A 265,357-nucleotide genomic window follows, 5' to 3' on the forward strand; every position below is an offset into this window, starting at 1 on the left:
AAATGTTGGCATGGCCATGTTTTTCCAAAGCCTATAGAGGAGGATCCTTTCTTGTCTTTTTCAGCTTCTGGTGGCTCCAGTTATGACAACATAACCACCAGTCTCTGTTTCTGTCTTCACATGGCCCTGTTCCTTCTGTGTCTGTGTGCAAATTTTCATCTTCCTATAAGGATGCCCATCCTGTTGGATTAGGGTTCATCCTAATCCAGTATGACCTCATCTGAATCTGATCACATATGCAAAGACCCTATTTTCAAATAAGGTTACATTCACAGGTTCTGGGGGTTAGGACTCCAACCTATCTTTTGGGGGAACATAATCCAACCCATAACACATAGATATATGAAAAAGCAAAGTTACAATTGATATAATTTATCACATGAATACCTACAATACCAGGAATACTGTGGAGTCTTGGACCTACTGTCATTTCAACTTTGTGTTCACCTTCTAAAAGAGGCAATGGCGGGATCCCTGGGTGGCGCAGCGGTTTAGCGCCTGCCTTTGGGTCAGGGCGCGATCCTGGAACCCGTGATCGAATCCCACGTCGGGCTCCCGGTGCATGGAGCCTGCTTCTCCCTCTGCCTGTGTCTCTGCCTCTCTCTCTCTCTGTGACTATCATAAATAAATAAAAAAATAAATAAAAGAGGCAATGGCTTTTTACTATTTTGTTCTAATGCTAAAGAGAGATGATCTGGTAATATATAATGTGATGTATAATGAATTCACACGTAATAAAATTATAATACAAATTTATAAGGTAGTTCTAAGGCTGAGGGGAAGGGAAGCCACTGGGACCTACATGCTACAGGAAGGCTTTAGGAGAGAGGGGTAAAAAAATATTGGATGAGGGAGGAAAATGATTCACTGATTAATGGATAGAATTTCCCTGGTACCTTCTGCTGATGATTTCATGACTTGAAGGTTGTGATTAAAGAAAACTAACAAGGCAGCACTCAAATGTCACGTGTGGTCCTAAAATTCCCAGAAGGTCCAAATGATGGGTGTTGGTGGGTGACACTGCTGGGTGTTTACAGAAGTAGCAGTTCAGAGAAGCATATTGAAGTGAGAGTAGCTCCAGGGGGTTCACCACTGGGGGACCCCCCCAGGCCTTGAAGCTCAAGGCAGTATGAAGCTCCATCTCACCCGTGGGCCCTCACCTGGGCTTGGCAAACCTAGGCTGCTGAGGATTCTCCACAGCCATATGTTGTCTCTTCACCCAACTGGATCTATGTGTTGGTATGAGTATTTTCTATCAATTACATTTCTTAATTTAATTCTGCAGGAAGGATTTGTTAACTGATATTTCTATAATTCCTCAGGTTTCAGAAAAATGATAATGCTAGCAATATTAAATTAACCAACTAGGAAGAAAATTCATGAAAAATGATACTGATGGTTATGCCAAAAGCCAGGTGGAACACAGACCAGTTGAATTTGGAAAAGAAGTATTATGGACATTTATAACTTTGTTTCAAGAGCCTATGGATGCCCTGATTGGCCTATTTTAAAAAATAACTCCAAAATTTTATTGGAACTTCTTATAAACAGATTTTGATGTGTATTACATACTTTCCAAAATAGGTACAGAATATAACACTATAGCATCTTCACATGACTTAAATAATAAAATATATAAAAAGATGTATAGAGGAAAATCTCTTTCCTACCTTGTTCCCTTCATCCAGTTTCCATCCTTCCCAGTAAAGAACATTATTACTGGTTTTTTGTTCATCTTTTCAATTAATTGTCAAAAACTTGACAGCCAGGAGCACCTGGGTAGCTCAGTCAGTTAAGTGTCCACCTTTGGCTCAGGTCATGATCTTGGGGTCCTGGGATCAAGCCCTATGTCAGGCTTTCTGCTCAGCAAGGAGTCTGCTTGTCCCTCTCCTTCTCCCTCTCCCACTGTACTCTGTCTCTCAAATAAATAAATAAAAAATATTTAAAAAAAACCTCACCAGTCAATACATAATAATAATACATAATAATTCTGTTTTCCCTTGTTTGTTTATAGAGAGAGCACAAGCAGGGGAAGGGGCAACGGGAGAGGGAGAGAAAATCTTAGGCAGGCTCCACACCCAGCATGGAGCACAATGCAGGACTCACTCTTGCAATCCTGAGATCATGATCTGAGCTGAAATGAAGAGTCCATAGCTTAACCAACTGAGCCACCCAGGTACCCTTCCTTTTTTTTTTTTTAACCCAACTGGTAACACACTATATCCATGTTTCTATATTTGTTCATGTGAGTGTAAAATGAGGTATTTATTCATTACAGCATTATTTGCAGTAGCAAAGCAAAATTAGAAGTAATTTTGGTGCTTATCAAAAGGGGATTGATTAAATTGTGGAATGTCTCACTATGGAATAGTATTCAGCTGTAAAATAATGAGGCTAAGCCCTATGTACTTAAATGAAAAGATCTGGAGGGTAAATTAAGTAAAAAATGTAAGATACAGGAGGATGTATATAGCATGTGCTCTTGGGGTAAGAATGGAGGGGATAAGATATATTTGCATTTTCTTGCAACTGAATAAAGAACAATCTGGAAGGATTCACAAGAAACTAATAAAACCTTTACTTACAGATGATGAAGGAAGTATAACGAAGAGGAATGGGGTGGTGAGATTTTCCAATATTTGTTACACTATTTTAAGTTTTGAGCCACACAAATGCATTTTCTATTTAAAATACAAATGAAGGGCAGCCCTGGTGGCTCAGCAGTTTAGTGCCTGCCTTCAGCCCAGGGTGTGATCCTGGAGACCCCGGATCGAGTCCCACGTCAGGCTCCCTGCATGGAGCCTGCTTCTCCCTCTGCATCTCTGCCTCTCTCTATCTCTATCTCTATCTCTATCTCTCTGTCTCTCATGGATAAATAAATAAAATCTTTAAAAAAAATAAAATAAAATAAAATACAAATGAAAATGAGAATAAAATAATCAAATACATATCCCCGGGATCTGCTAATTATACCACCAGGAATTAATCCTACAAGTGTTTTCTCGTGTATGTTAAAAAATACCACCAAGAATGTTCGCTGCAGTATTATTACAATGGCAAAAGACTGGAAATGGCCTTATTGTCTATTTAAACATAGAATGGTTAGTGAATTACGTTACATTCAAACAGTGAAACACTATGCAGATGTATAAAAAATGTGACATATATTGATATAGAAAACCCTTTAAGATATATTTAGTAAAAAAATGCAGGATAAAAAATCATTCCCATTTTTTGATAAAATATGATGCATATATATGCACACACATATCCTATATTCTTCCAAAAACAGCATGATGTGCAATGTAATGAGTGTGTGTGCATGCATTGAAAATTTCTAGAAGTTAAATAAGAAATTGTTAACGGGGCTATCCTCTGGGAAGTGGGTGAGAGTGTTTACAGTAGGAAGATCACTTACTTCTCATTGTAATGGCTTTTGAATTGCATGAGTTTTGTTGTGCGTGGGGTTTTTTTCCACTTCAAAAATATTTACAAATCAATCCATCAATAAATGCACATCCATACAATGAAAATTATATACCTATAAAACAAACAACTGAGGAAGTTCTTTATCTACTTACACAGAACAATCTCCAAGACACATTATTAAAGAATTTGAATTTTTAATTTTAGATATTCCAGGGGTTCCCATACTATGTGTACCTGGTTCATATTTCTATCTGGTGATCAGTCACAAAGCTTTTCATTACTGTGGGTTTGATTATATTACAGCTCTGCCTTTCAGACTGAAGACTATTTTTTGTTTCAATTCACCTTTCTCACCTCTAAGACCCACTGCTGGTCTTTTGGGTTGAAATCCTATCTCCTCATGGCTTGTGAACATTAGCAACTTGCTTAATGGCTGTGGGCCTCCTACTTTCTTTCTGTAAACAAAAAATGGGATACATTATGGGAATATTGAAAGAATTTGAGATACTTGCAATAGATACTATTTAGCACATGAGGATGCAAGGTAGGCTATTGCCATCATTAATATTCTCTGGAATATATCAATTGAAACTGCAGACAGGAGGGACCATACCCTGCTTTTGCACTAGGAAATACAAAGTTTTGTGTGTCATGGCCAATGCTGTTCCAGCATTTGGCTGGTCTTCTGGCCACAGTAGCCTTGGGCTGGTATCTCAGAGAATCAACAATCTATAGATGCAGTTGGGGCTACATGGGATAATTTACCTATATGGGGTATTTTATAGCCCCTCTTAGGGAAGGTTATTCTCACTTTTTTGGACATAAATAGTAACCAGTAGCTTCCCCCTCAGGATGCCTCTTGTTGCCGTCTCTTGCTCCCAGTCCTATTTGTTTGAGTCCATATTTATGAGAATGTCTTTCAAAAGAGGAAGTGAAGATGTCCTTGTAGTCTTTATTTTTAGAGAGTTAAAAGGAAAAACAACCACCTCTCCATTTTATCTCTCAGTGTAGCTCTAGGTCAAGTGGTCTCACTGATTATCTAGTTGGCTTTTTGCCTTGATGCATTTATAGAATCTTTTATTATTGACTTTGGAGCTCCTTGCAAGGTACTCCAAAAAAGCATTTTAAAATAGTCTCTAGTGGGCAATTTACATTTTAACTGCTCCTTTCATTACCCCCCTCAACACCTTCATATAGTTCCCCTTTCTAGAATTAAATAACCACATGATAGCTTTTGGGCTCCATGTCTCTTTTGGTTGTTGAACTTGGCCCCGTTTTGGTCTTAATTGTGCAATGGTTCAGTTGGAGTCTCATGCTCTTTTACATTCATCACCTTTCTTCAACATTTGTTTTCAAGTTATATGGCATCTTGCTAAATCAAGAGCCAGATAATTATCGCCATCTTGGTCTGGTTTTTTGAGAATCTCTCTGAAAATCACTAGTACTGTGATAAGACATGATGCTCAAGGAGTTGTGTGATGCATGAAAACAGGGTGAGGCCAACAAGAAAGAATGAAGACAACTATTTTCCAAAAGTCCTTTGGTTCCAGGTGAAGATAAAGTCTCTTTTCCCCATTAATTAATCTAGGATTCAAGACTAAAGATATTCCTGTCTCTTGGATGTTATTTCAGAGGCCATAGTACTCTAGAGACCATCATCCTAGAAAATACAGATTTTAATTTCAGGTTTTCTGGCTTCACTTTTCTATCACACTTCCATAAATCCCATGACAAAGCCTACCAATTCACCACTTTTCTCTCTCTTCACTTTATCCACATCCGTCTTCCCTAAGGACAGACCTAATCTTATTCTGAAGGCCAAAAGTTCAATGAATTTCTGGTAGAAATTTCTAGCAGAAAATAGCTCTTCACAAGTCCAAAGGTAATGTTCCCAAAGCTATAAGTCAGAGAAGACCCAGGCCCCTCTCACATACATACATACTCAGCTTCCTATAATGTTCCTAACATCCTTGAGGCTATACCAGCAGAGTATAAACTGGGTTTGGTCTAGGGTGACAATCCTGATGTTGCCACAAGTAAGGATTTTTTTTCCTTTTAAATTTTCTCATGTTTTATTTAAATAAGGAATTCTACATATGCCAAGGAGTCCTTGGGGTGCCTGGGTGTTGCAGTTAAGTGTCCAACTCTTGGTTTTGGCCCAGGTCATGGTTTCACAGTCATGAGATGGAGCCCCATTTCAGGCTCCACGCTCAACAGGGAAACTGCTTCAGTTTCTCTCTCCCTCTTCCTCTGCCCTTCCCCACAACATTCTCTCCAAAGGGCAGCAACTGCCACAAGGACCAGTTTATACTCAACTCATTCCATGATGTGGCAGTTTCATGGAGATGTAGGAGCTAAACTGCAGAGGAGGAAACCAGCACACTCCCTTCTGAGGAAGGAAACCTAAAGACAGTAAGGAAAGTAGAATTGAGGACTGAAGAGAGATCCTCAACAAGTGGATAAACAGATAAAGAGCAGATAAATAGGGATCCCTGGGTGGCGCAGCGGTTGGGCGCCTGCCTTTGGCTCAGGGCGCAATCCTGGAGACCTGGGATCAAATCTCACGTCAGGCTCCCGGTGCATGTAGCCTGCTTCTCCCTCTGCCTATGTCTCTGCCTCTCTCTCTCTCTCTCTCTCCCTCTCTCTCTGTGACTATCGTAAATAAATTTTTTTAAAAATCAGAAAAAAAAGAGCAGATAAATAGATAATCTTCTCAAATTGAAAAGAAATGAAAAATGACAAAATCTGATACTGGCAATGATGTAAGAAAATAAGCGTTCATAGTCTTCTGGTAAGACAGTGAGTTTGGAACAATCTGGAGGCAAATTTAGTAATATAAACCTGAAGCCTTAAAATCTGCATGCTTTTTAATTTTTTTTCTCTGAATAGTTGTTTCTCTTTATTGGCTCTTTGGCTAGATAGGTTTCTGAAAATATAAGCCTTCCCAAGATTGCTGGGACATATTGATGTCCAGCAATCTAATCCTTGACCCTTTTGTTATTACATCTTCAGACTCTTCCCACACAGAAGTCTTTAGGATATTCTATTTGAATCTTTTTGACTTTACTGACTTGTATCAAAGTTCTCCTCTACTATATCTGCAGAGGATGAGCAAAATAATACAATTTTTAGTGACCATTTATCATAGTGACTGTTTGTTGGATACTTTCCAATTGCCTAACACTGTACTGAGTAGTTTACACACATTGTATTTAATTCTCTCCACAGACTTGTGAGATAGATCTATTATTCTTATTTTGTTTTTGTGAGGTCTTTTGTATATTTTTTAATTGGAGTTCAATATGCCAACATATAGCATAATACCCAGTGCTCATCCCATCAAGTGCCCCCCTCAGTGCCCGTCACCCAGTTGCATGCCTTTTAATTTAGCAGTTTTACCTCCAGAAGGGGAAAATAGAGGTAACAAAGAATCTAGCTTATCAGAACTTCATCATAGCATTAATTATGAGTAAAAACTTAGAAATATCCTAAGACCAAATAATAAGCAGCTGGTTAAATGGATTACGAAACAGAAATGATGTAGTAGATAAAACAGGACAGAGAAAGATGTTCACAATGAGTTTTTAAAAAAATTGAAAAATAGTTTATAGAATGTTAGTTGACAATTACCAAAGCAAAATTAAACAAATGAGAAAAATCACCAGAAAAAAAATTGATTTAAAAAACTACACTAATTAGATTGATTTCAATAAAAAAGAATACCTCTTTGATAGAGTCTTAGTAATATTTCAGAAGAAGGGAGTCGGGGAGGGTATTTATGGTTTTAGAGCCAGAGCCCAGCGATCATAAGGTGGGTCTCACCGGTCAGGGAACTGGTTGGGATGGGGCAGTTTATGACATAACAACTCTGGGTTGGTGGCCACAGCACAGTAAGGTCTTGAAGCAAATATTGTTGAGCAAGCTGCTGGTCCTAATAAGTAAGCAAGTAACAAGTTTGTTACTATTTGTGTCTAGTCCCAGTATTATTTGGCAGAGAAACAGGAAAACATGCTTTAGCCATAACTGTTCATCATAGAGACAGGAAAGTTCATGGGTTTCTGTTCTCAATCATTGCTCTCTTTTTGTTAAAAAAAAAAAAATCATGTTTATATTTCTATCTCACTAGAAACTCTAGGAAGAGAATTATTTACATATTAAAAGTAGTTATCTTTGGGTGGAAAGATTATAGGTATTCTTTCATTTCTTCACGTTCGCTTCTCTGTATTTTCTAAATTTTTATCTAATGAACATATATTCAGAAAAAAGATGTATTTGTTTGACTCATATTTAGCCGAATAATTCCAGAGCTATAGTATCCAGAGTCACTCTCACCTCAAAGCTTCTAATCCATTTCTAAATAAAACACCCAATCTACACAGAATCTTGTGGCCAACTTGGAAAACTAGTTAAATCATTACTGAATCACAACTGTGCAGTCCAGTAGGCATCAGGTAGCTTTTCATCTTTTCAGACAGGGAAAGAAATGCTGTGTAGACTGTTTAGAAGGACCCATTGTTCTGAAGTATAGTGGAGGTGTGTTTAACTGACACAGATGCCTGCTTTTCTCCTTGACTCACTGTCAACTCTCCATTTTCAGAATCATGGTACAGTGGGAGTCAGGGACTCCAGGAACACAAAGGGTGAGAGTCGAGGTGAACCCAGAAGCCTAGAATACTGTCTCATGACCTCTCTAGTCAACCACTAATAACTATTTTTCAGTACATAATATTTGCTGAGTGCTAGACAAGGTGAGGCATGGTACAAAATTTGGATAATCTACACTTTATCCCTTAAAGGAGCTTAGTTTTTAATTGGGTAAAGGGTGGTAAGGAGTGACTAATACATAGGCACAATTCCAGACACACAAAATAGCATGCAACCAAGCACTGCCCCACAGGTGGATTCTAGGCTGACCTGAGTTACAGTATTTGTACCAGGATCTTGCGCGGTCTAGACTTTGAGTCCTATATATGTTTGGACACAGAAGGTTCAGGGCATCAGGATATCCTAGTTAAAGGAGGTTAAACTCAAACTTTTTTTACATTTCCATGATTTTTATTGACAATTTTTCTGAAATTTGATCTTCTTTATTTTCTGCCGTTTATAACTGCAGCTTAATGAACCTTATTGCAGGGCCCCAAGGCCATTTTCATTGTACGTAGATGTTGATTTCCTTGATTGGAGATTAAAAAGATAAGAGACTGACATAGATGTGAATTGATTCCAAGATCAACTGAAGTTTACTTTAAAAGAAAAAAAAAAAAACCACAGTTCCTAACACCTATGTATTTTCTGATGATCAGCTTCTTTCCATTAGGAAGGACCACAATGAGACCCTCCAATAGATTGATGGTTCTAATTGGTTGAAATGTCATTTCCCTTTATATAACCCTTTATTACCTACATGTACTCTTCATCAGGGACCTCATCATTCCAGATAAGGGGCCTTAGTAATGTTGTTGGGGAAACGGGCCCAGGAAGGGTCTTTACTCAAGTTCAAATAGACACATAGTGATGGATTTAGATTTAGATGTCAGATCTCCTGTTTTCAACCCTGAGCTTCTCCCAGTCTGATACCCCAGGCTTTTTCCTACAAGATAAAACTTACCAAGGATTCTGGGTATCTTAGCTACTAGACATAAAAATGAAAGAGACACAGCTCACAACACTTGTAAGTATAATGAGATGCTCTTACTTCCAGGTTCACCTCTTGGCAGGTTCTCTGGAACAGGACTCAGTTCTGAGTGTCAGACACAGGCACTGCTATCCACATGCCCCTTGGTTTTATCACAGCACAATTAAGAAAACCAAAATGCAGAGAGATGAAGTCTCCCATGCCCCCAGCCCTAGGTCAGCCTATAGAGCAAACTATGGGAATGTGGAACACCTCCTGGATGAACAATCTGATGATGGACCTGGCTATTAAAGACAACAGCAGCCGTAATGACAACAAACTTGGCTAATCCACCACTTAGGATGCCTTTGGCTGCTCATAAAAACAAACCAACAAACACTCTCAAACAATCTAGGATGTATTACAGAACAGGGAATGCAGAGTTAGAGGCAGTACACGGTGGGCTGATTCAGCAGCTCAGTGGTCCCATCCAGGAGGCAGACTCCCTCCATTCCTGGCGCCTTTTGCAGTGTATTTCCTGAAGCTTGCTCCTTATGGTCTCCAGCGGTGGCAGCATTTTCAAGCCTCAAACCCACATCCAGAGGCAGTGACTTGAGGAGTCCCATATTCAGAACAAGGAGATCTTTCTCAGAAGCCCCTAAACAAATCTCTTCCCTCGATACTGGGTGGAACTTGGTCAAGAACCTGCTCTGAAACCAATCACAGCCAGGAGGACAGGCTCAGCTCATTCATGATTCACTCCCTGGGACTGTGGTTGGAGCCACTTTTCCCTGAGTCCTGTGTGGGTGGGGACCAGAAAGGGGTGAGGAGGAAGACCCCTGACTCAATCAGAGCTCTGCCAGAGGAGCACAGGGGTGGTCAAGATGGAGGGAGACCATCCACAGTATCTGCTACACCTGTTCTGAGCTACAGGCCACCTCTCCCACCAGGACTTCCCTGAATCAGGTGTTTCATCCCTTCCAAGGTGAGGAGAGACTGTTCTGACAGAGCAGGGAGGACCTAGGTTATCTGTGAATGCTTACAGAGGTCTTCATCGGATGTCAATGTTGGCTTCATGTAAAACTTCCTGAAGGCTCTGGGGACCTTAACCTAGAGTCAGTGATGTTCTAGGGGTGGGAATTTAGGTCAGGAGCACTTACAGGGCTAGGCCACCGTGGGCCAAGAGAGAGCTTTGGGTGCAGGGAGACCAGTATTTTAAAGTACTCCTTAAATCATACGTGGACTTTCACTATTGGCCTATGCCCAGGTATGACCATACAGATAGGAAATTGAAGTGAGACACATAAAGAAACATCAGGGTTGGGGTTTTTCTGTTTTTTTGGTTTTTTGTTTTTTTGCTTTTGTTTTGTTTTTTGTTTTGTTTTGTTTTACCCAGCCCATGTTCTATGATAAAATTCAGCCCTGCTAAAATAAAAATAGATTTTTGGATGACTGGGTCATAAGCTTCTTGCTTTTCCTTTTCTTCTTCCTTTTTCTTTTTCTTTGCTTTTGATTTTTAAGAATAATGAACATATTCTCTTTTATCATGGGAAAACAGAATAACTTTTATTTGGGAAAAAAAAAGGTGTTTCACACTTATTTAAAACAGCACAGGAAATCCCCACCTCAAATAAGCAGTCTGATGATTGCTTTTGTAATATTTGAAAATAAACCAACTTTATTGAATTAGTCAATATCAATCAAGACTGGAAAACAACTTTATAACTGGTTCAGATTCATGAAGAAAACATTCAGCAATATCTTCATTAAAAGGCAACTTATATTTATTAAGGCTTGAAAGCAAGTCCTGCTATTTTATCACCACAGTTAAAGGTCTTGAGAAAATCAAGTAACCATCATTTGGAGTGTCTTTATAGAATGAAATGTTTGTTCTTTTATAAGGCATCTTTTGCTAATTAGTTAACCCCCAGCTTCTAGAATGGGACAAACAGGAGGTCAGGAAAGTAAGACAAATTCAAACATCAGCTGGATATTTCATTTTTTAAGCATATGCATAATCAATATTGTGAAATCTCTAACTATACATAAAATATTTTAGATAATTGGATCCTTAAAACTATGTTTTTCCAAAAAACAGATTGCTTTTATAGAAACACTGATTGGCCCAAACCCCAGATGAGGCAATCTTTCATTGTATTTTTGGTTGGTGAGGGGAGCATTGGATCTAATTCCTCAAGTAACATTAAATAAAATTATGCACACTTTGGATCATACCTCATGATGAAAGGAAAGCATCTCGAAACAAAGCTGGGAGAAGAATATTGGCAAAGGTAGAAGAATATGCATTCATGAAGGGGGCACGTTACTTGGTTTGAATGCTAAAAAGCACTGGATAGAAGATAATGGGTCTTGCTTGCAGAAAGGGCTCCAAAGCCAAAGATGTGACATCGGTTCTCCTAACTTCAGAACCAGGATGCTTCACGTGCATACTTTTTTCCCGAATGCTTATGATCCTCTTTAATGGCATGTCAGAAAAATAAGGAAGTGATCCCTTAGCAATCACTGAATGAGTTAATACTTTATCTTTCCAAGGAGAGAGACAGCAACATCTGGATTCACTGCTATATAAATGGTTCCTGGCCACTGGGGATATTGGTGAGTCACGGGAGTACCTACTGGATTCCTGCTGCTTCTAGACCAATTTAATTTTAGACACAGACTCTTTGCTGGTTTCTCACAATGGAAAAGTCTTAATAGACAGACCTGTACCTTCCTCACTCCACCCTTCTTTTAATTCTATTTATCTAGACCTTACTGATTCCTGAGATTCTTAGATATTCAGGGTCTATTCGGGGCTTGATCCATTTTGCAACAATGTGAAGATGCTTGGTGTTGTCTGTCTGCACAATGGCCAGTAGGTACAGGTGCTGTGAAGAGCTTCTGTTATTTCATTTGACAAATGCCAGAAAATGCAGCTCAGGAAACTTCACTCTTGGTGAAGCCTTTTTCTAATGAAAAGACCAAGATCCTTGCTGACCCCATCAGCAGGAGATGTGAACACTGAAGACTGGCATTTCCTGGGAAGCTGAAACCAGTCTGAGATAGTGTGGCCAAATAAAAGTGTGTTTCACTTTTCATAGCCTGTGATTCTGAATTGTCAGGCATGTGGCTTCCTTTATTGGGATATAAAGACATACAATAGAAGGAACTATGCAACTATGCTCTATAACACTCAAGCTTTTATTATCCAGCTCATTGTATAAGGTATTTAAAATCTTACCCAATACCTTCTCTCTGGGCCAACCTGAGAGGTAGCCCCACCTGACAGGTAAATTCAACACAGTTATTCTGAATTTGATTCTTCTTTCTGCCTCTGCTTCTCACTCTGCTATCCCACAAAAATAGAATAAAATAAAATAGTGACATGAAAGTCAAAGGAGAAAAATAAATCCAAAATAAAATAGAATCTTAACCCAAGCACTTTCAAATGCTGCTGAAATGCTTTCTGAGGGATCAATATTCATTCAAGACCAATGATAGGGTGACCTCCTGTCTTAAAACTCTGGAGTCCAAACTGAAAACGTCTAGTACTCCCTGAGTTGGTTCTGGAGACACCTAAGGACCTCATCAGTACTGATGCCTGAAGATGATTTGCCAAAGCCCAAGGAGGCTGGAGGATCTGGAGAAAAATCCATTTTGGAAAACATAATCAGAAGGTTAATATTATTGTTATTTTAAAATATTCTGACAAATCTGGTCATAAGACATTAAAGCTCTCAGCCAATAGACGGTTGTATTATGCGATAATCTACTATTGAAATAAAAAGATATTCCTGAATTAAGTACTCAGAAGTGTTTTCCATCTACAACTCCATCCCCTGTTTTAAATGGTTATAACTGATCATGTCACTGACCCCCTCCACTGGTGCCTTAATATCGTTATTTATGTAAAACTAAGTCAACCGCAGAAGGAACATCTAGAAACAACAATATTGATTTAGTTTGGCTTGTTTGTTTTTAAAGACTGTTTTTAGAGACTTGCCAACGGCTGGATTCTGACTATCAAATCAGTCATTAATATCAGACAACCCCATGGGGGGAGCTGTGCCACCTGGGCGGCCTGTTTTCCCTGTCCCGCTGGCTCTGCTACACCAGTGTGCTTCTAGAACAGCACCACTGTGGGTCTCTGGAGAGTAAGCTGCCTCTTAGGTCATCGTGCTTGTATTGCTAAACTCAGGGAAGGGTTTCTGAGGACAACAAGATTTACACTAATTAAAAGTCCTCTGGGATCATTCAAGACTTCATCTCCCAAGAGGCCAGTTCGGGGCTTTTCCTTACAGTAAAAAAGACTGTTTTCTCACCATTCTCCTTTTTTAAACATGCCTAGGGATTAAGTTCCCAGGGAATCCCTGGAAAGGTTCCTTTAGGGGTGGGAATTAATCAGGTCCTCCTGTCTTTGCAAAGCTCTCAGGCTAATAAAATGCCATACTAAGAACTTTCCTCTTCCTCGGTGGGCTCAAGGGGCTCCTCCTGCTTCCTCCCCTCTGTTCAGATCATCGGGCCACTTGATTTCTTCAGAGATCCCTGGAAGCAGGTTGGCCTAGGGATTGCCAGGGTGAGGATGTGCTGATGTTTCTATGGAAAAGATGGTGCTGCCCTGCTGCCCTGCTGACCTTCCTTGGGGCTTTCTGGCACTGGGAAGCCTCACTCTACCAGTGGGCAGCACAGGTAGGAGAACTGGTGAAGGTGGCTGCCTGTGGCAGGTGGCTTTTCTTGAAGGGCATGCGCTCAGACAACGGGCTGCTGATTAGCTCATTTTTCTTAGCTTCCTCTGCACCTCTGAGCCAGGCAAGCTTTAAAGGAAGTGAAGCTCAAAGAGAATGTCTAAAGAGTGAAATATTAGCTTAAAAAAGTGCCCATTTTCATGTGGCAGGTGAGTCAGATGGCAGGAAAATGAACCCAGATGGGGCATATATATTTCTTCAAGTTCAAACCCTGTGGTTTCACAGTTGGAAAGGCCCCTGGACTTTCTTCTTCTGGTGTTCTGTGATCATGCCACCTCTCTACCTCTCAGCCAGGAGGCCCAGCTGGCTGACCCACATTCAGAAAGAGCTTAAAGAGATTGGAAAGTCAATTTTGGCCAATTCTTGGATTTTTGCTCTAAGATTGGTAGTGACATCACATCAGCAGTTCAAGACTTAATGAGACCACGAGAAAGAAGACCTGTGTGAAAGATTCCCAGGGAACATCGAGCCTTATAGAAGACTTTATCATCACCTACACCCCCCACCCACCCACCTCACATCTGCTTTTTCACAGACCAAAATTCACTTGTGGATCAACGCAGTCAAAACCCAGGCATGTAATCCCCAACAAAACTACCCCTAAGCAAGCAACCCCCCTGGCTGGTAGACCCTGTGGGCCTTTTGGCATCAACACTGCTCCCTCACCCCCTTCCTGGTCATCCCAGGTTTGCAACTGCAAATTCTTCTTCCTCAAAAGGCCTGGACCGCATGAAAACAGAGGTTGGTGTCAGTCAGATGCATAAGGGCATTGCAACGTTCTCAGCACCGCAGCAAACGGAGACGGTCTGAAGTGCCTTTCCAGCCTGGTCTTCCATGCCCCATGTGACCGGAGCGCCAGAAAGCAATGAGGGACTGAAGGTGTGTCTGCCAGGTGCCAAATCCACAGCCTGCCTGTCCTCCATTCATTCCCTCATCGCCTCGCCCCCCCCCCCCCCCCAATGCAATGGCTCTCTTTCTAGTAAGAACTATGATTGCATCTGTCCTTGGCCGTGGAGTTAACCAACAAAGAGGTGGGTGGAAGAGGACACCATGTTCCATGTTCCTAATGGAGCTGAGGAGAGATCTTGATATTGGCAGAGAGGCCAGTGACAGTCCCTCAGGTGGGTTCTCCAACACTGACCTCAAACACACTGAACCCTGACCAGGCCCAAAGGCTGAGAGCTTGATTATTTCTATCATTTCTGCTTGCAGATCCCTGTCCGATCACCTGGGGTCAGTTCTGACCTTCAGAAGAGACAGCAGGCTGGAGTCCCACGAGGCCAGCGAGACATGGCCTACTACAAAAAGATGTTTCCCAAGGCCATGCGCAAGAGGAGTCTGGGAGGCTGGAGTTCCTTTGGGAGAAGCTGAGTCCTTCTGCTGCCAGTGGTGGGGCAAGGTGGCCGAGCTCAGGAGCGGCTGAGGCGCTTGGCGACATCCGCGTAAGCTGACTCGATCTCCTTGTCAGCCGCACAGGTGTTGGTGAACTCATCCCGGGCGTAGGCATTCTTCAGGTACCGCCACAGGCCTGTCATCTCAGCAGGGAAATCGTAGTTGCGGTATTTCTTGGCCACAATCTACAACACAGATGGCATGAAAGCGCGAAACAAATCAGCGAGGGAGACTTAATGGTGTGACCTGTTATGTGTGTGTGTGTGTGTGCAGGGAGGGAGCACCCACTTGCATCAAAATGTTTGCCATGCAAGGTGGCAGTGCTGCCTTCTTTTCATCTTATCTCATCTTATTTATTTCTTAAGTAAATATAATTTGCCCTTTTGACTTAGTCATTCTGCTTTTTCCTTCGGAAATAATATCAAAGATATAGCTACATATCTATGATCATGGGACTAATAGTAAAAAAAAAAAAAAAAAGCAATAGTAAAAAAAATGGCAGAGAACAGAAATGTCCAACAATGCATATGCATACATGGATAAATGTACCATTATCCATAAATACAATGCCATACTGGAGAGCCATTAGAAATGATGCTGCAGAGGAGTTCCTGGGATCTGGATAACCCTTTAAGATGGATCCTTAAGTGTCAAGTGCAGTACAAAACAAATGAGAAATAAATAAAAATTTTACAAAGTGCAGTATAATGCATTTGGAGAAATAGGTGTGGTAACTGAAAGTATCTATACCAATACGTCACCCAGTGGCTATGTCTGATTGGTAAAATTCTACATTGTTGCTCCTCACCCATTTTGTTTTACGTAAGCACCCTTAGTTATAGGAGAGAATCAAAAACACACAAAGTGAGCTAGATGTTGGAATGTACATGCAGGCTCAAAGTATGATGTGGGAGTGAACAAATCATGATTTCTAATCTCTCCTTGGTTTGCCAAATGTGTGGGCTGTGGATGGGCATTCTGGGGAGGTGATGTTTGTACTGAAACGGTAGCAGGGTCTTAAGAGCATGGGCTCCGGATCCCAACGGACTGGATCTGCAATTCTACTCCACTATAACAGCTGTGTGACCTTGGACTAGTTACTTGGCCTCTCTGAGCCCCAATTTCTTTATCTCTAAAATGAAGATAATAATAGAACCTTCATTGGAATAACAGATTAGTTCATACTCATAAAAAGCTTAGAGGAGTGGCTGGCTGCTACTGAGCACTCAAGAAACATTATCTCCTATTATAATTCATTAAGACCCATCTTTTGTCCATTTGCATGCATTCAGAGGTTAGGGTAGGGTGGTCTTCACAGAGGATGACCTGTGTAGTTACATGAGGCCTGGAACTCAGAAAGGCCTGCTCTTGGTTGAATGCTCCACTGTCACCATCTGGAAATTCTAAGTACTTTTTAACGGGGACCCCTTTATTGTCACTGTACACTGGCGTCTGCACATTAGCTGGTCTTGCCTCTAGCCCTCTGGGGCTGGCGTGGGAATAGCAAAGAGTAGCCTCTCTCCTAAAACATTGGCTTCTGACTCCTTTCCTTGCTTTGTTTTTAGAGAGGTCTTCAGACTGCTGGCCCCAGGATCCTCCCACTCAGAGAACTCTGAAGTTCAGCTACTCTGGGCTTTCATCTTCATTTTGGTGCCAGTGATGGTCAGGGTTCCCTGGAAAGCTGTGCTGAGTGAAGGCAACAATGACCTATTGCATGAAAAGCCCAGCCTCATCAGTCTGACCACATTCCCAAGGAGGATTCATTTTCCCCTTCCATTCTCCGGCATCAGTTTGAGTGTTCACTGCAATACTAATATTCTATTCTGAATTACAGTTACTGTTTTAGTGTCTTCTCTCTCTCTCTTCTCTCTTCCCTAGCTGTGAACAGTATAAGGACAGGAGCCCCACCTTCTTCATTTCCATACTGCCTGATAATCACAATAACACTATTTTTTTTGAAGATTTTAAGTATTTATTTGAGAGAGAGAGAGGGAGAGAGAAAGAGAGAGAGAGAGAAGGGCAGAGGGAGAAGCAGACTCTCTGACACGGGGCTGGATTCCAGAATCCTGAGATTATGACTTGAGCTGAAGATGTTTAACCGACTCAGCCACCCAGGTGCCCCTCAATAACGTTTATAAGAATAGTGACACTAGCCAGCATTTAGTTACTATGTGCTCTGCTTTAGGCTCTGTTTTAAGCACTGTGTAAGCTACTTAAATCCCTAACAACTCTATAAGGAAGAATGTATTATATCCCCACTTTACAAATGAGGAAAGTAGGGCAAAGAGAAGTTAAGTAAGTGAAGATTCAATAAATAGCTGTATTGCATCTTTACTGTCTTCAGGTATTCTAAATCAAAGTACATCCAGAGACAAATGAAAGAAACTCACTTAATTTCAAAGACTGAAGATCCTTAGCAATGAGCAGACTAAAGCCACATGAGAGTAAATGGCTTATATAATGTTGCACAGGGAATGAGTTCATTCAACCAGTATCTTTTTAAAAATCATTAATATTTCTTCCAGTTCTTGCTTTTCTTTTTTTATTCCAGTATAGCTGACACACATTAGTTTCAGGTGTACAAGTAGTAATTGGGCAAGTCTGTATGCTCTGCTGTGCTCACCAGTAGTGTCGTTCCCATCTGTCACCCTAGGACCCTATTGCAGTATCATTGACTGTATTCCTTCTGCTGTGCCTGGTATTTCCAGGACAGTCCTTCCTTTCTCTCCATGTGGCCACCCAGCCCCTATGCAAATGAGAAAAGAGCCGCTGGAGTCAGAATCCCTTGTGTGCCAGTCATCCAGCTATTGTTGCTCAGCTGCAAACCACCCTAGTGTTTGTGTCTTTGTGACACTGTAGCGGGTACTCTGCAAATCACACCTGTTTTGCCAGTGAGTCTCTGCTGGGCTCTGCCAAGAGTGGGTACTAAAGAGAGAGAGCAAGCCTGCAAAGCTGGAGGAGGGAGAAGGGAGGCCCCTTTTTGTCCTGGGTATCCTGTGCCCATCCACTAGTGGAATCAGTGCCCTCACCCTGGCTGAGAGGCCAGCACTCAATAGTGATCCCACTGCAGGGGTTGGGTCCCAGCCCCCAGCACCAGCTCAGCAGTGCCCCCTACCCCTTCCAAGGTTCGCTTCTGCAGGGGCCCCTCATCTCAGTTTCCAAGTCTAAATAATTCCAACCTCTAACCTCCTCCGTTTGCCTCCCCTGACCTAAGGGGTTGCGGTGGCCTCGTCAAGGTGGAACCTCCTGGTACATTTTGCCTTCCTAGTTCTTCAGTACTTATAGCTGCTTTCTTTAAATTCTCTCTGTGAAGGCAACCAGTTTGGGGTGGTCACCAAAGAAGCCCTCCCACAATGTTCTGTCCAGCTTAGTGCAACTAATAAGCCAAGGGGATGGGATCTGAGTCCTTGGGAGAGCACTCACCATGAGCAAGTGCCAGTTTGCCAGTTCTCCCATTGCCAGTTCTCCTTGACCTCCCTGTTTACTGCAGGGCTCGAGTTTGCTGGAGAGCCTTTGAGAAGAAGGTATCCTGGCTAACGAGCAAGTCCATGCAGGAGTGGTGGGTCACAGACTGATTACAGTGGTCCCAAATCTCTCCATGCTGGGATTTATTTTCACTTTTAAAGGATGAGAGAGGAGATTTAAAAACAGCAGAAGGACAATTTATGAAGATATATACATATATATATATATATATCTTGTGTTTATGTCTTTGTTCCTGTTTGCTTCAGGGGCTGAAGCAGGTCACTGTGCTAGGCTGGGGTCCCAGTGGCTGCTACAGAAGGCCCGCCATGCCCCTCCCTGCCCGGATCTGCACGCCCGGAGCCTTGGCCACATTGCTCGTTGTTTCCTCACATGTTGGCTTGACTTGGGGAGATGAAGACTAGAAGGGAGCCAGACAGCGAGAGTTCAAACCAGGCTCTCAGGGAAAATGAAGATGAACCTGAATGACAGCCAGGCAAGAGAGGGAGAGAGGGTGAGGGCACAGGAGAGAGCGGGCGCAGATGCGCACATGAATCTCTGACGTTCACAAAAACGTCCATGCTCGTGTTCTGAATTTGCTCTTTCATATGAAAACAGTTAGCTCCCACAGCCCAGATTAGGTTTTGGCATCAGGAGCCAAACTGGAGGCCTGACTTGGCTCCCCCTTCACTCTTTCTGCACATCGGGGATTTGCCAGGTCCCTGGGATCTGATAAGCTGGATCAGCAGAAATCCAAGGAGACAGAAGGCGAGGCCCAGCCCTTGTCCCCTTGCAGGCCGTCCTCCTTCTGATCCCCAGCTTCCCCCAAGTGAACAGCTCACTGAACTCCATCCAAGAACACGGGCGTAGCATGGTTATTTAGGGCTGGGAGGAACTGAAGGGGTGGTAGGATGAAGCCTGGGGCCTTGGAGAATCCATTTGTTTTACCTTATTCGACAAGAAATTCTTGAGTGGGTAGTCGATATATGTTTGAGTGAGACAGAAGAAAGAAGGAGTAAAGGAAGAGAGAAGAAAGAAGCAAGAAGGAATATACTTCCTATCTCTTCATTTACGCATGAGAAAAATGGATTCCAGAAAGAGTCAATGACTCTCCCCAGCTCCTGCTGTTAGTGGGTGGCAGATACAGGACCAGAACGTGGATCTCAAGACTTTCTGAAGCGGGGCTTTGCCATTACATCACACTGACACAGTGTGACTGAACTGGAATCACACCATCCCTCCTGGTGTCACTTATTCTTCAGGAAAAGAGAATACAAGATGTTTCCGGGGGTGTGGTGGGGCATGCAGTAATTAATAATGTCAAAGACATGGAGCTTGGCTGGACTTACAAGTAACCACTGGCTTGGCCCGGAACCCAAAGTGTCTTCATATTGATAGATTGCATTTTCCCAGCCCCTAGTAATGGCACTCGTGATTCTCGCCCCGTCTCCAGCTCTGCCCAAGTCTTGTGGGAACACCAGTGCTTGCACAGCTCAGATTTCACTTCAAGATGGTTGTGTTCTGATTGGAGAGAAGCCCACATTTCTAGCTCAGGATTTCAGCTGGAAAATGATAGGCAGGTATCCAGCTGACAAATGACTAAATCTGATTCTTTCTAGTGAAGGGTGGAAGGGAAATGGTATGATACACAAGCTTGGTGATCAATGGTCAATCAATGAGTATTTATGAAAGGGCCCCCATATATCCACCATCATGCTTGGAGAAGCCACTATCCCCACAGAGTGTATTGTATTACCAAGACATATGATATAAATGAGTATAAAATAAACTATATGGTCCCACTTTGTGTTTCTCTAGGCTGGTGAGGGCCAGGAAAGGATGTTAGAAGATGCATTAGTTTAGAGAATGAACATCAGGGCACACAATTATTGTCTTCAAATGAGGTGAAACAGAACAGCCCTGTTCCATGCTGTTCCAGAAAACGGAGGGAAGCAGGGAGGCTGTTTGGGCTCAACATAAGGAAGGGTGTTTTCAGGAGCACTTGTGGGACTCAGTTAAGCATCCAACTCTTGATTTGGGCACAGGTCAAGATCTCAGGGTTGTGGGATGGAGCCTCACATTGGGCTCTGAGCTGGGCCCGGAGCCTGCTTAAAATTCTCTCATTCCCTCTCTCTCTGCCCCTGCCTGCCCCTGAAAAAAAAAAAAAAAAGGATGGATGTTTTAATAATCAGAGCCATCCAAAATGGTAGGACTGACTTGTTAGGCAGGGAACTCTTCACCATCAGAACCGTGCAGTGAGAACTCTAGGAAGCCTGTCACGGACAGGCAGAAAGTGGTCCCGTTTGGGGTGGGAGATAGTTTTGGATGACCTAGGAATTCCCTTCTTTCCAACTCTTGGATCCTAGGAGTCTTTTAGGACAGGATTGAACTGCATGTCGAAGTTGATCAGTGAGTGAAACCATGGCAAGAAAATGATGTCACTTCTTGTAGCCTCCTGCTCTTCAACCGATAGATAAAGAAGATGATACACGGCTGCCCTAGGGAGTTACTAGAGGGAATGAGAAGGCTTGTATGTGAAGCAACTTCATAGAGATGTGGGGGTGTGGACAGTGAACACCCACAAGGCAGAGACAAGGAAGAAGTACGTTTGTGCACTCTCTCTCTCTCTCTCTCTCTCTCTCTATATATATATATATATATATATACACACACACACATATATATGTATAATTGTATGTATACATATACATCCATCCATGTATACATCCATCCATTTATACATATACATATATATGTGTGTATGTACAACTATACATGCTATGACAATAGCAGCTGCTATGTATTGAGCCTTTATAATATGTCAGGCACTGTTATGCCATATTTACTCTCCCAGCCAAGAAGTAAGAATAAGAAGTAAGTAATATATGCCTGTTTTACTGAAGCTCAGAGAGTCTATACAGCCAGTAAGCAGTAGGGTTCCTGACTGGGTTCCTATTCATGTGACTTCAGAGCCCGGGCTCTGGACCAGCAGGTGGCACTGTCCTTGACTCCTCCACAGGTGACCGGGACCTATGGTGGAGTTGGATATGGCAAGCAACCTGCAGATTGAGCTGTCTTACCTTGACCACATGGAGTTTGGGCAACAGATTGCAGTCAGCCAGAGTCAGCTCATCCCCATCTAGGAATTTGCGCCGGGACCTCTTGTCTTCGTCCCCGTGAGTGTTGGCGTCAATTTCTTCTGGAAGAGGGTTGTTCAGGTAGTCATCCAGTTTCTTCAGTGCCCTGGTCAGGCCTCTCTCAAGGGCTAGCATGAAACAGCAAAAGAAGAATCTTTAGTCAACCTTCCTGCCACTGGAAACAACCAGAGGGTGTTTAGAGTAGCCTATCCTGAATTCTGTCCCCAATGTCACACTGCCAGCTCCCACACACTACAGGATAGCCGGCAGCCATGGATACAGTGCAGCAGAAGAGTGTTAGGGGGCCTGAACAAGCAAACCTTAACCAAACAATAAACACTAGCTAATTTTTTTTTTTTGAAAAAAAGCATGAATGTAGAAATGCAACCATTTGGATATATATCAAAGTTTTAGAGAGCTTATCTGCAGTAGATACAATAATAATACTTGACTTTCATTTTCTATTTTGCTTCTCCATATTTTGCTAATATTCCATAATTAACCCATATAATAATTTTGTAGAAAGAAAGGGCTATTAACTAAGTATGTAAGTGCTTAAAAATCCTAGGACAGAGATATGCACCAGACTTTGTGGAAGCATTAACTATGGAAACACTAACTGACCCAACCTGAGAAGGGAAAGGGACAAAGCTTCCAGGAAGACATGACACAGGAAAGTAAGTTACCCTCTTTGGTGTTGCCCCCTATAGGACTCATGGATCCCAGAAAGGCATATTTCAGTTTAATCTAGAGAAGGTTGTTCTACAAATTAGAGATGTCCAAAATGGAAGGGCCAGTGCACCAGGCAGAGAGCTCCACCAGAAATCTACAAACACAGCTATATGGAAGCCGGTCATGGACACAGCTCAGAGAATGAACATCCAAAGGACAGTAATGCAGTAGAAGACTTTTACAGTCTTGCTCCAATAATTTCCAATCCAATAATTCTTTCAGACACAGGAATAGAACAAAATATTCAAAAGAACAACAGCTAGAAGTCACTGTCACTCAGAACCAATCCATCTGGAATCTCACAGTCCATTCTAGGCACAGAAGCCTGGCCACCCGATCTCCGAGGACAGAGGTGGGGAAGATGGCTGGTTGGAGCCCCAGCCACTGCACCTGTGTCATCGCCCCCTCCCCAAGGCTGTTTTTCCCAGGCTCTGGTGTAGAGCATGACACTGAGGTAATAGGACTCAGTCCAATGTTAATTCCAGCAGATGAAAGAGGGATGCTATGCTGCCCCTGGAGGGAGATCCCAAAGGACTGTACTCTTATTTACTTGATCCCAAATGTGTCTTCTGTTAGCCACTCCTCCCCTAACCCAAGTTTGTTTTTTCATAGAAGGCCTTTGTTTGAGACAATGAAACAGCACCAGCCCAAGATAAATCCATTGAACACTTACTGGAATGTTTGAAAACAGGCTGGAGGTTGGACGTAGTTTCTCAATACTTCCTTCTCCCTAGTGTGGCATTTGAACTTGTACTCCATCATCTGCTTTGTGTTTTTCCAGTTTGGGAGAATAGAGGGAGCAGGGCTGGGAAAAATGCTTGTGTTCCCCTTAGGAATTGTCTAGACTAGGATGGGACTGCAAGCCTCTTCGAGGACAATAGCAGAGGGTGGGTACCAAACAATAGCCATTATGCTCCCCACCCCCAACTGAAGCACTTGTGATCTATATTGGGTTTGTTTGCTTCCTTAAATCCCTCCACCCCTTTCAGTTATGGCGATTATGCCAAAATCTGGATTGTAACGGAGAAAGGAAATATCAAATAGAGTGCCTGTTGAAACCTGACCAACTGATATCAATCCAAGGGAGAGAGACAGATGAAGAGAATGAAATGTTGCAGATTGTAATTCCAAAACGCCTGCTGGAGACCCAAGCAGGCCACTGCATGAAGCTGTGTGCAAGTGCCCCGGTGTGGGAACTATCTTGATATTGGGTAAAAGAGGTCTAGAACAGCAACTGGAGCTCCTTGGGAGGACATTTCTGAATACATTTCAATGATGTCTCCATGAACTCTTGAGGTGGAAGGATAAAGTGTGGTAGTGGGCATGGCTGTTGCCTTATGCCATAACTGCGACATCCAAGTAGGTGTGTGCCAAGGATGTCCTCTGCGTGTCAATGTCATCGCCTGAGTCCAGGTATTTTTGATCAGGAATGTGAAGGGGGCAGTTGGTGGTAATCATGATGGAGAGAGAAGAAGAGGTGAGGCAGCATGGAAGAGATCTCATGGCCTGGAGCTAAGCCTGCCTTAAAATTTTGAGCCTGCCCAGGGTAGATATCACTGTGATGCTCTCAAGTTGAAGCTTCAGTTCCCTTAACCCTATGGGCCCCTTTTAAAGCCTTGAACTTGATTTTTTAAAAATTCCTTATTTGTATTTATTGTATGGGCTTCAGATCCCCCGCTCCCCAGCCAAATCTTGGGAACATCCCTGATCCCAGAACTTATGAAGAAGTGTGACCTTGGGTAAGTTCCTCAACTTCACTGAGTTTCAGTTTTCTTATCTCAACTGTGAGATGAAGATCCCTAATCTTCCTAAGGCCATAGTGAGGACTGATTGGGATCATGCAGGGAAAAGTGCCTCAGACACCTGCTCCATGCTAAGACATCCTTGTGATCACCCTTGCCAGTGCAGGTCCAAATGTGGTGACCATCTGCTCTCTGCCCCTGACCCTATACCCTCAGTCAGTTATATTCCTCAAAATTCCAAGGTGCAGCAGAGAAGGAGAGATTCTCAGAAGCTCCAGTTCTGAGGCCCAGTCTCTGGAGAAGACAATCAACAGCCCAGAGCTTGACTTCCCTTCTTGATTTAATGTACAGGCACACTCCATCGGGATCCTTCTTGGTGACAAGCTGTGTGAGAGTCATGGCCAGAGGGACACAGACAATGTGTCTCTGCTAACACACTGCCATTATTATGGAATAACAGATGCCAGCACCAATATATTCTCTGCCAGTTCTTTTCCCTCCTATCTGCCAACTTCTTCCTCTGACCCTGGCTCAATCTGGCATCCATAGAATTTAATTCTCTCTTTTGGCTCATAGCACCCAGGTCATGAAGCCACTGGTGGTGATACTTTCTGTTCTGGTAAGAGTGAGGGGATGTGAAAGAAACCAGAGTGACAAGTAGATGTTAATTCTATCAGTGCTCACATTTGAAACCCTCCCTCCCAAAGACTTCCTCTGAGTAGCAGGATGGGGTAACCCTCGGACCACAGCAAGCCTGGGGCCAGGGGACCCTGAGACCCAGGAGCAGTAACATCCCAGGCACTTGACAGATACCCTGTCCTTTGATTGCTTTCTACCCCACTGCACCCGCCCTTTCCAGAAAGATTTATTCTGTACCACACACAAACGCGCTAGGTAAAATATGTGATGAGGAAACAAGGGGAATAGTTCATAAATATTCTCAGCCATATGCAAACAATCTCAAATTTATTTTTCTCCTTTTTAAGGAGGAAAAAAAATCCACCCATTCCATGATCACTTCCAGATTCATTGAGGTTGATATTACATAAGAACCAATATTGTTTTCTCGTCGTAGAGAAATAATGACTTGGAAACGGCAATTTGAGCTAAGAAAATAATATACTCTTACCAGGGCATGGAGGCTGAATGAGGACCAGGGAGCCAAGACTCTAGCTCAGCCTCCAACTAGCTCTTGCAAGCACAGCTCAACCCTGCTTTGCTGGCATGCTTTGTGCAGCAGGGGTATCAGCAAGCAGCCACGCAGACTTTTTGGGGCTCCAAATTCACTTAGGGTGGAACACATGTCAAAGGTACTCTTTGAAGGGACAGGAGCTGCTCTGTGGGCCCAGGGTCCTATATTCTCAGCTCCTCACGTGTGTTTTCTCTCTGGCATGTGAACTTGCAGAGAGATAAGAGCCAGGGAGCCACCTCTGACTGCCGGCTGCAGCCCAGACAGGCGTCTGTTCAGCTCTCCCATGGAGAAGACGATCGGGGCTATTGGGAGCTGGCCCCAGGCCGAGGACCCTCCGTCCCACGGTGCCTCTCTCATGGCTCTGATCCAGCACCAGCAAGAAAGACAGTAACTGAATTTCTGAAGTAAGACCAGGAATGTTTACACAACCTATCATTTAAATAGACAGTGAAGCTATGTTGATGGGAATTATTATTCATATCCATTTAACAGATAAAGAAATTGAGTCTTAGACTTCCCCAAGGCACACATGCATGTGCAAGCAAACTGGGGCCAGAGGCACACTGAAATTATACCTTGTTTGGTTTTTAACTACTGTTGTCTTCCTTACGAGCCCCAACCCCTGGGTAATGGGAGAATAACAATTTTATTTTAGTCCGTTCTGAATTACAATCCAGTCTGATGTAATAAATAGTCCCTCTAGAGAATTCTCAGGTTTGTTTGTTTTTTTGTTTGTTTGTTTGTTTTGCATGAAAATGCTCCTTTTCTCAGAAAGTCTCCATCTCCTCTGTCTTTCCTCGATAAGTAAAATGAAGGCAAGGGGACTGTTGTGAGCTCATGGCCTTGGGGAGATAGGGGTCCTGGGATCTAGCAGGTGGAGGCTTTGGGAAGCTACCACAGGTCCTGTGTCTCTTTGTGTTTACTTTTTTTTTTAAGATTTTATTTATTTATTCATGAGAGATACACAGAGAGAGAGGCAGAGACATATGCAGAGGGAGAAGCAGGCTCCATGCAGGGAGCCCGATATGTGACTCGAACCCGGGACTCCAGGATCACGCCCTGAGCCGAAGGCAGACTCTTTAACCACTGAGCCATCCAGGTGTCCCAGTTACTTTTTTCTCTTTTTTTACTTTTTTTTTTTTTTTTTTTTACTTTTTTCTTAATGAAACCTCCACTTTCTTCCAGAGTAAGCACAGGGATGTTGATGGTAGGATAGTGGTCAGAGGTTGGCTGTTTGGTTCCCTCCAAAGCCCTGGAAGGATTCCCAAGCAAAATGCCACATAGAGCTTTCTAGATGCATCTCTAGTTGCCTGACCCTTCTACCTGTCTCTTCTCCTTCATCCCCAAATCCTATGGTCCAGGAAGGGTACACTTTCCTTTACATTTTCCTATGTCAAATGGTCCATCAACCACTGAACAGCAAGCTTCCCTGGCCCACTGCATGGACTGAACGGTCATTTCTTCTCTGTGATCTGAGGCTTCTCGGTATGGTTCCTGATGTGCTAAAACTGAGAGATAAAGAGATTTAGAGCATTTTAAGACGATAGCTTGGCTTGTAAGGCTACTGTCTTGTTGAAAATGCTATTTTGAATCAGCAGCTAAATATTGATTACTTTTTTCTTTCTATCTTAGAATTCCTTCTATAGAATTCTTATCTGTCATGGGGCCAATGGATGCTCAGGGCAGATTAGAATCTTGTACTCAAGAAAGACAAAGAGAAAAGTACTAGCCCTATTATCCAAGTAAGGAGGAAAACCAGTATTTAAAAACAGGACTGCTGGATTCCAAAACTTAAATTTCTTTCACTCTGGGTGCCAAGGACCAACCCATGGCTCTTTGGGAGTCCACTCAGCCTTCCATCTTCCTTTCATGCTGCAGACTTTTCTCATAAGCCCTTATTTACCTAACAAGAGTGTGACTATTAGGACACCACTCCTTATGCCTTAACTTCTAGTGAATTTGATAAAATACTTGTGTTCTTCTGTTAATGGCCTGATTTTAGCTGGAATTCTTGGTGCTCCTCTCAGTGACTATCATTGGGTCTAGAAGGAGTTATTTCTAAGGAGAGAGCCTACCAGGACCCTTAACATCATTTCTCAGCAACAAATACTAACTTAGCCTGTATACAAGGCCAATGGTGTCACATCATCTGTGCAAGCAGAACATCTTGGTGAAAAGAAAGAAATTCATATGAGTTTTTCTTATGAAGATGTAAGTATCTAGATAATGAGAAATACCTGGAGGACTGGATGAAGTTTTTCCTTTTCATCTCTTTCGAGATCATGTCAATATAACAAAAAAAGCATAGCTGTGGTTTGAGGGAGACCACAAAGGAGATTTCTCTGGCCATCGTGTATTCTTGGACAGAAAATAGAAAGATGGCCATGCCTTGTTGACATTTGATAGTTTTAAACACGAATGATAATGTGATGGGAACAAAAGAAAATCAAATAGTAAGAATGTAATATCATCTCTATCTCACCTTTCTGGAAGAAAAAGCCTTTCTTCTGAAACAGGGAGGTCATATTGCTTTACACAAGATGCCCAAGGGCCAAAGATCCAGGAAAGAGGAAGAGGTTGGAGAAGCAGTAAGGCTCAGGAGAGTTACAGGGGTGGGAGAAGAGGAGGTGCCGGTCAGGTGGGCAGGAACATAAATGTTGTCATAAAGAGGACAATTTTAAGGAGAGACAGAGATGTTCTGGGGTGGGGGTCAGGTGAGGTTGGAACATTTGGCTTTGTGCTGGGCAGTGTGGTTCCCTCCTCAGTAAGAATCCCTCCATAAAGATCTACATTCATCTTTCAAGTTTAGGGAATTGGAGTCACATGGCTTTTCTCTGTTGCGAAAGCCCTTAAAGATAGAAAACATAGCCCAGCGATAGTTGAGTTACATTAATATGAATGACCACATAAAGGCAAAATTATAAGCAGGTGGGAACTGGGGTTCATACCCTCTGACCCACAGTGACCCTTCTACAACACAAAACAGGTAAGGCATAGCTGAGCCGCATGGTCATTTTATCTCTCAAAGCGTTATCAATGCCCAGTCCTTCAACCACAGAGGCAAAAATGGCAGCAGGATTGCACAAGATGGGAACTAAATTTTGTTTCAGGTTTAGTGAGCCCTACTTTCCTGTGCCTGGGCCCTTGGGGTATGTTCACATGTCACAGCTATCAACAGGGAAGGGACGGAGAGATCCTGAGTTGGGGTGTCATATAGCCCTGCACTAGGCTTCCCTGAGAGGTCTTGTGACCACAGCCACAGGGTGGTACGTCCACTTTGCTTTTCAAAAGATCTGAGTTTGAATCCTGCACGGTTCTGGTTGTTGACAGGCTGCTTCTAAGCATCTTCTACAGACTCTGGTGCATAGAGGGACTTAACAAAACTTAGCTATGACTATTACAGCTGTAGAGCTTCAGTTTATAAGAGGATGTGAAAGAAGGAGAGACTGAAGCCAGGTGTCTGAAGTGAAGCTTATTTGAGCATCCAGGAACTTCCCAGGTGCAAGGGGAATCCTGGCCAGCTTGGAGGATGGAGCTCACACTTGCATTTCCAATGTGTCTGCAATCCCAAGTTGCCTGGAATCATCTCTTTTGGATCTGGCTTTGCTCTCTCCAGGCTACAGGAATGAGTCAAACTTTCTTGGTCTGATAGTTTGGAGAACTCATGTCCACCTTTGGCATGAGACCAAGAACCCTAGACTTGGCCCCATAGCCAGAGAGGAGGATATCAAATTGGCTCTAGCTGTGAAAGACCCAGGAGTTCCCATGTGGGAAGCCATTCCCAGGCCTTCATTTCTAGGTACTGGTGAAAACAGGAAAGGTTGGGAAGACAAAACAGTGGTTTATGAGAAAGGAAAATGCAATGGCAACTTCAACAGATTCCCTACTGGTCCCTCTTGCAGCATCAGCTGAGCTCAAGAGGAGTCTGTAGCTCCTGCTGCCATGGGTATTATTTGTTTGTTCTAGAAAAGATTTCAGCCTTGAATGGGAGGGTGAATTAAATGACAAACTCCCATAGTTCTTTCCAGTAAGGGGTCAGTAAATGATTCTTTAGTCCCAAGGCAGGATTCAGGTCTTACAACTAAGGTGGACTGGGATACAGGACATTGTTGGAAGCCCCCTACCCACCCCCCTTTGGTGGAGAGATCACCAAGTGAATGGATATATATTTCTTTGAGATATTTCTAAGGTAGCCAGGGCTCTCTCCTTGAAGAAGAGACAGGTCCTCTCAAGAGCTTCTTCCTCAAGCCCTATAGCAGATCCTTGAGAAGAATCATCTTTTTTTATACAATTCCACAAATCTACCTGATATTTGCCCCATATTTAGATGTATGACTCCCAACAACAAACTACATATGTGTGTGTGTGTATATATATATATTTGTGTCTTTGGCAATCATTTGGCTGTGTTTAAATACCAGCATGGTAAAGAATTTAGGACAACCTTGGCATGGCTTTCATAAGATTTTTTTTTTAAGTATGAAGAAGGGACATATGCATAACGTAGACACTTCCCGATTCAGATAATTTTCTAAATCTAAAAGCCACCACGAATTTGAAAAGAAAGATGATCATGTATGTCTTCAAACTTAGGTCTCCTTCGGTGTACACTGTCTGTACCCTGTAAACTCCCCCAGGGATCGCTTATCAACAGGAAGAGAGAGAGCGGGAGGAAGACTGACTGAGAAGGAGCCAGTGGAAAGAGGAAGCAGCAGAAACTCGCTGGGGAGGGTGTAGCTCAGCTGGAGCGACCCGCCGAGAGCTGTTCCCGTTGGGGAGCCCTGCCCAGGCTCCAGCCGCGGGGCGGTGGCGACCCCTCCTGGCCTGTCCTTACCCGACGGAAACCGCATCTTCCACAGCCAACGTGTGTAACATGTATGTGTGTTTTCTATTAGGCTTTCCAGAAACTCATAAATGGCTGTAAAAACCATTGTGCTAATAGAAGGAGAGACATAAATGCTGACTGGAGCTATTAATGCTGGTTGTAGTTTATGTAGCAGACTGAATCGGGCTGAAAACTTGAGATTTTTATGGTTACTTTGTAACAGGTTATTTTTAAGTATCAGGCCATAGATTAGGCTCAGTCCTCATGTTCAAAGACTCAGGATGTCAAGGGAGATACTTTCTTGGTCTTCTGTCCAGTGTTTGGACCTAGAGACTTTCTTCCTCAACGCTCCCTCCCTCCAAGCACTCAGGCTACAGTGAGTTAGTCACTGGGATGCCTGGGTGGCTCAGTGGTTGGGCAAGAGTCTGCCTTCGGCTCAGGGCCTGATCCCAGGGTCCTGCGATCGAGTCCCGCATCAGGCTCTCCGCAGGGAGCCTGCTTCTCCCTCTGCCTCTGTTTCTGCCCCTCTCTCCATGTGTCTCTCATGAATAAATAAATAAATAAATAAATAAATAAATAAATAAACAAACAAACAAACTGAGTTGGTCACATTTTATCCTACTCATCTTCAAATGCCTACATCTTTTATATAAGAGCCATTAACAAATTTAAAAACTGCCACCCGGCCACCACAGCTCTACATTTAAATAATTACCAGTTTCCAACATTCTGACTATACTGTAAACTCTCCCCTGGCTGCCCATTCTTTCTTTTAACTCATTTCTCTCCAGTGCCCACTGTGGGTGGGCCAGGTTCGGTGCCCCTCGCCTCCCATGGCTATTGTGTCAGGGCTCCCCAAGTGAGGCTGGGATTGTGTGGTGCATTTGGGAAACACACATGGTTTATGGACTGATTTGATCACAGTTTCCTAAATGACCTCCCTACTCTTGTTTAAAAACTCAGCACCACATACATTTTAAATAATGGATTATTTAAATGTATCACGTGTACAGGTCAGGTGCACAGACTATGGGACCAGGTGCCTGAGTGGGGTTCCTGGCTCAGACACTTACTAGCTTGGGCGGGCTGCTTAACATCTTGTGCCTCAGTTTCCTCTTCTGCAAAACGGAGATCCTAACAAAGCACACCTTGTAGGGTTGCCTGCAACGACTGATGCCCCTCTAGGAGGTTTAGAACTACAGCCACCATGCAGTGAGTGGCTCTTAGGTGCAAGGTGTGATATGCTTGATGTATAAAAAAATCAAGCATACAAAAAGCTAGTAAATTCTTAGAGTTACCAGAAAAAAAGTTTGCTTGATAAACATTGTGCTTCCCTCACCCTCTACCTTGAGGAAGTCACCCCAGATGAGTTATGCAGCATTTTCTGGAGTACTCAGCTGGTCCTTTCACTCTGAGTCGGCTGTTGTAACCACAGTCTCCCCAGAGTGAGCTTTGTGTCTCATAGTCATGCAAGGGGCAAACTTAGAGGGTAAGTTCTGCAGGAGTTGGGGGCGAGTGATACTTTTACAGAATTCCCCTGATACGCCAAAATTATACCCTCCACCACCCCTCCTTGCTCAGAGCAGCCCTCCAGCTGCCCGCACTTGCCTCCACAAGGATTACAGTCTCAGGGGAGAAGCTATGCACCAGGTGTTTTAGTTGCATGGCTTTTACTACATGAGTCATGCATCTTCTAAAGTTTGAAGTCAGAGTGTTGCAGAATACATGTGCAATTTTATCCTTCCATTTCTTTTTTTTTTAAGATTTATTTATTTGAAAGACAGAGAGCAGGTGGGGGGAGTGACAGAGGGAGAGAATCTCGAGCAGACACCCCCCTGAGCGCAGAGCCCTACATGGGGCTTGATCCTGGGACCCAGAGACCATGACCTGAGCTGAAACCAGGAGTCGGATACTCCACCAACTGAGTCACCCAGGAGCCCCTATACTTCTATTTCTTAAAAATCTAAGTGGGGTAATGATTCAGATTTGGTCAACCCCAAAGGAGAATTTGAAATACTATTTTGGCATGGCTAGATCAGATATTTTCACTGCAGCTTTTTTAAGTCACCTGAAGTTGAAAGTGAATTATATGCAAAAATTCACTCTCACCTTCTTTGTTATTTAAAGAACCCAGATTTTTTCAGAGTGGTAATGTGCCCTGGCAAAAATATTTATCTTCTCAGACTTTCACTAGAGAAGGCCAAATGACCAAGTTATGACCAACGAGATAAAAGTGGAATTTTATGGATGGACCTCTGGGAGAGAAAAGCTGCCCTTGCCTGGAGCTCAGACATAATGTCTGGAAGTGGAGTATCTTGTGACATGAGGATGAAAGTCACACATTAAAGATAGACAATTTATGCTCTAAGGATCTAGATCCATGACTTCTTTGAGCAACTACAACTGCCTGGACCTCTCTACTCTCTGGACTTCTTTTTATGTGAGAAAAGCAAACTCCTATTAAGAAGTAAACATTTATAAAGAGTGCTTAGAGCAGGGCATGGCACATAGTAAAATGCTCTATAGGTTTTCGCTAAGTAAAATAAATCAAATATTTGGTTTAGCGTCTGTAATCAGGTTTCTATTATATGCAGCGAAACACAATCTTTGCCAATTCACATAGATATTGTCAATATTTCTTTATTACATTATTATTCTAGCACCTTGTGCAGTGCCTGGTACTGAATAAGTATTTGTTGAAAGAATGAGCTATTCAGTAGGGTTTGAGGAAAGGTGAGGGCCCCTAAAATGTAATTCTATATGTCTCTACATGCTTATGCAACTGGCTTTATCTCATTAGAGGTCCTACAATGGTTTCCTTTCTTTGTGTAATGATAGCACTTGGTCTGTCGGGAATGGTTGAAGGGAATTCATTTGTTTGGCTTGGCATGCCCTCCTGGGGGTTCATCAGAGCCAAAGGAGTATAGGTCACCACCAACATGCTCCTCTCTGCCAGGTGACACAAGTAGGACCAAAGCCGGGGTCCTGGACGTGGGCAAAGTGTTGAGCAAAACCTGTCTTTGAGGTCCTCCAAACAGATGCAAAATACGGGTAATTGTCATTGCAAACATCAATGGGCAAGTGACGATCAGAGTCAGAGAGCCATACAGATGAATCACGTGGTTCGACCCTCTTCTCCAGAATATTTAGGAATGGAAGGGGTTCGAGACATGAGCAGAGAGAAATGTATTTCTTACTGTGACCCAGATCATTAAATGGTTCTTCGACCAGGGATATCTAGAAGAATAATCTGACCTCTGACCTCTAGCTGGAAGAACACAGGAATTTAGTCTCCTGTGTTTCCTCTTCTGACTCTTGGTGAAGTTTCACCTTTAACCCCAAGTACAATGTTCCTTGAATGTATTTTATAAAAAAAAAATAAGGATGACAAGAAAAATACCACTTAAGCAAACACCATCACCGCCTCCACCAACCGATGGTCTTCATGAGGTAACTGTTCAGATTGTTCTTATTGATGGTTTTAAATGTGGTACTTCCTCTTTTTTTTTTCCACCATGAGGCTCCACATAATACAACACAGGTTATGAAAGCACTATATGGTCTCAGCTGAGAGACGGTGCTAGTCATAGAACATAATGAAGTGGAGGCTGGGAAGTTTCAAAGGTAGTCAAGAGAGTAGAGGGTGGGTGATATGGGACAGGCTTTAAGGTGAGGCTAGAACAGGAGGCAGGTGGAGGAAATGGCATTAACGCTGAAGAGGCAGGCCAGGCCCTTTTACCAACCTTTTTTTTGGGGGGCGGGGAATGAGCAGATAGCATAGGCATGTCTTGAAGTATTTGGGAGCTGGTTCATTCATTCAGTTCCTAAATGTTTATTGGGACCTGCTCTGGGCCAGATGTGGAGCTGGGCTCTTGAGAGTGCCTTCATTGGGACTGCTGCCCAGAACTCTACTTCTCAAAGCTCCCTCCTCAACCAGCAGCATCGAATGATCTGGGATCCCTCAGGACCCACCTCAGACCCACTGCATCGATATCTGCATTTTTAACAAAAGCCTGGGGGACTCAAATGTGCATTCAAGTTATAAAATGATCTGAATGACATGGCAAACAAAATGAAGTGCTACTTGACATATTTAAGCCCTAAATAGGTGTCTCTTTAGTTAATCTAGCTAATGCACTCAGGCTAAACTCATGAATGGGCTTGAAGTGGCATGGGGTACCCTCCAGAAAGACAGCTCTAGTGCAGATTTTTAAAGAAGGTTAGGAGTTTTAAAGTCAAAGTTATGTGTCATAACTTTTTTTCCCCAACAAATTATTCTAAATAGCTGATAAATTCATCATATCAGACTGGACTGAGCCTCTGGTTTCAATTCCCGTGTTTCTGCATCACTTAGTCAATGGCAAAGGAATTTAAAAGCTGAGAAATGCCTGATTTGTCACATCATGGCTCCCTCATGTCTTTGGGGCAATTGCTCCATGCCCCGACTTCTGCTGTGCAAAATGGAGAGAACATTATCCAACCTGCCTGGACAAGACAGTGACGAATTTGACAAAGAGAGTTTATAATTGAGGTGTTTTGAAGTTTTCAATAGAAGGTTCAAGTCACCGCCTAGACTTCGTATTTTGTCATTCCCCCAAGTGGGGAAACCCATCCTACATGCTCATTTACCCAGAGCCATTCTCCAGTGAGAGTCAACAGAGAAGAGAGAATTTTCCCTCAGAGCTCTATGCTAATTACAGATGAGAGGTTCTAAGTGCAGACATCGCATCACCAACTGTAATACTCCTGACCCACACGTGCATGACGAAGTGTAGACAGGTTCACACACACACTACTGCACTTCTGTGGTCCTAACACCATTATGCTTCATAGTGAAGCTGTGAGACCCATGTCATGTGTCATCACTGAAACAACGGTACTTGCAAGCCCGTGTTTTCAGATGAATTGATACATGCCATTTACTTAAGGAGGTACTTACTGGCCTCTGCTGGTGCCTGGAAATACCAGAACACACAGGAGCTGTGTGTGTGTGTGTGCGCGTGCGTGTGCACGCGTGTGGGGAGAGACAGAGAGAGACACACTTAGCTCCCACGTGTAGACTGCACAAAGACAAGAGGTGTCGGTTGCACAGGATGAGGTAACGGTAGCCAGAGGTGAAAGAGGATTTAACTAGTGTTCAAATTAGTCATTTAATGTTCCTTTATTCCCCAGGCCTTGATCTGAGGCCAGGCCAGGCCAGGCAAACTGGTTCTGGTCAGACGGCGGGAAATTCCACCACATGGAATGGTGCTGGTGGTCTCCGCTCCACTCCAGCCGGGGAGCCCACACAGCGAACGCCGGCTCCTTCCACTAATGAATGCGCCCACCCACGCTGGACCTTCCCCCTCATCGCCTCCCCCTTGCTCCCCGTCCTCATGCCATGCCACCACCAACCGCCCTCCAAAGATTCGGTTCAGAAGCAACATTTGTTAGATTATAAATTGCCGGCATCCGCCTCAATAATGAACCAAATCAAAGACCCTGTGGAGGAATCCCCTGGGCAACTCCTGGGAGGTGCCAGAAGGAAATACTCACTCCTGGCCCTCGGTCTTGCGCCCAGCTTCAAGGACCTGCCGCCTTGGGGGGGGGGGCACCTCTACGCAGGACTTGCCAAGCCTGGGACGTGGGTCCCACTGAGCCCAGGCTATTTGTTTTTCCTTGTAAGAAGGCTAATCAAAGCAAAGCTTAACCCAACAAACAAACAAACAAAATATCCCGAGTTGGCTATTTGCACACAGGGGTGGCCCAGGAAGGCAGCCTGAAGGGTTCCTTTATGACCAGAGGCGTTTTTGAAACGAGACAGCAATGGCTGCTTTATGAGGAAGTGGCAAGACAGTCACCTCGTTATCCTCACCACTGTGGTGGTCCGGGGACCACCCAGGAGCCTCCACCATGATAACAGCCTGGGCTGAGGACTTCGTCCAGGGAACCAGTTGTCCTGAGTGGGGACACAGCTGTCTTTCTCCGAAGAACGGGTCGGTGTGTCTGAGAGGATAGACCTGGAACCCCACTGCCCCCTTGCTGGCTTGTGTTTCTCAGCAGAGTCATTACAACTCACATTCCTACCTTTTTCATATTCCCTTAGCTCCCTCAGAGCATGAGGCTGAATGGGAGGCGGGCCGTGCCCACCCCCCTGGAAGGGCCACGGCCTCCAGACTGGGCCCACCCTGACGTGGGGCTGAGGGCTGGGAGGGAGGAAGAGGAGGAGGAAATCACCACCTTGTGATTGAAGTGGCTGGAAATAATAAACATACACTCTCTTTTCAACATGGCTTGCCACATCCTGGGGAGTCTGGAAAAACGCTCCACCTCACGCCTCCCCACCCTCACCCCCAACAGCAGTTGGCTTTCAGGATGCTTTGGGAGAAATCCTGGGGCTGAGATAGGAAGGGGCTTGTTAGTTCTAAGCTAACAGAACAGCCCTCCCCGGCTGCTTTTGAATCCTTTCATACACTTTCCTATTTTAGGGCAAGGAAGTTGAAAAAACTAAAGACTGGAGGTAGTGGGAGGGGAAGGGGGTGGAGAGAGAAGCATTGAGGGCAGCTAGTTAGTTAGCGGGTAGCCAACGAGCTCTCTGGAGGATCCCTCCGGCCTGCTGGACATGCCCCATCCTGGGTGTGGGGGACAGATAATGGAAGACAGGTTTGAGCCCCCAAGGGGAGACCTGGCCTCTTCTTCAACCCCTGGCCAAGGCTTGGGCATAAGTGGGTTCTCCTTTGCAGAGGATGCTTGAACATCCCCAGGCCTCCTCGATCATTAGCCTCTTCTAGGCTGATTCCTCCAACTGCCAGAAGAGGGCAGCACATGCCGCCATATGACAGCAAGAGCTGAGCCACCCAGGCCGGAGGGTGGACACCAGGCAATTTGGGGGAGGATTTGTGAAATTAGCAGTAGCAAAGCAGCAACAGCTATTGCATATTGTGTGCCTACAGTGTGCCAGGAACTTTCCTCAGGGCTTTACTGCATTAATTCATTTTATTGACATGACAACTCTACAAGAAAGAACAGTATTATAATCTCCCGTTACAAAGGGAGAGTCTGAGAGGTAGAGAAATGAAAAGAACTTCCTATTATAGTCGGAGCCTGCCTGAGACAGAGGTCAACAAATTATAGTCTAAGGACCAAATGCAGCCCACTGTGTATTTTTGCACTCAGGATGGTTTTTACATTTTGGGATGGCTGGAAAAATTGAAAAGAAGAATAACATTTCATGACCCCTGGAAATGATGAGAAATTCAATTGTCATGTGTCCATAAGTGAAGCTGTATGTATCAGAACACAGCCACAGTCACTTGTTCACATGTTGCCGTGGCTGCTTTATCATTCCAATAGCAAAGTTGGGCAGTTGTGACAGCCTAGGTAGCCCAAAAAGTCTGAAATAATTATCATCTGACCCTTTACAGGAAATATTTGGGGGCATCTGAATGGCTCAATTGATTAAGTGTCTGACTTTGGCTCAGATCATGGTCTCGGGGTCCTGGGATGGAGCCCCATATCGAGCCTCCCACTCCCATGGAGCCCTACATTGAGCCTTCACAGGCTCTGTGCTCAGTGAGGAGTCTGCTTGTCCCTCTCTCAATGCTCCTCCCCCTGCCCACACACACTCTCTCTCTCCCTCATATAAATAAATAAAATCTTGAAAGAAAGAATGCAAGAAAAGAAAAAAAGAAAGAAAGAAAATGTTTGCTGATCCTGAACCTAAAAGAGAAGTTCTACCTGTTTCCAGACACAAGAAACAGGGACACAACAGACACTCAGCAGATATGGAGTTAGGACAGCTAGCCTAGAGGGATCTGGAAGTAATACTGACCTCAATTCACTTTCTTTCCAAAGGTGTAGTTCAAGGTCAAGCCTAAGGAGGATCTGACGCTCCACTGCAGAGCCTCTAGGAAGTTATAGAATGTTCCATTTGGGAAAGCTTATGAGAATAATCTACTTTTCATATTTCATTTTTTCACACTTGACCATCTCTGAAATCAGAATCTTTTTTACAATCAAAATGTTATAGTTTAAATGAAAGGGTTTTTGTTTATTTGAAGGCATATTTTGTTTCTTACTGGTAGTTAAAATAATAAGGTCTCATCTAAGATGGTACCTCGGATCCAGCAGTTCTTATCTTCAAAGGTCCAGCCCTTTCCAATGCCCTTCCAATGATGGGACACTCACTTTTGTTGGCAGCCCATTCTACAGATTGAGTTGTAAACTTCTTAATACTGGGATGAAGCCTGTGAGCCTCAACCCCCATACATCAAATGATGGTCTTGTTTAATCAGAGATTTTATTAAAAGGGAGCAAGGGGTATGGCTAGGAAGCAGGTAGTTGGCAATGGGGCAGGGAGCACACACAGAACAGGCTGCAGGAGGAGCCGGTCTCTTGGTGCTATCAGCCAGCCAGCCAGGCTGCAAGGACATGAGCTTGTGTGGACACAAACCACTGGGAATCTGGCAGAGAAAGAAAGATTGCCAGTGCTACAGATAAATTCTTTTTCCACTAGCATCAGGCAGGAGCATGGCCAATCCAGAGGCTATGGCCAACCTTTTAGAAAAAGAGAAGACAGGACAACTTGAAGATTCAGGCCTGACCAGAGGAAGGAGCAAGGAAAGCAAGTGCATTTGGCTTGATCATGCTACCATTCATGAGGGCTCTGGGGGAAGATGAAAGGAAGAGAAAGAGGCAGGATGGGAGTAACTGATATGATAATATCTGGAGTGTAATCCTTCAGTCACATTTTCATTTTCATCTAGTGGGAATGATCATCCCAAGGATGAGATGAGCTGGCTGAGGTTTCTAGAACATTCCAAGAGTCCTCTTTCTGATAGGTGGCTATGATCGCTCATTTTCTCAGAATAAATCCAGAAGGGCCACTGCTTGCTTCCAGGTCTCAGGAAGCGAAGCCGCTGATGCGAGCCTCAGGAAGGAGGAAACCTCTGCCCTCATTTGTAAACACCAGCACGATTGCTCAGAGACCTTCAAGGCTAACAGCAACTCCTGTGTTTCAGCAAAGGATCTGAGGCCAGGAGATGGTAGGAGCTGTGATATACTCTCCTTTTGTTCATGGTGGCAGCTAGGTTTGGCTTTGGGTTGGGGAGAAGAGGAAGCAGAGGGCTAAGCCCCAACCAGGTGCTTTTCATTTGGGGACATGTGTCCTGGATTTTCTGGGACAGTACCAATTTCTTATAATTTGATTCTTTTCAATGAAGGCAATTTGTTAGACATCTGATCTTCAGCGCAGAAAATACGGCTACTACACTTCGAACTAAGGAGGGGCAAAAGCTAGAGACAACTCAGTCTCTGGTATGGGACCTTACTCTAAACACACAGCACTGCGTCTAGCATACCACAGGCAGCCACGGAAGGCTTTTAAGACTTTACTTAGGAGGTCAGAAGTATTGTATTAGGACAAAGACTTCAGGAAGAGTATGGTAGGAGAGTATAGTGCCTTCTATAAGCAGAAAGGGGCACATCTTTGCAAACACAGGAGCATGAGAGTCGTGATAAAAACAGACAGGCATGGGCAGGCTGATCCGAGTCCAGCAATGACTTGGTGACAAGGCCAGAAGCTGCAGGGGGCTCTTATGGCCCTTCAGGTACATGGAGAAAAAAAAGAAGAAAATGCATTTCTGGGGGAAAGAGGGCCCAAGTGAAGACCAGTAGGATGGGGAGAGGGGCAGGGTGCCTGCAGGAGAAAGATGGCAGAAATCAAAGGAGCGGGAAGGCAGCGGATGATCAGAAGGGAAATCCCACAACACATAGGCCAAAGCAAAGAAGCAGGTCCCCCACACCAGGACTCCAGCCCCCAGATCGATAACGTTCCCTATACTTTTGGGAGGTTGGTATGTTTTTGTCTTACAGGGAGAACCAACTGTAGCTGACCAGGAGGTCGCTCCTGGCTCTGTGTGCTAGAAGGTTTAGCATCCAATTTGTGGCCTGCGTCTACGTGCAGCATCAGGGCTCTGCAGAGCGGCTTCTGCTTTTTCAGCAAACCCTGAGTTCTGTTTTGTGCTTGTGCCTTGTTCTTTCTCACCTCGTTCTCCTGTATGCTGCTTTGCCGTGCATTATGCACCCCTGCGAGCAGTTATAAAGTCTTTCTGGAGCAAGTGGAGTGAAAATACATTTGAAAATAAAAAGCAGGCCCCTCAGACAGAAGAACATAGAGGCAAAAATACAAGAGAATGCTACTCTTGAAGGATGAAGACACAAGGGAATTCCAAGGAAGCCTGTTAAGATGGAAATCATCCAAAGTGGGAAAGTAATCATTCAGCTCAGATATATGAGGTACCAGCAACCTGACATGTATATGTGTGAAGCGTTAAAAAAAAAAAAAAAAAGAGGGACGCCTGGGTGACTCAGTGGTTAAACGCCTGCCTTCAGCCCAGGGTGTGATCCTGGAGACCCGGGATCGAGGCCCGCATCTGGCTCCCTGCATGGAGCCTGCTTCTCCCTCTGCCTGTGTCTTTGCCTCTCTCTCTCTCTGTGGGTCTCTCATGAATAAGTAAATAAAATCTTTTTTTTAATTTTTTTAAAATTTTAAAAGTATGCAAATGTGGCTAGGGAAAGTCATAAAGCTTTACATGATGTATGGGTGAGATAAAAGGGACTGGGGTGGGACTTTTATACCTCTTAGGCGGGGAGAGGGAAGCAGAAGTGTGCTTGAGGATGGACACAGCAGGTGCGGGTGGGAATGAATCAGAAGAAACACTGGGGTCTTGCCTTAGTCTACATGCATGTATGTCCACTCCCTCTCCAAAAAAAAGAAAATGGGGAAAGTACATAAAAATACAACATGAGCCAACAACGACATGGAAATGACACCGGGCGGGAATATGAATGGTACCTGGGGAAATGTGATAGGGCTGGAAGAAACATAAAGAGGGCTTTAAAAATAGTAACAGAGAATTAAAGACACACATTAGACCCTTCTGTTAAGCATCCGGAACACACAATATGTTCAAAAACTAAAATAAATCTGTAGACTTGGTAGGATTGAAGCATAAGGAAAATGGAGAGATTGTGAAAAGTAAAGTCAAAGAGAGTATTTTAAAGCCAGAGTAGGGTAAGTAGCTAAATGAATTTCTTGAAAGCCAAGACGCCTGGCAGAGATTTTTAGTCTGTTCAAATGGCAGTTTGGGGGTTAGAAATGCACAAAGTAAGATGGATATTCAGAGAGGAAAGCCCAGGTCCTCTTAGAGAGGACTTGTTTAAGGAGGGAGTAAAAGCAACCCCTCAAGCTAACAGAAGAGGACCAGTGGTGTCCCAGTGGCAGAGCAAGGGTGTCCCCTTACTGGAGCAAGGGTGGGGTACCAGAGCCAGGAGAGCCAGAGCTGCGGAGTCAGGCTGCTCCCCAGTCTGGGTCACGGGGGCTCCATGTGCCGTGATGGCCTCTCAGAAGAAGATGAAAACAGCAGAACCAGGAGGTCACACTTGCAGAGAGGTGGAGGCTGTGAGAGGTGGAGGCCCACGTGCTGCCTCTTGGCCAAGCAGCAAGGCAGACACAGGACTGGGGGGCAGGGGAGACAGAGCTGACTGCTGGTTACTGCCAGGGTGTTACCAGATGTGCCACAGGGGGATGGCCATAGCTGGAGCCCTCTCTTGATCCTTCTGCTGCAAAGTACTGTCCTGGGGTCTCAGAGCAGAGAGACTCCTTACAGCCAGATCTAAACCCGGTCCATGCTCAAAAATGTTCTTTCTCAGAGCCACAAGCAATCCCTTCCGATGGGCTCTTGATCGCACTCCAAGTGGTCTCCTCCTGTGCCTATACCCCCTCCCGCCTCCAAGGGAGAAGGGCCCTGCTTCTCCAACCAGACTGGACTGCCTCTTGCTGTGTAGGATCTGAGTAATGCACAGTCGCAGGAGTGGGGAATGAAGTCAGAGAAGAATGCCTGAGGACTCTTCCAGGGAGCTGTGCACAATACCACGCCTCCTAGGATCCTCTGCACAGCATTTGGTATCACAGATCACTCTTAAAAAAAAAAAAAAAAGCAACAACAAAACCTTCCTCCTCATCTTCAGGATCTTCCCTGCCCTCTGCCCTTCCCAACTTTCTTCTTTACTCCCTGGCTAATCCTTCTTAACCTCCCTCCCTGACTCCTGTCTCGCTGCCCTCCCATAAGTGTGGGTGGTGCTTCATGTTGTCCCTAGTGCTCCCTTCTTCTCACTCGTGGACTTAATCATATATTTGTATACACCCTCAAACACTGCCTTTCTCCCAGATGTCTCTGCTGAGGTGTCACTCTTTGCCCCTGGATAACAGCTCAGAGCAATGGCTGACATTTGAACCCAGTGGTGGCATTGTTCTCAGCCCACCTCGGAGGGATGTACAGTTACTGCACCTATTTTACAGATGAAGATACTGAGGCTCACAGAGTCGATGTAACTTGCCTGGTGTCAGGAGGCCAGTAGGAGGGAGGGAAGCTGGAGTCTGAACCCAGGCAGTGGGTTTCAGAGTCTGCAAGTTGAACCACCACACAGTTGCCTGTCTCTGAGCTATAGAGAACACAGCACATCCAGAAACAAAGTCCTGTTTCCCCCTGCAAACCAGGACAGTGGTGGGGGATCCCAAGCAACAAGAAAGTAAGCCCATGTAGCATCCTACTAAGTATGAGGTCTTAAGACTTTCTTCTAGTTATGTATTTGTTAATTAATTTATTTATTTACTAACTTATGTATTTATTTAGAGAGTGTGAGAAGAGGGGGATGGAGAGAATTTCATGAGAAAGCCCATGCTATCTTTAGGTAAAGTGAAGAGCAAGTCTGTAAAGGTGGTGTGGCAGGGTATGGAGGTGGGATCTGGTCTCTTCAGGCCGAGGGGACCTGGATCCAGCAGTTTACCAAAGGAGGAGATAGGACAGTGATAGACACCAATATAAAGAACAAAATCATGACTTCCAGGTCAACAATCCTGAAGGTGTGACAGGCAGGGCCAGGCCACAGAGCCTCTTTGATGTGAGGAGAGGAGGTAAGGCACGAAGAAAATGGGGAACAAAGCAAATGAGATGACATGAGTGGGACATTCAGAAGGGCTGGTTGGGAGCAGAGGGAATATGAGCTGAAGCAGTAGTTTCTGATGCCAATATTCAAGTTTGCCTCATTTTTGCAGTAACAACTATAATCAAAGTTAACAGTAAATGAATATTTACCATGTGTTGGGTACTGTGCTAAAGCATTGGTAGGCACTGACTTATAAAGGCAATGAATCCACATTACAAACCTGGCTGTGCTCTTAATTGCCTTCGTTGGCAGATGCAGAAACTGAGAATATTAGTATGTTTTACAAATGCAGAAACAGTGGCTCAGAGAGAGTCTCTCTACTAAAGCTAGAAGTAGCAGATGCAGAGTTCCAACCCAGGCCAGTAATCTCCTGTTTATGTTTTATAGTCTCCAGTTAGCTCATTGAGGGCAATGACTTGGTCTCATTTGTCTCAACAACTCTAGAAGCTAGCACAGTGCCTGGCACACAAGAAATGCCCTTTAAGCATTAGGTCAGACTTGTAGCCGCCCCATGCAATCTGTGTTGGTTGAATGAATAAATGAATGGCCGAATGTACAAACCCATGAACAGTTCTCTTGTGTGCTAGCTGCGGATGGCTCCCCTTGATGCCCTCTAGATTTCAGTAGCTGGAGACTTTTTTTTAAAGATTTTATTTATTTATTCATGAGAGACACAGAGAGAGAGGCAGAGACATAAGCAGAGGGAGAAGCAGGCTCCTTGCAGGGAGTCCAATGTGGAGCTTGACCCCTGGACCCGGGATACAGGATCACACCTTGAGCCAAAGGCAAGGCACTCAACCACTTAGCTACTCATGTGCCCCAATAACTAGGGATTTTTGAGGTTTTGTGAAAACAAGGACCTTTTGAATGGCAGTCCCTGCACTCACCATGGGAGTGAAGAAATGACCCACCAGGCAGGACCATATCATTTTGTTGGGTTTTTTTCATACTTTGATGTCAAGAGGGCAGAAAAGGAACACCACCATGGCCAGCTATATATGGGATCTGGGAGGCATTAGGTGGCAAGGTGGAAGGGAGGGAGAGCTCTTTTCAAGAGAAAAGGAAGCTGAAAACACAAGAGACAATCTGAAGAAGGGACATTGAAGAAATAGTGGCAGAGCTGTAAATCCCCAGGGAAAAATGGCAAAGTAGTGTAGGGAGGCATGTCCAAGGAAGCCTAGGGTGTCTTTCTGCAGCTGCCATGAGGGGTTGACAACTACAGAGCTGGCACAAAGCAGAGAAGGGTGGGGACCATCAACATGGCAAGTGGGTGTGGGGGTGGACCACGGTGCTACTCTCTGTCTTGGCTTCTGGTTTGCTGAGCCTTAGAACCGTTGGACCCAGTAGACCATACCTGGGGGGTAAGGGTCGAGGGAAGGGACAGTGAAGGAGGAGGGTTGTGGGAGGGAGCCCAGGCTATGGTTACTAGTATGGAGTTACAGGCAAGACAGAAGAATGGCGCAAAAGACTGTGATGGGGATAGACTCTCCAGGAGAACAGAAATGCCTGTACTCTGGCATGCACGGATGAGCTAGCAGGTGAAGGAGGCACGAGGGCAGATCGCATCCCAGAGTCAAAAAGGGTGAAAGAGAAGAAGTGGAAACAATACAAATTGGAGAGCTTTGAGTTTATGAGAAACTGATACGTGATGTTCAGTGGAAACTGCTGCTTTGGGTTTGGGGAAAGAAGAACTGTAAATATGGATAATATCTAAATGCCATTTGTAACTTGAAAACTCTGGAACGCTCAGATGAGATAATCCTTCTGAGGGTGCTTTGACAAGTCTGAGGGAAGGTATTTGTGGCTGAGAGGAAAGGGCTTTGGATGTGGAATCTGCAAACTAGAGTTGACAGCCAGTTTTGGCCTGCTGGCAGGCAGGAGGAGCTTTTCATTCGTCTCTGGGTCCTCGGCTGCCGAGCAGTGGCAGGCCCTCGCTCATGTGTCATGAGGGGCCGCCTCAATGTCCCAGCACCAGCACAACAAAGCACCACAGATGGGTGGCTTCACACGCCAGAAATCACTTCTCCCAGTATTAGAGGCCAGAAGTCCAAAATCAAGGGTCAGCAGAGCCATACTCCCTCCCCAAGGCTCTGGTGGGGAGGGGGTCCTTCCTTGCCTTTTCCAGCTTCTGGCAGCTCAAGGAGTTCTTTAGCTTTTGGTCATAGCACTACAAACTCTGCTCCACCTTCACATGAACCACTCCCCTGGTCTCTGTGTGCCCTCTCCCCCACCTTTTATTCCCCTCTCCCTTTCTTACAAAGACACCAGTGTTGGATTTAGGGACCACACTAAATCCAGGATGATCTCATCTCGAGACCCTTAACTACTTACATCTGCAAAGACCCTATTTCTAAATAAGGCCTCACTCTCAAGTCCCAAGCAAACATGGCTTTGTGGGGGACACTCCTCTACAACCTTCCTGGTCACCTTGTCCAAAAATATGCCTTTCTCCTCCAAGCTCCTGGAGCATCTAGCATATCCCACCTTCTTTGGGTCCATTGTGTATTCATCTGATGGTCATTCATTCACTCATTTGTTCACAAAGATCCATGAAGCCCTTATTCTGTTTGGCTCTGTGCTGGGCTCCAGGCTCCCACCCATAGGGCAGTCTCATTCTCCCACTGAGAGTCAAGCGAATTTTCTCATCCTTCTTCTTTTTCCTCCCAGGGCCTGACACCGTTCTTCAGATGTTACACATACTCAATTTGATGGTTCTATTCATATTGCTTTGTCTCATTCTTAAAGGAAAGGCCAAATGAGATACTTAAAGTGCTATAAGCTTAAATGAGGCATTGAGACCCCTCTGAGAAGGCCTCATGGGAGAACTAGTCTTGGGCTCTGTAGCCAAGGCCAGATGGAAGATGAGCCAGGTGTTGAGATGTGGGTTCTCCAGTACCCTCTGCACTTGCAGTAGGGGAGAACGCAAAGGGCCAGGCTCTGCCTGCAGCATTCACCTAAATGGTGACCATGCTGTCCCACCATGGCCTCTGCACAACTCCTTGAGGAGGCTTTCAGGGACGGAAAGGAAGCTGGGATATGTGGTTCTGGTCAGAGCCTCCCAAGAACACAGACAGGGTTGTGAATTTGGGACAAATGAACAGCATATGGCCAAAGCAGGAAACCTCTGCGTCAACCATAATGCTGTGCAGTAAGGCAGGCCGGAACACAACGTGCATCCCTCCCTCCAAATTCAGCACAAAGGCCCATTGGTCTTTACTTTTGCACTAGACAAAAAGAAGGATCTACCACCCCTCCCTGTGTCAGAGAGGACTCAGATGTGGGCGAACAGTGAACAGCACTGGTTCCAGGCGCTTCTCTGACCTGAGTACCTGAGATGTCCTGGGTAGCAGATACTACTGCCAGGAGCTCTGGATGGAAGGGGGACACTCACCAGCATTGTTTTGCTGCTTTGTGTTTTTGATGTAGGCAGAGAACTTGGAGAAGATGTCGATGCCTGCCGTGTTGGATTCCCGGTGTTTTGCAGCCAGTTTGGGGTACCTGGAATGGAAAGCATGGTTTTCTACAATCAGTGAGAACTTGGAGCTCCTTTAAGGGAGAGACTGTGCCCAACACGACAAGCAACATTCCCCTTTTTAGTGTCATCTACAAATCTTTCAGGGATCTTTTGTAAATCCTATAGAGAGGGTGGGTACTCTCTGTCCCAATTAAGTGACAGAGAAAATGGAGGCCAGTGAGGTGAGGAGTGCTGCCTGCAGGGGACACTATCTGAGGCCAGGAAACCAGAAAACCCTTCAGGGGGCCTGAATCATGTCCTCTTCTGAGACCACCAAACAGTGCTACACCAAAGAAAGGGCTAATCAAAATTCTGGAGGAGCTTGCCTCAACATTGGGTGGGGTCCCTGACATTTCCCCAACCCACATTAAAATAATATCCACTGCCAGGCCTGTGATGATAATCCTAACTGTACAGAGCTAATTCTGGAAGCCAGGAGATACTAGGCACCTTGCCACTGAGGTTTTGAAACTGTTTCTCAAAAGAAAAGGTACCCTTGGTCCTCTTCTGAAATATCCTTCGCACACATCTTATTTGTGCGCATAATGAGATATGAAGTCTACCAGCCTCTAACAGCAGGACAAGTGTTTCTGATTGCTTCATTTCCAGGCGTGGAGCTAGATTTGCAATGATCCAGCCTCTCACCTTGGCACAGTCTTTCATCTGAAGCCAGAAGAATATAAGAGGCAGACTGGAGTTAGGACTGGTTTCTATTGGCTCTAAAATTGAATGAGATAAACTTGTGTGGGAGTCCACGGCTTAAAGCTCCTTAGCAACATCGAATTTTCTAGAAATGTTATTTCACAAACATTTTATGTGTATGGCCTTGCAGCAGTGGAAGGAGATGGGGAATGGTTGTTTATTTACCATCATTATCAATTATGTGGACCTTTGTGATCTCTGGGTGAATAGTTGTCCACCGCCCACTGTTTGATTGCTTTATGTTGAAAAGCAAAATGCTTTGTAAATTTCCTTTAATGTTGTAAATAATGTGAACCAAAGAGTCTTTAAAAATTATTTTCTCTTCCTTCCTTTCTTTTTCTTTCTTTCTTTCTTTCTTTCTTTCTTTCTTTCTTTCTTTCTTTCTTTCTTCTTTTCTTTTTTCTTTTCTGTTCTGTTCTTTTCCTTTCTCCCTCCTTTCCTTTCCTTTCTCCCTCTCTCTTTCTCTCTCTCTCTTTAGTTGCTGCTCCTCGATTGGCCCATTATCTAGCTAGGACTGTCCACTCTTGAGCCATGCTAGGTAACTGTTTAATTTCAGATGTTGCCATCAGAAGAGTCTTCAGAAAGTCACAGGACCCAGCCCTCTGCAATAAGGCAGATACAGAAGGCATTATGGTCCTCACTTTACAGGAAAGACAACTAGAGACCAGAGAGGTAAGATGGCTTTTTACAGGCCCACGGATAATAAATAGTTAGGGGACCCTGAGAACCCGGCCTACCCCCTGGAGCAGCATTCTTCCTATTTTATCTCACCACTTCTCTGATACCAGCAAAAGCTAAATCGTACTGAGTGCCTGCTGTGTGCCAGGCACTCCTCTAGCCCCTTTACATGTATTCATCATTTATTCTTCACAGTTCTATTGGTACTCTGATTGGGTTCATTTTCCACATGAGAAAAATGAGGCCCAGAGAAGTTAAGCTATTTGTTTAAGGTCACATGGCTAGAGCCTAAGATCAGAAGAGGGGTTCACTCTGAAAGACCAGTTCTCCACTTCTGTGTCCTGTGGCCTCTCCTGAGCTCTGCTATTTACTCTAAAAGCTCAAGTCCTCCCTCCAGCTCCGCTGAGCACCATGGATGAACTCTCTCCATTCATCTGCAGAGGGCGCTCACAGGAAGACACAGGTCTTCCGGAATAAACTGGGAATTATCGGATTCATCTGCTGCAATTGGGGGGCAGCAGGCAAGTTATTGGCAAGATGCTAGTTAATCCAAGATTATGGCAATTGAGGATCATCCTTCCCTATTTTGACCTTCGCACCTAGAATCTGGCAGGCTCTCAGAACTGATTGCCTTAAATTATTATTAATAGATACCGAGGGCCCTTGATTTTTGCTTGTAAAGGTAAAAAGAGAAGGGCCTATAAAAGGCATTTGAAATAAGCTTTTTGTTTGGGTTTATTGTTTTGGTTTTGCTTTATGCCATCATTTGATTAGGCTTGTAATAATCTGACCATATCTTCACAATTGATGTGGGCCCAACATGAGTAAGTAGAACCAAATCTAAGATGGGAGAACAAAGGGCCATGTGTTCAGGGAAACCATGCCAGTGCTGTCCTGTTTCCTAAGCACTATGATTTACTGAGACTTTATTGTACAGCTTAATGTCCCATTTGAAGTTTGTCTTTGTGGGGAATGTGTATCCAAATACTAATCTGACTGATTTTGGTAACTAGACTTGAGGAGACTACTCTACTCTAATATCTTGAGGATGCTAAGGGCATTCATTTTAACTCCACATTTACACCATATTTTGTATATTCAAATAACTGGGCTACAAGTACATTCTGCTTCTCTAGAAGGCTAAAAAATAATGTTTCATTCATGGAAACATCTTTGAAGTAAGATTGTGATGTGGTCTGATGACCATCAAAGAGATGGTGAACCTAACTCAGGAGTTAATAGCCTACAACCATGAACCAAATTCAGCCCAGTATCTGTTTCTATACCTCTCATGAGCGAAGAATAGTTTTTTTTAACATTTTAAAATGATTGAAAAAAATCAAAAGGAGGTTAGTATTTTGTTTATGACATGTAAAAATATGAAATTCATATTTCAGTAGTCATAAATTTTATTAGAACACAGCCACTTCCATTTGTTTTTGTGTTGTATATGGCTGTTTTCACTCTATAACATCAGAGTTGTGACACAGACTCTATGGCCCCCAAAGTCAAAGACTTACTATCTAGCCCCTTACTGAAAAGTCTGCTGAATCCTGCTCTAACTGGATGATAATTTCTCTCCATTCTATTTTTTAAGATATCTTATTTCAAATGCATTCATCTTAGACATGCACTTAAGCCTCATTCCTTCATTCCAGGGTGCAAAATAGTTGGCCTCTCATTAAAAAATTTTTGTAAACAATAGTGAAATATATGTATTATATATATATGTATTATTATATATACATACATATTATATGCAGATGGAAGTGCTCTGACTCGCTTAGGGTTCCCACTGACTTCTCACTGACTAGCCACAGGCCACCATGCCATTGAACAAAAGGGTCCCATGCAATAAAACCAGCATGCATTAAGCATCCACCATGGCCAAGTCCTATCCCTGGCGTTGGAGATGCATTGGAGAGAGACAATTCTCCTGCCCTGATGGAGGGGCCTTTGCTGATCTTAAGGGCTCCCCTGGCAGCTTTAGTGTTTATCACCCTTTTTCTAATGAACTGAAAAGCTCTCTCCCTTTTCTTTTATTCCTGCTTCCTCATCTCAACAAACCTTCACTTGAAAAACAGTGATGCTTCTGACTCTATTGATGCTTGACTGTGTCCTTGCTTGTCTTGTCTCTGTTAATTAAGCAAATGATCCTTAGAGGTAGAAAAGGTCTGGCTTAGCCATTAAAAGACATCCCTTGGGATCTCTGGGTTTAAGATTGAGGTCCTTATGATTACATCTGGAAGACAGTCACAAAAAAAGGTAGTGACTTCTCTTCCTAATACTTCAGGGTGCCACTTAATGAGCTTTTACTCAATGTCTGGCACAAGGCTAAGTAGTATTATCTTCTATGATAGTCCCACAAGATCAACATTGTGAGAATTAAAGATTAAATATCCATGTGCTTCCCTGCATTTCCCAGCTTCTACCTCTCAGTTAGATTGGGGTCATGCCACTGGATTCTGGCCATAGGATGAGAGGGGAAGTGATGTAACTACTCACAGCCCTGGCCCTTAAAACATTTGGCATGAACCTTCTTACTTTATCTCCAGTGAAGGAGCCTTGGGAGTCACATTTCCAAAGGCTACAATACAGTCATACTGCTCACTTAGATTTTGCCATAGTGAACAATAAACTGTTATTCTGTTAAGCCACTGAGATTTTGTGGCTAATTTTTGTGGCACAATCTCCAGGTGTGGATTAGAATAAACGCCATTCTGACCCCAAAGACCACCTTCTCAGCCACCAGGCAATCCTGTTCCTTGGTACCAAGGAGGCTTCTCTACTTCCCAGAGAGTTAGAAGAAGCATTCATGGTTTTCACTACTGTGTGATATCTATAAACACTTCTCAAAATAATGAATTCAAAGTGTCTTCCAATTCTTACAATGTCCTGGACCCTGTTGACACTCAGTATATGCTTGCTAGTTGACTGACTATATATGCTGTGCCATGTTACATTATCAGTTTACCCTCCTGACTTTTATCATAGCATCTACGCATGAGGGGTACTTTAAATAATATCCAGCTTTAGAAAAGTGCTTTGAGCCCTTCATGGGATCATAGAGCTTCTGTTGAAAGGCATCCTAGGGACTATGCAGTTTCACCCCCTCATGAGGAAATGAGAGAGAGGTTTGCCCAAGGCCATACAGCAAACTCCGCAGAAAGGTGGCTAGAGTCTGGTCTCTGGCCTCTCGGCTCTGGATCCTTGGAACTCTGGCCATTCTATGGAGGTGAAAGATGAGGCCCAGCATGCCTCAATAGTAATCGAGACGTTGATCCCAGTGCTTCCCTATTGAGTGTTAACTGGGCCAGTCTTAGGAAAGAAATGGAAGTTAGTCCCATTTAGAAACTACTTGAGACTTCCTGAATTCCATTTGACACGAAATTCTTTGTGGGACCAAATGTGACTTAAAAAAAATGGTTGGAGTGTTCGCATGAGGTTTTTTCCTTTAAAAAAATAAAGCTAAGGGGAAAAAGGCTACCACAATTTCTTGGCTCTCTGGCAACTTTCACAAACAGTGGTGTGATGAGAAACACATGGCAGAGCTGTGTTCAGTGAACAGTTATGGGGGTTTTGCTGCCCCCTAGAGAACCAGAAGGTCAAGCTGCACTCCTCCAGGGGCCTTCAGCTGCGAGCCACCTGGGCCTTGCTGCTCCAATCAGTGGGCAGCCGGCCAGGGCTGGACAGCAGGTCTCCCTCTGCGGGGCTGAGGCACTGGCTTGAGGGCATTTACTGATTGGTAATTGCAGCATCTGCCCAGGATGACCCATCCAAAGGCCTCTAAAGCACACTCCAGGGGCTCTTGAATGGTTGCCAGTCTATTCAGTAGGGCCTCCATCTCGATGGCATTATCCAGACATGCATTTAATGGTTTTGAGGTTCTGCTCCTTGGGTGTGGTGGATTGTTGCATCACTGACACATTAGGAATGCACTGAGGAAAACCTCCCACATACAAATGCAGTCCAGAAAAAGACATGGACCGGAGGAAGCAGAACTCAGTACAGGGAATGTGCATGGACAAGGAAGAGAGGAGGGAGTATCAATGTCCAACACTGGTTGGATCATGGCAAATTTTTGGAATCTGGTGAAATGATGATGGATCTGATGACGGTCCTCCTCTGGAAGAAGGTACACGTGTACTGGGGGCATGAAACTCCAGGGGTCTCAGGAGCCCCCTTGGCCCCACTGTGGATATAGGACTGGAGAGCCCTGAGTAAGAGAATCAGTCCAGGAAAAGCACAGCCAGTTGGGGTGGTGGAAGCCTGGCTAAAGTGGGCATGAAGAACAGGAGGGAATGGAGGGAGAGAGCAGAGAAGGAACATTCGAGGGTCACAGCACACCACTGGCAGGATTAGGAGAGCAAGCCTCAACCCAGCCCTGAATACCTCCAACTATTGGCCTGGGAAAGGACTGGATGGGACAGTCTGCTCCCTGCTGCTTCTGTTTCACATCTCCCACTGGCCTAGACAGAAGTGGTCACTCCTGAGTACAAATCTTACTTCAAGGAAAATAGCTTCACCCTGGACCTTCTCTTCTGGGTCTTCCACGCAAAGTCTAAACTCTGTTCAGTTACTGCAAACAGTATTTTTGCATCTGGGATTTCCAACCAGCAGCAGCCCTGAGGCTGAGTCCTAAGGGAGGGAGATGGCACCTGGACCCCCTCAGGATCCTTTCAGCAAAGTGGCTGACTGGTGTCCTATTCAGAGATGCTGTGGCTTCTGGTGGTGGCTGAGATGGAGGTGATGGCTGATTTGATCAATGCACTCATTTCAAGTCTACACTCAGCTGCTTCCAATGGGCTTGAGGCAGCTTTCCGCTCAGTGTGAAAATAAACTGTCCTAAGGTGAATGACAAAGAATACTTTTTAGGAAGAATGTATACATGTTAAGGCTTAATCACAGCATGACCGGGAGTTTTAATTTAACACTGATTTGTTGGATGTGTGACTTTGGGAAAGTTACTCAACCTCTCAATGGCTCAGTTTCCCCAGCTGTAAAATGAGGCTACATACCATCTATCTCTTAGGGCGCTTGGCAAGGGCTATCTATATAAGTACTGATAAATAAATACAACTTCAAAATAAATGCAATATAGTGGTTTCCAGTGGTCAAATTCTGTTTATTTTATGAGCTAACTAGAGATTCTGAGTCCTTCCTACCTCTCTGCCCCCAGGTCACTGTCGCTGCCTTAGTTCAGCCACATGGCCTGTCACCAATTGGCTCCTGCTTACTGATTACTCCACTTCCAGCTTTTTTACCCTCTGCCATCTTCATCCTCTCACCCCCCCTGAAGTAAGCTTGAAAACTGACTCTAAACACTTTCGGTTCAAATTTTTCAGTGGCTGTCCTCCAGGATGGAGTCTATATATGCCTTACCTATATGAAATCTTTTCCTGGTTAAAACAAAACAACGTGGTTGTTTTAATCCCTGATTACAATATAGAGTATAATGAACAAGTTTAGTTTCCAGTAACTTCCAGAATTCATCTTCTTTCCCTTTCTTTCCATTTTTCCAACAGGAACAGCTGGTCCACCCAAGAACCTACAGCTCTCTGGTCTCTCTTCTACCCCCAACCCCCAGGCTCACGTTAGAAGAAGAGTCAGTCTTTTCATCTTCGATTATGGGCTCCAACCAGACATGGCCAGATTCGTGACTCCTATTCATACCTAGATGTGGCTTTAAGTTATGGGGTTAGCTCTCTCCTGGCTTATTCTCATTTTGTAGCCTTCTAGATCTCATTCTAAAACTGGGGAGTCCTGGCCCTCATTTAGGGTTTTTCCAGCAAAATGACCTGAAGAGGACTCACATAGGGGGACAGAGGGGTGGCACCCTTCCTGGTGCTCTGTTTAGGAGGCATATCTTGTTCAAAGGGGTATCCACTCTTGGAGTTAGACTTTGTGGAGACGTTTTAAGGTTGGGCAGCTCTCTGGATTGATGAGGCTCCTTTGGAAATCTGCCTCCTCGAAGCTAAACGCTATGCTTCTCTAGTTCCAACACAGACCCAACCCTGCCATTAGCTTCAGAAATAAGCAGCTCATTACTTTTCAGGAGCCAGAGTCTCCTCCAGGAACTCTTCGATCTTATTGACATCCGTCTTCACATCCCCGTTGAAGGTCAGGAAGGGCGGATGGGTGCCAGGTGCAAGGTTGTGCAGGTCAGCTGGCTTTCTGTGGGGAGAACAAGATTCAGGAAGTGGCTTACACCAGGGCACCTCAATTTCAGGGAACCTGCAGCTTGTAAATTAGACTCCCTGGGCTGTCCAGCACTCCTGTCAGCAAAATCAGACTTATGGTGATGGTGGTGGGAGAGTGAGTAGAGCAGGGGAGATTGGAGAAAGTTCTGATGGGATGTGGTGTGACACAGGAAGTCTGTCCAGTGGGAGTCATGAGAGTAAGTTAAGAGGAAGAGTCAAATCTGGAAAAGCAGAGAGAAATGGCAGGTGGCTATCTAAAGGAGTGCCTGGCTTTTAACACCCAGGGCAGAGGATGGGCTTTGCTTTCCAACATTCCTTCACCACTTAGCTTAACAAAAATGCACTATACAGAATGCCAAACTTTACAAATCAATGAATTCAATCATATTTTTATACTAAGAAATGTCTTCTGCATTGTCAAGGGGATGCGCAACAGGAGAGAAAGTGGCCTTGTGTTCACCGAGGCCCAGATAGTGTCCAAGGGCATGCTTCCAGGCTTCCACCAGCTGGTGGAAATGCAAGCCCAAGCCTGGAGCAAAGCGAAAGTTGGAAGGTTGGCGGACGGGGGTGGGGAGGAGGGGGCGTGGGGTGAGAGCAGTGAGGAAGGAAACAGTAAGGAACAGGAGGAGCAACAGAGGACACGCTTCCCTGCTAAGGGAAGACTCACCCCAAATGCTCTCGCAGAGAACTCAACACTTGTGGGAGTCTTGATCAAGTGGAAAACATTAGATGGAGCAACCAAAGAAAAGTAAACAAGGGGGAAGAGGAGTCTGTAATGAAACAAATTCCTGGCGTCACCAGTTTGGGAGGGGAAGGGAAGAATTTCAATTACGGTGCTCCTCCCATATCGCTCCCCAAACACACATCCTCTCCAGCTGCATTGTGTGCAGCACTTGGAACTCCCAAGACAGCTGGGACTGAGGAGTTTTAAAATCTCATTCGCCTGGTCCCTTTGTTTGCTCAGCATGCGTCCCTCCTTTGGACAATGAGAGGACATTCTCTACCTTCTCCTCCTGTTTTTCAGAGCTGACACAAGGCAAGAATGTTTGGGTTTGCAGCTGGGAGGGGAAATCTATACTGATTATATTTTTCACCCATCACCACTCTGTGGCTTAAAGAAACAGAAATTATTTTGTTCCTCCCCCCCACCCACCCCCACCCCTGCCGTGACTCAAGAGAACAGTGGCCTCTGGAGTCTGGAATCGCTGGGGAGGACTGCCTATGGTGGTAGCTACTCAGATGGACTTAGCCAATGGGATGCTGGCCAGTTGCAGACCTTTCTCTTTGTTGACCTTCTCCAGCATTTATGGTTGAGATGATACAATTTGCATTTAATTCCATATTGCCAAGTCGAATTTATGGACTATCTCATCCATATCAGTCCTCTTTCCCTGACTGCATCACCAGCTCAGTGAGGGAAGGGAGGGTGCTAAGAATAGTCAGCTTGTGTTCCTGCTGTGAGCCAGGCACAGTACTGAATGTAAATGCCTCTGTGGCCTGCCTCACCACCTCCTCACACTCTGAAAGGAGGCAGTGCTTGTAACCCCATTGTACAGATGAGGAAATGGAGGCCCAGACAAAGGAAGGACCTGGTTCAAGGTCACTCAGTCAATAAATGGTGTGGTGCCAGTATAAGAAATTAATTTCTTATGAAATTTCTTTGAAATTGCTAATCGTCACCGTATCACACATTTTAAAAAGTCCTTAACTCTTTATTATACCTATGTTTTTTCTGTTTTTCTTTCTTTCCTTTTCTGTCCTTTTTTAAAAAAATATTATTATTATTATTTTGCAGTAAGAAAGTTTCCTTATCTATTCAACTGGAGTTGGGATATTGCCCGGCCTGCCTCAATGGGCATTGGCAGGGTCAGTTAACAGGTATGAAAGAGCAATATAAGCATCTGAGGAATGCTGAGGTGGCTTCCTTTCCCATTCTGATCCTCAGCCAACATGCAAGCTTGCTCTCAGAGATGATGATCTGGGAAGGGAGCCGAAGCTGCACCTGGGGGCTGAGCAAGGTCTGTCCATTCAGGAAGGCAGGAGAGCATCTGTGAGGCAGAGGGAGCATCCTAGCCAGGGGCTGGAAGCTAAAGGGGATGGGACGAGGGGGAGCTGACAGAGGTAGCTAGGTCCTGGTGAGAAGCACTGGGAGACAATGTTGGCAAAGCTTAAGATCAAAGAGCTACAGATGACACAGGCACCATTCCACAGGTAATGGAAGTATCAGGAGCTTTTCTGAGAGGGCTGGAGGGGCACATGATTAAAGGACTATTTTAGGAAGAATAACCTTAGGACAATATAATAATAATAATAATGACCCTAGGATCAGAGAAAGAGCAAGGGAACCGGGAAGGAAGACATCCAGTTGGAAAAACAAAGAGACAGTCTCTGGCTGGCAGTGATGGGACTTTACCCCAGTGTGGGCTTTGAGAACTGATGAGAGGGCTCACAGGTAGCACAGTGGGACAGTGCCCCGCCTTTGGGGACTGGTTGACAAGGGAGGGAGCAAGAGAAGGGACCTGGAAAATCTCCAGTGCTTAGAAAAATGGAAGAACACAGGAATTCAGGAGGGGAGCCCAATTTAAAGGAGAAATGACAGATGGAATCTTTGACATTTGGGTTTTAAAGTGATAATAGAAAATGCAAGTGGAAATATCTAGAGATTTCTAGGTGGTAGGGTCATGGGTATAGAATAATTTACATAAAGGTGACGTGGAGAATATGCTAAACTCACCAGGGAAGAGGCTACAAGCAGCCATAAAGGCTCGGGGAGTGAGCCTGGAGCCTGGAGCTACTCGGCATTGAAAGGACAGGAAACAGGATACAAGCCTGAGATGAGTGGCTCTTGATAGTGAATGATGCCTGGCATTTTTAACAGCCATTAAAACTGCGTGAGCAACTCTCCATCCCAGCCTATTATCCAGAACTTTCACACTAAGGAATTCTAAAAATGAGAGCAAAGCAGGGGAAATGGTTGGATGCCAATGCCCTGGAAACTCAGACTCTTAGACCTGAAGTCCTGCCAGGGTCCCCAGGATGGGACGTTAGTACTGCCGGAGGGGCTGACTCCTGGATTTTAACATATGCATGTCCACCTCTGGCCACTCTTAGTTGCATATCCAACATCCATTCCTTCCCTCTTTCTTCCTAATCAAACCTTGTTAATTGGGGCAGAGAAATGCTCAGTCCCAGGTGCCTCTCTTGTAAGGGGGAAGTGGGGGGGGTGTCTGAGACACAGTCTCGCCAATGAGGTGTGAGCAGGAGGCTGCTGGAAGCCATGGGCAGGTTTTCACCTTCCCTCATAGAAAGTTCTCTGTTCCTGCAGCCAGACACATCCCTCATTAACACAGCATCGTTTACCTTTTCAGATCCACAGTGGTGACATTGAACACAACGCCTTTCAGCCAGAGGATCATAAAGAGACGCTGAGAGAAGGGACAGTTGCCAATGCTTTCCCCATCAATTCCAGCCTAGAAAGAAGAGAACCAGAGTCCTAAGTCAGCATGTGCATATTAGCAAGAGGGAATATACCCCCGTCGGAGAACTGACTAAAGCCATGACCCAGCCTAACTTCGAAGGGCAGTAGCCCTATCTTATTGTTGTCTTCCTCATGTCTATGCAGGGCAATGCCTGAGACACAGCAAGGACGCAATAAATACGTGCTGAACTGAATCTGAGTTCCCAGCATGGTGATTATGTATCAAAGCTTTCTGAAACCACAGAACCCTAGCATCTCAGGGTACAGGGAGACCTGCAACATCACACAGTCCAAATAAATGATGCTGGACCACCAACTTCTATACCTCCAAGTAATCATTGAGTTTATGCTTTAATATCTCCATGCACCGTCCATTCTGAGGGTAGTTCTAACAATTAGAAATGCTTTCCTTTGGCTATACCTAGCCAAACTATGTTCCTCTCTAGTTTACTCTGTTCTACCCTTTAGCCCTTGCTCCATGATATATCATAAGTACAAATACCTCAGACTCTGACCTCATCTCTCTATGTCTAGATAGCAGACTCAATATTTGAATCAATAGCTCCCTGAGCTATGACTCATCCTTGACCTCAGTGTCAATAAGCCATCACTTGTTAAACTATCCTTTTCCCTGATAAAGGCATATTAACTCTCAATTATGTACAAGGCACTGGAGGAAATTTAGACAGGGCATTCAAAAATGCATTTAGCTAAGGAGCTGGTGGCCTTCTGTGGGGTTGGCTGGCGGATAAGGTGGGAACAAATACATAACAATAACAGATGGCATGGTTGAGGGCTTGCATACTTCTGCTGGCTAGATTTCCCTCTCTCAAAATTACATTACACTTTTTTTTGTTGCTGGTTTGTTTGTTTGTTTTTATCATCTGAAAGACAAGTCTAGCTTTACTTCTGAGTGGGCTGCAGAGACATGAATTTTATAAGGAATTCATTTTCAGCAAACACATAAGCAAACAGAAAGGCTGGGAAATTGATCTCTGTATAATTCATTTCCACTGAGTGGTGTAAGGGCTCCTGACATGGCAATTAGAGGGAGAAATCACCCATTGACTCTAGTTTACTGGTGGATCCCCCAGAATGGGTGGCCCCTTTCTCCAACCAACAGGGAGCACCAGGAGAGTGAAGGTCCCTGGGGATTCCTGGCAAAGTTGCAAAAAATCCAAACATCCTGGAATGGGGGCTTATTAAGATTTTTTTTAAGAGAAGGAGGGGAAAAAATGCACTTCCAAAATGCAACACAATATTTTTCCCTCTATGGTTTGTTTTGCTGTGGCATTTGGATGGGGAGGGGCTGATGCCCCCCTTCATACAGGAGAGCCTAATTGTGCGCTTATTTCTACCTTGCAAATTGCTCCCAGCAGAGGCTCAGGTTTATCACGGAAAACTGGCGCCTTTGGCGGTGTTGGTTGTAGGTAATTGCTATGAAATTACAGTTATTTTACCTCTCTCTTAACTACGCCAAAAGCCCCATCCTTATTCAGGTCTCGCTTTTCCTCGGTGCTGGAAACAGACCCACTCTTGAGTAGCTGAGACACCACGGGCTCCGTTATATAAAATCTGAAAGGTGGGAGGCCACATTGTGGGTTCCACACCTACCCACAGAGCTTAAGTTACTGATAAAGCCACACTCAGACAGGCAGCTATTAATTTAATAATAGCTTGGTGCTAACTGGAGTTTATGATGTCAGCTATCTCAGACCTTCTTCCCAAGAAGTACTCAATCGACAGGCACCTGGTTCCTGGTCCTTTAAGACTTCCTGACAAAGGAAATCTTCCCCAGGGCCAGTTAAAAGTGATAAGCAGAGAATTAAAAACCAAAACCAAAAGCCACATCCACATACTGTCACCTGTTTTACCTCTGGTAGGGGTACAGGGGTGGGTGGGCAGTGATAAGAGAATTGAAGGAGGAACTAGTAAAATACTGGAATTCTTACTAGCTGGACAGGAAATCATGTAATAATAACCACGTCTACATTTTCGGGCACTGTTGGAAATGCTTCATATATAATATTAACTCATTTATTCCTCACGAGAAGCCTATGCAGTGGCATATCATCACCCTTTTGCACGATGTGGAAACTGAGGCCCAGAGAAGGAAATGACCAGCCTAAGTGTCCCTGGATTGAACCCAGGTGATCTGGTTCTAGATGCAGAGCTCCTGCATCCATGCCCGGAATCCAATCTGAAGCCCCAAACAGGTAACCCAGTGGCCACAGGTCACAGAGCTGAAGGTGACAATGCTGGGAGTGGTGTGCACACCGCACCCTTCAGCCCATGTGCACACAGCTGTGCCAGAGAAGCAAAGGGTTCAGGCTTTCACAGCTTCCCACACTTTCCCTATTGTCATAAATTACTCTAGACCAGGAAACTAACTATCACGTTGTAAATTGTGATGCAAGGCCCAGGAAATGAAAATTGCTAAAGGAGCAATAGAAATAACATGTAAGGATTCTCAGCTTCTTCTTTTTTTCTCTTTTCTCTTTTCTTCTCCTTTCTTGTGGCCAAAACATTTAACATGAGATCTACTCCCTAAGACATTCCAAGGGGACAATACATTACTGTTGGTCACAGGCAGAGCGTTGTACAGCGGAGCTCTAGAGCTGATTCACCTTGCTTACCTGAAATTTTATTCCCACTGAATAGCAGCTCCTCATTTCCCCTCCCCCCAGCCCTGGCAACCACTGCTCCACTCTTTGATTCTATGATGTTGACTAGTTTAGTGACCTTATATGAATGAAATCGAGCAATGTTTGTCTTTCTGAGATTAACTCAACTCATTTAGCATCATGTCCTCGAGGTTCATCCATGGTGTAGCATTTTCAGAACTTCCTTCCGTATTAAGGCTCAACAGTATTCCACTGCGTGCGTACACCACAGGTAGTTTCTTTATCCATTCATCTGTCCGTGGACACTTAGGCTCCTCCCACGTCTTGGCTATGGCTAATAGTGCTGCATGAGGGAGGTGCTAGTAACTCTTCAAGATCCTGATTTCAGGGGCGCCTGGGTGGCTCAGTCAGTTAAGCGTCTGTCTTAGGCTCAAATCATGACCCCAGAGTCCTGGGATTGAGCCCCACATAGGTCTCCCTGTTCAGTGGGGAGCCTGCTTCTGCTTCTGCTTCTCCCTCTGCCTCTGCCTCTGCCTGCCACTCTGCCTACTTGTGTTCTCTGTCTCTGTCAAATAGATAAATAAAATCTTAATTTTAAAAAAAAGATCTTGATTTCAATTATTTTAGATAAATACCCAGAAGTGAGATTGCTCCATCATAGAGTAGTTCTAGTTTTTTGTTTCTGAGGAACCTCCATACTGTTCTCCATAGCAGCTACTCCAATTGCATTCCCACTAACAGTGCACACAGGTCCCAATGTCTCTGCCTCCTCAGCACTGCTTGTTGACATTGGGTTTTTTGATGGTAGCCAGCCTGACAGGTGTGAGGTAGTATCTCATTGTGGTTTTGATCTGCATTTGCCTGATGATAAGTGACTTAGAGATTTTTTCATATACCTGTTGGCTTTTTACATCCCCTTTGGAGAAATGTCTATTCAAGTCCTTAGCCTGTTTTTTTAATCAGGGTATTTGTTTTTTTACTATTGAGTTGTTTACCTTCTTTCTTTCCTCCTTCACAAGTTACCAGTTACATGGCCCAGGTAAGTCCTGTGTTAGACTCATAAGTTAAACGATGGGAGCTTGTGGCAACCACTCAACACACCAACAGGGAATGGCCAGGTGAGGCTCAATGGGATGCTGGGTCCTGAAATGTGTGAGGGAAAATGTGAGGGATGCTCCAAAGAGGCGGTGAACAATGAAGCCTGGGCAGGCACACAGTGTACTTGGTTAAATAATGCCCCCAATTCACACTAAATTCATGTCTTTCCAGAACATGTATGACCTTATTTGGGTCTCTGCCGATGTAATCGAGTTAAGATGACGTCATATTGGATTAGGACAGGCCCTAAATATGACTGATGCCCTTATAAGAATAGAGCAATTTGAACACAGACCTGGAGGAGAGAAGTTCATGTGAAGACAGAGGCAGAAATTGGGAGTCCTGCATCTATAAGCTAAGGAACACCAAGTATTGCCAGACACACCAGAAACAAGAAGAGATGAGGAAGAGAATCCTTCCCTAGAGCCTTTGAAGAGATCATGGCCTTGCTGACACCTTGATTTCAAACTTTTAGCCTCCAGAATAAATGTGTGTGTCGTGTGTGAGAGAAGCCAACCAGTTTATGGTGATTTGTTATGACAGCCCTAGAAAACTAATGCAAGTCAGAAAGTGTCAGGAGAATGGTATACAGCTGGTGGCAAAACTTCCCAAGCTCACAATTCTGCTCTGCCATGGGCCTAGGGTACATGCACAAAATTGTGACCCCAAAGTACTGCCTGTTTCCGTATTTACTATGAGTTCTATTCTACTATATTATATGCTATGTATATAATAAAACTCATATGATATGCAATATTGATATAATAATGGCATGTTGTGGGCAGCTCGGGTGGCTCAGCGGTTTAGCACCACCTTCAGCCCAGGGCGTGACCATGGGGACCCGGGATCGAGTCCCCCGTCCGGCTCCCTGCATGAGGCCTGTTTCTCCCTCTGCCTGTGTCTCTGCCTCTCTCTCTCTGTGTATGTCTCTCATGAGTAAATAAATTAAAATCTTTAAAAAAAATAATGGCATGATGTAATTATGTAGGTAGTATGAATATACATCATGTTATATTGCAGGTAGGTGAGGTTATCTGCTATGAGATATTGCCTTTCATATAGTCCTCCCTCTAAAGGGTGAGCTTGGTTACCTCCAAAACATGGGCCATGTTTTATTTATTTTGCTCTCAGCAGCAACAAGCACAGGTGCCTGAAATTTAGCTGGTGCCTGTCGGTGTCTGAGCTGATGCATGTTGAGGGGAGGATGGTATTGCTCCCTATTTAGGGCTTGAGTATCTCAAAATTGTGATGTTTGCACTCTGAAGAGGGTCCTGGCGAGAAAGTTTGGATTGTATAACACACTGTAGTAGGAGATCATGGATCTAGACATATCTCTGCCTCTAATTCACTGTGTGACCTTGAGTAATAAAGTCACCTTCCTCTCTTGACCTCCTTCATTGCATTTATAAATTTTGTGAATTTAAGTGACTAATGGGGATTTATTTAAGACAGCAATCCTCAAACATTTTGGTCTTAAAACTCTTCATACTTTTAAAGATGATTGAGAATCCCAAAGAGCTTTTGTATTTACTGTATTATAAGTGAAAGCTAAAAAATATTTTAAAGTCATTTACTTATTCTTTTAAATATAATGATAGCAATGATAATAAACATATTGTACATTAACATAAGTAATACTTTGAAATAAAGGAAATGTATTTTTTAAGAAAAGAAATTGAGTGAGAGGAGCAGTATTGTTTTATATTTTGCAAAATCTTTAATGTCTGACTTAATCAAAGCTGGCTTCTGCATTCAATCTTTTGCTTTTTGGTTGAAGTATAAAAAGAAAATTTGCCGTCACTCAGATATGTAGTTGGAAAAAGGAGGAGTAATTTAATAGCTTTTTCAGATAATCCTGGGCATTTTTCTTTAATACCATACCGAAACTCAAGTGGTAGTTTCTTAAAACCTCGTTGGTAGATGGAATTTGAAACCCTATCAGTGAAGTTCTTCTGTTCCACTAAAACCCATTCATCTATCTCGCACTATGAATGGATCTTTCACCCATGAATGATTTGTTTTATGTCACAAATTCGTCATTTGGAAAATAGCATTTCACTGAGCTATGCAGATCTTCCAAATGCTGATACATGTCATCATACAATGTCAAAATATTTCATTCATTAATATCATCACTAAGCTCATCCGAGAAGTTTCAGAGAAGCCGTCAAATGCACGGTGGCAGGGATGTGTTTCCCAATATTCTAATTTTCTCTTGAAAGCTTGAGTTTTATCATAGGCAATAAATCCTGTCAGCTGGTATCCTGGAACCAACAAGCTCTTTCACTGATTTTCCAGAAAATGTCTGGCAAGTACCAAGCCTGAAAAGCCACAGTTTGTCTGCCACTTGCTCTTTCAAGTAAAAACCCTGTTCCGTGAGAGAAGTGGCTGGTTCAGCTCACCACTCAATCAAGCAAGGGCTGTTCCTCCGACAACCGTTGTACTCAGAATGCAGCCCAACAGCTTTATGTGGATTTCCCATTTCATCAGCCAGAATGTTTAAAAGACATATACCCAAGGGTTGATATTTTATTACATTATATACTTTTTACTGCTTCATCAAGGACATTCATAAATAAGACTGGCTTCTTTTTTTCCTGCATGCACGTGACTCCTAGTACTGTTTATACCACAGCCTTGATTTGTGCTAAAACACAGGTAGCTGTACGCATGAAATTTCGACCCCAGGGAGAAATTACATTTCTTTGAAAATGGGTATGACCTCCCAGAATTCCTGAAAGGGCCTTGGGGACACCAAGAGGCCATGAGCGACATTTGAGAACCGTTGATTAAAGACACCCCACGAAAGGACCAGGTACACAGAGCTTTGTCTCTGCACAAGAAGAAGCTGATGACTGTCCAAAAGTCACTTGGGGGGACCCCTGGGTGGCTCAGTGGTTGAACATCTGCTTTTGGCTCAGGGCGTGATCCTGGGTCGAGTCCCACTTCCGGCTTCTCAGGGAGCCTGCTTCTCCCTCTCCCTGTGTCTCTTGCCTCTCTCTCTAGGTCTATCATAAATAAATAAACCTTTTTAAAAACAAGTCACTTGGGGGCACCAGGGTCTGGAAGAGGGAGGAATTTTTGGAGAGGAATATTCCCAAGAGGGAATAGCAGACAATGGTCAGATGGCATTTGGACTCGACAGCTATATGTTGTTTATCAATTTATTGTCTCTCAGCTCTGAATGCAAGCTGTAGGAAATGTTTTATGAGATTAGGGGGAAATTCCTTTCAGCATTTCTACAGTGAGCGTAATGGTGTCTTTCTTAGGAGAAAGCACTGGAGGGACCCTGCAGAAGGAAGAGGCTCTTCTCCTGTCTCTGGTGAAGGCTGGGGGGCAGCTGTGTGGGTGTGATGACATCCAGCAGAGCCTGCCCTAGCCACAGCCCAGAATGTGTTCCCTCTGGCACTTTGTGGCCAGAGGAGCCTCCATGGAGCCTGTACAGAGCATGCCTCTGCTCAGGATGGCCACACAAATGTGATGCTTACTTTGCAAGCCTCATGTGGCCTGAAGGCCTCCTCCTCCTCCTGCTACCACCTGGTTCCCACTTATGCCTATGACACCATTGCTGACCACCTGTTCCCCAGCTGAGCTCTGGACAGTAGCCTATTACTTGCCCTAACAATTCTGGACCAGCTCTGGCCTGGCCAAACCAGAGAGCTTCTGTGCTTTTTTACTGGGCTGACCAGTACTTCTTCAGTGAGCTTTTTTAAAGATTTTATTTACTTATTCATGACAGACACATAGAGAGAGGCAGAAACATAGGCAGAGGGAGAAGCAGGCTCCCTGTGTGCTGATGCAGGACTCGATCTCAGGACCCTAGGATCATGCTCCGAGCCAAAGGAAGGCACTCAACCACTGAGCCACCCAGTTGCTCCCTCCAATGAGAGTTGAACCCCTTCCTTGGCTATTTTCCTATAGCTTCAGAATTCTCATAGATGTCATAGTTACTATTTATCATAGTTATACTTTATGTTAAACTTCTCCTGTTTAAACTACTGCATGGTTTCTCTCTCTTGGTTGGGCCCAGAGTACTACAGATGTTTACATGTCTGATATTTCAGAATGCAGTATTTTTAGGCTCTTGGTTTGATTCATTTAAAAACCTAGCAAAGGGATCCCTGGGTGGCGCAGCGGTTTGGCGCCTGCCTTTGGCCCAGGGCGCGATCCTGGAGACCCGGGATCGAATCCCACATCGGGCTTCCGGTGCATGGAGCCTGCTTCTCCCTCTGCCTGTGTCTCTGCCTCTCTCTCTCTCTCCCTGTGTGACTATCATAAATAAATAAAAATTAAAAAAAAAATAAATAAATAAATAAAAATAAAAACCTAGCAAAGATAAGTCCTAGATGGAGAAACCCCAGTTTTGTCCAGAAAATTAATTTATGGCACATTTCAACTTTTTGTTGCTTTGGCCCATGAAAACTAACCCCAGACTCAGGTGATTAGGCAAGTTTTTCAAGTTTAGAAATAAAAATTCTATAATAATGAAGTTAGAACTGAACTCAGGGATGATATAGTCTAGCTCTTTCATTTTATTGGTCAGCAAACAAGCCCAGAAAGGTTAAACGACTTGTCTATGGTTGCACAGCCTGGTGCCATGACAGAATCAGGGACAGAATTCCTGATTTCTGATTTGTAGCTTTCTGCCACACTAGGCTGGTTGTTATCTTATGGGAAAGAGTATCAAGGTGACAAAGGCCACAGAAAGAGAACTTTCTTTGGATATAAAATGACTCATATATAGAGCAATAAACTGATTCCCATTACATGAAAGAGAAAGAATTTTTCTATACAATAACAATAGTTAGAGCTGCCCATTTTTTCCTTATTAGTATAACTCATAGAGTATTCCTTATTATGATGATTTTTTATTTTTATTTTTTTAAGATTTATTTATTCATGAGAGACACACACACACACACACACACAGAGAGAGAGAGAGAGAGAGAGAGAGAGAGAGAGGCAGAGACAGTCAGAGAAAGAAGGAGGCTCCATGCAGGGAGCCTGATGCGAGATTCGATCCTGGATCCTGGGATCACGTCCTGAGCTGAAGGCAGATGCTCCACCCCTGAGCCACCCAGGCATTCCAACGATGATTTTTTAAATACTGAATGGTCTATAATAATTTGGTTGGTAAGCCTTCCATTATCAGGGATAGGTCTTGGTTGTTTGTGGTCCACTTGAGGACGGGGAGTTTTATCCTTGAAGGAACAACAGCTCTTTCCTTGGCTGCCACGTGAATCTTCACTCATAGGCATCCGGGCATTTTTCATTCACTAAATAGGTAACAAGTACACACTGGAGGCTTCAGATACTGTCAGCATTTATGTAAAGTGGATTATAAAGCCTGGATCAGCCTATGCAGTGTGACATGAAGAATTTCAAGTGCGTTAGTCAGGGTTCTCTAGAAGTAGAACCAACAGGATACATGTGTGTGCATGATAGATAGAGATAATTAGGGACACCTGGGTGGCTCAGTTGGTTCAGCATCTGCCTTTGACTCAGGTTACGATCCTGGGGTCCTAGGATGAGCCCCCATGGGGTTCCCTGCTCCACAGGGAGCCTGCTTCTCCCTCTCCCTCTGTCTGCTGCTCCCCATACTTGCATTCTCTTTCTCTGTCAAATAAATAGATAAAATCTTTTTTAAAAATAGAAATAATTATTTTAAGAGATTTGCTCCCATGACCATAGAGGTTTGGTAAGTCCATAACCTGATGGAGTAGGTCATCAGGTTGGAGACTCAGGGAAGAGCAGCAGGTTGACTCCAAAGGCAGTCTGCTGATAGAACTTCCTCTTCCTCAGAGGGGGTCAGTCTTTCTGTTCCGATGTTCCACTACCTGAATGAGGCCCACACATGTTAGAGTAGGTAATCTGCTCTACTCAAAGTCTATTCATTTAAATGTTAGTCTCACCCAAAAAACACTTGTAGCACAGAAATATCTAGAACAATGCTGGACTAAATATCTGAGCACCACAGCCCAGCGAAGCTGACACACAAAATTAAACATCACACAAAGTAAATTTAAAAGTATTGCCTATGACAGGTAACCCATCAATCCAGTGTCTGTCATCAACACCTTAGCTCCCCAGATGGTTTTAGAAACAACTCAATATAGTTACGTAAATATCCCCTCTCAAAGGAACTTGTGGGTGCCATTCCTAGAAGGCTACTCTGTTAAGGGTCTTACTAAGAGAGCAGGGTCCAGTGGTGCCTTTGACCCTTAGTAGTTTCTGCTCTGGTCTGAAAGTCGCTTTGGGGCCAAGGACACCTACAACTCTTTGTGTTGTGTAATATTGCTGTGCTTGAGGCCTCTTGGCAGTGGCCTTCAGCCTACCCTGAGCGCTATGTCAATCTGCCCTGAGTCTGTATTCACCGCCTATTCTTCCGCACACTCTGAGAAAGAGCTGCCCTTTCCAACCCAACACCAATGCCCCTTCTCCTAGCCCCTTTTTTCACTCCCACATGGCTTTTTATTTTTATTCTTTCATGTCCATACTGTTTGATTAAATGAATGGGTCTCTTTTAAACCTCTTGCCAGTCCTGCTTCTACTTCACGCCCTCTTTTAAAATGATCCTCAATCCCTTTCTGGGCCTCAGCAATTCTTTTTCTTTGTAATTTACTCCTACTTGACTTTTTTTTCTTGCAGTTAGAACTTTTGACTTTCCCTACTTCTTAAAGTGTCCCTGTCACCTGGTGCCCCCTGCCTACTGGGCTGGTTCCATGGGCAGGCCATCTGTGTGGCCGCATGAGGCCCTGGGCTCAGAAGGGCCCACAGGTGGCTTAGTGCTCCACTGTTGCTATTGGTCCCACATTTGACCCTCCTGTTCTTTGGCTGACTTCCTCCTCTTCCTCACCTTGGCCTCTCGGTTAGCCTCCCCCCGCACCCCCCGGCACCCCCCTTGCTCCATGCTTGATGCCCTCTGGAGAACTCCTCCACCCCCAAGAACATGATTATCCTTCCTAAGTCAGCAGTAACACTGGCTCTTAGAACTGAACACATGCTATTCAACCCCCAAGCTTAAAAAAAAGAAAAGAAGGAAAAGGAAGAAAGAGGAAGAAGAAAAAGAGAAAATGTTGAAATGCTATAGGGTTCACTTGGCTCCATCCTTCCTTGTGACTTCCACCTCCCATTCTCTCACTCCCTTCTACATTATTCTAGACTTTGCCTCATTTCAATTGAATAGTTTGCCAGTTATTAGACACCTGACATTTCTTTATTAGTAAAAGTCAGGTAGTATTCTTTGTTATTACTATTTTCCATACCAAGCAATCTCTCTTTCTAATAAGATAGTTGAGAAGTCTTTTGTTAGCATAAGTGCAACTGGTGATTGATTGATTGACTTAATGAAACCCTGGGAGCCCAAGAAATGTTCAAGAAGTATAAATTTAAATATATTTTTAAAGATTTTATTTATTTATTCATGAGAGACACAGAGAGAGGCAGAGACATAGGCAGAGGGAGAAGCAGGCCCCTTGCACACCCTGAGCCAAAGGCAGATGCTCAACTGCTGAGCCATCCAGGTGTCTCAAGAAGTACAAATTTGACAGTCCTGTTATGTCTTCCAAGTTACCCTATAGGGTTTCGGGAGACAGAATGGGTCTCCTATCATGAATTTGCACAAAGCCCGGGAGGTCCCAACATCCAAACCTCTGTTTCTGGGTTAGGCTTTTTCTGATCTACTAGCCCCAGGTATAATATTTATCAACTAAAGTCCATTGCACTAGAGGCAGGCTTGTGTCCTTGACTCCACAGAGTTCTGGAGTACAGTGTAAAGGGCATGGTATAGAGTCAGGCAGACATGGGTTCAAATTCCAGCCCTGATATCAAACAGCTGTATGTGGCAAGTTTTATTTCCCAAAGTGGCTACAGCACTATGTCCAGTTCCATATACTCTCAAGAGGTGGAGTCCATATTTGCCTTCTTCTTGAAATTGGGTGGGCCTTTATGGCTGTCTGGATGAGTAGTAGAATGTCAAATGTATGACTTCTGAAACCAGGTCATAAAAAGAACAGATTGAGCCTGGCATACTCTCTCCTTTTTGATGCCTGCTCTTGGAAACCATGTCATGAGCAATCCAGAGCACAAGAGTCATTGTGCAGTGTTCCAATTGACAGTTCCAGCTGAGTGCTCAGCTGACAGGTGGCATCACTGACCAGACATGTGAATGAATGTGACTTCAGATGATTCCAGGCCCCAGCTTTCGAGTTGTCCCAAATGACACCTAGTGAAGTAAAATGAGTTATCCCCACGAAGCCCTGGTTGAACTGCAGATTCATGAGCAAAATTAATGTTTTCATCATTTAAAGCCACTAAGTTTTGGGGTGGTATGTTACCCAACAAGTAACACGTACCCACTTAACCTCAGGTTTCTTATCTGCAAATTGGGGGCAGAAATATTTACCTCACAGGGTTGTTACACCACTGAATGGTAGTAGGCATAAAACACATGATTTTCACTTTATAAATTTATAGTTATAGTCATTATGACTTCAGAAGACAAATACTTAGGAAGAGCTAATTAAACATCCCTCTTTATGAAATGCTATGCCTTGGTCAAGGGCCAGTAGACCTCTCTTTGATGGCACAAAAACTCAACAATACCTTGGTGCTCAGGGTTTTGTGTGCCAAGCAATGCATTCAGGAGAGAAAGCAAACACAGGAAGAACTATGGTCACTGTCCACTGGCTAGAGAAGTGTTCCTAAACGAGGACAGTGTCACATGGACCATAAGGGAGACAGGGAAACGGATGCATGTTGGGTGAGTTGTAGGTATGATCATGGGCACATGTATGTCTGTGTTCTGTAAAGTCATTGAGTTTCTGTGCTGAGTTACATTCTTCAACCACTGTTTTCAAGGGGCTCAGGTGCCAAAGACAAGAACTCAAGGAAGATAGATGGATGAAGGTGAGACTCAGGTTGTGGCCAATCCCTGGTGATTTTCTACTGGAGCCTGGTGGAAGCCTGTATGTCCTCTCATCACCAGGAACCTCTGCTACACATATTTATGGGATCATCATGCTGTTCTTTCAGGCTTGACTATGGCTCTCAATGCTTGAATCAGGAAAGCTAAAAGCTGGAAGTCTCCCACATCAGAAATACACCAAAGCACAGGAAGCCAAAGAGCGATATAAATCTACAGCCTCAAATAAATGGAACTCTGTCTCACATGGGTTTCATTTGAAGACATCTTCTCACCTAAGCCTGCCCCAGAAGAATAGCAGTCTTAATGAAGAAAACATGTTTTCCACTTAATCAGGCCACTGTCAAAAGTGTTGCTTTCCTTCCTTGACCTATTTCATATTTATTATTTGAGATACTAGAGATACTAGTTCCAACTTTTGATCATGAATCCATTTCTCTTACGTTCACGGAATGAACCTGCAACTGCTATAATCTTCACAGCAGACAAGAGTATCTTGACACTGAACTCCGCATCTCCCACAAAAGTTAGCATTTGGGATCCTATGATAGCAAAGATCCTTCAATTACTATTCATCCCACCCTCTGCTTTAGTTGTCTGAATGCGGAGTTTGGGATATGGAATCTTAATATCACAAGCTGGTCTGGAAAGACTTTAGATTTCAAATCACAAAATCTGCCATCTGGCATCTCACTTGGGTTCAGTAACTCTCATCTACCCCAAACTCCCAAATATGACAGATTAAAAGCTTATGCCAACTAACATTACATCTGAGTCATGAGATTTATTAAATAGGTTCACTTAAATCTGGGACCCTTTGGAAAATTTTCTGGCAAAAATGAGTATTTTATAATATGTTGGTGAAGTAGGTTTATAGAACTTGAAAAGGCTAATATTCACTTAAAAATGCCATGCCCAGGACCTGCTCTCAGATATCTGGATTTAATTTATCTGGGGTAGGGCTCAGAACTTTTTTTTTTTCCTCAAAACTCTCAAAAGGATTCCAATGTTGGACTGGACTTGGCCACGTCTGACCTAGTGGTGCTCACAGTTAGGGATATATATAATAGAACCACCTAAAGGATGTGTTAAACAAAAAAAAACAGACAAATGAGGTCCCCAGGCCCCCGCCAAACACACAGTCAGAATCTCAGGAAAATTTCAGGGGCCCTCCTTACTCTTTTTGTTCCCTATTTCCTTACACTCCTGTCCTGGAGATGCCATCAGACTACAGCCCTCCTTCTCCCCCTCTTCCCCACCCTGCACCTCTACTAATGCTCCCCCACTGCCAGTCCTTGCATAGGCCCTGAAAGAAAGGCACCATTTTGAGCTGTTCAGGAAATGGAAAGCACATTTTGGATGGAAGATATCTGAAGAACCTTAAATCAGTGCAGCCACAGTGCCAGGAACCTCACTTGCCAGCTCATACCTTCATGGTTGTACCTCCACACAAGACTGCTCTTGATCTCTGCAGATGGGTCCTCCGTGAGGGTGACAGACAACACTGTGACCAGGTCCAGGCTCTCACATGGTCATATGGGCTCAACCACATTTCCTCTTCCCATGCACTATCCTCTAGCCACCAATGGCTACAGAGACTCTCTTCTATAGGCAGGATCCCATCAAGTCCTATTTCAGCTTTCCTGGCTGTGTGGAGCACTAGGAGGCTTTAGCCTCACCTTGAACCATATGCAGTTACCTGACCACTTAGGCAGGGGGTGGTCCACGTAGTCAGACAAGTACCTTCACTGAGGGCCTGCTGGGTGCAGAGCCTGGGAGTTCAATGATGAATAAGAACCAGTCCCTTTCCTTAAAAAGCTGGCCCACATGAAGGCAGCAAAAGGTAAGGAGATGATGTCCAGATCATAAGTGAAGAGCAAATAGTGACAGAGCATGGGTAGAGTAGGAACACAAAGGAGCCCATCTGAGAGTTCAGGGAAGGTCTTGGGGCAAACCAATGATATGAGTCTAAGGATAAGAGGATTTATTCAAGCAAAACAGTGGGTGAGGACCTGGGAGCAGAAGTGACTGCATATGTGCAGGTCTGGAGGCTTGGTTACAGAGTGGGGTATTTATAAGCTGGACAAGGGGTCTTGTCCTTTGTGCTGTATTCAGGAAACTCAGCCAGGGATTCTCTAGTTCTCTTTCTTCCTGCAGTCTGAGAATGTTGGCTCAATCAAAGGCGAGGCCACAAAGCAGTCAAAAGCCTATCTTCTGGGAGTCCCTATGTCCCCTAGGTCTGCTTTTCCTGCCATCACTGGTCTCTTACCTCTTTAGCCATCCATCCCCAACATGGTGTCTTCCCCATTTCTCAAAGCCAACTCTGAAAGCACTCGAATTAAAGAATGAATCCTGGATAATTGTTTGGCATTGATTATGGGCCAGATATAAGCAGAAGGGATAGAGCTCTAGTTCTGGGGTTTCAGGCATCTGCCAGGTAGGTGAGCAGCTGGGAAAGAAGGAAGAATGGTAACAGTAGCATCCCAGAGTCTGGAGACCAGACTATAAAAGGGCTTTTTCCCTTTTAAATCCTATGTGAGATCCAGTCAATTCTTATCTTTTCCACTTATAAGGCTGGAGCTTCTATAATGAGTAGAGTGCTGGGGCCAATGGGAAGCACTTCTTGTCACAAAGCTGCTTTAATTTCCATTTAAAATACTCTATTTAAAATTACTTCAGGGCTGGTCAGAAAGGCAAGACTTAAAAACAAAACACATTCCTTTTTAATTAATCTGGAGGTGGAGACTACAGGAATGTTTAACTTTGCTTTGATATGAGTGCTATGAATTTGGGATCCTTGCTTGTGGTAAGACCCTGGCCAGAATATTTGGAGGGTGTCTGGCTAAATGGAGTTCCTGGGGTAGCCCTTTAATCAAAAGAAGGGAGGGCAATAGAAAGCAGAGATTAGAAGTCCTATGTTCCAGATCTAGTTTGGGCTCAAATAACTGTGAGATCTTGTGCAAATAATTTCCAGCCCCCATGCCCAGCTTTAGTTTTGTTATGCATAAAGTGGGTCGATTAAAGAAGATGCTCTTGAAAGGCACTCTAAAATGGCCAAAACATGGCTCAGAAAAGGTAAATATCCCTGAGCCTTATATCTGCAGTTAGGGATTCTACTGGCTGAATAGAAATCCTATGAGCCAGCAACGGCCTCCCAGATCCCAGAACCACACTGGCTCCTGCGGGGAAGTGTTCGCTGAGGAGATGGAACTTGCGGGCTGGCCCTCCACCCTGACAGGCAGGCAGCTAGAGCTCCAGGGCAGCAGCCATCACTGCAGCACCAGGAGAAATGAGACATACAGCAAGAACCACTTCTAACCACCTTCACAGGCCCTTCAAGTCTTTGCCTTCCCACAATTTTCCTCGAACACCTTTCCATGGTATTCTCAGGATGTTCCCTCAGAAAGCTATTGAAGAAGCTTTCCTGTTGGAAGGCTGCCCCACCCTCACCCCAGCCTAGACTCTTCAGGCCTCATGCAACTCCTTCATGTCTCAGATGAGGCCAACAGAGCTCCACAAAGCACAGATGGCTTGTCCAGGATACAAGTGGTGGGGTGGAGTCTGCAGCAGAGCGGAGACGATTGAAATCTCAAAGCCATCAATGTGCGTGATTCAGACATAATCGCAGCATCTGTGAGAACTGAATCCTTCCAAAATTCATCTCTAGAGGTGAAGTTCCTGCTAGCCTCTGCTTACCTGTCCTTTTACTCTCTTAAAAGAGTAAAATACTAAAGTCATAGGAGGAAAAATTCTGATCATTGTAGTATACAGACTCTAACCAAGCTTTATTCCACTTTAATATGAAGGATTCACTGAGGGTAAAGACAAGTCAGACTCATACTGAAGGCGCTGAGCCCCCAGGGGAAGTACAGGAGAGAAATGGTATTGCTAGATCCCCACCTTCACTCACCCCTTCTCCCCCATGGGATGACTAGGAGGATCCAGGGAGATCACACACGTGAAATGGGAGCACAGAACCTAGCAGATAGCAAGCCCTCAACACATCAGCCCCCTAATCGTCCCTCTGCCCTCTGGTCCCTGCCCACCACCCCCAATCAGTATACTAAAAAACATAGTCTGGAAAGGCTTCCGCACCACCATGCACTATGGAAAGATCCCCACCAGCCAGTGCCTCCTATCACATAAGCCCACCCAACTAATTCCTTTCAAGATCTTACAGAATGTGCTGTGATGATTGCGGTCCTCAATGATTCCGTCTTCCACTTTTTAAAAACAGCCTCACAGCTACAGACAGGTTTTGTGTCAAGGAGATGCAATTTCATTTTCTCTGCCTTGAGACAACTCAATCTGAGCTCGATCCTGGCTGAGTTGTGTGTTCAAGCTCAGGCTGAGCTATAATTGAAAAGGAGTCTGTCTTTTGTAATCCTCTAGGCCCAGAGGGGAAATGAAAAGCTTTTCCAAATGGCAGACCGAGACAGGAAATGTTCTATTTATTGTACTCCCATAAAAAAAAAAATAAACTCACTCCAGTGATTATACCACACACACAACGGTCCAGGCCATCTCCCAGGAAGCCATAACCTGAGATGAAATCTGTGTTTCTATTCAGAAAGGGAATTTTTCCAAGACCTACAATATTTTCTTTCACAAGTTCTACCATTACAAAAGACAGATTGCCCACCCTGCTTTCTGTCTGGCCAGTGGCAGCTGGAAGACCTGTGTGCTGGTCCCAGATGTCCTGCAAGATAAATGTGCCCTTGAGCAAGTGATTGTATCAGTGTCGCCTTCTGTATCCTTGCCTGTGAAATGAAGGGATGACTGCATAATGTCCAACTCTGCTCCCAGGTACTCACTAAGCAATACTATTCAGGCTCCAAAAAAGTTGGATATTGGGGCACCTGCGTGGCTCAGTGGTTGAGAGTCTGCCTTCGGCTTGGGTCATGATCCCGGGGTCCTGGGATAGAGTCCTGCATCGGGCTCCCCGCAGGGAGCTGGCTTCTCCCTTTGCTTATGTCTCTGCCTCTCTCTCATGAATAAATAAAGTTTTTTTTTAGAAGTTGGAAATGGCCTTTCCTTGTGAAGAACGGTCATATAAATTCTCCACTTTGTGCCTCGGAGGAAAAACAGAAAGTGGTCTTTATAAATATACAAAACTACCTCCAAGTGACTCCAAAATAAGTGAGGTGCAGGAATGGTTCTCCTCTACTGGATCCTTTCTGTAAGTCTTAGAATTTGGCATGATGCTCTTGGGCTGCTCAAATTCACAAGCACCAAAAAACCCTACTTTTGCTCTTGCATCCTAATACTGGGATCCATAGAAAGGAGCTCTCAAATCAGCCACTTGGTATCATCACATGATGTGAAGGTGTGTTTCCAGCTCTAACAGAAATTGTCCCATCAATAGGTTTGGAGTAGGGGGATCCCTGGGTGGCTCAGCAGTTTGGCGCCTGCCTTTGGCCCGGGGCGCGATCCTGGAGTCCCGGGATCGAGTCCCGCATCGGGCTCCTAATGTGGAGCCTGTTTCTCCCTCTGTCTGTGTCTCTGCCTCTCTCTCTCTCTCTCTCTCTCTCTCTGTGTGTCTATCATGAATAAATAAATAAATAGAATCTTTAAAAAAATAGGTTTGGAGTAGAAATTTATGTAACGTAAATTTATGTCAATACTCAGCAAAGCATATAATTTTTATTTCTGTTAAGTTTGAAGGCACTAATTAAAGTAGCTGCATGTGGTTTCTAAAAATCATACTATGGTCCTGCCCTCTAGACCAACTCTCAACCATGTGAACCAATTTAAGCCGAATGAGCTAGTCACAGTAGCTTCACTTGCAAGCTCTACCTAAGGAAGCTCGCTATTGTTTGGCTATGTTTAGGATGGGTGATGCCAAGCGTTGGCCTTCAAGAATAGCAGACAGATTTCTGAATTCTATCAAGATGTTTAGGATCAGCCCCCTTCAAATTATCTTTCTGTGGAGGCTCAGGAATGGCGAAGACGTTTCAATGTGTGCTTCATCTCTCAATTACTGGAAGAGGCTGCCAGAAGCATGATGTAGAAAATTCTGAGGCCTCAATGAGGATCAGTGGGACGGAGTGTCAGTGTCATTCGGTGATTACATGTTTTATTTATAATGGCGACCTCAGATGGGACTCTGCAGACACTTCTCCCCAGAGAGCAGAGGGCTGCAGAAAAACTAGAAAAAGCAGAAAAAATAGGGCACAGCTAAAACGAGAAGCGTAATTTCCCCCTGTGTTCTCCCAATTAGCTCTTATCAGATCTTTTTTTCATGGGACTCTTTCTACCAAGTAATAAAACAGACCCTGTTTCATTGTTCTCTTCTCAGTCTTGTGATAAGTTCAGGGCCAGACATATTCATTCTCATTGTTCAAAATATAGTCTGCATGCAAATACCACAGCCTCAGGGAAAGACTTTGGGGTTGAGGAGGAACAAGGCTTTCTGAACAAATTTACTAGAAGTGGAATGTTGAACATCCGGGACTTTAGTCTAGAGCACCTGCGGTTATGTAACTAGCTGTGAGCAAGGTGGTTCTTCTCTCAATCCTGTCACCCATGGGGGGATAGCGGAGGAGAGAGAGGTGGCTTGTATTGGCCCCAAAGCTCTGTCCCTCATCTGTAACTGGGAATAACCACAGCTGCCCAGGTGCTTCTCAAATTCTCTGTGAGGCTCAAATGGGGTACAGCACATGCCAGTACCCTGGAAGGATGTGGCCCAATAGCACTGCAAGCCCAGATCCCTTCTTTCTTTATCAATAGATTGACATTATAACTAGAATACCGCATCCTAAGAAAGAGAACATGAGCCCATTCCTCAATCAAGTCCCATTGAGAATGTTTTATCTCTGTAGGGCGCCTGGGTGGCTCAGTTGGTTGAGCTTCAGACTCTTGGTTTCAGCTCTGGTCATGTCTCAGTGTCATGAGATGGAGACCCATATCTAGTGTAGAGTCTGCTGGAGAATCTTTCTTTCCTTTTGTCCCTTCTCCACCCCAAATAAATAAATCTTGAAAAGAAAAAAGAGTGTTTTATCTCTCCCCTGAGAATCCCCAACAATGTCCCTAAAAGAAACAATTTTCTTGATAGGAGCAAATTCTTAGGTTGTCTATAGCCTTGCTACTCAAAGTGGGTCCACAACCCAGCAATATCAGCATTCCTCAGGAATGCAGATCCTTAGTAGAAACGGAGATCCTCAGGCCCTACCTCAGCCCTACTGAATCAGAGTCTGCATTTTTAACAAGATCTCTAGGTGATTTATCCCTATTGGTATTTGAGAAGGCCTTCAGCCTTGGAAGACAAGGGCCTCATAGAGCATCAAAGCAAACATACTAGGTCAGTGATAACCAGCTTTTCTTTTTTATTTTAAAAAGTACATCCTTGCACATCTGGATTTCACATTGCTCCTATTTAGAAAAAAAAAAAATTTCTATTTTTGCACACAGTAATCTAGCCCTCCCGTGCTCTCAAAATGTCAGTGAATCTCAGCCAAATTTCCATACCTCATGCAGAGGAGGGGCCTGCTTGCAAATAACAATGGCAGCCTGGTGCTGAAAGTGAACACCGGGGCTGAAACCAGAGCCAGGTTTACATTATTTATTGAAATTCCATGATGTAGCTTGTCCATGAGGAGCCCACAGAGCCTAGAATCATCAAACGGAGCCACCCTGTGTAGGACCCATCCTCGGCCCCCTGAAGTCACCTGCCTCTTTGCCTGTGGGACCAGTCAGATGTTGGACTCTCGCCTCAGAGGTTAAGTTATGGGAACCTGACACGCTGTGGTCAGTGAATGGGGCTTCTTGAAGGCTCTACACTGCGTGTTCCCAGTACGCATCAGGGTGCAATGCACTGGCTTGGCAGGCTACCTGCCTGTAACCCCCAGTATATAGAAAGCCAGCCTAGAAAGTTGCAAAAATACGGAGGCCTGGGTGGTGTAGTCAGGTAAAACTTCTGAATCTTGGTTTTGGCTCGAGTCTGATCTCCGGGTTGTGAGAGCCAGTCCTGCATTGGGCTCTGCACTCAGTGCCAAATCTGCTTGAGTTTTTTTCTCTCTCTCTCCCCCTGCCCTGCGCTCTTTTCTCTCTCTCTCTCTCTCTCAAATAAATTAATCTTTTAGAAAGTTGCAAAAATACAAGAAAGTATGTTGCAGCTAACTCTTTAAAAAAGACAACAAACAGAAACAATATCTGCCTCACAGTTTCTACCCGTAAAATGCAGAGAAAAGGTTTCTTTGCCAACCAACATGCGAATATATATAAAGTGAAGTAAACTCCATAGATAAGTTGGCCTTTCAAAATCACGAACATGTGCTACTCAAAAGCGAAATACTGTAAACATGTCTACCAGTAGCAGACTGGTTGATTATAATGTGGCTAAGTTATGGAATAATACACAGCTATTTTAAAAGAGTGAGTTTGTTGGATTCTTATGTATTTTCCTGGAGCGAGTGTGTGATCCCTTTTTTCTTGAAAAACATGACAATTGGGCAGCCCCGGTGGCACAGCGGTTTAGCGCCGCCTGCAGCCTGGGGTGTGATCCTGGTGTCCCGGGATCAAGTCCCACGTCGGGCTCCCTGCATGGAGCCTGCTTCTCCCTCTGCCTGTGTCTCTGCCTCTCTCTCTCTCTCTCTCTCTCTGAATAAATAAATAAATTTTTTTTTTAAAAAAAGAAATCCTATTTAAATAAATAAATAAATAAATAAATAAATAAATAAATAACAATTGTATTCTTCGTTGGATCAAATCCAATGGTTCTCAGTGTTAATAATCACTCTAGACTCTTTTGGAATGGGGGATGGACACTGTAATGGCTCAGACCTAAGAATTTTCTTAAAATAACTAGAACAAGAACAGGCAGTTAGTCAGGAAAACAACAATAACAAAGGAGTATTGTTGATTCTCTCTAGAGGTGGATCTCACGTGTGCTGTGTGCCTGCAAGGTGCATATTGTTATTGCCATATTGGTCTCACTTTTCACTGCTGAATGGGAGTGTCATTCAGACAGACCTGCCTGCATATCAAAAGAGGAAATTACTTCCTTTTAGGGCTTTGCCTTTGCAAAGAAGCCCTGTTTAAGCTCTATGAGGATTTATAATAAATATTTGTGATAAATATTTGTTTTAAATAAATATACTAGGTAGCTGCTTTCATCCTATCCTGGAATAACAGATCATCGTAACTTCTCTGTTCTTTGTTTAGGGCCCCGTGGTCTTTTGGATTTTGCCTCCCTCTTTCCTATGACAATATGTCAGGCTTCTTTACAATCAACTTTAAACCTCATTTTTATCACATGCCACTGCAAGCTTTAGTAACAGGCATATTGTAGTTACTATGACTGCATGCAAATGGTAATGAATCAAAATAGAGAACAATGAGTTTCGTGTTGCCATCCTAGCAAAGTGTCCCAGATCTATAATCCAACCTTCTTCTGTCATTTGTAAGATTAAAAATAATAAACAGATATGTTAGAACACTATTTATTTGGCCCTTTGGAGACCATCCTGAGAACGACCTTTCACAGGTAACAGAATAAACTTCAACCTCCTTGGGTTGCCCTCAAAACTCCCACCCTCTCTTTCCAGCTTTATCAATAGTTCCTGTCAGCGGACCTACCTTTTTCCCTCCCCAGGCCTCCAGGGCAATGGCTTGCCCACCGTATCTGTTAGAGCTCCATTTGCTGCAATGTATACTTTGTACCCTTCCTCTCATCTGGAGTGCCTTTTCTCTACATCTCTATTTTCCAATGCCAACTCAGATCCCACCCTCTCTGCCAAGCCTTTTTGCCTACTCCTATTAGAATTATTTTGCAGAGGGATCTCTGGGTGGCGCAGTGGTTTGGCGCCTGCCTTTGGCCCAGGGTGCGATCCTGGAGACCCGGGATCGAATCCCACGTCGGGCTCCTGGTGCATGGAGCCTGCTTCTCCCTCTGCCTGTGTCTCTGCCTCTCTCTCTCTCCCTCTCTCTGTGACTATCATAAGTAAATTTAAAAAAAAAAATTTTTTTTAAAGAATTATTTTGCAGATAGTCCATTTCATCATTCGCTACACAAATATTAGGCATCAACAATGTGCTAAGTGCTATTCTAGGTGCAAGGGACATCGGATGAATCTCCCCTCAACATCTTCCCCTGTGGCTTGCTTGGTGTTCATGCTCACCTCTGGAAGATGCAGAGCGTGAGAAGCAAAATGCAAGAGCATGTAAGCCCCTGGGCTTTGGAATCTTACCAGGTTGTCCCACTTAACTAGTTTTGTAATTGTGGGCAAGTTTCCTGGCCTTGGTTTTGTTCATTTGTGGGGATGCAATGTGGTATATACTTCTTCTGGTTGCAGTGAAGATTAAAGAAGATAGTACATGTGAAATACTTAAGGATAGCTTGTGGTACAAAATGAGAGCTCAATTAACATTCCCTACATTATGATCTTTTATCTGGTCTGCTGTTTCCATATCTGGTGCCTTCTTTTCTCTCTGAGGTTTCCATGTACAAGGAACACCGTATTGGGCCTCCTTGCTACTCTGTGATAAAATACTCCTTTCCAGTAGGGGATTGGTTAATAAGGAGTGGTTCCTGGGAAGTCACTGGAATGTTTAAAATAAAAATATAAATGGGAGTTCTTGAACATTTAAAATATGTTAATGAAAGTCTGCAGGAATTCTAGGAAATATTTATTCAATAGTATTTTTTGAAAACTTCTAGAACAGTGGTTCTCAAACTTTAGCATGCCTCAGAGCCATCTGAAAGGCTTGCTCAAACATGGCAGGTCTGCATAGAGCCCAAGAGCTTCTATTTCTCACAAGTTCGCAGGTGATGATTCTGGTCTAGCAGCCACAGGTTTAAGAGCCTCTTTACTGGGTGCCTGGGATACAGAATAATTATGACAGGGGTGTGGGTCGGCTTTCCAAAAGAGTTGAGTACTGGGGTCTAAAGAAAAGACACAGCAGAGTGGGATGAACCCTGAGTCTGGTTAGACTACCCAAATCCTAGTTCTGGATCCACCCTTCACCGGAATATGACCTTAGATGGGTCATTCACTTCCTCTGAGCCTTGGTTTCCCTATTCATAAAATGAAGATAGAACATTCCCTTCCTATTTCACAGTGCTGTGTGGACCAGAGACAAAGGTGAAGTATTATATGTACTGACCGGATACTAAACTAGGGAGTCAGGTACAGGGACATATCCTCCCTTTGCCAGTCCAAAGTGACCCTTTGAATGGAAGAGAGATTTCTAAACAAGTCACATTCTTTCCCAACTCACCAAGGTATTATTTATTATCTTAAAAACCCAACTGCCTGAATAGAGTCTTCAACACCTTAAAGCAGCTCTGAATCCAGAGCCCTTCTCTCAAAAGTGACATGAGGGAGGTTTCACTAAGGGCTCCAGGCCCTCTGTCTACCCTCTAGCCTTTTGCTTGTTCTTGAATCATGCTGGGCTGCCAACAGTGAAATCCTCCTACCTCTTAAGATTAGCATCTGTGAAAATCACCTCACTAAATTACTTTTTAGTGTCCTGGCCTCCGTGTTCACCAATGATCACTAGAATAAATCCTCATACAAAGTTTTCTACTGTATTTGCTATTAAAAAAAAAAGATGAAGGCATTGTTCCTTATATTTCTCCATGTTCTCTATATACTCCACACAAAACACTATGTGAAAAATGATTTTAGAACCCAGTGACACAGGTAAAAGTATACTAACATTAAGAGCAAATGCTAGTGAGGGGACACCTGGGTGGCTCAGTTGGTTAAAGGTCTGACTTCAGCTCAGGTCTTGGTCTTGGGGTCCTGGGATGAAGCCCTGCATCAGCCTCCACGCTCAGCAGGGAGTCTGCTTCTCCCTCTGCCTCTGCCCCTTCCTCCACTCATATACTTTCTCTCAAATGAAAAAAAAAGTGAGAGAGTAAATGCTAGTGATAACATGTTGTGAATAGAACACACTGCAAAATGCATAGGCCTAATTTTATGGGCTGTTCAGGGAAAAGCATGCACGTTCAAGGAAGTGGAAGGATAAGAAACAGTCACACAGCAGTAGCAGAGCACCCTTGTGGCATATACTCTCTGAGTATACACCCATACACCTGTTAGAACTTCAGACATCCACCCAGGGGCTTCTTCACAGGCTGACCCCACCAGATCTGAGATTTATGCAGCAGCGTGAGAAGAGTGGGGGTGAATAGCTCGATAGGCTTTGTTACTATTCTTCCTGGGAAGCTATACAAATCCATACCTTCTGAGAAAGGGGTGTGTTCAGTCATGCCCAGAGCCAGCAAAGTGTCATTGAAAGCAATGTCCCCGCATTCCTGGGTGGGGGTTGTGGTTGGGCAAATGAAATCAACACAGGAAGAGGAGTGCTTGCCCACCACATACTGTCGTGGGCGGCTGTCATTACAGCCTGCTGGAGCACTGAACGTGGCACTCTGCAGAACTCAGCTCAACCCTACACTGCTCCGGTACATCAGGCTTACCTCAGGGAGTAGCAGGTGAATCGGGAGGAAGATGAAGAGTCACATGGAATTAGGTATGGACCAGGTGGCACAAAGAGGAAGTGGGTAGGTCAGAGTAGATTGTGTGGGGTAAGGAGATGTCTGGTTAAAAAGAAAGTAAAAATAACCATTCACTCATTCATTTTAACTTACGCACACATACATTCATTCACCAAATATTTCCTCAGTACCTATTTAGGGCCAAAATACAGTGCCTTTCTCAGATAATTTTTTTATTCCCCCCCCCCATCTAAATCAGCCCCTTACTTATTTCCTTAATAATGCTATGGATAATCTGAAATTACTTATTTATGTCCTGTCTCATCCATTAAGATATAAGCCTTGTGAAGACAGGGATCATGTCTACTTTTTTCACTGCTGTACTCCAGCACCTAGAATAGTGCCTAGCACACAGTAAGCCCTCAACTGTTGTTCGAATGAATAGCTCAAAGAGATAAATGGAACCTGGGTCCTTGGGAAAGACATTTTAAAAGAGTGTGGAAAAGTACTTACTGGAACAGTAAAGGAAAGGAGAAACCAGTACAAAGACTGAATTGCCCACTCCCTAAAATAACAAGACACTTGGCATAAAAAAAACAAAAATCAGAGGAGCTGTCAATGTATCGGTTCCCTGTTTCAAGATGAGAAGGTTGAGCAATATTAATTCTTAAGTACTTTCTGGTCCATGATCTACTGTCTTTAGCTAGATGATGCCAATGCTCTTTCCTGTTGTCCTTAGATGTGCTGTGCTAGCATGGCAAAGACACCAGCAGGAGGTCAGAAGGCCCAGCCCCACACCGATGTGTCACTGGCTGTGTGACTTTGAGACAAGATAAATGACTTTGGGACAAGACGCATGACTTTGAGACAAGACACATAACTTTGAGAGCTACGAGTTTCTCCTATCCGAAAAGTGGGGATAATGACATTTGAGCTAACTGTTCCCATTGCCATAGCTTTGTTTTGAGATCTAAGCTGAAAATGTAGTGCAGGGACTCTGTAAGCCATGAATCCACATGCAGATGTTTGCCATTTGACTGTCACCAGGGGGCCTCCTCCTAGGACTCACTTCAGGGGGAGGCCTTCATGGGTTTGTGGCCTTCACCACAACTGGTTACTCACAAAATGGATTGCTAAGAATGGATTTTAAAGGAAAAATATAAATCATTAGGCAAGTGACTTTGTTTACAGCCCATCAATCAAAATCACTCATGAAGAATTAATTGAGTTTTCCGTGATATTTCGTTTCCAAAGATGAGCAGACTGGTGGGCAAGAAATCCTCTTTCCCTCCACAAAGCATCCATTGAGCAGCTCCATACCAGGGAGGTAAGGTCAACAATTGCCAGCCTTGACCCTGTGACTGTCTGAAGGGCAGACGCAGAACATTCAGCATGCTCTTAGAAGGTAATGGGATGGGAGCAGTAACAAAGCCATGCACACCGTGTTGGAGAAACACCCAAGAGACTTAAGCCAGGGTGGGTGGGAGGGAGAGGCTGAAAAGGCTTCCAAGGGCTAAATCCAGGCAAAAAGGATGAAAAAGAACCTCCAAGGTAGAGAGAGAAGCATGTGCTCTGGCTCCTCTGGGAGCCTTGAGCTATTTGTTCAGGAACAGGAAATATGCGTATTTAACCTCCTCATAAACTTCCTCCCATAGTTACCTTTCTGTAAAAAGCAAGCTCCTCTCAAAACAATGTTTGACCAGGAAGTGCCACAGTGAAGTGATAACTTCCTAACCAGCTGTGTTGGAAATCTCTGTCCCTCCAGACCCCCTCTCCACCTATTCCACCTGGCCTGCATGCACCCTGGGAGGCTGATATGGGGGAAACTATCAAGGGGCTCCTTAACCTCTGGCTGCTGAGGATGTCGTTGACCAGTGAGGCTGAGGAAGACATGAGGTCTGAAGGAACATAAAGTCAGGGTATTTACTGCCCTGGCTCCACCCTTATCGGGCTGCTTTGAGTTGGCTGCATCCCTTTACTGAAGGGCATACACCTTCCAGTGACTCTCTCTGTGTCTAGGTAAAGGTTCAGGCCTCAGAGTGGTAAAGGGCCCTTCCTGTTGCTTTCCCAGGTATATTTCTCTACCCTCTCCTGATAGTGCCTCCAAGCCCTGGTCATACTTTTGTAAATAGCCTCTTTATTAAACTCTCTTCCAAGTGCTATTTCTGAGGATTGTCAATAGTTTCCATTGAGCTCCTGACTGATACACTATCATTATCTTCTTGTATCATGGGTTCTCTGGTGTAAGGGGAATGGAGGTTTGTCAGAATCCTTAGCGTTATTAGACAAGACCACCCAGAGGGTAAGGAGTTCTGGCTTAAGTCAGAAAACCCAGGTTCTAGTCCCATCTTGGTCCATGAACAGCTATGTTACCTCAGGCAGGTACAAAACCTTCTGGGCATTAATTTAAAAGAAAGGACTGTGTTGCCTAAGAATGGAGGGCAGTGGAAGGCATGATCTGAGGTTTGGGGACCATGGTCCCTGGAACTCCAGTGTTGTTCAGAAGTACCTCAGGGCCACTTCAGGGTAAGGGGAGGTGGACCAGAGTATCCCCTCTCCTAACTTTCTTCATAGAGTGAGGTTCTATATACGATTTAGTTTAACAAAAATGACCAAAAAAAAAAAAATCCTTGGAAATTACTGGGCTCAATGAAGCATGAGGTCTTTCCTGATTTTTAGGACTGAGATTTCTCATCTCCCCATTCATGGAGTAGAGAGAACCTGATAAGGATGTAATCTCCACTACAATCCACAAGTATGGTAGCCAGTAACCTAAGGATTCATGGCATCATAAATGCTTAGATTACAAATAGGGAGTCACAGTGATTGTGACTTTGCCCACCATAAAAAGGCTTGTTCAGGGACAGACGACCTGGAGCCATATTTCTTGTGGAACAATTCCAGAACAGCATTTACCTGGGTCATCTTCCATGAACTTTCAATATGCATCAGTAGCAGTGTGTCTCACTTGAAAGTCAGTGTGGCCCCTGTGTTGCTCATGAAATGGAGACCTGATGCTCTTCCACTGGCAGCCAGTGGAAGATGCTGAGAATAGCAACATGAGTGGTACTATGGACTTAATCCAAGCATTTGACCCCATTAACTTAGCTGGTATGTGGGAAGCTCTGCAAATGTTTGCTTCCTACAGACATGTATTAACATCCTGTCTCACTCTACAAAACCTTTCTTGTTAACTCCCTTGCCAAAAGTCATTGCTGTTTTTCCACACTCAACATTTAGCACTATCTTCTGCTGACCTTTGAAGTTAGATACGGGTTGCTATGGACGTCTAAGCTTTATCTCTTCTGCTAAACTGTGGTCTCCACTGGAGAAAGGAACATGTTGTACATACCTAAAGCCACAGGCAGGGGGCGATGTCCTGGAAAGAAACGGGAAGACCAATCTGTCTAAGGGATCCTATGAATTCAGTGGCCCACTACCCAGGGGGCTCTCCATCCCAGATAGCCCATGAATCTCCTGCCCATGGGTGGAACTGCTCTGTAGACTAGAAGCGCTGACATACAGGACTCTCTCCATCCCAGGTAGCCCATGAATCTCCTGCCCATGGGTGGAACTGCTCTGTAAACTAGAAGCACTGACATACAGGACTTGGTCTGCAGTAGTTGATGACCATTCGAATCTTATTTCATACTTGTCAAAATGTTGAGGAAACACATGGCATGATTTGCTCTAACTGAACACTCTCACAGTCCTCGGTGACACTTTCCAGGTGTCATTCTATATGAACCATGTCCCCTTTCATGATCGTCATCACTGGGACCTCACAGACCTCCTGTCCAACTTCTCCTACAAATATCCCCAGCATCCCCTTGAAGTAGTATTGTTCTGTAAACATCCTAACTGCTGATATTACCTCTGTAAAAAAGAAATCATTTTGGCTGGCAAAAGTCAAAGCTGCCTTGAAATTTTGGAAAAAGTATTAAGGGAAATCCCCAAACTAAAATTAAGATCAACAGAAGTAAGTTTCTAGAATCACCACCTTTCTGTGTCTAATATCATTGTTTGAACATTATCTTGAGTGCTGCTTTCGTGGCATCATAAAACATGTAACATGTAAATACATAAATCGGGTAGTACAATTTAATCCAAATAGGAAAAGAGAAATGGCCTAGCTTGCTCTTTACAAGGATTCTCTGCCTGGCTCTGTTTCGTAAATATTTAAGTACACGAAAAATTAGCTTGAAAAAGCTAGGCATCCCATTAAATGTACCAAAATCCCCCCAGGGACAGAGAGCAAGGCAAGTCACATTGCTCTCCAGGATGGGAAATGACAGTAAAAGTACCAGCCCTGAGATAGTGGTTTGAGGATTTTTACCAACAGGGTGTCGATGGCTAAATTGGGGGGCCAACTCTTTGGCTCCATGATTGAATTCATCTCCCATCCATAAGCTTGCTTCAGTGACATCCCCAAGCATACATGCATCTTTGCTCATGAGAGGGGAATCCAGATGGAGAGCTTGGTGGTACATCCTGTGCAGTACACCCAGCTCTTCCTCATATGACTATGTGACCTTGGGCAAGACACTAAGTCTCTCTGTGAAACTTTCCCTTGTCCATAAAGTAGCAACAGGTGAACAGAGTTGTTAAGACAATTAGACTATATAATTATACAGATATGCTTTAGGCTGTAGTCTGTTTTACAAAGGAAAGGTGTTATAAAGATCAAGCAAAATAAGATAGATTCTCTGAGCTCCTCTGTAAACCTCACCCTCTGCCCCTCTGTAGGCAGTACCAGCCTTGTGCTATTATTTTTTAAAGTGGTTTCCATTCATGTTTAAGTCACTAGTTTCCATTCCAGCCACAGGGCAAGGAGGTAAAGAGGCAGCTATACAAGTAACTGCCTAAAGCAAATAAATAGAGAAACCCTCCATCTTGACTTTTATGTTTGTTTCCTTTTTGTTTTAGAAAATGATTTGGGCTGGTCCATGGGTGCTGGATGGAATAAAGTGTGATAGAAAGATGGTGGGTTTAACATCTGACTCTGGACAACTAACTATAAGAAGTTCAATGTCACATACCCTCCCTGAGCCAGCAGCTGAGTTTTCTCATAGCAAAAATTTGCATGATGGCATTCACACTGCAGGATGGTTATAAGGGAATATACACAAAATCCCCTCTTACATAGTAGGAGTGTTCTTCCTCCCTCAGAAAACCCAATGATGCCAAATCCAAGGTCATAGATTATGCTCATAATCTAAGCTTGGGAAGAAATATAAAGTGAGTAAGCACCCAGGAAGGTCAGAATAAAACTTTAGTTCTCAATATAATGGTGTCCTCGATGGACTTAAGACTGGCAACTCACTTAAGTGGCACATAGAGTTTTGGTTGGCTGGTTTGATGCCAGACACACCCAAATTCAAGACCAACTTCTGCCCTTATTAGCTGTGAGAACTTGAGAAAGGGACTGGGTCTCAAACCTCAGCAACCCTTACTATGAAATGGGTCCATATCAATTCCTTATGGTGTATATGGAGTGCTTGGGTAATGTTAATATGTGTACAGAAAAGTTAGTTCACCTGCCTATGACAGATACACCCTAAGGTGACCCCCATCCCGCACCCTCCCTTGACCATGACTCCTGTCTGCTAGCATTTATGCTGCTGCATAATACCCCCCCTTGAGTGTGGATGGGATCTACGACTTTCTAGCCAAGAGAATATAGTAAAGGTGCAGTAATTTTTCAGAAATAATTGCAGCCCCAAATCAGTTGATTTTTTTTTTAATTTTATTATTATTATTTATTTATGATAGAGAGAGAGAGAGAGAGAGAGGCAGAGACACAGGCAGAGGGAGAAGCAGGCTCCATGCACCGGGAGCCCGACGTGGGACTCGATCCCGGGTCTCCAGGATCGCGCCCTGGGCCAAAGGCAGGCGCCAAACCGTTGCGCCACCCAGGGATCCCCCCAAATCAGTTGATTTTAATTTAATCAAAAAGAAACTGTCTTGAGTGGGCCTGACTTAATCAGGAGAAAGCATGGCAAAGACGGTCTTAAAGAAGCAAGCTGCTAGGATGGGAAGTGTCTATGTAGAGAGTCCCTTGGCAGACAACTGGCAGGGGCCTCAGGGCTTCGGGGCCTCAGTCCCATTTCTGCTAACAACCACGAGGGCTTGGAAAGAACTTTCAGCTCCGGAGGAGATGTTGAGCAGAGAACCCCTCTAAGTGTACATCACACTCCTGACCCATAGAAACCCTTCGATAATAAATACATTGGTTTTAAAACACCAGATTTGTAGTAACTGTTATACAGCAAATGGAAGCAAATGTACTGCTGCTGCTGGAAGTCACTTCCTATAGATAGGGTTGGATTGAGGAAAGATAGGGTCTACCATTACTCCATCTGTTGAACTCTTGGATGTAGGGATGAGAGAAAGAAAAAGAAGCTTCCCTACATACACCTGTTCTGATGCAGCAGGAGTGCTCTGGAACCTCCCCTGAGCCTCACCACACTGGTCACAGCCAGGTCTCCATGAGGCTATGCAAGGGCTAGCTGGCTCTGGCTTGCTGACCCACTCTGTACAGTTGGGCCAATCTCTTATTTTCATCTGTGCGTGTGTGTGCATGGTGGGGTGTCTTAGTTTCCACATCTGCAGAAAAGGTATTATCATATGAGAGTCACTCAGCTCAGAAGGATGTCATGAGGATAACAAAGTAATCACTGTGGAAATAGGTTTTTAAAAGTTAAAAACAAAAAGAACGTCAGTGGCTCTTCTACTGAAGAGTGGGGGCAGAGGGACAATTTCTGGACCCTTAAAGGAAGGCATCAAATGCCATCTGGAAGTAGCAATTGCTCTCACATGTAGAAGAGCATCAGGTGCACTAGCTCCGAGGTCTCGGTAACTCAAAGGTAAATAGAGCAACTATACATTTTTAAGGAGGTTTTTAAAAATTACTTTTTAATTTCGTGTTATTTTTTTCAAAGATTTTATTTATTTATTCATGAGAGACAGAGAGAGAGAGAGAGAGAAGCAGGCTTCATGTAGGTAGCCCAACGTGGGACCTGATCCTGGGACTCCAGGATCATGCCCTGGGCTGAAGGCAGCACTAAACTGCTGCGCCACCCAGGCTGCCCTAATTTTGTGTTATTGATTTCATATATTCCACCCACCAGCTTCCCCCAAAGAGTTTCAAGAGGACTCAAAATCAAAACCAGCCCTGCTCATAACTACAGTACTTAACAATCATGACTCAACTTATTTAGTTTAATAACTAAACCTATGAAAACTGCCTCTCAATGCTTACAGAACAAGCCCCAAACTCTTCTACCTTATGTGCAAAGGCTCTCATGATTCCATCACAAACAGAGCAGATATTCGGGCCGTGCCAGCTGTTCAAATATTGAAATATCTGCACTGGTTGGTCACCATCATCCCAGCCACCCCTTCTGGGACCCTGTGGATTTCCCCAGCATCCAGCATTGATGGATTGATGGCAGGCATGACACGAAGCCTCCAGACCTCGCCCCAGCACTAGGATGGGTGCCAAACCTTAGATCACGTGACTATCATCTGGACAATCAACCTTCCCCGTGTAACTCTCAGTCTTGCCTGGGGATAGCCAAAGTCAGTTTGTCACTGGACACCCCCACCCCCACCCCATGCCCTAAACTCTCACACTCCGTTTTATTTTCCACTGCTCCCTCCACCTGAAATGTCTTCTCTCCTCCACGCTGCTCTCTGCCTGACCATATTCCCACTAGCTCTGAGATATGGAGAGTTGGCGACCACCTTTCTAAGCCTCAGTTGCCCCATCCTTAAAGTGGCACTTCTAAGGGGACCTACTCCATGAGGCAAGGATGAAATGGCAGCACAGATGATGCCCGAGTACACTTCAAGGTGCAAAGACATAAAGTGTGGCCCACTTGCATTACCAGGCCTTCTCTTTTCCAGGCTCCTCCTCAAATGCCAGACATCTAGGAAGCCTTCCTCCACCCCTGAGCTTGAAACAGCAGCGACCCCTCTGAATCCTTGAAGTGGCTCCAGGGGCCTTCCTCTTGACTGCAGCTCCTCCCTGGCTTCCTCTCCCTGGTAGGCAGGCACAGAAGTGGTACCTCCCCCTCCACTCCCATCAAAGGCAGACACCCTGACTCATTCTTGTCATTTCTGAGCCCTAGCCTGGCCACAACATGGAACACTTGAAGGACTCTGTGAACCTTTGTTGATATATGATGAAATCCCAAGGTTAAGTATTTGTTGAAGGAATTAAGTCCAGAAGCTTTAAATAAGAAATGCCAAGAAAGTCTTAAAAGTTCTGATCACAAGAAAAAAAAATGTAACTATGTATGTTGACGAGTGTTAACAAGACTTATTGTGGTGATCATTTCCCAATATATGCAAATATTGAATTATTATATCATACACTTGAAACTAATGTTATATGTCTATTATATCTCAATAAGAAAAAAAAAAATTAGGGACGCCTGGGTGGCTCAGCAATTGAGCGTCTGTCTGCCTTCGGCTCAGGGTGTGATCCCGGGATCCAGGATCAAGTCCCATGTCGGGCTCCTTGCAGGAAGCCTGCTGCTCCTTCTGCCTATGTCTCTGCCTCTCTGTGTGTCTCTCATAAATAAATAAAATATTTTAAGAAAAAAAGAAAAAACAATTAAGGCCATAGAGCAGGGTGAGAGCAGCATAGCCATGTGCAAAGCCCAATAATAATAGTCAACATCTACTGAGCTCTTACTATATGCCAGGCACCATTTTAAGCACTTTGCAGACATTAAGTCATGCAATCCTCCCAACAGCCCTGTGAGGGACGTACTGAAACTGCTGAGTGACTGTACGTCTCACAGAGAGCAAGCTCACTATAGGCTGGGAACGTGCCCTTCCTCTCTTGTCCTGCGCCTGACACAAGGTAGCTGCTCACCAAACAGGAAGGGCTCACAGACGTTCCATTTTACCATTCTGTGTGCTTTCCTCACTGCACCTTCACCAGTCCTGTCCCCTTTCCCAGCCCACCTCATAATGACCTCAGGTGCTTCATTCACAGTAAAGTAGAATAACCATTTAAGTCTCCGCTATTTGGAAAAACTTGGGGGTTTTTTTGTGTGTGCCTGTAGTCACACCTATTTAACCACATGCAAAGCTGGTATACTGCAAATCCATATTCTCTGAACCGAGACAGAGGGCACAAGAACCCAGGGGATGCAGGAGAGTGTGCATGTCCATCAGAAAGGGGGTTCTTTAAAACAACAAAATCCTGAGCTGGCTTCTATGAAGGTAAAGTAGAAAGGAAAGAGAGAAGAACTTTTCATGTAAAGAAAATGGTGTCTCCAGAAGCCAGAGGCTGCAACATGAAAGTCGGGCAGTAAAGCAACAGTAAACACAGATTTCTCTTTCCATACCCAAGTTCCCTGGTGGGTCTAGGGGCTTGTATTTTTCAGAAGTTCCCTGGAAGGCTCAGATGTGTGGTCATTTGGGAGGGACCTAATGGAGTAAACAAGTAATACCTGGTTTGGTTGCAATCAGAATCACTAAAGGAGTTTTAAGACATGACATGTTTGGGCCCCACCCCTAGAGACTCTGATTTGATTGGTCCAGTGTGGGGCCAGGTATTGACATTTTTTTTAATTCCCCAAGTGCTTTTTTTTTTAAAAAAGATGTTATTTATTTGAGAGAGAGAGAGAGAGCAAGAGAGAGCATGGTGAGGAGGGGCAGGGGAAGAGGGAGAAGCAGACTCCCTGCAGAGCAGGGAGCCCAACACCTGAGCCAAAGGCAGATGCTTAACCAGCTGAGCTGACCCAGCACTCCTTCCCCAGTGCTTTCTAAGGAGGGTTGGGAATACATCATGGAAGTAACCAGAAGAGTAAGTGTGAGCAGAGGGTCAGCATAATGGCAAAGGAGGTCACTGAGATGAAGTGCAAGGCATTCAACACTGGTTCTTGACAGCCTGGTCGAATAAAGGTATTAGCTGTACAAATACAGAACAAGACTTTTTCTAAAAATTAGACTTTAATTTTATGTTATGGATTTTATATATACCACCCACTTCCAAAAATGTTTGAAAGGCCCTCTGAATCAAAACATGGTCTGGGGATGCCTGGGTGGCTCAGCGGTTGAGCGTCTGCCTTTGGCCCCGGGGTGTGATCCTGGAGTCCAGGGATCGAGTCCCACATCGGGCTCCCTGGGTGGAGCCTGCTTCTCCCTCTGCCTGTGTCTCTCTGCCTCTCTCTGTGTGTCTTTCATGAATAGATAATTAAAATATTTTTAAAATGGTCTGATCATAGCAGAAGTGATTAACAAGAGAAACATGAACATCAGGCTATAAGATTGATAAGGGTAGTGGGACAGGAGAAAATTGAATCAGGAGTTCCAAAGAATGTGAGGCAAGTCCCTTCCCCTGTCTTGGGCTATTTCCCAAGGGTGACCTCCCCTCCTTCAGTGACATCCAGGGTACTCATGCCTGTAAATGCCATCCCTAGCCCTGACTCTGCCTTGGGGTCCCAGACCCAGGGGTCTAGCACTCCATTTGTACATACCCCATACGATACCCTGCAACACCACCCACCAGGAAAGGACTCAGCAAATGTCTCATGGAGTGAATTGGTATTCCAGCTCATTTCTAACAGGCAGCCTTTCCCTAAAATGACAGCAAACACAGATTATCTGAGTTTGAAGACTGTGCACAATGTTAATTGAAGTGTCTGCAAATTAAAATGAGAATGGCAGGGGCACCTGGGTGGCACAGTCGGTTAATCATTCAACTCTTGGTTTCAGCTCAGATCATGATCTCAAGGTGGTGAGATCAAGTTCCACGATTGACTTTGCACTCAGCCTGGAGTCTGCTTAAGATTCTCTCCCTCTCTGTTTCCCTCTTACCTTCCCTGACCCCTACATGTGTGCACACTCTCTCCCTCATTCCTTCTCTGTCTGAAAAAGAGAGAGAGAGAAGAGAATGGCAGTTCATGGAAAATCAGATCTTTAATGGGGGACATGACAGTGAAAGCAAATCCTTCACAGGGAGACTCTTAGTTGCAGAAAGTTTCACAAACAACACAGAATTCAGTCCTGTCCCTGTCACCAATTCAATTTTGGGGTGAATCTACTATAGCATATATATGTGTGTGTTTATGCCTAATGGACATACATGCATGTACTTGTGATGTACATGTGTGCACACAATTGCATGGGTATTTATATGTCAGTGTATCTGCTGTAAGTCTGCATCAGTGTTTTTCAACTGATTTCTCATTATTATCAGCCTGAAAAGCCTTTTCAGATATTTTTTTCTCTCATCACTCCCATGAAAATTTAGTACCACAGATAGATTGTATATCTGTGGATGTGCTATATGTGCATTTGGGCTGTATCTATAAAAAAAGAGAAAGACTTTTCACCCCACAAGAACCAATTTTACCCCCTTCAGGAGATATGAACATGCATTGAGAATGCATGTTCTGGGGCAGCCCTGGTGGCGCAGTGGTTTGGTGCCGCCTGCAGCCTGGGGTGTGATCCTGGAGACCCGGATCGAGTCCCATGTCGGGCTCCCTGCATGGAGCCTGCTTCTTCCTCTGCCTGTATTTCTGCCTCTCTCTCTCTGTGTCTATGAATAAATAAATAAAATCTTTAAAAAAAGAGAGAGAGAGAGAATGCATGCTCTATATGTACATTTGTGCATGCATGTGCACACATACACGTGCACACACACACACACACCATGAAAGCCAGCTGGCTCCTGGGAAAGAGACCTACAGAGCATTTTGAGCTCCCACAGGAGAGGCTTCCCGCCAATCACAGCCAACCAGGAGAACAGCTCTGGTCCAGTGATCCTTGTAAGAAATAGATGCTGGCAATTAGAAAGCTGGGGAACTCTAGCCAGTCTAAGCTCACTGGTCGTGACCTCATTTCCAAATTTTCAGAGTTGTGAGAGATTTCAAAAAGCCATGTGAGCAGAAAATATTTAATTGTATATAAGAGGAAATTTTCTGAAATTCTAACTTTTACATTGCATTGCAAACTATTAAGTTCACGTTATTTTTTTTAAGATTTTATTTATTTATTCATGAGAGATGCAGAGAGAGAGGTAGAGACAGAGGCAGAGGGAGAAGTAGGCTCCCTGCAGGGAGCCCAGTCCTGGAATCGATTCCAGGACCCATGATCACGCCCTGAGCCAAAGGCAGCTCAACCACTGAGCCATCCAGGTGTCCCCTTATAGCTATTTTAAAGAAAGTGAACAGACCACATTTTGGACAAAAGAGAACCATCAGCATATTTAACATTTTCTTTTCTTTTTCTTTTTTTTTTTTTTAACATTTTCTAGATCAGGTCACCAGATTGGCAGGATTTTATTAAACAACCAATCAGTAAATCTCTGAGAAACTCCCTGAGGACCTGCCAAACATTTAGCTCTTGCAAAGACTTGCAGGGTATGTGGAAGTAAAGCTTAGCACAACTGCCTTCAAATGCCTTACAGCCTGGTTTTGTTGTAACTTACAGATACGAGGCCTGAGCACATCAACTCCTGCATGAACTACAGCAATCCCAGGACACAGGAGAGATAGCTCCTCCCTTGCTCCACTGAGTAACTCCAGCACTTTAAAAGCACAGCATCAGGGATCCCTGGGTGGCGCAGCAGTTTGGCGCCTGCCTTTGGCCCAGGGCACGATCCTGGAGACCCAGGATTGAGTCCCACGTCGGGCTCCCGGTGCATGGAGCCTGCTTCTCCCTCTGCCTATGTCTCTGCCTCTCCCTCCCTCCCTCTCTCTCTCTCTCTCTCTCTCTCACTGTGTGACTATCAAAAATAAATAAATAAAATTTTTTTAAAAAAAGCACAGCATCATTTTAACACATTTCTAAACTTAACAAACCCTTCACATAATAGTACTGACTACTTTTATGCTTACCATGGAATAGTCTTTCCACAAGAGGATTAAAATAACTTGAGTGGGAACAGATTTGCTAACAATTGCTACTGTTTAATGAGCACCTACTATGTGCCCAAGACTACATGCGAGGTCCAAATACATGGATTCTTTCTACATCAAGTCCTATGGAAGTCATCCAACCTCTTTTTAAATACATCCCTCAGGAGTGCCTGGGTGGCTCAGATGGCTAAGTGCCAGACTCTTGAATACAGCTTAGATCGTGACCTCATGGATCTCGGGATCCATCCCTACATCAGGCTCCGTGCTCAGTGGGGAGTCTGCTTGAAGATTCTCTCCCTCTTCCCCTCCCTCCACTCATGCACATGCGTGCATGCCCTCTGTCTCTCTAAAATAAATAAATCTTTAAATTAAAAAAATTGCATCCTTCACAGGTAGTTCACGTATCTCTCAAGGTATCTACTGTTCGGTTTGACAACTCTCCATGCAAGAAGGTTCTTCAGTACATTAAATTAAAATAATTGCCTTTCCCACTTAAAATTTAAAATCAGCCATCAGCACTCACCCTCAGGATTGACCCAATAAGTCTACTTCCTTCTCCATGTGGCTGACTGAAAGCAGGGCTCATGATCAGCAGACATCCTCACCAGGATCCCAGCTTCAGTACAGGCTGAGAGGGGAATCAGTAGGCTGAGGGTGAGGCTGTTGGTTGACTGTTTTGAGTATCTGCATTTGGCTCAGGTGGTGATCCCAGAGTCCAGGGATCAAGTCCCACATCAGGTTCCCCGCAGGGAGCCTGCTTCTCCCTCTGCCTGTGTCTCTGCCTCTCTCTGTGTCTCTCATGAATAAATACATAAAATCTTAAAAACAAATTACTAATACTCTTCACTCTTGAAGGAGACTCTCTGATTATTATAACTTGTTTTCTCTCAGTGAAAAGGCTGCACTTTGGCAACAAACTCCATGTGATCTGCTTTACCTCAGCCTACCCCAGGCTGGCCCACAAAGTCAGATAATTCCATGGCCCTGGATCCATGTTTGTAATAGCCTTTATGGAAATCACCCCTAAAGAATTTACTGGAGTTATGAAATAAATATTTGGTGTTAAATATCCTAATAGGGCATTCTATGGTTTTATCATCGATGTCTTAGGATCTGTAAGACTTCAGGGAAGATTTTATTGTACAATTTTTTCTAAGGAGGTACGGATTAGATACCTGATAAGGATTTTTTTCATTGCAAACCACAGAACACACTCTAGCTAATTTAAGCAGAATGAGATTGGTCCAAAAGTCAGCTCCTGGCCTCTGCTTCGAAGAAGCAGGGCTCATGTGGAGCGTGGTCAAGTGGTATGGGGCCGCAGCAAAAAGGACAAATGTGTACCCTACGTGTCAGCACTAAAATCAGTTGAAAGTATTCTCCAGGGATCCCTGGGTGGCACAGCGGTTTGGCGCCTGCCTTTGGCCCAGGGCGCGATCCTGGACACCCGGGATCGAATCCCACGTCGGGCTCCCGGTGCATGGAGCCTGCTTCTCCCACTGCCTGTGTCTCTGCCTCTCTCTCTCTCTCTCTCTCTCTCTGTATGACTATCATAAATAAATTTAAAAAAAATTTTAAAAAAAAGAAAGTATTCTCCAGTACATTAATACGCGAATAATGAGTAAAAATACCCTTTGTTAAGACTTGTTGGCATAGGAAAGAACCAATTTTCCTGGTATCTGAGACCGCTGAGAACGAAGTGCTGAACATGAGGAAGCCAGGTGCGCACATACACGCACACTCATACACACGCCCCCCACCCACACACACACACAAAGACACACACCCACAGTGAAACTGGCTAATGCGAAAGTTAATCAAAAAAGTAAACAATAACCAGAGACCATAAGTGGATTCCATGAATTTACACGATTTGAGTTGAGGTCACGATCCAGCAGACCTAGGAATGCAGTTCCACATATGTCAAGAGTTGAAAAATTTCCCAGAGAGGCCAAGCGTCTTAGTCAAGGGCACAGGGGAGTCTAGGGCATAAAGTACCCCAAGTGGTAACCATCAGGAATGCTTGCCTCAGAAGACAACATTCTCCTTTCTGAGGAAATTAACTGCTGGAGCAGTTGTCTGAGGCCTCACAGATTGGCTTGACCGTTGGAACTGCTTACCTAGCTCCCTCAGTGTGCAAAACTGGTTTGTCAATGAGGTCATTATTGTATCTTCACCTGGTGACATCTCTCGGCAGAGACCCTGTTGTGTCTCTGCACTGCCAGGTGGCCATGTCCCAGCACATGGGTGTCAGAGTGTTGCCCAGAGACACAGCCAGTGTGACTTAGCAGCACGGGGCATAGCAGGAGCCAGGCCAGATGTAAACACTAAGGGAATCACTTGACAGAACCACCTCCCCAAGTTCAGGGGAAGTGAGAAAAAGCATTCTTTTTACGTATTGTCTACAGTTGCCTCCATGCTACAATGGTGGCACTTGGGTGGCTGTGACAGAGACTGTATGGACCTCAAGGCCAAAAACACTTCCACGTGACCCTTTACAGAAGCAGTTTGCTGGACCCAGCCTTCGTTATGGGGGCTCCAGGACCCTGCACCAAATAGAAAATAACCTGCTTGAGAATCCAGTCCTCTTGGAATCTTCCTCGGGGCCTCACACGGTGCTCAGTCAGTGCACAGTAAAATCAAAGAACTAATTTTTATGGCTCACAGGGACTTCAGCTATCATTTCATCCAATCCTCATGTTTTAGAGATGAAGAAACCCAAACAATCTGTCCAAAATAAGAGACTGGCAGGAAGCAGAAGCAAAGACCAGATTCCCTGAGTTCCCTTATATTGCTCTGTTACTCAACAAACACCTGGTAAATATAGAATAAATGCAGATATGTATTTATTAATTATCAGTAGCATTAGCTGAGCATACAGTGGATGCCAAACACCATATATCTAATGTATGTTTATAATATATAGTGTGTATAATATATGTGATCTTTAGGTATAGCAATAATGAGATGATGGCACGCAAAGTCCCTTGTAGAAAAACAGCCAGCCACAAGGAAAGGCTCCAGCTCATCTGTGACTTCAGACGAACAATTGGTTACTGTTCTTATTTGCTTGGACCCAACTAAAGGAAACCAGCACCAAGCCCAGAGAGTCGAGCCATGGCAAGGATGACATTTATCTTCCATCCCTAACCTCCTTTTCAAGATTCTTGTAGACTCTCCTTTTCCTGTGTCACACACCCTTAATCACCTAGGTGCACCTGATAACCACTCTTTTTCCCTCCTTGACTGATGTCTGGTTATACATTGGGAAGTACTCCTTCACTCCAAAGGGTTAACCAGCCAGGCATTCTCACCAAGGGCCATTTATCTCCCACTCTGGAATGAAAGTTGCCTCGCCCTTGATAGTGTAATTCTTGGCACACAGGTAAAAAAATGTTCTTACTATGGAGTAAGGGCTGGCTGGAATACACACAGGATTTCTTTCAAGTCAAGGGCTTCAGCCTTGCAAAAACGAGTTTTAAAGCTGACCCTAGAATCCTAAGGCACTTTGGCCAATGGTCAGCTCTTGGATAAACTGGCAAGGGGACAAAGTTTGCCTTTGGTAGCCACCCCCACATCACACAGCAGGTACCACCTTCTCTCCTTGCCCTGACAGACACCTAACACACAGCACTCAGAGCTTGCAGAGAGACTCCTGGTCTCTCTCTCCCCTTCTGCTGATCCTCTTCTTCCTGCCACCTGATCTGATAAAGAAATCTTAGCTAACGTGACATCTGGACACCCCATGTCCATGTGCATGCCATTCAGGGTAACACCTAGATTCGATAAAGGGCCGTTGGGGGCCATGTCTTAAACCAAGGGGTCAATGCTACTACAGCAGAGAAACAGAAAGGAGACTGGAGAACAGGTGGGTCTTTAGGTGGCTCTAATGCCCTTATCTGGCAATCGCCCAAGTATAGAGATCTGACTTGACCTTGGATTGTTCATGTGACCCACAGAGAATTTAGGAAAAACAGATCCTCACATATCCTACTCTATCTTTAGTACACTTCATCTTCACACAGCTGGGAGGGCCTGGGGGAAATGAGGCAATGGAGAGAGCACAGATTCTGACGCCCAGGGGTGGGGTTTGCAGCCGGTCCCACCATGTCCTAGTTCTGCAGCCTTGGTCAGGGGATGCCCTTTCTCTGCACTGCAGTCTCCTTATCTGCCAACTGGGAGTAATAACAGGATGTAGCTAAGGGAAGCAAGGTATTCAGACCAGCACACAGCCACAGCTATTGCTACTCACCTTCCAAACTGTCTGATTCCCAAAACTGAGGAGAGACTCTGTGCATCCAAGAGAACTGTAGAATGAGCTCTGGGTTCTCTACCTCAAAGTCAAGTCTGTTTCCCTTCATCTCCATCTCCCTTTGGCCCCCTGCCACCCTCCCAATACCTTTCCCAACATCTTCTATTTCAAATACCTTATGATCTAGGGATGGGGATGAGCAGCTGGGGAAAAAACAAAAACAAAAACCAGAAACATGCCAATGACTGTTTCTATAATTGTATGGGGAACGGAGTGAATTCTAAAGACATGGGCCAATATTTGAGATGACTGGGACTCTATGTTCATTGGGGTGACCCGAGAAAAGCTAGAGATGAAGCCCCACTTGCCCCCTCAAATTTCTCCCCCATGTTTGCATGTAACAGGGCCTTCGGTTCCCACCATTAGACTCACTTCTCTGGGTTCTGGATATTCATGTGGGCCCTTGTGATATTATGGGCAATGTTCCCATAATGGAAATTCTATGCATCAGAATCACCATGTACTAGCGAATTACAGACGTCTGGGACTTCATCTCTTAAAGACTCTGACTTAGGAGTTTGCGCAGGAGTTTAGAAAGTGTCCCAGGTGGTTCTCAGGACCACGCAGGGTGGAGCAACCCTGTTCTGGTGGGGACTGGCCAGCTCTAGAGTCAGGATCTCCAGGTTTCTTCCTCCACTTGTGCGGGACAACACAGTACACAGAGCCTAGCGAGCACCTTGTCTGTGATAAAGATTAAATCTCTTTCTTCCTCAAAGGGGCTGGGTGTGAGGATAAAATCAGGAAAGACACTCACTAATGCATCACAAACTGTAAGGACACATTTGGAACCATTTTCAGGAAGCATGGGAAGGAAGGTCAGGAAAGGGAACGCTGGCCTGGTTAGGGTATCTTCAATACCAGGCTGAAGCAACAGAACTTGATCTAGCAGGTAGAGAAGTGGGCATGATAAAGTACTCAGAGTATATTAAGGTAATGGCATCAAACATGGTTTACAGGAGAGGAGAGAGGCTGCAGAGAGGATGCCATGACGGCGGTGGGCGGGGGGTGATGAGGTAAACATGGTGGTGAGGAATAAGGAAATAAATCATTTCTATGGTAGAGAACGCTTCATTGTTCACTAACCTGTTCCCCCTTTTCCTAGGAACACTGCTAGATGACACCTGAGTTCTGGACTATGGAAAGCAGGTGAGTTGACCACTTCCTCCCAGAAACCCTGCAAACCTTCCAGGTGATTCTCCACCTTCCATCTCCTCCTGTGCTGGCAAACATAGAGGCCAGCAGAGTTGCTGGCACCCCTATGGGTGGCAGGACTAGAGTGGAAGGAGCCCAAGCAGGGAAAACCATTCACTAAACATTGCGCTGAGCTGTCAGGTGAATAAGCAGATGGGCCATTGTTTCAGCAATGGGCACACAATGACCAATAAAATGCCTCAGTGAAACTCTGGCTTACAGAAGAGATTCATGTTTCTTATCTTATTTGTCCCTTATAATATCCTGTCAAACAGATCAGATCTCTGTTATGCTCCTTAAGTCCCCAACTGAGGAGAGGTCACATAACTTTGCCCACATGGCTCCCCTCTCCCGGAGCCCCGTGGTCAGGCCCGGCCCGGAACTCTTTATCCCCACAAGAAAAATCTGAGGCATTTGTGATAAATGACTACAGACAAATGACTCCTTTAGCTTCTAAGGCAAATTACACTGTAGATCATAAATTTTATGACGTGACTGCAAAATGCCACAGCACCCAAATGTGAAAGTAAATAAAAAGCAAGTGAGATTGCCCCCCCTACCTACCTGCTTACTCCCTGGGCCTCTGCTCCTCGTCAGCACTGGGTAACAGAGGCATGCATTTAGGAGAGAGGAGCCTTGAGCTGAATCAAGAAAACTATATCTGTTGCTATGGCAACCTCCCAAATTGGATTTTTAAGAGGTAGTAACTGGGACATGGTTTTCATTCTCTTCATTCTAAATAATGGGCTCCCAGTTGGACTCCATTCATTATACATCCTTCCTTCCTTTCCCTGTTGTCATCTCTCCAGCCTGCTACTTGTTGCTTTCCTCCTTTCCACAGAATAATGATAAACAGAAGTGGAAGACATCATCTTAAGGTCCACAGAGGTTGACGCAGTGGGCAGAGTAACCAGCACCGAACTTCAACACACACAGCCTGTGGGTGGCCTGGGACACACCGTGAAGACTTCCAGTTTCAAATCTCCTCAGATACAACAGGGCCACGCACACCAGCTTCCGGTAATTAAGCACTTTCCTCTCTTTAAAAATATAACTGCCCCACAAGCAGGTGGTACCGCATGCAATCCAATACATCGTAAATAAGCGTCCAAATCTCTTGACCTGCCCTCAGAAGTGCCTCATGATCCAACCCTAATTTATATTTCTGTCACCTTCTGGCTTCTCTTCATGCTCTCTTTGCCACAGCTGCACAGAATCGAGTTCTTCCGGGACACTCTGACATCTCCTGCCTCTCAGCCATCATTCCCATAGTTCCCTTCGTCCAGGACATTAAATTTATTTCCCTCAGTCTCTGCTTCTTCTTCAGCTTCGCCAGATTCTCCTGTGCCTCATTCCTCTCCCTCAAATGGGCATTTCCCCAGCACAGTCCTTATCTCCTCACTCCTTCATGCTCCCTCCTCCTCCAGCAACTTATTCCTTCAACTGCAGCTCTGAGCAGAACTTCAAACCCACGCCCTGCGCCCTGGTCTTCCCGTCATTCTGAGTATGGGGTTTCCAGCACTCTGGCGGACATCTGTACTTGATTGACCTGCCGTCACCTCAAACAAAACACTTGTAACATCAGAAGATTGTTCTCATTAGCAACTACTTCCGTGCTTGCCACTCTATCATAGATTCATAGGGTTTCAGGGTTAAAAGGAACTATAAAGCTCAAGCCCAATTAGTTTATCTGTACTCAGTCCATTCACTATCCGAAACATGGAAACCAGTCTCTTGGGAGGTGAATTTGCCACAATACCACTCAATTTTAAGTTTTGGCATCCCTCATATATTTACACTTTTCTTTCAAGGCCTGTGCCCTATTTTGTATTCATATCTCCCTTCCACAGCATCCCCCTCCTACTTTGAGCTCATTATGGCCACCTCACAAGGAACACTGGAGAATCCTCCTCATGGCCTCTGCCTCAAATCTCCCCTCCTGACATGGTCACAGTGAATACAGGCATGGGAGCAACAGCAGAAACAGAGCAGCTCACCCACCATGCCCACCACATCATGCAATACAGCAGGTGAACCTTTCCAGACAGGGATCAAATCAAGGTCTTACTCTGTGTAGAAACTTCTGGTTATGTGCCATTTATTTATGAGGGAGCAAAAATCATTTATCTGCCATTCATGATCCTTCCCATTCTTTTTTTTTTTTTTCCTATCTTATTTCCAACTGTACCCTTCCATATGCCATTCTCCTCAGCCAATCTATGCCAATCTCCTCCCCTGGTCCCTGAATATCCTTACCTCATACTGTTGCTGAACCTGACATAGTTGCCATTCTGTTAATCCTGATCATTTTTCCAAGCACAACTCAGGTTCCACCTCCCTTCAAATTACACCGGAAAGCTTTTTTGGGCCATATTGGTCCTTACACTCACACCTCTCATTTCATTCCCTGTCACTCATGCTTGCTTGAAGTTTTGCTCCTTTAGCCAAAAGCTCAAGACCGTGGGCTCCCCAACCATCCTCGCTCTCCAGTCCCCTTCATCAGTTTTCACCGAGCCTGGCACAGAATAGGTGGCTTCATAAACATGTTTGGTAATTGTCTGACTGGTTGACTGATCGACTGATTGTTTTCTATCCCTTTACTCTGAAAGTTCTTCACCTTATTAATGCTGCCTGCATACCTAGCTTCTAAAATTACTTGTCACTCCAATGTTTTAGTGCAATGTTACAAAGGAATAAAAGCAAGTTATGAAAGAAAGGTCAAATGCATTCCTTTCCTCTCTTTTCCGGTTTATTTGTGGTCAATTCAGGATGATTCATCCTAATAAGCCTTCTTGCCTCAGGCTTGTCCACCCTATAAAATGCATGCTTCAAGCAGGGGCTGGACTTCACGTTGCCCTTGGGATGCCCCACTATTTGTTTAGCCCTATTTAAATATTCATGATCTGGGCTCCTGGTTCTCAGTCTTTGATGAATCCCGGAATCACCCAGGGGTAGCTTCATAAGGATACAGATGTCTGGGCCTTATCTAAATCCTCCTAAATATGAATATCTGTAAAAAGGGCCCAAGCAAGCCTATGTAAAGCAGCTTTGCTGTGACTTTTTCACACTCCAAAGCTGAGCACCATTGGCCTCGCCATTGTACACCATGAGTGCAACAACAAATAACATACAAAGAATTTTCCCATGCTTGCAGAGCTTTTGAGGGTGCTTCTAGAAGTTACAACTCCATTTCTTTTTCCTAGGAAGGACTCATTTCATTTCTGACAACAGGCTATCTTATTTATCCTTAAAGGATTTCACATCTCAGAACTAAAATACTCCTCGACTACATATATGTGTTTCCAAAGTAGATTCTCACTCAGGGACCTGGAAGACAAATGGCCCTGGTAGGTAGAGCTGACCCCTCAGAATGCAAGCAGCTTCAGATCTAGGATGCTCCAGGTAGAAAGAACCTTGTTATTACTGACCCACATCTTCAGGAAAGCCATGCTTCCACTTTGCTCCTTCACAATTTCTAGTCCTCCAGCCCTAATGACAAAGACAGATGAGGATGTCTCCTGGATAACAGCTTTTTTTTAATACCATCTATTGAGCGCCTACTAGGTTGTTTGCATAGACCAGTAAACACATGTGTATATTTTCTATAAGAGCAACTATGGCTATGCAGAGCTAGAAGGTTGCTGGGAGGGAAGGATCCTCCTGGAACCAAAGGAAGTAGTCTCTAGAGCCTTCTTTCTCATCTACAGGTTAAGGTTTTAAGATGCTTTAAGGTAAGCTTGTGAAGTCCTGCCCAGAGCTCAGTGACAAGAAAGGGAATGAAGCCCCTAAAGTAACATCTCCGGGGGTGCAAGGTAAGGGCCAGTGCAGCCCCCTACTGGTTTGATGCATCCTGGCCCAGCCCCCAAAGCCATGGGAGAGCTCCCTGGGTTGAAGGACCAACTGACAGGAAGAATCAACTTCCCTAGAGCTCAAGGAGCCCAACCACTGGTCAGGCTCACTGCACACCCTCTGCAGCCAGGCCAACCACATTGCCTCAGACCATGGCCTCTGGGTGCCTCCAGCTCACAGAGCAGCAGCTTCACACAGGCAATCAAATCCAGTGTTATTTACACACTGCTCCAGCTCCCAGTGGTCTGTGTCCTGCTCCAGCGACAAAGCAGGGACCGGACTGAGTCTGTGACTTCTTGGACGTGCCAAGGCAAGGGGAGCTCACAGGCTTGGCTTCTCACTAGGCTGCAACGGGCCTGCAAAAGAAGCGACCTTTTTGCAACAGATTATTCAGTGCTCACACCAACTCCATGAACTATGTCTTATCATCATCAATACCACACTGATAAGAAAACTGTGGCACTGAGAGCCATGGCAGCCTGTTCTAGCCCACACAGCCGGAAACCCACAGCCTGATGCCCAAAGCCAGCCCTCCGCCACTGCACCTTCTGCTGCCACTAACATGGGTCCAGCACCTGCCAACTCAAAAGGAATTTAGAGGAGAACGTTTTTACCTCACTGCCTACATAGATGGAGTCTTTGCCCTGGATGGAGAAAGGCAACCTGGGGAGACAACATAAGTCACCCAGGAGGCAGAAGCTGACAGCACTAAAGGTGGACTTCAGTATCTGTGAGCCCGTAGCCCTTACTCCCACCACCTGCCACAGGACCTGGACGCATATACCAGCTGACCTTCAACACTAGCACCCCCATGGATGTGCTACCAGGGAAAGATGCATTCACACACATAGCAGGGCAGATGAATTTGTGTATTAGATTACTGGCCGCAGACCCAAACCTGGAGTAGTGGAAAGGACAAACAGTTGCTTAATGTGATGAAGGAAACATCAAAACCGAAAGATCCCATGCTTAGGTGAGGTACCCAAGGTGACCAGGCAGCCAGTGGGCAGCTGGGATCTGAAAGGGAATGCCACCAGATTTCATCCTGTCTGTTCTGGAAGTCAGAGGACTATACTATCGGTCATAGTGACTTGATTTGTGCTCTGCACCACCATCAGAGCCTTCCGGATCACTCAACAAATAAAACAACTAGTTGTTTCCATCCAACAATCAGCAGGACTCCGTTTTATTTCCCCCACGCTGAATTGATGGTTATTCGACTAGACCAACCCATGCACGGATTGTTCTGGAGTCCCGCGGATAGGGCTTTATAGTCCATCAGCATCTGTTAACTGAGCACAGATTGCGCACAAGCGCTCTATCAACAACACTCTTGATCTCGATGCTCTGAAGCTGGTAGAAATTCTGGACATTAATCCCCTCTAGTAAGGCTACCTCTTTCAGCTGTGGCAGTCAGACCTGCAGTCAGACCTGCCTCTGAGCATGATTCAGTGGCTCTCTACCTGAGCTGCCTCCTGGAGTCACCTGAGGGTGGGGGTAAGAAAACTGATTCTGGTTCCCCCCTGCAAAGAGTTCCACGCAACTGACCAGGGGGTAGTGCTCTTAAACCTCCCCAAACAGTTTGAATCTGTAGAGGAAGCTGAGAACTGCTAGTTTCTATTAAAATTCACACCCCTGGCACCAAGAGACATTTGTAGCAAATTGGTCTAACCACTTGGTGTGTTCTACTTCTTGGGTCAAGGATGGGACTGGGTATCAAGGAGTCCGTAGAGATGGGAGCAATGTCTTGATCTAACGTACTCAGCACATCCTGTATTTGTTTTGCCAAATCACTTTCTGTTTTGCTTTTACTTCCTCACTCTTTCTTCTTCCTATAAACCACACTGGCTGCCACTGTCAATTCTCTAACCTGTTTTCTTCCCCTTACAATCAAAGTCCAAGCTGTGTATGATCTCATTTATTCTCGAAATAGCCCTGCAAGTGAGGAAAGAGCCAGGCTTTTGTTCCCTAAGGCATATCAGGGGCCTGCAGATCAGGAAAGGTTTTTATCTGCCATAGAATTCATATCATTATTTTACATCTATGTGCTTATAACCATTTTCATTTACAAAGTACTTTCACCTATTTGCTCCTGTGGAATCTTCACAGAAAGTTAGTGGTGGCAGCATTTTCATAACTAGGGTGGCCACACATCCTGATTTGCCCCTAACCAGCTCTTGGTGACACCTGTTGTCCTAGCCCAAATATTCATAGCACCCCATTTCACTCTCAAACCAAATGTCCTAGTCTGAGCAATAAATGATATGATCACCATAATATCATTATGGTTATTTATAACCATAGAACTTATGTAATTTGTTCAGTCATGAGCTGATTAGGCAGAGACAAGTCTTCAACTCATGTTCTGGGCCTCTAAACCTCTTCCCGGCCCATGGGGCATCTATGAAACATTAGCTCAGAGCTGATTTACTCAAACCTTTCTTACTGGTGATGAAGAAACTAAAAATGTGAGGGAAAAGATCTCCTAGATGTCACTACTAGAATGCTCCCTGGAAGGAAGGAGTACAAAGCAAGAAGAGCCCGCATCTTGGCAGCATTCGATGACCACATTAGAATGGATTAGTAAGCTATCAATGAATTGTCATCTTGGTTGACACGCGAGAGCCCAATTCAGCAAAAGAAGCTGTAAGGCCTGACATATAGGTATTTGGAAAATAAGAGTAAGAAATTCAGAGTCCAAACTACAACATTGGGGATCCCTGGGTGGCTGGGATCTCTGGGTGGTACAGCGGTTTAGCGCCTGCCTTTGGCCCAGGGCGTGATCCTGGAGACCCGGGATCGAGTCCCACGTCGGGCTCCCGGTGCATGGAGCCTGCTTCTCCCTCTGCCTATGTCTCTGCCTCTCTCTCTCTCTCTCTGTGTGTGACTATCATAAATAAATAAAATTAAAAAAAAAAAACAAACAAACTACAACATTGGAGGACTGGATCTGAATGTTATTTACAATGTACTTCTGAGCACGGGCGTTGTTCAGCCATCAAACAGGTGGCATCATCATGCTCACTTCCCTAGGTTGTTACGCAGAGTAAAACCTGGTTCACTGAGTGCTCTGACAGCAGGAACTCTCATAAGCTTCCTGTGAGTCACATTTATTTGTTCATTTTTCACATGAGTGAGCCAAGGCTTAGAAACAGGGATGCTGAGGATCCAACAAGAGAAGGTAGTTGAATATGCTTCATAAATTCTAAAATGCTGCCATTTATTATTATTATTATTATTATTATTATTATTATTGGCGGCAGCAGTAATAGTTAACAGATTATGATAATCAGTTGATGTGGGATAGAATCCCAAATCCTTGAAACTCCCTGGGTGACCCAGGTTTTGAATGGCACACACCCAGGGTACAGATTGTGTGAAGGGGAGGTCTCTTCAAGAAGTGTTGAAGATGACGATCATACATCGTGGCTCTGGGTGGGGTCCAACCTGCCCCAGAGGCTTCCTAGAAACCAACCCACCCCGCCCTGCAGAAAGCACCCTAGACCCCCCAAGAGAAAGGCCTTTCTCATGGGAATCATAAAGCTGAGAGATTTTTCAACTTTAGAATACCTGATTTTGTAGATCAGGACATCGTTTCCCTAAAATGAAACCATTCACAACCTGGCCAGGATCTCTACTTCACAATCATTTTCAGCCCTTGCTGGTCCCTGTAAATGATACCAACGACCTAGAATTTCAAAAAAAAGAGGGGGTAAAATCAAGGGCTTTCCATTCTGAATTTTTTGTTCCACCATCAATCTGGGTTTTGAGCTAATCATGAGGGCCTCCCGGTTCTCATGGATCCCTTTCCTTCAGGGACAAAACAAATAACAACATAGGCATTTTTGAATTCTTGGGGGTCCTGGGGGCTGCCCAGTGAGCTTTTTATATAAATGGAGCAAACCTTCAAAGCTGCCACCATGAAGTTCCAAAGGTCCAGCTAGAATTGGTCTCTGTGCCTACTAGTGGGGCAAAGGGCTTCTTTGGCTTTCTAAAGAGTCAATTTGTGTTTCAAATAGCTTTCAGGAACTTGACACTATGAAACTACCTGCTCCCAGGAAATCTGAGAAAGTCCTAGAATAGCTTTCTTCAAGGAGGGCAGGCAGGGAGGGAGACTCATCGCTTTGTTAAAGCCCTCCCCGCTGATTCCCTGGGACAGAGACCTGGACGCCAAGGTCCAGGGCTCCCGCTCCCGGCCCTTGGTCCGACACTGCCAAGCTCTGAAGGGGACACGACCTCTTTCATCATTCCTTGGGTCTCCCAGAAGACCTGGTATTCCTGCCCAGAACGGTCCCAGAAACCAACTGAGGGGAGACAAGAAATAAGCTTAGCAAAGCAAATGTCACTAAACGACAGATGTAATTTCTACAGATAATTTTGAAAAATAAACCCAAAGAAGGAAACACCCCGTCAAAGATAATGTAACAGACTTTTGTGGTAGGCTGGGTCAGCTGGGACAGACCACTTACCAAGTGTAAAGTAAGTCACAACCTGTTGGGGTCTTTTTTTTTTTTTTTTTTTAAGGCATCCAAAGATACCAAAAGGTTGTTACCAAGGTTTATGCAGATCTTACACTTTCTTGTGACAATCTCTCTGTTTAATTAGCTTGGAAATCAGGGTGCTTTGCCCCCAAATAACATCTTTCCCATTGCAGGGAACACCTGCGCCTTTTAAATTCAGCTGGGAGACCTCTCGAAGGGCACCAAGGCGTCTCCCCTTCTCAGTTACCTGCGCATTTCCAGGGCAACCGCAGACCAAGGGTATTTTCCCGGTTCGCCAAAGTCCCAGCGCGCAGGCGGCCCGCGCGCTCCCCTCCCCCGCGTCCTGGCCGCGCTTTCTGCACGCCCGGGAGGCGGAGGCCACCGGCCCGCGGGCGCCTCAGGTTTCCCGGCTCCTGCGGCGCGTCGGCCACGGCGAGCACTGATCAAATGTTTCTTTCTTACAGCACTCCACGGGCGGAGCGGGGAAACGCCGCCTCCCCGCCTCCATCCCTCCCTCCCACAGCTTGCAGACGAAGCGCAGCAGCTCTGGCGGCGCATCGCTGCACCCGGGGAGCGAGGCCGCGTCGTCTCGTGGGTTCCCTGTGCTCCGTCCCATCCCGCCCCGGTGTGACCTGCGGTTTTCCCTAGTGCCAGACCCTCCGCATTTCCTTACACTCCCCTGCGGAATCCTGATTGTGGCAATAATAGTAATGCCGGCGGAAGGAGTGTTTGTTCTCCTGCTTTGCAGGTCACCAAAGCAAGAAACACCTTTGTTTCCTCCTGAAGTAGCTCTGAGCAGGAGCGAGGGAGGACGTCTGCAGAGATGTCATTTTTATTTTGCCAAGGATAATTGGCAAAATAATATCTCCGTAAGGTGTCCTTTGCTTCCCTTCCCTCCCTTCCCTCCCCTGCCTCCTCCCCCCCTCCCCCCCCCCCCCCCAGTTTTAGAAGAAAGGTTCTCGGGTCCCGCCACGTTCCTGCCGTCTCCCCATACCTCGAGACGCCCTTTAGGACCAGCCCAGATCCCACCGGGCGGGGCTCCGGGGCCGCACCGGTGATGCTCCTGGTCTGCAGCCCGCCGACTCTCCAAGAAGACCGCCACCTGCCAGGTTGCACCTGACTGCCCGACCCCGGGGAGCCCCGAAGCGGGGCTCTGCTCTCTGGCTTGCAGCAAGGCCGCCCAAGGGAGCGCCGAGGCTGAGCCGCGCTCCCTGGGGAGGGTCCAGCGTCCCAGCTCTGTCGGGGCTGCCACGTGAGCCCGCGCCGCCGCCGGGAGCCCGACTGCAGGCGCGACAGGTGCAGCGGGCGCCGGGACGCCCACCTACCTTCACGAAGAGCTCGATCTCGGGGTCCCTGTCGTCCCCGTTAGCTGAAGCCGAGTCCGTCATGCCGTCGGCGCCCGGGGCCAGGGTCCCGGGCCGGGGGGGCGCCACCGCTGCGGCGCCCGGGGCCAGCCGCGCTCTGCGCTCCTGCTCTGCGGGCTTGGTCCTCCTGGAGAGCCGCGCTGCTGCTGCTGCTGCTGCTGATGATGATGATGATGATGATGATTATTATTATTATTTTCAAACCAGTCTCTCAAGCCGGGACAGCGGTGTCTGAGCGATCCAGATGGGTGTCCGGAGAGATCACATGCAACGGAGGGGAAGTCAGAGGGGACCGGGGCGAGGGATGGCAGCCGGTCCCCGGAGCAACAAGTGCCGCCGCAGGGAGGTGTCACAGGATCCGCGCCTGTCAGCGATCCCCGCGTCGCCGCCAACGCGCCCAAAATAGCCCGAGGCCGCGGGGCGGGGTCAGGGCGGGGCGGGGAGGGAGGGGCACCCCGCGAGCGCGGCCTCTGCCCCGGCCCGCGCCCCCGCCCCGCAGGACCCCGGGCGCCGCGCAGCCTGGCTGGCACCACCGCCCGGGCCGGGGGACCTCCTGGGGAAGGTAAAGGGCGGGAGCAGGAGGCCTGGCGAGGTGGACGAGAGGAGAGGAAAGATGGCTTTAGGTCTTGGGTTTCCTTCGTGATGCGTTAGCTCCTCCGCGCTACCCCCGTTACCTAACCCCAGGGAAGCCCCGGCCTGCCCCGGCCCAGCTCAGAGTGGGGAGGAGCCGAGGGGAGGGGGCCCGGGAAGAAAGGACCCCGAGTACCAGCCCCCCTCGCGCTGGGCAAACGGAGTAGGGGATGGGCAGGGCCGTGCGCGAGGCGCAGGGGCGAGCCAGCCTGGTCAGGTGCAGCCGGAGCCAAGGACCCGTGGCTCTCTCATCTTCTGCGCTTGCTTTGTCTTCCCTTTCTTTCCCTTTCCTCTTCTTTCCTTTCCTATTCTTGTTTCGGTTCTGTGTTTTGTAGTGAAGTGTGATACGCATACGGAAAAATGCACATGTCATGAGCGTCCAATGACCTGAAGCCATGCAGGGAGCGCCAGATGAAGAAATAGAGTGTTAACTATACTCCAGAAGCTTCTCCGGGTCTCACTTCTCTTCCTCCCACTCCCCCCATCTCCCTCTTCCACCAGAGTAACCATTATCCTGAGTTGTGACAACACACGTTAGTTTTGCCAGGAATCTTAGAATAGAGGCGCTGTATACTCCTTGATGTCTGGCTTCTTTTGCCCACCATGACACTTGTGAGATTCATCCAATCTGTTGTGTGTAGTTGTAAATCATCCATTTTCGTGGCCCCGATTTATGTATCCATTTCTCAGTTGATGGACATTTGCATAGTTAACTACTGCCATGGATACTGCTGCTATGAGCATCCTATCAAACATCCTTTGGTGATACATAGACACTTTTCTCTTGGGTATATACTTACAAGTGGAATTTATAAGTTATCGAGTATGAGAATGTTCTTCTTGAATAAATATTGCCAGATGGTTTTCCAGAGTGGTTGTACCAATTTGCATTCCCATCTTTCACTTCTTTTAAAAATAGGTTTCAAAATCTTTTACATCTGAAATCTGGTCAGTTGTTGTTTGTTTTCTCTGCCTTCTCTTTAGCTAATCCTGTTTGTGCTCTGGCTTGCCTTGCTCTCAAATATGTATGTATTTCCCAGCTTTGTAAGAAAAAAAATAGTCAATACTATTGACTTATTATGTACCAGTAATACCAGTACTTATTATGTACCAGACAAAAATGCTCAGCACTCTACCATCTTCACTTGTTGAGTCTTTACAAGTAGTGTTATGAGGCCTGGGTGGCTCAGTGATTGAGCGTCTGCCTTCAGCTCAGATCCTGATCCCAGGGTCCTAAGTTTGAGTCCTTCATCAGTCTCCCTGCAGGCAGCCTGCTTCTCCCTCTGCCTCTGTCTCTGCCTCTTTCTGTGTCTGTCATGAATAAATAAATAAAATCTTTTAAAAAATAGTGTTATTATCCCAGTGTAACAGAGGCTTAAAGTATTTAAGTAACTTGTCTCTAGTCACCCAGCTAGAAAGTGGTGGATTTAAACACAGAAAGATTGAGCCTGTGCTCTCAGCTCCTCTGCTAACTGCCTCTCCCTATCTTAGTACACACCGGGTAAGTCACTTTGAAGAAACAATGACACTGTCCTGGTCTGAACGGAGATTAAGATCCATTTCCAGATTATAGTCACATGGAAAGAAGATGAAGCCTGTCACATGAATTGGGCAGATGCAAGAGCTACATAAATCAGCCTGTAGACAGATTCTTCACCACAGTTGGAGTGGGTAGAGGGAAAGGCCTCCGTAAAGCAGAAGGCACTTGGGTTGAACCTTCCTGAATAGGCGGGCATCTAACAGGCGGAGAAGATGGCAAGGTATCCTAACTGCCCTTTATGGCAGGCTGTTTCTCCATAAAGTCCAAGTCCAAATGCTTTTCTCACTGAAGAAACAGTCATCAAACCCAACTTTGTAACCCTCACAGTACGCGACAGCTCAATCAAAGGGAGGTTTCATCCCTCTCCCCTCCTCCTTGGTTTCAGTCTTACATCACCAAAGCCTTTAGAGAAACAGTCACCTTCATAGCTGTACCTTCAGAGCCAGTGACTGCATCTCCGGGAAGGACAAGGGTACAGCGGGTGGCTGATACCTTTACTGAGTGCTCATCACTTCCCGACTCTGGACTCTGGACAGTATTTGCAATAGCAATGTGGCAGAGGTAAATAAAATTATATGCATAAAATGCCTCTGAGGGTTATTTATTTTTAGATGAAAGATGCTTTACATGTGTGATCATTTTCTTGGCTATGATCTAAACAATGTCTGGTATGACCTCCACTCTCCTTAATTCCAAACGTAGCAGAGTTGGCTTCTATTTCATCTTCTCCAAATATCTACGGCTTATTGAAAACAGACCAGTTGCCTTTTAATTTTTAGATAATATCTTCCATTTGGACATCCCTTCAGACGACCAGTAGTTTTGATATAATAAATGTTCATGTTGCAAAAAAAAAAAAAAGGCAGTTTCGACGATAAAATATTTTTGTGCATATTTCTAGTTTTCAATTCCACATTCTACTTTAGTTCAGGATAAATAGTCTTCATTTTGTACCCTTTAATGTCACATCATAATTGGTTAGAGTCAATTATAGCATTGTCCAGAGAAAAACACCTCCTTGATCATACATAGACTGTACTATTTTTTTTCATAGACTGTACTATTAATAATCATAGTTTCACAAAGTTGGTGCAAGTTTTGGATAAACATTTACCAGCAAAGGACTTCAAAAACCTATTTAGTGCTCACTTTGGCTGCACATATACTAAAATTAGAACAATACAGAGAATATTAGCATGGCCCCAGTGAAAGGATGACAAGCAAATCTGTGTAATATCCATACTTGTGTATGACTGTTCAAAGCAAAAGTTATAAAATGTCTTATGGGGTTTTAAATATATTCAGATTCCATGATAAGACATAAAGGGTGGAGGTAAAGAGATTTACATAGTGGTAGGGTTTCTATACTTCACTTGAAGTGGCAAACTATGAACCATAAGCAGATTAAGGAAAGTTAGGTATGTGTGTTGTAACCACTCTGAAAGCAACAAGTAGAAAAGTTATAAAGGAGATACAAAAAAAATCCAATAGATATATTAAAATGTAATGGGAAGAAATCTTCAAATAATCTAATAGATTTGACAGGGGGGAAAAAGAGAGCAAACATAAAACTTACTATAAAATGGCATATTTTCCCCCCTCTGCCCTTTTCCTTGCTCATGCTCTCTCTCTCTCTCTCTCTCCAAAATAAGTAAGTAAATAAATAAATAAATAAATTCTTTTTTAATAAAGATATAACATACCTAATACCAGAGCCTCAAAATACATGAAGCAAAGCTGATAGAATTGAAAGTAGAAAGAGACAAATCACAGTTATAGTTGGAGACTATAAAACTTTTTTTTCAAAACTTTTCTCTTAGTAATTGACAACAACAACAACAACAAAATCAGTGAGAATAAAAAAGGCCTAAGTAATACTACCAACCAATTTGGCCTAATGAACTTTTGTAGACTATCCCATCTAAATAACAATGGAATACACATTATTCTCAAGTACATATGAAATAGTCACCGAAATAAATCAAATTCTGGGTCACAAAACAGGGGTTACATTTTAAAGAATGAAACAATATAAAATACATTCTCTGCCCATAATAGAATCTATTACATCAATAAAAAATGTTTCTGGAAAATCTCTAAATATTTGGAAATTAAGCAATTCACTTTAAGAAATTTGTTGGTCAATAAAGAAGTCTCAAAGATCATTGGAAAATATTTTGACCTGAATGTAAATGAGCATACAGTGTATCAAAATTTACAGGATGTAGTTAAAGTAGCACCTAGAAAGAAAGAAATTTATGTTTGAAATGTTCTTTTTAGAAGGAAATCGTGGTCTCAAATATAAGCTTGTACCTTAAGAAACCAGCAAAACCGAAAGCAGGAAGGAATAAAATAATAAATATAAGGGAAAAAAAAAAAAACTAATGAAACTGAAACAAGATAAAACAATGGAGAAAATCAATGAAACCAGAAGCTAATTCTTGTAAAAGACCAATAAAATTGATAAAAATTCTAGCTAGAGTTTTGAAGAGAAAAAGAGAGAAGTTATATATTATTTATCAGTTTCAGGTACAAAAGATGGGCTAGCACTACAAAATTCAGTCATGAAAGGATGATAAAGGAATAATATAGGCGACTCTCTGCATGCAAATTAAAGACTTGAAAGAAAAGAACCAAATCTTGAAAGGCAAACTAACAAAACTCATTCGAGAAGGAAGAGATAAAATGAACAGCCCCATGTACACTAAAGATATTGAATTCATAGTGGAATATCCTCCCTACCCAAAAATACCTCCAAGCCCAGAGATCCTCATTAATGAAGTCAACCGAATCTTTAAGAAAGAAATAATACCAATTCTATACAATCTCTTTCAACATTAAGTAGAGGAGGAAATCATGAACCTGCATCCAGAATTTGTAAAGGATTTTTACGCTCAAAAATAAGAAAACAAACAACTCAATTAAAAATTAGCAAAAACCTGAACAGACATTTCATCAAAGGAGACATGCCAATGGCAAATCAGCACATCAAAAGATGATCAGCACCATCACTGAGTAGAGAAATACAAATAAAATTATAACATAGTATACCTACTAGAATGGTGACAATAATACACGAATGATAACCCCATGTGGTAGCAAGGATGCAGAGTATCTGAAACTCCCATACGTTGTCAGTGAGGACGCAAAGCTGTACGGCCATTCTGACAAAACTGTTTGGTAATTCCATATAAAGTCACATATACGCTAACCATAAGACCCACGTGTCATCTCTCAGGTGACCAGCATCTCCCAGGTGTTCCCTAGGATAGAGCAATGAAAACAGGTTCTCACAAAAACCTGTACATGAATGTTCATAGCAGCATAATTCATAATTGACACAAACTGGAAACAACGTAAATGTCCCTCAATAGCTAAATGAATCAAGAATTGTGGTACATCCATACAATGATAGAGCACTTAGCAATAAAACAAAATGAATAAGAACAAAACATGGATGAATCTCAACTGCAGTATAAAAAGTGAAAGAAGCCAATCTCAAAAGATTACATACTGAATGATTCCATTTTATATGACATTCTGGGAATGTCTGCAAAATTATAACAATGGACAGCACATTAGTGGCTGCAGGGTGTTGGGATTGGCAGGGGAATGAGACTACAAAGGAGTAGCATAGGGAATTATTTCAGGTGATCAAACTATTCTGTATCTTGTTTGTGGTGGGGATTATAGATTAAAACATTCAGGACTCTATACCCAAAATGAGAATTATCTGTATATAAATTTTTCAAAGGATCAAGACTCTTAAAAACTTCAAAAAAATGTGAAGCCATTAGATTTTATTTTTTTATCCCCTTTCCTCACATTCTTCTTTTCAAATCCTTAATATCAGATCTCATCTTACCATTGACTTCAGATATGTAAAACGAACATTTTATGAGACCTAGTATTTCTAACTATAGTCAATCAATAACGTAGAACAAACCTTCATTGAAATAAAAAATAAAACAACAAAATAAGCATCTGTAGACTGAGAGAGCGTGTGTGTATGTGATAAAAGGACATTTATTATGAAATAATGATGATCCTTTTAGGGAGATTTTTTTTTTTTTTAGAAATGTTCACCTTGTCCAGTACCAGAGTATAAGCACATCATTAGATACAAGCTCCAACTTTTATGTGCCTAATGATATTTAGTTGAACCCTTTCACTCTGCCCAGGGTAGCAGCTATTTCTAAGAGAATTAGATTGTCCCACTCTTACACTCTTTACAGAGGCTCTCACAGACAATCCCAAGGGCTTGAGGTTCAAGCTGAAGGGACCAGCAGGATTTGATGACAGCTGCAGAAGTTACACAGGGTCTCTGTGGGAGGACCAGGTTGGGTGTAGACAAGGGGAGGAGAGTCCTAAAGCCATTATACCCACATGAAGTCACAGGTTGGGCTGTGAAGAGGATTAGGGTGGGTTGCTAGCTCTATCTATTCCTTTACAAACTATTGTGCCCTTGGGCATGCCTAACATTACCATCAATCCTGGTCCCCACAGCAGTCTGCCTCCAGTCTCTCAGGGAGATGCCTGGGAGTGGGCTGGACTGAAGCCAAGCCCTGAGTCCTTGTCAACAACCATCACTCACCCACTGATTCACTCATTGCTCATTCTTTCCACCAGTGTTTTGGAGGAGTGCTGCTTGTGTTCATTCTAGAACCCTCCGAGAACGTGCATGCATTGTGCATATCACTTCCTGCTGCTAAACAATCATAGATTGTGTTTTGTCTTTTCCATGTGAGTGAAAGCTCCTTGAGGACAACGTATCCGATTCTATGTCTCTTTCGCATGACCCTCAGAACGTAAGGGTTCCCCACTATAGATTTATAAACAACAACATCCAAAAAACCACTTATAAACAAACTATTCGTAATCCTAGTACAGTGTACATGTTCAAAAAATAATTGTTGGTGGGATGAATTAATGAATAACTGGCAGCTGTTTTATTCAGAGTCCTCCCTGACTAAGGATTCTGTCCTTATTTTACTCAAAGTTTGACATCAGTGAAATGGACATTATAGTGTGGGGCTTTTATAAAGATTCTAATTTTGAAGTAAGACATGAGAAATATTTATGTAATAATAATCATGGTTAACATTTACTAACAGCCCACCATGTGCTGGAAGCTCTGAATCTCTCATAAACTCACTTCATCTCTGTAATAACCCCATGAGACAGGTACCATCAGTCCCATTTCACTAATAAGGAAGCAAAGACTTAAAAATGTTAAGTAACTTAAGTAAGTAACTTGTCCAAGATCACACAGATAATTATAAATAACAGCTGGTATTCTGACTCAGGTCTGTCCATTGTGAAAGCCTATCTTTTTAACCACCGTGCTTTCCAGTGTGTGAGAAGTAGGATGAGTTTGGAAGAGGCTGGGATGATGATAGAGACTTAAAAATTGTTCATTGGATTGGAATCAGTGAGTGACTGGTCTTGGATAAGGCATGGGTGAATCTGGGAATTCTGGAATCCTCCTTTACTCTGCTTAACCTAAGAGACACCAGAGAAGAAATGAAAAAAGAAGTGGCACCAAAATGTGGCACATGAAAAATTTAAAAAATACCTAGCCTCTAGAGAAAGGGAAACCAATGGTAGACAAGCAACCAGAAAAAAGTGATCTGAGGTCATGTTCTGTTGCAGCACCATGAATTTTTGGCAGGATTTACTGCTCTGGTAATTGTCTCACTTAATGGCAAAGTTCATACTTTAGTCACAGCAAGATCACATTAAAATACAACTATTACACAAATATATTTTTAAAAGTCTTGGACAGGATTCAAAATAAATACATGTATAACAAAATTCCCAAAAAACTGTTGATCCATATTATTTTTATGCACACATTTAATTTCTTTTAGCCAACAGGCCCATCTTGCCAATTGACCAGAGAGAGCCTTTAATAATTCAAAACAGTGCATGGTGTTAAGAAGGACCCTGCCTGGGGGAGAAGAAAGATAAGGAATTTTGGGAAGGGAGAGTCAGCTTGTCCATGGGTAGGAGGAGAATGAAGAATGAATTGAGGGAATTGGGGAAATGCCCATAATGACCAAACAGATTAGAATTCTGAAAGGAAAAGCGAAGAGTTGTTACAATGATTGACAACCAGAATCCATTTGCACTTTTGTTAAGGGACCCCTGCATCTTCCTGGAATCTACACTGTTCCATTCACGGCCCATTAGGTTCGAGTGGAGCTTTGGGGTGGGCAGGTGACTCATGTTGGCCAAAGGGAGCACTGAATCCCTCTGAGACATTGATTGGTTCAAAATGGGCACATGATCAACTTGGAGCCAATGTTCCATTTTTAAAATGAAAAAGTCATGTCTTCTAATAGACTTGCAAAGCAAACTATGTAATGCTGAGTTCATGACATTTATGATCTAGTTGTCAAAGAATCATTTTATTTAAAACTGTGATTATCTCCACCAGATGATAAAGTTAGTTGAGGCTGTTTCTATGTAACTCTTAGAAGATACAATATGAATCCTCATTATCATGTGATAAAAAGAGGTCAGACTTTGCTCTGATTTGGGGCTTTTGTCAGAAATGTGCTTAAGAGACAATTTTTCCTTCTGCTGGACTTACAGAGAAACTACAACATGGTCTTGGAGCTGCTTGCACAGTCTTGCCACCACTAAAACAGCGTATAATTAAGAGTAAAGCCAACAGAGAGAAAACAAGGTCCAAGAGATGGAGAAACATTTTATGTTCTCATTCATTTGGGGAATATAAATAATAGTGAAAGGGAATAGAAGGGAAGGGAGAAGAAATGGGTAGGAAATATCAGAAAGGGAGACAGAACATGAAGACTCCTAACTCTGGGAAACGAACTCGGGGTGGTGGAAGGGGAGGAGGGCGGGGGGTGGGAGTGAATGGGTGACGGGCACTGAGGGGGGCACTTGATGGGATGAGCACTGGGTGTTATTCTGTATGTTGGCAAATTGAACACCAATAAAAAATAAATTTATTATTAAAAAAAAGAAAGCCCAAGGTCTGATGTAGTATTTGAGTGACTAGATCCCTTGGTACCTAAAAATTAATACCCTAGAGTTTCCTGTCCTGAGGGTCACTAAAATCCCCTTTTGGCTCAAACCATCTTCAGTTGGGTTTTTTAATGTTTGCAGCTGGAGGTTTATATCCACAACAGTTAGAACCTGAATGGAATAGAGGGCTATGGGTAAGAGATGGTCCATATGACCAAAAAAGATCTTAAAAGGCTATTTTAAGGTGGACATGGGTCAACAGCACAGTGATGCACTTTAAAAAGGAAACTGCATCCTGGGGTGCCTGGATGACTCAATCATCAAGCCTCCAACTTTTGATTTCAGCTCAGGTCATGATCTCAACTTTTTGAGATTAAGCGTCAAGCTCCATGCTAGGCATGGAGTCTGCTTAAGATTCTCTCTCTGTCCCTCTCCAGCCCCACTCCTCTCTCTCAAAAAACCCCCAAACAAATGAACAAAAAATGCTAATGCTTCCATAACACCTTATGTAAACCTCTACCCTTGTGCCACTACATTGAAGTTGTTTATGAATCTGTTGCCTTCTAGAGCTAAGATCTTCAAGGACAGAAGACATCTACTCATCCCTCCATTAATCACTTCTTGCACTGTAATCATCACTTTACACATCCACAGCTCCAACAAATCTAAATTTTTGAAAGCAGGACTGGTGTTTTTTATGTGTGTTTCTGTGTGCCCAGCACACAGCCAGCATATGGTATGTGTCTAGATCTATCTGTCCACATGCACTCATTTCTTTGTAAATAACTTAAGATTTTTTTTATAATTTAAGATTTTATTTTATTCCCAGCACTGTGCTTTGCAGAATATAACATGCTGCTCTAATTCTTAAAGTTTACATACTAAATAATAAAAGCAGTGCTTTTTAATAAGTTGCTGGTTCTGATATCTTGATTAAGTGGAAAATGACTCCCTTGCTTGTCCCCTTCTCCATGGGATTTGCTCTCTGCCACCCATGACTATTTGCTGTTTATCAACAGATGCCATAGTGAAAATAAGAAAACACACTGTGGGAAAACACAAAAATGAGCCTTGACTCCTAGATAAAAGGTATGAACCACTAGTTGCAGGATCTCAGGGACTAATAAGTATATGAAAAAGCACACCACTTAGCTATAAAACATATTGCACCAATGGCAGATTTCTTACTTATATAATTGATAAAAATTTTTAAAGACTTATGAGAAAAATTAGGTAAATATGCAATACGAGTGGTGAGTGTACATTGGTACAACCTTTGGAAATCAGTTATCTATCATATTTGAAGACATAGGGTCATGTGAAGACTCAACAGGCCCATTGATAGGAAACTCCTAAGGAAACAAAGGGTATATGTTCAAAGGTGTTTATTGCATCATTGTTTGAAATAGAAAACTAGAAGTGAACTAAATATCCATCAGAAGATTGATTGGGTACATTTGGTGCATCCATATAATGAAGGATATTGCAAAAAGAATATATATAGTGACATGGAAAGATGTCAGGATATATTGTTAAATGAAAAAGAAAATAAATTATGGAAAAGTGCATGAATTTATTTCATTTCTTGTAAAATATATAGAATGTTATGGTATATATTGCTTGGAAGGCTGCACATAAAGTGTAAATAATGGTTATTTCAAAATAGTGGGATTAGGAGGGAGAATGTTTCAATTTTTGCTTTTTACAACTTTTACTTCATACATTGGGTTTTTGGTTTGTTTGTTTTTCAAGAAGTGTCTTTTCTAATTAACCCATAGTCAGCTAGACTGTGCATAGCCCTCTTAGTGCTCCCCTGGGCTATGTGAAATCAACCACATTTGTCTTTGGGAAGCCAATTCCCTTTTCTTTGGACCCGTCACTGGATTCAGAACTCTCATGCCTTACCAAAACTCTCACAATAGCAGGTCTTAACTTTCCCCCTTGTCCCTTCAATAAGCAGGGTACTAAGACCCTTCTACTGCAGTCTTCCTCACATCTGCCCACAGAGAGGAACTTAGTGACCCAGACTGCAGTCATATCTACATTTTAAAAGGGCATCGCTGGAGAAGGCAATTGATAGCACAAAGGCCAGCATTCCAAAAGGGTCTGAGGCCAGAGGAGTTTCCTAGGACAGTCTGAACCAGAATCCCTGAGCAAGCTTTAAAAAATGCATCTCTCTGGGCCCCTCCTACAAACCCTGAGTCTGAGGATGGGGCCAGGAAACCTACTACTATGATAAGTTACCTCGTGATCCTCATGCCACTGAAGCTCCATCACCATGGAGGCAGAGGGAAAGAAGAGTCTGAGGCCCAGACACTTTCTTTCAGCTCTCCACAGCCTTTGTACCTTTATTCTGCACACACAGGAAGACCCACCTCATTGTCCTTGACAATATCAGCACAGGAAACTTTAAGTTTTGATTCCGAAAGCTCCATAAAGAAGACCCCAAATACAGAAAGGAGAGATACCAAAGGACAGAGACTTGCATCACTTTGTAAGATGAAATTTCTACCCATAGATGCATTTATCTGTAGATTTATCTCTATCTGGGAAGAGTCTTTCCTATTTTGTCCTTCCTGTGCTGACCATCACTGTAACCAGTAGACTGATCACCACCAATATATCTAATAAGATTAGAGAGAGAGAGAAGAGAAATCCAGTAAGAAAGAAGTTAAACAATTTTTTGTGTCCTTAAATGATATCTGAAGAGCCAGTTTTAAGAATAAGCAGGATACATGGCCATAAAATGCTATGTTAATACAAGGGGTTATTACTTTTTAAGGGTGACATTAGCATGTTTGAGGAAGGCCTAGGGTAGGATCCTAGGACTCCTATTCATCACTTGCTAATAGAACAGAAATCAATCAAACAAACAAAGATGCTACTTGAGAAAATGCCTGAGTAGCTTCTCCCTGTTACTAGAAGATCTTGAAATACCGGGAACCAAATTTGCCCTTTAGGGAGACCCTTCCTCTATCCAATGGGATCAATGGCTCTAGAACTTGGTTGTACTTGGGGGCTATTAAAATGTTATTCCCATCTCCCATCACCATAGATCCTAATGTCACTGGCCTGGGGTGCAGCCTGGGCACTGAGATTATTTGTAAATTCCTCAGTTGATTCTAATGTGCAGCCAACATTGAGAATGTTGCTTATTAGAGAATCTTCTTAATCCCATACATGGAAGGCAAGATCTACCCTCCCGGAAGCCCTGAGCTGGGAAATAATCTCAACTCAGGCGCTTCTGGCTGAGACATGTAACATACTAAGTATATGAAGGTGGTAGCAGCCCGTGCTTTGGACACTGTGTCACATCTTCAAAACCCAGCCCCATTTTCTGCCTTAGCTTCATTAGACAGCACCCTGTGAGCTTGGCACAGGCTAACATTTCACCCCAAGGGCTGCCCTCTCAATTTTCTGTCTCAGATCTTTCCAAAGCAAAATGAGCCCCAAGCTGAGGGAGGATAGAGCAGACATTCAGGCCATGAACTTCAACCTGTCAGATGGGCTTTACGGGAGAAAATAGCTCTAAGGTTTGGAGAATTGAATCACAATCTCTGTGCAATGAACAAATCATCTAACCTCTCCAAATCATTAGTTTCCTTATCGAGGAACAGGGCTACTAACACCTAATATGAGCCATTGTCTTCAGCATTCAGTGACATAAAGAATGTGAGATTACTTGATTCAAAGTAGGTGCTCAATACGTTAAGCATTTTCCCCCATATCATTTTACTCAATCCCAAATACCCCTGTAAAGCAATTAAGGTAGACGATATTACCATCATCCTGTGGGGAAAAATGCAGATCTAGAAAGGTTAACTGACAAGTCTCAAGTTTCAAACGGTATCGATGGCAAAAGCAGGACAGGAATTTAGGTGTCTTGGCTCTTAATGGCCATTTCCTTTTTCCTATTTTATATTGTGCTGTGACCTTTGCCTCAGAAGAGAGCAGAAGTTTTCAAGTCTTTGACTAATATTAGAAGAAGAAAAAAGAACTAATGAAGCAGAAAATGCTTTCCTTCTAGCAAAAGGCACTTTGACTACGGGCAAGTATAGGCATTTGTTTCAGAATGTATTGTGTACACAAATGTGCTATTTAATGGCTACCTGGCAATTGTCCCATGCTTCAATTCCTTTTAAATGACATAACTGCCCCAGCTCCCCAATCAGTGCTTGCAGCTCTCCTGTTCTTTGGATTTGTTTGCCTCTGGGTATTCAATCTCTCGGAATTGTGTTTGAAAACTCTAGGATAGACTTGCATCAAGCCTGTGGACAACGTGCATTTATCCTGGGCTCTCACTTTGGCCATTTTGGTGGAAGTCACTGGTCATTTTGCATACTTAGTCAAGCCACCCTGAGAGTCATTTGTTTGCCTGGGGCACTAGCTGACCCAATGGCTGTGTTTGCAATAAAGTTTCCCCACTCACGGCCTTGCCCATTTCTTCTCTGTGTTCTAAGGCTGCTGAAATCTTACCTTGCCAGGGCAGGGCGTCTGTTCTGACAGTAATTTCTTCCTTTGGAAACTCAGCGTCACTTTTATTTTTTCATTTGGCACTTATTTATCTTTTGGCAATTTATTTATTTTTATCCTTGTTGTTTAATCTTAAGCTGTGTTCTATTATTAGCTTTCCTTTCACTCTGTTAATCTTGTCTCTCCAACCACACTGCAACGTCTTTGAGGGCTAGGGACAATGTTTTATACTTTTTTTCATTTGCTCCCAGAGCACACACAGTGCTACAGTCATGCTCAGGAAGTATTTGTCGAATAAATAAATGGTTGTTGAACAAATTCAGTGGCATTGCAGAATATCAAGTATTTCATTAGTGGATTCCCAAGGGCTCGAGGCTTATAAACCTGATGTGTTTTATGGTGTAACAGTTGCAATAGCTTATTTTGAAAATAACATGGCAAGTCTTAGTTTTGGAAATTCCTGCCTTCCAAATTCTCTGTCCATCTCCTTACTCCAAAATTACACATAAGACAATATTGAGGCCTCCAGTATATTCTATAAAAACTGAAAGAACTGATTTTAAGATTCTTCCAGACAAGCAAGGAAAAATATACCAAAAAAAAAAAAAAAGAATTAGTTTTCATCCTTAGTTTACCAGTTCTTTTTTAAGCTCTGCTCTTAACATTAAAAATATCTTTTTATTGAAATATAATTAGCATATAACATTATATTAGTTTCAAGTATGCAGTACAATGATTAGATATTTGTATATCTTGCAAAGGTCTTGATATTTTTTGCAGGGGCTGCATTTTTACCTCTTTTGCTTCCCACATGAATAGTCAAGGAATTCCTCCATAAGAAGGTCATCACTGTCATTCTGGTTGGTGACTGACCAATTAATTATTTCCTCCTTTACTCAGAATAGTATTAAGGAATTTTTTTGCAAATGGATATCCAAACCTTTGGCTCAAAAATAAAAAATACTACCTTTTGGTCACAGTTTATCCTCTGAATGACATACTTAACAAGCTGAATGACATCCTTGGTAAGGTTGGGCAAAAAGGTGGAGGTGTGGGGCACCTGGTGGCTCAGTGGTTGAGCATCTGCCTTTGACTTGGGGCATGATCCCAAGATCCTGGGGTCGAATCCCTCACAAGGCTCCCTTCAGGGAGCCTGCTTCTCCCTCTGCCTATGTCTCTGCCTTTCTCTGTGTGTCACTCATGAATAAATAAATAAAATCTTCAAGAAAAAAAAAGTTGTGAGTGCGGGCACGTAGACTGTGTTCAGTAAGAAATTGATGAAAGCACAAAAGAATGAATAAATAAGTGAAGGAGTCGTCTCTGGACATCAAAGGGCTTCCTTGCTTTGCTGAACAATTCTTGCCCTTCCTGGGTGTGTACTAGGAATGTGGTTATTACTGCATGGCTAAGGGTACAGGAAACATACATACCACTGGAGAATCACAGGAAGGACTGATATTTGATCACAAATTCACCAAAAGGTAGATCCCTGAGCGGGTAGAAAGCAAGTTGTATTGAGAAGATTAAGTGACAATGAGCCTCAGAGTTCAAGGTTGAGACTTGGGCCTTCAGAGCAAACCCAGGACATATTGTACTCATAGGGCTCACTAACTAATACTAGTTTTTCTTATTTGGAAGAGCTCATTGACCCAGTCTTTCAAGTATCTGTTCTGTGATAGCAAACATACTAATTCTAGAGAGAAGGGGACCCAGGAATAAACTTGATCCAATGATTTTATTTTCCCCCTTTTACATTCACAGATTAAAGAAAAGATGGAGAACAGATGCTTTTATCCAGTTAGTGGCCTGCATAGCTCAGTAATATTTTTGGAATAAATGCATGGGCTGTTGGACTCACCTATTTCTGCTGTGACTGCAAAATCTAATCTCCAAACTTCAGGACCCTACCTTTCAGAGAGGTGAAAGATGGGTCCTCAAACCCCAGGATCCCATTAGTGCTTGGGGGCAGTGCTCTATCTCTGGGCCAAAGGGAGCAAACAAGGCCAGCCTTGGGTTGACTTCTTAGAGGTCTGTCTCTGGAATAATTTTTCTAGCTTATACCCCAGTTTTGACTTAGCCAAAGTCAGCACATAGGAGGCCCAGACAATAGAAAAGGAGAGGAAAAGGAGAAAAGGAAGTTTAGTGCTTTCAAAAATCTCACTTCACATGACAGTTTTTTTAGAAAGTCAGCCAGAGTGGGCACATCCAAAATTAATTTACATTAATAGTATCCATGTGCCAGGAGACTCTCTATCTCCCAGATTGGCTCATCTAGGGGCCCTGCCTTTCTGAAATATTTTGGGTTTAAAAAAAATGCCATTAAAAAAAAATAAATAAAATTAAAAAAAAATAAAAAAATAAAAAAAAATGCCATTGATTTTACTAACTTGGATATTGTTTTTCAAGTGACAGAGAAAATTGTTATAATATCTGAATTATTTATCTTAGATTTGGCAGTTACAGCAAAAGCTAATGTGTTGGAAAAGATAAATTCACTAAAATTATTCATATCCTGATACTTAGGTGATGAATAACTTCATAATGCCATAAAACCTATGTATTCTTATGATAAAAATACCATTAATTGCTTAGGTAAAAATTTAGTTCCAGATAAAATAATTTTGAAAGGAAAATATAATACTATGAATAATGGGAAGTTAAATCTGTTTCACGGGTGAAAAGCCAAATATTCTTAAAGTAACAAAACTTTGTTCATATGATAACAAAGTCTCCATAATATATTTTATAAAATCTGAAAAACTGATTTGAAAATTTCTCCAGAAGAACAAACAGGGAAAAAAAAATGTCAAAAAAAATGTTTTCCAAAAGGATTAATGAGGATTTACTTTCTACATTTTAAAACAAAGGACAATTACCAAAACTATATGATATTATATTAAAAGCAAGGAAGAAATTATGAGTTAGAATACATATCTCAAAAGTATATTGAAGCTATAATAAGAACTTATTACATGACAAAAATAATATATAGGAAGCTGGTTAGCTCAGTCAGTTAAGTGTCTGACTCTTGATTTCAGCTCAGATCATGCTCTCAGGGTCTTGGGATCAAACTCTATATCGGGCTCCAATATAGAGTCAGCATGGAGTCTGCTTGAGATACTCTCTCCCTTTGCTCTTCCCCCTGCTTGTGTGCTGTCTCTAAAATAAATAAATAAAATCTTTAAAAAATAGAATATACAAATACAAGAAATAATCAAGTGGGATCAAGTCCCACGTCAGGCTTCCTGCATGGAACCTGCTTCTCCCTCTGCCTGTGTCTCTGCCTCTCTCTCTCTCTCCCTCTCTCTCTCTCTCTCTCTCTGTGTCTCTCATGAATAAATAAATAAAATCTTTAAAAATAAATAAATAAAAATAAATGTTAAAGGGAAAGTCTTACCATAGAAAAATAGAGAATTGATCTAATTGAGAATTGATCTAATTATTTTAAAGTCAGTATTCAACTTTCATTCAAAATGAGGTCACAAGAAATAAATGAAGGGTTTACACACAAAGAAGTGTCAACAATAAACAGCCACACGGAATGAGACTCAGTCTCAATGGTAACTAAAGAGATGTAGACAAAAGAACTTTGGAAGACCACAGTACATCAATTAAAGTAAGTGACGGTACAGAGAAGGGGCTTTGAAGGCAGCTAAGGATCTTGGCTTTGTCATATTTTATCAGCGCCTTTGACCAAAGGTCATTTCTCAACATCAGTTTTCTAGTCAGTAATAGGAGGTTATTACTTTTTGTGAGGACAAAATCATTTACATAAGTACAGTATTTGGCACATACTGAATGTCTCCAATAATGGTATGTGGTAGAATATGATGATGATGGTGCTGGTGGTGGTGGTGGTGAAGGTGATGATGGTGATGGTGGTGATCCAGATAGTGGTGAAAATAACTGACCATAGTGAGAGTAGGTGTTATAAAAGTAATGGTGGCAGTAGTGCTGGTGTTGGTGGATTTGATGATGGTGATGGTAATGAATGACAGAGATGGGGTAGTGGTTTGGTTGATGAAGGTGACTGTGATCTTGGTGACAAGTTGTGGTGTCATTTTGAAGGTGATGCTGACAAGGAGGTAGATGATGATGGTGGTGGTGGTATTGATGGTTCATGGTGTTACTTTTGGTTGTCTTGGCAAAGGTGAGGGTGCTGGAAGTAGTCATGATGTCAGGGTAGAGGTGATGGTGGTGGTGGGATCAAAACAACTTAAAATGATAAATAGATTTCTTGGTGGATAAATCAGAAAAATTGAATGCAGAAAATTCAATGTTATTGGACTTGAAATTTATTTTTTTAGCCTTTCCGGAAGGCAATCTAGCAATTCATAACAAGATCCAATATATTGTACACTTTGACACAGAAATTAAACCCTTAGGAATGCATATCAGAAAAAAGTCCCCAAATTAAAAACTGTCTGTAAATGGTATAGCAACGCTATTCATAACTGGAACAACCCAAAGCCTCAACAATAGGAAAGTGACTAAGCAAATCGTGATACATCAAGGTGATGGAATAACATGATGTAGTTATTTAAAGTGAAATATGAAGAAATATCCATATGAAAACAATTGTGATAGAACAACACAAAACTTTGTGTTTGGATAGTCAAGTGTCCATTTGTGTACTTTTACCAAAAAATAGAATGAAATATAAACACAAGGACATAGAGTTCTGCAAAGCTTCAATATGAATTCAGCTTTTTCCTTGTATGTATACTTGGTCAACAGACCCTTAATTTATTAAATATTATGATGGAACCTAAATCTATACCTCACTGAAAAGAACTGACCCCTGGCTGACCAATTCCAAGGCAAGCTGCCTTCCATCTCTTCCCTGGGACCCACTTACCACCATCTTTGAATGCTCTTCCCAGCTCTCTGTGACTCATTTGGTCCTCACAATGGTCAAGGAAGAGCTTTCAAAATTGAATAATTTTTTGTTTCAACTCTAAGCACAGAGGTCATAAAAAGCCTAGTGGCATCTATCTGAGTATATATCTATGAATTTGAATTTGGGATATGTTTGTGATGATTTACAAAAAAACCCACAAGTATTGATAAAGCTGTAAATTTTAGGGTGGTCATATGAGTCCTCTGTGCTTCCATTTCTCTGTCTGTAAAAGGGAAAGAAACAATAGTAACAAACTTATTGAGCATTAAATGAGATGCTCCCTATAAAACCTGGCAGGATACTTGGTAGCCGTTTATTGTCATTTACATTAAATATTAGCATTGCTCTTACTATTCTATGTAATCTTCCAGAAACTATGAAGAGCTCTGATTTAAATACGAAGACATTGGGTTACCAGCTTCTCCATCTATACAATGGACCATTAGATCAGGTGATTTGTGACATCCCATGACTCTGTTGTCTAAGAGACAATAAATGTTCCTTTTTATTGAGTTTTGCCTCATTTTAAAAGGGATAATAATAAACTCAAAAATATAAACTTAAATGGACTTTCCTCCGAAAACTTTATTTTAAAAAAATTTTAAATACCGCATTAGTAAAAATACTAATGTTTACCTGGCTGATATATTCTAAACACTGTCTTAATTCTCTCAATGGAAACATCAAAAGGTTATATTTTTCCTTAAATATGATAAACTTTCATATATGAAATAAAAAACAACTGATCTGGGATCCCTGGGTGGCGCAGCGGTTTGGCGCCTGCCTTTGGCCCAGGGCGCGATCCTGGAGACCAGGGATCGAATCCCACGTCGGGCTCCCGGTGCATGGAGCCTGCTTCTCCCTCTGCCTGTGTCTCTGCCTCTCTCTCTATCTCTCTGTGACTATCATAAATAAATAAATAAATAAATAATTTTAAAAAAAAAACTACTTTATTAAAAAAAAAAAAAAAACTGATCTCTCTGAGCAGGGCTTAATTTTTTTTTCCCAGTATTTCTTACTTGACTTGGGCTTCCGTACCTTCAGGTTTTCTCAAGGGTTTTCATTTTCGTTTTTGCTGGTTTTCTTCCTTTGGGGTTTTGCAATTTTTCAAAACAAATTTAATTCAACCCATCATGATAGAAGCCACATTGTGAATTCCACTTAAGAAGCAGGGTAGGGTAGGCACCTGGGTGGCTCAGTGGTTGAGCATCTGCCTTTGGCTCAGGGTATGATCTCAGGGTCCTGGGATTGAGTTCCACATCTGGCTCCCTGCATGGAGCTTGCTTCTCCCTCTGCCTGTGTCTCTCTCCCTCTCTCTCTCTCTCTCTCTCTCTCATTCTGTGTGTCTCATGACTAAGTAAATTAAAAAAAAATTTTTTTAAAGAAGTAGGGCAGGTAATTGTAAGCCTTAGGAAATTCAGAGCCCCCAGATGCTCACCCTGGTGTTTTTCTTCTGCTCACATCCTCAACACAGGCGTGCTTCTGGAAAACCCTAGAGGGCGCTGTTTTCTTGCTTGTTACCACTTTTGCCTTGGCCTCTCAATGGGAAAATGGAAAGGAAAAAAAGAGGAGTGAAGTAAATAGATCTTAAATGAAACACAAACTGTCCAAGCCTGAGGGGAATGAACGTATCAAGTCTAAGTTCCTCTTTGCCAGGTGAGAATGCAGAAGCCCGGTGGGATGAGGAGCTTATCCATCACTCATTAGTGGCAGAGACAAAGTTAGAGTCCAGATCTCAAACCCAGACCTACTTTGCTCTACCACCTGGTCTTTCATAAGGGAAGACACAGTATCATCAAGTGGGAGGCTCAAACAAATACTTCTGTATGCACATACACCCTTGCTTACTAGTCTGTATTTTTTAAGGAGTATAGTTGCCCATCTATTGAGAAGTGTATAATTCACAGGATTTTCGTTCCTGTGACTCTCTCTGCTGGCCCACTCATAAATCTCACTGGATAACCTTCTTATTAGCACCAACAGTGTTGGTTGTTGCTACTGGTTGTGATGGTGATGATATTGATGATGCTGATGAGAGCTTACATTTCTTGACTACCTTCGGTATGCCAAGTACTGTGCTAGGTGCTTTATATACATCAACTCATTTACCCCTTACAATAGCCTTATAAGGCATGTACCACAAGAAAAGTGAGAATTTGGAGTGTTAAGGAGATAGCCCAGGATCACATGTGTGGCAGGCAGGGATTAGATGTAAAAATCAATCAGGGTCTTCATTCACTTTTCTGCTGTGTTCTCAAATATCTGTGTCTATAGAAAATGAGATCAAGATAAATTAAAACAGAGAAAGACTTGAGGTAGTAGAGGTATGGCAGTTAGACCAATTTTCTTTCTTTTGTGCTGCCAAATCAAATAAGCTAAACTCCTAATGTGTTTGGTTCATGTTCTAATTAGGAAGACAGGATGGGAGAGTTGCTTCAAAGTTGGAGGTAGCACTTGGAAGAGGTTGAGGATACTATCCATACTAAGGAAAGATCAGAAGAAAAATATATGAACTGTGGAGAGGGGGCAGAGAGAAATACCCTTTACCTGTGTTTCATTTACTTCCTGAGGACAGTTCCCTCACCTGTCGGCACATGGCACCAGGGTAAGGCAGAGAAGCTCTCTGTACATAACTTGCATAGGGCATCATAATTGTGACTTCATGCTTAGAGGGAGTGGCAGCCCATCCTTCAGTTCCTAGACTCACGGGGTGATGGTTCAGTCCACTATGTGCAGTGCTCCCTGCTGGGTGCTACGGGGTAGGCAAAGCTAAATAAGACAACATTGCCTACATTGATCTGCTTGTGTTGGGCTGAGAGAAAAGGCATCCCCAACTAAAACAGTGGGGGCAAAATTGTGCGTGATGTCTATATTGAGTGTTGCCCAAATCCAAAAGCAGGCATAAGTACAATAAATTGTCATCCCTGGAATGCCACTTAGGGTTCCTTTCCTTGCAAAATGCAAAAGGAATTCCTTGCTATGGCTGAAGTCTTTTTGATCAATAAAAAAAAAAGCAAACATCCTGATAAAAATCATCACCTCAAGCCATATTTATATCTTGGCATGACTGCACTTGCCAGACTCTTTTCCAAGAGTAATCCTTGAAGAAAGAGCAAAAAGAAGGCAAGAGAGGAGAGATAGGAGGTAGGTATAGGGAAACTGTGGCTTCTAGAAGACAGTTTTACCTGTATTATCATTGTGTTCAAGAGGAAGCTTTGGGATCCCTGGGTTGCTCAGTGGTTTAACACCTGCCTTCAGCCCAGGGTGTGATCCTGGAGTCCCGGGATCGAGTCCCACATCAGGCTCCCAGCATGGAGCCCACTTCTCCCTCTGCCTATGTCTCTGCCTCTCTCTGTGTGTCTGTCATTAATAAATAATTTTTTTTAAAAGAGGAAGCTTCCTCAGAAATTTACATAAATTTGGAAATTTTATGCTGTGGTTCTGAATTATTTTCCTTTCGTTATGATGATGAGCTTTCTTGTAAAGGTAAAACATAAATGGAGCCTTGGTGATCTTTTGCGTCACATACGAACAGACCTATCTGTCAGTGCCCAGGGATCTAGATTTCTTTAGGTGAGCCTGGATAAAAATATTTTGGGGAATTTGATTCTTTCATTAAACAGTTATCTGTTTCTATCATCTGGTTTGTCTTTGGGAGACCGTAAAGTTACTAAAGCTATAAAAATGCATAGCTGGGGATTCCTAGGATTACAGTCCAATTAATGAAAGCTACCATCTAAACTTTACCCAACTGAAGCCAAAGAAAGTGGTAGATCAATAGCTTGAATTCAAAATATAACTTTAAAAATCACTGACAATGAAAACCGAATTCAAAACTCTCTTATAAATCATCAGGGTTGGGGAGATTCATCTGCTGGGTTTGAGTACTTCATTCTTGGGCACGTTGCTTCCCAGAACCCTGCTGACACCTAGCCCACTTTCCATAAATAAATAATTCTTAATTTGCTGACCTGGAGCAGTGACTACACAGCCCCCTCCACCCCCGCTCTCCTCTGAGAGTAAAATGCCCTCTTGCATTTTTAATGCAACTCCCAAGGCTCTGTGTCAAGTTTCCACAAAGTTTGCCAGAGGAATTAGCTGCCCCTTTCTAAGAGGCAGTTCCAAGAGGTCAGAGAATAAACCTTTTTTTTCCCCCAAAAATGACAGTTTTTGAAAAATTAAGAAAACAAAACACTCAATCCAGCGTACTGCATTTTACATTTTCACAAAGATTGGTTGTTATAATTTTACATCTGGCCCAGCACACTGAAGTTTACTTTATTTCATACAATAACAACCAAGTTATTATTATTTTTCTTGCTTCCTTCCCTTCCTTCCGCTGCAGATGTGGGAAGCATGACTCACCCTGGACTGACTCACAGCAAGTATGACTCCATGAAACACTCGCAGAGTTGGGGACTCGAGGGGCTCAGCCTCCACGATACTGGCCATCAAGAAAACACTGGCCTTCTGGGCAGCAAGATGGTTCACTTCTATATTTGGGGATCTCTTATGGAAATTTACTGACTGCCCTTGGGTCTATGATCCCTGTTTCTAAAACCAGACACCTGAATCAAAGCACTAAACCAGATAAAAATGCATTTAATTATTATTCAAAGTCAAGGTAATTTTATTTTCTTAAAAAAACACTGTATCTAATTTTTTTTAATTTAGTAAGTGTCTATGAATTGAAACTGGCATAAAAATAGATTTACAGAAGAAAAAAAATGACACACACTTGTAAGGTGACAACACAAATGTGACTGCTCTTAACAAGTTCATCTGTCTCCTCCCTATCTGTGTTCTATGCAGGCTTTTTGTTTTTCATATCATCCAAAGTTGAAATTATATTCTATTACCAGTTGGTCTTTATCAAAGTACTACGATCTTCCACATCTTATTCTTCTTTCCTAATAAATAGTACCCACAAAATTTCCAACATTCCCTAGTCCTTAGAAGCTCTGGGTAAGTGATCTCCAATGAATATAAATGTTTGGTATCGTTACCTTACAAATACAAGTTTGAACAATCACCTGAACTGTGTCAAGGCAGGTAGAGACACTCTGGGGAAGGAAGATATGGGCAGTGGGTATGGGGCTGAGGAGAGGGTACCCGAATTACCCCTTGATTTCCTGAACTATCTTCTCCACTAGGATTTCAAGAAAATCACAGTTTGCATTGAAGGTAAAGAAGCAAAGTAGACTTGGCTTCCATAGATGAATCTTGGCTCTGTTACCTGAGTCTGCCAATGTCCTTAACTCTGATGTGTCATTTTGCCTGTTGGGACTTTATTTCCCTTGACAATGCATCTCTAAGGCTACTTCTTTTTCCTCTGATGTCTTCTGCTGTTCTCTTGTCTAGCTCGCCTGAAGATCTTCCCAGTCAGAGTAAAACTATTGGCAAGACAAGCTCATAAATTCTACCTCAACAGAAAAAAAAGAAACATGGTGAAGGACTTGCACAGTTTTGCCAGACAACCTGGCTACTAACTAGGAGAACTAAAAGGGTAGAGGAGGTCAAAAGCCTCTTTAATGTCTTTTTGCCCAGTGTTCCTGTCCTGGAAGTAGAAATTTACTTAGTACTGGATGGTCATCTTCCAATTGGGTACCCCATGATAATTTTTGACAAAGGCCATTTGAAACAGAGTCCATTTAGAGTAGTTACAATGTCTGTCTGTTAACTGTAGTTTCCTTAAGTGGAAGCATGTGGCAGTGAAGTTTAACACACAGGAGGGGTTTGTTCCTGAGAGATAACAGCCTGACACCATCCCTTACCGCATAACATGATGGCTCAGCCTTCATGTGTGAGATTGGTGAAAGATCAGGACTGATCCATCCGTGTCTAAATAACCAGTTGGGGGGCACCTGGATGGCTCAGTGGTTGAGCATCTGCCTTTGGTTCAGGTCATGATCCCGGGGTCCTGGAATCGAGTCCCACATCAGGCTTCCTACAGGGAGCCTGCTTTTCCTCTGCCTATGTCTCTGCCTCTCTCTCTGTGTGTCTCTCATGAATAAACAAATAAAATATTTAAATAAATAAATACCCAGTTGGTAGGGGAAGATGCTTGAAATTCTCTAACCTAACCCAAGCAAGATTGATTTGAACATTAATAAAATTCAAAATCCTTAATCCCCTCTCTTGCATTGGTTCCTTCCAAGTCTCAGAAAGGGACCTATGATAGAGTTCATATAAACATTTGTTCTTGTAAAATTTGCAAGCACAAGATACTCAAGCAGCAATGGTTAAGAACAGAGTCTCTATTATAACTTGGCCTCCATTATATTTTCTTTGGTTTTATATTGGAGTGGCCATGGGCATTTGGGAGCTCCATGAAGTGGGAAGTTAAAATGAAGAATATATTTTGTTTGGGTTTAGCGGGATATATTTGTGTGGTTCTAAGTCATTTCTGATTGTAGTTATGTTATATTAGATGTCCTCATGAAGGACTAGCTTCTGGTAATACTCATGCCATCCATGGTGCTGACTTACCCAGGTCATGACCTAAAGGCGCAATATCAGAGATCATAGTGCAATATAAATGTGTGCCCCAGATGTATGGGTGTAGTGGCGGAGAGTCAAGATTTGAAATGTACAGAGCCAGAAGCTAGTCTGCAGAGAGTCCTCTCAGTTATCAGATATGGAAAATCACAAGCAGTAAGTTTAGTTCTTACCAAAGCTTAGTCAAAACAGAAGATCTTTTTAGGCAGGAATATACCCAATAATGCAGCATATATAATAATAAGGTACACATTATACATTTTAAGGGGAAGTATCCCCAATAGACTTTGTGTATCTGTGTTATATCAACCCATAGTAGTTTTATAAATAATTGCATTTTTGCACCCCAAGTATCAATCCTAAAAATCAAATGTTGATCAGTTGTCCTAGTGGAGGAATTCTCTTTTTCCTCTCCTATAAAAAAGAACATTACAGGGGATCCCTGGGTGGCTCAGTGGTTTAGCGCCTGCCTTTGGCCCAGGGCCTGATCCTGGAGACCTGAGATTGAGTCCCACATCTGGCTCCCTGCATGGAGCCTGCTTCTCCCTCTGCCTGTGTCTTTACCTTTCTCTTTCTCTCTGTGTCTCTCATGAATAAATAAATAAAATCTTAAAAAAAAAATAAAAAAGAGTATTACGCAATTATTATAAAATGGAGAAGCAATCAAAGTGTACGCAGCCAAAACAAACAAACAAACAAAAAACAAGGGAAAACGGTATTGGAAATGTGTGGTAGGAACTTAATAAAACAGTAAGTTACTTTCCTGGATTTTTGATGTTTGATATTTGACAACTATCTTAAGTTGATGATTTGATTCATTTTCTCATTGCAAATGAATATTCACTTCTGGGTTTAATTTTATATTCACAATTTTGTGACCATCTGTTGAGGAGGGCTCTTTGATTACAGAAGCTTCAGGCCCCAAGAAACCTAGAGCTGCCCCTGCTCCTCATCTAACCCTTGGCACGAGAATACTTTTGTACTCTGCCTAATTCTCCATCCTCCCAACTTCAAATGCCCCCTCTGCAGGTTCCTTGGCCTCCTTACATCTCCTTCCCAGACTCTGCCTCCTACACCAAATCCCACCTTTGCTGCTACCTGCTGTGCCCCAGCCTGTATCACCTCAACTCCGTTCTCCTCCCCAGATCTGTTTTTCCACTCCATCTCCCAGAATTCAAGCCCAAATCAGGGCCCTGGCCTTCCTCCTTGCTTGGGAGAGGAGTTCAGATGGACAGTGGAGACAGCTCAGGAGAGTTTGACCAATTCCTCCATCAGATATTCTTTGCCTTGTGGGGGAAGAATAGGCAGAGAGCCTGAAGCGCTCAGTCACACGGCGGTGGCTTAGCCATCAGAATTCATACTCCAGACCATGGCGACAGCAGGAAAAATGAGCTCTTCTCAGTTGGTAAAGGACATACATAATCTGAGAATTCAAATTTGAGAATTTAAAAACCAGAGTAGAGTGGTCAGAGGCAAGGGAGGCAAACAAAGGAGGTTGCTGTTCAAAAGCACTTTCCTAAAGGCCACCTGTATGAATAACCCTGCGACCCCTGGGCTAAGTAGGGCTCTTAGTAAAGATAAGCCAGTTACACTCACGGTATTTTGCTTTGCAAATGTCAGCTGAGAAGAGTAGCTTAGAGGCTGCTCCACCAGGAAATCTTTGGAGACTAACCCTGGACCCCCTCATTCACAGTCACCTTGCCATCCTTTCCCCATCCCGTGAAGATACAAGTTTATGAGAAATAATAAATAATGATCAAATAATGTTGTCCTAAACTTGTGATGTCCTAAACTTCAAATAATGATGTCCTAAACTTGTGTCCAAGCATAACATTTCCCAGGGAGTTGTGACAGTGATAAGGAAACAAATATTTCTTTTTTTTTTAAGACTTTATTTATTCATTCATGAGTGACAGAGAGAGCCAGAGAGAGAAGGAGGTTCCTCGTGGGTAGCCCGATGCAGGACTCAATCCCAGGACCCCAGGATCACGACCTGAGCCAAAGGCAGATGCTCAACCACAAGCGCCCACAACCACCCAAGAGCCCCAGAAACAAGTATTTCAAATGCTCAAAAGTATTCCTGTTGCTTACCTATGTGTCTGCAAGAACTAACTGCTCCCTCCTTCCCTCTTTTCTTCCATCTCTGTCTTTTCTTTTTTCATTTCTATAAAGGGGACATTGGGTAACATAGGAAACAGTGAAAGGCTCCAACTATTGAATTATCTTCAGAGAGGAGTTTATTTTATTTACTATTTTTAAAGATTTTATTTAATTGAGAGAGAGAGTGTGTGTACAAGCATGGAGGTAGGGAGGAAGAGGGAAAGGGAGAAGGGGGAGAAGGATAAGCAGACTCCTCACTGAGCAGGGAGTCAGACTTGGAGTCTCAATCCCAGGACCCCAGGATCATGATCTGAGCTAAAGCTTGACTAATTGAGCCTCCTGGGCACCCCCAAAGAAGAGTTTAAATGCGCTCACATACCAAAGAGAATGACACACAGTTAAAAATCTGAGCTTTGGAGGCCAACAGGCACAGATATGAGTCCTGGTTTCAATATAGCCTCAGGTCCAGGCAAGAGCCATCCAACTGGTTGTAGGAATAGGCGCAACTTCAACAAGTGGCAAACATCGGGTTGGCTAAGTTATCTTAGGGGCAAATATGTACTGCAAATCTGTAAGAGGAGGAAGTAGTAGGTAATGTCTCTCAAATTTCTTTAGCCATACAATCCAGTTTTTGTGAAGTGCGTCAAGGGACTGGTGTTGTGCAGGATATAGCTTTGGAAATAATCACCAGGTGTAGAAGATTACACCGTGGCTAGTGCCTGTGCATATCCTTAATGGCAAAACGTTTTTGAGCCACATGAATGTCAGAAGGCTGGTTACTAAGTTGCCTTTTGATCCCTCTCTATGTTCCTCTGGATCGCTGTGAGACCTGGGATCACACCTCTGTGCAGAGACACCACAGTTAATCCTCTCCACTGAAAGCAACTGTCCTCGCATTGTGGACAGAGTACAGAAGAGTGGTCCACCCACCCTTCACACTGTTGAATGCCCTGTGCTCTGGTTCTGGTTAAATTGAATTTTCCAACATAAATTAAAAAGGGGAGACTTTTTAAAAAGATCTGCGGCACCTGGGTGGCTCCATTGGGTGAGCGTCTGACTCTTGATTTTGGCTCAGGTCATGATCCCAGGGTCATGACCTTGAGCCCCACATTGGGCTCTCCATTGAGTGTGGAATCTGCTGAAGTTTCTCTCCATTCCTCTGCCACGCCATCACCCCCTCTTTATCTCAAAAACAAAACAAAACAAAACAAAAGAAAAAAAACAAAAACAAAAACAAAAGACCTAAGAAATGGAAACCAAGACAAAAATGCCATTTGTCCACACACAAAATAAACTTGGCATCCTGAAATATTCAACCACATTATTTTGTTACTCGTGCTAATGGGAGACAGTGCCCACTAATTGCCAAGATTGAATCATTCCATCTGAGGGCAGAGTTACTAATAGACGCCAAACCAATTTGCTGCTCTATAAACTTTAGAAATTAAAATATTAATAGATGCATCGGCCTTCCAAACACAGGCATAATATTTCAATAGTAAATAAACATCGTTGCCAGGAAAATGGGTGTTTTCTACTTCCTTGCCGTGAAAGGAATGTGGGCTCTGAGGTACTTTGGCTTCAGTGGAGCAAATATATTTCAGGCAAAATGTACTCCACTAGCAGGTCCCCTTTTCTCCTGAAGTTTTTAAGTTCAAGAAACTGCCCTTGACATTTACAGTAGATTCTTCTGCTTGCATCTGTATATATCTCAAAGTATTCTAAAGATAACCAGAAAGAAGAAATAGGGAAAGAGTAATAGCCTCCACAAATCATACATATACTATATATGTATATACAAATAAAAAGTGGGATCCCTGGGTGGCACAGCGGTTTGGCGCCTGCCTTTGGCCCAGGGCGCGATCCTGGAGACCCGGGATCGAATCCCACGTCGGGCTCCCAGTGCATGGAGCCTACTTCTCCCTCTGCCTGTGTCTCTGCCTCTCTCTCTCTCTCTGTGACTATCATAAATAAATTTTTAAAAAAATTTAAAAAAAAAATAAAAAGTATATATATTTTATATATAAATGTGTCTGTTATATACATAGTATGTGTGTATTTTATATATATCTATGTGGGTATATTATATATACAGTAGGTGTATATAACATACATCTATCTGTGTGTGTGTTCGTGTAGTATATATCACCTCATTAAACAATCTGTGAGGTGCAGGGGTAGAATTTCTGGCAACAGCAGGTATCAACTACCGAAAACATTTCTATCTCAGTGATCAACCAAGGCTCTTTCGCTGAGCTCCCAGAGCATGTAACTGAATGACTCACTCTGTAGTTATCAACTTTCTACCAGTGTTTGCTGAGCACTTGTGAGCTTCTTCAGGGGCAGTGGCAAACCCGAGCTGGAGACTCAGTGAATATTTCTTGGGTTGAGTTATGCTGACCTTGGAGACCTGCCTGCTAGCTCTGCCCCTACCTTAACCTTAATATTGATATGATTGGGGGCAAATTATTTAACCTCTCTGGGTCATAGTTTCTATGTATCTAAAGCAAGCAGACTGGATCAAACATCCATGATCCTCTGCAGACCTAAAGATCTTGGAGTCTCTGTTTCTGTATCTCAGAGTCATCACTTGCAAAGTAAGGATAAAGTCTTGATTTAGCTCTACATACAGGCCTAAGTGCTCTGCCCTGTGACCTGTGGCTGGGGCCATCTATAAATGCAGAATGACAAGGTAACCAGCCATATGATATGTTTAGGGAATGCTCAAATATCTTTCCCTTTCATGCTCTAACTCCTGTGACATGGTAACTAAATTTTGACACAATGATTCCTTGTATTTGTTTAGTGTTTTACATTTTATACAATACAGCAATACAGTCACATATAGTTTCTTTTTTTTTTTCACATATAGTTTCTTTTCATATGCAGGACTGCTTTACCAAGTAGGAAGAGTAAATGCTGTTCCATGTCATAGATATGGAAGTTGGGATTCACATACATTAATTATGAATTCAGCCTGTGTGTTGTACTCATGTCTAAGCTTAGGGATCATGGCTATGAAGTAAGTCTGTTCCTAGGGTGTGGTATTGAGTAGGGGTGGTATTGAGAACTCACGTATCCAGCAAACATTGCTAAAATCTCACACATTTAGGTCCCAGTGCTAGCAGGATACCAGTAAATTAAAACAGTATTTTCCATTAATGTACTTCATGAAACACTAGCATAATGAGATTACCTTGAAAGAAGAAAATCTTGCAGTTAAACCCATTATATTATATTTATATTTAGAACCCTTTGTACATGAAGTATTATTGACAGGTTTCTGCCCACAGACCTTCCTGAGATCCTGCTGAAAAGCAGTATAAAGTATGAAAAAGAATAACCTCACAAGAATAAGAAAATGAGACAGGGTCACCAATAGGGGATTTAGACAAACTTCTGGAGGAGAGAAGGCAGCTAGAAGCATATTGACTGATGATAGAGGACACAGAAACCCCAGAATGGGATTGGCCCAGAATAAATCCCAAGGCAGCTGCAGAGAAGGTGGAGGCCATGTTCCCTTCTAGGACCCTGGAGAAGCTGTGGGCTCGGACTTGGCCAGTGGGCGGGAGGTGCAATGTAGGGTTCAAGTAGAGTGACTCACTTGGAACAGCTATACCAGATGACAGCCAACTGTCACCTCCAGCTGGAGGTGGTGGCATTTACCTCCAGGCTCTAGAGGGAAGATTCTTCTCCACAGGAAAACATCTGATGAGCTAGGGGAGAGCTTATGCTTCCACTGTGGGTATGACAACACCAGGGTAAAGCCTTGCTCACTCTGGCATTTGGAGATCCACTTCCTTCCTGCTTACCCCGAAGGGAGAATGGTTGATTTGACTTCTGTCTCTGCCTTCATTGGGTAGCATGGGAAGCTTTGTTCCTAAAAAGGGACAATTAGAAAATAAGACCAGAAATATTAGGAATTTAAAAATGTACCTGCCGGGATGCCTGGGTGGCTCAGTGGTTGAGCATCTGCTTTCAGCTCAGGGCATGATCCTGGGGTCCTGAGATCGAGTCCCACATCGGGCTCCTTGCAGGGAGCCTGCTTCTTCCTCTGCCTGTGTCTCTGCCTCTCTCTGTGTGTCTCTCATGATTAAATAAATAAAATCTTAAGAAAAAAAAAACAGTATCTGCCAAAAATGAAAAATCTAATCGAAGAGCTGGAGAATAAAGAGTATATTTCAGAACACAGAGAAAAAAGAGAGAGACAGATAATGTGAGAGAAATAATAGGAAGCAGAAGCCAAACCTGGAATGGACAATATCCGACTAATTAGGGTTACGAAGAGAAAGGCCAGAGAGCAGGGCCATGCATGACACACCACATGCTCAGTACCAGCATTCCTGAGCCAGACCCCAGGCAGTCAGAGTGCCTGGCCCTGGAGCTGGCTGCCATGCTAGTAGCACAGAGAAAACCCATCAAGTGCAATGCCAGGAGTTTAAAGGAAATAGGAGGATAAGGGAATAGAGCAACGGAAGGTGCTGCTTGGGTCGTGAGGAGGTGACAGCTGACACAGAATCAAGTGAGCAATCAGTCATGTTTCATCAGTGTTTGTGAACAAATCAAGGGAGGAAAGTATGCAGATGGAAGAGTGATGGGGGGCTAATATAATCTCCCAGTCTGGCATAATTAGAAAAGGGCCTCCGATCCCACCCAGTAAATCCACTTTAATCGCTGGGGTTGGCATTAGCGATTTCAAGGCACACATCTGATGATGTGTTGGGAAACACCAGGCAACGCTTGATCGCAGTCTGTGTTTCTCTTCTTCTAGAACTGTTTCCTCCAACGCTCCTGGGACTGGGGTTTTATACTGTTGCTATTTTTAGTTGCTTATCCGCAGTGGCTGCTGGGACCTATTGCCTCAAGAGGTTGACGAGAACTTTCCCCTGGGGGAGAGGCATTCCATTCTGTAATCTTGCCCTGAAGAGCTCTCTAACTGAGATTTGACAGTTTGAGACTGAGAACTGGACACCTCCTTCATGAAATGCGAGATCGGGTAGTTGTGCTGTGTACTCAGCAGTCAGCAAGAAGCTGGCCAGATTGTTTTGGTCTGTAGATTCATAGTTGCCATCCAAGACCTTTCCTGAGATAAGGAGACTGTTTTGCTTTCGGGTTGATTGATGCTTAGAAAGTCTTGGTTGGGGGAGGTCCAGGGAGGATGCCCCTCATTGATTTTTCACAAAGGTCTCTCAGAGCCTGTGCTTCAAACCACATGTCCCTTCCTTACCAGCCAAACAGGACACTGACTGGCATTCAGGAAAGCCACTTAAAAGGTCTGGTTGGGAGATTCTGAGCTAGGTACTTAATCTGGGAATGCTGACACTTCCTTCTATGCTCCAGGATAATAGAGGCAGAAGTAGCCATAAAACCCCCTCCCAAAGCACATTTCTGACCTTGCAATTTCCTAGTTCAAAACCCTTGGGAACTCCTTGCTGTAAACAAAATATACTCTATAAATCTTAGTTGCAATTCTAGGCCTTCTGCAGTCCAAAACAATCCCCAGGGATAATTTTGTTTCTCCATGCCTCTACCTTTAGTCCTTTCTGCTCTGTCCAAAGGAGTATTTCTTTGGATATTTGAATATTCCCTAAAAACGTATATTCCCATCTCCATGCCTATTATGGACTGAATGTTTGTGTCCTCTCAAAAGTCATATGTTGAAGCCCTGAGTTCCAGTGTGGTTGTATTTAGAGATGGGGTCTATAACAAAATAATTAAGGTAAAAGGAGGTCATAAAGGTGGAGTCTTGAACCAATAAGAGGGGTCCTTGTAGTATAGAAAAGACACCACAGAGCTCACTCTTCTCCCTGTGAGGACAGAGAAAAAGGCTGCCATCCAAAAGAGATGAAGGAAGCTATCACCAGGACCTTAGATTTCTAGGCTCCAGGACTGTGAGAACATAAATAGCTGTTGTAAAACCTCCTAGTCTGTGATATTTTGTTACACAGCCCAAGCCAACTGATACAGTGCCCTTGTGTGTCCCTCTTTGCACACTATTTCCATTAGACCAAATCTTTCAAAGTTCCTGCGTAGGATTTTTTTCACTTTCTGTCTGAGTCTGAGTAATAGTGACTTATAAATATGAAATCCTTCCTACTGAGCTGAAAGTTCTTGAAGTCCTGGATGTTACTCATCTATGTGCGTCACCCATAACTACCCAACCAGCATCTCTAACGTGAAAAATGATAGTTATCCTTTTATTGAATGCCTTCTCTGGGTATGTGTGTAATGCTTTCTATACATACTTGGAATCTTCACAATCACCACACAAGGAAGGTATTTTGATTCTCATTTTTTTTAAATGGTGAAGCTTACTGTAAAATTCTATTTATATGAGGTCTCTAGAATAGCCAAACTCATCAAGACAAAAATCAGGATGGTAATTGTCAATGGCTAGCAGGGAGAGGAAAGGAGAGTTAGGATATTACAGGTACTGAATTTCTGTTTTGCAAGATGATGAGAAATTCTGTGGATATATAGCAGCGGTGATAAACCATGACAATGTGGAATGTATTTAATGCCACTGAACAATACATTTAAAAAATGGTTAAGACATTAAATTTTATGTTACATGCATTTTCCCACAGTTTTTTAAAAATGGTGAAACTGAGTCTAAAGTAATTTACCCAAGCCATCCAGTTAAAAGGGGGAAATGCTTGGATTTGAGCCTTCTCTGCCCACTCTGTTTTGTGTCATGTTGGTGCATCTTCTTTCCCCCTTGCATAAATGTTGGTGTTCCTCAATGCTTTATCCTTAGCTTTCTTGGATTTGGGGTACAAAATTAGATAAAGATGGCATCCTTAGGCAAACAAAGTAGAATACTGTGCTCCCTTTCTTCAGAAGCAGCCCTACAGACACCTGGTTTCTTGAGTAGACTTGGTTGGATACCAGCCCTACCTCCCTTAGACAAGCACCCTTGCATGTGGTACAAGCTATACAATTAGTGCTGGGTGGAGTGGGTTGTCCCAGCTTATGAGAGCCAACTGTGTACACCTCTTCCCAACTTGCTGTTCAGTGATGCCACACTGGCAGCTTGCAATTGGCTTTGGTGGGAATATTTACACTATTGAAACCAGCAAATACTAAAAATTGAGACTTTTCTCCTTAGAGAAATTGTTTCTAATCATTTACTAGCACACCACCGTGCACAATGTGTACATTGGCTTCATTGAGGTCCTTACTCTCTTCTGGTATGAACTTCTTTACATCAATTACTACAACTTTTATTTCTACATACCAGTGAGATGTCTATAGCTAATCTTGTCCCTCTTTCTACTTTTACACCCATATGTCTGCCTGCCTATTGGGCACATCAACTGGTATAGGCCAGGGCACATTAAAATGTTGAAAACACCTCCCTTTACCTAAATCTTCTCCTCCCTAATCTGTCATATCATAATACACATGGTCTCCCATATCCTTTTTTTTTTTTTAAGATTCTTTATTTATTTATTCATGATAGACACAGATAGAGAGAGGCAGAGACACAGGCAAAAGGAGAAGCAGGCTCCTTCCAGGGAGCCTGATGCGGGATTTCATTCCAGGACCCTGGGATCATACCCTGAGCTGAAGGCAGACCTTTCAACCGCTGAGCCACCCAGGAGTCCCTGGTCTTCCATATCCAAGTATGTACTCAGTCTCAGATGTTCTAGATTCTAAATAATTTTCACTGACTGTATGTTTTTCATTGCTCTTTGTATTAGTCCAGACTCTCATAGCCTCTCACCTGTGACTTAATTTTGACTGTTCATCGTAGCCAGCTAACTGGTCTACCAGCTTCCATACACCTTATTGTATCAAAGTTTTATAGCTGTAGAAACGTGATCAGTCCTGATTCTGCTTTATTTTTCATTACTCCCCCTTAACAACAAGGTAAAATCTAGCTTCCCTAGTTCAGCACACAAAACCTTCCACTAAAAGTTAGGGAGCTAAGCCTCATTTTCGGCATCATTTACTCACTGCAGTCATCATTTACTCCTGCAACACAGTCTCTGAACCACTTGCTGATTCTAAATGCCCTCAGATTATTGCCATTGATACCTGATTTGCATACTTCTCCTCTGCTCTATCTGGGTTCCTACATGACCTTTAGAATCCAACTCACGTGTTGAATTGTGAAATCCTCCTGGGCCTCCTGTCTCTTCCTGAAAGATCAATCACTCCTTTGCCACACGTTATCATCGTGCACGGTCAAAGAGTGTATGTGTGTGCATGTGTGTACATGCATATGTGTGTGTGTGTGTCTTTTCCCACATATGTTGAGTGTTTGTGAGATTCTTGTTCATTTTTATCATTTTAGTACCTCATAGAATCCCTGGCCTAAACTACTTGGAGATGCAAATTTAAGTTAAAATAAAATGATTTCTGTTCTTAATGATCAGAAAATTTAGAAAGAATTTTCCATCTATTGAGCTCATGGCATGTATCAGTGATCCAGTTAAGCACTTCACTCTCCATAACAAGCTACTGCGGTAGATACCATACCATATCCTCCAAATAGAGATATTAATGATCAGGGATGTCAATCAACTTCCTTCAAAGTTAAATAGTAAATAGTAAATCTGATATTTGAACTCCATTCTAACTTTAAATTCAGTGCTTTTCCCACTATGCCATGATTCAGTTTAACAAGGAAAAGCTTTGTGGGAACAAGTAGTGATGATTGAATGTCATAGGGGCACTATCTAATATATGTGTGAAGTGCCATAGGCACAATCTGAAGGGAGCCACCGGGTATGAGAGGGAGAGGACCAGGGATGTCTTTTACTATGGAAGTGAGTTTGTGCTCTGTGGCAGATATTGCAGAGAGGCTCACTCAAATCTTTCTAAACTCTCCTGGCATGGCTTCCTATACTGCAGAGATCCCTTCACACCCCTCCCTCCAAAAGTTATATTTCTTAGACTCTCTTGCAGCTAGGATCTAGATGTCTGCAAATGCACTAAACAATTGCATTATGTGTGAGAACGGATTGGCAGAAGGGAGCATCACATAGCAGCAGTGTGCATGACATATGAGATCTAATGACAAGCACCGTGGCAGAGGTATTGGGTTCTCTGGGTTGCAGATCTGGTGGGAAGTTTAGTGCCTAACCCTTGTGTCACAGAGGCCAGCAGCAAGCAGTGGGGTTTCCTTTGGAATCATCCTAGAATATGGTTCAGTGTTTCTCTAGGCTGCTCTGTCCTTGGGTGTATATCACTTAAGCCTGGTCCCTGACTATCCCAGAAAAATCTGTGAATTTCCTAACACCCTGAATAAATCCCTCTCTGCTTAAACTACTAGAGGGGATTCTGTTGTCTGCAACTAAGACCACTTATCAATACAAGAACTGTTGTGGGCAATGATGGGCTTGCTCCCCATCCTCATGGAGAGATTATTGTAGAAGTGTACAGCCTGTCTTAGCTATTTCAAGAACAAGACCACACTGTACATTACTTAGCAATTTGAGCTCAGTGTTAGGGTTTAAAACAGATACACAATCGTGTTTTATTTGTATAGTTTCTGTTTGGTTTTGGGTTTAAATTAATTCAAAACGTATGTTATTATCTCTATAGTTAGAACCAGTTCAGGCTGGAGGAAATCTTGCTTCCTTCTTAATGTGAAATTAACCTGAGGAATTGAGTAGCAGCAATGTGGCTCCTTCTCAGAGAGGGTGATAACAAACCTAACTTGTCTATATTTGAGTGAGCTCCCACTGCATGCCAGGAACTGAGTTAGATAACCACAGTTTAATCTTCCAAGGAAGTCTGTGACATGGGCATGGATGGAAATTGGGGCTCCAAGAGGTGAGGAGATTTGCCCTAGTTCAACTGGCTTATAAATATCCTCACTGGGACGAGAACCCAGGTTTAACTCAGAAACCCATGTTGCCAGTCTGCTTACAGCAAGAAAGAGGAAGAAAAGCAGGATCCTCAGCACTAAAACAAGACACTCATTGGAAAGAAAAGCCCCAGCAACACGGGAGACGGGGAATTGAGGGCAGGTGGCAGGCATAGTTTGTTGCCTATGCAAGAGCACTACCCTTCAACCTTCCTTAACATATCCCTGCTTTTTCCAGGTCCTAGGGGAGCTGCTTTACCTTGTGGAAGGTTGATGCAGCCCCTGATCTACAGTATGGCCCCCGGTGTGACTGAGAAGAGTGGAGGGCTACTATGTAGCTCATCATGGAGTCAGCTGACCTCACCCCAATAGCCAGGCTCCAGGCTCTCATCACACATGAAAAATAAGCCCTACTTTTGAAGCCATAATCACATTCCTATAATGAGCAAACAGAAGCCCTTCTAGCTCATATGGGGGTTTGCACATCCACAGGTAATCTTATAAGTGTTATGATGGGGTCACAGTAAGACATGAACAGAAGCCCACCTAGAAGGCAAGGTTTGGAAGTAGAATTCCTTCCTCATCTCAAGCTATGAAATCACTAAGAGCCTGGGCAAATCAGAATTATCTCATCAGCACATCCTGCCTGGTCCATACACTATCCAGAATCATTACCAGGCACAGTTCCATCACATCTGGGAGTGGCAACTCTTCTTGCCGACCATAATTCAGATGGTGTTCAAGGGGTTTTTTTGTGCATGGTTTTGTTTGTTTGTTTGTTTGTTTGTTTGCCAGAGATACTGTGTCCTGAGATTATAAGGATGGAACAAGGTTCCATAAGATTCTTCTGCATCTCCTAAGGTCTTGTTCTCTTAGGAGAGATGATAGACTGGCCTTTAACTCCATGGCAGCCCCTTAGGTGGGCAGTTTGTCTAATGGATATCCATCATCTGGCACTAAACCAGACACAGAGGAGATGCTCACTAAGTGTCATTTGAATTGAATGGAATTGAATGACTTTACCCTAGAGGAGCCAGTGGGAGTTAAGCATCACTAGCCCATTTTACAAAGAGAGGCCAGTTTCATTAGGGAGGCATGGACCAATGAGAAAGTGGCATGTACTCTTCAGGATGCTGGCTGGGCACACACAGATGAACAAGGCCCAATTTTTGCCTTCAGAGAACTTGGAGCCCACTAGGGAAGAACACTGACACAACAGTGTTCCTAAACCAATTAGTCTCTTGAATAATTTAGATATGGCCCTGGGAAACACATTAAGACCCAGCCTCAAGTTTGGTGATTAAGTGGACCCTGCTCAGGGCTTTACAGACTAAGTATTTTTCTTTCTTTCTTTTCTTCTTTCTTTCTTTCTTTCTTTCTTTCTTTCTTTCTTTCTTTTTTCTTTCTTTTATAGAGAGAGAGAAGAGAGCATGCACAAGTGTAGGGGAAGGGCAGAGAGTGAGAGAGAATCTCACACAGGCTCCCCGCTCAGTGCAGAGCCCTACATGGGGCTTGATCTCAAGACTCTGAGATCATGACCTGAGCAGAAATCAAGAGTCAGACACTTAACTGACTGAGGAACTCAGGTGTCCCAGGACATGAGTATTTTGATAAGAAAAACTGAGGTATTCTTAAAAAAAAAAGAGGGGGGGCATCTGGATGGTTCAGTTGGTTAAGTGTCCAACTCATGTCTTTAGCTCAGGTCATGATCTCATGGGTCGTGGGTTGGAGCTCTGCCAGGAGCTCCACAGTCAGTAGGAAATCTGCTTGAGAGTCTCTCTCTCTGCCCCTTCCCCCTTTCATGTTCTCACTTCTCTCAACTAAATAAATAAATCTTTAAAAACAAACAACCCACCCCCCCCCAAAAGAAAACCCTGAGGTATTCATGAAGACAAATCTGCAGACTGGTTTGACTTAAACGGGGTATATTTACTAACTGCAAAAGTTAAGTCAGGAAAACCAAACTGACGAAATCATGGAAAGATCAGGTTAATACAAATTACTGAGGCTACTATTAAAAGAAGAAGCTTCAATGTAAATGTAAGTAAAAACAAATAGGCTCTGAGAAAAAGAGATTGGAGGGTGCAGTAATGGTTGTATGGTGACTAATTTATACCTAAGACTTTAACATATATGAACTCGTTTCATCCCCACACCAATCCCATGAAAGGTTAAATAAATCACCCAACATTGCATAGCTAATAAGCACTGGGACCAAGATTTGAATCACATTGTCCAACTTCATGGTTTCTACTATAAAATATCTTGTTAGAGGTGCCTGGGTGGCTCAGTTGGTTAAGTGTCTGAATTATCTTTTTTTAAGATTTTATTTATTTAGTCATGAGACACACAGAGAGAGAGGCAGAGATATAGGGAGAGGGAGAAGCAGGCTCCCTGCTAGGAGCCTGATACAGGACTTGATCCCGGGGTCACACCCGGAGCAGAAGGCAGATGCTTAGCTGCTGAGCCACCCAGGCACCCTTAAGTATGTGACTCTTGATTTTGGCTCAGGTCACAGTCTCAGCATTGTGAGGCCTGTGTAGGGCTCCACACTCAGCAGGGAGTCTGCTTGAAGATTCTCTCTTTCTCCCTCTTCCCCTGCACCTCCCCACTTAAACAAATAAATAAAATCTTTTAAAAAACAAAACACCTTGCCAAACTCCCTTCCAAGATGACATGGGATTGAGAAAGACACTGAATTGCTGAGGCCTGGAATCTCCTCCTTAATTCCTACCTGCAACCCAGTGCTTGCATTTCCTTCAAAGTTTAAAGCCTGCTTCCTCCATGAAGCCTTCCCCGATATATCCAATTCTCTTTCATCTCTGAATGCCTTCAGTGTTCATTTGGTATGATGTGTCATATATTCTAGAAACTGTTTCTCTATTAATTCCTAAATGGTTCACAGTGTTAATCCTTCCTGAGCCAGCTGGTCACAGTCACAGAAAGAAACCCATCTTAGACTGCTTTTCTAACTCTTACCGTATCAGCACGTGAAGTACAGAGTACAGGCTCAATAAAGATTAATTGACCTTTGATTTGAAAGATGAAAGGGACACACAGGAAGGTGAAGACAATTGACTGGAGCTCATTCTCACAGCTATTACATTTTTTATTACAGAATCAGAACTTACCATACTTGCCAGATAATTGTTCAACCTTCACCCTCACATTTCCTCAATAAACAACCCCCTTCCCTCACTCCAGGTAACTTTCCCAGCTTTAACCTGACAAGTTGTTTTGAATATGGAGAAGGACCCTGATCTATGTGGCTGGGTTTCAGGATTAATGTTCCATTCGGCCCTAGTTGCTGAAGAGGCAGCTTCTTCGATCCTCAAAGTTACTGCAGCTTTGATGGATAGCACTTGCCACAGAGAGACTCTCAGTGAGCCTGGGCTTTGCCCATGGATATTGATAGTTTTATTGAGACTCACAAGAGCTGATTATTAGTTGAAGACCTTTGCCTAAATAGTTGCCATTTTAAGCCAATTGATTTCGATGAACTTGTAGCACAGGTATTGTTTATTTTGTGAATAATTTTCATTGTTGATTTCTTCATTTTGTGGGCATGCCCATTATCTTGTCTCACTAAAGTCAATCACCCAATCTCTTATGTTCAGACAAAAGAGTAAAGGTTCAGAAAGTGACCTGTGACCGCACAGCTGATTGATGTTCATGCCAGATCTGAACCCTGCTCACCCTATGATAGCACTGTCCTATAGAACATTCTGCAGTGGTAGAAATATTCCATATCTGAACTTTTCAATACAGTGGCCATTAGCCACATGTGGCTATTGAGCATTTGAAATGTGGATGTCATGACTAAGGAATCAAATTTTCAATATTTTTTCATTGAAAGTAATTTAAATTTAAATAGCCATATGTGGCTAATGTCTATTGTTTCAAATAGCACAGTTCTATAAAAACCAAACCAGTTTATAGGCGGTTGCTACTGAAATATAAAAAGACTATCTACCCAGTGCCTGCCTTTCCTGCCAGTACAGAAGAACAGGGCTAGAATATTTCTGAAGGGGAAATCACACACAGTTGTAGTGAAGTCAACGAGAGGCACTGATGTCCATTATTCATCATCACCCCACATATTTGCTATGCAATTGTTATCATTGAAACCTCAGAACATTAGTGGTTTCCTAAACAATACATTTTCTTATTTATTTTGGCTGTTGCCATGTTACTGCTATGCACCAAGCCTTGGCAATAATGGGAGGCTGATGGCTTGTGACAGGTCTAGAACTTCTGTTGACCCACAGGCTCATGTGGAAGGCTCTGCTATAAAGCATAAAAGTGAGGCATGGCTTAAAGCCCAGAATTTTAATCTTTGTCTTCACAAGGTGTTTGTCTTGCACAAAACACCTGGTTTCAAGCCTCACTCACATGGGGGGTCATCTCATATTTTTGAGAGAGTATCATCTGAGAGCAGAGCTACCACTTAGCACACTTTCCCTTATATACAATACAGTTGGCCCATAAATTCATTCTGGACACTTGGGGCCTGGGTACTGGAAGGTAGCTTGAGAATAGGATTCCCTTTTGGGAGTAGGAAAGCTCACTCCTCCTAGAATTTTCCAGAGGAATTGATGGAATCACCAGAATTTGAATGGTAAGAGGTTAATATATGGCATTGCATTCTGGCTTGTGCTGGTGAGTAATTAGCTGGGACATTTGTTTTCCTGTCTCTTCAAAGATACAAAATAAAGACTTTGCATGTGACAACATACTCTTAAAAGAGAATGGAAAGAAGGAAGGTCAGCAAGCAACCTTTGTCTGAAGGCCAAAATATTTGCTATAGTTGTCTCCCACAAAATCACTTTAGTGTCATTATCATTAGATTTTATTACAGTTGGACTTTATGACTACATTCCAAACTGTGATTCAAGTTTGAATTCAAGGGGCCAATGTTTGGAAAGAAAGGAGAAGCAACTCAAAAGAAATGGAAAACTTAAAGCCAATTAAGACAACCTCCCCTTCTGGCCAGAATGGAGGAAAAGGATCCAGACTTACACTTAATAATGAGAAATTTACTTTAAACAACTAGTTATGCAAACCAACTATATGAAGTGATGGTTTTTGAACATTGTAGATAGGCACCTTGGAACCCAAATAGAGCCTGATTGTCTCTCTCATCTAAATACTAGAGGGGATAGAGCTGTAGAGAGAGAGAATGAGAGAGAGGGAGGGAGAAACTACCAAGTATGGGGAAAGAACTGGAAATGAGTAGGAGAAACAGTCTTAGGATCTCACATAGGACTTGTAGTAGTTTGGTTCCCAGCTATCAGAGTGGAAAGACCTCCTTGAACACATTAGATAGAATCCTCAGGAGGATATTGCTTTAGTAATGGAGCTAAATTAGCTCTAAACCATTTCTAGGATGGGACTTAAGGACTCACCTTTACAAAAATTGTAAGTCAGCTCCAAAAGGATCAAATTCATTCCAAGTAACTTAGCTGCATCTCAAAATAAAGCTTAACAATACTTAAAGAAACACAACAAAATCCAGTATCAAACAGCATAAAACTCACTAGGTCTGGCAGCCAAAATCTATTACTAGACTTTGCAAATAACTAGGAAAACATAATTCATAATTAAAGAAAAAGCCAATCAATAAAAATAAACTCCATATCATATATATGGATATATAGAGATAAGATGATAGAATTAGTGTACAAGGGTATTAAAATTGTCATTAAGAATAGACTATATTTTAGAAGGTAGAAGAAAACATGAATATGATAAGGAAAGAATTGGCAGTCAACTCAATACTTAGATTAAATCAACAAATACCTTGAGGGGCAAGATTGACCAAATTCATCCACAAAGAAAGATATCCCTGGATATCTCTGTATCTATTAAGTACACTGAATTTTAAGGGAGGGAAAAAACCTTCCCACCAAGAAATCTTTAGTGAAGATGCCTCCACTGGCAAATTCTATGAAACTATTAAAGAAAACAGTATCAATTCTACAAAAGCTCTTCCACAAAACAGGAGAGGAGGAAACACGTTCTCAACTCATTCTATAAGGTCTGCGTTATCCCTATAACAAAACCTGACAAATAAATTAAAAGAAAACTGCAAAGAAAAGAGAAAACTACAGACTAATTAATATTCCTTATGAACATAGACGAAAACATTTTAACAAAATTGTAGTAAGTCAAATCTAGCAATCTATAATGATAATAATAAATCATGATGAAGTAAGGTTGACCCTAGAAATGTAAGGTTGGTTTAGCACCTGAAAAGTCAATGAATTTATTTCACAGTAACAGAAAAATCACACGAGGGGTGCCTGGGTGGTTCAGTCAGTTAGGCAAAAGACTCTTGATTTTGTCTGGGGTCATGGTCTCAGGGCTCATCATGGAGTCTTCTTGAGACTCTCGCTCTCTTTCTGCATCTCCCCTTGCTTACCCATTCTTGCTCACTCATGCTTGCTCTCTCTCTCTCTAAAATAAAATCTTAAAAAAAAAAAAAAGAAAAACCGCATGATAACCTCAAATTTGGCAAAATTCAATAGGCATTCATGCCTTTAAAAACTTTCAAAAAAACTAGGAGTAGAAAGGAACTTTAGACATCTGTGAGGGATACCTGGGTGACTCAGTTGGTTAAGCATCTGTCTTTGGCTCAGGTCATGATCTCAGGGTCCTGGGATCGAGTCCCACATGGGGCTCCCTGCTCAGTGGGAAGTCTGCTTCTCCCTCTGCCCCTCCCCTTCTGCTTTCTCAAATAAATAAATAAAATCTTTAAAAAATACATCTGTGAAAAGCATATAGTTAACATCAGCCTTAATGAGGAAAGATTGAATGTTTTCCTCCTAAGAATGGAAAGCAAGGAAAGAAGGAGTAAAAGAAAGAGTACAGATTGGAAAGGAATAAATAAAGATGTCTTTTTTTAACAGATGACATGAAAATATAGAAGAAAATCTTTGTGATTTTGGAATAGACAATTATGCCTTAGAAAGGACAGAAAAAGCAGAAACCATAGAGGAAAAACATTGAAAAGTGGACTTCTTCAAGATCAAAAACTTCTCTGTTCAAAAGACACAGACTTGTAAACTATTTGTAAAACACTTATCTAATAAAGAAATTGTATTGTTACTATATAAAAAAAACTCTTAAAATTCAATATAAGAAGATACCATATAAAGTAATAAAAACTGAACATCACTCATAATCAGGGAAATGCCAATCAAAACTACAATGAGATGTCACTTCCCATCTGTCAGACTAGCTAAAATCAAAAACACAAGAAACAATAGGTGCTGGCAAGAATGTGAAGAAAAAAGGAATAGTTTATACTGTTGATGTGAATAAAAGGCAATACCATCACTGTGGAGGACAGTGTAGAGGTTCCTCAAAAAGTTAAAAATAGAGCTACCTTGCAATCCAGTAATTGCACTATTGGTTATTTACCCCCAAATACAAAAACACTAATTCAAAGGAATACATGCACTCTTATAATTAGAGTGGCATTATTTACAATAGCCAAATTGTGGAAGTAGTCCAAGAGTCCATCGACTGATGAATGAATGAAGTAGAGGTGGTAGATATATACAATGGAATATTATTCAGTCTTAAGAATGGGATCTTGCCATTTGCAATAACATGGGTGGAACCTGAGAATATAATGCTAAGTGATATAATTCACTCATATGTGTAAATTAGGAAACAAAACAAATGAACATAGGGGGAAGAAAGAGAGACAGACAAACCAAGAAACCAACTCTTAACTATGGAGAACAAACTGATGGTTCCAGAGGGGAGGTTGGAGGGGGGATAGGGGAAATAGGAGATGAGGATGAAGGAGGATATTTGTTGTGATGAGTACTGCATGTTGTATAGAACTGTTTAATCACTATATTGTATACTTGAGACTAATATAACATTGTATAAGGATGCCCGAATGGCTCAGTGGTTGAGCATCTGCCTTTGGTTCAGGGTATGATCCTTGTCACGGGATTGAGTCCTGCATTGAGCTCCCTGTGAGGAGCCACTTCTCCCTCTGTTTATGTCTCTGTGTCTCTCATGAATAAATAAATAAAATCTTAAAAAAATAACACTGTATGTTAACATACTGGGATTAAATTTTTTTAATGTAAATTAAAGCTGTAAGGAAACACCACTATACATTTACCAATATGCCTAAAACTTAAAAGATTGAAAATACTAAGTATTTCAATACTATGGAAAGAAAGTGACTAGAAATCTCATACAAATTATGGCAGTCATTTGGAAAATAATTTGAAAGTTTTTAATAAGGATAAATACCCACTGACCATATGAGCCAATAATTCTGCTCCTAAGTATTTGCCCAAGAGAAATGAAAACATAATCAATACAAAAGCTTATGTGTGCATGTTTACAGTCACTTTATTATTATAGCCCCGAAGGAGAAAGAACCCAAGTGTCCATCAACTGATGAATAGATGTACAAATTGTGGTGTATTCATACAATGGAATACCACTTAGTAATAAAAGGGAGCTATGTATATAAACATGGATGAGTTCAAAAGCATAATGTTAAGTGAAAGAAACCACACACAAAAGATTACACAGAGTTTAACTCCATTTATATGATATATTTTTTTAAGATTTGATTTTATTTATTCATGAGACACAGAGAGAGAGAGAGAGAGAGAGAGAGAGAGGCAGAGACACAGGCAGAGGGAGAAGCAGGATCCCTGCGGGGAGCCCGATTTGGGATTCGATCACAGGTCTCCAGGATCACGCCCTGGGCTGAAGGCCTCGCTAAACCACTGAGCCACCCGGGCCGCACTTATATGATATTTTTTAAAAAGCAAAACTATAGGAATAGAAAGAGGATCAGTGGTTTCCAGGAGTCAGAGGATGGCTGGGAGAAGATTCATGGCAAATGAACAGGAAGGAACGTTTTGAGATGATGGAAATGTTTTACATGGTGAGTGTGGTGGTTGTTACACAATTATATACACTTGTCAAAACTTATTGAAGTGTACACTTAAAGTTGCTAGATGTATGCAAATTATACCCCAATAAATTTGCCCCAAGGATGGAAGGTACAGAATAGGGTATATAGTAATATCATAAGTATTAAATAAAATGGAAAAAAAGGAGAGAATTTCAAATATTGGACATACATATATATGCTGGAATGTGCCCAGCATATCTCAAGAAGTATATACATGAAATTTTTAGAATGAATTGCTTCAGAAATGGAAATGGGGTATCTGAGTGGGTATGATGGAGGAGAGATTCCATTTTTTCCATCCTCAAATTTTGAATCATGCAAATAACAAACCTATTTAAGGGGGAGAAAAGTTCCAAAACCTAATATTATTCAGTATGATTTGAGTCAAAATCCTGTTTCTATGTGAGAACATCTTTCTTTGTTACTCATCATTTCCTCCTTCCCTTATTTTAAAAATCACAGGACTGCCTAAGAGTAGGTTCAATATATACTTCAAAGTATGGCAAAAATATAAACTCAAGATGTGACAGATGGAGGATACCCGTGGGTTGGAGACAATTTTACTGTAGGGTAGAACAGAGTTCTAGGCTTGGCAGGTTAGAACCAGTGGGGCTTCTTGGGCTCATCTCATACAACCGTCCTTTCTACAGGTGAGAAATCTAAGGCCCAGAGAGTGCATGTGACTTCCCCAATGTTGCACAGCTAGTCAATGTCAGAATCCAGATGGGAATCTAGCTCCTCATTCTTATTACAGAAGTAATACCAGGAGATCAGGTATTTGAACCACACCATGGTTCAAAGTAAACGTTCAGTAAATAAGAATTTCCCCTTTGGTTCTTCCCTCTATATCAGCTGGTTTCTCTTTATCAGAACTCACCATCCACCCACCCCTACCTCAAAGTCAAATATCAATGGAGGCAGCGTCATAAGAGCTTTTGCTTTAACGCTGAGCACATTTCCCAGAAATTACAAATAAGGTTTTTCTTCAGAAAAGAACTTAACTGCTCTTCCCATAACCTGTCCAATTTCAATCAATTTGACAAATATTTAAGAGACCCAACTATGGGCCAGGATCCATGCTAACAGTGAGTGTACCTACACAGGTGAGTAAGATGCGGCCCAGAGGACGTTCTCTGTGGAGCTTTCAGACCAATGAAGAGCAGCCTGGATGACGGCAATATTAGGTGACACCTGCTAAGATGGAGGTAAGCACTAAGGGAGTATCACACAGAACAGCTTGGAGGTTTAGAATTGGCTTCCCAGGGTATTCAAGGCCAGAAAGATGAATGGAAGTTGGTCAGTTGACAGAGGGGAGGAAATGCTATAGACAGAGGAGTCCGTACAGGCAAAGCCAGCTAGGGCAAAACAGCATCCAATTCGCAGGGAGCTCGGCATTCCTGGAGCATAATGAATGAGGCACAATGAGGAGGGAGCTGGGACCAGAGAGACCATTAGGCTGTTGGGTCAGGGCTGGGGTCCTGCTCCAGGGTAGACTTGATGACGTTGGCAAGGGGCAGAGCTTAACACAGAGAAGCTAAGTGTCCAGGATGCAATTTTGTTCCAAGAAATGATCTTTACTCCATTTGGTGAGTGAAAGATACCTGAGAGTTCACTTTACTCTGACCAGCATTTACGGAATCCCTATGACAAGTCCAGCAGCCCACAGGACACTGTGCTGCAGAGATAAAGGAAAACGTGGCCCCTTCCTCAAAGACCTAACAATCTGGCCAGCTACTCTTTAGAAAATGGGAGCCCAGAAAAGGATCCAGCATCCACTACTCCAGCATTGTGCCCCTCCCCCCAATATTCTGATTGGCAGCCCCTTCCTGGCCAGTTGGTGTTCTGTCCCCCAGTGTTGACACTACTCACTTTCTCCTGGTTAATGTGTTTGGTTTGGCTTCTATGTCTATTGACAGACTGTGTTTGGTCAATTATATGGATGCAGAAGCATAAAGGCAGACCCAGGAGCAAGGACACATTGCATTAGCTATGGTGACATTGTTACCACAGGGGGCTCCTTGTACTGTTTAACACTGACAGCTGCGGGAATCCTCAAGTCCCTTGATTCTAATGTTCCTTCAGAGCTCAACAAATCAAATTAAGCACTCAGAATATTGGCTTTCTGCCCAGCTTCAGAATGATGTTAAGAACGTGCCAGGCATTCTCATCCATGTCTGGGATCTAATGAGATGAAGGTGCAAACAGTCCACTGACTTCTCACAGAACCCCTTGCATTTGGTGCAAATATGGATCCCAGGAGTGGCTGTCCGTGTTCCCATGCTTCAACTCAACTAATTCCTACCTGCAGGGGCTGTAGTGAGTTACAGTGCCTCCCTACCCAAAGATAGGTCCAACCAGAACCTATAAATGTGACCTTGTTTGGAAAAAGGGTCATTGTGGCTGTAATTAAATTAAGGATCCTGAGATGAGATCATCCTGGATTAGGAAGGGTCTTAAATCCATTGACAAGTCTTTATAAGAGAAGAGAGGCGAGAGATGCCTGGGTAGTGTAGTCAGTTAAGAGATCATTAGGAAAGGTCTGGTCCCATATGATTGGTTATCCTTATAAAAAGAGGAAATCAGGACACAGACACACACACAGAAAGGACCATGTGAAGACACTGGAGGAAAATGACCATCTACAAGCTAGGGAGAGAGGCCTTGGAAGAAGCCAACTCTTTCGACACCTTGATTAAAAAAATGAATTTCTTTTGTTTAGGCCATGCAGTAGAGGTACTTTGTTATAAGAACCCTGGAAAACTGATACGTTGAGGTAAGAGCAATGAACAGCACCAGAGGAGACTCAGTCCAGCCCTACCTGGAGGGGCCAGGAGATGCACCTGCAAAATATGACTTCTGGGACAGTGGGTTACCTCCAGAAAGGATAGCATTAAAAGGGACAGCTTGAGCAAAAGCCCAGGATTTACACAGTATGAAGGGTGCAGTAAAATACAAGTCAACATTTTTTGAGGCAAAGAGTGAGTGGGGAGTAGCACCTGATGAGGTAGGTCTTGGCTGCAAGCCTGATGGAACACAAACACCTTCATACATATTGTCTTCCTTCTGGCCTTTTTCCTGGAGACAGTGGGGAGCCACTGCAGAGCTAGAAAAAGGCATGGGCAGATGTGCTCTTTATGTGGACCATTATGGTCACTATGTGGGGGCTTCTTGAGAGGGAAATGAGCCTAGAGACAGAGTGACCAGTTGAATAACTGTGGCCAGGATGACGGTGGCCAGTGGTAGCCAAGCTGGAGAGACGAGAACATTCAGGAGGTGAAATTGACTAGACCGTTGGGAAGTGAAGATGTGGAAACCTATGTTACTCAAAAGTTTTAGTTTGTATAAGTGGTGATACTGCCCACCAAGGTAGTTGTGGCTATGTTGATGTGAAGCTTGCAGGGGAAAAATGTCCAAAAATGTCCCCTAGAAAACAGGTAGATCCTAGTACGGATATTATGTTAGAATATACCACGTTGCCTTCATTTTCAGAGGTGACATAGTCCCCACATGATGAATCAGGGACTGCTCCTTCATTACTCTTTCAGGAGGGTTTCTTCACAAAGTTTCTCAAGATACTAAAAGGCTTAGAGCAAGGAGCTGGTTGGAAAGAAAAGGCGTTAATTGGGTCACTCATCACACATTCTACTTCTTCCCACATGGACGTACAAGACATGAATACCTAGGTAGGGCAAGTGGAATGCATCACAATGATAAATAATGTTGAGGGTTAATGAACCCTGTTGAGATTACCTTCCACAAAAACATTTGCATAGACTTTTAGAATGTTCCAGAACCTCCTGAAGCACATCTGTGAATATCCAGCATCCGAGGCTAGGAATGCCGATATAAAGGGAAGTGCCCTGGATTTAGAGGCCAAAGTCCCAGGCTGCTACTAATTTGCAGGCAGCCATGGGCAAGTTTGTGGGACCCTCTGGGTTTTAATTTTCTTGTCATAGCACCAGAATTCTGTGACCTCTTTGACTGATGGCATTGGTTCACAAAGCAAACTAATTCATATGGGCACCCAGAAAATTATTTTGAATAAAATTGGGATTTGACTGTGTTCCCAGCACCCTAATTAAGAGGAAATTATGACAAGAATAGAAATCTTTGTTCAAACCTGCTCATTGCTCCATTTTTTATATATGCTTCATTTGCCCCACGAAAGATTGGGCATATGCAACAGGCTCAGACTTGTCTCTTCTCACGGTGTTACCAACTTGACATGCCTTATTATTGACACCAGGGATCATAGAATAGGAAGACCTTTACAGGGCTCCAGCCATTTCTAGACATCTAAGTGCTAGCTACAACTTTTAAGTAGTTCAGCCACGCTGCAACAGATCACACAAACACATTTTTTTTATTGGAAACTATGCTAAAAAAATATCAATAAAAACTTTGTGCTGAATCCATATACTCTCCAGACCAAATATAACCAAACTAGATATACACATAGATAATATACAAATCAGCATCACACTGACTAGCTTTTTCCAGAAATTTATGTGTGCGTAGCCAAATATCTAAATATTTGGACATATCCAGATGCTTAGTTGAATGAATAAATTAACAAAAAAATATATAGGTAATCATTATACGCAATGGATTTACATCTAAATGCTTGAACTCGTTTTAGAAATGAAGCTTGCAAAAACAAAACACGAAAACAAACAAAAAGAAATGAAGCTTGCTACACGTCTGTTTGGTCCTGATCCACACAATAAGTGACAATGCTATTTAATTTGCTTAACCGTCACTGTAAACATTGTTTTACTCTTGATCTCACTCTCAGTTGCCTTCAAGATAAACTGCAAGCCCCCCAGTTTGCCATGCAAACTACTTTCCTGGCCTTCAATCTCATCATCTGCTTGAACCTATGCATACCTCTCTCCGCTCCAGCCAAACAGATGGAGTCATACACATGTTGATATTTGCTGTGCCTTTGCTTATGCTGAACCCACTACCCACAGTGTCCTCATTGGCTCCTCAACTGAGCCACATACCAATATCCCAATCCAGCCAAATTTCCGTCTTTTCCTCAATGGGATTTTATAGTTTCTCACCTGCAATGATGAATTTTTATTTGCCCCCCAAAAAACTTTAGCTTTTGAAAACCCAGGAAGTTTATGGAAGGTGGACTGCAACTCTCACTAGAGACCTTTTTCCCCCACTGGATCTCAGTAAATGACCAAGAAGCAACTATTTCTTTCCTTTTATTATCTTTAAGAATTTTGTTTCTCTGTCCTCCCACGTTAAGACGTGGTGTGTTTATCTCTTATCCAGTCCCTGGCATGTAGTTAGTATGTTGTAAATGTTGAATGGATGGATAGATGGCTGGATGGTAGGAAGGATGGAAGGAAGGAAGAAAGGAAGGATGGAGGGAGGGAGAGAGGTGAGAGGGAGGAAAGATAGTGTATGAGTGATTATACGAGCACATTTTCTTACTCATAAGGTCCTGGAGAAGAGGTCCATAGGTGAAATGGGAATAACATCTCCATTCACTCAGTGACTCTGGTCAAAACCCCTAGAGTCAGCCTTGGATTTTCTCTTTTTTTATGTCACATCAGCAGAACCTCTGGGGTCACTCTTCAAAGCCATTGTAGTCCTACTTTGTGCTACCTCCATTGTGGTCACCATTGGCCAATCCACTATCATCTCTTGCCTAGTTTTTCACCTGCCTCCAAACTGTCCTTTCTGCTTCTATTTTTTCTTTGTTACAGTCTACCATCAAAAGGGCAGCCACAGGGTGCCTGGGTGGCTCAGTTGGTTCAGTGACTGACTCTTGATTTCATCTCAGGTCATGGTCTTAAGGTCATGGGATCAAGCCCTGATTAGGGCTATGCACTCAGTGGGAAGTCTTCTTGAGATTCTCTTTCTTCCTCTTCTTCTGTTCCTTCCCCAATGCTGTATCTCTCTCTCTCTCTCTCTCTCTCTCTCTCTCTCTCAAATAAATAAATCTTAAAAAAAAGAAAGCAGCCAGCTCCAATGACTCCCCATATCACTCTGAGTGAAAGATCCTCTTCCACATGCTCTGTGCCCATCTCCATCTCTCTGGCCTTACCTGCTGCTCAACCTTACCTCTCTCACTCCTCCACTCCGGCCACCCTGCCTCCTTGGCTCCCCTCCTCACTGTCACTCTGTCCCACTGTGGGAAGCTGAATAATGACTCCCAAGTATGTCCGTGCCCTAATTTCCAGAACCCATGAGTGTTGCTTTCTGTGGCAATTGGGACTTTGCAGATGTGATTAAGTTAAGGATCTTAAAATAGAGATTATTGTGTATTATCCAGATGGACCCAAACTAATCACAAGCCTTTTTATAAGATGCAAGAGGAATCAGATCAGAAGAAGGCAGGATGAAGAGAAAAGCAGGAAGAGCCACTGTGATATGATGTGAGCCATGAGCCAAGAATGAGGACAGCCTCTAGAAACTAGAAGGGGGAAAGAAATACATTGTTCCCTGAGCCCTCAGAAAGAACACAGCCTTGCTGACAACTTATTGTTAGCTCCATAAGACTTATTTCAGATTTCTGATCCCCAGAACTAAAAGAGAATAAATTTGTGTTGTTTCAAGCCACAAAGTGTGACAGCAATAGGACATGCTCACACCCATTATTCCATTTTATATTTCTTAAAGGCACTATCACCACCAGGCATATTTTGTAGTTACGTATTTATCCATCAGTTGTTTTTCCACTACAATGCAAAGTGCAGGGGAGCCAGGACTTTGTTTTCTTCATTGCTGTAAACCAAGGCCTGGCACAATATCTGTTTAATTAAATAAATAAATGATATTTTTTAATTAAGTAATCACCCAACACCCTGAAATGGCTGCACCTCAGTAAAATGTTAGGCAAACCTGCATGATATTTTCACTGGTTTGCCTAGAACAGCTGAAAATGCATGCAAGTGAGTATGGACTTAGATGCAGCCAAAGTGGTCTACACTGAAACAGCTCAGGGAAAGAATAAACCCCAGGACTCCATGGCAACAAGCTCTGCTAAAAAGATGGCAAGCCATAGGCTTGCCACTCGAGCTCCATCCAAGGTGGGGCATCCAGCATTTTGCCATCCCCCCACCCCAAAGCTGGAAGGAGGAAGGAGCCTGAACAGGTTACACTCAGACTCTCCACTCCCAAGTAAGCAGAGAAGCCCCTGTACTCCCTGCCTTCGTGTATAATTTCCATTCAACACTGAATAAAGAACGGCAGTGGGGATGGGTGGAGGATTGGGAAGCAGGGATTTTGACTGCCATTCTTCTTACTGAGTGCTGCTGAGTATCTTTTAAAAAGAGTTCACACATAGGAGCTGAGGTCTATTAGTTAACAATTATGAAAAAAAGAATGTAAACCTAAAGAGTTAATTAGCTCCAATATTTGCTTTCGGGAACTACAGATCTTAAATAACATAGGACCGCACATTACTACCAAGCAGTTTTTCCTGTTGCTAATACCAGCTGGAGACGCCAATATGTCTGTTCCCCCCACCCCCAAACACACTTCTGTTTTGTTCAACACCAGTGGCAAGCTAATTTCTGGTGAAATCAATGCTTTGTCAAATTTACAAATGTCTTGATGTGTCCATAGTGATGACGATGATCATAATGACGACCCACCTTGTCTGTTGCATAAAGTTGCATGGACGATTCTGTCCTGAAAAAAATACACCTACCAGTCCTCACCGGGTGTGGGATTTTGTGGGTTATTTTGTTTGTTTGTTTGTTTGTTTGTTTGTTTGTTTGTTTGTTTGTTTTTTAACTAATATAACAGTGATGTGGATTTGGAAGTGGAGGACTGCTTGAATGCACCTGCTTGAATGTCAGTGAGCTCCTCAGTAGAACCTCTCCTGATTCCTTCCTGCACACTTGAGCACTCCCTCCCAGAATACCCACAGCTCTGAGCTCCAGCCTCGAGTTCACCAAAATTAACCATGTGCAAGTCTGTCTCCTGCACCACATCACTGATTTCTTGACATAAAATCCCGCCCTGTCTTCCATACCCCTTTTCCCCACCAAATGCTCAACATAATATCAGGCAAGTTTTGTCGGGTATCTAAGTATGAGTCAAACACTCTGCTAGGTGCTTTTTAAAGACTTCATGATAGAAGAAAGGAGACACAATTTACACACAAAACATCTAGGGAAAATTACAAAGTAAAAAAATCAATATATTAAATTAGCAAATAAAGTATATTTTATTGGAGTTATTGGAAACCACAAAGGAGAGAAATAAGCATGAACTGAGTGTTTTGTAGGTTTATTTTTATCAAGGAATAGCAGTATTTACTAATATGCCATCTTCATACTAAGAAATGTGTAAGTATGAATATTGTCAGGGAGTGGATGTTGGGGAAAAGGGTTCTGCATTCTTGGTTCATAAAGATGATTTGTCTAGCCCTGAAATGCTTTTTTATGTTTTGATAATATTGTAATAAATAGTCTTTATCACGATGTCAGTATAAAACCAAGATTACCAAAGTTCTGAGTTTCTATACCATAAGCATTAAACTTTAACACTGGCTTTTAGTATCTTACTACTACTACAACCAAGATCATATTACTTCATCAGATATTTTAGTTATATTGGTGCCAAAAGGGCAGACTCAGTGACAGAGGTAACATTTATTAACCATGTATCTGAAGTATCTGTGACCTTGGAAATGCTAAGAAGGAAACCCCAGTGCCTGGCCAACTACTGATTTGACTTCCTCTCACAAGACTTGGTTTCATTTTTGAAAATCAAATTGACAAGAAAAGTTTAACCAGACAGGAAAATGTACTTAACGTCTGTCACACTGTCACAAAGGTAAGGATTTGAACTGCATTTTCTGCTCACTTGTAAGTAAACTCTTAAAAACATGCTTTGCCTGTGGTATATAAAGGTCAGTGATTTGACACACAATTTAAATGTGCTTTCCAATTCTTATACCTTTGAGCAGTCCTGAGTGAACTCTGGCATTGACTATTTAACCAGCCTCACTCTTAAATATGTCTTAAGATCCAAGGACCATGACATCATTCATCTTTCCCTGGATGCTCGGAGCAAAAGAAGACCCCAATTATGCCATCTACACATGCAAGTGTGCCTATCTAGAGTTAGCCCTTACCTTCACAAACAGGCTTATCTCAGGGTCCATGGAAGTTGATTGATTTTCTTCCAAACCCTCATTAGCAGAATTCCTGGCGACGAAGGCTCTGCCCTGCTGGATGGTGAAGTTTTCAGGGGAAGGTAGATCTTCCCCCATCATGCCTCCATCCTCTTGGGACTCCTCTGGGCCAGTCTCCTGGTCCTGGGTTGCTGAATGTAATTCTTCCATTGAGATGTCGTGGTCTTCCTGCAGCTCACCTGGTTGAAGATCCTGGGACTCAGGACATACCTCATCAGGCAGGAGGTAGTCTGCTGCTTCTGGTTGGGAAGAAGGCAAGCTGTCCTCCTTGCCCCCAGCAACGTAAACTGACACAGAGTCATACTCATGGGTTTCCAGCTTGGTGGCATATACGTGGTTTTCTGTCAGGCATTCACTGATGTTATCATAAGAAGGAACCTCATTTTCTTCTGGATCCTCTGGAAGCTCATAGATGCCTATTCTTTGGACTGTGTCATAGATGTTGTTACTATCTTCATCATTCATGTTCCTGAATCTGATAGATCTTTTGCAGGCAGACCTGAATGAACCAGAAATGAATAAAGGGATAGAGGATACTCCAGCCCCTTGCAGAGGAATCAACAGGCTTTTGAAACACAGCAACTAGCAACAGCTACCAATGATACGTCTCTAACAATCATTTACCAGAGACTTTCATCGGCAAACCACAAGTCCATTGGATACAAGATAAAGCTTACACACTCAGTTAACTCCTTCACTCCTAAGGATAGTTTCAAGCAGACTCTGGGGTTTTCCTCACTTCCAGTCACTCTGAGAGTCTTTGGTCTGGCAAGAGGTTGAATCATCTTCCTGGTACACGTTGAAATTCTGAATATTTAGCCATTTGTCACTAAATAGGGCTCCCTCTTCCAATTGCCTCTAAATGTTGACAACATTCAAGAAGTCCCTGCAGTTGGGCAGAAAACAGTTCTACACAATGGTAGCTCATCTATTACTAGGCTGAATTTATTACATAAAATAATTCTGAGAGTACTGATACATGAGTTGTATATGCTCCAGTTAGGTAATAAATTCCCTTTGCATTTCTTATCTGGAAACACCACCTGGTGATTAAACGGCAGAAGGAAAGAGAGATAAAAGTACTGGTCTATAGTCACATCAGTACAAAGAGCCCAAAATAAAGAACTCAAAGGTTTATGGCTTTGGGTTTTATTTTCCCTCTTAAATCCATGTGATCATCACAGTCAACAAACCTTCACCAAGATTGTGTTTTGTACAGGATACCAAATAGAGCACAAATCATACATGTTAGAAGATACATTCTCTGCGGTAAAGAGACTTCTATACATGAAAGGCAAGGAAGAAAAACTAAACCCTTATGGGCACAGAATAAACTATTCAAGATGTCCTTAGTGCAACTGCCTCACGTCTGGGATAAGCAGTAAGGAGCTACATACATAAGATTGCCTATTTGATGTCATCTATGGATGCCACAAATATACAAGTTCTTTGTTTTTAATCTGGTACTCTGTTCTGCTAATTCCTATTTGCCTTCATCACACCATGCACACAGTTCTCTTTGAAGTGACACCTCATATAAATTGTAAAGGGACTTCAATGTCTAGAAATCATGTACAAATTAAGAAGCAATGTGACTGTGGGCAAAGCATTCAATGAACATCTTATCAACAAAACTCCATTGTACCCTTAGCTCCACTATTGTATCCAGGAATCTTCTGGAGCAAAGGAGAGCAGAATTTCTACATTCTAGCTTCAGGAATGGCTCAAAGAATAGATGAGTGCAAAGTTGCTAGAGACAGACATTGAAGGCTCTTGATGTTAGCCTTTTATCTTTCATTGAAATAAGAGATTTGATGGGTCCAAATCCCTGATACATTACCATAGGTTCCATAATCAGGTGTGCATAACTCAGGGGAGCCCCACAGCTCAAATCCCACTCATAATGTAAGCTCTGGAGAAAACCTAAAATGACATTTAGTCTAACATTTATTTTATGTCAGGGAAAAGCCTGAAATCTAGAAAGGCTTCACACAGAGAGTGAATGACAGAACTGATTTCAGTGATGATTTCCTAACCTCCAGCTCAGTGAACTCAGGTACTTGCTCACTCCTAAAGTCATGTTTTCCAACCCATTTTCTTGATCCCTCTTGCCAGTCCCTCACCTGGAGAACCCTTCTTAGATATTCCTTCCCATGAAATGAAAATACTACTGGTATATTACATATCTGTTTGCATACTGTATGTATATCTGTGTCATATGCAGAAAAAGAATAAGCTTTTGGTGTCTTAAGAATGTTCATTCTTTTAGGGTCGACTTGCTCCTTCCAAGAATGAATGCTTTAACTGCTGAAGTACTTCTGGAGTGTAACTCATAATCTGGCACTGGATTACGTTCCATTCTGTATTACTATTACCAAGGAATAATACTCTACAACATGGGAATATATACACAGCATGCTACTGTGTCCTCACCACGATGACCCAGCCAGGCAGTGGAGACTGGTTAAGCTTAAGGACTAAGATCATGCAGATATTTTATAAATTTGGTCCCCTGTGTCCCACCTCCCTGCATACCTATCATGTTTTGGTTACTGATTATAATATGAAGCCAATCATCCTGTTAAAATATCAGCCAGCTCTGTTCAAACTCCTATAATGGCTCCCCATTTCTTTCAATAAAAGTCAAAGTCCTTATGATGACCCACAAGATCCTACAAAATCTGCACCACCTTTTCTGTAACTGCTCCCCATCCTCCTACTCCAGCTTACCGTATTTCAGATAGTCTGGCTTCATTGCTGTGCCAGGAACATTCCAGAATGCTCTCTGTATTAGGATCTTTACATTGGCTGTTTCCTTGGCCTGAAATACATTTCCCCCTGGGTGTCTACATAATCAATTTTCCAAACTCTCCTTCTAAATCTTGGCTTATACACCATCTCCTTGCCAATGAGGCCACTCTGACTGTCCTATTTCAAATGTCAACACATCCAAATCCTATCTGTAACCCCCACATTACTAAAAACCTCACCTGACTTTTAATTTCTTTTTCCATAATACCTATCACCTAATAAGATGTATACATGACATATTTTTGTCTCAAGTTTCTTTTCTGTTTTTTCCCACTAGAATGTAAACCCTGTATGGTCACAGCTCTCTACCTGCTTCTTCATCATTACTTCAAACATCTAGAACAATCGCTGGTATATATTAGATATATTAATATATATCTGTTGAATAAATTTTGATGATCTTCATCCTTTGCTGAACACAGGTTCCATTAGAACAGAACCCAGGACTATTTTGCCCATCAGTATACATCTAAAATTCAGCAGATGACTGACACACCATTGATGCTTATTAAATATTTGTCTTATAAACAACTAAAGTGGAGGAGATGTATCTAGAATTCATATCCTTTTATTCATGGTCTATTTTTCTTTCTGTATTATGTGTATAAACATTATATCCTCACTATATTTAAATTGTTATAGAAAGAAAACTAACATCTGGGTATTCCACAGCACTTTGTATAAAGTAAGTTGGTGGGACACCTGGGTGGCTCAGCGGTTGAACATCTGCCTTCAGCTCAGGATATGATCCTGGACTCCTGGGATGGAGTCCCACCCACATCAGGCTCCTGGCATGGAGTTTGCTTCTCCCTCTGCCTATGTCCTTACCTCTCTGTGTGTCTGTCTCTTAGGAATAAATAAATAAAATCTTTTTTAAAAAAAAGGCAACTTGGTTGCTTACTTGTAAAAGAGAGTATATCAATCAATCAGTCAAAAATATTTCGAGGGCTTCATATATATGTTACTTATAACCTAGGAAAGAAAACACATTATTTTCTTTCTTTTCCTCTCTTTGGTTTTACTTTGCTATTTTTTTTACCTCAAGATAATTACGATGGATAAATTGGTATTCAGTTTTCTTTCCTAATATATGCATTTAAGACTATTAATTTTCCTCTGTGTACAGCTTTTTCTGCATCCCACAAGATTGTATATGTTTTATTTTTATGATCATCCATGTCAAAAGGATTTAATTCTTATTTTGGTTCTCTTGGTTTTTATTTTATGTTTTTAAGGTTATTTTATTAGGTGCACACAGATTCAGAACTGTTATATCATCTTGGCAAATGGGCTGTTTCTTCATAGAAAATGCCCTCTTTACCTCTAGTAATATTTTTTGCCTTCTTCTGATATCAACTTTCTTTTAGTTAGTGTTTATGGATATATTTTCTCAAGTTTTTACTTTCAACTTTTGTGTGTCCTTATATAATAAGCATTAGATAGTTATATTTTTATTCAGTCTGTCAGTTTTTGCCTTTAATTTGAGTAGTTGGTCTATATATATTTAATCCAATTGCAATGCATTTAGGTTAGATATATTATAATTTCTATCTTTAAAAATGAGCAAAAAACTTGAATAGAAATTCCCCCATAGGGGCAACTGGGTGACTCAGTGGTTGAGCATCTGCCTTTGGCTCAGTCATAATCCTCGGGTCCTGGGATAGAGTCCTGCATAGTCTCCCTCTGCCTATGTCCCTGCCTCTCTCATGAATAAATAAATAAAATCTTTTTTGAAAAAAGAAATTTCACCAGAAAGTAACATAGGAATGTTATTAAATAAGGTCTTTAAAGAGAGATCAACGTTATTAGCTATGAGGGAAATGCAGTTAAATGAAATCACTTCATACCACTAGAACAGCTAAAATTAAAAGGACTAATAATACCAAGTGTCAATGAGGACGTGCAGCAACCAGAATTCTCATACACTGATGGTGAGAGTATAAATGGTACAACCACTTTGTAAAATTGTTTAGCAGTTTATTATAAAATTAAATATACACTTACCCTATGACTCCGAAATTCCAGAAAATCTTAGAAATGTATCCAGGAAAAAAATTAATGTGAAAATCATCGTAATGGCTTGCATGAGAATGCTTAGAGAACTCTGATTGGTAATCCAAAACACTGAAAGGTTCTAGCAAGAGGAGAATGGACAAACTGTGGTATATTTATGTAATGAATATTACTTAGCAATAACAAAGGAATGAATTACTGATACAGACAACCAAATGGATGAATCTCAGAGACACTATGTTGAGCAAAATATGCCAGACATAAAGGAGTATACTACATGATTCCATATAATTTTGCCAACTTAAAAACATACCAAGGGTTACAAGATTTCTAAGAACTCTTTTAATGGGTACCTGAGCAAAATATTTTAAGGATCACTTCCATATGAGACGCCGGGGTGGCTCAGTGGTTGAGCATCTGCCTTCCGCTCAGGGCGTGAATCTGGAGTCCTGGGATCAAGTCCACATCGGGCTGCCTGCACGGAGCCTACATCTCCCCCTGCTTATGTCTCTGACTCTCTTTTTCTGTGTCTTTCATGAATAAATAAATAAAATCTTTTAAAAAAAGGATCATTTCCATAGCTAATGAATAAGAAATGCTCCATGTTAACAATTATCTTAGACTTCTTCCTCTGGGAGTGGAATTTCTTGAGTTACCATCATTAAGTAATGGGAGTTAAAATCACCACCTCCCTGGAATATAGCCAATCAGGTGGAGCAAGTCAGGCAAAGGAATTTGCGTGAAGCCCCTGATGCCAGCAACAACCTAACCACTGGTGCTTCTAGGTAACTATCAACAGTGCCATTACAAAACTCTCAGGGTATGTTAAACCAGTTTATATAACCCAGGCATCAGTTAAGAATACCTTAATCCTTACACACTTGAGGAAATAGGTCTTAAAATTCCCAGTTTCAAAAAAAAAAAAATTCCCAGTTTCATAGTTTCCTTCCTCATCCTTTTCTCTGAATCTAGGTCCATCTTTGTATCACTCAGACCCAAAATGCCATCTTTTCATCAGTTTCTATATAAAAAAAAATCCATTCACATCCAAGAATTTCATGGACATTCTCGGGTCACAGGGAATAGTGTCACACATCAGTGGCACCATTTCATTGGCCCACCCCTATCCCACTCCCTTCCTCACTCCTTTCATTTCTCCCCTCCTCCACTCCCAGGGGAACCATCAATTCTTTCAGTTTCTCCCACAGATTATTCTTCAGACTAATTCCACTCACATCTGGCTTGAGGGACAGGTCTCTTCACCTTCCTTCTCAAAAAATGTCTTCAGATCTTCATGTTTTCAGTACCCTCTCTAAAGAGAATCCTCATGAACATGATATCCTCCATCTTATTCCATTTACATTCAGATTTTGCAACATCCTCATGAGATTTGGGGGGATACTGAAGACCCAGTGGCCATGACTTTCCAAACAGAAGCAGTATTTCTGAATTGTTTGATCTTTAGAACAGTGAAATGGCTCAGCTCCAGGGAGAAAATGGGAATGGCTAGGGCACTTCACACTGAGGGAGCAAACCTTGAGCACTGCCTGCCTTACTCTCCCTCCTCCCAGTTGTTCTTATCAGTGGTTTGCAGATGATGGGGAAGGGAAAATGAGGATCTGTTAGAAATGGCTGTTTGAAAAGGGCTTGGAATTTGTTCAACATTTTGAGATGGAGGGGATTGAGGACAGTTTATAGGCCTAAATTTCCTGCAGAGCTCAAATATTTGACTTTCACTAGGAACACTTACTTGGGTTTAATATCAGTTTGTTGCAGCCAATTCTGAAAATTATCAAACCATAGACTCCTAAAATAGGCAGAGATACTGAAATCAGATCCTACAACAGGTCCTGGAATGATTGATTGGGACCTGCTACATGTGGTAAACCTGTGACTTAAAACATGACCCTGTAGCTGGAGGTAGCTGAGTTAGCAGGTGGGTTTCAGGAAAGTTGGCACAAAAGGTTGGCCTCAGACGAGCTGGAAAAAAAGAGAGGGAAAGATAAAGGAGTTATTTTAAGAAGGGCAAGTTTATCTCCAATGCCAGTACCTCCACTTGCTTTTCTGCCTTCTTCTCTTTACCTTAGCCATCCCCTCATCACTGCTTTTTCCCTCCAAAGAACCACATACTCTCAACAAGCCATTGGCTTACACTCAGTAATTTTTTCATTTCAAAAAATGCAATCTAAGCCAAAGGAATGAATAGCTAATGGTTAAGTTTTCCATTTTCACTCTTTAGGGAAGATCCATTTCTCACTTCTTGGGTTCTCTACTAGTTCTCAGTTGTACCATATGTAAAATGAGAGTGATAGCATGTGTTATTGAAGGATTTACTTAAATAATGTCAGTAAGAAGCTTATTGCTGTGCCTGAATGGCTCTTACTTGGCACTATTATCACTATTAAGCTTTATTCCTTAGATAACAATATGAATTCTGTTGTCTGTGTTTTAGAGGAATAAGCAAACATTGGGGATCCATCTAAAGACAGGAAATCTGACACTATGAAGGTTATGAAATGGCTATAAAATATAGCATATGGCCTTAAGAGTTTAAAATCTAATTGAGTGTAGGATATAATGTGCCAGCTTAAGAGTTAACTGGCAATAGGAGGTATCGTGTGTAGTGATAAATAAGTGAGACTGATCTTTGGGACTGTAGGATTTCAGAAGAAGGTGAGTTCACCCTAGGCTGGGAGTGAGGGCCCAGAAAAGTGAGTATCTTGGGTGGTAGATGAGACTTGGATGAGTGGAGTGGAGAAGGGAGGGAAAGATGTGAGAGATATGCTGCAGAGTTGAGAATTTACAATGACAGAAAGTAAATCAGATTGCATGGAGCATGTAGACTATAGAAAAACTAGAGATGATGGGCAGGACTGCATTAGACTGTGGACAACCTGGAATGCTAGGCTCAGAAATCCGAATTTTATGCTCATAGGATGATATTGAGGATGAGCAGACACATAACACAGAAATAAGTTCAATCCCATTGGCGCCTGGGTGACTCAGTTCGTCAAGCATCTGCATTTGGCTCAGGTCATGATCTCAGAGTCCTGGTATCCAGTCCTGCATTAGGCTCCCTGCTCAGTGGGGAGTCTGCTTCTGCCTCTACCCTTCCCCCCTGCTCATGATCTTTCTTTCTCTTACTCTCTCTTTCTCTCAAATAAATAAATAAAATCTTTAAAAAAGAGGAAGAAGAAGAAGAAGAAGAAGAAGAAGAAGAAGAAGAAGAAGAAGAAGAAGAAGAAGCCGAATTCCAGAACCATTTAAATTCCAGCTAGGTTCAAGGCCAAGACAGGTGCTCAGCAAAAACTATTTTCAGTAGCTATTACTGCTTATTGGAGCAACTTGTTCTACTGGCACATCACAGCATGACATCCACAGTTCAGTATGGGCACAGAGAGGAAATCATGTATAAGCCACCTGAGAACTTCTGATGGTTCTGCTGTGTCATTCCCATCACTGTAAATATGGCCCCTCTCCTGGCACTCTCTCCTCCTTGGTGCTCTACCAAATACCGTTCCCAGCCAGTCAATGCATAGACTTCATCTAGTGGTTCCAAACTGCTGAATTTCATGCCTCATGATACTGACTCTGGCATATACCCCACCATAGGTTTCTCTTTGCAAATGTTTACATCCATAGGAACCCCCAATTTTACTGCACTTTATTACTTTCCAAACTATACAGTTATCCATACTTTGACTCATCATTACATTTTGGTCCACCTTGGCTCTGTCTATTTTAGAGTATCCAATCTGGAAGAACTCAGTAGAAGTCATTTATGATGTGTCATTACTTAGAGAATATGAGTAAAGAAAATAGGGGGGAAAGGGACTATTAAATATTAGAGGGATGATGAGACCGATGGGATCCTCTTCACTGAAATAATCTAACATGAATGGGAAGGGACAAGAAGCTATTTAAATAATTTAATAAATAAATTGAGTACCCAAAACAACATCATGTATTAAACCAAATGAACTCCATACCCTCAAACTATATGCCTCAGGCAGGGCAATCTTTGCTTCCTCTCTCCCTGCCCATGCCATCTTACTCAGGCTGGGACAACACACCCAAGCCCAGAGCCCCACTCCCAGGGATGCCCTCCAGCTGTCCCCTTGTCCTTCTTCCTTGATCAGAGTATGTCTAGTTTCCTCCCTCTCCTGTTTCCAACATGACCAAAGCCTCCTTGTCTGACCTTTTAGTAGTTCTCTGTCACTTCTCTGGAATCTCCAATATAGGAAAAATGCAAATCACTGCAGGTTAATTTACAGATGCCCAAAGACTGAGGTGTCTACATAGCCGACTTGAAAGAAGAGAGAGAGAAGTGGGCGTCCTGTAAGCCAGGCTTCTGCAGACAAGGATAAAGTCACACTGCAGGAGCAATGAAGGAACTTGCAGAAATACTAAGTTTACTTAGTAGCTTAATGGGCTGAGTATTTTTCATCTCCATTGTTCTGCCCAAAGGGAATGTGCTTTCCTTCTGCCATGGACAGCTTGACTCCATGGATCTCTCTCACCCTGTTACTTCCTCCTGTATGTATTTCCATCTCCAGGGATTTTATTTTGTGGTTTGAGAAGTTTCAGGGTGTTAGTGTTTAGGGATTTTTGTTTTCCCCAGAGACATCTAGGAAGTTTGGTTCTGTATTATAAAGCCAAAAGCGATCTGTCTCAGGAATGTTCTGAGTAAGCCCACTGCATATTACATACTTCCCTATACAACAAACATAATGCAAATTGTTACCTGAACCGAAAGATGGTGATAGGTCTGTGGGTTTTGAAAATGCAACTTGACTCCTATAATTCCACTGGGTGGGGAACACACGCCCGAGTAAGCTGTCCATTTGTATTTACATTTTACATTTTCTAAATAGTATTGTCCAAAATTGCTGCCCTCACCTTATTCCACACACACACAAAAAAATGCACTAACCTTGAAATATGTACACAGCTGTCATTTGGGGTTGGGTTGATGCTGTGGCATCAAACTTACATATATTTTTATATTAAGAAGATTTCTTTCAGATTAGAAATGTAGTTCATGCTCATTATAGAAAAAGAATAAAAATCATCTGTAACTGCACTACTCAAAGATAATCATGTTTAACATTCACTTATTTCTTTTCTACCCATATGTATATAGTTTTAATTGGAATCATGTTTATCTCTGTATTCTCCTTTTTAAAAATTTGACATTATATAGCACATATACATGAAATGGAGGCATATTTATATGTGACCATCAAAGTATTTTTCAAACAGTAAGCTCAAATATTAGCAGATGTAATTTGTGAATTTAGAAGACTAGGGATCTCTGGGTGGCGCAGCGGTTTGGCTCCTGCCTTTGGCCCAGGGCGCGATCCTGGAGACCAGGGATCGAATCCCACGTCGGGCTCCCGGTGCATGGAGCCTGCTTCTCCCTCTGCCTGTGTCTCTGCCTCTCTCTCTCTCTCTGTGTGACTATCATAAAAAAAAAAATTTAGAAGACTCAAAGAAGTCTTTCTTTATCATGGAGCCAAATGACTTTTTAAAAGGCAAAGGGTGTTGTTTCAATAAGTGACTGGCCCAACCAAGCAGATAATAAAATGGAAAATTCTCACTGTTCTCACCTCTATGCACTTCTCAGGCTGTCACCCTGTGTTCCTGCAGCCAACAGTAGGTAATGCTCACTGCAGGGCAGGGTTCACTGAATGTTCTGTAAGGGTCTTAAGACTGCCTACGACTACCTTGAAGTCTCCCGATCTGCAGAGAGTATATGCAATTTATCTACATACATTGAGATTCTGTTTTGGTTTTGGTTTTGGTTTACATTTAAGTGCACAGGGGGCAGAACTGGAGAGCAGAGAAGAGAAATTTTAGAACTGTGGGATGAAGACAACCCCAATAATACCTTGAGTTTCATTGAGGTGTTTCTTGTGTAACAAAAATCATGAAGATGAAGGGAGAATGAACCATGTATTGTTTTAGTGACAGGCAACACGGGGAACAGGAAACTTCTGCACCAAACAGACCCAAGTTCAATTGCTGACCTTGCCACTCACCTTTTCTGAGCCCTGGTTTCCTTACTTGTAAAAATGGAAACAACACCTTCCTCAGCACATTGGTGGGAAGTTTAAAGGAAAAAGTATGTGTGAAACCTCAAAGCATGGTAGATAAGATAGGTGTGTTCAGTGCTAGTTTTCAACCCTTCTCTCAAGACTAAGCAGCATTGGTCTGAGAGCTCAGAATGAAGACCTTCTGGAGGGAAAAAAAAGTTATGTATGAGTCACATATGGAATCAAGACATGCTAGTCTCTTAATGGGACTTAGCTCTACTCCACGTTGCACTTATTACTATGAAATGTTGGAGTTCTTTTCTTTCAGTAGCCCTGATTTAAATCGTGATAATTATATTTTGCATTTTCCAGTAATTGTAACCTTTAAAAGACGTTTACTGGTACTGTTTTGTAGGATTTGCCCAAGAACATCGTAAGACAGGTGATTATCAAGTCTGTTTTACAGATATGAAAGCTGTGGCTCAGGCTGTTTTCCTGATGAGTGTTTATTTTCCTGAGATTAGGGCTCAGAAACTAAGGGTCCCCTAACAGCTAACACTGAGCTGCCACAGCTAAAAACTGTTGTGATCATTGGGGCACCTGAGTGGCTCAGTGGTTGAGCATCTGCCTTTGGCTCAGGTGGTGATCCTGGGGTCTTGGGATCGAGTGCTGCATTGGGTTCCCCGCAGGGAGCCTGCTTCTCATTCTGCCTATGTCTCTGCCTCTCCCTCTCTGTCTCTCATGAATAAATAAAATCTTTTTAAAAAAATAATTGCTGTGATCATTAAATGTTTAAAATGTATGCCCTGTAAAAGTAGGTCCATAAAATCAAGGAAAATATGAGATGCCTATAACTGAGCCAGAATGATAGATAATGCAATAAAAAACGAACATATTTTTACCAAGTGCCGACACAGTGTGTGAGAAAGGACCGAGTTTAGAAATCACCGTTGGGGATGGGAAAGTCTCAGCGCATTCTGCATTCGCGGTCCACCAGGGGGCACTGTCCCCCGCCTTCGGCTCCAACTCCGTGCAGCATCCCTGGTTTCCCGCCAGGCTAAGAAGCTAGGTGACATATGCGGTTTACAGGTTCCCGGTCTGGTGGCCTTTCTCCATCTCTCAGTTATTTTGCTTTGAGAATAAGCAAAACTATTCAACACATCTTTAAAATTTTTAAAGTTTCTTACACTCAATTTAATGAGTCTTATGTTTTTAAATAAAGGTGGGGGAAGTGGGTTGTGAGGACCATTTGATCTTCAGGACAACCCTATAGGAGGATTCATTTTATCTTTCAACTGAGGCAACCGCATTTCAGAGAACATAATTTGCCCAAGTTCAGGCGGACAGTAAGCAGAGAAGCCAGACTCCAACCCAAGTCTGTTAGAATCCCAGCCCAAACTCCTTTTCACTGCACTCCATAATAACTCCATTTCCCAGGGGAAACTATTATCAAATTCAAATGATATCTTCTTAGACTTGTTAGACAGACAGTAACAAAGGGGCAGCATGTTTTAAGAATGCCGATCACAAAAATCCTTCTCAGCCCTTTAAAAGTTTTTCTCTCTGTAATTATCTCTTTTCTCCCCCTAGAGTTCATCTACAAAGTAGCTTTGAATATGTTTTATTCCTGCCCTAGTTTACCTTATTACCTAAGTAATTAAATACCCATAAGACTTCACCCCAAATCTCAGCTCCTAGCACTCATAATGTTCAACCAAGCAGAAAATACAAAGTGGCATCTATCTAAGTACTAAAACCAGAATTGTTCCATTTTCTGTATGAGTACACATGTCTGTGTGTAAACACATAAAATTATCTTTGGGTTTTTAAAAAGTATTTATTTGTTTATGTAATCTCTACACCCAACATGGAGCTCAAACTCACAATCCCAAGATCAAGAGTCTCATGCTCTTCCGACTGAGCCAGCCAGGGGCCCATAAGATTTTATTTATACCCAATTTCCATACCAGTATTTTGTGGCACTGTTGGTGTCTTATGCCTTGATGTTTATGGTTTCTTTACTATCACTAAAGAAAATCTGATGTCACTGCTAATAAGCATGGCACACAGTATCTGTCCTATTCATTTTATGTCCCGAGATCTCAAACTAAAATCAGACCTCTCCTTGAATGGATGAAGTCATGTCAAAAGCGAGAGCAAAATGCAAATACAATGAGACAGCACTGTACCAATATGACAACTCCTAATGTTGGTGGGGATGTCTGAGTACCTGGATTCTCATCAAATGTGTGTGTGGGAATGTGAAATAGTACATCTACTTTGGAAAAAGAGCTGGCTGCCTTTTTTTTTTTAAACCAAATTAACATATGCTTACCCTAGGATCTAGCAGCTCGTCTCCTAAATATTTATATGTCCACAAAAAGACCCCTATGAGCATGTTCAAAACAACTTCATTCATAATAGCCCAAATCCCAAAATACCCCAAGTGTCCATTCACTCACAAGTGGCTAAGTAAACTGTGGTATGTCCATACTGTGCAATGTTGACATCTATTTCCATGCCATTGGATCCTGGCTTAGGTTCTGTCATGAGGCTGTAATCATCTGAAGCCTTGTCTGGGGCTGCAGAAACTGCTGTCAAGATGGCGCACTCACATGGCTGTTGGCATGAGGCTCAGTTACTTCTCATGTGGTCTTCTCAGTGAGCTGCTGGAGTGTCCTCATGACATGGCCACTGACTTCAACCATGTGAATAATCCAAGAGAGGGACCTGCTATGGCCTAGCCTGGCTCCAAGCAGCTGCCAGACCTGCCATGAGGCTTTCTTGGTCAATGTTGGCCCAAGGCTCCTAATGAAAAGGTATGAACTACTGACACACAAAAATATGGGTGAATCTCAAATGTGTTATATTGAGTGAAACAATCAAATGTGAAAGACTACTTATATATGATTTTATTCATTTTATATGAAGCTGTAGAAGGCAAAACAGATCTATAATTTTAAAAAGAGTCAGAACTATGGTTGCCTAGAAACAGGGAAGGGGCAGCCCAGGTGACTCAGCAGTTTAGCACCGCCTTCAGCCCAGGGCGTGATCCTGGAGACCCAGGATCAAGTCCCACGTCAGGCTCCCTGCATGGAGCCTGCTTCTCCCTCTGCCTGTGTCTCTGCCTCTCTCTCTCTCTCGCTCTCTCATGCATAAATAAATAAAATCTTTAAAAAAAAAGAAAAAGAAACAGGGGGAAGGCAGGACAGGTTATTAGGGCACTTTCTGGGAGAATATAACATTGTATATTTTGTAGGATTTTGAGTTACACAGGTGTATGCATTTGTCAGAACTCTGTATCCTTAAGATTTGTATATTTCAGTCTTAGTAAATGTTTTTTTAAAGAAAAAGAAGCCTAAACAAATTCTGAACTATAATGACATGCTGAGATGTTTCAAGGTGAGGTGTCCTGATGTGGCAACTGGAGTGGCTAGAACAGGAGAGCTAGTTGGAGAGCTGAGCCTCATCCCTCTAGGCTATACATGATTCACAACAACCCTAATAAAATATCTCAATGGTTAAAAGTCAATAGATGTTGACATCATTTACTTAAAATGCCTGCTCGTCTATGTATAAATCTAACTCTTCAGCATATTTTGTGATATTTAATCCATGTTTTTTCTGCTGAGTAAATCCAAAATGGTATATTTGTTCATCCATTTCAGGTGGAAACCAATGATGAGTCAGTCATCATATTAAATAGTGCTGAACCACTTGATGGGGTGTAGGCACGTCTGCTTCTGGGTGGAACACTGGTTCCCCAAACTGGCTTCCCATTAGAGTCCTCTGAGTAGCTTTCAAAGCAATCGCAATGCCAGGACACCCTAGGACAGTTGAATCAACATAGGAGCGTGAGTAGGAGGGGGGCCTGGCCATCATACTTTTTAAATGCTCTTTTGGGTTTTTTTTAGTATTTTATCACTTAACTAGACCTTAAATATATTTATTTATTTATTTGAGAGAGAGAGAGGACGAGCGAGCATGAGAGAGAGAGAAAGAGAGAGAGAGAGCACACGAGCAGGGGGAGGGATAGAGGGAAAAGCAGGCTCCTCGCAGAGCAGGGAGCCCAATGTGGAGCTCGATCCCAGGACCCCGGGGTTAACTGAGCCAAAGGCAAATGCTTAACTGACTGAGCCACTCACATACCCAAGATCTTAAATTTTTTAAGTTAAAAAAAAAATCTTCAAAGAGACTGCAAAGAAAATATGATGCTACTTAAAAAGAAATATTGTTTACAATAAAGGTTCTTAAGGTTTTAGGCTCTTTGAGATATGTATCAAAGTGTGATAGGTCAATGAGTTTAAAATAGAACAAACTTCAGGTTTGTATTCCCAGGAATAATAAGATCTCATTGGCAGAAGTTATTTTAATATTACTGAAACTGATCCCTATGGAAAGGGTACTAGTTTCCCAAGTTCTAATGTGCGTATGTCCTGTCAGCATAACTGGATCACTTTATAGGTGAGCTGAGCATGTGTTTAGGACAGGCAGCAAAGTATTTGTTTGGGGAAAAAAAAATTGTATATCTGATATTTTAAAAATAGTGTTGAAGGAGTCATTATGGCTTTTAAAAAGGAAATTAGAATAATCCTGGCATCCCTCACACTTATTCTATCTATGGGATGTGGGGAGCAGCGATGGCCTTTGCAAGGATGACCATCATGAAAGGTGCTACCAGCCTGATTGGGGGAGCTGATGGTGCTTCTCAGCCAAAAGCACAGCCAGAGCTTCCTGCCCTCTCTCCTCTCACCCCTCTCCCCTGCCAGGTGTCATCAGTAGTCAATTAGAAAGTCAAAGTATGAGAGGGGAGTAGAGGGAGCTTGTGCCTGGCCCAGAGGGTTTTTCACTGTGAACTAGATTGAGAACAATGTGTTAATTGTTCTTTGTTTGCTGCACAGGGCCTGGTGCCAGCAATAGAACTGGCCCTGAGAAGCTTCCAGAGCCTAGTGACCAGGTGTGGGGAACCGCCACTGATGGCCTGCCACCCTGCTGCCTGCTGGGGGTGGTGGTGGCAGTAGTGGGGCACACAACAGGTGCATAGTGGATGGATTAGAAATTTCACAGAACTTACAGGTTTCAGAGTCTCTCTTATTCGAGAAAAGGACAGAAAATGGGAGGGGAAAAAAAACCTCAGGCCAGCAACAATCATATCAACACAGTAAGCTCCAGGAAGGTGGGGAGTTTATCCCACTGAACTATAAAATATGCAGAGAAGTTCCCAGAAGGGAGTCTTGCCCAAATGTCAAAACTCTTCTTGCCTTCAGGTTGTTTTGGCCTTGCAGCACAGAAAGAGAAAAAAAATGACCAGACTGAGTTGTCAGGGACACTGTGGAATAATTCTTTCTTTCTTTTTTTTTTTTTTAAAGATTTTATTTATTCATGAGGGACACAGAGAGAGGCAGACACAGGCAGAGGGAGAAGCAGGCTCCATGCAGGGAGCCCGACATGGGACTCGATCCCGGGTCTCCAGGACCAGGCCGTGGGCCAAAGGCAGGTGCTAAATCGTTGAGCCACTCAGGGATTCCCGGAATAATTCTTTCAACTGCAGTTCAGCCCCCAGATTCTGAATAGGAGAACAGCCCAGGAAAGGAGCCTTCCCTAGGAAGCAGGACTTTCTGGAAGGGGGAACATAAAGATTTTGTGACATTATCACTGTACATTGAGAGGATAAAAACTCGACAGCTATAGTTTGGTTACTGGTCTTTCGGTTGTATCTATACAGGAAAAAAACGTAAATATGTGCAAAAGAAAATATACTTTTCAAAAATACACACAAAACTGTCATGAGCAATTAAATCTGGGCAGTAAGATTGTGGAAGAATTTTCCTCTTTTTTCCTGTATTTCTAGACCATCTTTCTTTATGTATGCACATATGTATGCGTTTGTACAAAGACTATGCAGGTCTAAAACTCAGGAAAAGCATGAGGCTAGGGGTCCCTGGGTGGTTCAGTGGTTGAGCGCCTGCCTTCGGCCCAGGGCGTGATCCTGGAGTCCCAGAATCGAGTCCCACGTTGGGCTCCCTGCAGGGAGCCTGCTTCTCCCTCCACCTGTGTCTCTACTTCTCTCTCTCTCTCTGTGTGTCTTTCATGAATAAATAAGTAAAATATTAATTAAAAAAAAGTGTGAAGCTAGCTCTATAGGAAAATCAGCTTAAAATTGCAGATGTATGCTGTTACCCATGCTTTTAATTTTCGATGGATGTGTGGATACATTGGCCTTTGAGCTTCTCTGTGCCATATCTCTAGGAGGAGACGGAAGGGGAAATTTTTTAAACGCACATTTCCTCAGGGCACCCAGGTGACTCAGTCCGTTAAGTGGCTACCTTTGGCTCAGGTCATGATTCCAGGGTCCTGGGATCAAGCCCCACATGGGGGAGTCCTGCTCCATGAGGAGCCTGCTTCTGCCTCTGCCGATCCCTGCCCCCCCCCCACCCCGGCTTGTGCTCTCTCACTCTTTCTCTGTGTCAGATAAATAAATAAAACCTTTTTAAAAAAACTAAGGTAAAATGTACATTTCCTCATTAACATGGCTTGCAGGATAGTGATCGTTTTGAGAGTATTCTTATGGGGCCTTCTAAAAGGATAGAGGGAGAGATTTATATCTCTGGAAAAGTCTCCAGTGTTTTCCTATGGTAACTGAAAATTCATAAGACCATCAAGAACAGGGCAAGACCACTCTTCTGCCACTCTGACCATGTCACTAGGGTTTTTTTTCCCTTGGGAATGGTGGAATGTAAGGTCTGTTATTGGCTCTTCAGGAATGTCAGGCGAAAGGAGGTCATTACAACGTGTATCCATCTATTAACCCATCCCAATGTGGGTCCACTCATTTTGTCTGCCTTTGACCCTTCACCGTGTCTCTCTCTCTCTCTTTTTTTTTTTTTTTTTGTATCTTTTTATTGGAGTTCCATTTGCCAACATATAGTATAACACCCCCTGCTCATCCTGCCAAATGCCCCCCTCAATGCCTGTCACCCGTCACCCCATCCCCCTGCCCACCTCTCCTTCCACTACCCCTTGTTCATTTCCCAGAGTTAGGAGTCTCTCATGTTTTGTCTCCCTCTCTGATATTTCCCACTCGTTTTCTCTCCTTTTCCCTTTAATCCCTTTCATTATTTTTTATATTCCTCATATAAGTAAAACCATATGATTGTCCTTCTCCGATTGACTTACTTCACTCAGCATAATACCCTCCAGTTCCAACCACGTTGAAGCAAATGGTGGGTATTTGTCATTTCTAATGGCTGAGTAATATTCCATTGTATACATAAACCACATCTTCTTTATCCATTCATCTTTCCATGGACACCGAGGCTCCTTCCACAGTTTGGCTATTGTGGACATTGCTGCTATAAACATTGGGGTGCAGGTGTCTCAGTTTTTCATGGCATCTGTATCTTTGGGGTAAATCCCCAGCAATGCAATTGCTGGGTCATAGGTTTGCTCTATTTTTAACTCTTTGAGGAACCTCCACACAGTTTTCCAGAGTGGCTGCACCAGTTCACATTCCCACCAACAGTGCAAGAGGGCTCCCCTTTCTCCATATCCTCTCCAACATTTGTTGTTTTCTATCTTGTTAATTTTCACCATTCTCACTGGTGTGAGGCTTCACTGTGTCTCAATTTCTAGTCACTAGATCACAGCTACAATACATGGCAATATCAAGTAGCCAGGAAAAAGCAAAACCAAAGAAGAAAACAACACAAAACCCAAATCCTGTGAGTTAGCTGGGACTCGTATCTCTGCCCCTACTCTCACTTTATAGATGAAACAACAGACTTGGATTGCTCTGGGATTTTCCGCAAGTTATAGAGCTTCCTAACTTTGCTCCAGTGCCTCCTACACCACAGTGGTGACAGAGGCTGACCTGTGATGCCACTGGCATTGGCACAGACTGCAGGAGCTACTTGACCCATGCTATCAGTTTACACCCACCCTCTCATCTGACCAGCCCCTCCTCACTATTCCAGCCCACACTGCTAAGTGGCATCCATTTATTGGGGCCCAAGTAGACTGGTACCACTCACAAATTCCATTTTATTCTAATTTTATTTTATTTTTTATTCTAATTTTAAAAGTCGTTTATATACTTTCTATTTTAAATGACACAAAAAACACGTGGATACAGAAACAATATAAGAAATCCAAATAACATAAAAGAATATAAAATAAAAGGTGAAAATTATTTTTTTAAGAGTTGATACTTTATTTTTTTTATTTAAATTCAAGTTAGTTAAAAATAATAATAAATTCAAGTTAGTTAACATAGAATGTATTATTAGTTTCAGGGTAGAGTTTAGTGATTCATCAGTTGCATACAATACCCAGTGCTCATGACATCACATACCCTCCTTAATGCCCAACACCCAGTTACCCCGTCCCCCACCTACCTCCCCTACAGCAATCCTCAGTTTGTTTCCTAGAGTTAAAAGTCTCTTATGGTTTGCCTCCTTCTCTGTTTATACCTTATTTTATTTTCCTTTCCCTCCCCTATGTTCATCTGTTTTGTTTCTTAAATTCTACATAGGAGTGAAATCAAAACGTATTTGTCTTTCTCTGACCTATTTCACTTAGCATAATACCCTCTAGTTCCATTCACATCATTGCAAATGGGAAGATTTCATTCTTTTTGATGGTTGAGTAATGTGAAATTCTTCTTAACAATCTCACTGTTCTCCTCTACCTCCTGCCTCAAGACACAAACTCTTAGCCTCACGCACCTCGTTGGAGGTAACCACCAAGATCACTGGTACATATTATCCAGTAAACCAATTGTTAAAGTTGTTGCTATGGACTAATGATTGCTATACGCTTCCTGTTCTCCTAGCTCTTTCTAGTTGAATGTTATATAAATATGAGGGCCTAAGCTAGGCTAGCTTATTTGGATGACAGTTCCAGGTAAATGGATGGCAGTGTGGGTTTGATCAAGAGTAGTGGCCATGGGGATCCCTGGGTGGTGCAGAGGTTTGGCGCCTGCCTTTGGCCCAGGGCGCGATCCTGGAGACCCGGGATCAAATCCCACATCGGGCTCCCGGTGCATGGAGCCTGCTTCTCCCTCTGCCTGTGTCTCTGCCTCTCTCTCTCTCTGTGTGTGTGACTATCATTAAAAAAAAAAAAAAAAAAAAGAGTAGTGGCCATGGAAATAGCTCAGAGAGCACAGGTGTGAACAGACTTTATTCAAGCACAGTGTATCTACAATCACCTCATGCCCTGCCTAATCTTCCATCTCTCATCCCTCCCTTCCTTTACCACAGATGGACCTTAAACACCTCCTTTCTCATCTCTAGAACCAAAGCTGGCCTTAAGAAGGAGAGTTTTAGGGGCGCCTGGGTAGCACAGACAGTTAAGCATCCACCTTCAGCTCAGGCCTTGATCCCAGAGCCCTGTGTTGGGCTCCCTGCTCAGCAGGGAGTCTGCTTTGCCCTCTGCCCCCTCCCTGTTCATTCTCTCTCTCTCTCTCTCTCAAATCAATAAGTAAATAAATATTTTTTAAAAAGGAGAGCTTTTTTTTTTTTTTTTTAAAGGAGAGCTTTAGTAAGCTTTTCCCCAGCACTCTGTCACTCAGCATCAAATCAACTTTGCTTTTCATCTCTGTCAAGCCTTGTCCCTGGCTTTTACAGTGTGTCTCTTGGGCCCAATCCTGATTTTACACCCTACATTTGATCAGTGGATCCATGGTATGTCTCTTTCTTGGTAACATGCCCAGCATGTCAGGCCCTTTTAATATGGTCCCCTGCCTTGCCCAGTTCAAGAGTAGAGCCTGAGAGTCTACAGTAGACCTCCCCAATACAGGACTCTGTATGCCAGAATGAGCTTCCTCCTGCGTCCACAACCCTACTCATCTCTTTAGCACCTCCCACCCCCTTGTGAATGGGTCCAGCTAACTAGTTATGTCTGAAGATGACATAGTTGGTCAAAAGGTGACTGCCATAAAAAGACCTCTAATGCCCAGAGCAGAATGGTCTGGTTTGTTCCCTTATCTCTATTTTTTGTTGTGCTTCAGCATTTCTGGGATTTCTGTGAGCCTGATCCCATAGCCCCCTACTTATCTCTCTTTACCTAGCCCTGCCTGGTCCTTAATCACATGCACAGTGTTGCAAGACAAGTGGGGCCTGATGTGCTAGGACCATTATGAGCTATCTACTGAGGTGCGTCCACCCTAAACTTTGCCTTAAGATGACAAATACAACCCCCTTAGTGAGTAAAACAAGGAAATCTGCCCTATGCTTTCCTGGGCTACCTTAATATTGCTGGGAATCCCCCAAACAACTGCCCTCTGGACCTCAACTTTAGCTGTACCAGCACAATTACCCCCAGAGCACTGAGCTATTGCCTGAAGGCAGATGGAGTTAAGAGGAAGTGAAGAGAAAACTCAGGACTTGCAATGGAAGCCCAGTCTGACAGTAGCAAGCTGTGGTCTTGAACATGCCCCACTCTGGGCCTCAGCCTCCTCACCTGTCAGCAAACAGGATGGACTCACATACTTTCTAAGGTACTTTCCAGCTTTCACATTTGATGAGTCTGTGCTTTTCTCCATTACTGAAACATGAGAAACCACTTAGTTTCATTCTCACCCAAGTCACTCCATCAGGTCCTCAAGACCAGGAAATAGCCTATTTATGTGTGTAATCAAGATGACGCATTGGACCACCACCATTCAAGCATTGGCTTGGTGATATTTTCCTAGTTAGGGTGATGGATAGCTAGATTACAAGGTCTTGTAGAAGCAGATTTTTGACTATTCTTTCCTGGGTTAGCACAGAATTATGCACACAGTAGGCCCTCAATCATGTATTGAATGAAAAGATTTAGATAAAGACATCCAATCTTTCCCACCTAATCCATCATGGAACAAAGAATGACCCAAGGAAACTTTGGGGGTTGGAAAAACATCTCGTAAAAAAGAAAAATCTCTGTGTTCATCTAATCAAACCTGGCTTGACATGCATCCTGTACCAACCTGCTAAGTGAACAAATCCAGATACATGAATCTGTTCAGATGGAAATACTCAGTTTATAAGGCAGCTCCACTGCTTGGATAGTTTCTAGAGTACCCAAGAAGCATGCACAAATGTGCCTCAGAAGACTGTTTAAAGGAGCACAGTATAACCTGACAATCTCATAATGTCCTCAAGGAAGGCATGGGTATTTCAAATATGCTGGTTAGAGCTAAACAGGTAATTAAAGCTTCTTACATGCAAAATGCAAGTTTGAGTTCAATAATTTCTGAAGTTTCTTTGGCTTTCTTTGATCATTCATAATCTTAAATACCATAGAAATAATCATTTCATACATGATATGTCATTCTTAGGGAAGAAATACTTTTAGGTTCATTGCAAGTGCATTCTGCACATATTGAGAAATCAAAAAGAAAAAAAAAGTGTGTGGAGGGGGTGAAGGATGAAGTAACAGTAGGAGAAACTCACGTCTGAAACCATTTAAAAATGTTCTGCATCCTTATTTGCAAAATGACTTCAGCCATCTTCAAATTATAGGTTGAAAAGAAAAGACTAATAAAATACACATCACAGAGCTCAAAGTGTAGTTGAATTTTTAAATTAAGTTTTTAAAGCATGAGTCAAGTGTACAAAGGATGAGTGCTTTTCAAAAATGCGTTTATATGCAACTTCACCCTGTTCCAGAAAGGATTCAAGATGGCATAATACCAACTATAGGTAAAAATCAAAGGAGGAAAAAACAAGGTTGGGTTGGGACGAATTCCAACAAAGAATACCATGTAAAGGATCAGTAATAATGTTCTACATCTCCTCCTTGTGGAGGGGCACATATTCATATTACACACGAAATATACCTGAGGTTTTTTTTGTTTTTGTTTTTATGATAGGCACACAGTGAGAGAGAGAGAGAGGCAGAGACACAGGCAGAGGGAGAAGCAGGCTCCACGCACCGGGAGCCCGACGTGGGATTCGATCCCAGGTCTCCAGGATCGCGCCCTGGGCCAAAGGCAGGCGCTAAACCGCTGTGCCACCCAGGGATCCCTATACCTGAGTTTTTTTTTTTTTTTAAATCTCTCTTCCTTGACTTGCCCAATACTTTCTGAAAGGATTCTCTCATTTGAGCATGTCCTGTGTGAACATCGCACAGCTTTTTGAGGATGGAAAGCAGAAAACTTTCCTTTTTACAAGGGACCTGAAAAGATTAAGTAACATTCTAGTAGGCACATAACTAGTTTTGACAAAACTCATAATTAAGATCTTTAACAAGGGCACCTGGGTGGCTCAGTGGTTGATCGTCTGCCTTTGGCTCAGGTCATGATCCCAGAATCTCAGGATCAAGTCCTGCATCAGGATCTCCACAGGAAGTTTACTCCTCCCTCTGCCTGTCTCTGCCTCTGTGTGTGTGTGTCATCCATCTGTCATGGATAAATAAATAAAAATCTTTTTTAAAAAAGTCTTTCAACAAAAGAATGGGCCTCTGAAAAATTATATATAATGCCCTTTCCTGTGGGACTTTGAGAAATAAATTTAAAACAAAACAAAACAACAAAAAAAACACAAAACCCTAGGGTAACTTGGATATAGTTCTTCCTGAAAAGAACTGTTTCAGGAATAATATTATTCCTCTAACTTATTCCTCTAACTTAAAGTTTTGACAAAACTTCAGTTTTCAAATCATTTTGAATTACTGACAGTTGTAGAAACTATATTAAGCAAGAGAACTTCAGTTTAAGCAGAGATCTATGAAGTCCTGGGAGTGGGACCCGAAAAGCTGGTGTGGAGGGTGACTTGGGCAGTGAGAAAGGGGCAGAGGTTCTGGGGCAGGCAGGAGCTCAGTGTCTTTAAGAAGTGGAGAGGCCAGTTTGTCAGGAATGAGGTGTGTGATTCAGTGGGTTAGAGGGAAATAAGGTCCAGGAAATATTCAGGGGTCAGGTGACATGGGACCTTAACAGCAACAGCGGAGAGCCTGGATGAATTCTGAATATGAGGATATACCATTTGTGTGGTGTGAGCAGAGGAGCCACGGGCAGTGATTTTCTAAATAAAAAAGCTCCATCCGGCTGCTGAGTGAGGGCTAGATAGCAAAGGGCAGGAAAAGAGGCAAGGAGCTCAGGAGGTAGGCGTAGCAGGGTCCAGGGAAGAGGAGGAGGCAGCCTGAGGTATTGCTGAAGGAGATAAGAAGCAAGTAGTGGTGCAGCTTTGCAGCAGGGGATGTTGGGAGTCACGCTGGATGACTAGCAGACTGGTGGTTTCTTTAGCACAGGCTAGTCACCCAGATTAGATAAAGTAGGTGGTTTCTGTCAGCAGGAAGGGGGGGGGGGGTGATATTGGCAAGCAGTTGTAGGACACTGGCCAGCAGGCAGGGCATACCTGCAGGCAGGTAAATCGTACTGCAAGTGGACCCGCCGCCTTTGACTAGGTGGTGTTATGGGCTGGTTGGTACCCCCCACTCCATCTCCCCACTCCTATGTTGAAGTCCTAACTCCCAGTATCTCTGAATGTGTCTGCTTTTGGAGAAAGGGCCTTTAAAGAGGTAACTGAGGTAAAATGAGGTCATACAGCTGGGCCCAAATCCAATGTGACTGGGTCCTGATAAAAAGATTAGAATACAGACGTGCATGGGGGGACGACTGTCTAAGACAGACGCCCTCAGGAAATAAACAGCCTAGCTGACACCTCAATCTTGGGCCTTCAGAATTGTGAGAATATAAATATATATAAATATAAATTTCTGTTCTTTAAGCCACCCCAGTCTGTGGCACTTTGTTATGGCAGCCCTAACTAAACTAATACAGGTGGACAACTTCCATAAGTCTCTGGGAGGTCCCGCATGGTTGAAGTTCAACATGTAAATAGCTGAGGGAGGCTGCTGAGTCCATGGGAGACGTGGGGTAGTGACACGAGGTTCATGAGTTTCTGGGGGGTGTTCTACAAATTACCAGGTGGCCTTGGCAAAAATCTAGATGACAGCTAAACAGTTGATTGGCACAAGAATAGCAGGGTGCTGCAGATGAGTTAGGTGGAGGGGAAACGAGCCTGCATGGGACTTTGGTGAGCAGCTTGGTGACTCCGTTGAATTCTCAGAGGTTGGCCCATAGCAGGTGATCCTGGAGGGCATCTGTGACTGTGGTTGAGAAGCTAGGGAGGGAGGCTGGAAACCACGATGCTGACTGTCACTTGGGGAGTTAGGCCTAGATGTTGTGGGTGGAGCCAGTAATGATACCACTATCATCTAAAACAGCAATGATGAGAAGTCAGGACACCACAACTCCTGGAAAAGAGGCCAGAAATCCACCTCCTTCTTCACTGAGGCAGTACCTGAGTGCAGAAGCTGACTTTCTCTTCTTACCAAGTATTTGGCCTTACTAAAGTTTTTGCGACCTACTCTGTTTCTGTGTCTGCAGAATCTGTTAGGACCTGGCTGAAGCTGGGCGGGCAGGCTGGGTGAACCACTCCAAACCTGGTGCTTTCATCTAGCCCTATAATTTTGTAATGATCTTTTTTTTTTAACTTTCAAGTTTTCCTGTAAAGAATCACGTTTATTAAAAGTTTCCATTTTGGGAAAGGAGAGGAAAATGAGTGGGAAATATCAGAGAGGGAAACAGAACATGAGAGACTCCTAACTCTGGGAAACGAACAAGGGGTGGTGGGAAGGGAGGTGGGCAGGGAGTGGGGATGACTGGGTGACGGGCACTGAGGGGGGGCACTTGATGGGATGAGCACTGGGTGTTATGCTATATGTTGGCAAATTGAACTCCAATAAAAAAATATACAAAAAAGTTTCCATGAAACTTTCATATGATTTTACTTTCATGAAGCACTAAAACAATTAATTAAGGTAATGCTAACTAATTTTGTATTTCCTTCTGGAAAAGGAACTTTTGGGAGACATAAGCAACCTTCTGTTTATTTCTGAAAGTTAATGACAATGAAAAAATGAAACAAATATCTCTTTTACTTATAATGGATGTCAGAAAGTATCACAATACCCAGGACTCTTGTACCTTGAGCAAAGATATTTACATATGTCTAACAAAACCAGTTACATAACTGACCCAGATGCCTTAGGCTAAGTAAGCCAGATTGCATTCATGGCAGGTCAGAAATGGGAGAAGGAAAAAAAAAATTTAAAAAAAAAAAGAAAGAAAGAAAGAAAGAAATGGGAGAAGACCCAGCCAGTTTTGCTCATGGCAAGGAAGAGGGGAACAGGTATCTTCAAGATGGGTATCAGCCTAAAACAATCCAAGCCAGTTCAAAGCAAATATAAAATTATCTTGGAAGTCTTGGGTACAATTATAAAAAGCCACGCTCTTTTTTATCATCTTCTATAATATATCTGTATTGTTTTATTAGATTGTGTGCCTCAGCATTTCAGAGAACTGGTCCCTAACCCTATTGGTCTGAGCTTCAGAGTAGAGCCATTACAAAAACCCCAGAGTCTGCAAGCAGCCGCAGAGACAATTTGGGGCTGGCTATATCCTACTGATTATTAGTTTGTACCTTCATAGGTTAATTTCATTTGCAAACCTTAGGGCCGGCCTGTGCATTGGTGAATTGGGCATCCCAGATCTGTGGGTTGTCAAAGCTGAAAGGAGTGGCAGAGGCCAGGGTAATTCAGTCCCTAGAATCTGCAGACCTGAATGTTTTTTTTTTTTTTGGGGGGGGGGGGTATTTATTTATTTATTTACTTACTTACTTAGGGGCACCTGGGTGGCTCAGTCAGTTAAGCTTTTGCCTTTGGCTCAGATCATGATCCCAGGGTCTTGGAATTAAGGCCTGTGTCGGGCTCCTTGCTCAGCGGGAGCTTGCTTTTCCCCTTCCCTGTCCCTTGCTCTTGCTCTTTCTCTCTCATCTTAAGATTTTATTTATTTATTCAAGAAAGAGAGAGAGAGAGAATGCACACATACACAGGAGCAGGGTGGGGGGGAGGGGCAGAGGAAGAGGGAAAAGCAGACTCCCCCTGCTCAGTGGAGGTGAGGGCTTGATCCCCGGACCCTGGGATCATGACCTGAGCTGAAGGCAGACTGAGCCACCCAGGCACCCTCATACCTGCCTGAATTTTAATGCCTGCTCTGACACTCAGTAGCTCAGACATCTAGGGTCAGTGTCTCAACCTAGTTGAGCCTCCAATTCTTCATCTGCAAAACCAGCTCTCTTATAGTACCAGCTGCTTAGGATTATTGTCAAATAAATGAGACAAAGCAAGTCAAGTACCCAGGGCAGTGTCTGACACATGGTGTTAGTGATTATCATCACCATGACCAGAACAACCATTCCCCAACCTGAATAGTAGTCAGCAGAAGTCTGAGTTCCGAGGGAATTTATATAATGTCCAATTTAGTGGAACTTAAATTTTCTGGCATCTGGGGCACATGGTTATATGCCCCCACAAGGTGCATGATTGCTTAGAGTAGACAAAATTGACTTCCACAAAGGTCAGGTGTATAATGGAGGCAGCAGCTGGATGGGCATAGAAGAGATGGGCTCCCTTCATCCACAGCCACTGCCCATGTGGGTAAGTCAGATCAGGGATTAGAGTTTAGCTTTGACATTCCCACAGAATCTCAGACAAGCACCTTAACCTCTGTGATTTACGAATAACACCGGTATAGAAGGCATGCTTCCTTGTTGGTTAGATGGGAAAGCCAAATAAGACCCTATGTAAAAGCACTTTGCAGACTGTATAGCCATAAACCATCAAAGTTCAGTTACTATCCTAGACCTCCTTCCCCACTATAAGCATTGATTGACCTCAAATTGCTCCTTGACAATTTGAGATTATTCTATTTTTAGTGCAGAAGTCCCCCCATATCATACAATAGCCTCTTTCCAGATCCAAGGTTCCCCTTGGTGGCCTGTTAGCTACACTCCACTGTGTAACACAGCAGGATACCAAGCTACTAACTACTACCTAACCCAATATTTTCTGAATATGTCTCATTGTGAAACATCAAGTGTTTATTAAAAATAGAGTTCTCAGATGCCACATAAGATTTACTGGACCCAAGTCTTCAGGGGAGGACCTTAGGACATTTTTAACAAAAGCCACAGGTGATTTTGTGATTTGGTGAGTTTGGGAAACAGTAAACTAATGAATGTAAATGTGTTAGTTAACTAATATATTACTCTATCTGGACTTAACCCAATGAAAATATTCAGCTTCTTAAAATATCCTAAAAGAGTTATACTAATTCTGGAAATTCCAGGAAGAACCCTAGAGAGGATTTATGTATGAGTAAAGAGAATTCTTTAAATCATACTGTTAGGAGAGATGTTTATTAAATTCTACACATATTGTTTCATAGTTCCACAGTTTAAGAGAGATTCTGAATATCCTTGGTAGAAAAGCTGTAAAATGATCAAATGATTGGAAACACCAAACAACAAAAAGTTGTAAAGTAATTAAACTTATATAAATGCAGAGATATACCATGTTAGCAAAAGTCTTCACCTTTGAGCAGAGACATTATCTTGGTGATTTAAATATACACATTCCCCTCTACATTTTAACATCTCTGAAATCAGAATGTACCTTACAGCTGATTGGCTACAATTTTTCTTAGTGATACATCAAATAATAGGGCTTCTTAACGCAGTATTTTGTAATCAAAGAAATTGAATTCAATGAAATTCAATGAAATATGGGAATGAAACATAAGACAATGGTGTTTTCCTCCATCCCTACTGACAAACAAGTGATCGAGGTTCAGTCTACCCTCTTGGCTATCTCCACAAGCTTGACCACACTTGCAGGTCCACCAGCCAACCAGTCTATCCCACCTGCAGGTATATCTCTCTTCCTATAGCTCTTATTATCTGAAGAACCTATTTTCTTCTGTTTCTCTTGCATAGCCCTTACATTGCTGCCTGCTTGACCAATTAATTTTGGTGCTACCTTATCACTTTACAAACATCTTTGGACTGTAAAACTAGGTGATAAACAACATGAACACAGAAATTTGCCCTTGTCTCTTGTTTTTCTCCAGAGCCTCACACAGAGCAGCTACCTGGCAATATTCAATAAATACTGAGGATGATGGTGCTTAAGGAGGGTGACCATTATACAGTTCATCATCCAGGCCAGGACAGTTTGGAAAGTGAAAGGGGGAATATTTATGAATATTTATGTGAGAAAACAGGCAGAAACAGGAACTATCAGAGCAAATGTGGTGCCTCTATAATTGGAGTTCTTCCCTAGTCTATTTGAGGGCAGGGATAATGTGATACTCCCATTTCCACAATACAAATAGCACAGTGCTTCATACCCCTTTACCAAATTAGGTATAACTCTCTTGTTATGTACAAATAATGTGGTTTTAATCAACCTGTACCATCTTCATCCCAATGACTCCCCAAATATGGATCATTGTTTTCCAGGAAAATGGAATTATTTTCAAGGACCAACAGTTATCTTAGCGCCCCTGCTGATATTAACAATTTCCCAAAGATGTCAACATGCTAACCCCCAGAATATGTGACTTTGTTACCAGCAGAGTAAAAGGAATTTTGCAGGTGTGATTAAGGTAAGGATCTTGAGATGGGGAGATATTGTCCTTGGTTACCTGTGTGGGCCTAACTTACTGGTAATCAGAAGGTTCCTTATAAGGAAACATAAAGGAGACAGAGAGTTGGAGTCAGAGAGAGATGAGAAGATGCTACATTGCTAGCCGTGGAGACAGAGAACACGGCCACAAGTCAAGGGATGTATTTGGTCTTGAGAAGCTGGAAAAAGCAAGGAAATGGCTTCTTCCTGAGAATTGCCTGAAGGATCACAGCTCTGCCAATGTGTTCTAAACTTCCGGCTTCCAAAACCATAAGATAAAACATTTGTAGTAATCTGTTATAGCAGCCATAGAAAACTGCTTCACCATCTTAACTGTGCGAACTAATCAAAACCCAGCTCATTCTTCATCCATTTCCAGACTCCTGCACCTGAATGTAACCTCTGCATGATTTAACCGCTCCCTGTTTTGGGCTTCCCTTATAGCATTTACTTTATTTGACAGTAATGTAAGCAAATATTTGCTTTTCTTATCTGCCCCTTTAGATGTAAGTGATAGAAACCCAATTAAAACTAACTTAAACAAAAGAAGAATTTATTGAATCATGTGACTGGAAAAGCCCAGCCATGGAGCTTTAGGTAAACTTGGATCCAAGTGCTTGAAGTCATCAAGTATCATGCTCTCTGTGTTGGCTTTATTCCCAGGTAGACTTTCCATTTACGGTGACAACAATGATCACCAGCACCTGGGGTAAGTTTATAGTCTACCTATTTAGCAGTGGCTGCTGAAAGACTAGTTCTCAATTGTTTCAACAAAAGTTTCAGGACTGAATCTTTTTGGTCTGGTCTTGGACATGTCCCCATCTTCGACCCAATTCCTGTGGTCAAGGGAGTGGAGTTGGCTCTAATAGGCCAGGCTTGGGTCAAAGAGCGACTAACTCATCCCAATTTGCCTGGGATTCTTCTGGTTTCCCATGCCCCAGGAGACCCGTTGGTTCAGGGCAAACTGGGATAGTTGGTTACCCTGGGCCTCCATGCTGGGGATGAGGGAAGATGTGGTCAGCCCCAAATGACTCTCAGAGACTAAAATTGAAAATGAACTGGTTTCCTGGAGGAACCCCCACAAGAAAAGGAAATGAATGCCACGTGGGCAAAAGCAACAGAGAGGTATCTTCTCCATTCACCTTTCTAGATTAGAGCTACCTTGAAGGAAGGCAGGAACTGAATCTTACCCATTTTTATATCTTTTTAAAAATTAGTACGTTGCTTTCTACCTAGAAAAGCCTCAAAAGAATTTATACTGTTTCTTGTACCACTTTATTAAATTCTTGAAAAAATTCCTTGAGAGTGAGAAATATCTAATACTTGTTCATGATGGAGAATACAGAATCACATTTAACAGAAGTATTTAACAATAGTTTACAATCTTACTTGATTGAGATTGTTAAAATGTAATCTTGCAGAAAATGGGCTGGGTGGAAAGTTTTAGTTAAACTTTCAAAATCACTGAAGTACTATGACCCACCCCCAGTCCTTTCCACTCCCCTTTATATTAAAGATAAAACTTGTATTGTGTTTACAGTAACATCTAAACATGTATTAAAAAGTGGAACTTAAAATACCCTTCTAGTGATTTGAAATTCTATTCGCTAGTTTCGGTTTTGTTATTTAATGAGACTGAGCAGTGGATAGGAATTGTTTTTCTTTGGGAAGGGTGTGGCTTTTCCTCTGAAACTTTTTTTTTTCTGTAACTTCTAATTTCTGACCCATCCCTTCCAGCAATGAGTTATGCACCCCAATTAGGAGTTTTTAAAAAAAAGTAGCTTTTTAAAGAGCTCTGTCTTTGATCACAAAAGCAGGATACAAATTTTAAAGTATGTTAAGCTAATGCTAAATCTTGAGGCTAGTAAATGGGAGGAAAAAGAAGAGACTGCCTTCAACATACTGCTTCCCAACTTGACATTGGCCAGGGGGCAAAGGCTCTTAATTACAATTAAATTTTGTATATTTAGCCAAGTCAATTCTCTGAGGCACAACATTCATTTGTAAATGATGAGTTTAGATCATTGTTCCTAGCTCCCATTTTAATCTCTAACACAAAATACGTTTAAACTTTTTCCATATTTCTACAATGCATATAAGATTTCTTTTTCAAGAAAATTATGCCATCATTTTGCCTGCTAAATAAAACATTATGTATGTTTCAAATCACTTTGGAAAGGAAGAATTTAAGATATTGTTATATATTTTTTTATTATCAGTAAGTTCCTCCAGTAACTCTATAATGTGGTTTGTGGGAGAGTTACCTGCACTTATTCCCCTTCATTCCCATTGAGAAAAACGGCACAGTTTGGGAAAGATCTCGGCTCAGGGTTTGGACTGAATTGATCCCCTGGTAATTCTACATTCTTTGCTGGCTTAAATTTGGGCATATGACACAGTTCTAGTCAAAGTAAGTGAAAGAGATGGTGGCTGGAGACTTTTTTTTTTTTTTTTTTTTTTTTTTTGGCTGGAGACTTTTGAGAAGGAGAAAAGAAACCTAGAATTCACTTTATTGTCCAGAGGAAGTGAAAAATGAATCATACAGTTCCTGTTGCTACTTTTATGTTTACCACTAGAGGAACCAGAAGCCAAGTCTGTTAGCAGCTCAGTGGAGAGTTAGAGACAATCTAGTATGTGGTGGCATTGTTGAGGTGCTAATTCAATCAGTCCCAAAGCCTATCCTACCTATGGACTTCTATTTCATGAGATTATAAATACCCTTATTATTTATGCTCATCTGAAACAAGTTTTCAGTTATGGTTAAAATAGTAAATATTTGAAGGATAACAGAAGCTCAGTGCCAAAAGATCCTTATGAATCATTTTGTCCCCCTGTCTTCAACCACATCATCTATAAGACAGACACCAGGCTGCGTAGGATTCCCTGATCTCACCCAGCTATGCAGGCAGTGGCCTGGATGAAGGGAGCCTTTCTCCCCAATGCCTAACCAGTTGCTGTCTCCACTACACATCTAACTTTTGTGAAAGTCAGTTTTGTCTACTCTTCAAGCAATCGTGTGCACCAGATGCCAGAAAATTTTAAGTTCCACTCAATTGGACATTACATAAATTCCTCTGGAACTCAGACTTTTGCGGACTACTGTTCAGGTTGGGGAATGGTTTTTCTGGTCATGGTAATAATAATCACTAACACTTACCATGTGTCAGACATTGCACTGGGTACTTGACTTGCTTTGTCTCATTTATTTGACAATAATCCTAAGAGGCTGGTACTATAAAAGGGCTGGTTCTGCAGATGAGGAATTGGAGGCTCAACTAGGTTGAGACACTGACCCTAGATGGCTGAGCTACTGAGTGTCAGAGTGGGTATTAAAAATTAGGTCTGGGGACACTTGGGTGGCTCAGTGGTTGAGCGCCTGCCTTTGGCTCAGGGCATGGTCCTGGAGTCCCGGGATCGAGTCTCACATCGGGTTCCCTTCAGGGAGCCTGCTTCTCCCTCTGCCTGTGTCTCTGCCTCTCTCTCTCTCTCTCTCTATCTCTGTGTGTGTGTCTCTCATGAATACATAAAATCTTCAAAAAAAATGAGTTGATGCCCAACTGACTGAGTCACATAGGCTCCCCTTAAAGAATATATATATATATATATATATATATTTTTTTTTTTAAGATCTTATTTATTTATTCATGAGAGACACACAAAGAAAGAGGCAGAGACACAGGCAGAAAAAGAAGCAGGCTCCTCACAGGGAGCCCAATATGGGACTTGATCCCAGGGCCCCAGGATCACACCCTGAGCCAAAGGCAGACACTCAACTTCTGAGCCACCCAGGCGTCCCTAAAGATGATATTTTTTAAGTGACTGCAATGCCCAATGTGGGGCTCAAACCCACAACCTCCAGACTGAGTCACATGCTCTACCAACTGAGTCAACCAGGTGCCCCAATGGTTTCTCTTTTGATTATAATAATAGCTCTCTCCCTCCCTCCATCCCTGCCCCCTCATAAATAGAAGAGCATGCTATACTTGCTATTCTAAAACATAATTTTTCTCCCTCTGCCTATGTCTCTGTCTCTCTGTCTCTCATGAATAAATAAAATCTTTTTTAAAATAAAAACTTTATTAAAAAAAAAAAAACTTTAAAAAAAGGGGGTAGCTCAGGGGTTTAGCGCCTGCCTTCGGTCCAGGGAGTGATCCTGGAGACCCGGGATCGAGTCCCACGTTGGGCTCCCTGCATGGAGCCTGCTTCTCCCTCTGCCTGTGTCTCTGCCTCTCTGTGCGTCTCTATGAATAAATAAATAAATAAAATCTTTAAAAAAAAAATAGGCTCTCGGAGCTTGCATTTTAAAGTGAGGGGAGGCATGACTCCAGAGCACCTTAAAAGTTCCATTATATTCGATAAACATTTAGTGAGTTCCTTTTCGACTCTGCATTCAGCACCGCAAACACAAAGAGCAAAGGGATACCACCTACTTTACCAATTATGCCTGGGTAACTCAAGCGTTAACAAAGAAATGTTTGGCTCATTTCTCTTTCTACTAGTAAGCTTAAAGGTGCATTCTTCTGTTCAACTAAGCTTCCAAATGAAGGCAGGAGCACAAGCCCATATGCATGTCCAAAGACGTGCGCGTTTCTAGCTGGCTCCCTATTGCAACGATGGTGTTTCTGTGTTTCCTGCGACCTTATTTGCAAACTGCCTACAATTAACTTCGCAAGGAAAGGTGCTCCGTTTTCCAGTCAAACAGGTCCTTTGGGTAGAATCACACGGCATTTATCTCAATTCACCGGGACTGGCTGACGCCGCTCTACACCTGTGCTGGACCCTAGTGCAGGCAGCCAAAGTTATTTTTCCTGCGGACGCCGAAGTGCCCGGGTGCCTCCTACTTAGGCGCGGACTGCGCTTGGCAGTGGCCAGGGGCCTTTCCGGGAGTCGCCGGGCGTCACGTCTCCTGCAGGGCGCCCAGCCCCAGCCGTGCTGGAGGACAGGCACTAACCCACGCCGGGTCCCACGCAACCCCTCCGAGGCAGCTGTCTCCAGGTGGTACCTGACTCTAGCCAATCGCCATGGCGGTTACATTTAACGCGGCTCCGGCAGCCAATCCGAGGCCACGTCTCAGCCCGCGCCCCGCCCCCTCCCCGCGCCGCCCCGCCCCGCGCCGGGTCCCGGGCGGCGGCGGGCGGCGGCGGGCGGCTGCGCACACCCGGAGCGCGCGGGGCCGAGCGGTCCTCGGGGCGGTGGGGGCTGTCAACCGCGGCGCGGGGCGGGCGGGCCGCTACTGCGCAGGCGCCGCAGGAAGGTCTCGGCTCGCGCGTGTCCCTTGGGGTCGGTGGCCCCGCGGCCCACGAGCGCCGAGGCCCGCGCGCCGGCCGCAGCTGGTGAGTGAGCGTGGGGCGCCGGCCGGCCGGAGGGAGGTGCCGCCCCCTCCTCGGTCGGTCGCCCGGGCTCTGGCGCCCGAGGTCCTGGGCTCAGCAGCCGGGTCCCGGGGCGCGGGCGGGGCCGCCGGGAGGGGGCGCCCTGCGCCGGGCGAGGTGGACGGCGGGGTGCGGGGCGGTCGGCAGGTGTCCTGGGGGGCGGGGGCGGGGGGGCAGGGCCTTGGATCGGAGTTGAGGGCGATTACGTCATCACACTGGAGAACGGATTTCCTAGAAAACCAGAAAGCGAAGATGACCCTTTAGGGGCTTTTGATTGGCTGGACAGCGCGCGAAGCACTTGCTGCCCCTCTCGGCGTAGCTACCCCGTGGGGTAAGAGTGTCCCCATTCTGCAGATGCGGAAACTGAGGCTCAGACAGGTAACGTCGCACATGGTACGGCTGCAGACAGGCTTGTACCAGGTCTGACCCCGCAGGGCGGCTGCCGTTGCCCAACCACCAGGTGATCTGCTGGATGGGACCTGAGCCTGAAAACTTGCCCAGTGTCTTAGGCAGGCAGATGCTCCGTTGGTGAATGTTACGGCTTTCTTTTGTTTCCGCCACCCCCCCCCCCAAAAAAAAGTGGAGGGAAGAAAAAAAATAAAACTGCCCGCCCCGCTCGCCCCCAAGGCGTTCCAGGCCCTTTCAAGGCAGTGAAGCTCATTTGCAAGCAAAGAGGAGATATTTTCTGTAGTTTAGATTAGCTACTGAATAGAACTTGGGAGAAATGTCGGTGACGACACAAGTACCGTGACGGATTATTTTACTCCGTAGGAAGGAAGTGTAGCTGTTCTGAAGATACTAGAGAATTTTGTGTGCCCTGAAAATGGCAGAATTATTTAGAATCCTAGAATTTTTAAGACTGAGAAAGTCCTGCAGAGGGTAGTTTTTTTTTTTTTCCTTAGAACGCTAAGAAAATAATAACCTAGAGGGAACCACCAAAGTTTCCCATGTCCATAGAAAACGCTATTTTATTTTAAAGCAGTATAAAAAGTCTTTAGAATGGGGCTTTCGTATTATAAAGCTAAATGCTGACAATGTCTTTCACCATTTCCTGTAACCGCTCTATTCTCACCACTTAACTTGGGCTGAGAATGCCGGTAGGGATTGCCTGACATGCATTCCATCCAGGTAAAAAAGTCATCCCACGGGAGATCCAGCACATTTCGCCTCCTGAACCAAAGATGACTACCTACTAGTTCTAGTTACTGTTGAGATGTTTGGGGATAGTCCAGATGAGTCCGCTCTTTTTTTTTTTTTCTTCCCTCCACTATTTTTTTTTTTTTAATTACAGAGTTTTTCTCAAAGTTTAGTGATCTAACAGTGATTTTGATCCCTTGAAAACTACTTGAGAACGTTCCACTGGTATTTTGTTTATAGATTAACACCTGCTGTTAGATTGAAAATGCAGTAGACCTAGATAGAGGCACTGCTGATGAACACGTTCTGGCAGGAAAAGTCCTGGTAATCATTTGGAATTTATGACTAGTCTTGTTAGCTTGGTGTCACTAGACTTGTAGACTTGTTGAGGGCATGAATTAGTAAGTGCATAGTAAAGCTACTAAATTGCTCTCTGAGCTTGGCCAGTCACCGGACTTCGGCTCTATCACATGTAAGAAAAAAAGCATTGAGCTAAATTACTTCTAATTATTTTAGGGTTGCACAGTTGTATTATTCTGCCTGTGGCAGTACAGACTTTTTCCTAACCTAATGGCTTTGTAACTAGAATGGATAAAAAGAAACTAAATTTGAGGGCCTATTCTAGAACAGAATATGCCTCTCCATTTCACAAACGCCAAAACTGAGTCTGGGGAAGTTAGATTTGCTCACAGTTGTGCATCTACTAAATGTGAGCTCAAGTTACAGGATCATTCTGATTTCAGAGCCTATAATCTTTCTTTTTTTTTTTTTTTCTTCAAGATTTTATTTATTTATCCGTGAGAGACACAGAGGGGGAGAGAGAGAGAGAGGCAGAGACACAGGCAGAGGGAGAAGCAGTCTCCATGCAGAGAGCCCGACGTGGGACTCGATCCTGGGACCCCAGGATCACACCCTGGGCTGAAGGCAGCGCTAAGCCGCTGAACCATCCGGGGCTGCCCCAATCTTTCCATTCTGTGCTTCTAAGCCTGGGGACAAGGATCCTAACAGTGTGCTAATGTATTCCCGAACCCCAGAATAAATAGCACATGTACTTTGAGCATCATTTTTTTTCCCTTCAAGATTTAGGGAAGAAGGATTTTGTATGTATTTTGAGAGAGGTCAGACAAAGTTTTTTGTTTTGCTCTTGTTTTTGCATTTGGAAGGTGTTGTAAAACATTTTCATGTTAAAAAAACCCAAGTCTGTTATGGAGGACAAATTTCACATAATTTGAAGCATAAAATGAGACCACAAAGATGTTTACTGTTTTTTAGCAGGGCATTTCAGATTCTTTTTAAAGAAGATTACAATTTCATTCCCTCTTTTTTTGTTGTTAATATAATAGTTTTATTGAGATATAATTCACACACTATCCACTTTATTTGAAGTGTACAGTTTTATGGAGTCGTGGGACCATCACCACAGTCAATATGAGAACAGGTCATCGCCTCAAAAAGACACCTCATACCATTGTAATTTACTCCCCATTTCTCCCCAACCCCTTGCCACAAGCACTATCAATGTACTTCCATCTCTAATAGATTTGCCTGACTTAGGCATTTCATCTAAAGAGTCATACATTAAGAGATCTTTTATGATTGCCTTCTTTCACTTAGTGTGTATGTTAGCACTTCCTTCCTTTTTATTGTCAAATAATATTTCATGGTATGGATAGACCACATTTTATTATCCATGTATCAGGATGCCTGATTGGCTTAGCAGTTGGACATCTACCTCGGCTCAGGGCGTGATCCCGGGATCCAGGATCAAGTCCCACATCAGGCTCCTTATAGGGAACCTGCTTCTCCCTCTGCCTGTGTCTCTGCCTCTCTCTCTCTCTCTCTCTCTGTCTCTCATGAATAAATAAATAAAATCTTAAAAAAAAAAGTTATGTATCCATTTATCATCACCTGATGGCCTATTTGAGTTGTTTCCACTTCTTGGCCATTAAAGATAATGCTGTTGTGAACGTTTATGGACAAGTTTTAGTGTGAGCATCTGTTTTAATTTCTTTAGGGCATATACTGGATAATATGGTGACTCTGGTTAAAGAACTGCCACAGTGTTTTCCAGGTGGCTCTCTCACTTTATGTTCTCACCAGCGCTGTATAAAAGTTCCAGTTTCTTTGAATCCTTACTAACTCTTGTTCTGTGTCTTTTTGATTCTCTCCATCCTAGTGGGTCTGAAATGCTATTTCATTGTGGTTTTGATTTGCATTTCCCTGATGACTAATGATGTTGAACATCATTTCATGTGCTTATTTGCCACCTGTATATCTTTGGAGAAATATCTTTGAGATCCTTTGCTCATTTTTAAATTGGATTATTTGACTTTATTTTTGAGTTATAATATTTACATATTCTAAGTACAGATCACTTAGAGATGATTTGCAAATATTTTCTCCCATTCTGTGGGTTGTCTTTTCTCTTCATGGTATTCTTTAGAGCACGAAAGTGAAGTCTTATTTATTTATTTATTGGTCACTTGTTCTTTTGGTGTTGTACCTAAGAAGGTTTTGCCTAACTCAAGGTCATGAAGATATACTTCTGTATTTTCTTTTAAGAGTTTTATAGTTTTAGCTCTAAATTTTGGTCCATGAGCCATTTATAGTTAATTTTGGTGTATAGGATAAGATGAGGGTTCCAAATTCAATCTCTAGCATAATGGATATCCAGCTGTCCAGGCACCATTTGTTGAATTGCTTTGATACCTCTCTGTTCTTAGAGATGACTCTGTTGAAGAAGGTTTGGACATACTATAATATTCCAGTTGTAGTAATTCGTCAAAGGGCTTAGTGTTAAAAACAACTTTAGGATGTATGGCTCTCAAGCACAGCATTACAAAGAAGTTTTGGTATTATGGAACAGAGTTCATTCACCCTTGTCTTTGTTCTTACAGGATGACAGCCTGATTCATTACTTTGATTATTTATGCCCCTATTGTATTATAGATATGAAAAGTATAAAGCCTATATTCCCTGATACATGGCACATACATACATTTTTGTTGTATAGTCTTCATTATACTAGATATGTATTGAGTGATTTAAAAAAATAACCTAAAAGAGTGTTTAGGCAAGACTTCATGTTGTAGGAGGTAACTTCAGGATGTTTGGGAGCACAGCTGTCACTGAAGAGCTATTATAGGTCACCTCTAGGTCGCCTAGAAAAATGGCTGTTATAGTTTACATGACTTTGTAATACATTTGAAGAAGATGGGGATGGTGAAATATGGTGAAAGGAAAGTATGGTTGGCAATGATTTCTGTAACTGTTTCACAGTAATTTGCATGTGGGTTGGGCCTGGATGCTGTAGGGCTTGAATTCCAGGCTTGAAGTGTTTGTACAGGCAGGGGAAGTCCTTGGACTTTTTTTTAGGGGAGTGCTATAAACAGAGCTACACCCAGGAAGATTAAGTTGAGAGTAGACATGAGGTGAGAAAGGGGAGGGTGAAGAAGGTAGGAAGGTCACATAAGAGAGAGAAGTGCTCCCATAGGAAGTAATATGGGCTTTAAGAGGTACGCCACACTAAAGATGGAAAAGAATGGGTAGCTGTTGAGAATGCACGTTCCTGGCTTCTACACTGGCCTGACTGGTATGTGAATAGAATCGACACTAGGCTGGCACCTATGGTTTACTCAGAGCAGTTCTGTCGAGAGAATGAGGAAGCTGTTTTAAAGGATGGGGAACTAAGGAAAGGAAAAAGATTTGGAGGTGCAGAGGATGCATGCAGTTTGACATATATCAGAACTTGACTTGCCAGCAGAATAGTTTGTTTGGTGGACTTGGTGCGGTATGTAAACTGGTTACTGAGGGAAAGAGCCAGGACAGTAAATAAAGACAGTTTTTTTTTTAATTGATTTATGAGCATCTTTAAGATACTGTACAACCTATTTGCTCTTCCAACTCCTACTGGAAACAAATATTTATGTATGGGAAAGTATCTATACTCAGAGAAAACAGGGAATCTGCTCAATCCAAGCTTTCATGGAGACCAGCATGACCTCCACACAAGTTCTCAGGTTGCTGGAACCTAGGGCAGCAGCCTGCATGATATTGTTGTGTGACTGAACTTGTACTGACTGTCTGAGGGAGGGGGTGAGTTGTGCATGAGCACTAGGTTGGGGACACCAAATACTGAATGAAAAGAGAAATGCCATTCTCTCTCTCAATTCTTAAGAGTTGATATTACTGAGCTGTGGCTGAGGCTGTGTCTGTACAGTATGTCTCCTGTACCAAACATGATTGTTCATTACCCTTCTCTTTGGAGAGGTGATTTGATTTTGTTATTCGTTCTATTTTTGGTTTCATGGATGGCACTAGCAACAGATGATCCATACCCGACAGGCAGAAGGCAGCCCATCTCAGGTGAAAATCGTAGACTTTACAGACCCAAAGTCCTTCCCAGACAAGATCCTGTGCCTTTGGTCTTCACAATTTTAAGTCCCTGGTTTTGAGACGGTCACAGCTTCAGTCAACAAATGTTTGAATGTGTACACACACAGATCACCTAGCTGGTATGTTTGAAGGAAAAGCCTTTGCTTTCAAGTAATTGCGGTTTAGTTGGGAGAAAGAACACACAGTAAATGGCTCATGAACTTAATCATCATGTCAGCACATCACTGCCACTCCCCAGGACCTCTAGGTGCACACACCTGTGGCCAAACCTTGGGTCTTCTTACTCTGAAATACGGAATTCACTCTCCTCTTTCTGACTACAGCCTCACATCCCTGCAGCTCCCCGCAGAACCTCTAGTCCAGAAGCCTTCTCCTTCACGCATCTATATCAGTTTCAGCGTAGATGCTGCAGTTCAGATTTTAACCGCTCCTAAGTCAGGATCTTCAACTTTCTTCGTTATACTTCGGTTTCTGACAGAGTCTTAAGTACAGGCAGCATCAGCTGCCGGTATTGTTGAGGCCTGTGCCAGGGCCCCTGAGCAGCTAGAGAAAAACCTGTCAACAGTGTCACTAAAAACTCCTGGCACCCGCTGTCAGCTTCGACCACCAGTCCTCCTGTTGCCCTGTACTCTCCCATCCTCCATGTTGGCCATTTCAGACATTCTCTGGTTCTCAAACCCTCGAACCTTTTGCCATCCTACTTCCTCTGAGTAATTGCCCCTACCTTTTGTAGCAAGAGAATACAGCTCCCTTCATCTCCAACCCTCCAACTTGTTAGCTTACCTAGCCTTAGCTGCTTCTCTCCTGTTACTATGAAAGAGATACCCTGTCCATCTGAAGTGAGTCATCCCATCTAAGTCACCTGTGCTGTTTTCTGAAGGACCAAAGATGATAGAGACTGAAGGCAGGGAGATTTATTATGGGAAACTTGTTTTTATAAACAGTGGATTATCTAAGTAAGCAGAGAGAGCTGTGAGCCTGGGGTATTAGGCAGATACTTATATCCTTGATAGTAAAAAGGAAGTTTAAGGGATTTGGTGAAGTTCATCTCAACAGCTCATGGATTTCTTCAGAAGTCACTGTGGCAGTCAGGTCCCTATAGGCTTTGTCAGTTTGTTAACCTTATGTAAATACTGGGAATGTATAGACAAATGGAGTCTTTTTCCTCATATAATATTTCTTTCTTTGTCCCCCCCCCCCCTTTTTAAGGATTTTATTTATTTATTCATGAGAGACACACAGAGAAAGAGGCAGAGACATAGGCAGAGGGAGAAGCAGGCTCTATGCAAGGAGCCCGATGTGGGACTCGATCCCGGGACTCCAGGATCACACCTGGGCTGAAGGCAGGCACTAAACTGCTGAGCACCCGGGCTGCCCTCTTTGCCCTTTTTTATTTTTTATTTTTATTTATTTATTTTAATTTTTTTTTATTTATTTATGATAGTCACACAGAGAGAAGGAGAGGCAGAGACACAGGCAGAGGGAGAAGCAGGCTCCATGCACCGGGAGCCCGATGTGGGATTCGATCCCAGGTCTCCAGGATCACGCCCTGGGCCAAAGGCAGGCGCTAAACCGCTGCGCCACCCAGGGATCCCTCTTTGCCCTTTTTTAATGCCAATATCTTCAGCAGGAACTGGCGGTGAGCCCGTATGGTAGAATTTCTACCTATTTCTGTGGCTTAAAAGGAACAGAGGTTACCAGTTACTAAACTAGAAACATAATCTCCCTCTCTGGAGCCTCTAAAGACTTGGTATTATTTCTGTTTTGTGCAAAAGGATCATTTTTCTTTTTTCATCCATTCTTACTAAGTTTTTTGAAAGATTTTATTTTTAAGTAATCTCTATACCCAACATGGGGTGTGAACTTACACCCCAAGAACAAGAGTCCCTGGCTATCCTGACTGAGCCAGCCAGGCGCCCCTGACCTTATTAGGTCTTTAGAATAATTTCTGCTACTACAGACAAGCAAGACAATCAAACGGGAGTATTTCTGTGGAGTATAAGAATGGCCCATACCCCCTGCAGAGTGTGAAGGCCGGGGTAGGACATACATAAATAGGAAATTGGACAAGTAAAGGCAATTTTTGTTTTTCTTTCCAATTTTAGCTTTATTCAGTTAACTTTGAGTAAATGACATTATTTGATTTTAAGTTGGTATGAAAGCATATAAAAAGTTAATAAATTTTGGTTCTCTTTGCCTAGTGCCTAAGTTTCTGAAATTTAATCCAGGTCACAACAGCACTACCACTTATGAACTGTGTTTTTATATTTTAGGAACCCTGATTGCTTTCCTTCAACACATTCATTATGAAGTTACTAGTAATACTTTTATTTTCTGGACTTATAACTGGTTATAGAGGTAACTCTTCCCATAGCTTGTCATCCAAGTTACTACTGGTGTCCTTTGATGGTTTCAGAGCTGACTATCTACAGGACTATGAATTTCCTCATCTCCAGAATTTTATCAAAGAAGGAGTCCTGGTAGAGCATGTTAAAAATGTTTTTATCACAAAAACATTTCCAAACCACTACAGTATTGTGACAGGCTTGTATGAAGAAAGCCATGGCATCGTGGCTAATTCCATGTATGATGCAAGCACAAAGAAACGTTTTTCTGACTTTGATGACAAGGATCCTTTTTGGTGGAATGAAGCAGAACCTATTTGGGTGACCAACCAGCTTCAGGAAAACAGATCAAGTGCTGCTGCTATGTGGCCTGGCACTGATGTACCCATTCACAATACCACACCTTCCTATTTTATGAATTATAGCTCTTCAGTGTCATTTGAGGAGAGACTAAATAACATTACCATGTGGCTGATGAATTCCAACCCACCGGTCACTTTTGCAACACTTTACTGGGAAGAACCAGATGCAAGTGGCCACAAATACGGACCTGAAGATAAAGAAAACATGTACAGAGTGTTGAAAGGAATAGATGATCTCATTGGTGAGCTAGTCCACAGACTCAAGGTGCTAGGGTTGTGGGAAAATCTCAACGTGATCATTACAAGTGATCATGGGATGACCCAGTGCTCAAAGGAGAGACTGATAAACTTGGATCTCTGCATTGATAATTCAAGCTACACTCTTGTAGATTTGACTCCAGTTGCTGCCCTACTTCCCAAGATAAGTAAGTAACCTTTCAGCTGAGGGATATTTGAAGGGAGCAACTGAATGAGGAGGGAGGGTTTTGTAAAAGAATACAACTATGGCTTTTTGTAGGGCAGTACCATCTGTTCTTCCTCAGAGTGGGAATTATATGTTTTTCCCCTTAATTTACAAGTCTTTAAGCAGTTAGCTTAAGGTTCATGTTCAAAGAGATTACTTCTTTGCTTTTTTTTTTTTTTTTTTACTTCTTTGCTTTTTGATACATTTCTTAATTATTTATCCTAATGGAAAAAGGAGATTTTTATCCTTAAGAAAGATCTTGGATTTTTGTGTGAGATATGCTATTTATCTATTGATCTTAGAATTAGTAATTAGCTGCAATATATAATTACTTTCTATTTACTTAGGAAGCTATACGTGAAAATTGTCCCCTTTTGTATAAAAGTCCACCAGAGAGAATCACAAAATGAAAAAAGAGATACTAGAATGCCTGGAAAGATAAAGGTGTGTGTGTGTGTGTGTGTGTGTGTGTGTGTGTGTGTGTCTCCCCAACAATGTCACATAATTATTGCACAGCTTTTTTAAGAAGTAAAAATGATTTAATAGATGACATTATTCAGGATTTATTTCCAGTTATTCTAGTTAGAATTTTTTTTTTTCTTCATCAACCAATCATGACTTTTTTTTCCTTGATTGTTTTCCTTTTTCTTCCAGATATCACAGAGGTTTATAACAAACTGAAAGTCTGTAGCGCTCACATGAATGTTTATCTCAAAGAAGAGATTCCTGCCAGATTTCATTACCAACATAATGATCGAATTCAGCCTATTATTTTGGTTGCTGATGAAGGCTGGACAATTGTGTTAAATAAATCATTACCAAAATGTAAGTATTCATTTCAGACATTTCTGTTGTACTCTGGGGATAAATCACACGTTGTGACATTGTTCTGTTAACAAGGTACTTTAATTTAGAGATATTAACAGTGTATAACCAGTTCACTTTTTGACTGGGTAATTCTCAGGTTTTCATTCAATAGAAATTTATAACCACAGTTTGACCCCTAGATGAGGAAGCTGGGTGGCCTTAGGGCAGAGGTGTTGTTTTACTTTCTTACCCACACTGCAGTTACTGTTAGTAACTTTCAAGGTTGGTTCTCTTGATTTGTAGAAAATGAGAGAGAAGTAAAGCAACAAAGTAAAAGGGGAGAGATTCCAGGGGAATCTCTGAGTTCAAATGCTTTTTTAAATTGTGTGTGTTAAACATTGTCCAAGTACCTGAGCGCTGTAGCTGTTTCACTGGATGAGAACTAGAAGGTGAACAAACAGAAATTTACCCAGTAAACAAACGAGGTGTATCAAAATCTCTCCTCCAGCTGAGGAGATATACAGGGATGAGTTACAGGTCTTCCCTGAACCCAAGTTCATTTATCCAACTACTTATCCATATGTTAGATTTGGTTTGAATACTTCTTTTAAAAACTGGCTTTGTAGTCTGTAGCAAGAGTCAGAATGCTTTTTCTGTAAAAGGCCAGATAATAAATATGTTAGGCTTTATAGGCCAGCTGGTCTCTCTCACTCAATTCTGCCTTTGTAGTGGGAAAGCAGCCTGGACATTCTGTAAACAGACCAATTTGGGGTGTTGAAATGAAACTTTGTTTACAGAAGCAGGTGGAAGGCTGATTTTGGCCAGGGGCTGTCTTGAGCAGTGTGCAGATCCTTGATCTATAGCAAATCAGAAGCTTCAGACAAGGATATAAGACTAAAGGTTAAGGGAGTTTATAAGTTATTTATATTTATGTACTCACTGTTGAAAACTGAGAAAACATGGAAAAACTTAGAAAAGAAAAAAACTATCCATACAGAGGTACAGAGTTTTTTTCTATTACATATACATATGTATGTATATGTCTATAGTGTCTTCTGTTGATCAGATTCATTATTTTTATTATGAAATATTTCAAACAAGGGATGCCTGGACGGCTCAGTGGTTTAGCGCCGCCTTTAGCCCAGGACGTGATCCTGGAGTCCCGGGATCGAGTCCTGCATCCAGCTCTCTGCATGAAGCCTGCTTCTCCCTCTGTCTATGTCTCTGCCTCTCTTTCTGTGTGTCTCTCATGAATAAATAAATAAAATCTCTTTTTTAATATTTTACACATGAAATTAAAGGATAATATAACACAAACTGATATATTTATTCACCACTCAGTCATTTGCACTTCTTAAGAAAGCAGGAGCTTATCAGTGCAACAGGTGTACACTAAAAGTCAGTATTTGCCAAAATAAAGCTAAAAACTGAGAATGTAGTATTGCAGTTCTATCCAGGACTGTCATGTTTTTCTGAGTTCGATTTGGAGTTAAAGGTGAACTGGTTAGACTTCACATTCAGTGTAAGAACCCTTTCTACAACATTCTCACCTGGCCTTCCAGAGGTTGAGGCATTCATTCATTATCGATAAACCAGGAGTATATTACATAATCCTCTTTCTTATCACAGGAGCAATTGATGTAGGTAGGCTGCAGATTCACTTCTTCCCTCTTCATGGGTTTTACTCACCTCTGCTCTCCCTAGTTATTCAGGACCCTCCACCCAGCCACTCTCATTCTCTCTCTCTCTCTCTCTCTCTTTTTTATACAATCATTAGTGTTCTTTGCATGCACACACTGCTGGAAATGGAGGGGTGAAATGAGTGGGGCTAGCACTGAAAGGTGCATCAGACTGAGAAATAGTTGTGTGTTTTTTTTTTTTTTTAAGATTTATTTATTCATGCAAGACACAGAGAGAGAGGCAGAGACACAGGCGGAGGGAGCAGCAAGCTCCTTGCAGGGAGCCCAATGAGGGACTTGATCCCTGATTCTGGGATCAGGCTCTGAGCTGAAGGTAGAAGTTCAACCGCTCAGGTACCCAAGTGTCCCGAGAAATAGTTTTTAAAGACTCGGGTCGGGATCCCTGGGTGGCGCAGCGGTTTGGCACCTGCCTTCGGCCCAGGGCGCGATCCTGGAGACCCGGGATCGAATCCCACATCGGGCTCCCAGTGCATGGAGCCTGCTTCTCCCTCTGCCTGTGTCTCTGCCCCTCCCTCTCTCTCTCTCTCTCTCTCATAAATAAATAAAAATTTAAAAAAAAAATTAAAAAAAAAATAAATAAAGACTCGGGTCATGATCACTTGGAAAAGGGGTGTGTGTGTGAAATAGGGGACATGGCTGAGTTGAAAAACAGAAAATTTCATTTCTAACCCTCACCTGGTTTAAGTGATCAGAATTTTTAAAGATTCTATTTAATTATTTGAGAGCAAGAACAGAAACAGGGGCAAGGGCAGAGCAGAGCTCGGAGAGGGAGAAGCAGACTTTCCACTAAACAGATCGCCCAATGCAGGGGCTCTATCCCAGGTCCCTGGGATCAGCTTAACCCCTGAGCCACCCAGGCATCCCACTAATTACAATTTTAATGGATGAGAGTTACACTGGCAAGAATCAATATATTTACACTAGAAGCAAGTTATTTTGTAATAGAAAGATCAGTCTTTCTGTTAAGAACTAACATACTTTCTGTTCTTTTTTCAGTAGGTGACCATGGTTATGATAATTCTTTGTCTAGTATGCATCCATTTCTAGCTGCCCACGGTCCTGCATTTCACAAAGGCTACAAACAAAGCACGATTAACAGTGTGGATATTTATCCAATGATGTGCCACATCCTGGGATTAAAACCACATCCCAATAATGGAACCTTTGGTCATACGAAGTGTTTGTTAGTTGACCAGTGGTGCATTAATCTCCCAGAAGCCATCGGAATTGTTATTGGTGCACTCTTGGTCTTAACCACACTAACATGCCTCATAATAATCATGCAGAATAGACTGTCTGTACCCCGTCCATTTTCCCGACTTCAGCTGCAAGAAGATGACGATGATCCTTTAATTGAGTAACATGCTGGAGTTTATACAGAATATCTTTGATTAGTCACAAAACCAAGGATACACTCAAAAAATGGTGTTCTAAGGATGAAAAATATACCTTGAAAGACAAAAAAACTTAGACTAAGCATGCTAGAATTACTTTGTTTTTCCTTGTGCTTTGTTTTGGTGTATCAGCTAATTAACAAAAAACCCTGACCATAGTAAAAATTTCTAGTAAGTCAAAACAAACTATTTCTCTAACTAGAAACTTTAAGAAAAATGATTGCCTCTGCTTTTTTTTTGCTATGAAGATGACACATTTTTAAATAAAAATATACCAAAATTTAGTAGGCATGCTTTTCTAATAAATTTTTATATTTGTAACTGAAACAACAGAAATCTTTATGCAATTAGTGGATTTTGGATTTTGTGTATCAGGAAGGAAAAGTTTTCTATATTTTTATATTTCATGACTTTAATAGAGTTTGTATCCCAAGTAAACCTGTGACATAGGAAGACCTCTCTGGTGGTTAATAAAATTGGTTATCCAGGCAGAACAGATCTAGGATAGGAAGAAATTATTTTAAGAAAAGCTGTTATAAAAAACACAACAAAGACTATGTGATACAAAGCCTGAGTCTTCACCATTGTGTCTTTGTTAAGGTTTGTAAGCTATTGAAGCCACAAAAGATAACCTTTTGAAGATTGTTGCTGATAAGAAATTAAGAAAATAGAATTGCTTTTCTCAATCTGTGCTTAATGCCTGTGTGTAAGTCATTTGTAAGTGTGTATGTGTGTGCACAAGTGTGTTTGCACTTATGAATGTGTAGACTTCCTGTGACTGACCGAAGGTGGTCAGAGGCAGCTGGTCTGCGGGCTGACTTCCACATTCCCACGGAATGTGGCTCTCAGCAAAGAGTATATTTGCACTTCATATTTGTTTACTTTCTTCTGACTTACAAGCTAAAGTTGTAACTTAAGAAAGTTCGTTAGTTTTTGTTAGCTATTTAGCTTCCTCATGTTGTATGTTGTAGCCAGAGGTATCCAAGTGGTGTAAAAAAAAATTCACGACCAAATACAAGTCTGGCTTCAATTGGGTCAGAATGGGGAGGAGATTTTGCTATCTACCTTTGAGATATTTATGCCTTACTTTTTAGGCAATAGAGTAGTTAAATTTAAAATGGAATCTGGTATCTTTTGATCTTTCCCACTGTTCATATGTTAAGTGGCAGAGTAAACTCTTAAGCACTGTTAACATTCTGTAGCCTGAGTCCTGCCTCTGCTTTTTCTCCAATGTTTGGTTCACAGAAATAATTGCTCTGATTTTTTTTTTAACATACATTGTTCAAAGCTAAGGAATTGTTTTGAAGAACTACCATCCTACCTTTGCTAGGTGGTACTTTCTAATTGAATCAGTTAATATGCAGAAACCGAGTTGTGGCAGACTAGATTGTATCTATTAAAGCAAAAATTGGGTTCAAGAACCGTATCAGGATCTGAGACAAGCAATTAATAGTGTGATCTTTAAAGTTTTGACGATATAAAATAATCTAAGTAACTGTTTTACAGATTTTGAAAAATCTATAGTAAATATGCAGTGCAGTTAAATGCTGATTACCTGTGATGGTCAAGAACAATGGTGCCAGTCATCAAACATATAATTCATCCTATTTGGTCTCTGCTAATTTTGTGATCATAGTATTCATTCAGTATCTGTTGTTCTTGAGAATCATTTCTACAGCCTGCATAAGTAGTTCATGCTATTGGTCATAAGCTGACTATTAAGAACAGCACAATAAATAAATGAAATAAAGCCAATAGCGCTAATTTTGCTTTTTGACAACGTTTATTTCATTTTTTTCCTCCCGTAAAAGTTATCCTAGAGGTTGTTTTTCTGAACAAAATAATAGAAAAATTTCTTCCTGTTTCAGTTTCCATTTAAAAGAAAAACAACTGTCACATTTAATACAGTAGACACTTTTTGAAGTATCTACAATAGTAGCAGGATATTTTATACTAGATCAGTAGAGCTTGGTCCTTGCAATGCTGTGAGTTTTGGTGAGCATCTAGCCTGTGAGTGCATTTCATATAGGATGGAATAGGAAGGGATGTCCTGTCAATGTCTTAACACTTTGAACAAGACACTTAACCTATTTTCTTTTCTTTCATTCCATTCTCAAAATACTAACTTTAATTAAAATTATAAGCTTTTTTGTATATATGCTGATGGGACAAAACCATATTTATTTAATCAAAGAGATGTTTATATATTATTTTGAACTTTGTGTTAATTCATTTGTATCTTTAAAAAATTATCACTGTTAAAGCCAATGACTCCTCTAGTACACTGAGAAAATCTTTCTGGTAAGCTAGCCTTTTACAATAAGGTTCTGGTCTGTATTTTGTTAAGTAATTGACTAATATCTTGACATGTTTTTCTGGGTGAAAGAAAGTATTTGGCTACAGGAAACATTTAACTGTTTATGACAATAATACTCAAACGCAGTAGGAAAATGTATTGAGTGGTTTTTGTTAATTTAGTGAGTGAATTCAGAATAACTGCATTTACTTACATGGACAGTTCTGTTGTTATGTGCAAGTTCTTGTAAACAGCAATAGAATTCTAATATAAATTATTTCAATGCTGTGTACTATAGACTGTGTTCTTTCATTAAGCTTGGTATAAGAATTTAAAGATAAGTTCTTGGAACATTAAAGGATTAAAAATACTTTTGTATTGTTCTTGGGTGTCTCCCTCTCTTATCCATATCTGGTAAGCTTTAAGGATGATGGCATTTAATTCCTTTTATTTAGGGGTTTTCACTTTGTTGTGAATGCATAAAGTTACAAATGAAGGACAAAGATGGGATGGAAAGTGTGTTTTTTTATTGTCATTCTTAAAATAGTGTGTAAATAAAACGATATGAGTATGCTTTAAAAAAAATCTGTAGTGCCTTAAGTTGAAGTAAAATATATTTTGACTATATTGTCTGAGTTCATAATGACTTTGTTTATGATTAAAACATGTGAATAAAATCTACCAAGACATTTTTACTATAATTATTAAATACAGGATGCAATATTACTGATTTTTTAAATTTGTCACCCTGCAAAATACACATACTGTGATAGATGTTGACATGACCCAGTAATACTGCAAAAATCCATATAGGCATTCATTACAGATTTTTTTAAAGCCAAGATCAACTATAAAACATTTAACCAAATTTTAAAGATAATGTATAAATACGTATTTTAGCATGAGGACATCACTGGAAAGAAAGCCAAGATTAAGTGTTTTGTAAGTAGCCATACTCATTGAGTATAGATTCAACAAAGTTTCATCTAGTGGTTCAGCGTGATAAATTCATTTCCTGTATTCCTCCTCCATGAACACTGCTAGGAACTCTGAGAAAAAATAAGAAAAGGTACTTTCTTTACTAGAAGAGAGTTCTGTAGCATCTCAGAAATGGTAAAACTTTATACCAACAAATTACTTCTATCTACCCATGGATAGACTCTTGCTGCTGAGATCTTGGGATACAGAACCATTTGCCAGGCCATGTGCTTCCTGAAGTTTAGATGCTAGCTTCTCCTTTTTCCCCCTGCCTCCCTGCTTCCTTGGTGCCTGTACTTGGATACCATTACAATCCTCCCTTTCCCCAACACACACACTGAGGGAACATGTGAATCTAAATGAACCTGTTGGGTCCAATTGAATTAGGCTGCAGGAGACCGGTTTGCTTTTTGGCATAAACCCTTTGGATTTTCGTTTTTCATTGTTCTGTAAACATTTTCTTTTTTCCTTGAATGGTTTAGTTAACATTTTTCAAGAAGTAGATATTAAAGCAAAAAAAAAAAAAAAACCAAAAACCCACAAACATGCTGATCATCATAGTATAATACAGTTCTGTATCCTAACATGTGTGCAGGTGGTGACTGGTGTTGAAACTGCTCAGTCCTGTGACTCAGGTCTCACGGCCGCATTACTGGCAAAAGCAGTCTTACCCCAAAATCAAGCTAAACTGTCGGGCAAGCTGCCTACTTTTCCACTTAACTTCTACCTGAAGTTGACTGCAGAAACCTGAATTTCACCATCAATAAACAATCTGGTGAGCTCCTCCAGCCCTAGAATGAAGGTTCACAGAGGCCTCCCGTGCAGACTGCCCTCACATGTTAATGCAATGAATTGTCAGGGACCCTATCAGCATGTTTTTCCTCTCTGCCTTGCTTACTTCACTTTCATAGGAGGGGGTGGTGGAAAGGATCAAAAGAAACCCCAAAGCAAATCCAAACAACCGCACTATACAAACGTTTTATAAGATTGTTCCTACTGGCAAGACCCAGACTATTACAGACTTAAACATTGTTCGAATTTTCTACTGAGGAGAGACACACAAAATTTTTGTGAAACCTTTTTTTTTTTTTTTCTAAATAGTAAAAGTTCTGTTTCCAGTAAAATGGTGGAGCATATTACTCAAACCAACGCTGTTGCTGAGGACTAGAAAATCTGGACAAAGTATGAAACATCTGTCCTAAAGCATTGAGAAATCAGAACAGGGAAATGTATAAAAGGAGCCCTGATGGCATCTGTAAATTCTGGAAGCCAACATAATCAAAAAAGGGGTGGAGGTGTAGAAGGAGAGAAAACACGATGTGAAATAGAGCAGAACACTTAATAACCTACTTTATACTATTTGGCACAAATACGTTTGAAAATACAGATCAAATGGGTATTTTCCCAGGAAAAAGTTGAACAAAACTTATTTCAGTAGAGAAAGGAAATGATCAATTTCTAATTAGAGATTGGGCAAATTATAAACTATTATACAGAAAAAGCCCAGACCCAAAATTTGATAATCCTTTTTAGTGTGTCTTTATTAGGTTTGATTATCAGTGTTACATTTGCCTCATAAAACATGTTTTAGAAATAAATACGTGGGTTTTTGAGGTGACTATACTATGGATATCATGGATACCATGGTTTTTGAGATGACTATACCAGGGATAAAAGTAGCATCCCCAAAGTGGAACTATAGACCAATATAGTATAGTGGAGGGGGGTAGCAAAATGGAAAATCATCCATATCTGCAAGCTAAAGGTAAATAGGCAACATCCAATTAAATGACAGAGATTGTCAGATTGGATGAAAAAACGAGCCAGCTATTTGTAGTCTGCCCTTTAAATACAAAGGCAGGTTGAAAGTAAAAGGACAGAAAATGATATATACCATGCAAACATCTCAGAGTATGTTTTCTGACCACAATGGAATTAAAATTGATTCAATAACGGATCCAGAGAAGCCCTGAATATTTGTCCGTTAAACAATACACTTCTAAAATGGCATACCAAATTCTGTAGAATGCAGCTAATGTTGAATTTAGATGGAAATTTATAACCTTGAATGCTTGTCCTTGAGAAAAGATTCAATATCAATGATTTCAGCTTCCACTTTAGAAAGCTAGTAAGATGAAAATAATCCAAAGTGAGTGGAAGAAAGGAAATAATAAAGATAGAATCAATGAAATAGGAAAGACAAATTAATAAAGTCACATTTTGGTATTGTGTTTAATAAAATTGATAAGCCCCTAACAAGACTAACTTAGGAAAAAAAGGGAGATAGCACAAATTGGCAAGATCAGTAATAAAAGAGGAGCCATCACTTACAGATCCTACATATATCAAAAGAATACCAAGGGAATATTATGCCAATAACTTTGACAATTTAGATAAAATAAATTCCTTGAAAAATACAACTTAAGCAAGACTGATACAAAATCAAATAGAAAATCTAGGGCAGCCTGGGTAGCTCAGTAGTTTCGCACCGCATTCGGCCCAGGGCATGATCCTGGAGCCCTGGGATCTAGTCCTACATTGGGCTTCCTGCATGGAGCCTGCTTCTCCCTCTGCCTGTGTCTCTACCTCTCTCTCTGTTTCTCATGAATAAATAAATAAAATCTAAAAAAAAAAAATCTAAATAGCCTTATTTTACATCTATCACAAAAAATAAGTTGTTACCAAAACATCCCCACAGAGAAAACTTGCAAGTCCAGGTGGTTTCACTGATTAATTGTATTACACATTTAAGGAGGAAATGATTTTACCCAAAGTCTTATAGAGAAGAAAGGAACATATCCAAACTGGTTTTATGAGGCCAGTATAACACTGGTACGAAAATCTGACAAAGATCTTAAAAGAAAACTATGGAAAATATCTCTATGAACAAAAATTCTTTAACTAAATACCTAATTGAGCTTAGCAGCATTTCAAAAGGAAAATACACATAAACAAGTGGAATTAATCTCAGAAGTGCAACCTTAGTTTGATATTTGAAAATCAGTTTTATCCTCTGGATTAATAAGAAAAAAAGGAAAACAAGTTCATGTTAATAAATGTGGAAAAGCATTTACCAAAATTCAACACTTATTTATTATTAAAAAAAAAAAAACCCAACTCACCAAACCTGGAAGAGAAGAGAAATTCAAACCAATATGTATGCAATAAGCCTACAGAAACTATCCTACTGAATCATAATATAATATCACAATATTGTGAACATACAGCAAAAATACTGAATGATGAAATAATGTTTTTCACCTAAAGTCAGGAACAAGGCAACGCTGTCTACTGTGATCACTTTCATTTAACACTGCACTGGGGGTGCCAGCAACTCAATAAGGCAAGAAAAATGAACTGTATAAGAATAAAAAAATGTTAAAACTGTCATATCCACAGATGACATGATTACACGCAGAGGAAAGCCAAAGGAATCAGACAAACTAGAAGCTTACCAAAATTGCTGGATATATGGTCAATATATAAAAGTCAAGTGTATTTCTATATATCATCAGAAAATTTATAACTGGTATCATACTGGTATCAACAAGCATGAAATATCTTGGCATAAGTCTAACAAAATTCATAAAGAATTTTGCACAGGAAATTATAGCATCGAGAAGATTAAGAAAGATCAAAATAGAAAGCTGTATCATGTTTATAAGTTGAAAGATTCAACATTGTAAAGACATCAATTATCCTCAAATTGGTCATTGCATCCAAGTGATTCCAGCAGAGATTTATTTATTTATTATGGAATTGTATAAGTTGACCCAAATTCATGTAAAAGTGCAAAGGGCCAAGAATATCTTTAAAAAGAGAAAACGATAGGACTTACTCTATCAGAAGTCAAGAACTGTCATAAAGTTGTGATGATTAAGTCAGCATGGTGTTGACACAAGGATTGACAAATAGATGAACGGAATTGCTGACCTTGGCTAAAATGAAGGATCCATACACATGTAGGTGTATCAGACATCTCTTGTGTCTCAAATCCACTCAGCTCACCCCTTACCTCCAATTTCATCCTGGCACAGACCAGACCACCTCCCCATGGATGCAACCTGACAATGCTTAGCCTCCTTCTTCCTTTCCCAGACATAAGGCATTGGGTGCCTCTGAAGTCATATTTGGCACTTGCACATGCAGTATCCAGAAGTTCGTGGAGTTAATACCTATGCAACCACCCTTAACGGGGGCAGGGTTTGGGGGCATGGAGGTGGGTTGGAAGCTAATGGATAAATGCTTTGCTTCCCTCTTGCATTCCTCAGGCAGACAGTTCTGAGATTTATAAGTCTTCTTTGAAGATGCTGCAGGATTGAGTGCCAATCAATCATGATGGTGGCCAATCCTCTGACTTATGCCTGTATAGGCTCTTCTCCATCTCTTTCACTCCCCGTTCTTCACTCTCATTTCTTGCAATCAATTCACGCAAAAGTTGCCTGTGTCTCAGACTCTGCTTTTGGGAAAGCCTAGCCTAACTAGTGGATTTAAAGAATATATCCAACAAAAATGTATACATATATATGCCAAAAGACATGTAAAAGAATACTGATAGCACTGGAAATGGACCCAAATATCCAAAATTCCAAAAATGAGAACACATAAATAAGACTGTGGTATATTCATATAGTGTCATTCCATCAAGCAATGAAAATAAAGCAGTGATACACACAAGAACATGGATGAATCTCATATAATCTTGAGTGAAAAAAAAACAAACCTAAAAGTATATCATATTAGCACATCCGGGTGGCTCAGTTGGCTAGGCATCTGCCTTTGGCTCTGACCATGATGGGAGAGTCTGGAGATGGAGCCCTGTGCCTCCCATTGGGCTCCCTGCTCAGCAGGGAATCTGCTTCTCCCTCCCTTCCCTCCCTCCCCCTTTCCGCTTGGACACACTCTCTCTTTCTCAAATAAATAAATCTTTAAAAAAAAGTATATCATTTGATCATTTAGATAACATTTAAAATAGGGGAAGCTATTCTATTGCATTCCAAGTCAGGATAGGATTGCCTTCAGCGGGAGGGAGGCAGGAACGAATGGGAAGAGAACTGAGCATCTTTCTGGAGTGCTGGTTATATTTTCTCTCTCTCCTCTAAAGTGACAGGTACATGGATTTATTCACTTTCTGATAATTGGCCGCATTTACGCTTTGTACACCTTTGAGTACGTTTTACTTCAATGAAATTAAAATAACTACCAGTATATTATTACAAAGCAATGAACAAGCAAGAACTTGGGAAAATTAGAAAATAGGACTTTTAACATGTAAAAAATTAAAAGGGCTCAGAAGATGAAGTATCTCGAGTGGTCTAACGGCCACAGAGTTGGAAAGTATTAAAGGAGACAAACAATCAACCAAGTCAGAGGTTTCAGCATTCAACTGACATGGATGCCAAAGAGGGTAAACAGAAATCGGACAAAAGGAAATTATAACTAAAATGAACTAGGAGAATTGGCTTTAATGAAAAAGAGATATGAACCTTTCAAATAAAAAGGCCTTTGAATGACAAGGGGAATATCTTAGCAACTGTAAAGTTTCAGAGAACTGAGGGTTTTAAAACAAATGTTATGGAGGTGGAAGGGGAGTGGGCATAAATTGGCATAAGACTTCTCAATAGCAATCCTGAAGGAAGAAATGGGATGCTATCAAGAGAGATATGAATCTATTTTCTTGTACAGCTTCTCACTTTTCCAGGAGCCTAATGTTTTTGTTTTGCATCCCCTGCCTGTCTGGACTGAATTGTGTCCCCTTAACATTCATTATGTTGAAGTCCTGTCCCCCAGGGTGCATCAGGATAACTGATCCTGGGCCGTGCTTCCAGCTGGCATTCATGAGTGCATGCATGTCATTTCACAGCTGTCAAGGGACCCTGTTAAGTCGGGAGTAGAAGGGTCCCTAAGATCCTTCCTGGCTCTAGGATTCTCTGGTCTGTCCCCCTTAGTCAATGAACAGCTGGAAAAACTTAACAACTCAAAAACCTAGTATCTTCACGAGACTTTCTAGAGATAATAGATTCTTGTAAGAAACTGAAGTTAATAGGATCCTAGTTTTACCTGAAGAGGTCAAAGAGCATTTTGAAAATAGTTTTAGATTTACATGCCAGGTGGCAAAGGGAGAAGAAATCTCAAAACATTCACTGAAGGTGACAAATCTTATCAATTAATAGATTGTACAAAACAGTTGATGTTGTTCAGCAAAAATGGCGGCGTGAGGTGGGGACTCCAACCTTCAGACCTTAAAAAATTTTCACCTACCATTAGCAAGATTAGCTAGCCTAAATTTTATTTCTATTTGCTAATTTGCATTCAGTGCATACAAAGTTTGACCATGCAGATATGCAGGTAAAACAACAAAAAAGCTATCAAGGTATGATGAATGACTAGATTTCCCAGCAAAGTTTAAAATTTTACTTTCCTTCAGGTAAACTCTCCTGCTGACATTTTACAGGAGAAGTTATGTGTAAATAAAAGAAACCATTCAATAATCCAATATTCAGATCAGAATTTTAATGATTTCATCAATGGTACAGCATTTACTTTCTTCTTACCACTAAGGCAATTCTAAAATGAACTTAATGCAACAATTTTTAAATGTACAGACAGCATGTGAACAGCTCCGCTTTTAAACAGACCAATTTCGTCTTTCAGTGATTATATTGGCATCTCAGTCATGCTGCTAAGTTCACAGCTACACAGCAAGCCAATGTGAATGGCTGCCGATTCTAAAATGTCTAATTCAGAGTTCAGACTTCTGGAGGAGTTTGCCATCTACCATCTAATTTCTCAGCTTTTTAATGTCAGTACACGTCCAGGGATCCCATTCTATTTGATTAAGAGGCTTTGTAATGAAATGAGAATTAAGTGCTAATCTTCTTTATTGCTATTACCATTTAAAAAATAATCCATTCACTTTATTTTAGGAATTCCTTAAGTTCAACTATATTTTTGAAGGTAAAAATAGCTTTGTTCTTTCTATCTGCTTTATCCTATCTTTCTAGAATACTTATACCGTTTTACCTACTCATTAGCCAGTGGATGCATTCATATACACAAAATCACAGTATCATCTGTGGTCCATCTCTCTATAAACTGGTTTTGTTTTGTTTCTTCAAAGAAAGCTTTTCTTTCCAGGATTTTCTCTTTTCCTTTAATAAATGACAGGTAAATCCTAGGTCTCCCCAACCTGACTACTTCAAAGATCTAAAGCACAGCTTTGGTGGTTGAAATAAAGGAGACCAAGCAGATGTGTTTGTGAACCTGATTTCACTGAGCAGCCAGTGAGTGGGTATCCAAATATTTCATGAAATGAGGCTAGGATCTCAGCTCCTCTTGTTTCAATCCTGTCCAGATCCTGGACATTTGTTCCCCCTGAGAACTATTTCCCTGGTTTCTGCCATCAAGCACCCTTTAGCACTGCTCTGGGGACAGTATGAACGTACCAGACATTGTCCCACCTAATTTTCTCTCCCCAGCTCTGCACAGCCCTTGCAGATTGAGTGGCCTGTGTTTTACCTAACACAGCTTGTTATCCCTTGCAACTCTGGATCTGCAAACACTCAAGTCTTAGGGATGCTTGTGCTCTTACTACATGTTACCAGAAAGAAAACCAACGTTGATGTACCTAATGTGATTTTTAATGTGATTAAAAGTGATTTAGTTTTCAAAGAAGCAAATAATTACAGAACAAGAACAAAAACTTATTGCTGGGATGGTCTCCAATCTCTTCTGTTCAGAGCAGGCCAGTGCTGGACTACGTCGGAAGGACACAGATATTTCGTTGTCTTCATTATTATAGGATCAGAATGACTCATCAGAAAATAGCAATAATGAATTTCATGACAGAAATGAAATATTTAGATGGAATGTATGTTTAGATGGAATCTGTCAGTATTGAATCTTTTTAAAAGACATGAGTTTTTGTTTTATTTTTCCTTAAAAAAAAAAAAAGAAGCACAGAAAGGAATGCCCAGATACATTTGCTTTTGGGAATGCATCTCTCACAATTCAATGGACAAGGGTTGTTGCATTTAATCTCCAACAGTTTTGACTTTCTTTTTGCACTCCTGGTTTAAGGAGAGATATTTCTACATTTTTCAGGAATTATTAGAAAATTCACCCAGTTCAAATAAGTAACAAGTATTCTTTTTCTCTGTGGGCAGAGAAAAATTGGTCTTTTTCAACCAAAGTAGAAGATATAATTGTCAATAAAATGCATTTCACATAAAGATACCCATTAGAAGAGTAATTTAAAGTGCAATATATATGATACTTTAGTGCAAAGTTGCTAAATATATATACATTATATGCGCCATATCCAAATAAAGCAGGATTTTATCTACCCCTAAGAGAGAATAACAGAATCATACTTCCCCACTTTAATCCTTTGTAGGTAAGTGTATTTGGTCCATGTGTATGCTTTTGGTGTGTGTGTGTGGCTGTGCCTGTATATAACTCCTTAAAGATCTGTGCAAATGTCTAAAACTGGTTTCCTAGAATTTGAAACCTTTAAACACTGAAATAAATACACAATCTCCAAAGTAGCATTAGGCTTGTAATAATGGTTGAGCTATTTCAGCCTGTATATCTGGTAAGGCAGGTATCTGACTGCGAATTAAATGTTTAATGAAGATTATAAAAAATACAATCACCAAAATGCTGCCGAGAGACACCCCTAGGAAATAAGCATATGACTCCTCATGCTCATCTTCTCCGGGCTTGACACTACTATGGAGGAGTGTAGGATTTGGTGTGTAAGGAGTTGGTCTTGGGGTTGCTGAAGTGAGCAGATCCTGGACATTCCTGAATGATCCATTGTGTGGCATGCCCGTGACATTGAGGAGGTGACAGAGAAGTGGGTACAGATCTGTGGAGTTCATGGCTTCTTTCGTGAAATTCTTTCTGAAGGCAGGACCGTGGGCTAAAAATATTGGATGCATTTCGGCTAACGCATTATCATAACCGTGGTTGCCTACTGGAAAGATAAAATGAATGAATAAGTTAGCCAACCAGATGGCATTAAGATGAAAATAACTGTTGGATCATCCAATTCTGAATTTAAATGCAAAGTTTAAATTTTTATTTATTTATTTATTTATGATAGTCACACACACATAGAGAGAGAGAGAGAGGCAGAGACACAGACAGAGGGAGAAGCAGGCTCCATGCACCGGGAGCCCGACGTGGGATTCGATCCTGGGTCTCCAGGATCGCACCCGGGGCCAAAGGCAGGCGCCAAACCGCTGCGCCACCCAGGGATCCCTAAATGCAAAGTTTAACAAAGTCATCTTTATAATTTTTTTTAAAGATTTTATTTATTTATGTATGATAGTCACACAGAGAGAGAGAGAGAGAGAGAGGCAGAGACACAGGCAGAGGGAGAAGCAGGCTCCATGCAGAGAACCCGATGCGGGACTTGATCCCGGGTCTCCAGGATTGTGCCCTGGGCCAAAGGCAGGCGCTAAACTGCTGCGCCACCCAGGGATCCCTAACAAAGTCATCTTTTAAAGAAAACAATCTTTTATGAGCAATATTTGTTGTTGTCAACATCACTATTCATTTTAGAAAGTGAAAAGGCGAATTGATCACAAATCTTTCTAACAGCAGAGGAGGAGGGGTAGAGAGTAGTGCTGAACCAAGTCAGGGGAAAATGAAAGTGGGTATTTTGGTTTTTTGTTTTTGTTTTTGTTTTTTTGGTGGCAGGTAAACTAATAATCAGCAAATATTTTAGGTACCTACTTTGTTACAATTATGTTCTTCCTTTTTTAAAAAAGATTTTTATTTATTCATTTATTCATGAGAGACACACAGAGAGAGTCAGAGACACAGGCAGAGGGAGGAGAAGCAGGCTCTCCGCGGGGAGCCTGATGCAAGACTCGATCCCAGGATCCCAGGATCATGATCTGAGCCAAAGGCAGATGTTCAACCACTGAGCCACCCAGGCATCCCATTATATTCTAATGATAAAGGGATAAAGGTGGTCTGTCAAAAAGACAATAAATTCATAATTACCAATAAAAGGGGAGACACAATTAGTAAAGACGAAAGATGCCATAAAAATCAAACTCCTAGCAACAGCTACAATCCACTATAGAAAGATAAAGGTCAGGACTTTTGGGTAAAATCTTACACTGGTGGTTCAGATCAAAATACAATTTAGCACTGTGTGCTAAAAATAAAGTAAAAGGTTTAGAAGTCTTCTGATTTATCAAGAGATATAATATTGAAGGATGAAAATTGTATAAAACTGCATTTTATTTTATTATTATTTTTTTAAGATTTTATTTACTTATTCATGAGAGAGAGAGAGAGAGAGAGAGAGAGGCAAAGGGAGAAGCAGGCTCCATGCAGGGGCCCAATGTGGGATTTGATCCCAGACTCTGGAATCATGCCCTGAGTCAAAGGCAGACGCTCAACTGCTTAGCCACCCAGGCATCCCTATTTTATTATTTTTTAAGTAGGCTCTGTGTCCAGTTGGAGCCCAGTGTAGGACTCTAACAAATGAACCTGAGATCAAGATCTGAGTTCAAGAGTCAGTCACTTAACTGACTGTACCACCCAGGCACCCTACAGGGAACATATTTTGAGAACCACTGCTTTTGGACATTAGGACTTCATTCTTTTTTGAAAGTCAGATTGAGAAGGAATATACTGGCCAATACTTAACTATTTGTTGAAGAAATAATTATTTCACATATTTATTTGTTGAATAAATAATTATGTGGAATATAACATAAATAGGAGCATTATTAAGGTTTTCTATCAAAAACAGGTGTGACCAATCTCTTGTGTAATTGTGGTTCACCAGACCAAAATTTCAAGAGATCCTCTTAGATTTACATTAACTGTAAAGTACAAATCTCCTCAGAGACAGCAGTCCTTTTTTGAGCAACCCCTCTAACATAAGAGCTATCCGGACGATACAAGAGAATCTGAACATATAAAGGCAGCAATTATTCTCATGGCCAAAGAAATTATCTTTGAAAGAAATTACTTTTAAAGGCTTTCATAAAACAACTCCCCTGGTGTGAGTAAATATTGGCTGACAGATCATTATCTGTATGTAAAACTGGTTTTAAGAACCAGAAACCATGCTGGTATACATCTTCCACTATGACTCCTGTATGTACTACAAATGCCATGGTCAGGCAATTGGTTTTCTTTTGGTCAATAAATATGATAGGAACCCAATTCTACCTGAAGGGACATTTCTGCACATCTCTTACATAGATCAAGGGTCAAGGACGAAAAAAGCATTCCTAAGTAGTGTTGGTACAATGTGGTTCCTTCACTATCCAAGTAACAGAGGAGAAACAACTTCCAGCTGAACTGATCAGTAAGTAGTCATATCAATATCTATGTCAACCAGGAAAGCAGAATCCATGTAAGGTGGTCCAACAGAGGGAATTTCATATGGGGACTAGTTATAAAAGTGCTAAGGGATGAGAAGCACCATGGGATGGCAAGGTTACCCAGTGATTAGGAACAATGGGAACCTCGTATGGCCCCTTGGCCCCCTACAGCTGGATGGACAGAAGGGAAGAGGTGGTGTTACCAGAGCCCCAAAACCAGGGCTTCCCAGTAGGAGCTGAGACTGTAGAGAGAGAATGTCCAGAGGGAGCTGGGATCGCAGAGGAAATGAAGTCACCATTAAAGACACAGCCTAAGATAGAGAATGAGTGCGACAAATCTCCTGGCTTCTTCCAAACTCCTGCAAGTCTCTTCTATTGGCCAAACCTAACTAGAAACCAGCCCACAAAGGAGCCTAGGAAATATAGTCTGTGGAAGTCAGTCCATGGGAATGCAGAGCAGAACAGGGAATGGGTGGGGAGTTGAAGAGCAAGTATACACATGACGAGCCCGTTAAAGATGAGGAAAACCCTGTGGATGGCTTTTCCATTTGACTAACTTGTTAGAAGCTACATAAGAGGTAATTATACGTTTAAGGATAGAAAGCTCCTTATTTTTTTTAAAGATTTTATTTATTTATTTATTCGAGAGAGAGAGAGAGAGAGAGAGAGGCAGAGACACAGGCAGAGGGAGAAGAGGCTCCATGCAGGGAGCCTGATGTGGGACTCGATCCCGGGTCTCCAGGATCACGTCCCGGGCTGAAGGCAGGCGCTTAACCGCTGAGCCACCCAGGGATCCCAGAAAGCTCCTTATGTTGCATGTCTGAATTTCAAATGGGATTTCCATTATATTTACAATGAATCTGGCGGCAATATCTCCAAAATTATGTCACTAGGCATTAAAAAAATACATTTTGATATATGATCATCCAAGCCATGTGTAGTTCTCTTTGGAAATATTTCCAAGGTATAAAACAAAGTCGGCCTATATTTGGTAGAGCCAGAAGGGCAGAAGAACCTAGAAAGCTAGCAATTTTAAATAAAAATAGAGATTAAGTTAATATGAAATCAGAACATAAAACAGATGCAGAAAATCATTCAATTTATAAATTTCCAATTATGTTTTTCTCAGGAGCATGATGGCTGTTAATTAGCAGTATATGTATACTTTGCATATCTTTGGTCTGATAACTTCCAGAAAGATAAATGTTTAGGGGCTTACCTCTTTTTAAAGTCCCAAGGATCCTTGATTTGCTATTAATGTGGGTCACCAGTTAGTTATTTGATTAGTCACTACACTGCTGTATTACCCACAGCCTCTACTCTAACAAACAATGACACAGAATGGGAAGAAACAGTGTAACGTACTCACACAGAAAATTATCTGTCTTATTCTGTAAAATATACCACCCTTCGTCAGCCACTGCTAGGATGGGTTGAATTCGATGGTTGTACTTGTAATGCCATCTTTCTGGAATCTCTTCTTTTTTGTAAACAGTAAGATTAGGATGAGCACGAGCTAGTGCTTCATAGACTTCATCAAATTTACCTAAAAGAGGGGCGATACGGAGATATGCTCAGAACAAGGCACTCACTGTTGACAATCAAAAAACCATCCTGGCAAAAGAGGCCAATGAATATTTCTTCCTTCCTGACACCCCACTGAAGTAAGGCACCAGGGGGCAAGCATAGGGAAATATAGCCAGATACTTGAAAACTTACCCCGCGCCCCCCAGGAAAGAATCTTGAGGGGGAAACAGAAATGATTAATCCTCTGCTGCAAGTAAATTCACTTTACAGAATTGAGCGGACATTATATGGAACTAGAAATCTCTATTCTAAAGACTTAACTACATACACTTCAACACACACACACACACACACACACACACGCACGCACACACCCCAATTGGTGGCACTAAGTAAAATGCCTCCCCAAAGGAAAACAAAGAGCTAAGTTCTGACAGTTGTGAGTGCAGAGAGACAATCTCTGGAGGGTGACGCAGCCCTTGAGAGAGGACATCCTGGTGATGGAACGCAGCTTGTAAAACGGAAAGTTTTTCTAAAGCCCTGGAGGTGTGGCAAAAGTACTCCCTGTAATTTCAAATGCAGTGAACCTGGGCACTGTCTTTAATCCTTTTCTTGTTTTTCAAATCCATTTGTTGGGGCTTCCTCCCTGCCTCCCAACCCCCAACACGGGACATATTCCAATTTTATAAGGAAAAATTAATGTGGTTTTCTCAAACAACAAAAAACTTGTTATTTTATACTGAATTTGTTCAAAAGTTTGTGTTCAGGTGCACACTGTTTCATATGATCTTCTTAATTCCCTTGTGAGGGATATAAGGTTCTTTTGTGAGGTATTCAGCTTTTCAAAATCTGTTCTCTCATTTGATATCCAAATTAACAGTAAACACTGATAAAATAGAAGTCAGAAGTCTGAGTATTGCTCTGTGCTTCCTTTGTGATCTGGGGAGGTTAAACCTGAGCTTGCTCACCTGTCTTTAAAACAGAAGTAACACTTAGGTGACCAGGTTGTTATGAGGCTTTGAGGAAAGGTTTGTAAGAAGTTCAACATATTATTACTTCCTCTATTTATAGACAAGAAAAATAAATCTTCAGATTGATCAATGCTTTCTCCTTCCTATACTGCTTCCCTAGTAAGCAGGTCCTACAAAAGGAACCACAGAAGGCTAAATTTCAGGATTCCATAAAATCACTGGAATCGCATGCAAATTCTGTATTTTTCTTTCCATCTCAATTTTTCTAGAAAGGAGGCTGTAGCTTTCATCATATTTGGTGGTTCCAAAATGGTTAAATCCATCTGCCATAGATATAAAAAGAGCATCAATTTCAATATTCTTGGGAAAAGTGAAAAATTATATGCTGAGAAATAAGATTTTCTCTTTTCAAAGTCTAAGGATTAAACCCTAGAATATTACCATGACACAGGCAAGCATACTCTGAAGACACAGAAGCAAAAACTCCCACTGAATTGTGTTGGGCACACCCAGCCCCAGCCCCAAACCAACACTCAGTTCAGACTTACCTTCTTTTGGCAAGATGGCTGCTACTGGAGATTGGTCAATCAGGATATAGTGGTCTTTATCCACATACTGATCAAGTTCTATTATCCTTTCCTCAGAACACTGGGTCATTCCATGATCACTTGTGATGATTAGGTTCAGGATGTTCCACAGCTTTTCCTTTTTCAGCATTTGTATGAGATATCCCAACTTGTTGTCAATATCCGAAATTACAGGCCCCATGAGTGGACTCTCAGGTCCCAAATGGTGGCCCATATCATCAGGATCTTCCCAGTAAAGAAGACCGAGATTTATGGGCTCTTTGGACGTAAACCATTCAATAATCTTGGCAACTCTATCTTCAAATGAAACAGACTCATTGTAAGGCATATAGTGCGTAGGAAAGCTATTATGTATTTTTACATCTGCTCCAGGCCACATGGCTGCACCACTAGAATGTCCTGCCCTCTGATTTGTGATCCATATTGGCGTTGCTTCTTCCCAAAACTCAGAATCATAAATAGTCATGTTATCCAAGGAGAAAGATTTATTCAAAATAGGGTCAAACATGTCATTTGCAACAATCCCATGATTCTCTGCAAAGAGGCCAGTTACCAAAGTATAATGGTTAGGGTAGGTCTTTGTAATAAAAATATTAGTAACTTGCTTCACATGAACACCATACTTCATAACATAATGAAAATGGGGTGTTGGAACTCTGTATAAATAATCCCAACGGAATCCATCAAATGAAACCAGTAGAACCTTTTGCTGGTCTGGTTGGAGAGAAAATGTAATCGAGAGTATTAATGCAGCAAGTATGAAGGATACCCAGAGGAGTTTTGAAGTCATTTTCAAAGTATTTGATCAGCTCAGTGTAAGATAATCTGTATAAAAAACATGTAGAAATTATTGACAATTTTGTGTGCATCTTACACAAAACTGACAGTGATTGTACAGTAATCCCAGTTATATCATAAATCATAGCCTGGAAGAATTATGTTGCTCCATCTTAAACAAGAGACCCGGGGCTACTTGCATAATAAAGCTAAACAGTTTTGTTGCATTTTAGAAACTGTTACTCTCCAAGAATTTATCAAAACATTTCTCAAAGTAATTAAGCCCTCAAATATCACTTTAAAATATGATATAATTTACTTTTAAGAAAAACAAAAACTTTTCAAAAACTTTTGCAGGAAACTCAGACTTCTGACTTCTCTCAATAAAGGTGATATAGTCAAGTTAGTATCTATGAATGTTTTGTCATTATGATTAGACCAACTACAGGAATCTAGAAACAAGGAATACCATTAGCTAATCCAATAATAATGCTTTAAAAAAACCCATATACACCTCTATTTTTCTTTTTTTTTTAAGATTTTATTTATTTATTTATTCATGAGAGACACACACAGAGAGAGAGAGAGAGAGAGAGAGAGAGAGGGACAGGCAGAGGGAGAAGTAGGCTCCATGCAGTGAGCCTGATGTGGGACTTGATCCCAGGTCTCCAGGATCACGCCTTGGGCCAAAGGCAGGTGCTCAACCGCTGAGCCACCCAGGGATCCCCATACACCTCTATTTTTCAAAGCCAAGGCTTTACTTGGTTCATCACAGTTAGGGATGTTATTCAAGAAAAGAGAAAACAGATGAACTTCGTTTTCTGAAGTGACATAAAATTTGACACTCAAATATAAATGTGAAATGTAATCTACATTCACTTATTTCATAATTCAAGCATAGCCTTCCTAAACTAAGACAAGTTTCTGTATAAACAGCAACATAATCCTGAAATTTGGTGTTGGCTTTCTGAAAAAATATAATTTGTCCATATTTAATCTTAGTGATATGTGTGGGAAAAGCACCTGCCAGGATTAAACACTTCCTTTGGATCAAGGCTGTTGGTTGGTTGGTTGGTTGGTTTTTTTAAACCTGCACATACTTTTAAAAAGCTTTTATTCTATTCAAGAAAGCTAACAAAAGGCAATATGGATAAACAACATATATGTAAATTTTGTGAGCTCTCATTGGGCTTGCAAATCAAGCAAGGATTTTTGGTTCTCTCCTTTTCTTGTCCATTCTTGCATGCAGGTATTTATAAGCCCACCAAAACTTGGATCTAGCCACACTTCTGTGCCAAGAAATCTCCTGAATTCAGCTTTTGACACCTTGCTAATTTGAATATGCTGAAGATATATTTCAAACCTCAAAACCAGACACTTGCTCTATTATAGGTACAGGTAAGTAAAAACTGCTTGGCGTGCTTGCTTGGCGTTCAGATGCAGTAATTTTTAACTATGATTTCACCTAGAACGTTACTTAAACTGAAATTGGGTTAGGTACTGGCCTCCAGAGAATGGTTCAAAAATCAAATTCAAAAACTATTTCTCGGGGATCCCTGGGTGGCTCAGCGGTTAAGCGCCTGCCTTCGGCCCAGGGCGCGATCCTGGAGCCCCGGGATCGAGTCCCGCGTCGGGCTCCCTGCATGGAGCCTGCTTCTCCCTCTGCCTGGGTCTCTGCCTCTGTCTCTCTCTCTCTCTGTGTCTCATGAATAAATAAAGTCTTTAAAAAAAAAAAAAAACTATTTCTCAAGCGGCAATAACGTTTCCAATCCTGGAAGGAACATTTAAAAATCAGCTCCGATAAAGATCTCCAGCTATACTTACTAACATCTGGCTGAGGATGCTGTTTCCCCTTTACCCCCCTCTCCTTCACCTTCCTAACACAAGGAAAGCTGCTATGAAACGACTATCATTTAAGGCTAAAAATAAATAAAAAATGCAACTACATGAAACACCTGATTGGCCTCTAAGTAGATCAATTTAGCAACTGCGGTAAGTTAGGAAGGAACTGCTTTCCCGGACAAAAGACAAGAAACGACGGCTAGGTGTGCTGTCTGCAGCTGTGGAAGGTTTGGTTAAGAAGAATCAGCATTAAAGGAGAAGAAGAGGAAGCACCAGCACTATCACACCGATGACAGGAAGCAACCAGCCGCGAGGTGGGGGTGGGGACGGAGGCAGGATCCGCTCCGGGCGTTCCCAGGCACAAAACGCCGCACGCGCGGAGGAGCCCCCGGCCCTGCCCCTGCGCGCAGACCCGCGCTGCCCGCCAGCGCCCCCGCCCCCGCCCCCGCCCCCGGCCTCCGCTCGGCCGCCTCGGGAACCGGGGGCGCCACGGAGCTGTCGGGCGTCCCGAGGCCCCCGTCCCAGCCGCCATCCCCGCCCGGCCCGGGGGAGGGTCCGCAGGTCGCAGACCTCCCGCCCGCCGCTGCCCCAGGTGCCCGCGCCCCGTGGCGGCGCGCGTGTGCCAAGGTCCGATGGGTCCCCGGGGGCAAGCACCCCCCCCCCCCCCCGCCGGCTCTTACCCCCGCAGCGATCCGGACGGCCCGCAGGGGCTTCGGACCACAGGCCGGAGAGTCGGGAGGGGGCACCGCGGGGAGGCGGCGGAGGCGCGGCGGCTCACCTGCACGCAGCCGGGCGCCGTGCACCTGCCCGGCACCGCCCCCGGCCGCAGGGCCCGCCTCTTGCCGCCTATTGGCCGGGCCGGGCCTGCCGGACCGGAGCCCGGCTCGAGGAGTCGCCGCAGCGCCTGCTAATCAGGGGCCGGGGGTGGAGGGGGGTGGAGGGGGGTGGAGGGGCCCGTCGGCGGGAGCAGAGGGTCGCGGCGGCCCCGGGGCGCGGAGGCCGGGTCGGGGCGCGGAGGTCCCCGCTCTGTGGGCTCGCACGCCCCCCTGCCGTGTGGCCTGTCCTTGCCAGGCGGTTGCGTTGCAGTCGGTGATGTAGAGCCCCGTGGTTTGGCAACACTCCCCTGTTTTGAGTCAAAGTATTTTTATTTTCTTATCTGATTTCTCAAGGTTTTGTTTTTGTTATTCTGTTGTGGGTTTTCTGTTTTGTTTTGTTTTTTGGGGGGTTTTTTGGATCAAACATCGGTGACTCCATACCCTGGGCTTTGCTCTGAGGGACGCTTGAGCGCCCCCCCCCCAGAAAGTCGATGGGACAATGACATTTTAACTCTTTTATTGGTTGGCGTGACCTGCTTTATCTCAGAAAAACCTGATTTGGAAGGGTTCCGCAGCACAAGCCCCCGTTGTTGCAGCATGAGGTCTCTGTGGCACCTGAAACTGCTCCAAGTCAACCAAGCCAGGTTCAGCGTTAGGTTACTTTGCACAGGGGCAGAGGCTGGCCAGCTACTCTGATGGTTCCACCTAGACTACAGACTCTGCTTCCAGTCGCTTCCACATGTGCAATCCGGCCACCAACATCAGGTCTCATTTCTCTCTCAGGAGGGCATGTGCCTGGTTTGTCAATTTGATCGCAACTACATTTACCATAGATTGTAACAATGACCTTGAGCTCCTCTGGAGAGATTTGTCCATCTACAGCTTCCCCTGGCCTAATTTTGACCACCCTCAATGGAAAACAATATGTGCTTGGTTTAGTTCACAATTTAAGTGTCAACGTTTGATTAGCCCATAAAACAAAGCAAAACCAGTGGCTTTGACTCCTCTCTGGAGCTCCTGTTCCCTAGCTCCCTGTCTAGTGTACTGGAACTGTAATTTGAATAGACATTCTTGCTGATATTTAAGCAAGGCAAACATTTTGGTCATCATTTTTTTCCCTCTCTCTCAAGTTCTTGTGGAGGGACAGACCCTACCCCAATCTCTCCCTTCTGATTGCATTGTACCACCCCAAAGGGCATCTGGGCACTCTTCCATGACCTTTTATTTGAGTTTATGGTTTCCCACACTGTGGGGTAGGGATGAGAGAGGCTGGTTTCTGTGTTTAGCCAGACCCAGTGATAGTAAAGTTGTACAGTTTGTTCTAAGTTCCTTAAGCTCTGTCCTTTGAAATTGCCAAAGCCTGGAACGGGGTAGTCCAATATTATAAGTCCTTGTCCCCCCCAAATAGGCCAACCCTGTGTTCTCCCAGACACTCAAAGAACAGTGCATGCTGACTAGCAAGCAGGTGGAGTGAAAACAAGACTTATGCGGGTCACTGAGCAATTTTGGACTCTGTTCAGGTGATGACCCCGGGCCTTACTCTGCAAACATTTTTATAGAATGCATGATTGTGTTTACCGGCTACCCCAGTGAAGTAGGTACGGTACAGCAGTGAACCACAGCACACAGTGTGGAAAATGACTCGGGAGGGGCTCGGCGAGTGCTAGAGACTCTTCCCAGGTCTCCATATAATGACATGTAGGGTTTGACTGATAAGCTTGTTGTATATCTCATGTCACTAATGGAGAAAAAAATCAGGCTCTAATAGTACAGATAAAGGAATGATTGTAAAAACATGGAATTCCTGCTTAAACATCTGTACCAGGTCTTGTGCCCTATTGCCTCAACTTCTGTCCTGTTACACAAACTACTCAGCAAATCAAGGTAGCATAAGCCACAGCCTGTTATTGACTGATTATTCCTTTATTTTATGTAATTGAATCAATATAATCATTATTGTGCTAGTAATATATTTCTGAGTAATGGGAGTACCAGAAAAAGCAACCTCTTTCATGAGGTTTGGAGTGGGGATGGGGTCTCTCTGCCTACCTAAGGAAGTCTGATAGGGGTTTGAGGGCTGGATTCTTTTCTCTGTCTTTTTTTTTTTTTTTTTTACAGATTTTATTTATTTATTCATGATAGACACACACAGAGAGAGGCAGAGACACAGGCAGAGGGAGAAGCAGGCTCCATGCAGGCAGCCTGATGCAGGACTTAATCCCAGGACCCCAGAATCACACCCTGAGCCAAAGGCAGATGCTCAACTGTTGAGCCACCCAGGCGTCCTGAGGGATGGATTATTTTCTTCCTCAGGAGCTAGAAGAGGCTTGTGCTAAAACTGAAATATGATGTGTACTTTATGAAATAGCCAAGACCGGCTCTGCCAGTTTTGTTTTCAAAACTAGTCTCTATCCCTTGGCAGGGGAAGTGAATAAGTTATTTTACAATTATTAAAAAAAAAAAAAACCTGTAAGGTTGCAAATAATTATACCACAAACTACCAAACTGAAGGAAAATCTATCTCATGATCATGTTATAGAATATGTTATAGAACATGTTATAGTTCATGTTATAGAACAGTCTGCAAAATGTGGGTCTCACATTTTCAATAGTCATAGATTGGGAACCACTGGGACTCTGGTTCCAGATTGACCTTGATTCTTGATAAAAAAAAAAAAAAAAAAAAGAAAGAAAGAAAGAAAAAAAAAGTAGGTCTTCACTAATTTGGACTTACTAACTGAAGTTCGCCTGATGAGTGAAAAGTTGAATTATAGATTATTCAAGACTAAGTCCAAGACTTAGTCCAAGTCCAAGCTATTAGTAATTTAGGCTGCTAATGATATATTTGTACTTTTTTTCACACAAGTATTATATTTTTATCCTCAGAAAGCTTTATGTAAGCTAAATATAACCTTATAAAGTTCTTTGCATTCTTGTATTTTGTAAATTGTATCCATAGAGTATCATTTTCATGGGGCTACTGTAACAAGCTATGATAAACTAGGTGGCTGACAACAGAACTTTTATTCTCCCACAGTTTTGGAGACTAGAAGTCTGACATCAAGATGTTGGCAAGGCTACAGTTCCTCCAGGGGCTCTAAGAATCCTCCTTTGTCTCTTCCAGCTGCTGGTGGCTTCTGGTGTTCATTGGCTTGTGGCATCCAGCTCCACTCGCTGCTTCCAGGGCCACGTGGTGGTCTCCTCTGTGTGTCTGTCTTCTTACAGCCTCATATAGCGACACCAGCCACTGAAATCAAGGCCCACTTCCATCCAGGAGGACCTCATCTAAATATATCTAATTGCATCTGCCAAGATCCTATTTACAGACAAGCTCAGATTCTGAGGTTCCAAGAGAATGCAAATTTGGAGGAGACATATCAACCCAGTATGTGTAGATAGCAGAATGTTTAATTTCATTGTTTTTCAGAATGTTTCATTTTATAGCTCAGCCTCAATCAAAGTTCATGAATAATTATTAAAATGGTTCAGATCAAAGAAACCAACAGCATCCAGTGCTGCCCAGGATGCAGAGGAACTGCAACTACCATACGTTGCTGATGGGGTGATGTAGCCGCTTTCAAAAATGGTTTGGAAGTTTCTTATAAAGTTAAATATTCAGGTGTCACGTAAGCCAGGAATCCTGCTCATGGGTATCTAGACAAGAGAAATAGAGTAGATGACCTCTCAAAACTTATAAGGAAATTTTAGAAGCAGCTTTATTCATACTCATTAAAAACTAGAAACACCTGAAATTTTCCTCACCTGTGACTGGGCAGAGGGACACCTGTTTGGTATCTGGTTTGAGGCTTATTATGAACAACACATTCTCAATACAAAACTGCACATGTATTTGTGGTGCATGGGGTGAACACACGTAGTCACAGCCACGCCTTCCGTTCTTCATGAAGAATATTGCCCGAGAAAGCCTCAAAGAACTTTGAGTGTAACCTCACTGTTTACTTGGAAAAGCACTGGCTTATCATGGGTATTATAATCCTGCCAATTTATTGTGAGTGTGGGAGGGCCTAAAATATATTGTCCTACTCCCAGATCAAAAAGACATCTCTTTCTACTCTAGATATAATTACATTTAAAATGTAAATGTAGACATCCTTTGCAATTTGAGGGTACATGAGGGTCTTTGATAAGTATTACACATTACTAAGAGACAAAGCAGGCAACAATTGCTCCATAGTTTTATGGCTTTTCTTGGAGTGCTGGGTGGGGAAAGTCGAGGGAGCCTTCACCCTGCCCCTTTCCTGCATGGCTCCAATGCCATGATGAGAAATTCATCTCTTTGCCTTATGGCTCTTTTTCCCAGGAACCATGTTAGATCCACCTCTCTTAGCCATTTACTTACACATCTATGTAACTAAGTCTCTCCGAATCACTCAAAGTAGCATGCTTTGCTGGAGAGGAAGTCCAAGAGGAATGGATTAGTAGGTTGGGCGTTCTCTTTTGAGAGATGAGTAAATAGTCCAGCACCTAGAGAAAGGTGAAAAGAGAAAAAGAAAGTAAGGAGTACCAACCCAAAGCTGACATCTCTTATAACTTGCTTTAGGCAAGCTCTGCTCTTTGACCATCATAAAGCAGCAGACCACTGAAAGAAAGTATAAAGTCACACGTGACCAAAAGGACACTTGACTTATGGAGATGCTTAAGGTTTTTCCTTCACTTTTTGGAATAGCCTTTGGTCTAGAAAATTCATAGTAAATGTTGGTTCATCAGAAAACTCAGCATCTCATGAATTTCCTCATATGAAATCCTTGAGAGCTTTGCTATTCTTCGAGTCACTTTCATCGTTTTTCATTTACACCTGTTGTCATCTGTTGTCTGATTTCACAAAAGACTCCATCCCCACCTCACGGAGGTATGAGCCATCTGCTGGCCTACTTCCTTCTTTGCTCTCTACTGGGGACCCTGCTACATAGAAGGATCCTTCCAGTATGAATGGATTTTTGCTGATTTACTCATCTATTCTGGCTTAGAACAAAAGATGTATGCATGTCTGGGTTCACTGGTCAGAGTGAGCTCTGGTGTTCACAGTAATGGGGCACAGTAAACTTGCTGACCCATCTACACAGAGATTTAACCTATTATTTTCTAAATAGCAGCTTTATTGAGCTATAATCCACATAACATAAAATTCACCCACTTAAAGTATAAAATTCAGCGTCAACCGCCATTTAAGGTCTCGTTGACTTGCTTTAACCAAGTGGTGTAACTAAGAATGATCATTCTATGGAACTAACCAAATATTCCTTCACAGGACATGAATAGAATAATGAGACTCCTTTACCTTTGTATAGTGCTTGATAGTTTTTGATGTATGTTTTGAACACCTTTGCCAGCATTGAGTTTGCTTCTCATGGCCATTCTCCATTTCAGTGGGAATGAGTGACTTAACCAAAGCTACATATTTAAACATTTTAATATAGGGAAAAATATAGTAATTTCTATAGGAGACGAATAAACAGAAGTGATACAGAAATACATAGGACTGAGAAATTAGCTGTGACTGGAGAAGACATTGGGACTTCATAGCAGTAGTGGACATGAAGAGGCTAGTATTCAAGCAACGTCCTGAATGGCAGGATTTCAATGGAAGAGTTGGAACAGAGAAGACTGTAAGCAAAATCATGAGGTGAGAAAGTCCAAGGTAGGGATCCCTGGGTGGCGCAGCAGTTTGGCGCCTGCCTTTCGCCCAGGGCGCGATCCTGGAGACCCGGGATCGAATCCCACGTCAGGCTCCCGGTGCATGGAGCCTGCTTCTCCCTCTGCCTATGTCTCTGCCTCTCTCTCTCTCTCTCTGTATGACTACATAAATAAATAATAAAAAAAATTAAAAAAAAAAAGAGAAAGTCCAAGGTATATTCAGGGGTAGTGAACAGAGACCTCCTTGCTAAAAGGCTTTGGAAACTGAACTAGCAGTTTGGAGTTGCCCTTGTGGACAGTAGGGGCAGCCTGAAGTTTTCTGTGGAAGGGCACATTGTGACCAAAGCAGTGAAAATCATTTTTGTATCACTAGTGGTGCTAGGTGGCACAGTGGCCTGGCACACTGACATTTAACTAATGTCAATGTTTAATTGACATTGAAATGAACATTGTTTCTTGAACTTTCATTTGGCAGGAATTGCCAGTTCCCATGCCATGGCTCAGGTTAACCCATTCTTTGGACTCTTCTCCTGAAAAATGTAAAGAACTTTGGCTTTTTGTTGAGCACTTACTGAGAATCGATATGCTTTTCTGTTCTTATTTTTTTCCTTGGTGACATTTATTAGCCTATTCCTAGTGTACTATGTGGCACATGTTGTCATGCCATGTATTTTCAGTGCCACCCCAGTTTTAGGATATGAACCCATCATTAAATCACAGCCTTGTGAGTCAGAAGACACAGGCATGTCTGTGTCTAGAAAGCACAAATGGATATGTGCTTTCTAGTCATTTGTGGAAGCGACTTCATTGGCATATGCCATAAGTTTGCACATTTTTATTAATCTTAAAGTCAATAGAAAAGGAGATAGTGTATAAGGCAAGGAGAAAAGTAGGAGGACCATTTAAAAAGTTGCCAGAAGGGCACTATAGCCTCATTAAAAAAAACAGCAAAGTCCATCTGCCAGCTGTATGTAGGACTGGGAGGAACACAGAAGAGCTGGGGACAGTAGGACAGTTATAAAGCTGGAATAAAGGTCTCCTGCACTGGAGGGCAAGTGAGCATGAAACGACGTAAATAACAATATTACTAAAATTATAATAACAGTATCTATTATTTAGCGGAAACCAGATACCAGGCACTGTGCCAAGCAACAGGACAGTCTTGTGAAAGGCCAATGAATCTTTTTCTATGCCAGATCAGGAAAAGAGATCTTGGGAACGCTGAATAAGTCATTTAAGATCATGCAACTAGGGGACACCTGGGTGTCTCAGCGGTTGAGCGTCTGCCTTTGGCTCAGAGTGTGATCCCTGGGTCTGGAATCGAGTCCCGCATCGGGCTCCCTGTGTGGAGCCTGCTTCTCCCTCTGACTGTGTTTCTGCCTCTCTCTCCCTGTGTCTCTCATGAATAAATAAATAAAATCTTAAAAAAAAAAAAGATCATGCAACTAGTAAGTGGCAGAACCAGGCTATTAATTCAGCTCAGTAAGACCCCAAAAGTGTGGACATGTGAGAGATATTCTGAGGACAGACTTGATCTTCAGACTGACAAGACCTTAGCTCTGTAGGAACCGAGACTATGTGTTTGCTGACAAGGAGTCTGTGGTCTTCACATCAGAGTTAGAGGTTCTGGATTTCCTGCTCAGCCTGGAGGTCTTCAGTGGTATGAATCTGAGGGGAAGTAGAGGGGTGCCAGGGCCCAGGCCTGCATCTATGGAACAAGGATTTAGTATTTTGCTAGCCTGTTGAATAACTCAATTCCCTTATCAGGCGATACAGAAACAAAGAGTTCTCACAATCTCTTCTTCAGCAGCCAGCACAAAGACATTGTAAGAGGGTAAGTGAACAGGACTGGACTGGTCACCCAGAGAGGAGCTGTCTTTAGAATGCAAATGACATTGGGTTAAGGATGGTCACTTTATATTGAAATAGAAGGTAGAGTAGGGCTTTGAAAACCTTGGCATCTAATCAAATGGAATTCAGCTCCCCAAGTTTCATCCAGCCACTGCTAAACATCAGCACCAGAGATAAATGCTAAGCCCTCAAATGAGGAAAACAGCAGCAGTTTGTCCTTACCAGAATTTATATCTTTACTAGTTACAGATCGATATCTCCATCAAAAGGCATCTGAATGGTATCCTGCAACATTTTACTGCAAAGGAAGTATAGCAGAGGTCACAGGATCCACTGGTTTCACCATATATCCCTTCAGCCAGAAGTGGCTGGACAATTGAACGGCACAGTGGCCTCTCAGAGAACACACTGTGAGGGTTAGAGTTTAGTCCTCTGTTTTGGTATTTATTTTTTTTTCCAATGTGGATATCCACTTGTTCCAGTACCATTTGTTGAAAAGTATTCCCTTTGACTTTGAAGTTCTTGGATTCCTTTGTCAAAAACATTACCATATACATATGTATTTCTGGACACTCCATTCTGGCCCATCGATCTGTCTGTCAATCCTTACACCAATACTAGATATTGATAGTATGAGTCCCCCAACATTGTTCTTCTTTTTCTTTCTTGATTTTATTTATTTATTTATTTATTTGAGAGAGAGAGCACACATAGAAGGAGGCACAGAGTGAGAAGCAGACTCCCCATTGAGCAGGGAACCCCATGCAGGGGGCTGGATCCCAGGACCCTGAGATCATGACCTGAGTCAAAGGCAGATGTTTAACCAACTGAGCCACCCAGGCACTCCTTTTCTTCTTTTTCAAAATTGTTTGGGCTATTTTAGTTCCTTTCTTTGCATATAAAGTTTAAGAACAGCTTGTCTAGGGGATCCCTGGGTGGTGCAGCGGTTTAGCGCCTGCCTTTGGCCCAGGGCGTGATCCTGGAGACCCGGGATCGAATCCCACGTCGGGCTCCCGGGGCATGGAGCCTGCTTCTCCCTCTGCCTATGTCTCTGCCTCTCTCTCTCTCTCTCTCTCTCTGTGACTATCATAAATAAATAAAAATTAAAAAAAAAAGAACAGCTTGTCTATTTTTATAGAAATGCTGGCCTAGATTGTGATTAAGATTACATCAAATCTATAGGTAATGTTGAAAGAAAATTTAACTTAACAAAATTAAGTATTCTAACCTATGAAGGCAGTAAATACCCCCCAAGTTTCAAAATGAGCAAACTGAAATTTAGAGAGCCTAAGTAACTTGCCAGGGTTATAAACATAAAGCAGCAAAAATTCTTTCATCTATTTACACCTAACTGACTCACCAGAATGGCCTACATTCTTACTTCCTTCTGCAAATCATATTGACTGCTACCCCATGGCTATCCCATGGGATTGTAAACCTTGTTGGCTGCTATTTTTGTCTAACATTTCTGCTTCTGCTAGGTGATTCGTAGGCTTATCAAGAGTCAGCTGTGTTTTTTGCAGTATCAATTTTTGCCCATAGTCCTTGTTGTCATAATTAAATAATTTAAGGACAAATATAAATTCTGCCCGAGTAAGTCTATTTTTTAAAAATTTGTCCTGTAAGGGCACCTGGGTGCCTCAGTCAGTTAAGTGGCCTGACTCTTGGATTCAGCTCATGATCTCAGGGTTGTGGGATCGAGCCCTGCATTGGACTCTTTGCTCAGCAGGGTGTCTACTTGAGATTCTCTCACTCCCTGCCCCCTGCTCACTCTCACATGTGTGGTGTGCTCTCTCTTTAAAATAAATAAATAAATAAAATATTTTTGAAAATGAATTTATCCTGTCAGAGATGGGGACAAAGATTTTGGCATGATGATATTCACCCAAATCTTAGTACTGATACTACCCAGTGAGAAAGCACCCAAGTATCTCATAAAAAGAAATAATTGAGAATATTTTCATATTTTCATATGATGGCTACTATTCAGTCATTAAAAACATATTTTTGAAGAATAATTAGGGGAAATTCTTATGACAAAAGAGAATAGCAGTTTAGAAAACTATCTGTATAGAAGGATCCTGATATTCATAGTATTTCTATTCCTGGTTTTCCAATGACCCTTTGCTGAACTTTAGGTGGTCTTTGTTGTTATTTAGAGGCATATTTCCACTATCATCTTGGTTCTCTGGGTCAGGCACTCATGTGGCAAAACTGACACAGCAACACTGACTTCTTACTCCCCCAACCCCAGTGACTTTATTTCCAGGCAACTCCATTTCACCACTGTCCTCCCCACCAACTGTGCACTCTGGATACATCTCTTTGTGTCCTGCACCAGCCAGGGTGGTGTTCAAATCTATGAGGTCCTGGAAAAGCCAATGAGGATAAACAGGACAAACTGCCAAAAGCTGAAGCAAAGAATATCCTTTTGGGAATTGCCTTGATTTGCATACATAGTCCCTTTTCTAGTAGAGGGACTAGCAAAATAAAATATTCTCTCTCTCTCAGAACAGTTCAATACTGGAGACTCAAGTCATCTTCAAAGTCCTGCCAGAACTCTAGTTCCATACTCTGTCCTTTATTTGCTCTTCTCTCTCCCTCATACGATGTGCTTTATGTTGCGTGTACTCTGTGAAGAACAATTTTGCCTTCTGCCATAACAAAGGGCATTTTATAACATTTAATTTCCTAGCATTATTGTGTAGAACATCCAGTGATGTGTTTTGCACCCCAGAGCTGGCCATATAAATTTTTATAAATGATGTTAGATGAATCCCCTGGCACTCTACATTAATGGTTGTATCACTCTACTGGGAGCACTGTTCATAGTCACATGATGAATTATCTTCCTCTTTATAAAACTGGGCAGAAAACAAAATAAACAGGGCCAACCGTACTTCAGGATTGTCATATCTTCTATTTGTTTGTCCATAATTTCCCTGAGAAATTTTGAGATTTGGTACATTAGACTCATTATCTAATGCCTGTGACATTGGAGTTAGAGAGAAGAGGGCTACATGCCTGGAGGAAGGTAGAAACGAAATCAGGAGGTCAGTGGTGCTCACACATTGGTACTTTTATTTTTTTAAGATTTATTTATTTATTTATTTATTTATTTATTTATTTATTTATTCATGGGAGACACAGAGAGAAAGAGAGTCAGAAACACAGGCAGAGGGAGAAGCAGGCTCCATGCAGGGAGCCCGATGTGAGACTCCATCCCGGATCTCCAGGATCAGGCCCTGGGCTGAAGGCCATGCTCAACCGCTGAGCCACCCGGGCTGCTCCACACATTCCTACTTAAAAAAAGAGCTAGCCCATGCTATCACTGGCTCAGTAAAATACAGGAAACCCTATGGGTAATACCAGACCAGGAGTAAGTAGAGACTGGCCAAGTTACATTTCTCTATTTACTGTTCTGATGCAGTAAAACAAAAAACAAAACAGGAATGTAACCTTCTCCTTGACATGAGGAAGTAAATTCATTGACCTCAACTTTTTGGAGGATGTTCTGAGCAAGAGAGAAAGTATTTTTTGCTAATATCTTGATGCCTCTTCTTGGATCGGCTGTTTGAAGAACCTAAATAAGCATCTTGTGCTGTGTCTCATCAACACATTGATTGACACTGTGGAGACACCAAGACATCAAGGCATTGTGGAGCTGGGTCCTTCCCTTATCCTATTTTGAATTTCCTCATGGAATTTCCAGGTTTGGTTGACCCTTCAGATGGTGTTGATGCTTTAGAGTTTCTCTGGCCTGAGGGCCAAAACAAATGAGGAATGAGACAGTGAAATGATCCAGAAGAAGGATGTCTTCAGGAAGAGGGGTGACTGTGTCCTTAAATGGGTTCAAGTTTCAAAGCCCTCACTGGGTTCTCGGTTACATTTGAAAAGTCTTAAGAGGAGTGCAGATGAAATTTCTACAAGCATACAGCTTGAGGACAGGCTTTCACAATCACAAGGCCGGTGGAAGAAAAGAGTGCAGAAGAGTTTGAAGAAAAGAAGCATCGTCCTGCTTACAGCATGCTCCATGCTCCGGACTAAGTTCACTTTTCAGGGTGCTTGGATGGCTTATCAGTTAAAGTGTTTGACTCTTGGTTTCAGCTCAGGTCATGATCTCAGTGTCGTGAGATCGAGCGCCACATCAGGGAGTCTGCTTGAGATTCTCCTTCTTCCTCTGTCCCTTCTCTTCCTCTCTTTCTCTAAAATCAATACATAAATCTTAAAAAAAAAAATTCCTGGTTGTGATCCAGCTACCCTCTTGCTCATTCAAGAGACTGAATTTTACAGTATTTCTTTAAATCATGAAGAAATTCAAGAATCTGACTTCTCATCTATTCTTGAACAATCTGAGCACAGGTTGTTATTCTAAAATTCCCTTAAACAGAGAGAAGCTATAAATACTTTATCATAACATCTCTTAAGAAAAATAGCAGAGGATCATATTGAGGGTGTTAGAGATATAAATCTTGAATAGAAAGGAAAGATTGGAAAAAAACCCCATAAAAATAGAAAAAGCCAAAGTCACAGAAGAGATTGCTAGTGATGGTCCTCCCTGGCTCTGCCTCTTTCCTGCCCCTCCCACCCTTTCTCCAGGAGCATCCCAGGATGGGCCATGCTTCTATGTTGCACAACTTGTATATGAATTTTAGATCATACTGGATTGAGCCAAGTAAGCCAGTCTGAAACTGAGATACAGAGTCCAAAAGAAATAATAACTAGAAATTCATGAAACTCAGAGTGATCTTCCTGGAAGCTATATAGGACTTAGAAAGAGTGGGTGTCAGCAGGTGATTACTCCTGATTTAGGGGAAAATATGCTTTAGGACTCACATACATATTAAAATATACTGCTTACTGTATTCTAGCTAGGTATCAATGTGAACTCAGTAAGTTTTCTTAAGTGCTCCATTACAAATGAGGTAAATTAGACACAGAAAGGTTCAGTGACTTGCCGAAAGTTATCCAGCTAGTAAGTGGCAGCACCAGAATTCATACTGTGGAGGCGCACTTGGAACCTCAAAGTTGGTACAGATTTTAAGCTGAAGACATTTGAAATTCAACAGACATAGAAAGAAGCCTTCTCAGAGTTTCCCTTATCCAACCCAAGGTGGAAACTTCTGTGTGAGGACTGCCTTAAGTTCCACCTTAGGCACAACTTCTACTCCCAAGAGAGCGACCAAGAGTAAACCTGCCATAAATCCCCTCTGGTGGAGAAGTACAGTCCTGAAGAAGATAGAAAGACCACTGACTCTCCTGAACTTCGTCTCCTATTCTTCTAAAATCCATTCGTCTTTCCTAAAGGAACCTATCTGCTCTTCCCATGGAAGCCTCTCTCCCTTCTCCCTCTCCTCTACTAAGTTAGCTATATAAGCCTTGAACTTGAATTATTTAATGAGCCAGGGATGCCGTCTGTAGGCCCCCGGGTGCAAACCAATATACCATTTTGTCCTGTTAGAATTACCTGTTACCAGCTTCATTGGCAGGCCCGTCATTAAACCTGAGAACAGAGGAAAAAGCATTTCCTCCCCTACAAAACCCGGGCATTCTGGCTACAGAACCTATGCTTTAAACCAGGATTTCTCAACCTCACACTACAGACATTTTGGGACTGGACAATTGTGTTACTGCGGAGCTGCCCTGTGCATTGTAGCATGTTAGCAACTCCCTGCTCACTAGATGCCATTAGCATCCACCCCTCCTCAGGAGAGCCAGAAATGTCTCCAGAATGGCTAAATGTCCCCTGGGGGGCAGAGGAGTGGGCAACATCTGGCCCTCTGCTTGAGAACCGCTGCTCATCAGGTTGCCACTTTTTGCTCTACTGTCCCATATCTGGGGAGGGCTTTCCTGCTTCTCATCTGTCAAGGCTTAGTGCTCAGGCCGGTGCTCGGTGATTCACTGATGCTAACGCTAGTGATTACAGACACCTCCCGAGATCTTACTATGTTCTAGGAGACACCAGTTCTTACGCCTATTTGCTTATTAATCCTCACAAGAAACCTATGTGGAAGGACTTATTTGTGGGATGTGTGAAGTCTGGGGACACAAAGAGATTCCATTTTGGAACTCCAGTTTCCTTTCCAACTAATGAACTCCTGAGCTGCGCCCAAGGTGCCAACTGTTTTACAAGCAGGTGCTCGGGAAGTTGCAACAGAGCAGCTGGCATTCAGATCAGATGAGACAGTAAAGTTAATCAATACCTACCAGGGACTGTTTCGGTTGACAGCACCAATAAAATAGCCAGTAAGACCGTAATCAGAAGTGGCTCATCTGCTCAGCACCAGATTAGCAGGTTTTTTCTTCTCTTCATTATCTACGTCATGTAGCTACCCCTTCTTGCTTTCTCATAAAAGCTCCTCTACTTTACCTGCCTGAGCAGGACACTTCTCTGGTGACTCCAGAATTTGTGCTCCTCCAATTGCAATTCTGACACCCCAAATAAGGGCTTTTGTTCTCTTTTAGTGTTGCCTCCTTTTCTCAGTTGACATATTGTTACTTGCTTCTATAAACGAGGAAATGGACTTAGCAAGGTTGGGATCTTGCCTAAAGGGCAAGAACCAGGAGCGCAGATGCTGGGCCCACACAAATCCGTTGCTTTCCATCACATGTGCTCTGAACTAGCCTGTCTTACACTGTCAGGCCGTTTCCGTCTTGGGCTCCTCCTCTTGTCAGTGGGGTTTTTGACAGCAGACACCAGTGTGTGCCCAACACCGACCATGTAGCACTCCGCTCAATATTTCTGAAGTCTAAACCATGAAGCAGAATGTCCAAGACCTACTCTGGTATTGAAATACTCTGCATTAGAGAGCGCCTGGGGGGCTCAGTGGCACATTAGAGAGCGCCAGGGGGCTCAGTGGTTGAGCATCTGCCTTTGGGTCATGACATGATCCTGGGGTACTGAGGTCGAGTCCCGCATCGGGCTCTCCGCAGGGAGGCTGCTTCTCTCTCTGCCTATGTCTCTGCCTCTCTCTCTGTGTCTCTCATGAACAAATAAATAAAATCTTAAAAAAAAAAAAAAAGAAATACTCTGCATTAGAAAAACTTTGAGAATAATGTGGGATGTGTGTCTGGTGTTTCTCTGTTTTAAATCATATCTTTAGGGCATCCCAGGTAGCTCAGTGGTTTAGCGCCGCCTTCAGCCCAGAGCGTGATCCTGGAGACCGGGGATGGAGTCCCACGTGGAGCTCCCTGCGTGGAGCCTGCTTCTCCCTCTGCCTGTGTCTCTGCCCCTCTCTCTGTGTCTCTCATGAATAAATAAATAATTAAAAAATAAATAAAGCATATCTTTAAAATTAATTCACAGGACCCGTGAAAGAATTAAAATGAACTACACATTCTCCCTCAAAATAAAAAATAAAAAATAAAAAAAAGAAAGAAAGAAAACACAAAAACCATACATTCCTTCAGGATTAAATCGCTTCATTCCAAAATTGTCTGACAAATTATTTCATCCAAAATAGAGTTTTTTTCCCCCAAATAGAGTTTTACAGGTAAATATGTTTAATAAAATGCAAGGTGGAGTTAATGTAAATTCCTCTTTCCCAAAATGAAATATTTTCTAGAATCTCAGAAACTCTATCCCAAAAGGGATGCTGAGCTGACATCTAGGATCTAGGTCTCAAGGGCAGGCCACTCAAAGCTTCACCACACATTTTACCTTATTACTCCTGTCCCATAGAGTCCATCTGCCCCCTCTTCACTCAAGAAGCCCTAGGAGAGAACATTGACCTTGGTGTTATACCTGGCTTGAGTCTCAGCTCGGCCACTTACTAGACTGAGTAACATTAGGAAAATCTCTACTTCTCTGGTTGGTTTCTTTATCTGTAGAATGGAGACATTTCCCTGATCTTTTTCTTGCTTTTTTCCTAGTGCCATCATAAGGTTAAATAATAAAGGGATATATTCGTTACGTTTTATTTATTTATTTATTATATTTTTATTATTTTTTTAAAGATTTTATTTATTTATTCATGAGAGACATAGAGAGACAGAGACACAGGCAGAGGAAGAAGCAGGCTCCACGCAGGGAGCCCAACGTGGGACTCGATCTGGGACTCCAGGATCACGCCCTGGGCCAAAGACAGATGCTCAACCACTGAGCCACCCAGGCGTCCCGTCGTTACGTTTTTTCAAAAAAAATATTATTTCCTCTACCTTAGCAGAGAGCTGAACTTCGTCAGGGTTGTGGGAAGTGGCTACTGGAGAGAATGTTTTCCTGGCAGCTGTGTGAGGGCCCTTGTGTGCTCCCTCTTCCTTTCTGGGTGGTTCTATTTTTGTGTTTGTCACTTGCCTTCCCAGACACTATCAGCATTGCGAAGGAAGTCACAGAACTGCTCTTGGGGCATTAATCTGGGGAGAGTTACATAGTGTTCTCTCCTGTCCCCAGCACCCACCAGTCCCCAGCCTAAGGGAAATGTGGTTGGTGGCCTTGAGGGAATGAAGGAGCCATAAAGTATGTGACCAGCGGGGGTGTGTGTGGGGCAGCAGGGAGGGACAGTTCACTGATGCTCCCTGTGAGGGTTTGGATCCTGTGGTATTTTCTGAGCCAAATGTATGCAAATATCCCTTCAGGGTTTTTCATGCTTATGTTCTCTGGGTAACTTCTTTCTCCATAAGTAAACTTGATTTCTGAGTCAAAATGCTCTTGCTTGAGCAAGGTCGGATTTGCCAAATGGAGGAACAGTTAACATATTTCATTTCTCTTATCCAGTCCTGACTTTCTGGCTTAAGTCATTCAGTGTGAGCTAACAGTCTTTTCGATCTTTATAAAAATGAGATTTTACAACTTCTGTTAATGTCTGACTCTAAATGTGGCATTCTATATCAGTGGGAGGGGTTCGAGTTGGTTTGGAAACGGGTCATTAGCATCTTCTGTCTCTGAAGAAATGGGGAAAAAAGCTTCCCTATATAGTTTCATTATAGAATAAAGAAAGTTTTCTGATTTTTACATATACAGCTATTTTTCACACCAGAAGTCAGAGGATGTGCTTACAATATTGCTTCACTCTAATTAGTAGGGCTTTTAGAATTTTAAGCAATTTCTACCCTGTGGTTTCTCAATATAGAGAAAGGTCTTTCTTTTCTGGAAGATAATAATAAAAGCTGTGTACATTCACATACATGCACATACCCAGGAAAAATCACGCAGTGGCTAGCCAGGCCTTAGAATGGAGCCACTTCTTCCCAAGCAAAGAATATTTCTTCTCAACAGAGCCTTTGTTGTTACTGTCCTCAACTGGGGATTGAGAGAGCCATTTCTTCTCCAGTTACCAGGAGACTTCGGACAAATTTTCTTTTTATGTGCACACCCTGGATTCTAGGATCACCATCCACAGAAGAAAGGAGAGAGAAGAAGAGAACATTGTGAGAAATTGTGTCTCAAGGATTAACTGGCTATGCCAGAGAGAGGTTGGATGGATCTTGTTTCTCTCATCCCTATCTAAAAGCCCTAATAGTGTCCAAATGAAGTCTAAGAAACAACCTGGGTTTGTTATTGTTTTCTGTTCCATGGGTTGTGACCCATGAGCGAGCCCTGAAGCAATTCAGCCTGACTCACTTTGGCTCCATGAATTCTTTGGGGGGAGATTCCAAAGTCAAAGCTGAGATTCTCAACACCCAGCTGGGACTGAGGTGCTGGCCACCATTTCATTAGGCACCTCAATTTCTACAGATGTATCTCCAAGACTGCTTTTCAACCCGAGTTTTGTGGTTCTTTGGTTATCAAATTCATTTCGTGGTTGGCAGCTACATTTTAGAAATAATAAAATCAAATACAATGAATCAGAATAGAAAATATTAGAATGTTATCACATGTAACATGGACAGGTATTATTTTGTAAAAACTCTATTTCAGTTTATACACACCCAAACACACATATATGTATTCATGCATTGAGTCTTAATGTCAAATGTATTTTATTTTTACAAATTTATTTGGTTTTCTTACTTCTAATATAGTTAACATAGTGTTAAACTAGTTTTAGGTATACAATATAGTGATTCAGCAATTCTACACCTTACTCAGTGCTCATCACGGTAAATGTACTCTTAATTTCCTTCACTTATTTCACTCATTCCCCACTCACTTTCCCTTCTGGTAACCATTAATTTGTTCTCACTATATAAGAGTCTATTTTTTGTTTGTCTCGTTTTTCTTTAATTCCACAAATGAATGAATTTTATCTATCTATCTATCTATCATCTATCTATCTATCTATCTCATCTTTATCCATTCATCAGTCGATGTATACTTGGGTTGCTTCCATATTTTGGCTATTATAAAAAATGCTGCAATAATAATAGGGGTGCATACATCTCTTTGAGTTAGTGTTTTCATATCCTTTGGGTAAATATCCAGTAATGCAATTATTGAATCATATGGTAATTCTATTTTTAATTTTTTGAGGAAACTCCATACTGTTTTCCACAGTGGCTACACCAGCTTACTTTCCCACCGACAGTGCATGAGGGCTACTTTTTCTCTATATCCTCACCAGTCCTTATTGTTACTTGTGTTTTTGATTTTAGCCATTATAACAGGTGTGAGGTGATATCTCATTGTGGTTTTGATTTGCATTTCTCTGATAATGAATGATATTGAGTATCTTTTCATGTGCCTGTTGACCATCTGTATGTCTTCTGTGGAGAAATATCTGTTCATGACTTCGGCCCATTTTTTCATTGAATTATTTGTCTTTTGGGTGTTGAGTTGTATCAGTTCTTTTTTTTTTAAGATTTCATTTTTATTTATTCATGAGAGACAGAGAGAGAGAGAGAGAGAGAGAGGCAGAGGGAGAAGCAGGCTCCATGCAGGGAGCCCGACATGGGACTCAATCCACGGTCTCCAGGATCATGCCCTGGGCCGAAGACAGGCGCCAAACCACTGAGCCACCTGGGCTGCCCTCTATCAGTTCTTTATATATTTTGGATACTAACCCCTTATTGGATATGCTATTTGCAAATATCTTCTCCCATTCAACAGGTTGTCTTTTAGTTTTGTGATTGTTTCCTTTTCTGTGCAGAAGCTTTTTATTTTGATGGTCCCAATAGTTCATTTTTGCTTTTGTTTCTCTTGCCTCAGGAGGCATATGTAGAAAAATACTGCTGTAGCCAGGGTCATTGAAAATATATTTTCAATGATGGGTCCCAATATAAAGTGATTTAAAAACCAAGGTGGGGCAGGGAAGGAAATGCAAGAGCCACACTTAATAGGCTCACAACTCTACGGTGATGGTGCTCCCCAAGCCCACTTTCAGACAGTCTTCTCTTTTGTAGATTGGAGGTGGGTGATGGGATAGAGGTTACAGGCCTAGTTGTGCTATTTGTAACCAGGGCCCATGAGTAGTGGGCCTAGTGCCTTTAGAAAGGAGGGGTACTTGTCTCCTGTCATGCTCAGAGTCAGAGCCTCAACTGCACATCAGAACTAGAAAATAGGTATTATGCCAGGCATTAGGAATACAAAAGCAAACAGGACTCCCAGCGTAGCTACCTGGAGGAGCAGTTCTCTAGCCTCCCGATAATTCCCTGTAGTGGGAAGAGCCTCTCTTTGAGATAGATGGGAGCAGGAAACCGCAGGGTGGCTTCTGGGAAGCTGAAAAGGAAAATACCAGATGAGAACAAGAAATCCTTTGTGATTCCCTCACCTATAATTGTACCCCCCATATGGACCAGACCAGAGTTTGGAACTTAATGAATCCTATTTAAGGAAACAAATGTAATGCACAGACTGGTAGAGGTGTTGACTGCCAAATTCCCAAAAGACCACTAGAAAACCTATCGATCAAACAAAGCTAAGTTTATTAGACCTCACTGCAGTGAAGTAGAACTCCACTTTAACAGAGTCTTAATGTGCCCCAGAGGGGTGGTCAGAGAAGTTACTTGTTGGGTTTTGTTCCTTGCGGTCAAGTGGGGGTTGAGGGGGTTTTTTCAAGGCAGAAAACTGATTGAGAATTGGATAAAATTTATGACATCATATATTTTGGATTGGTGGATGTAACAAAGCATGGGTCTGGAAGTGAGTCTAGGTAAGTGCCCTGCTGTCTGCCCAGGTGAGTATCCCATTGTTTTGATAGGAGAACTGCTTCTCCATTTAAGGAAATGCTTTCTGGTCACATGTACTTGCAAGGATTTCCTGACACAAACAATCAAGTTATTTATTGGTTAACAATTTTCTTGAAAAAGGTTTTCTGGAGTAAAACAGTTATGTCATGTTGACCCATGAATAAGATGTTTACTTATCTTGGCTGTTAAGAAGTTGCTGAAACAGTCAGAATCTCTAGACAAAGAGATTTCTACAATTTTTAAATAGTTAATTTCCATCTTGTTTAGTGTTTTTGGAGAGTTGGGGTCATTAATGATACACTTACCAGATACCATGGTTGTGTTTAAAAACTGTGGAAGTGGTAAATGTGAAAGAAAAGGAATGCTTGGAGTTGGGATTAGGTTGTTGAATTTTATTGGAATTTTCAAATCCTGGAAATTTCCAAGATAGAATAAGGAAAGTTAAAATAAGAATACTCTAGACTTGTTGGTTTGTTCTTTTTTTTTTTTTTAACATAAGTGGCATTTATGTTGTATCCATTATTCTTTTTATCAGTTAATAATATGTCTTGGGAAATATATAAATATATACACAATTATATGCAGTTACTTATATATAAATATAAAACCCTATCGTATATGTAATATATATCTTTTTTAAAAAAGATTTTATTTATTTATTCATGACAGACACAGAGAGAGAGTGAGAGACACAGGCAGAGGGAGAAGCAGGCTCCATGCAGGGAGCCTGACGTAGAACTTGATCCCGGGTCTCCAGGATCACACCCTGGGCTGAAGGCAGGTGCTAAACTGCTGAGCCACCGGGGCTGCCCAATATATGTGTTTTGAATAGGCAGGATTGTGTTCTTATTTCCTGCTATCTCTTTAAACTTTATCACAGGGGAAAATCCTGGTCCTTTGGATGACTGGATGACTGCATTGCTTGGTCTTAGGCAATGACATTTCTATGGTGACTTTAAGGGGCAAATTCAACCTTAGTTCTGAAATGCTGGTGACTGAGGCATGTTCAGTTACAAATAAATTGTTGCAGTTAGAAACTGGTGATTTCACTAAAGTAGGTGGCCAGAGTTCCCATGGTTATCATTTTAAAGAGGGCAGGTCTCCAAAGAGCTGAGACCTTCTTCCTATTTCTTTTTCTGCTTTTCCCCAATTTTCTTTGTTCTTCTCACAGTGTCTTTCCCACTTTTCTTATTAATCCAGGCATGAAGTGTGGACTAGGGAAATCAACCCAATTGGTATGTATGTATGTATTGATATTTTCTTTTCCTTAAATCCTCTTCTCCCAAATCTTTGTGAGAAAAATCTTGGATCACTTTATGGAAATAATATAGAATGTGGGGACGCAGCACATAAGAGAGAGCTCATAGTATTTGGAATCAGTCAGATGTTGGTTTGAATCTAGGCTCTGGTCCTTACTAGCTTTGTGATTCTGGGTGAGTTATTTAGCCAACTGGCCCTTCAGTTTCTTCATTTGTAAGCTGGAAATTATTTTTTAGAAGAATGTTATGAGAATTAAATAAGAAATGTGTATGTGAATGAGAGAGACAGAGATACAGAGACAGAGACAGAGACAGAAACAGGGAATGTTCTTTACCTGGCATAATACTTGGAGCAATATGAACCCTCAAGAAAAAAATGGAAACTATATACTGCATATGAAATGTGAAGACAGTGTAGTTATTAATTCTTATAGGAAACTAAGATATTATAACTTGCATTGGAAATCTACAGATAATCCAAATATAATCAATCCTACTGAAGAACCTAATATTCAAATTGATTGAATAGCTGATAATAAGTATTTCCTTTCCTTAATAAGTTCCAGCAGTGTGTCACAGGTAAGAGTCAAATGATTTAGCATCCCTGTTCCTATAATGTTCTCTGTTTTGTGAGGGTGATAATACAGATGCATAAAAGCAATTAGAATATTATAAAAAGAAAAAAAAAGAATATTATAAAAAGGAAGAACATCAAAAGATTATGTGAATCACAAAATCTTTTATAAGAATAATGGCAAAAGTGACTCCTTTATCTTTAGCTTATCATCATTTTTTTGAATTTAAATTTTAGTTGGTTAACATACAGTGCAATATTGGTTTCATGAGTAGAATTTACTGGTTCATCACTCACATACAACATCCAGTGCTCATCATAACAAATGTCCTCTTTAATACCTATCACCCATCTAGCCCATCCTCCACCCAGCTCCCTCCATCACCCCTCAGTTTACTCTCTGTCATTAAAAGTCTCTTATGGCTTGCTTCCCTCTCTCCTTTTTTTCTTTTCCCCTTCCCATATGTTCATCTGTTTTCTTTCTTAAATTCCATATAGGAGTGAGATCATATGGTATTTGTCTTTCTTTAACTGACTTGTTTCACTTAGCATAATACACTCTAGCTCCATCTATGTCGTTGCAAATGTCAAGATTCTATTCCTTTGGATGACTGAGTAATATTCCACTGTGTGTGTGTGTGTGTGTGTGTGTGTGTGTGTGTATCACATCTTCTTTATCAGTTGATGAACATTTGGACTCTCTCCATAGTTTGGCTATTGTTGATAATGCTGTTAGAAACATTGGGGTGCCATGTGTCCCTTTGAATCTGTATTTTCTGTATCCTTTGGGTAAATACATAATATTGAAGTTGCTAGGTCATAGAGCAGTTATATTTTTATTTTTTTGAGATTTTATTTATTTGACAGAGAAAGAGAGAGAGAGCACAAGTAGGGGGAAGAGCAGGCATAGGGAGAAGGAGAAGCAGGCTCCCAATTGAGCAGGGAGCCCCATGGGAGTTAATCTCTGCCTTCCGCTGGGACCATGACCCGAGTTGAAGGCAGATGCTTAACCAACCAAACCACCCAGGTGTCCCAGGGCAATTCTATTTTTAACTTTTTGAGGAACCTCCATACAGTTATCCAGGGTGGCTGTGCCAGTTTGCATTCCCACCAACAGTGCATGAGTGTTCTTTTTTCTCCACATCCTCACTAACACCTGTTGTTTCTTGTGTTGATAATTTTAGCCATTCCTACTGGTGTGAGGTGATAAATCATCATGGTTTTGATTTGTATTTCCCTGATGATGAGTGACATTGAGCCTCTTTTCATGGGTCTGTTAGCCAACATTTAGCCCATCATCTTTTTCCTTATCATCTTCGTAGATAGAAAGAAAGTCAATAACTGTGTCCATTAGAAACTAAGCTGCAGATAACATTACTCTCAGATCCAAGTAGCTCCAACAGTGGGATTTGTTATCTCAGTTAAATGTAAGCCCAGGAGAGATGATTCCAGGTTTGGCTATGTCAGGAGCATAACCAGGTCAGGCACCCAGGTGCTTTCCTTCTTTCTGCTCTGGCTCCTCAGGCCTGTACTTCTGTGATCATTAGTTGGCATCCATAGCTCCAGATATCTCATCCTTCTTGCATTTCCACAGGGAATGTGTTAGGCTGAATGATGGCCCTCTAGAAAATATCTTCATTTAATCCCTAATCCCTGGAACCTGTGCATGTAATTTTTATATGGCAAAAAAAAGGACTTTGAGTTGGGGAGATCTTTCCCGATTATCTGAGGGGGCCCTGAATACCATCTCAGGTGTCCCTATAAGAAGAAAGCAGGTGGAGAATTGACATCACCCAGAAGAAGAGAAGGCAATGTGACTACAGAAGCAGAGACTGGAATGGCACAGCCACACAAAGGAATGCCAACAGCCACCAGAGGCTGAGAGAGCAAAAAACGTATGCTCCTCTAGAGCCTCTAAAGGGTATGTCACCATACAGACACCTTGCTTCTTTTTTTAATAATAAATTTATTTTTTATTGGTGTTCAATTTGCCAACATACAGAATAAAACCCAGTGCTCATCCCGTCAAGTGCCCCCCTCAGTGCCCGTCACCCATTCACCCCCACCCCCCTGCCCTCCTCCCCTTCCACCACCCCTAGTTCATTTCCCAGAGTTAGGAGTCTTCATGTTCTGTCTCCCTTTCTGATATTTCCTACCCATTTCTTCTCCCTCCCCTTCTATTCCCTTTCACTATTATTTATGTTCCCCAAATGAATGAGACCATATAATGTTTGTCTTTCTCCCATTGACTTATTTCACTCAGCATAATACCCTCCAGTTCCATCCACGTTGAAGCAAATGGTGGGTATTTGTCGTTTCTAATGGCTGAGTAATATTCCATTGTATACATAAACCACATCTTCTTTATCCATTCATCTTTCCATGGACACCGAGGCTCCTTCCACAGTTTGGCTATTGTGGCCATTGCTGCTAGAAACATCGGGGTGCAGGTGTCCCGGCGTGAAACGGAATTCTTGCAGGAGTTTTCTGGGTCAAAGTGCACACGTTCACTGGCTTTGGAGTGATACCTGGGACTGGGTAAGATGGGACAGTGTCATTCGTGGCCACAGTGAAATGGACTATTTGCAACTGAGGAATGGAGGGTTTGGCCAACGTTCTCAAGAGAGTCTTAGACTGGGAACTCCACCCTGTCCCCTGCCACCATGACACCTTGCTTTTGACCCATGATACTGATTTTGGACTTCTGTCCTCCAGAACTATGAAAGAATACATTTCTGTTGTTTTAAACCACCAAGTTTGTGGTCATTTGTTACAGCAGCCACTGAAAACTAATATAGGGGATGCAAAGGAGTATTTCTTTTCATAGGTTTCCTTTTCCAGAGAGAAATCCTTCCCAGAAAACCCACTCAGATTTCCCTTTGGGTCCTAAGGACTAAATTCTACCTTCAAGGATGCTGGAAAATAAATGTCTGGCATTTTTAGCCTTTACAAACCTCTGTCAGCAAGGACAAAATATAGTGTCATAGTTTGGGAAAAGCAACCAATAGGATCTGCCATGGAAGTAAAGTGACCACTTCATGGACAGTAGAAGAAAGATGGAAGTGAACATAGTGTACTGGCCAAAACCCAGTGTCAAGTGTTGGTACTGAAAATGGGGGCATCACACTCTCTTTGTCTCTCAGCAAACCAATGGATTCCCACATTCTTCTGTGAGGGAGTAATAGAGACACTGCTAAAGAAACTGGCCACTTTTCCCAAGGCGAACTTTTACCCAACCATGACTTGACTGACTTTCCCGAGTAAGCACACAGCAAGGAAAATCCTTCCTGAGGTAGGTGAGTTTCCTTAGCAACTTCAGCCAACATATTTTGTCTTCTAGTTCCGTGTTCCTTGGATGCTGTCCACAGGCAAGTGATGTATGGTCTCAGCTTCACACTCCAGTATAGATGGTTTCCATTTCCAGATCTCTAAATCATACATGATATATGATCTTCCTGGTGGCTGTTGAACCAACTGATTTGGGACAAGGGGAGGGGAAACCTTCTCAGAAGAAAGCTTGGTTGGTCCTCACCAAATATGTGCCTCCCTTCCATGCCAACCGAGCTGACTGAAGACTTGAGGCCCTGGAATAGCTTGGCTTTTACTACAAAGATAAAGAGAAGCACTTGCCAAGAGATCCCCTATACATATGGCATTTATTGGAGTTAAACATCCTTCAAATCTGACTAGTAACTCCACCCCCAAGTAAATGTATTTTCTTTTTGCTTCATTAATTTTAAAAATGTGGATGGTTTGGGGTTTGGCTCACAGAGTGCTATAAAACAAAAGTCTTGTCATTTGGAAAATGCCTTTTTTGTGAATACTCTCAAATAGGAGTAAATCTGAAAGGAACCCACTGAGACCACCAGGTAATGTAATGGCTTTTTGCCTAAAAATCATTTGGAGGCAAACACTTCTGCTGACCCACACCTTGGGCATAGTGAGGTTTTAAATCTAACACTTATGGGATTGTAACTCTCCTCCTGGGCCGTTAATCTGATTGTTTATTAAAGCTCCACTGACTTGTTCATTTAATGAGTTTCTCTAGCACAGTCAATGCTCTTCAGAGAGAAACTGCTATGGGACTCCAGGCTCGTAATGGAAACTGACAATATATCACAGGGGATGGAAGCCTTGAAGGCTTCAAGCAGAAGATGGATGAGGTTCTCTACCTGTAGCTCATTTCAAGAATAGTTCAGCCTGACTTAACGGCCTGGGTCTCTGCTGTGCAGAAAAACATTTGTCACTTTGGTTTCATCTGCTCACCTTGCAACTAGAATCCTGTAGCAGTGGCCCCAGGGCATTAAAAATCCTTCATCATGCTGGGAGGCATAGAAGGGACTAGAAGAAGCAGCCATATGAAATTGCTCATGGAGATCAAACGTCCCTGGGAAGGTGACCAAGGTGGACAAATAGTACAAGAAGCAGAGAACAGCCCAAGGTGGAAGGAATGAGCCCCAGATGGGATTGTACCATGACCTGAACACAATTTTTCAGCCAATGATCATAAGAATTTTCCCTTTTCCTCCACACCCTACAGCCTCTCATCAACCTAATTAAGGCTCTCCATTTGTCAGAATCATAACCCTCTTCTGCTTAAACCTATCTGCCCTGCACATGGAAATGTCCACACTCAGTGGCTTGTCCATTGAGAGCTCAGCTCTTTTAATCTGGTAAATGAAGTTCAATCACTGTTCTGAGAGGCATGTTGAAAGCAGTACTCTCTCATACAAATGTGGTAAGCACGTGGCTAAATTAAAATTTTCTAGTGGCCGTGTTAAAATAAAGGACACGGGTTAAATTAATTTTAGAACATGTTTTATTTTATGTTCTAAAATTTATATCAAATATTTTCATTTCAACATGGGGGCACTGGCCACATTTCAAGTGCTTCATTGCCAGTGGCCACTGTAGTTCCAGAGCAAGTCTCTTTGTTGTGTCATCTGCACTGCAGGAATTCTCATGGTAGCATTTTCAGGCATATATTGGCATTTCTAGGCAGGACTGTGGACTGGATATTTTGCAGCAGGCAAGTCCTCACTTGGCCCTGAATTTACATTGGTTAAGCACAAACCAACTTTGCATATTGCCCATTTGATATTTCTAGCTCTCTCTCTTTCACGATCTTAAAATTCCATTCTTGAGAATTCTTCTTAGGTTGTGGGTCCAAGAAGAGATGAAATGAGGAGAAAGTCTCATAGTACATAAAGCCCTGGAAGCAAAGTTTAAGATCAATTCTCTAAAAACATTGGAAATTAAGGGCTGATGCTTGTCTATGATTATATGAATATACTTCACTTCTTCCTCTTTTGTTTGTTGTCTTGTAGGTTCTGCCTCTTTTTACCATTCAAGCCTTTTCTCTTTGCTGCTCCTTTGAAATAATATTGGAACCTTGAATATGTGGAACTCTTTTACTGTCAGGAATATAATGGTTAAATAAATGTAACAAGTTAATAAGAAGAAGTACAAATAGAGCAGATTATAAAGGTCACACAATAGTCCTGTGTTTACCATCTATAAGAAGTCACCTAATGTGGAAAAAGATAGAATTTCAAAATTCCATTGATTGATGTTGTGACCTTGATCCAAATTTCTGGCCTAATATTTCAGATATTTGAACTGCGGAATATTGACACATGTATCTCTGTCAAGAGCTTTCAACTGCAAATAACAGAATACCTGACAAACAGTGGCTTTCACATGCAGATGTTGCTTTCCTTCCATGACAAGAAGCCTGAAGGCAGCTGGACGTTGGTATTGGTTCTGCTGTTTGACAATGTCACCAGAGACACAATGTCTTTCTGCTCCACCGTCCTTGGTGTGTGGCTATTCAACCACATGTTTGTTATCTCATGGATGCAAATGGCTGCTAAAGTTGCAGACACTGAATCTATGTTCAAGGAAGGAAGAGGTTCTTATCAGAAGAACAAAACATGTCTGAAAACTGTGTCCCTAGATATCCACAGCTACAAAGGGGTTGGGAAAAATGTGTGGTTAGCCTCCCAGCTTCTAAAGTGGAGGTTTTGAGAAGAGGATGTTGAAGTAGTGAGCAAACTAAGATGGCCACGGTATGACTCCCTAATAGCTGGACAGCAGCAAACATATACTGAGGGCTCATAAGAGATAAGATAATACACTAAGCTTTCTACAGGTGTCTTTTTATTTTATCCTCACAACAGCTCTGACATATGCCTCCTATTATTTTCCACTTTTTTTTTAGTTAAAAAAAAAAAAAACTAGACTTAGAGAAATTAAATTAATTTACCCAAATCACTTGAGAATCCCTTGTTGCTCTATCATTACCAAATAACTACCCCTATCACCATGCAGGTCCCCTGCCATATAACTTGTCATACGTTGTCCAACTACTTGTTCAATATTTTACTCTACAAAGGTAATGAGAGAGAAGAAGGAAGGAGTCAGGGTAACTTTTTGTGATATCTGGATTAAGAAACCGCTATAAGATGGTCTGTCTCCTGGGGGAGGAAGAGTAGTTTTTGGCAGACATTATGTAAGTTTTGTCCAGGATGCATTTAGTAGGTAGTACCTGTTGTTGGTCAGCCACATGGCCAAGGGCAATGGGTGTGGGAAGTACAGGAGAAATCACATAGTTAGAATTTCTGACTTCTGAGAGGTTGATGATCATAATGAAACCAATATTACCTTCTTAGATGTCATTTCCATGATTAGATTACAAGTGATCATAACTTCTGTCTTGCTAGCATATTCTCTCTACGTGCCCTCTTGGGTATCATGCTCAGCTGAAGTAATGAACATGTTGGAGAGGCCCATATGGCAAGGAAGTGAGTGGTCTTGGCCAATAGCCAGCAGGAACCTGAAGCCCTCGGTCTAGCAGCCTTTAAGAAATAGAATTTTGCTAACAATCTCAGTGAACTGGAAAATGGATCGTTACCCAGTCAGACTTTCAGATGAGAGCTCAGCCCTGCCAATAATTTGATGCAGTCTATGAGAGACCAGAAGTAGAGGACCCAGCTAGGCAGCATCCCTAACCCACAAATATGGAGATAATAAATCTGTGTTGTTCTAACCACTAACTTTGTGGTAATTTATTAAGTGGCAATAGATAGAAGCACCCCAAGTTTAGCTGTGGGAGGAGAGACCAGGCCCATGTAGCAGTTAGCTGGGGCATACGCTTACCTAATTGCCAGAGCCAAGGGAAGGTAGATTGTTTTTGGTGATTGAAATACTGCTGAGAGATAGCTTATATGTGAAAATAAATTACCCAGTTGACCAATTAAAACCCAAGCTGAGAATCAAAGAACTTGGCTCACAGGAGAAATGAGGAAGCCCTGGGAGGAATGCAGCTATATTTAGGCCAGACTCTGAGCAGCGGTAGCTGGCATATGAACCAGGCCGAGACTTGCTTTGGGAGTAGGCTATGAGCCTCAGGAGGTAGATAAACATTAAACATAACCATACAGTGAAAGCCTTTAGACAGGGTTGAGGAAGCTAAGTGATCTTCAAGGGGAAGTATCAAGAGAAGTTGTAGATTTTCCTTTACGGGAATCAATAAAAAATAGGAGTGATCTCAACTCGTTAATAAATGACAAGAACTTTAATCGATGATCAAAATCATTCAGTATCCTTGTTCCGTAAGCAATCTCCTTTCTTGCCTCTCTCCTCACCTCTCTTCTTACACAGACACTCTCTGTATTGGTCTGCTTGGGCTGCTATATCAAAATACCATAGGTTGAGTGGCTCAAACACAGAAAGGTATTTTCGCAAAAGAGAGAGATCTCTGGTGTCTCTTCCTCTGATAACACCTCCTGGTTAGGTGACAGGATACCAATCCTATCAGATTAGGGCCTCACACTTAAGAAGTCATTTAATATTAATTACCTCCTTGAAGGTCCTATCTCCAAATACAGTCACATTGGGTGTTAGGCTTCAACATATGGATTTTGGGCGATACAGTTCAATCCATAACATTTTCCAACCACTAACTCCTATAAAAGTAAGCTCAGTTAGGGCACGAGCTTGGATTGTCTTTTCACCAAGATATCTTGTTTTTCAAAGGCCTATTTCAGTGCCTAGAGCATAGTAAGTCCTCAATAAATGTTTGTTGAGTGAATGAAAAATGGCCTTCTTTTTTTCCATCAAATTGAGATTGCAATTGAAGAAGTCTATGAGAATTGGTCAAATAACAGGTATTTATTTTTTCATGGACAGTTTTCATGTAATCTTGTATGAAGTTTTTTTCAGTCTCATTATGATTTTTATATATCATTGGGATTTCATACCATCTAATTTATTTACCCATTTTACTCATCAAAGATTTATTGAACACTTACTAGATGCTCATCATAGGACCAGGTGCTATCAGTCAAGCTAAGCAGAATAAGGCACCATCCTTGCTCTCAAAGCACTTGCCATGTGCTTATTGACAGATGTGGCCAGCACAGGAAGCAGTTATGTAACCACACAATTAGAATATACATAACAGAACTGTGGAAAACACTTCTCTTCCCTGAAGATTAGTAAGATAATACAGTTCTATATAAAATGCAAAGGGTATCTGCTAGCTAATCATAGAGATTTCTTTATGTTATAGCTATTTAAGGATTGATGGAAGTGGCTCAGGTAAGCTCAAGAAATGCCTTAAAGGGGCACCTGGGTGGCTCAGTGGTTGAGTGTCTGCCTTTGGCTCAGGTTGTGATCCCAGGGTCCTGGGATTGAGTCCTGCATCAGGCTCACCAAGGGGAGCCTGCTTCTTCTTCTACCTATGTCTCTGCCTCTCTCTGTGTGTCTTTTATGAATGAATAAATAAAATCTTTAAAAAAAAAAGAAGAAATGCCTTAAAACTCACTCGTATAAGTCTCTACTATAAGGCAGCTGAGAAAATACAAAATGAGCCTTTGGTGATGGGCTCCCATCGTCTGCTATACTTGCATACATAAATAGGAGCAGGTTCAAATGTTTATCTTAAAAGTTTCAGAAGGGGAGAAAGGAGGACATGGAAGGGAGAGATGGTCCTGGCAGGGCTGGATGGGTAACCTGTCTCCAAAGAGAGACAGGGGGTGGGAGCGTTTCCATGTTCTTAGGATCCACTTTGCCTGATATTCCCAGACTTGGCCAATATCTACAGTGAGGTCACTTGAATTTTTGCTGTTGTTCTGGGAATCTCAGGCAGCCACAGAACCCAGAATTGTCCCTACTGATATTCAAGCTAGACAGGATGATCACTACTGGGTGGTATCACATCACAGCCAGACCTCCAGAGTCCAAGGCTGGCCAGCTGCTCAGACCTCCCCAATCACTCATTAATTTCAAAATAATGTGACTCAGATTTTACACCTTTGCATTTTTGAGTCCATTTATTTTGTTATGATTTTTCCCAGGTTTTATGACTTGGTAAGCTACCCATGGACCCTGAAAAGATCTGATACAA

General features: G+C 42.4%; 3 protein-coding genes, 1 long non-coding RNA gene and 1 other non-coding gene across 11 annotated transcripts; 2 read left to right on the forward strand and 3 right to left on the reverse strand.

Annotated features, from left to right (window-relative positions):
* Positions 1-10,693: 10,693 nt before the first annotated feature.
* CLIC5 (chloride intracellular channel 5) lies at positions 10,694-166,635 on the reverse strand. 5 transcript variants are annotated; one of them, XM_025991010.2, is made up of 6 exons: positions 166,005-166,635; positions 57,712-57,821; positions 54,200-54,325; positions 46,649-46,755; positions 21,723-21,907; positions 10,694-15,365 (listed from the first exon to the last, which is right to left on the reverse strand). In XM_025991010.2, the coding sequence occupies exons 1-6, from the start codon at positions 166,527-166,529 to the stop codon at positions 15,198-15,200; spliced, it is 1,221 nt and encodes a 406-aa protein (XP_025846795.2). In that variant the 5' UTR covers positions 166,530-166,635; the 3' UTR covers positions 10,694-15,197. The 5 variants fall into 5 exon arrangements, with proteins under 5 accessions (XP_025846795.2, XP_025846796.1, XP_072589398.1 ...); XM_025991011.2 differs by lacking the exon at positions 166,005-166,635 and adding an exon at positions 110,953-111,370; XM_072733297.1 differs by lacking the exon at positions 166,005-166,635 and adding an exon at positions 110,622-111,369.
* LOC112914277 (U6 spliceosomal RNA) lies at positions 114,303-114,409 on the forward strand. The gene has a single exon (XR_003233826.2). It is a non-coding gene; the product is annotated as a U6 spliceosomal RNA (small nuclear RNA).
* A 33,931-nt stretch (positions 166,636-200,566) lies between the features above and the next one.
* ENPP4 (ectonucleotide pyrophosphatase/phosphodiesterase 4) lies at positions 200,567-216,322 on the forward strand. 2 transcript variants are annotated; one of them, XM_072733307.1, is made up of 4 exons: positions 200,567-200,760; positions 208,602-209,460; positions 210,153-210,323; positions 213,002-216,322. In XM_072733307.1, exons 2-4 carry the CDS (start codon positions 208,635-208,637, stop codon positions 213,364-213,366), a joined length of 1,362 nt encoding a protein of 453 aa, XP_072589408.1. In that variant the 5' UTR covers positions 200,567-200,760; positions 208,602-208,634; the 3' UTR covers positions 213,367-216,322. The 2 variants fall into 2 exon arrangements, with proteins under 2 accessions (XP_072589408.1, XP_025846798.1); XM_025991013.2 differs by lacking the exon at positions 200,567-200,760 and adding an exon at positions 200,958-201,174.
* A 6,844-nt stretch (positions 216,323-223,166) lies between these two features.
* Positions 223,167-234,579, reverse strand: ENPP5 (ectonucleotide pyrophosphatase/phosphodiesterase family member 5). Of its 2 annotated transcripts, none has more exons than XM_072733318.1 (4): positions 234,412-234,579; positions 231,074-231,937; positions 229,397-229,573; positions 223,167-225,650 (listed from the first exon to the last, which is right to left on the reverse strand). In XM_072733318.1, the coding sequence occupies exons 2-4, from the start codon at positions 231,900-231,902 to the stop codon at positions 225,223-225,225; spliced, it is 1,434 nt and encodes a 477-aa protein (XP_072589419.1). In that variant the 5' UTR covers positions 231,903-231,937; positions 234,412-234,579; the 3' UTR covers positions 223,167-225,222. The 2 variants fall into 2 exon arrangements, with proteins under 2 accessions (XP_072589419.1, XP_072589422.1); XM_072733321.1 differs by having other exon boundaries at positions 231,074-231,826; positions 234,412-234,572.
* A 3,417-nt stretch (positions 234,580-237,996) lies between these two features.
* On the reverse strand, positions 237,997-253,645 carry LOC112914218 (uncharacterized). Its single transcript, XR_003233806.2, has 3 exons — positions 253,544-253,645; positions 238,907-239,031; positions 237,997-238,200 (listed from the first exon to the last, which is right to left on the reverse strand). It is a non-coding gene; the product is annotated as an uncharacterized lncRNA (long non-coding RNA).
* Between the last annotated feature and the right edge of the window lie 11,712 nt (positions 253,646-265,357).

This window comes from Vulpes vulpes, chromosome 1, assembly GCF_048418805.1.
Source record: "Vulpes vulpes isolate BD-2025 chromosome 1, VulVul3, whole genome shotgun sequence".
Classification (NCBI taxonomy): Eukaryota; Metazoa; Chordata; class Mammalia; order Carnivora; family Canidae; genus Vulpes; species Vulpes vulpes.

What these genes read in the sequence shown, in the direction of transcription:
- CLIC5 (XM_025991010.2), bottom strand. Translation starts at nt 166,529, where the DNA reads ATGAATGATGAAGATAGTAACAACATCTATGACACAGTCCAAAGAATA. An exon ending in AAAGCAGCAAAACAATGCTG is followed by an intron (nt 21,908 to 46,648) that starts GTGAGTGTCCCC and finishes GTTTCATGCTAG; the next exon opens with CCCTTGAGAGAGGCCTGACC. An exon ending in CCAAACTCCATGTGGTCAAG is followed by an intron (nt 15,366 to 21,722) that starts GTAAGACAGCTC and finishes TCTGTGTTGTAG; the next exon opens with ATTGTGGCCAAGAAATACCG.
- ENPP4 (XM_072733307.1), top strand. Translation starts at nt 208,635, where the DNA reads ATGAAGTTACTAGTAATACTTTTATTTTCTGGACTTATAACTGGTTAT. An exon ending in TGCCCTACTTCCCAAGATAA is followed by an intron (nt 209,461 to 210,152) that starts GTAAGTAACCTT and finishes TTTTTCTTCCAG; the next exon opens with ATATCACAGAGGTTTATAAC. An exon ending in AAATAAATCATTACCAAAAT is followed by an intron (nt 210,324 to 213,001) that starts GTAAGTATTCAT and finishes TTCTTTTTTCAG; the next exon opens with TAGGTGACCATGGTTATGAT.
- ENPP5 (XM_072733318.1), bottom strand. Translation starts at nt 231,902, where the DNA reads ATGACTTCAAAACTCCTCTGGGTATCCTTCATACTTGCTGCATTAATA. An exon ending in AGCCATCTTGCCAAAAGAAG is followed by an intron (nt 229,574 to 231,073) that starts GTAAGTCTGAAC and finishes CCCCTCTTTTAG; the next exon opens with GTAAATTTGATGAAGTCTAT. An exon ending in TAAGACAGATAATTTTCTGT is followed by an intron (nt 225,651 to 229,396) that starts GTGAGTACGTTA and finishes TTATCTTTCCAG; the next exon opens with TAGGCAACCACGGTTATGAT.